The sequence below is a fragment of the Trichomycterus rosablanca genome, chromosome 6, assembly GCF_030014385.1.
Source record: "Trichomycterus rosablanca isolate fTriRos1 chromosome 6, fTriRos1.hap1, whole genome shotgun sequence".
Classification (NCBI taxonomy): Eukaryota; Metazoa; Chordata; class Actinopteri; order Siluriformes; family Trichomycteridae; genus Trichomycterus; species Trichomycterus rosablanca.
Window position 1 is genome coordinate 11,652,245 of NC_085993.1, and position 288,358 is coordinate 11,940,602.

At 39.8% G+C, this 288,358-nt stretch overlaps 5 protein-coding genes across 5 annotated transcripts; 2 read left to right on the forward strand and 3 right to left on the reverse strand.

Annotated features, from left to right (window-relative positions):
- Positions 1-2,491: 2,491 nt before the first annotated feature.
- Positions 2,492-26,528, forward strand: st7l (suppression of tumorigenicity 7 like). The gene is made up of 15 exons (XM_062996607.1): positions 2,492-2,689; positions 6,264-6,346; positions 6,447-6,606; positions 7,938-7,992; positions 8,383-8,498; positions 8,616-8,694; positions 11,893-11,981; positions 12,080-12,180; positions 13,781-13,895; positions 14,045-14,117; positions 14,211-14,313; positions 19,924-20,074; positions 20,704-20,796; positions 20,883-21,022; positions 26,294-26,528. Exons 1-15 carry the CDS (start codon positions 2,521-2,523, stop codon positions 26,387-26,389), a joined length of 1,623 nt encoding a protein of 540 aa, XP_062852677.1. The 5' UTR covers positions 2,492-2,520; the 3' UTR covers positions 26,390-26,528.
- A 7,197-nt stretch (positions 26,529-33,725) lies between these two features.
- Positions 33,726-43,123, reverse strand: wnt2ba (wingless-type MMTV integration site family, member 2Ba). The gene is made up of 5 exons (XM_062996608.1): positions 43,029-43,123; positions 37,197-37,417; positions 36,189-36,466; positions 35,610-35,874; positions 33,726-33,955 (listed from the first exon to the last, which is right to left on the reverse strand). Exons 1-5 carry the CDS (start codon positions 43,058-43,060, stop codon positions 33,726-33,728), a joined length of 1,026 nt encoding a protein of 341 aa, XP_062852678.1. The 5' UTR covers positions 43,061-43,123.
- A 12,778-nt stretch (positions 43,124-55,901) lies between these two features.
- cttnbp2nla (CTTNBP2 N-terminal like a) lies at positions 55,902-83,053 on the reverse strand. The gene is made up of 5 exons (XM_062996609.1): positions 82,987-83,053; positions 72,726-72,833; positions 62,720-62,983; positions 61,546-61,653; positions 55,902-57,449 (listed from the first exon to the last, which is right to left on the reverse strand). The coding sequence occupies exons 1-5, from the start codon at positions 82,996-82,998 to the stop codon at positions 56,286-56,288; spliced, it is 1,656 nt and encodes a 551-aa protein (XP_062852679.1). The 5' UTR covers positions 82,999-83,053; the 3' UTR covers positions 55,902-56,285.
- A 3,101-nt stretch (positions 83,054-86,154) lies between these two features.
- phc2b (polyhomeotic homolog 2b (Drosophila)) lies at positions 86,155-127,045 on the reverse strand. The gene is made up of 14 exons (XM_062996610.1): positions 126,761-127,045; positions 119,046-119,204; positions 116,276-116,353; positions 116,032-116,193; positions 114,585-114,728; positions 111,150-111,432; positions 100,637-100,986; positions 100,093-100,258; positions 95,906-96,063; positions 92,353-92,485; positions 90,769-90,892; positions 90,547-90,667; positions 88,896-89,172; positions 86,155-87,140 (listed from the first exon to the last, which is right to left on the reverse strand). Exons 1-14 carry the CDS (start codon positions 127,004-127,006, stop codon positions 86,986-86,988), a joined length of 2,556 nt encoding a protein of 851 aa, XP_062852680.1. The 5' UTR covers positions 127,007-127,045; the 3' UTR covers positions 86,155-86,985.
- Positions 127,046-207,431: 80,386 nt separating this feature from the next.
- Positions 207,432-231,091, forward strand: slc2a1b (solute carrier family 2 member 1b). Its single transcript, XM_062997425.1, has 10 exons — positions 207,432-207,568; positions 218,122-218,217; positions 223,978-224,138; positions 224,745-224,985; positions 225,098-225,260; positions 225,492-225,679; positions 226,365-226,469; positions 226,575-226,676; positions 226,808-227,011; positions 228,211-231,091. The coding sequence occupies exons 1-10, from the start codon at positions 207,554-207,556 to the stop codon at positions 228,409-228,411; spliced, it is 1,476 nt and encodes a 491-aa protein (XP_062853495.1). The 5' UTR covers positions 207,432-207,553; the 3' UTR covers positions 228,412-231,091.
- Positions 231,092-288,358: the final 57,267 nt, after the last annotated feature.

The window sequence follows — 288,358 nt, forward strand, 5'->3', positions numbered from 1 at the left end:
CACACGTGACACATGTAACCTTTAGATAAATACGCTTTAGGGTAGAGTGGCACAGCAGAACTTACCACGCACGCAATAACCATCTGTCAATGTTAATATCAAGACAAATCATTTCATAAAAACCCACTGTCCTACGGCTAATACCTGCTTAGCATTCAACAATGTTAGGTAGCTTGGCTGGGGCGGCAGGGTGGCACTGTCACCTCAAAGCAGGAAGGTCCTGGGTTCGATCCCCAGGTGGGCCGGTCTAGGTCCTTTCTGTGTGGAGTTTGTTTGGCACACGTGACATGTAACCTTTACATCAATATGCTTTAGGGTAGAGTGGCACAGCAGAACTTAACACGTACGCAATAACAATCTTCATGTTGCCAATAGACCATCCAACGACAAATGTTCAATCTGTCAGTGTTAATGTCAAGACAAATCATTCAATAAAAACCCATTGTCTTATGGCTAATACCTGCTTAGCATTCAACAATGTTAGGTAGCTTGGCTGGGGTGGCACGGTGGCTCAGTGGGTAGCACTGTCGCGTCACTGCCAGAAGGTCCTGGATTCGATTCCCAGGTGGGGCGGTCTGGATCCTTTTTGTCTGGAGTTTGCATGTTCTACCATGTCTGCGTGGGTTTCCTCCGTGTGCTCCGGTTTCCTCCCACAGTCCGAAGACATGCAAGTGAGGTAAATTGGAGATACTAAATTGTCCATGACTTTGTTCGATATAACCTTGTGAACTGATGAACCTTGTGTAATGAGTAACTACCGTTCCTGTCATGAATGTAACCAAAGTCTGCTAAACATGATGTTAAAATACGTATAATAAATAAATAAAAAGGTAGCTTGGCTAGTTAGTTAGCAGACATTCGCCATTACAGTATATCTGTAATAACTTCAGACTGAAACTGCAGTTATCACATGGATGTCTGTTAATATGTGAAAGTTTACTAAACCAAAACAAAGACCTGTTTAATAGTGTCTGTATTAGCTTCCCCTTGTGGAAAAGGTTCTGCTTGCTAAATAGGAGTGAGTGAGTCATAACTGATAAGCCAGTTTAATAATGTGCTTTAGCATCTATTTAGCCCACCGTGAGTTTGAGGAACTATAGTTTACCAAGTATACTTCATGAGCATCATAGCTCATACAGTTTAATGTGAAATATGCCAAAGACAAAAGAGTTATAATCAAACATATGGTTAGAATTTAATTTAAAACTTACATATTAATGCGGTAGAAATTCTGTAAGTATATCAGATATGGGTATGAATCAGTATAATAGAGGTAATATACAGATAGTAATAATAATATACACTGATCAGCCATAACATTAAAACCACCTTTTTGTTTCTACACTCATTGTTCATTTTATCAGCTCCACTTACCATATAGAAGCACTTTGTAGTTCTACAATTGATGACTGTTGTCCATCTGTTTCTCTGCATGCTTTGTTAGCCCCCTTTCATGCTGTTCTTCAATGGTCAGGACCACTACAGAGCAGGTATTATTTGGGTGGTGGATCATTCTCAGCACTGCAGTGACACTGACATGGTGGTGGTGTGTTAGTGTGTGTTGTGCTGGTATCAGACACAGTAGCGCTGATGGAGTTTTTAAACACCTCACTGTCATTGCTGGACTGAGAATAGTCCACCAACCAAAAATATCCAGCCAACAGCACCCCGTGGGCAGCGTCCTGTGACCACTGATGAAGGTCTAGAAGATGACCAACTCAAACAGCAGCAATAGATGAGCGATCGTCTCTGACTTTACATCTACAAGGTGGACCAACAAGGTAGGAGTGTCTGATAGAGTGGATGGTGAGTGGACACGGTATTTAAAAACTCCAGCAGCGCTGCTGTGTCTGATCCACTCATAACAGCACAACACACACTAACACACCACCACCATGTCAGTGTCACTGCAGTGCTGAGAATGATCCACCAGCCAAATAATACCTGCTCTGTGGGGGTCCTGACCATTGATGAACAGGGTGAAAGCAGGCTAGGAAAGTATGTAGAGAAACTGATGGACTACAGTCAGTAATTGTAGAACTACAAAGTGCTTTTATATGGAAAGTGGAGCTGATAAAATGGACAGTGTGTAGAAACAAGGTGGTGGTTTTGATGTTATGGCTGATCGGTGTATAGATAATAATAATATACAGTAGATTATAACCGATATATGCTATGTACGCTTAATTAAAGAATTACATTTAAATTAATTACTCAAATAGGAATTACATGTGACTTTTAATTATATTTTCAAATAAAAAAGATAATATATTTTTAGGGGAGATAGAATGCACCGAACTGGAATAATACACATACTGCGTACTTCACACAGCACTAGTAACAGGGTGTAGTATGAGTAGTGTAGATAGTATGCTAGAATCAATGCGGGCGCAGTAAGGCGGAGCTGTCTGAATACAGGTGGGAAAGAGAAACGCTGCTCCGGCGACATCCAGTGGACGTTTCCTTTATTACAGCTCCTCCAGCCTCCCGTCATTCTCGTGTTATGGTCATACGGTAAAAATGGCGGACGAGAATAGCAATAGTCCCCAGTCCCATGGTTTTGCGGAGAAGCTGAAGTCGTGGCTGTCTTGTTCGTGGACGTACGTGTGTGCGGTGTGGTTCGCCATGGTGTTAACGATGATCTATGTGCTGCGGAGTCCGCTCAAGCTGCAGGAATCAGTCGCTGCTGGTAATGTCAATAAGCTCCAGTCTGCTGCTGCTGCTGATGGTGGTGGTAGTGTTGGTAGTGTTTGTGGTGGCTCCGGTAGCTAGTGTTATTGTAGCCATGCTAGCTTCAACAATAAGTGTAGTGGTCAAACACACAGCTAGCTCATTACGAATGTTTCTGTTTCGTAATCAATGGTCAGCTGTGATGATTGAGATCCAGATGGTTTTGATCCATCATTACTGCTAACATAGCTAACTGTTCATGGAGGAGATTCAGTGAATGATAGCCTCAGCCTGCTGATACTGAGATGCTGGTCGCATTTCTACAATGATTCGCCTAATGATTCGCTTTAACCACTAGGCTACATCTGCCCATATACGTCTATATACTTTTACTTTCAAGATCATGTGATACACCTACCATGTAGGTGCACTTTGTATGTATACAATTACTGACTGTAACCCATCTCTTGCTGTGCACTGTGTCAGTTTTGTCCATCAACTGTTCATGGAGGAGATTCAGTGAATGATAGCCTCAGCCTGCTGATACTGAGATGCTCGCATTTCTACAATGATTCGCCAGACAGTTTAGCAGACGCTTTTATCTAAAGTGAAAGTATACAATCTGAGCCCAACAGTGCAAATCTGGCAGTGGTGGGACTTGAACCAACAACCTTTTGGTTACTAGTCCAGTACCTTAACCACTAGGCTACAGCTGCCCATTTACTGCTATATACAGAGACTTTTACTTTCAAGATCATGTGATACACCTACCATGTAGGTGCACTTTGTATGTATACAATTACTGACTGTAACCCATCTCTTGCTGTGCACTGTGTCAGTTTTGTCCATCAACAGAAATGGAAACGCATTTCTACAATGATTCGCCAAACAATATTGTTACATTGTCGGCATTAAGCAGACATTTTTATCTAAAGCGACTTACAGTACTGTGACAGTATACAGTCTGAGCAATTAAGGGTTAAGGGCCTTGATCAAGGGCCCAACAGTGCAAATCTGGCAGTGCTGGGACTTGATCCGACAACCTTTTGGTTACTAGTCCAGTGCCGTAACCACTAGGCTACATCTGCCCATATACGTCTATATACAGAGACTTTTACTTTCAAGATCATGTGATACACCTACCATGTAGGTGCACTTTGTAGGTATACAATTACTGACTGTAACCCATGTCTTGCTGTGCACTGTGTCAGTTTTGTCCATCAACAGAAATGAAACACCGTAGGACCAAGTTAGTAGAGTGGCAAGCCGTATCCTAGTGGTTAAGGTACTGGACTAGTAATCAAAAGGTCGCTGGTTCAAGCCCCATGATTGAGATCCAGATGGTTTTGATCCATCTTTACTGCTAACATAGCTATGTAACAGACATGGTGGCTAACACCATAAAAGAAAATATGGGTAATTCCCTCTCTATTGCCCCCTAAGGGAGACCAAGGGAACTGACCAAATGTTACTCTCTCCCTTAGGGGGCAATAGAGAGGGAATTACCCATATTTTCTTTTATGGTGTTAGCCACCATGTCTGTTACAGCTAACTGTTCATGGAGTTCATTCAGTGAATGAAAGCCTCAGCCTGCTGATACTGAGATGCTGGTCGCATTTCTACAATGATTCGCCAAACAGTTAGCAGACGCTTTTATCTAAAGCGACTTACAGTACTGTGAAAGTATACAATCTGAGCAATTAAGGGTTAAGGGCCTTGCTCAAGGGCCCAACAGTGGAAACCTGGCAGTGGTGGGACTTGATCCGGCAACCTTTTGGTTACTAGACCAGTACCTTAACCACTAGGCTGCATCTGCCCATATACGTCTATTACCTCTATATACAGAGACTTTTACTTTTAAGATCATGTGATACACCTACCATGTAGGTGCACTTTGTATTTAACCTAAGGAGCATCAGCTGGTGCTGTGAATGAAAAAAGGGTAGCCAGCTCCTATAATCTTTATTTTCCCAGTACCTCCTTCCAAAAGAGAGCAGGTAATGTTTTAAAGTATTTAGATCATCTTTAAAAGTAAAGTTTAATTCATGGTTTAATCATTGTTCCACTCAAGCCATTTTTAATGTGCAGTCCATATTTAGTCTGGGTTGCACAGAAGCCACTGGAAAAAGTTAGTCTTTGTTTGTTTTGAGTTGCATTAGAATGAGAACAATGAAACAGAATCACTTTCACTACATTTCTCATCATCATTATTACAAAATTTCAGCTTTTGAATGGGGAAAAAAGCAAAAATAAAATTGACAATTCTCTGTGAAGTAAATTCTGCTAGAAAATAAACACCAGGTTTAAAATGAAAAAAAATGATACATCAGGGATTTTAAGTCATAGTCACAGAAGTATTAGAGGACACATTGGTCTCATGTTTGTCCTTATATTTCACGTTGTAGGTATACAATTACTGACTGTAACCCATGTCTTGCTGTGCACAGTGTCAGTTTTGTCCATCAACAAAAATGGAACACCGTAGGACCAAGTTAGTAGAGTGGCAAGCCGTAGCCTAGTGGTTAAGGTACTGGACTAGTAATCAAAAGGTCGCTGGTTCAAGCCCCACTACTGCCAGGTTGGTGCTGTTGGGCCCTTGAGCAAGGCCCTCTCAACTCTCAATTGCTTAGAGAGTTTACTGTCACAGTACTGTTAGTCGCTTTGTATAAAAGCGTCTACTAAATGCCAAAAATGTAAATGGATCTTGTTGTAGGGCAGTTGTAGCCTACCGATTAAGGTACTAGACTAGTAATTAAAAGGTTGCTGGTTCAAGCCCCACTACTGCCAGGTTGGTGCTGCTGAGCCCTTGAGCAAAGCCCTTAACCCTGAATTGCTCAGACTGTATTCTGTAACTGTTATGTAAGTCGCTTTGGAAAAAGGCGTCTGCTAAATGCCGAAAATATAATGTAGATGTAGAGTTGACATCCCGATATTAATTAAACCATCATGAAAGCATAGTTGACCAGAAATGATTTCCACCACAGTCCAGATGCATATTTTGGGCAATCAAATTATATGAACCAACAAAGGACAACCCCTAACCAGATATTGTTTTGTACGATGGCTGACAAGAATTTAAGTGGTACTTTGGGGTAAGGTGTAGTTCCCGGTACGGGTGTATCAGGCACAGAAACAAATATTTGATTCCTAAGCACTGTGTACACTTGGCAAAGAATTAGAGACAGCTGCCTAGAAGGTTTTCAATCTTAATCATGTTCTGGTTATTTTCTGTCGTTGATACCACTAAACCACAGCTAGGGTACTTTTTTCAACTCGGAAGTGACCGTAAGGTGTTAAAACATCAGTGACACCCATACTACCATAGTAGTCATCAGTAGTGGTCCTTTTCTTCTGATGGTTGGGGCATTGTTTACCTACAGAGTGCTCCTGCGTGCTAGGTGTATCTAAAGTTGCTAATGTTGTTGGAAAGTCTTTGCTTCCATACAGCCAATTGCACAGAGGAGTTTTTCTTCAGTCATTATTTATTAAAGTTTGTGATTAATCATTTCTAAAGCGTACCAGAAGCATATGGTTGGAGAGTAAATGTCACTGAATCATAACACTGTTTTCCTTTTTTTTTTTTTTTTTAACAGCATCCATGTTTCTGAACACCCTTACACCTAAATTCTATGTTGCACTTACTGGAACCTCCTCTCTCATCTCTGGTCTTATACTGGTAAGCCTTGTCTTGGATATGCCTTTATGAAGTGTGTAAATTGCAGCAGTCTTTTTCTCATATTGTCTGTTGTTGTTTTCTTATGATCTCTTTACCTCAGATCTTCGAGTGGTGGTATTTTAGAAAGTACGGCACATCATTTATTGAGCAGGTGTCTGTCAGTCACTTGCGTCCACTCCTGGGCGGAGTGGAGAACAACAGTTCTGCGAGTCTCTTCTCTTCGGCTAATGGAGACGTGGACCAGCGGCCCAGTGTCTCAGGTAACCATACACACCCATGTTGTATATCAGTGTCGTAATGCTCTTGATCAGTACTAATCCATTGATCAACATTACAGTAACAATTCCCCATGCTCTTCAGTGTAAGCTTTTCGTTGTCTGTTTAACCCTAGATATATTTACATTTACATTTTCGGCATTTAGCAGACACTCTTATCCAGAGCGATTTACAGTAGTGCTTCTTACAGATAAGCGTCATCATGGTGCTGTGAATAAAACAGGCTAGCCAGCCCCTAAAATCTTCTTTTTTCCAATACATCTTTCCAAAACATATCAAGTAATGTTTTGGAATTTTTAGATATTTTAAAAATCAAGTTTAATTCATGGTTTAATCATTGTTCCACTCAAGCCATTTTTAATGTGCAGTCCCTATTTAGTCTGGGTTGCACAGAAGCCACTGGAAAAAGTTAGTCTTTGTTTGTTTTGAGTTGCATTAGAATGAGAACAATGAAACAGAATCACTTTCACTACATTTCTCATCATCATTATTACAAAATTTCAGCTTTTGAATGGGAAAAGAAAGCAAAATAAAATTGACAATTCTCTGTGAAGTAAATTCTGCTAGAAAATAAACACCAGGTTTAAAATGAAAAAAATGATACATCAGGGATTTTAAGTCATAAAGTCACAGAAGTATTAGAGGACACATTGGTCTCATGTTTTTCCTTATATTTCATTATATTAAAAGAAGAGATTTGAGTGTGTGACGTTACCAGATGATGACAAGCAGTGACCATATCGACTTTTTGCACGCTTCTGTTGCCAAGTCACGGATTGGATGTCTACTTACTTTTTGTATTCTGTATTCCAAATCTATGTTAAGCCACTTAAACCCTTCTGAAAGTCTTGGCATAAAATACAACACTCGATCCGTTGGAAATGTAGGCCAAATCGGATCTTTTTTAGTTAGTAGGTTTATGGATAGTATGTGCACTGCTAGTCTGTATCAGACCTTTACATCACTGGTCGTAATGTTATGACTACTTTGGTGTGTGCTGTGTATAGGGACAGTGGTAGCCTAGTGGGTAGAGCTTTGGGATATCAACCGGAAGATTGGCGGTTCAAATCCAGGCTCTGCTATGCAGCCACTGTTGGGTCCTTGAGCAAGACCCTTAACCCTGTCTGCTCCAGGGGCGCCGTACGATGGCTGACCCTGCGCTCTGACCCCATCTTCCAAACAAGCTGGGATATGCGAAGACAGAATTTCATTGTACTGTACACCTGTATATGTATATGAAAATGAGGATATCTCTTATTTGTTATCAATGCTTTATTTATGTATTTGACCACTGGTTGCAACCTTTTGTTCTCAGAGTGTAAAGTATGGAGGAACCCCCTTAATCTGTTCCGAGGTGCAGAATACAACAGGTAGGACATCCAAACTTACCATTCTTCATTGCACAGTGGCTCGTGGGTAGCACTGTCACCTCACAGCAAGAAGGTCCTGGGTTCTATTTCCAGGTGGAGCGGTCCAGGTCCTTTCTGTGTTGAGTATGCATGTTCTCCCCCATTGCATGTTTTCCTCTGGGAGCTCCGGTTTCCTCCCACAGTCCAAAGACGTACAAGTGAGAAGAATTGGAGATACAAATTGTCCATGACTGTGTTTGACAATAAAAACTTGAACTGATGAATCTTGTGTTATGAGTAACTACCTGTCTTGTCATGAATGTAACCAAAGTGTGTAAAACATGATGTTAAAATCCTTCAGTGTGTGCACCAATGTGATGTTCACCTGTCTTGTTCCTCTGTCTTTTTCAGATACACATGGGTGACGGGTAAAGAGCCTCTAACTTACTACGACATGAATTTGTCAGCACAGGATCATCAGACCTTCTTCACTTCTGATACACAACAACTCAAACCAGAAGACACCGGTCAGTTTTATATATTACATTAGTAATGCTAAAGATGGAACTCTGAAGAAGTGTTATGTTTGCTGATGGCGGTTTTAATATCTGTGTGTGTTTTGTTTGTTTGTTTGTGTGTTGCAGTGATGCAGAAAGCCTGGCGAGAGAGGAATCCTCAAGCTCGTATAAGAGCTGCATATCAGGCCATTGAGCTAAATCATGAGTAAGTAACAATATTGTTATTTCAGAGGTGCAACAATCATAAAGGTCTGATTCCAATTTCTTTAGAGTCAGATTGTCAACAGCTGATTTTCTTCGAGACAGTTTCAATTTCATTTTCATGTTTTACCCATCATTGTTTTACCATTCTGGTCAGGGTTACAGTGCTTTTGTTCCCCAGAATCACTAAGCTTAATGCAGTAACACATCCAGACTGAATGGCAATCCATTGTGGCACCTCAACTATGACACTGCCAGTCATGTCTGTATGTAGACTTCTGATAGGGCTGCTGAGGATTTAAACGTGGGTTAACGTAATTGTGTAGAATATCCAATTAACCTGACTGCATGTCTTTGGACTGTGGGAGAAAACCCACTTAGACACAGGGAGAACATGCAAACTCTACACAGAAAGGACTCAGACATGTCCACCTGGGAATTGAACCTGGGACCTTCTTGCTGTGAGGCTCTTATACACATATACAAGCTTATACGAGCTTCTTGCTGTGAGGCGAAAGTGCTTTACACTGTGGTATTGTCCCGCTCCAGTTTTATAACCATACATAAATGTATTCCGTGTAACCATTAAGCAATGACAGAACAATGTTAGTGAGTAAACGTTTGAGAAACTATTCTTCCTTTACTCAGGCTTGTTTAGTTTCTGTTTGTACGTCATTGAAAAAGAAAAAAAGAACACTGACAGTTTACGGATCTTGCATTTAAAGTTGAGTAATAACTGTTAAAGTGTAGTTGTACTGCTGTATGACTGGGGTTTAAAATGAACGCACACCCATTTGCCAAAAACGGTTCAAATTTGCCACAGGCTTGTACAATTGAAGTCAAATGTTTATCACATTGTCATTTTGGTGTTTATGATGTCTTTATGTACTGCTCATTTACCACTATTCATATTTCAGCTCCCTACAGAATTTTCAGCAGTTAGCAGATAACACATTATGAATATAAATTAAATCTGAGCTACGTTGCTTTACTTCTCTACAGTGTCTCTAATAAGATTTCTCCTTTAAAGCACTAATCTGCTTTAAAAGCAGGGTCTTGTCCTTCAGTATTCAGTAAAGTGGCTGGTAAAGTAACTCAACACAAGATAATGCTCAACACAAGAACAGTTTTAAATTCGCAGCCATAAAAGTTTTAACCTTGTAGCCATAAAATGAAAATATAAAATGAACCCACAGTAAAAAGACAAGATACAATAAGCAGACTCAAACTTAACACCTATCATGCCATAAAATGACACAAATATGTGTTAAACATGGTGTCAAAACAAAACAAAAACAGGTACTGCTCAAGTCGAAAGTATGTCATGGCAGTCTTTTTGTAATTCAACCTGCAAGTTTTGTTTTTCTTTGACTGGATAATTGAAACATACTTTTTTGTCCAATGAAAACTTCATTAGCCAGTTTAGGCCTGCTGTGTAATATGGCTTGGAAGCACAAACAAAAAGTCTAAAGAAATTGGGTCTGAAAAATGGTTGTGTGATGTTGCATGGTTTTTCCAGATCGTATTTATTTGCACGCCTTGAGATTTGTTGTCTTGCTTGTCTGCACTGTTTTATGGTGCACCAAGGATTTAGGGAAACATTGTTTTGTTTCAGTATATGCTTGAAACTTTAAAGGGAGCTGGAGGTGGCAGAGATGGGAGTGACAAGATTAGGAACGGTTTATCAGAGGGACAGCACAGGTGGGATATTTTCGAGACAAATTTAGGAAGGTGAGCATGAGATGGTTTGGGCATGTGCAGATGAGGGATGAGTTATACTGGGAGAAGGGTGCTAAGGATATGGATATGGAACCACCAGGCAGGAGGACATGCAGGTGGTTACTTAAATTCCACAGTGGCTGGTTAATGTGAAGCCTTGCATACTGTGACCTACAGGGGTTGGACAAAATAACTGAAACACCTGTCATTTTAGTGTGGGAGGTTTCATGGCTAAATTGGACCAGTCTGGTGGCCAATCTTCATTAATTGCACATTGCACCAGTAAGAGCAGAGTGTGAAGGTTCAATTAGCAGGGTAAGAGCACAGTTTTGCTCAAAATATTGCAATGCACACAACATTATGGGTGACATACCAGAGTTCAAAAGAGGACAAATTGTTGGTGCACGTCTTGCTGGCGCATCTGTGACTAAGACAGCAAGTCTTTGTGATGTATCAAGAGCCACGGTATCCAGGGTAATGTCAGCATACCACCAAGAAGGACAAACCACATCCAACAGGATTAACTGTGGACGCAAGAGGAAGCTGTCTGAAAGGTATGTTCGGGTGCTAACCCGGATTGTATCCAAAAAACATAAAACCACGGCTGCCCAAATCACGGCAGAATTAAATGTGCACCTCAACTCTCCTGTTTCCACCAGAACTGTCCGTCGGGAGCTCCACAGGGTCAATATACACGGCCGGGCTGCTATAGCCAAACCTTTGGTCACTCGTGCCAATGCCAAACGTCGGTTTCAATGGTGCAAGGAGCGCAAATCTTGGGCTGTGGACAATGTGAAACATGTATTGTTCTCTGATGAGTCCACCTTTACTGTTTTCCCCACATCCGGGAGAGTTACGGTGTGGAGAAGCCCCAAAGAAGCGTACCACCCAGACTGTTGCATGCCCAGAGTGAAGCATGGGGGTGGATCAGTGATGGTTTGGGCTGCCATATCATGGCATTCCCTTGGCCCAATACTTGTGCTAGATGGGCGCGTCACTGCCAAGGACTACCGAACCATTCTGGAGGACCATGTGCATCCAATGGCGGTGCCGTGTATCAGGATGACAATGCACCAATACACACAGCAAGACTGGTGAAAGATTGGTTTGATGAACATGAAAGTGAAGTTGAACATCTCCCATGGCCTGCACAGTCACCAGATCTAAATATTATTGAGCCACTTTGGGGTGTTTTGGAGAAGCGAGTCAGGAAATGTTTTCCTCCACCAGCATCACGTAGTGACCTGGCCACTATCCTGCAAGAAGAATGGCTTAAAATCCCTCTGACCACTGTGCAGGACTTGTATATGTCATTTCCAAGACGAATTGACGCTGTATTGGCCGCAAAAGGAGGCCCTACACCATACTAATAAATTATTGTGGTCTAAAACCAGGTGTTTCAGTTATTTTGTCCAACCCCTGTAAATCTCCTAATAAAAAGGCAGTATTTATGAATTAAAACCACTTTTTTGTGTTTGTTCAGATGTGCTGCTGCGTACGTGCTTCTGGCTGAAGAAGAAGCCACTACAATTATAGAAGCCGAGCGACTTTTTAAACAAGCACTAAAGTTTGGTATGGAACACACACACACACACAGTATGATATTAGAAACACAGTTTTTCACATTGCACGTTTGCTTGGAATAAAATGAATTTGTTTTGCATTTTCAGCGGGAAAAGACACAAATCTTTTGGTGTACATTAAGCGCAGACTGGCCATGTGCGCACGCAAACTGGGACGTATCAAGGAGGCTGTAAAAATGATGAGAGATGTAAGAGTTTCTTCTCATATTTTATATTATATTATACACCGATCAGCCATAACATTAAAACCACCTCCATGTTTCTACACTCACTGTCCATTTTATCAGCTCCACTTACCATATAGAAGCACTTTGTAGTTATTACTGACTGTAGTCCATCTGTTTCTCTGCATGCTTTGTTAGCCCCCTTTCATGCTGTTCTTCAATGGTCAGGACCCCCACAGGACCACCACAGAGTAGGTGTTATTTGGGTGGTGGATCATTCTCAGCTGCTGGAGTTTTTAAATACCATGTCCACTCACTGTCCACTCTATTAGACACTCCTACCTAGTTGGTCCATCTTGTAGATGTAAAGTCAGAGACGATCGCTCATCTATTGCTGCTGTTTGAGTTGGTCATCTTCTAGACCTTCATCAGTGGTCACAGGACGCTGCCCACGGGGATGCTGTTGGCTGGATATTTTTGGTTGGTGGACTATTCTCAGTCCAGCAGTGACAGTGAGGTGTTTAAAAACTCCAGCAGTGCTGCTGTGTCTTATCCACTTATACACGCACAACACACACTAACACACCACCCACCACCCAAATAATACCTACTCTGTGGTGGTCCTGTGGGGGTCCTGACCATTGAAGAACAGGGTGAAAGAAGGCTAAAAAAGCATGCAGTGAAACAGATGGACTACAGTCAGTAATTGTAGAACTACAAAGTGCTTCTATATGGTAAGTGGAGCTGATAAAATGGACAGTGTGTGTAACAATGAGGTGGTCATAAAATTATTTAGAATCATGCATGACCTGGAATACACTATATGGCCACAAGTATTTGGACACCTGATCATGAGCTTGTTGGACACCCTATTTCAAAAACAAATGGTATTAAACCATGGGAGCAACCACTCTTCTAAGAACACTGATGTTGGTCAAGAAAGCCTCAATTGACGTTCCAGTTCATTCCAAAGCTTTTCAGTGGGGCTGAGGTCAGAGATCTGTGCTGGGCAGTGGAGTTTCTTTAAACCAAGTTTGTAGACATCTCTGTAGACCAGTATGAGTGACAGACTCATACTGGAATAGAAAAGGGCAAAATTGGAATTATATTTCGTTAATTTATTACGAGTGTTCTTCAAAAGTTTCCACACTTTTTTCACTCTATTTATTAAGAATTTCAAAAACAAATTACATCACTTTTCTACAGTCATCTTTCGATGCATTTTTCTCAGTGCCGTACCAACTTTTTAATGCCATCAGCAAAAAAATGTTTTGGTGTAGCGTGTAGCCACTTATGCACCGCTGCTTTCACATCATCACCACGTGAAAATCTTCCTCTTAAAGCTTCTTTGAGCGGTCCAAAAAGGTGGAAATCAGGTGGCGCTTTATCAGGACTATAAGCTCTCTCTCAATCTCTCAGAGACGACCAATTACTACTCCTCCCACCCTCACTGTTTCCAATGAAAATATGAAAGTGCGGAAACTTTTTGAAGATCCCTCATACATGTTAGTGACTGAAACACATGAATTCAAAAATTAGAAGGGGTGTCCCAATACTTTTGATCATGCAGTGTACATGTCTGCTGACCTTTTGCATTGAATGTATTTGTGATCTTCTCCCATAGTTAATAAAAGAATATCCCTTACTTGGGATGTTAAATATCCATGAAAACCTACTAGAAGCATTGTTGGAACTACAGGCCTATGCTGATGTACAAGCAGTATTAGCAAAATATGATGGTAAGATAAAGAAACGTACATATTTATTCTAATTTAACAGTATCACGTAGAATAGAGCAGGTCATCAGTAGGATGCCTTGACTGTAAATCCTAGCACACCTGTGGAGCATTTTGTAACAGTTCTCATGTTCGTTTCTGTTCTTCGCCAGATATCAGCTTGCCAAAATCCGCCACTATATGTTACACATCTGCCTTACTAAAAGCACGGGCAGTGTCAGACAAGTAAGTAATGGGTGTAGCTGCTGGGTGAGTAATGTGCATTTCTAATTATGTGCATTCCTTTCAGCTTTAACAGGTTGTGTTTGTGTGCTGCAGGTTTTCACCTGAGACGGCCTCGAGGCGAGGTCTAAGCACTGCAGAAATGAATGCCGTAGAGGCCATACACAGAGCTGTGGAGTTCAACCCACACGTACCAAAGGTTAGACATACTCCCTGCCCTCCATTAGCATCCGTATGTGTAGATATTTGCTTTTTTTATATTCTTTCCTTGAATGTTTGCCCTTTTTGCACTGCTTGCATCAGTGTGCCTTCAGCTAAAAGCTTCCCATAGTAGAAATCCCTGGTAGACTAACGCAGCAATTTTCGTGTTGTGTCGTGACCTGGTACAGTCCCTGGATAATTACCTGGTTACCGTGTGAGTAATAGATGATTCACTATTAGAGGAGATGTGCTGTCACTGTTTGAGGCATTTTAAAACCCCAGCATAGTCGAGTGATAATATGAGAAAACATTATCTAAGAACCTAAACTTGACAATTTGTTTGCGTATTGACACTGGCACCATTTGTGCCAAAAAAAGTGCCTCCCCTCATAGATTTACAATCAAAATTAGCTTTGTTAACATGTATTTCCCTCACGTAGGTTATACTTGATTGTACACTAGTGTGTATAGAAGCCCAACAACCAAAAAATAAGCTATTAATATAAGATACCAAACCACAGATCATGAAATACATTAGAAACAAATGGCAAATGAATGGGAATTACAACACAATAATAATTTTTATGAAATATACCCCAATATCAACACACAAATGGAGCAATCTATATGGACTAGATGTGGCATCGGACACACCCAATTAACTCATTCACACCTATTGAGAGGGGGACCCCCACCAACATGTGAAATATGCCATACCATCATAACAATAAAACATCATTATTGAATGTCACAAATACAGTGTAATAAGGAATTAATTAGGAATCCCAAGTAATATAATAGAAGGTTTCAACATGGCATGCATGTGGACATGGCATTAAACCCCCCAATCGATCAATCATTCACGAATATAAAACTGAGGACTCGCATATGAAGATAAATAACACAAAAACGAAACAAGAAAGACTATGACTTGATAAAAAAAAAAAAAAAAACTTGCCATGAATGTAACCAATGTGTTAACATGATGTTAAACCATTAAATAAACAAACAATAAACAAATATAGATGCCCACTCTATGTTTCCACTGGTTAAAAAATGTACACCGTTGTTAGTCAGTACTTTCAAGACAATATAAGAATGAACAAATAGTTCAACTCGTTCACACAGTTATCCCAAATATGCGGTTCTACTTTCCTTTTGTTAGATGAGAAAGCATTGAACTTAGTGACTGAGTACTACTGCACTGTGTTACTGTATGAGTACAGTAAACCATGGCTTTTCAAACCCTGGGTGTGCCAAAAAAGAAAATAATAATAATTAAATTAACAAATTTTAACAGGCACATAAACAGAAAAAAAGACTTGAACATGAACGCTCCCTTGTGGAGGCTTTAAATACATTGTGTAAACCACAGCGGGATCAGACTGACACCATTTTTATTAATTAAGCATATTTCGTTTTATATTGATGCATTGTTTGTGTTGCCTGGGTCACAGTAAAAATCATGAACAAAATGTGGGTCACTTGAACAAAAGTTTGAAAAACTTGCAGTAAACGACACACTACTTTCATACACTATTATGAATGAAATTGCATTTTTATAGAGCAATAATGGGTTAAATTTTGGGGCAGCAAACCATAGCTGGGCTTTGGCCATACCTTTTTCTTCAGATATAGCCAATCCTGTCTGTGTGGACCCCTAGTCAGCTGATAGCACAGCTTAAATTTGAACCCGGATTTCTGCACCATGAGTGCCTGTGCCACCCAAGAGATTGCACTGTCAGTTCACCTGGTATTTTGGTTCTTTCACACATAAAGTGCCCACTTGGTAAATTGCTGGTTAATACTTGGGAAAGTGTTCCTGTGTGAAAGCGGCTTATGTAGGTAAGGACAAAAAGTAAAGTCAGGTCATTTTTTAATGCAAGCAAGACCCTTAATGGTCAATTGCTTGGACTGTATGAGGAATGGGTCCAAACGATCCAGACTAGTGGTTTGAGGGGTACAAAGGGTTTAGGTTAGCTAGTGCTTAGCATTGCTCTTGGTACACAGTCCAGCTCTGTGTGGGAACCCAGCACTGGCAGGTGATGATAAGCGGCCACAGATTGACAAGATTGTCAGAGGGGGCGTGTGTTGATTCAGCTCTCCTTAATCATATTTGGGCTGTGCAAGCGGCAGCTGATTCACGATCTGGAACTGGAAATGACTAGAATGGCTAGATTCTGGGGGAATAAAACAAACATCTAGTCATATTCATTAATTCTATGCTATATTTTATACATCTATTAAGTACCCAATTGTTTTTAACTGGTTGGAATCAGAATCTCGTTCCTACAAAGATTGTACCAGGACTAAGTGTGATCTACAGACAAGTTCACTAACTGGACCAGTAGATGCTGCTGTTGTATTGTGATAAAAGAAACTACGTCTTGTGGTCAGACTGTCCTTCCTTTAAACTCTACACTTCCACTTTGAATTTTCCATTATGACATATACAGGTAGAACAGCTGTCTGTCTTTAACAACGACAATGCCTTTATCTTTGTGTACAGTGTGAATCCAGCCTTTGTGTTCTCCTCGTTTTAAAGTGGTCCTTTCAAACACTGTTAAACTCACGTAAGCCCCCATGTTCCCTTCGTGTCTGTACCTGGTTCCAACTTGTCCATATACCACCACATATGTACATGCCCACACCTACACCACGTAGTTTTAAACACTGGATCTGACCTCAAAGTGCACCTGTCGAAGATGAATCCCACTCCGAACACACCTGGTCTTTCATGTACCACCGTACCTGTATGGCCCCCTCAGCAAAGGGAAGGTGGGACACACTGTTGTGTGGTTTAACGGTCCCACCAACTTTGTTCCTCATTGACTTCAAGTGGCTTTATTTTCTATTTAATGTCCTATTCTTGGACTTTTCATTATGTGTGATGCCTGCACAATAATAATACAGCATTTTACTCTTTCATTCATTCATTTTCATATTTTACCACCACTTTATCCTCCTGGTCAGGGTCGCCCACGTTTGGTTTTCTTGGAATCACTGAATGCAGCGAGATAAAACACCCTGGACAGGACGTTAATTCATCACAGGACCTTGGCCATCCACCACCCTGAGCCAATTATGTCTGCATGTATTTGCCTGAAAAATATAAAGAAAACATCTGTTAAAACAGTAAAATAAACAAAAATTATGTTTGATCTAAACAATTTTATGTATTATAAATATATATATATGTGCCTGTTCTAAATTTGATGGCTGCAGCACATTTTATAAAGTTGGGAAATGAGCTTTCATCTTTTATTTTAACAACATAATGGACTTGTCACTGTACACTCGCCTCCACCTATTTTGTTTGAAATACTTCAGTTGCTCAACAGTCTGGGGTCTCCTGGTCACTGGTTGCTTTATAATGCTCCACACATTGTCAATAGGAGATTGGTCTGGACTGCAGACAGGCCAGTCTATCACCTGCACCTTTATAAATTAGAAATTACGTATGTATTGTCTTGTTTATTTTAGTGGATCAGGAACCTGTGAGAAACTAGTAATCAGAAGGTTGCTGGTTCAAACCCCACCCATAGTCGCCCCTGTTGGGCCTGTGAGCAAGGCCCCTAATGGTCAGTTGCTTGGACTGTATACTGTCATAATTGTAAGTCGCTTTGGGCAAAACCATCTGCTAAATGCTATAAATGTTAATGTAATAGGTTTTTAAATGGAAGGGGTCCAGGGTTCAAATTCCCAGCAGTGCTATTAGCTGGTTGGGCGTCTACACACAGACACATTTGGCTATGTCTGGGGGGTGAGTTGGGAATGGCTGAGCAACCGCAGTGGATTGACGTCCTGTCTGGGTTGTGTTTCTGGGGAAACCGGACCCACAATCCTGACCAGGAGAAAGCGGTCTATACAAGCACATTGTACATTCTTAATTGTTTTCTAATGTTTAATGTCCATGGTAAACTTTTTGACTAACACACACAAATATTCAGTGAATCTGTGATGGACTGTGGTGTTGATTGTGTGCCTGGACATGGTGGAGTATGAGCTGAGTGACCGAGCACTGTGAGACCGAGAGGCTCAACTGAGAAACACCGGCTTAGTAGAATGACCCACATAAAAGGCTCCAACCCTGATATTCAATCCCCACTTCAAAGAAACAAGTGTGTGTGAGTGTTTGCCAGGGGATGCCATCAGGACAGCTGCCAGTCTAATGCCATTGATCATCACCAAGATGATAAAGCAGATGTATGTGTGTGTGTATGATGGAGGGCACATGGGCTCTGTGGAGTTATAAAAGGGGGTGTATTCGTCAAAAGTATTTTGATGGCTGTTTGTTGTTCCAAGCAGATGGAATAAGCTGCATTCTACAGTAACAAAGTCCTGTAATGCTGTCCATACACAGTGTGTTCTTTTGTTCTGTTTTGTGGTTTCTTCTTATTTCCAGCTTAGTCCCAAAACACAAGTGATCTGAACTGGTTTCATGAGCATGCTCATAATGTCTGGACCCTTCAATCGCCTCCTTAGTCACCAGATCTAATCCAATAGACGACATTGAAATGTAGTGAAATGGGAAGTTATGAGTGCAGCCGACAAATCTGCAGCAGTTATGTGATGCAATCATGTCTACGTTTCTAACATCCTGTAGAAGTTATGGCACAATAAACTTTAGTTGTTTAGAGAGCAAGTGGTTGTGAGGGTCAGGCTGGTAGTATTGGCTGCCCAGTATTAGTGTGGTGTTCCTAATGAAGCCACTGAATGCGTAGCTTTTTAGTAGGTGTGTCTATCAGTTAAGACAATTAAGTTTATTTTAATTCTAAGAACCAAGTAAAGATTCACTTAATTCATGATTCAGTTTGGCTCTGATACGATTCAAATGAACTTTAGTGTTTGTTTTTACTTAGAGAACCAAGTAAAGATTCGATTCATTCATGATTCACTTTGGCTCTGATATGATTCAAATGAACTTCAGTGTTTGTTTTTACTTAGAGAACCAAGTAAAGATTCGATTCATTCATGATTCAGTTTGGCTCTGATACAATTCAAATAAACTTTAGTGTTTGTTTTAATTCAGAGAACCCAGTAAAGATTCGATTCATTCATGATTCAATTTGGCTCTGATATGATTCAAATTAACTTCAGTGTTTGTTTTTACTTAGAGAACCAAGTAAAGATTAGATTCATTTATGATTTAGTTTGGCTCTGATACAGTTCAAATAAACTTTAGTGTTTGTTTTAATTCAGAGAACCAAGTAAAGATTCGATTCATTCATGATTCACTTTGGCTCTGATATGATTCAAATGAACGTAAGTGTTTGTTTTTACTCTCTTTATGCAATACTGGCAGGTGATAAGAAGTGGCCGCAGATAGGACACATGTGGGAGGTGGCATGTGGTGGTTCGGCTCTCCTCGATCAGATTCGAGGTTGAACAAGCAGCAATTGAAAGATTCACAAGCAGGAATTGAAAATGATCAATAGCATTTAAATAAATGTCGTTCTGTATTTACTATGTGTTTAATCACTGTTTAATTTAACACCCAAGTCAGTTGTCTTTTGTTTGGTACTGAAGTAAATCAGTACCTCTGACTGTGGTACTTATTGCTTGTTGTAACACAGAAATGTTTCCATGTGTTTTTTTTTTGTTGCAGTATCTATTAGAGATGAAGAGTCTGATCTTGCCTCCAGAGCACATTCTGAAAAGGGGCGACAGTGAAGCGGTGGCATATGCATTTTTCCACCTGCAGCACTGGAAACGAGCAGAGGGAGCACTTAACCTCCTGCACTGCACCTGGGAAGGCAGTAAGTACATCCCCCACACAGGTACATCCCCCACACAGGTCTGTCAAATGAACACACTTAATCGCAGGTCCCACGGTTGTTCATTTTCTTGAGGTTGACAAATACCAGGGTCATTTGCAGTTTTTATTTTCATCAACCGATTTATCCTGGTCAGGGTACCAGGATACCCAGGATACCAGGAAACCAGGCGAGCTCTGGTTTCACCAGAAAAAACTTGGCACAAGGCAGGAACACCCTGCACAGGGCTCTAATTCCATTACAAAACTTCAGCTGATCGGGTCTGTGTAGATGCCCAGCCAGCTGATAGTGCTGCTGAGATTCAAAATCAGATGTCAGCGGTGGTGGGCTAGCGTAATACATCGCTGCACCACCCAACTGCCCATACCAGATTCATTATTAATCAGTAGTTGATTAGGCGGCACGGTGGCTAAGTGGGTAGCACTGTCGCCCCACAGCAAGAAGGTCCTGGGTTTGATCCCCAGGTAGTGCGGTCTGGGTCCTTTCTGTGTGGAGTTTGCATGTTCTCCCCGTGTCCGCATGGTTTTCCTCCAGGAAAGTTACAGGACGTTGTCCTAATAGAAAATGCAAGAACATAATTACTATAAGCACTTTATCTGTTTGTTCTCTAGCATTCCGGATTATTCCATACCCACTGGAAAAAGGTCATCTTTTCTACCCATACCCAGGCTGCACAGAGACAGCAGACAGAGAACTACTGCCATGTAAGTATATCCACTTAATTGAACACTAGCCACTTTAATTTAATTACTGAATAATAAAATGTTTCCTGTTTCTCTCTGTATCTCAGCCTTCCATGAGGTGTCGGTGTACCCTAAGAAGGAGCTGCCGTTCTTCATCCTGTTTACAGCAGGCCTTTGCTCCTTCACTGCCATGTTGGCCATGCTCACACACCAGTTTCCCGACCTCATGGGCGTCTTTGTCAAAGCCGTAAGTCTCTTCAGCAGAACCAGCATTTTTAGCGCTTCCACTTTGACAGTTACACTTAGTGTTGGCATAAAAATCAGACTAGACACGTTGCTTATAGTGTTTTCATTTATTCTCAGGTTGCAATGCTAACAGCCACTGTGGTCATGAAAAAGAACTAGCCTTTCAAAAGGGCTCAGTAATTATTTACGTTAATGGTTAATGCTAATAGCAATGTTCAGGAGCTAAACACTTTGCTGATGCTTTTGGTTTTATGTACTTATGAATAGTAGGTCAACCAGATGATCTAATAACTCAGGCACTGATTAAAATATGAATGTTATAGAGTGCCTAAGCCACAAGTAGCCCCAGACAGATCTATTACATTCATAGACCTGGGCGGCACGGTGGCTAAGTGGGTAGCACTGTCGCCTCACAGCAAGAAGATCCTGGGTTCGATCCCCAGGTGGGGGCGGTCCGGGTCCTTTCTGTGTGGAGTTTGCATGTTCTCCCCGTGTCTGCGTGGGTTTCCTCCGGGAGCTCCGGTTTCCTCCCACAGTCCAAAGACATGCAAGTGAGGTGAATTGGTGATACTAAATTGTCCATGACTGTGTTCGATATAACCTTGTGAACTGATTAACCTTGTGTATTGAGTGGCTACCGTTCCTGTCATGAATGTGACCAAAGTGTAAAACATGACGTTAAAATGCTAATAAACAAACAAACATTCCTAGACCTAAGATTTACATTATTCTTAACTTTAATAAATCACTAGGAACTGTGTTGGAAATAAACTGTATTGGACCAGTTTGAAAGTTCAAAGTATCTAATTAGGGACATACAGTAGCTAACCTTAACCTTAGATCTAGACGTAGACTCCACAAGACATCTGAAAGAGTCCCAGAACCCCTATTCCCTTCATTTGAAATCACTGTGTGCAAGACATGAACATACCTGGACAGGGTGCCACATTATGTTAGGTTAAGCTTTGTTCGAGCGACCTGAATAGCTTGTACTGCGTCATATCAAACAGTTTGTCTCATTGGAGGTGCTTTGAAAAGCGGCAAACTGGGTCAAAGTTCAATCTGGTGAATTTTTATTTATTTATTTATTTATTTAATTTTTCCCCTTTTTCTCCCCCTTTAGCGCATCCAATTGTTCAGTTTGCATCATTCTGTCTATGCTGAACCCTGCCCTGACCGAGGAGATCGAAGCTAACCCATATCCCCTCCGAAACATGGGCAGCAGCCGGATGCATTTTTGCCACCCGCACATTGATGAGTGTGGCGCCACCTAGCGTTGCATGCGGAGAGACACACCCTAAGGGCGCTCTTCCTCATCTCTGTGCAGGCGCCTCTAATCAGCCGGCAGAGGTCGTAATCGCATTCTGACAGAGAGAGACCCACATCCGGTTCTTTGTCCCACCCCCCCAACTGAGCAACCGGCCAATCGTTGCTCATACAGCCACTCGGCCTCGAACCGGTAAGGCAGAGCTGGATTCGATACGATGTACTCAGAATCCAGCTCTGGTTGCAGCGTGTCTTTTTACCGCTGCGCCACCTGAGCGGCTCAATCTGGTGAATTTTGAGCGCCGCGGCAAAAGTGTGTGCTGTGCACCACTCAGGGAAGTGTAGCGGCAAGCTAAGCAGCACCGCCACACTCCATAGGAAACAAAAAGTGGTTTTGCTGCTTCTTATGTGAATGCTCTTTAAGAGGTCTAGGTTCTCTTTATACACATGCACACACATTAAGCCTAGCTTTACAGGCTTTGTTTTGGGAGGGACTGCACATAGGCAAGTGTTAACAGTTAAGGCTGCTTAATGTACTGACTGAACTAGTGAATGAAATAGGCCAGGATGAGAGGAGGTGAGAAAAAGCAGATCTCGCTGGACCAGGCCTTCTAAATCTCCTCCAGATTAGCCCAGGCTGTAGAATGATGGCTGCCTGAGAGAGCAGCGCCGCTTCACATAGCGTGACTTGGACTTTTGCTTCTTATTGTTTGTTTCCCGCTGTTGTTGATCAATGTCAGTTTGCTTTGCACGCACTCACAGCTACTTGTTGCTTGGAAAAGCTAACTGTCTGAGCTTGCAATTGACACAGATTGTTCGAATCCTGCTTGACACATTCATACACAATGACGCGCGCTTAGTTCAATTTCCCCACACACATGCACGGCTCCCCGTTTGTTCCTAACATTCTGTTTTCCGTAAGGCCTAGTAATATCATTTCATCTGGCTATAAACTAAGCGCTATGAGGACACAATAGCTCAGGCTCTATCTTTTTATCGCTCTCGTTTGTCATGTTGCAACACGTATTTACATTAGCAATATCTCTTCCCTGGATCTGGGGGTAAAATAGATCATGCCTTTTCGACTCCATCTCCCAGCGTGAGCATTGTGCCTTCTTCTTCGCTGCCGGTTCAATTTAAACTTTCCATATTTTGTCATAAACATCTGCTCATCTGCAAAATGTATCGCTTCATAAACACATTAAGCGTTTGTTTATGGTGGGCCATGCTGTGGGTCTTCAAAAGCTCTTCAAATTCATGGTTCCATGCTGCCTCCTGTGTGCTGGCCTGAGTTTGAAGGAACGTTTCTTCAGTGTTTGTGTCTGGCCTGCGTCCTTCTTAGGCTGCGAATTAAACAGCAATAGTGAGCAGGCTGAACATCATCCTTATTATGAAATATTTAAGACATCTACAACATAATCTTGATGAACTGCAGGTCTAGAGTTATAACTCCACTGACTGCAGGGAGACAGAAAGCATCAACAATCCGGTTAAGTTATTTCTACAGCTTCTTATTTTATTTGTACGTAGTGTTACATCATTGGTTCTTTGGAAGCAAAGAAATACACTATACGGACAAAAGTATTAGGACAGTCCTTCTAGTTTTTTAATGTATGTGTTTCAGCCACAACAGTTGCTAACAAGTGTAATAAATCAATTATATAAAGGAAAATTATATGCTTATGATGTTGCAGCAACAGTTTAGGGATGGGTTTAGGGATGGGCTCTTTCCTTTTCCAGCATTTCTGTTCCCCTGTGCACAAAGCAAGCTCTATAAGGCATGAACAAAAGTTTGGTTTAAATAAACTTCAGTGGACTGCACAGAGCCATGACCTTAGCCTCACTGAACAGCTTTGGAATGAACTGGAATTGAGTCAATTGAGTTTTTCTTGACCAACATCAGTCCCCAGCCATGCAAACACTCTATTGACTGAATGGGCACAAATTCCCATACATATACTTCAAGGTCTTGTAAGAAGCCTTCTCAGAAGAGTGGCTGTTGTTATAGCTGAAAAGCTCACATAAAGGTCACTTTATTTTAATAGCATTTGTTTTTGAAATGGGATGTCCAACAAACTCATAGTCAGGTGTCCAAATACTTTGGAGCAGCTCAACTTGTGGTAGCGTAGTGGGTAGAGCTTTGGGCTATCAACCGGAAGATTAGCGGTTCAGATCCAGGCTCTGCTTTGCAGCCACTGTTGGGTCCTTGAGCAAGGCCCTTAACCCTGTCTGCTCCAGAGGTGCCGTACGATGGCTGACCCTGCGCTCTGACCCCAGCTTCAAAACAAGCTAGGATATGCGAAGAAAGAATTTCATTGTACTGTACAACTGTATATGTATATATGACAAATAAAGGATATCTTATTTCACCACATCACAGATAGGATCTAACAACGGAGAGAATTTTCCTGTACAACTGCAAAACATTTCTGAACTCTTCAGGTTTTCTATGATTTTGATCATGAGCATTATTTACTAGTGCCTGCTACTGCAGCACATATACTAAAATTGGAATTTTACAGAGAAGATTAGCATTATTTACTTAAAACATGAGGTCTGTTCTTCATTTGCTTCCATTAGGAGTCGCCACAAAGGATCGTTCAACCGCATATTTGATTGACACCGTTTTTACACCGGGTGCCCTTCCTGACGCAACCCGCCTATTTATCCAGGCTTAGAATCAGCACTAAGGGTGCACTGATATCTTCCCACAATAGCTAGGTTTATGTTTGTTTGTTTATTTATTAGGATTTTAACGTCATGTTTTACACACTTTGCTTACATTCATGTCAGAAACGGGAGTTACTCATTACACAAGATTAATCAGTTTACAAGGTTATATCGAACACGGTCACGGACAATTTAGTGTCTCCAATTCACCTCACTTGCATGTCTTTGGATTGTGGGAGGAAATCGGAGCACCCGGAGGAAACCCACGTGGACACGGGGGGAACATGCAAACTCCACACAGAAAGGACACAAATTGCACCGCCTGGGGATCGAACCCAGGACCTTCTTGCTATGAGGTGACAGTGCTACCCACTTAGCCACCCTGCCCCCCCAGAACCCAAGCACTGCTTTTATAAGCAGCATCGCTCTTATTATTACGCCACACACACTCACACTTGTGCCTTTTATGAAGACTTGACTTTGTATTAATAGCTCACTTCAGGTCATGCCACAGCATCTCACTTGTTGATCTGCTTGAGTGTTTTGGGCTGTTGGGACACTACCTACCCCATGCAAAAGCATGCTCTCTAGGTCCTAGGGCGGCAAAGCAACCACAAACCATGATGTTTCCTTCTAAAGTTTTGTCGTGCATGGTTTTTTGCCTTAAAACATCATGTTTTAGAGATTTCTGCAGGTGATTAGTAATACTGCAGGTCCTTTCAGTGATCTTTGCAGGATGGCAACTCCTTGGAGATGCATTCGTAGCTTCTTTCAGGTTTTTGGTGTCTCTATGATTGGTCTAATAAGGTCTTTTAAAACGGGCCTTGGTTTACACAAGAGTCTTTATTGAGAAGTCATTTTGGGAGTTAGAACTGGACTACAACCTACACCCCCAATTAATTAATCAACATGACTTTTGGAAAAGACTAAGCTTGAAGGTATCTTGTAAATTGTATATTTGATAATCAGATTATGGATGTTCTATTGAGCGGTCTATTACGCTAGCCCACCACTACTTATCTCCAGGTTCAAATATCAGCTGTGTTCTTGGCCGGTGGGGGGGTGGTTGATAGGATGGAATGGTCGGAACCTTGTGATGGATTGGCACCCTGTCCAGGGTATTTCTGCCCTGTACCCAGTATTTTTCAGTGGAACCAGACCCAATTTAACCCTGATGAAGATGAAACGCTTGATGACAACGAGATGAAACTAAATAATCAGAAAATATAAAACATTTATTTTATATGTAATCACCTTAGAAATCCAGTTCATTCTATGAGATTCTCTTATTTTGTTTTTCTTGAATTTTCCACTAATTTGACCTTTCTTTTCACAGTTCTTCAGCACTCTCTTCGCACCACTGGGATTTTTTGCAGACAAGATGGAGAATTTTATGCCTTCCTGCCTCTGGTACCAGCTAACAAGAATCTAAAACACTATCCCACACACACATACACACAGATACCCAGATGTCAATCTACTGGATGTGTAGCATTAAATGTGCTAAGAAGTTCAATGTGTGAACCGTGCTGACAGTAATAAAATGTTCGCAGCGTTGTAATTTTGATCAAGTCCCGTCTCAGTCTCATTCTCTTCCTCTCACTGTCGGAGACCTTTTGTAAATGTCTTTTGATGCTTGTCACCTTGGATGCTAGTATTCGTGCCAAAAATATCATACACAATTCTTTCCGGTGGCTCCGAAGCAGGTATAGAGCCAAGATGCCATAGCAACAACTGGCAGAACTGGCTTGTTGGCAGAAGCAGTAAATCAGAGGAGTGTTTTTAGCATCTCTCATGAGTAAGTGCCCTGAACAACTCTACACCTTACAAGATCAAAACCAGTTCTTTGTATTATTTGATTGCTTTATCTTTTATTACTGCTGTAGAGCAGTTCAGTTCACATCTAAAATAGACACTTAAGAATAGATTTTTTTTATGAGGCATTTCTGTAAATGGTGAAAACTTAATGAAAAAACATTTATTCACTCTGATATTCAGACTTATATAACAACTGTTTCTTTAGTTATTGCAGAAAAAATAGTTAGGCCTTAACTTCCCTTGGTTGGTAATATCCTTTCTACCTGTTTATTAATGAATATGGGCCGCTAAAAAAATTTTTTTGACTGGAATAAAACCAGAATAAGGGTCAACGCCGACTGGTTTTATTCCAGGTGGTGGCCTTTATTCTGTTTTTCCCCCAATTGATGATGGCCCTCATTCTGGTTTTATTTCAGTTGGTGGTGGCCCGTACACTGATTTTCTTCCAGTTAGTGTTGGCCCTTATTCTGGTTTTATTTCAGTTGGTGGTGGCCTCTACTCTGGTTTTCTTCCAGTTGGTGGTGGCCCTTGCTCTGGTTTTATTCCAGTTACTCGTGGCCCTTACTCTGGTTTTATTCCAGTTGGTGGTGACCCTTACTCTGGGTTTTATTCCAGTTACTCGTGGCCCTTACTCTGGTTTTATTCCAGTTGGTGGTGGCCCTTACTCTGGTTTTATTCCAGTTACTCGTGGCCCTTACTCTGGTTTTATTCCAGTTGGTGGTGACCCTTACTCTGGTTATTTACACTCTGGTGGCCCTTACTTTTTGTGAGTCTATCAGAGAGAACCTCGTAACCATGAGGGAAAAGGACGTTTTCCAACTGCCATAGTGCTGTTTCGCCTGCACTGATCTCAACTGTCCACAACTGTCTCATTGTGCAGGAACCATCAATCAACCAGCAGAGGCCATAACATACCACCCTAACTAGTGAGGTTTTACCGCTGTACCATCCAAGCACCCAGTTTTAATACCTCCTGAATCTACGGTAGACCTCAGTGAGGCTGAGCAGGTTCTCAAATCTAAATCAAACTTAAATCTGCTACCTGATCAGGTTGTTTTTTTTTTATTACTCAGCACATCTCTTTTCCAGTCCATGTGTGTAACATCTCCAGCTTTACCAAACCCTCATCGTAAAAGTAACGATTTCTAATTCTTTCGATCAGTAGCCTCAGAAATAAAATCACAGTGAGAAAAGCATTATTATTAGCTGACGCATCAGATAAGAGTTTTTATGTGTTAATCCCACAGTGCCACCCTGGTAAGCTCTGTCTGGCAACAGGCCTGCTAACCCTCCCGAACGCTGGCCTCTGGAAGCCACGGCACACCCAGCACCAAAGGTCATGTATACATTACACTAGCCTGCACTATAAATCTGGCCAGTCCTTGGCACTGACCAGAGCTATAAACTACAGCCACGAGAAGGATGCACAGAGTTCTCTTGGAAGGCTTAGGGTATGGATAAAATAAAATAAAAATGTTGTTTATAATGAAGTTTTGGATGTAATGTGGGATACACTATATTAATATCAAAAGATTAAGGCAGTAAAAAAACAACATCCACACCTGCACACCAAGCAAAACTATACCAGGTGAGTCAAATTATGTAAACACTTGAATGGCGGAAACCATTTATTCACAAAACATACTTCATATGTGTAAGATGATTTACAGGACAGTCTCAACCTGTTCGCCATCATGTTCAACACACAAAAACCAGCGAGCAACGGTACCATTTAAAGCCTGGACACACATTTTGCGGGGAATAGATCCATTAGTGTTAACATAATTTTGACTCACCTGGTATTTTAGCTACTACAAATTTTAATTCCAGATTTGAAAACATACTTTGACCTGCATTTAAAAACTAACAGTGTAAAGAAAGTCTCAAAGTTTTATTTTAGCAACTTTATTGTTCTTATTCCAACTCATACTTTACCTTCTACAGTGCATATCATTAGCAAAAGATTCAGTGAATTTAAAAAATGTCTAGACAAGGCATTCTTGGCAAACTATCTTTAAATGCCTCTAATGGACTTAAAACCTTCTAAATTTTACTAGAATTTTAATAGGACGCACAGTAGAAGAACATTCACCCTGTTTTACAAACCAGTCTCATGATATTTTGCCTTTATGTAAGAGGTCATAGTATTTTTTGTCTGACATTTAACACCCTAGTAATTTTTGCTGTAAAGCAACCCCATATCATTATGCTTTTACCTCCAAACTTTACTGTGGGTGTGGGATTCTTGAAATCATATTCATAACTCTTCTTTCTCTAAGCATGTGAATTATTCCCAAAGAATTTTGTTTTGATTTATGTAAATGCTTGTGTGCAAATCGTAGATGTAATCTCTATTTTTACAGCCCACTCAAAACTCCTTTGCTTAAAAAATGAGTTTCAAAGATGAGGAGGAGAGACTGCAGATCTAAAGCTGAGTAGCAGTTTGGGTTTGCTGTTTGCCATTGGCTAACCAAGCCATTAGATTACTTAGTCTGCTGTTAGTCTGAATTCTACAGTGAATAACTGTCCTTTCATTGTATCTTTAGTTATTGCAGAAAAATTGTTTTCAGTTAAGTCCTAACTTCCATTGGTCAGTAATTTCCTTTCAACCTGTTTATCAATTATTAAGGGCCACTACAAGATCCCCTCTTACCACTGACTGGAATGAAACCAGTCAGAGTCAACACTGACTGGTTGCTGTTTGTCATTGACTAAGCCCAGTTTACAGATTTCTGAGTCGAAATCCACACATTTCTTTGGTTATTTACTGACTTATTTTTGGAACACAGGATGGGAATTAAAGTATTTTGTGTGACTAAGATCTTTAAACCTTTAAACCTCAGTTTTTAGCATTAGCATAGAACTATAAGTGGAATTAAATTGTATTTTATACAGTTTGGTACAGTGCAGTTCATGACTGAACCTGAGAGCCCAGAAGTGTAGAAAACCAATGTTACTGTGCCACCTTCTAAAACCTCACAATAACTTAAATCAAGAAAACATTCTTAACATGACTAATGTCAAATACTGTATTGCCCCTGCATAACCAATATGCCATCATTCTTCTAAACCAATCCGATAGTAGCAGCTCTGATCAGAAGGTTGTTTACTGGCCAATCCACCAACCTGAAAAATGTAAAAACATAATGTTATACTTGGCTAAACTGAAAACAGCTGGGTGGTTTTCATCCCAACAAGATCATTATCTAGGACATGTGACTTGTGCAGTTGTAGGACTACACACTTTGGCAGTGTGTGAAAAGAGTCATGTCATGTTTGTATTCATTGACCCTTTAATCGACTATTGTTAATGACACTTGGCATGGGAAACTAACAACCTGAGCTGCCAAACTCGATGCTTCACATTTCAGACCGGTGTGCTAATTTAATTGGTTGTTCTGTTTAAGAAAGTGTATTAATTTTAAGATCGCTCGGACAGCACCGAGGGGCAGTTTTACAATGTTTAAATAAACACACTGATGTTTCCCCCAGGTCTTTCCAACCCTGGCAAAAAATAGGTGTGAGATGGAGCTGTTGAACGGCAGAAAGCATAATCAGAGGTTTCAGCATTGCAAAAATGTATCTTTGGATAAGATACAGGCCCTGACAGCCAAATCATTAAGCAACACATGCTTAGTGAGACTGATTGAGATAAGACTAGTTTGTCTTATCTGTGAATCTGTGCAATCTTGGCTGTGAGACCAAAACATACACTATTTGGTCCAAAATATGTGGACACCACTTTCTAGTATTTTGAGTTAAGCTGTTTTAGCTACACACGTTGCTATTAAGTGTATAATTATAAAATTAATGATATGCTTCCAGCTTGTGGCAAAATATCAGATGTGCCCTTTTTTGCTTTAGCCTGACTGGGCCCCTGCCCCTGTGACGATTTTGGTGTAAAAGAAACCCAGTGGCCTTCACAGAGCCCTGCCTTCAAACTCACTAAACACCACTAAGATGAAATGGAATGTTGACTGAGAGACAGGCCTTCTGAGGTCATGAATGCTCTTTTGAGTAAATGGGAAGAAATTCCCACACACTTAACATCTTGTGGAAAGGCTGTTATAGCTGCAAAGATGGATGGAAGACTTTGCATTAGAGCTAATGGTTTTGGAAAGGCAAGTCTAACAAGCTCATAGTCGGGTGTCCACATATTTTTGGCCATAACATGTATTCCAATTTTTTACTGCTGATCACAGAACAAACTTCATAAAAATAGCCAATCCTCCACCATGCATCTTTGGAAGACACTGGAATGCCTGGTACCCAGATGGACAAACGGAAAAAATGAGTAACCCAGAGAGTGAATCGAGGTAAGGATTGAACGCAGTTCCCCACAAATCATTGCTGATGTAAGGCCTCCACTTTACCAGCTAGCCACTGTGCTGTCCCAGTATGAACCTGAATGTTGAGTGAATAGTGTGAATAATATTGTAAATAAAAAGCATATGAATAAAGAGCTTTGCTAATTAGCACTTAGATCATGCAAGACTATAAATCAACATGAAACAACTACCAGAGTTCTGAGGCGGCCATATGGTTGGTGTGATCTAAGCTCACTGGCAGGTACAGATAGAAACTTTCCAGTATAGTGGCTAAATGCCCAAATGCCCCATTTGTATCAAAGATCAGTGTCCCGACAATGCATGGTTTGTAACAGGGGAACAAAACTTGGATCTCTAAGAAAGATGAAAAATAAACACATGCTATACTGTTGTATATATTTTACTCCTCAGTCACAGTGTGAGATTTTTATATTTTCACTCTTTATAGAATGACTTGGTATTAGTTTTGCATGAGTATAATCAACCATTTTACACTTAAATAGTACTGATCTGTAGTATTTTTGAACAGATATGATTCAACAGCTTGTACAACCTCAACTATGGAGTAAGACTGTGTGATCAGATGTAATCAAATAATGACTTAGAAGCTGCTATAACATAAATAATATCATCCAAGACAGGCAATCTTTACATTGTCAAAGGTTTAGAGTCTGCTGTACATGAAAAGTTCCTGCTTCAACATGGGTCTTCATTTTTATGCATTTTATCCCCTTTTTCCTTCCATTTTTACATAACCAATCGGCTGCTGAGGACCCCAATGGCGTCCAAAGAGGGTGTATATTCGCCTGGCACACGCTTCCTCCGACATGTGCGCAGTCCACCAATCCCTTCTTATTCTTCCATACTTCAGTGTATTTGTGTGTGAAGTCGGCTTTGCCACTCCTCGATCTCTGTTCTTCTCCACGTTCTGTACAGGCGCCCTTAGGCACCCTTATGCTAGGTTCACACTACACGACTTTCCAAGTTATCAGGTCGCTGTACAGTTCACACTACACAACTGGATCTCTTGTAATCGGGAGTCTTTCAAGTCGGTGTGTATTTCACACTACAGGACTGATCGGCAATAGGGGGTTTCACACTACACCATCTATCACCAACTGGAATCGCAGGCGAGCTTCTCTGGTCAGTGGTTATTGTGCCCCTGTCCCACCTTTTTGCAACTCCTCCCCTGCGTTTCCCCTCACACCGTATCTTGCGTTCTCATTGGCTGTGGTTCACACATAGCAATTGAGAGCCAAGTTTCGATCGCCGTGCGAACGCCGAGTTGCTCCCGAGTCGGCAAATCTAGCACCAACCAGTCGGTGAGTAAAAATCAGGGCAAAAATTGTGTAGAGTGAACTAGGCATTAGTCTGGTCTTTTCCACCCAGCAGACTGGAGGCCATTTTTACATTAGTTAATTATGCCTGTTACAGATTCAAACCAAAGAACTGCACTGGTGTGCTAGTGGATTGTCCCACTGCGCCACCACATGGGTCTTCTTAAAGCTTGACTACAATTTGTTGCTGATCACATGGAGAATACCTGAACACCAAAGAATATCTAAATCAGTGACTTTTGTCTTGCTGGCAGCCTCTGAACCCAAGACAATGTAAAGTAAAAAGCTCACTTGACTGTAGCAGCATTTAGCAGCATTTTCCTGACAGACCAGTTTTAGGTGGTTCTTGAAAAACATCTGACCATCCAAATTTCTCAGCTTATGATGACAGTTTCCTTCCTGTCTTCTTTTTAAAGGGGGCAGTGAGGGGGGCACAAGTGCACCCCATATGTAGAAAGACATTGACACAAAGTGTATTGATTTGGTTCTGGCTGTTATAGATTATTAACATTATCTTTACTGTGAATGCTGTGAAATATGAGGCTGTAAATATAGCATTTTAATTTAAATGTAGCATCTTTTTAATTTCCTTTTAGCAAAACAATAGCAAACAATGCTATTTTGGGGAAGGAATTTAGGATTAAATCTTTGAGCTCAGACCTTACCATCACTAAAAGTGCTCATAGGTAAATTGATGCGTAAGTGCTTACATTTCATTAATATAAAAGAATGAATGTACCTACATCATACAAGAGAGCTACAAATGTACATAGAATTTAGGATCTATCTGTACTGTCAGTTATAGCACAATAAAGTCTTTGTCAGGAAGAATTTTCAGGAAACGTAACAGCAGCATTGTTTCACAATATTTGGCTACATCGTTTAAAATGACGTAGGTCTTGCAGATTTGGTATTGTTTTGGCATGGTATTGTTTAGTCAAGTCTCAAACTGACAATTTCAGTCTGCACCTACTGCATTGTCCTGTCCTCAAACTCAACTTCAGTCAGGTAGACATGCTAAGCTAAGAGCCCAATTGCCCAATTGTTGCTGACTTAAAACCAAACCATGAATACATTTCAGTAAAAAGTATTGAGCAATAATTCTACATGTGTCACGTCCATCCTTGTCAACACCAGCTATATACTACATTTGTTCCATTTGCACTTTCACTCTGAAAGTCCATCCAGGTTCACCATCCTGCAGGTGGAGATGAGGAAGTTCGGACTGTGCATCCGACAGTCCACTTGAGAAACCTGAGACATGAAAATTGGCCACACCAAGCAATCAGGTAAGATCCAGCCAGTCGGGACGCTTGTGTGGTTTGCAGGTGTGGATGTCCACGGTATCCTCACAGTCTCTGCACTCCACTGCACAGCACCACTTGAATTTGCACTCGCACTTGGTGACCCGTCTAACCCGCGTGGTGTCATATCCGCGCCCACAGCACATGACTTCACAGCCATCCATGCCCTTGGAAGATTTATTACACACCCTCCCTGCTGTGCCCAGAGAACCTGAAACAGACGTGGGGAAACAGATTTAGGATAATGACACATCCACTGTTCTTCCAGACAGTCAGCAGTGTGGTTTAATAAAATATTAATGTTTGGTACTTGACTTGAGACTTTTGCAGACTTGTCCAAAGATAAATGATTTATGAGACACTTATGAGTATCACTTTCTCATTTTACCAAATGTACACTCAGCTGGCAGTTTATGAGGTACATCTACCTTGTAGTTACATTCAGCTACCTACCACATGGGTGTAACTCATAGGTTTATGTTTATGCTGTATCCTGTCTACATATAGAAAAGACCCAAAAAACCATTGATGAACATAAGTAGTGATGAGCAAAAATATTAGGACCACCCCCTAAAATGTGTTTGACAATCAGGGATATAGTAAACATTAGGCTGATGGCAGTTACTTATAGCTATAAAGACCTGAGTGACTTTGATAATGGCCATATTATTATGGCCAGATGACTGGGTTGAAGTTTCTCCAAACCGGAGAGGACGCTCAGTGCCAGCTGTGGTATCACCCAGCCACAGTGGTTCATGGGACAAGCCATGAACTGCTGACAAGTTGTTGGGCAGCCAAGACTCAATGTGTCCACTACAGAGCAACAGTGCTACTGTGGCTCAACTTGCAGCTTATTTTAATGCTGGTGATGAGCTGAATGAGCTGAAGGTGATGAGCAGACCAAAAGCACCTACAATGAGCATGCAGGTTTCAGAACTGGACGCTGGGCAAAGGGAGAACTTTGACTGGTGAGACAGATCCTGATTTCTGCAGGATCATGTGGATGATCAGGAACATGTGCATAGTTTACTAGAACAAAATACAGCACCAGGAAGCACTCTAGGACCATTCATCTTGGAATAACTCTGACCAGATATTATTTGGATGGTAGACCTTTTCCTTTACAGTGTGGATATGGCACTGGTAAGAGTCAAGCGCAAAAGTGTTGCTTGAGTCTTTAAAACCCTTAATGTTACTGCTGGGTTGAGAAGAGTTTGCCAACCGAAAAAATACAGCCAACAGCACCTTGTGGTCAGAATCTTTCCACTCATGAAGGTCTAAGGAAAGACCTTCATGAGTGCATTGCTGAGTCGTTTTAACACTGTACAGAACACTGTCCCTATTACAAGACATATGTCTTGTTAAAACTTTATGAAAATGTACTGATAGCTCATCTTTTCCATGTACAGTATGTCAACGTCAATCATGCTCTAGATCTTCATTAGTGGTCAGTTTCTAACCGCTGAACCTTATTGGGCTGGAGGTTTTTGGTTGGCTGACTATTCTCACCTCTGCAGTGACATTAAGTGGCTTAACAACCCCAGCAAAGCTGCCATGCCCAATAAATGAGTACCAGCACAGCACACAATTTCTGAGAATCAACCACTACCTAAGGCACTGGTTCTGTGGTGAATCTTTTCCATTTAATAGATGGAGTAGAGCTGAACTGACCTTCTATATGATAGATGGTTAACAACTGTGCATAGCAACAGCTAAACTACAACCAGTAACCTACAAAAAGCACCCATATGGAAGGTCTACTTAAAAATGCAATATTTGCAATCTTATTTATTTCTATTAAATCACTCCATGCCCACAACAGACCATGAGGCCTTAGTTGGCCTTAGTGTTAACTATTTACCCACCTGCTGTGCGATCCAGAAGGCAATAGTCTGGTGAGTTTTCTACAAACACCAGCTCATTCTTGGTTGTTCCTTTAAAGTTCTTGTCTGCAGCCATAAACCCTGTACCATCCTGGTTCATCGTGACCTCCACTGCTGTGTTGTACTTTTTCCTCAGGTAGTCTCCGGTGCGACGAAAATCAGACATAGCAAGCCAACATGTCCGCAAAGTGCAGGAACCACTGACTCCATGACACTTGCATTCTAGCTTCATGAAGCGCTTCACTGCCTAAAAGCAAATGATGGTCAATTGATGATCATTGAACAATTCTTCACGCCAAGTAAAGGAACGAAATTAGATCTTTATCTTGGAGGGCAAGCTGTAGCCTAGTAGTTAAGGTAATAGGCTAGTAATCGGAAGGTTGCAGGTTGCCCAACCACTGCCAGGTTGCTGTTGTTGGGCCCTTGAGCACGCCCCTTAACCCTCAATCGCTCAGACTGTATACTGTAACTGTAATGTAGGTTGCACCCAATAGAATCATAGACATTTTATTGGCTACAAACCTTAGTTTGTATTGAACTTTTTTCTGGGATGGTCCTTACCATTCGTCCACAGCGGTTGTTGTGAAGGTTCATGAGTGCTCGGGCATCTTTGACCATCCTCTCCCTGGCATCCACAAACGCCTTAGCAAACCTAATGCCGTAGTTGACATTGTCGCTGCAGCCACCCCAGTCGAAGTCGCCCATTTCATCACTAGCTCGTCCTCTCTTCTGGGTGTCACAGGTGCACATCTTGAGCTCCCCCTGGCTGCAGGCTTTGGTGATGGCATACACAACACCAGCAGAGGAGATTGCATACACAAATGCTGCCTCACGGCTGCCTGCCAAGGTTGAGCGAAAAAAGTATGTTCTTATCAGCTTTGGATGACAAAAAATGCAAAAATGCAATAATTAATGCTTTTTCATTAACTTTTATTTTGCTTGCCATTTATCAATGTGGTAGTGTGATATGGACCATAAAGTAATCATTCACTGAGGCTTAACATTTTTGGCTTGCTAGGCCTGTTCGAGTGTAAGAGGCCACCCTGGAGTTTCCTACCCTCAGACTGATTCAGACCAGTGCTCCCTCACCTTCAGTGTCGGGATGACTGCATTCACAGCCTTGAGGTGTGTTTTCTTCCTGCCACAGAGAGCATGATGACCCCTATTCCCCTCATTATTCATCCTCCCGCTTATGCACTTAGCCAAAACAGAGGGTAATATGTCAAAGTTAGCAGCTTTGTCTGTCTGCCAGAGTCATCTTCACAAATATTTACATCTCCTATTACTGTTTATATATCAGCCGTGCTGATTCTACCCGCTCTGTACTTGTATTTGGAGGATATCCTCTCTCTCTCTCTATCTCTGTTTCTCATTCTCTTTCCTTCTTTGACTTCCTAACATTTTAGATAACTAAAGGGTCCTGGCTCTTTATCTCCAGCTTGTTTTGGTAAAGCCTGTTAATCAGTAATACATTTTATATCCCTGGATATATATAGACTATTTATACCATTGTCATTCGTGTCCATTAAAGTGCTATGACAGCACAAGGTAAGTAAAGATAGAACATACTGCGGAGCATGACACGACCAAAGACAGTGTGGTCACGTTCCAGGGTGCTGCAGTTCCACCTATGGTGCTGGAACTGGTGCTGACACTCCTGAATCCACTCTTTGGCTCCATCTCCAATTGATTGCATCAGGTCTGGGTGTCTCTGGCACAACTGTCGCTGCTTGTTGACCAGACCTGGAATGTTGTCACATATGACCCGGGCACCAAGTGCACCAATGTACCTGCAGAAAGGAAAAACCACAAGTGGGTCTACTGATCTTCCTTATTCTTCTCTACTGGATAACAGTGTGTGGACTTTCTTTGCACCTAAAATGCTTTTCTAAAGATCTTCATCCTGATCAGAGTAGGGGTGGTTCTAGAAACACTGGGCACAAGTCAATTCTAACAAGAATTTAAGACAAGAACACAGAAACACCCTGGATACAGCACCACTGTACCACAGGGCATCACACCCTCACTCACTTACTGACACAAGTACTTACATCTAGGGACATTAATTTACCAACTGCCAAACCTTAAGTTGCTTTGGCAAACTAAAATGTACCTTGCTCTTCTGTCTTGTGTCACTGGCTGTCACACAACACTAAAGGTATTCAATTGCTATTTAATTTTTCTACAAACATTCATTCATTGTCTGTTTTACCACTGCTTTATCCTATTTAGAGTTGCGGTAAGTCTGATTCTTTGGACAAGAGGCAGGAAACAGCCTGGACAGGTCACAGTACATCACAGGGCAAACAAACATACACACACACACACACACACACACACACACACACACCTAGGGGGACTTTAGTAACTCCAATTAACCTGACTGCATGTCTTTGGACTGTGGAAGGAAACCCACACAGACACAGCAAAAACATGCAAACTCCAGACAGAAAGGACCCAGATCACTCCACCTGGGAATCAAACCTTGGACCTTCTTGGTGTGAGGCGACAGTGCTACCCACCCAGTCACCCCCCTATAAACATCACTTTTAAATGTATCACTCCACATCAGTAATTCTTTTTAAAATCTCTTTGCCTTATCTTGATTTTGTGTTGCATATTTTAGACACAGACTAAAACGGTAGCAGGTGAGGTTTCCTGCTGATCACTCTACAATAAAAAACAGTATACAGGTGCACCACTATCCCTGTGCCAGCTTAACCTTTTCCAGGTCCTTTGCTGTTATATGGGGGTTTTGCTTTGTCTTTTTGACTAGCATGTAAGCAGTTTTCTTTAGGAGATTTTTTTAAATGTGGATCTTGCCTGGCCTTTCACAAATCCTTTCTATTTGACATTTTGACAGTGGAAATTACATTTGATCTATTATTACAGCCTTCCTCAGCTTTGTAATGCTTGAAGAGTTAGAGAATCCATTATGCTTTGCAATTGTCATCAACTGACAGGCCTAGGAAGTTAAATTAGTTTACAACTGGAAGAGAATTCACCATTTAATTAAGTATATATTAAATAATATTATCCTATTTATATTATATAAAGTAACTGTGAATTTTACAATTACATTTATAAATGAGGTTTGCCGTGTTTGCCTCTTTCACTTCTAAAGCAACAAAATATGTCGTTTGGCTGGGGGGTGCAAACGTTTGCATACAGCTGAACAGTATTACTTGATAGGGCTCTTTGATTCAGATCTACCACACACACTGTAGGTTTTATGATGTACTAACAGCACCTTGTCGCCTGAGTAGATCTTATTATCCAGTAAATTGTAACTACGTTAGTGAGAAGGTGCTCAGATAAAGCCGCTGCTCAGTTTCCACTCCTCTTATGGACGTCCCTGTCTCTATTCATACGCACATACACACACACGGTCCACATGACTTATCCTTCCCACCAATAACACATTTATACATCACATGCACACAGTCTCTCTGCACTGCAAAACCAACCAGCCACATGTGGCAAAGATGAAAAAGGACTTAATGTTTAATGCTTAAAAGCCAAAATGTGCTGTTCATGAATTGATTGCTCTGAAGACAACAATCCCCATAACTGCATAAATGACTGTAGGAAAGGAGAGATATTTATCACTGCAGGCTTTGGGCGCACTGCCATAACTGTCTAACAAACTAAACTTCACATTGCCAGATTCCTACTGCCTAATGTGGAGCAAAGGGACCTTTTCACATCTTATTATTTCAACACATCTACAAACATACAGGTACAGTGTTGCTGCTTGCTTGGTTGAGAGAGAGGACAACATTCACATTAGCGGGAGGCATGTATTCAAAGACTCTAAAATTGGGTAGGCTATTGAGACTCTCTGTTGTTTACACAGCTGTAAGACTGTGAACCAATAGGCCAAAAAGTAGTAAGATGCTGAAACATGTTGATATTGCTTCCACTGAGACTGGAGAGAAGGTCCTTGGATGCTGCAATTAGTGACAAAGAGAAACATTTAATTGAGAAATCTAGCCATGTTTCATCATCTCTGCTGTTAGGAGATAAAATGCAACAACATGTGACCACATTGGAAGTTTGTGGCCCTGAACAGGAATGTCAGACTTAAATTTGATGGGTATTTTTTAAATATGCAGCTCAAAACTTTACTTACTGAAGAAATTCTACAAGACCAAAACATTTGTTTATTATTTTATTAAAATGGCACTGATCTTTGTGGGAAATTAATTATTGGTTAAAACTGCTGATATTATTCACAAAAATCAACCCTTAACTGGTCATTAAAAAGTGAAAAACATATAGTCTATTCCTCAGAAGAGTATATTCTGTGGAATCGTGGATTTTTGTTTTGTTTGTTTGTTTATTAGGATTGTAACGTCATGTTTTACACTTTGGTTACATTCATGACAGGAACGGTAGTTACTCATTACACAAGGCTCATCAGTTCACAAGGTTATATCGATGACAGTCTTGGACAATTTAGTGTCCCCAATTCACCTCACTTGCATGTCTTTGGACTGTGGGAGGAAACCGAAGCACCTGGAGGAAACCCACACGGACACGGGGAGAACATGCAAATTCCACACAGAAAGGATCGAACCCAGGACCTTCTTGCTGTGAGGTGACAGTGCAACCCACTTAGCCATCGTGCCGTCGTGGATTTTTGTAGTTTATACAGTAGTAGCTCAGCGCTTAAGGTACTGGACTAAGCCCCACCACCAACAAGTTTCCACTGTCCCTTAACCCTCAATTGCTTGTATTGTATTTAGTCATAATTCTAAGTCGCTTTGAATGAAAGCATCTGCTAAATACCACAAATGTAAATGTATACTTCAAGAACACTCATAAAATATATAACACAAATCAGCTGTACCATTTATTTAATAAAGAAAAGTCATAAAGATAAATGCATAAAACTATGCCTGTCTAGAAGCATTGTGTTCTAAAATTATAAATTATTTTAGCAACTGCATTTCCTAAACTCAGTTACAAGCTATACAATGTAAATTAAAGCAATAAGCCACGAGAGGCCGTGCATTACTGTGATTTTAGCACGGGGATGAAGTTTTTGGCACGACGCGAAGCGGAGTGCCTAAAACTTCTTTCCCCGTGCTCAAATCATAACAGTAATGCACGGTCTCGAGTGGCTTATTGCTTTTATAAAACGGCGGTCAACATAAAATATAATAAATACAACAATGTTTAATTCATAAATTTATTTATTGTGTATAAACTTACAATAAAGCATTCTTCCGCGACGCAAAATAGTTCGATTAACAGTGTTGCTAGGCAACATGAGGGCGAAAATAACATTAACTTTTTCTTTTCAGTGGCGTATTAATATGGAATGATGTGAGGTGGTCCTAGGTGTGAGTTTATCGGGGATTTTACAACGGCTTCGAACGCGGCTCAGCCAATCAGATTTTAGGACCGGAACTATCCGTTTTATAAACAAATATAATGCCCGAATATTGAATATAGATTTATATTATTGTGCTTTGTTGTAAAGAAATTGTAGCGTAACAAACAGTTAATATTATAAAATATATATATATTTTTTTTATTAATTCCTATTTAATTCTTTCAACAGAGGGAGACCAAAGGGCTTCTCAAATTTTAATTAGATGAAATTAGAATCGATTACTATTATATTACTATACGTATTTTATTATTTGTTATCTTAGGCCATCTCTTAGGTCCTAGAGGGCTCTGATGGTTCATCTCTTCTAACATCACTGCCATTGTGAAGAGTGTTGCTGCTATGATGCTTATCATTATAAATATCCTTACCGTTGCTATATATCTACATTACAGATGCTTCTTCTTCTTCTTCTTCTTCTTTTAATTATTATTATTATTATTAATTGTGTGCTCTAGTGTGTAATATGTATATGCAATATACTATTGTTTTTGTTACTGTATTAATATGGATAAATGTCCCCAAGTTTTTTTTACCTACCTTTGGCCTTATTTAGTTGTAATTGGACAATAATCAAAATAAATTAAACAGATTTGATTTAATTTAGTTAAATTGTAAACAGACTGATAAAGGTACTAAAGATAAACTAACGCTCAGAACAGGCTGGCCGTCCATCGCAGGGCACCACACGTTTACTTAATCATTCACACCTAGCACCATTTATGCGCAGCCAATCAACCCTGAATGTTTTAGAAGGAGGGAGAAAAGCTGAATAATTAAAGAAAATGCAGATACAGAGAGCTCATGCCACTCATCACACACACTGACCAAAGGTTTTAATAAACTGGTTTTAGGTCACAAGATTGTTTAGAAACCAATCTTGATTTTTTTTGGTTTTATGTTTGGGCTGTGATCTTATTAAAACATGCATCTTCTTTTTCTATATTTCTAATCCCCTGGCTAGGATTAAACTCTCCTCCTAAATGTCTTGGTATGTCTTCGATGATCTGTAATGTCTTTGTAGAGAAGCAGCGCCATGTCATTATGCTTGCACCTCTATGTTTCACTGTGGGGTTATTGTTTTGGGATCATGCCCTTTCACAGATCTTCTTTCTCTAAATACATCAAGCTAAATTATTGACAAAGACATGGGGTGTTAGTCTGAGAGCATGTTAAGAAAGCTTGTGTGACGCACCTGTCCAGGGATGATTTGGGGTTTCATAAACTTTCCACCTGTGGATTATGGAATCAAATCTTTTAACATGGGTGTTTGCCAAGGCTCTGTTGCTTTTTCTAATATGTCCCTAAGAATGTTAGGAATCTCCTTTATTTTCACAATGATTGCTACTTGTTATGTGAACACTTCTCAAACAATGGCAACATATTTTATAATAAAACCAGTTTTTACATTTTTTGCAGGATTAATACCAGAACGGTTTTAATGAAGCCTTTACATATATAAATTATAATATGATTAAAAATATTTGCTTAATATTAGTTTTGTTTTTGAAAAAAGGAACATGGTTTATGCTTATTAATACATATTTTTGTTTTTATTTATAGGCACAAAGTTTAAACTTTATATTAAAAGCAGTGAAATACTTGTTTTGCGGCACGGTGGCTAAGTGGGTAGCACTGTCGCCTCACAGCTAAAAGGTCCTGGGTTCGACCCCCAGGTGGGGCGGTCTGGGTCCTTTCTGTGTGGAGTGTCCGCATGGGTTTTCCTTCGGGTGCTCCGGTTTCCTCCCACAGTCCAAAGACATGCAAGTGAGGCGAATTGGAGATACAAAATTGTCCATGACTGCGTTTGATATAAACTTGTGAACTGATAAACATTGTGTAATGAGTAACTACCGTTTCTGTCATGAATGTAACCAAAGTGTAAAAACATGACGTTACAATCCTAATAAACAAACAAATACTTGTTGCCCTTCACTGTATTTAAGTAATTATGATAAATGTTTTTGTTAGGTGCAGTTACAGAAGATGAATGGGGTGCTCACCACCAGGACGAGTCCACACTGGGGGTGAACATGAGCAGCAGTAGAATGAAGGATGAGTAGATCCTCTGCGCTCTCTCAGGTCCGGTACCCGCGCCCGCACTGCCTGATATGTGTCCGGATTTATCCAGCTTCAGCATCTTCATCAAGTACAAATCCAGTTCAAAGCAAATTCGTTCTCCAGTGTTGTTTTTCTTTCCTAAAACACTAATGCATCAGTACAGAATCGTTCTCCAAATACATGTGCATGTCCGTGCCTTGCGCGTCACTCTGCCTCCCCGTTAAATCCTGAATGAAGAGCAGAAACGTCCGTACTGGCAACCAGCATCAAAACTCCCAGTTACTCTAAACTTCTGCTTCCTTTAAAAATGTGTCATATGGAAGGACTGATGTAACTGACAGTGTAGGGTAGCTGAATGTAGTGTAGTGTAGTGTAGTGTAGGGAACTGTAGTGTAGTGTACTGCAGTGTAGTGTAGTCTAGTGTACTGTAGGGTAGTGAGGTGTAACTGAGTGTAGTGGAGTAAGGTGAAGTGTAGCTGAGGGCTGTGTACTGTAGTCTAGGGTAGTGAAGTGTAGCTGAGTGTAGTGCAGTTAAGTAAAGTGTAATTTAGTGTAGTGATGTGTAGCTGAGTGTAGTGTAAAATCTAGTGTAACTAGGTCTAGTGTAGTCATATGTAGTGTAGTGTATCGGAACGGGTTGTAGTGTCGTCTAGTCAATTGAAATGTATAAATATAATCTAGATGAGTGTGGTGTAGTCTAGTATAGTGTAGTGTAGACTAGGGTAGTGTAGAATAGTTGAGTGTAGTCTAGTGTAGTGTAGAATAGTTGAGTGTAGTGTAGTGTATGTGCTGCAGCATCAGACTGACAGGAATATCATGTGTGCACATGGGTGGTGGGAGTGATTGGCTCCTCTCTCTCTCTCTCTCTCTCTCTCTCTCTCTCTCTCTCTCTCTCTCTCTCTCTCTCTCTGTCTCTCTGATTGGACAGGATCCAGGATCATTGTTTACTGCACTGTGTCTGCATGGGTTTCCTCTGAGTACTTTGGTTTTTCCCATCTTCCAAAAACAAGGTGGATCGGCTGCTCTAAGTCCCCCATAAGTGTGAATGAGTAAATAAATGTGTAAATGTTGTGCCCTTTTTAGGGTGTATTCCTGCCTTGTAGGGGTTCCAGATTTAATGCTTTTCTGGCCAGGATAAAGCATTTAGTGAAAATGAATTGGCTTATTGGAAAGTATATTTCCAATAAACCAATTAGGGGAAATGGTGGCACAGCTAGTTAAGTGGGTACCAGATGGGTTTTCTTTCACCAACAACATGGGTAAGGTGGATTGACTGCTCTAAATTCATCCTTAGTGTGAGTGAGTGGGTAAATGTGTGTGTGTGTGTGTGTTACTCTACAATAGATTGACTCCCTATTTAGGGTGTGTTCCCCCAATGATGCATCTTTTTCTTGATAAGGTTTGAAGCTAATCAGCCCAGAGATTGACATACTGGACTGTGATTGATTTAGCCAAACGTTCAGTAATTACATGAAAGTAAAATTGTGTGGTTTCTTTGAGCACAATGTGTTTGTCTTTTATTTCAAATAGAATTAGGTAAATAATGAATCCATAAATTCAGAAAATTTAAATATTTTTCCTGTAGCTGTAGACAGACAAATAGATCAGGCAGACAGACAGACAGATAGATCAGTGCATGGTACCCTGCAACACTGATGCCATTCTCTGAAGTTCAGCTGGTGTAGGTAGCCCAGACCAGCTTATTCGGTCTATATATAGTGCAATGAATACATTCTCTGCGAAGATAACTGACATCGCAGATGTATTTCAGGATTTGACTTTGTCATTCTACATAATTGCCCAGCTTGTTTATGCGATATCTGGGTTATTAGTGGATGTATTTCCTACTTTACACATATTACAATCATATTAATTTCATAAAGTCTTTGATAAAATTTTCTTAGGAACATGACAGTCATAATCACCAACTAAAAGAAGTAGGTGTTTTTAGTACATTTCCTCTTTGCATTGCAGGACATATGCATGCCATATTACTTAACATTTCAAAAGCTGAAAGTTCTAAACTTAAAAATGTGGCCCAAACAGACTAATCTTCGTAAGTGAGAATATGGTCACTGTATCCTTAGAGGTTACCTAACTCTGAGGTTTCATCTGACCGCTCAATTCCTGAAAGTTAACTTGTGACTTGTCTTTTAGTTTGACCACATGTTAGCTTGTAGATTTTACCATTACACCAGCACAGGGTGCCAGGGCTCAGTAGGTATGAAGGTTAACAACATATTAAGGGGGCTTATTTAATGTTTTAGTATTCATTTTGATGAAGAATAGAACATTTTAATGATGTATATGACTGTCGACATTTCCATTAAGAGTTTAGGCTTTAGGTTTTTATGCAGTTGCTTTTTACTATGAGTGGACATGATTGCTGCATTATAATAAGTAATATAAGCTAAGTTATTTGGTTTGGTAATCACAACAGTATGATTTTTCTCTGGGGACGAGGCAGGCACGGACACACTGGCAGGCTTATACTCTTCAAAGAGCTTAATAGAGAACTGGGCTTTGTGGCTGGGACCAGTGTCAAATTATTTGTGGAATAATGATTGCAATGCCAGTACACTGTGGTCTTGTTATTAGTTCACCATTGCAAAAATGCTACCCTGGATTAACTGTAAGTCCTCTAGCATCTTGATTTGATAACTGATAAATCCATTGAAAACCTCAAAGTATTGAATCAATATAAGCAAACCAAAGAAAAATTATATGGAAATTAAGATCCTCAATTGACAACTATTATGCTACTCTTTCACCACATTCATTAACATTGATTTTGGGATAAACATTCGCCTAGACTGGCAGCAGTTGTAGAGTGCAAATGGATAGCAGGTTTCTACGGAGCCCCTAAGGTGACATCCTCTGAAAAAAAAATAACGCGTGGCCACGACTTAGTAACGCGTTCCCACGCCTTATTAACGCGTGGCCACGACTTACTTAACGCGTTCCCACGCCTTACTAACGCGTGGCCACGACTTACTTAACGCGTTCCCACGCCTTAGTAACGCGTGGCCACGACTTACTTAACGCGTTCCCACGCCTTAATAACGCGTGGCCACGACTTAGTAAGGAGTGGGAATGAGATCGTGGCCACGACTTAAAAAGGTTGAAACAGTTGAATATTGTTTACTCTGTTTACTTTCTTGACTATCGTGTCAATAAACAGAATGGATGATTAAAGCATTGTACTTGCTTACTTTATATTTATTACATCTACAACAGTAGCGAACATTAACGTGTGTATAAACATTACTATGACAACTCGCATACGTCTGTGTGTGCGTAACAGTTCCGTACTGAAACATAAAACCATCACACGTTCCATACATTAACACATGTTGTTAGCCGTAGATTGTTTGTTTTGGAGCCTTGATGTAATATGCAGTCTCCCTCCTGGGTGTAACAGATGATCACACCACATTCAACTGTTTCCCCTAACAACATGTGTTAATGTATGGAACGTGTGATGGTTTTATGTTTCAGTACGGAACTGTTACGCACACACAGACGTATGCGAGTTGTCATAGTAATGTTTATACACACGTTAATGTTCGCTACTGTTGTAGATGTAATAAATATAAAGTAAGCAAGTACAATGCTTTAATCATCCATTCTGTTTATTGACACGATAGTCAAGAAAGTAAACAGAGTAAACAATATTCAACTGTTTCAACCTTTTTAAGTCGTGGCCTCGATCTCATTCCCACTCCTTACTAAGTCGTGGCCACGCGTTATTAAGGCGTGGGAACGCGTTACTAAGTCGTGGCCACGCGTTACTAAGGCGTGGGAACGCGTTAAGTAAGTCGTGGCCACGCGTTATTAAGGCGTGGGAACGCGTTAAGTAAGTCGTGGCCACGCGTTACTAAGGCGTGGGAACGCGTTACTAAGTCGTGGCCACGCGTTAATAAGGCGTGGGAACGCGTTACTAAGTCGTGGCCACGCGTTAGTAAGGCGTGGGAACGCGTTAAGTAAGTCGTGGCCACGCGTTAATAAGGCGTGGGAACGCGTTAAGTAAGTCGTGGCCACGCGTTAATAAGGCGTGGGAACGCGTTACTAAGTCGTGGCCACGCGTTATTTTTTTTTCAGAGGATGTCACCTTAGGGGCTCCGTAGGTTTCAGATCCAAGTCAGTCAGAAATAAAATAATTATAGAGATGTTTTAGAGCTTGATATAATGTCTAGTAGTCTTAATTCCACAGTAAAGCATAGCAGAGACATGATGGATGAGATTTAATTGAGCACAGCATTTTCTAATGAAACATGCAAACATGATGCAATGATGCAAGCTACCCTGACAACATGGCTTTTTGGCATATTGATCTTAACATAAACAGTAAACAACAGAGGACACAGTCATCTATTCATATTCAGTAACCCCTTCATTTAGATCAGGGTCACAATAAATCTAGAGACCACAAACATTGGATGCACGGCAGGAATACACTTTAGACAGGGTGCTAATCCATCACAGGGCATCACACTTAACCATTTACTCACAACTTACAGACTATCTACAGAGGTCAGCGCACCTACTGGCATATGTTTGGAAAGTGAGAGGATATTGTACTACCCAGACACAGTCCAAACTCCTCACAGATGTAACAGAAGGCAAGATTTGAACCCTGGAAAATACAGGTGAAATAAGCCATTTATGGTTAAAGCATCATAGCTCTTAACATTTTGAAGATGATTGCTGGAGATAATTATTATTATTATTATTTTCTTTGTTTATGCATTTTCTTCCCTTTTTCTCCCTTTTAGCATGTCCAATTGCCCGATTGTGTCATGTTTCCTCTCCACCAATGCCGATCCCTGCTCTGATTGAGGAGAAGCTAACCCACGCCCCCCTCCGACATGTGGGCAGCATGCCGTATGCATCTTATCACCTACACGTTGACAAGTGCAGTGCAGCTCAGCGTTGTGTATGGAGAGACACACCCTGAGAGCACTCTTTTTCTCATCTCTGTGCAGGCACCATCAATCAGCCAGCAGAGGTCGTAATTGCACCAGTCATGAGAGAGAGACCCCATCCGGCTTAGTCCCACCCAGTCGTTGTTCATGTGGCCGCTCAGCCTTAGCCAGCGGGCAGAGCTGAGATTCGATACGATCAGGGCCGGCGCTAGGGGGGGCATTGCCCCCCCAAATTGTGTCTGTGCCCCCCCAAGCAGGGGCGTAGCACCAAATTCTGGGCCTTATGCACAAGAAGTGACCGTGGGCCCCCTTCGAAATGCGGCTGCTCCTGGTGAACCAGCGCTCAGTCGCGTATGCCACGCGCGTCTTCCGACACGCCCCCCTCCAGGTCCGTCTGCCGATCCACATCGGGTGCTCTATTTCCACGTTTCTCCCCCGATTTGGGGCCCTAGTGCCTCTATCCCCCTTTGCCCCCCGCTGCAAAGCACCTACTTTTACTGCCCCCCCAAAAAAAGCGGTCCAGAACCGGGGCTGGATACGATGTATTCAAGATCCCAGCTCTGGTTCCAGCTTGTGTTTTTACCACTGAGCCACCTGAGCGGAGATAATGGAGAAAATTATTTGACATGTATGTTTTAATTTTTCAGGGTTGCTAAGGTGGTCTGGGTACTACATAGCTTGGAAATTGCTCAGAGGAACCGCATGGTAAGTTACTATACATTCATTTATATAAAAATGTTCAAGATGTTATCTAAAATTCATTATAAATAGAAAATATTTTATTCAAGTATTTATTGACTCTAAAATAAAACAAATCCTGAGAGTTCTACTTTTTCAGTAGTTTTTACAAACCGGCCAATTTGGCACCAACAACCAAACCACACTTTCCCCTTCCTGATGTTTGATATTAATAAAAAAAATAGCTTTATTTAAATAAAGTCACACTTTTTATACTGTATATTCACATCCAAACTGGGCATGAACATGTTATTTGCCTGGGCTCCTAGTCTCCCATGCCCAAGGGCTGGTTGTATTGTGTGAAGGAGGTATTTCTGCTGTCCTCACATCCTTGACCCACTGACCCTAACAGGAATGTTAATTGGGAATATCCAGCAAAGGAGGTGACCACATGTAAAAGAGAATATCTGTAGGAAAAGCATATTGTGTGCAGAACATGCCATTTAGATTTAAGTCAATTTGACATTTGGAGCGCTTGGTGGTGCAGTGGTCTATTACACGAGCCCACCACTGCTGAGAATCGGGTTTGAATCTCAGCGCTGCTATTGACTGCCCATCAGACAGGGGGGATATACAACGATCAGCCATTTTATCAGCTCCAGTAACCATATAGAAGCACTTTGTAGTTCTACAATTACTGACTGTAGTCCATCTGTTTCTCTGCATGCTTTTTTTTAGCCTGCACCTTGTTCTTCAATGGTCAGGACTCCCACAGGACCACCCGAGTAGGTATTATTTAGGAGGTGGATCATTCTCAGCACTGCAGTGACACTGACGTGGTGGTGTGTTAGTGTGTGTTGTGCTGGTATGAATGGATCAGACACAGCAGCGCTGCTGGAGTTTTTAAATACTGTGTCCACTCACTGTTCACTCTATTAGACACTCCTACCTAGTTGGTCCACCTTGTAGATGTAAAGTCAGAGACGATCGCTCATCTATTGCTGCTGTATCCAGCACAACACACACTAACACACCACCACCATGTCAGTGTCACTGCAGTGCTAAGAATGATCCACCACCCAAATAATACCTGCTCTGTGGTGGTCCTGTGGGGGTCCTGACTATTAAAGAACAGGGTGAAAGCAGGATAAATAAGTATGTAGATAAACAAATGGACTACAGTCAGTAATTGTAGAACTACAAAGTGCTTCTATATGGTAAGTGGAGCTGATAAAATGGACAGTGAGTGTAGAAACAAGGAAGTGGTCATAATGTTATGCCTAATCAGTGTACATTAAAATTAGCATTACATCATTGTAACATATTTATTAGTGTGTGGTTGCACTGGGTAAAAACAAGACTCTGTGATTTGTTCATTTTTGTAAAAATTAGAAAAAATACAAAGAAATGTCTTTTGATGGTTTGGCTGACCAACTTGATTGCATTTTGTAAATATAAACAAATGTGCAGTCTGCAGGGACTCAGGAGTACTTTGGAAAGTTGCTGGTGGCTGCATCAAGAAATGCAATCGGAAACTGTATTATGCACAGAGAAAGCCATACAGTACATCAATTCTACTCAGAAGCAATGCCAGGTTCTCTGGAACCAAGCTCATATCAGATGGATGGAACAATATCTGTGATCAGGTGACTAGTACTTGTTTTCAGAAATAATGGACGTTGAGTTCTCTGTGCCAAGGATAAAAAGGACCATCAATTAGATACTTCAGTAAAAAGTGCAAAAGTCATTAGTTTTATGCTTATTAATAATGCATTAAGTCAACAAAAAGATAATTTATCCATTAATTGTATTTATGTAAATGACAATCATCAACCTAAATTTCAGAGTCATGACAGGCCGATTATGTACCATATTTTGGGTTATAAATATTATTTGTATATTTTAAATCTGATTTTCAAAGTAATTGTTAGGTTAATTACAGAAATAAAACCTGACAAATTAATTAATATTGAAATACATATTACAGACAAGTTAAAACGTATGCTGAGCAAAACAGAACAGGAAACGTTATCAGTGATATTTGGGAGGTGACGGGAGGTTTGTTTGTAAAATCTCTTCAATTCAGTTCCAAACCCACTAAGCTGGATGTTCATGCACGACTAGTCATTAGTAGCACGACTGTGGCCGGGCGGTAGAGCAGCACATACTTCATGCATGTTTGCTTCTCTGTTTTCCAGCTCACACATATACCCTCACACACACAGCCAGAATGAGGGGATTAAGGATTTAGGGAGAGGCTCGGCTGGGTAAACTGCCATCCTCTCCCCTGTTAGTCTCACATGGATGCCTGTGATGTTCCAACATTTTTCACACACTTGGTTCTGCAAAGGCAGCATGAGAGAGTCAGTGGTGCTGGTGTGAAATGTTTTTAAAGACGTGTTACTCAAAATAACTGGAATAGTTGGAATTTTTTAAAGCCATTAAATTCCTAATGGTGCACAAAAATTATTATAGTGATCACATGAACCCATGGCATAAAATACACTGATCAATAAGGCTAAAGATATTGTCTTACTATTAATGATAAATTGTATTTTTTATGATTGCAGTTTGGACTCCCACTTAGAGGCAATTTAGATCTGCCAATCCACCTACAATTAACACACTGTTTTAATGGTGGAAGAAAACTTAAGTACCAGTAGACACACAAATTGGGAATAAGACTCCAACTTCCTGACAGAAAGCAACCAGGTTAAACCCAGGTCTGCAGGAACTCCGTGCCACTGTGCTGCCTCTTCTCCCTTAATAAAACATAAATACAGTGGTACCTTGTAACTCAACGTCCCCTAAACTCAAAACCTTTGAAACTCAACGTCTTTGTCGATAAATGTGAACCCTTAAACTCAACGTGTTCAGTTTGTTTAAAAAAAAAAAAAAAAATTTATTTAATTTCAAATTAACAATGAACAGTCGCTTTGTTCAGCGCTCAGCTTGATCGGTGCAGTAAAACATCATCAAAGTGTGCATATGAGGCGAAACTGCATTTGTGTGGAACAGCTGTCAGTTTCACTTTTAAACTTGTGTTACAGCTCGGGGTTCTAAGAAATTGTAGGAATCAACTTTTTATTTCAGTGTTTTTATATTATATTTGTGTTATTTTCAGTGTATAAGTGTCAAAAACAAACCAATTATTTTACACTAGCCTAAAATATATGCAAGTCCACAGGACCATGGAATGCATTAACAGGTTTCCCATACATCCTTATGAAAAAAAAAAACCTTGACTCAACTCAACATCTTTTAAACTCACGTCAGTCCCAGAACCAATTGACGTTGAGTTTCAAGGTGCCACTGTAAATGTAATTGGTTTAAAGTAAGGTCATTTCGCTGGGGTTTGATATGTTCTTATTTGCAGCATTTTAATGTAAAATTACATTTATTTTGAAACCTTTATACAGAAACATTTTAATGTAGAGACTAAATACTCTGCATTTTAGTAAAACATGCTTTTATTTACAAAATTAAAATACATTGTGTGTAAATGTTAAATGGATGTATGGACTGGAAGTATATTCAAATAATAACAACAAAAATGAATGATTACTTAACCCCAACACCCTGCTCAGTGCTTAACATTTAACTCAGATTTAAATAATGTTCCAGTCTAACTTAAGTGTACATAATTAAATATTTAAACAAACAGACTTACAATATTAAATGCTGTCTGGTGTATTTATCAATATAATTGGATATATATTTGGAATTATAATATTAAGAAAGTTAACCATGACTAAAATTACTCCCCTACGAAATCCAAAGCCTGAAAGACTTTGCCATGCAATAATCAACTGATTCCCTCTGGTGGCTCAATACAAGAACTAACACACAGCTGAAGTCCTAAACCAGGTGTGCCCACACTTTCGTGGCTTGAGATCTATTATTTTCAGTCGACAGGTCATCACAATCTACTTTTTAAAAAGGTTGGCCTTATCAAGTTTTAAAAATGCTTTGTAGCTTTTTTAAAATGCGCTTTAGTTGCCTGTATTGATAATCAGCTTTACAGGGCAAGCGACTGAAAATCACACTAACCTTATTCTGATGATTTGCACTGAATGATGTCAGCCAGGTTTATGTAGTCTGGACAATTGCTGCTGATACCAATTCCCAAGCAGCTTCCAAGTGTTCATCAGTAAGGATGGACCGATGTTTAGACTTAATTATTTTCATGTGGGAAAAGAATGATTCACACAAGTAGGTTGATTAAAAAATGCTGTCAAATATGTGGCACATATTCATGTGTTTGGATATTTTTCCTCAGCCAGCAAGTTCCAAAATCATCCAGCAGTGGCCCTTGACTTCATATGAATGTCAGATTGTAGGGTTAAAATTCCTCCATCAGCTTCTTCCACGTATGAATGAAACAGTCGTCTTTGCAGTGGTCTTGCCCGAATGCTTGGTTGCGCACTCATCTTCACAAACAGTGTAGGTTACAAAAGGAAAAATGCAAAAATGGCGCAAACTGGCTACTGATAAACGAAAACTTTCTAGATTAGCAGTGCTTTAGGCGGGTTGAGGCGTAGTTATGGTAACAAACAGCAAATTAAAGAAACAGCGGCCACATTTTATGTCAATCACGTTGGCCTGTTTGGATGAGGGACGATCTCCCAGCGTGCACTGTGTGATCGCCTGGTAGATCGCGATCGACTTATTGAGCACCCCTGTCCTAAACGAACTTTTTTAACATGCAGATAAATACTACATAATTACTTTTTCTGTAAATCTCATATACAATTATTAAAACATATTCTGATAAAAGATGATTGTGTGACTATTATAAAGAACATAATATATTACACCCCTTAATGGACTGGTGACTTGTCCAGGCTATACCCTTCCTTTTGCCCAGTGAATCAGACCCACCACGACCCTGACCAGGATAAAACGGTGGGAAAACAGACAATAAATAAATAACGATGCATTAAAAAATCAATCATTATTTTCTATTTATAGGCTTAAAAATTGAAAGTTAATATTTGGTATAAAATATTTTAAAGATACACAGAGAAAGTCTGCTCTAAAAATCATGTTTTACTGCACATGCAATCTTTCACAAACATACATTACAGTGTATAATCTAGAATTCATGTTGGGAATGATAAAATGTTCAAATACAATAATATACAGTATATGACATATCATTTCCTAAGCATGTAACCTGTACTGAAACTCTGAAAACCAGGTGCTTCATTTATAAGATTTCTGTGTAATCAGATTTGATCCTTAATTTGATCCTTAAATGATTCGATCGGTTTTATTTTGCTCATCATTGCACACTTACTTTGCACTGTGCTTACAATCCCATTCTAGCAAGCAGTGAGTGAAAACTTTAGGAACTCCCACCATTACATTTCAGGTTTGTAGTTTTTTTTTCTTATTAAGTCTCTGTGCAGGAACTTTTTAGTCTGTTCTGATCAATTCATAATCCATGAGGCACTAACAAGGATGAGTAATCTTAAGACATTAAAATGCTATGCTATGCTATGCTTACAAATTCTGGATTTCTTCCACTGCTGTTACACTTAAGTAGCACATATTGAAAATACTTAAAGATACTTCTGCTGCCACCTTAAAGCACTGTTTATCTAATTTTATACAACAGGTAGTTCCGACCTTACAATCTGATTGGTTGAGAAGCGTTCTAGCCGTGCTGATATTCGTGATAACAGCACGGTCTTTTCACACCACAACTGTATTACTCCGCTGACGCGTTGCCATTAACGCCAAGCTTCATGCACACAAACGCACACGCAGGCGACACAGCCTTTTTTCCCCGGTCACGTTTTAAATCCGTTATCTGATATACAATCTAGCGCACTGTGTAGGGAACATAACCAATTGTCTAATTCACTATCTAGTGCACTATGTAGGGAACATATATCCATGATCTGATACACAATCTAGTGCACTATGTAGGGAACATTAATGTGTTTGTAACGCGAACAGTTAGCTTAATAGCCCTGTTAGCAGCATCTAGTAGTTCTGTTTTCACCTATATCCTTTGGTGTGTGCGAGAGGTTTTTTTATTTCTTTTTTTCCCTTTGGAAGTTCTTGACTTTTTCTTCTTCTTGTTCTTACCTGCCTGAAATGAGTTTTTGCAACTTGGGATGTCTGCTTTGTAGTGTTAAACTTTATATTCGTTGTGGAACTACTTTTTGGCGGAAGGTATTGTCAATATTAAAGCATATTTAATATGAAATTCAGGGCTTCTTTAATTTATTTTCTTTCTTTATTTTGTAAAAACTGTTGTATAAAAGCAATAGAACACTCGAGGTCGTGTGTTATCGCGAATAACATCACGGCTGTGATGATCTACGGCACTCACCTTCGGTTCGTGCCTGCGACCAAATCACAGCCGTGATGTTATTCGCGATAACACACTCCCTCTCGTGTTCTACTGCTTAAGTAAAATACCTAAAGGCTTTGGGTCGACATTTACACAGTAATTATAGTCCTTCAACTATAAAACATAAAGAATTGTACTTATTGCCATTAAATTGGTACCAAGATTTGCCAGACTGGACTGGCACTGGTTAGTTTTGATTAGTTAATCATTAATTAATTTTTTGGAACCACTAATTTTATGTCTAGATCTTTCATAAATTGTAGCATTCTTTTGTAGCATAATACAGAATGTAGCAATTTATTACAATATTGTATGCATCAACTGTTTAAAATGAAAAGGGTGGTAGAACAGAAAATAGATGGAAACTATAAGTGCTGGTGATTGCTTATGTGTTATTTAGTACATACAGTGTTAAAAGCTGAATAGACTAGTATAGAATTAATATGTACAAAAGAAACTAAAACTTGGTAGTTAAGTGGGTACAGATTTGGATGGTTTATTATTCAAATTGTTGTGGGTAAAAACGAAGACGCTAACTAAACCAAAAAAGCATATTTAAGGGAACAACAAACCTATGAGCTCGAATGGAAGCCAAACACTAGTTTCCAGCTCCTGGAGGCTAACATAAAATAATGTGAATTGCATTTAGAGCTGTAATGTGAAGAATTGCAGTGTTGTTAAGTGCAAAGAATAAAATACACCTTTTATAACAGTGTTTGAGCTGTTAGCTAACCAACCCTGGCAGGTTCTAGAAAGTCCTGTACTTGCTTTCCTATTATTTTGTCAGTTTGTATGTTGCAATACTATATACAATAATTGACATTATTTAATTCCACGTTTAGGATAATTATATGCACATCTTTATAAATGAGGCGCCTGTTACTGGTTGAAGATTGTGTACAATAGTCACATCACACACAGTTACAAGCAAAGTATCAGTAAATAGTAAGGCTGTACATTTGTTATGTTTACTGCGTGTTAGATGTTTACAGTCTTTAAGCGTCCGATATTGCCAACTCACAGAAGCTTAACAGGTGAGCAAAGGTGTCTGAATGAATCTTTTTGTGGGGTACATAGGTGGTGCAGTGGACTAACACTTCAGCCCACCACAGCTGAGACCCATGTATAAGCCTCGGTGATGCTACCTGCCTGTATGTGTGCTCTACACAAGGGATATCTCCTCATGGCCCTTGCAAGTGAAATTATCCCAAATCCTGGTGTCACTACAGACCTCATGATATCGTCTGTGCGATTGTTTTGGAGTTATCAGGTGTGCATCTGCGGGAGGACAACAGCAGGTCCGTTTCTTTGGTGTTTTCGGCACTTTTACGGCCACATCCCACTGATATTTGAGCAATGTGGGCAGCTCGAAGGGTGGCAGGGGAAGGTGGGGTCTCGGCCAGACCTGGTTTCTTTGGAGGAATCGGAGGAGGGATGCCCCTCTCTGCCCTGGGAATTATGGGAGAGCGAATTCCAGGTGACAGAGCTCCAGATGGGGCCACTGAGCGATAGTCTGTTCCAAAGGGTGAGCCATTTGGAGTGGGGGATGTTTTGGTGCCTAATCGGCTCAGTGCCTGTGTCACTGTGATGCGGGCTGCCTGTTTGGAGTTGCTGGCTTCTCCTGAAGGACCTGTGATGGCACAGGGTGATAAATCCCGAGGAGAATGAGAAAGAGGGGAGCCGGGCTGAGGGTCTTGTTCGGTGGTGGACTGAAACCTGTGACGCACTGCATGGAAACGCTGCTGGATTCCGGCCTGGTAGGCTGCTTGTATGCTGGAAGGGGAGTTTGCCCTGCTGTCAGTATTTAGATCAGATGGTGATGAACTCCCATTGGTCAGTGCATTTTGGTCAGAGCTTGTTTGGAAGTCATTACAGCCTCCGTCTTCTACAGGAGCATGATGACCATTCGTCGTAAGCTCACACTTATCAGATTTTTCCGTCCCACCATTAACAAAACCGTTTCCCACCTGGTTGCACCCACTACCTCGTTCCTCTTCTCCCCTGAACTCTCGTATCTCTCCCCTTAGCTTATCCACCTCCTCCTGGAGAGCACTGCTCCGTGCCTCTTCTCTTCTGAGCCTCAGACTGAGCTGCTCCCTCTCTGTATCAAACTCAGCAAGCAGCTCCTCCCTCCTGGCTTCCATCTGCATGGCATGCTTCTTTTGCTCTTCGAGTTCTGCCTGCAGGCTTTGATTGACAGAACGCTGATGCTCCAGACGAAGGGTGAGCCCGTTGGCACGCTGTGCCTCCTCGTGGGCGCGTGAGCCTGAGCGCTTGCACTCTCGCCCCAGCGCCACCATCAACTGCTTATGCTGTAGCCGCTCATCCTCCAACTGAGCCTGGATTTTCTTGTTCTCCTTCTCCAAGCGGGAGAACTTTGATTTTTCAAACTCCAACTAAATGAAAAAAGCAACAAAAAGTAATTTTACAATGAATGAACTAATACCTGATTGCAATTTTGTTTTATGTTGTTGCTAATTTTTTTATTTTTTATTTAAGATTCTAAAATGTTGATCTCAGTCAGAGATGGAAAAAGATTGTTTACATAAAATAAACAAAGTCAATCCTGTTTTTTCCACCTGCTCCTGTATTCAGGGGTCACCACAGCGGGTTTAGTCCACATATTACCTCACAGCAAGAAGGGTCTAGGTTCGAATCCCAGATGGAGCGCTCCAAGTCCTTTATGTGTGGAGTTTGCATGTTCTCTCTGTGTTTGTGTGGGTTTCCTCCGGGAGCTCCGGTTTCCTTCCACAGTTCAAAGACGTGCAAGCGAGGTAAATTGGAGATACTAATTGTCCATGACTGTGTTTGACATTAAACTTGCATTGATGAATCTTGAGTAACCAGTTACTACCTGTTCTGTCATGTAAGGGAGTTGTAGCCTGGTGGTTAAGGTACAGGAATAGTAATCAAAAGGTCACTGGTTCAAGCCCCACCACTGCTAGGTTGCCACTGTTGAGACCCTTGAGCAAGGCCCTTAACCCTCAATTGCCTAGACCAGCAATCCCCAACCCTTTTTGCATCATGGACCGGTTTCATATAAGATATAATTTTACAGACCGGCGGGGGCGGGAGGATTTAAAATAGAAAAACTATAGAATGGCAAATCAGTGTAAATCTTGAGCTTTTTTCACTGCAACGAGATGCTGCTCCCACCTAGTGGTGATAAGACAATAACACCTAAAGAGTTTTGGAAATGTACTTGCTTTTTGTAGCGATCTCTAATTAATTACTCTTTCTGGGTGGCCCGGTAATTAATGACCCACTGGCTTAGACAGTATACTGTCACAGTACTGTCAAAGTCACTTTGGATAAATAGCGTCTGCTAAATGCTGAAAATGTAAATGGAATGTAAATATCAAATTTCTCTCTAATACTAAATGCCCCATCTGGCCTCCCTCCTATTTATATCTAGGCTAATGACCGGCACTGAGAGCGCACTGACAAGTACACCTTCCAAAAACTGGGCTGTTTCGGCCTTCCTCCTAAACGATCACCTACTGTAATTTATCATTAAATTATCTTTATAATTTGGTAGCACAAAACAGGACGAACTCGCATTTAGGAGATTGGCGTATAGGTAATTTCAGGGCTTTACCACCAGATGGCGCCAGATACTTAAACAATGATCTCTGCAGAGAACTGCAAATAATGTGGACACAGACAAAGCATAACGTACAGTAGTTCCAGATCAGTAAGTAAACTATTATATACTAATTTATGCTTTTTTAGTATACTGAACAATTAAGTCAATTCTGTGTAGGACATGAACCCATAATCTGAATCTATTATTTGCAAAAAAATGTGTTCTAAACTGTGCTTTTACACAAGTACCAGAATACATGGGTAATAATAATGTATTCATATTGTAGAATTGATTTTGATGTATTTTTTGCCCAGAGCAACCAAACAAACATGTAAATAGCTTAAATATATTTATAATATAAAAAAAAAACAGCAAACATCCATGCAAGCACTTTGACGTTTAACACAGCTGATTATGTTCCTGTATAAAGTAAATCTTTGTAGGTAAATATAACAGTACTGTACTGATGTGTGTATAAATTAATAGGTGCTGTCTTTATCTAATAAAGTTTAAATCATTATATGTCACATTTAAATCTGAAGTATTTGTCTTATTTTTATATAATTATTTTCTTCTCACTGCATTTTGATTAACAACTAACATGATTCCTGAGCTTGTTTCACTAGATACTTCACTAGTAATAGTTGGCCTGCTGGACAACTACTTTTTATTTTATTTATTTTCACATTTTCTTCCTTTTTCTCCTGTCTTTAGCGCATCAAGTTGCCCGATTGCATTATGCTTCCTTTCCACTGATGCTGATCCCCGCTCCGATTGAGGAGAACGAAACTAACACTCCGAAATGTGTGCAGTAGCCGACTGCATCATTTGACCTGCACAAAGTGAGTTCATATGTGAATCAGCTTTGTGTACGGAGAGCCACACCCTGATCAATGCATTATTCCTTGACTCTGTGCAGGTGCCATTAATCAGCCAGCAGAGGTCGTATTTGCATCAGCCATGAGAGAGTATATACAGTGTATCACAAAAGTGAGTACACCCCTCACATTTCTGCAAATATTTTATTATATCTTTTCATGGGACAACATTATAGAAATAAAACTTAGATATAACTTAGAGTAGTCAGTGTACAACTTGTATAGCAGTGTAGATTTACTGTCTTCTGAAAATAACTCAACACACAGCCATTAATGTCTAAATGGCTGGCAACATAAGTGAGTACACCCCACAGTGAACATGTCCAAATTGTGCCCAAAGTGTCAATATTTTGTGTGACCACCATTATTATCCAGCACTGCCTTAACCCTCCTGGGCATGGAATTCACCAGAGCTGCACAGGTTGCTACTGGAATCCTCTTCACTCCTCCATGATGACATCACGGAGCTGGTGGATGTTAGACACCTTGAACTCCTCCACCTTCCACTTGAGGATGCGCCACAGGTGCTCAATTGGGTTTAGTCCATCACCTTTACCTTCAGCTTCCTCAGCAAGGCAGTTGTCATCTTGGAGGTTGTGTTTGGGGTCGTTATCCTGTTGGAAAACTGCCATGAGGCCCAGTTTTCGAAGGGAGGGGATCATGCTCTGTTTCAGAATGTCACAGTACATGTTGTAATTCATGTTTCCCTCAATGAACTGCAGCTCCCCAGTGCCAGCGACACTCATGCAGCCCAAGACCATGATGCTACCACCACCATGCTTGACTGTAGGCAAGATACAGTTGTCTTGGTACTTCTCACCAGGGCGCCGCCACACATGCTGGACACCATCTGAGCCAAACAAGTTTATCTTGGTCTCGTCAGACCACAGGGCATTCCAGTAATCCATGTTCTTGGACTGCTTGTCTTCAGCAAACTGTTTGCGGGCTTTCTTGTGCGTCAGCTTCCTTCTGGGATGACGACCATGCAGACCGAGTTGATGCAGTGTGCGGCGTATGGTCTGAGCACTGACAGGCTGACCTCCCACATCTTCAACCTCTGCAGCAATGCTGACAGCACTCATGTGTCTATTTTTTAAAGCTAACCTCTGGATATGACGCCGAACACGTGGACTCAACTTCTTTGGTCGACCCTGGCGAAGCCTGTTCCGAGTGGAACCTGTCCTGGAAAACCGCTGTATGACCTTGGCCACCATGCTGTAGCTCAGTTTCAGGGTGTTAGCAATCTTCTTATAGCCCAGGCCATCTTTGTGGAGAGCAACAATTCTATTTCTCACATCCTCAGAGAGTTCTTTGCCATGAGGTGCCATGTTGAATATCCAGTGGCCAGTATGAGAGAATTGTACCCAAAACACCAAATTTAACAGCCCTGCTCCCCATTTACACCTGGGACCTTGACACATGACACCAGGGAGGGACGACGACACATTTGGGCACAATTTGGACATGTTCACTGTGGGGTGTACTCACTTATGTTGCCAGCCATTTAGACATTAATGGCTGTGTGTTGAGTTATTTTCAGAAGACAGTAAATCTACACTGCTATACAAGCTGTACACTGACTACTCTAACTTATATCCAAGTTTCATGTCTATAGTGTTGTCCCATGAAAAGATATAATGAAATATTTGCAGAAATGTGAGGGGTGTACTTACTTTTGTGATACACTGTATATCTGACTTCCCAACCTGTATGAACAACAAGCCGATCATTGTTCATGTAGGCGCCCAGCCCAGACGGATGGCAAAGCTGAGTTTCGAACCGATGAGTTTGAAATGTCAGCTCCGATGTGCTAGCGTGTTTTACTGCTGCGCCACCTGAGTGTCGAACTACCTCATTTTTAAATTACTTTAGATAACTAATAATTTACAAGTAATATAAGTTTTTATTGTACTATTAATTATTTATTTCTATTTTTTGTATCTTTACATCTTAAAAAGTTATAATATTTGAACAAGAGTGTTTAGTTCAAATTAGACAAAAAGAGATCATGTGAGATCAGTTTTGTACCTGATGTAAGAGGCGCTCTCGCTCCTTCTCTAAGATACATGTGACATCATCTCCCTCTGCTGTGTCCTTAGCATGCCTTCTCTTCTCCTCCTCCAAATCTGCAATGACCTGAAACCAGCAGTGGAACTAATGAGATAAATGCATACAAGTCAGACCGTATTAACCTGCTACAGCTGAGGATAATCTTTCACTGACCTGCTACAACCTGTCCGATTCAAAAACCAATCCAATTAAATTAAAATGAACAGAATAATGTCACCGTGGTTGTCTGTAAACATACACTAAGTCATCAGCAGCATTCAAATGTTCTGAGTCAGTGGCCTTAGATCTTAAAAAGCTGAATTTTAGTGCATTTTGTTCCAGACCTGTTTTTGGGGTCCTCAAGTTTGGTACATTTAAGCATTTGCATGCTGTGGTCCACCCTTAAATAAGGGTCATTGTAAGTAGGTTTGGGAAGGGACCTGCTTTATGGATTCTCCTGAACCCATGCCAAGCTAAAGTAAAGATCTGTGTGAAGTACGTCTGTGTAAAATACGTCTGTGTAAAGTACTTCTGCGTAAAATAAGTCCTTCTAAAGTGTAAAGTGTGAAGTACATCAGTGTAAACTATGTCTGTTAAATAAGTGCTAAATATATCTTTGTAAAGTATGTCTGTGTAGTGTGAAGTACATGAGTGTAAACTATATGTAAAGTGGTAAATATATCTTTGTAAAGTATGCCTATGTAAAATAAGTCCTTCTGAAGTGTGAAGTACTATGTCTGTGTAAAGTGTTAAATATATCTTTGTAAAATACGTCTTTGTATAGTGTGAAGTATGCCTGTGTGAAGTATGTGTAAAGTACGTCTATGTAGTGTAAAGTACATCTGTGTAAGATGGGGCTGTGTAATGTGTGAAATACATCTGTGTAAAGTATGCCGTGTAACATGCATTGGTGTAAAAGTATATCTATGTATCTGTGTTTGTGTAATGTACAGTGATGTAAAAGTACATCTGTGTAAAGTATGTCTGTGTAAAGTGTAGTACATCACCTCACACCATTTTTTCTTGCTAACAGAGTGGAGGTAGCCATAGACATTGTTCTATTACTAAACATACTGTGTACTTTATCAGCTTCCAGAATGTGAAAACAAATTAAGTAATCTACACATGTATTAATCCGTCTCTCTGCTCTCACCCTCTTGTGTCTGCTCTCGGCAGCTGCAAGCTGTTTCAGCATCTTTTCCTGCATTCTCCTGCAGTGACCCACCACCAGCCTTAGCATGGTGAGGGGATCAGAGCGTCTGGTGTTGGCCTCTCGCCTTTGTGTAGAATTGGTCCCATCTCCTCTGCCCTGAGAAGAGTCCTGAAGAGCATCACTGTCCCTCTGCAGGGCCAAAAATGGATCGCTCAGGTCAAACCTTCCGTAGCGCTCCAAAATGAATGTGTCTCTGCACTGAGTCTGCAAAGCAAAGAATGGGTTACATTAGAAGAAGGCAATGGCAGGTATGTGAGTGATCTTTAAGCCCTCAGACAACACTGCATAAAAAGTCATACATATACATTTTAATGTACGCCTTTATTACACCACGTCCAAAGTTATTTCAGCAAGAAAATGCTCTGCCTCATTCTGCACGTGCTACAACACCATTAAGAAATGTCATTAATAGGAAAGGTGACGTAACACAGTGATACATGTGTCGCAGGCATCATATTAAAAATCTGTTCATGTAGTGGAACCTTGATTAACCGGACCTCTGTTTAATGGATTTGTCTGGTCCGATTGTTTAGAACAGCGGCCCTCAACCTTTTTTGCACCATGGACCGGTTTCACATAAGATATAATTTCACGGACCAGCAAGGGCGGGAGGATTTAAAATAAAATAACTATAGAATGGCAAATCAGTGTAAAACCTGAGCTTTTTTCGCTGCTTCCACCTAGTGATGATAAGACAATAACACCCGAAGAGTTTTGGAAATTTAATTGTTTTTTGTAGCGATCTCTAATGATTTATTCTTTCTGTGCGGCCCGGTAATTAATGACCCACGGACCAGTACTGGTCCACGGCCCGGTGGTTGAGGACCACTGGTTTAGAATTTCCAAGAGGAGGGTGCCAAGACCAGTAGTTCTCATTTAAATGAGTGATAGGCTTTATTTTGTCGGGAGGCTCGTTTTGTTCTTGCCTTTTTCTCTGGGTTTTATGCTTAGTTTTTGCTTAAAGCTCTAGTTATGCACCAGCACTGCTCCAGTAGCCACAAGCCACAAGCCAGGGACTTGAGCATGAGTCCCTACTATACGATCACGGCAACAATCTCCTCCACCACACAAGGTAAATGAAATTTCTCCCCAGTAGTACAGTACACAAATCTTAATATTTATTTACAGGTTTTACTTTACATATTCACATATCTATTTACATTGTTCATTTTACTGTTTACACGCATGTATTATGTGCATGTTTAGCATTTTTGGACATTTGGACCTCAGTGCTGTGATTTCGTATATTTTTTCGCACCCCCTGGAAAGAAACCTTGCTGTTTTGGACAATCGCATTTTACGGACCGGTGTACCCCCGCCCCACCCCTTTAGTCCGTTATATTTACAAAATAAAATGTATTAGCTTCCAGAATGTGGAATCCTTCAAGTGCAGTAGTAGCTCAGCCTACTGGACTAGTAATCAGAATGTTGCTGGTTCAAGATGATTCTTTTTTATTGTTGTTTTTTTTTTAAATGCTTTGTACAAAACGTTCCAACTTTTCTGAAAAGTTACAGTCTTAAGAGTAAAAATCTTGCCTAAGCTTTTTTTATTATGTGTTCTATAACTTTTCAACACATTTACTCTACATGACTTTCAGGTCTGCTCTCAACTGAATTAAAAACCTGCATTTTGGTTATATGGAAGCATACATACAAGCATACATCATAAAAAAAGATACCGATACCAAGTGTCTACATTTGTGCACTATATACAGCCAGGCTTGGACAGCTTGTAATACAACCTACATAAATATATGTATTATGTATTTAATACTTATGTATTTATAGAAAACTCTTTAACAGCTTCTGTTTTAAACTGTAGCTACAACAGGAGATCCAGAAGATACAAAATTGTTAGTTGTTTCTGATTTTCTCTCTTTCTCTCTGCCTCACACATGCTTCTCTTATTAAACAGGAAACATGAGGATACAGAGCCTGTGACCCTGCCAAGAACAACATAAACCATCTTCTGACGCTCACTGTGCGTGTGAGTGTGTCTTTAGCCTTTTCCAATAACTTATTTAGGACAGGAACGATGCAGGAGGTCCGTACAGGCAGAGGGTAAAAATCTGCCTGAAGTAGGTCAGTCCTGGAGGAGAGACTCAACAACTGGAGTCATTTAAGTCTTTTAAGCCTGTTCATGTCAGCAGACAATAATAGCACATCTGTACAGTTCGCTCTGAACTTATACAGGCTTAAAAAAAGGCTAGTTAGTTTAAAGAGACATGCTTGGGGATGATAGAAGGATTGAAGAAGGCTGGGTTGTTCCTTTTAGCTTTGAGGTCATAGCTTTAAATTCTACACATCTTAAAGACAGGATTCAGGTTGGAACATGAAGGAACATCTGATAAGTGTTTGTGTGTGTTCTGACCCTTCGTACCAGGCCATTTAAAAAGGACAAGTTTGCACATGCAAGCCCAGGCTAACCATACTGTGTGTTGCACTGGAAATTTAAAAACACCTCTCATAAAATTAAGAGACAGAGAAATAAGACGAATTAATACTCTGTAGTAGGCCAAACGGTACAGAATAAGTTGTCCTATACATACTTGGTGTTGTAGTTAGTATTCTTTGACCTTTAGATTTGCTTTCACAAAGCAGCCTAAAAATTAAGACCATGCAACTTAAATTAAAGCTAATTTAAGTCCTTACATGTACAAATTTCACACAAATTGAGGACCAGTAAACAACCTCTATACTAAAGAGAAAAGTAAAACCACATTATGGATTTATTCTAAACCGATACCCAAATGGCATCTAAAAATAATACACTGAATGCAAATCAGTGGGAGCAATGTAGTTCCATACTCCAAACAAAACGTCAATTCATTGCGGGGCCTTGGCCATGCCCCTTTTCAGACATAACCAATTCAGTCTGTATGTAAATGCATGACTGGCCGATAGCTTCCCGCTGCACCACCAAAGCACGTCTACAAAAAAATGCCAAATAAAATAGATTTTTGATTATTATTATAATCAAAGATTTTTTGATTGCAGTACAGGTCAAAGTGTCTGTCCGATAGTTATTTCCACATAAATAATAATGACCAGGAATCGTTAGATATATGTAACAAAATATGGGTGAAGTAAAATGATGACTGAAGGACAATGCAGTGTTGTGCATTCTTTAAATGTATTTACATTAAGTTTTATATAAAGTTAACGTATGGGCCTAAAACAGACTTACCAATTTCAATTCAATAGAAAGTGCTCACTGATACCATAGACAAATGGTGTGATGAGATGGCTTTTATTTAAACAGGGTGGTATTTGGCTTCAAAAGTTTTCAGTTACAGTCAGTTTCTATGGAAGGGCGGCACGGCGGCTCGGTGGGTAGCACTGTTGCCTCACAGCAAGAAGGTCCTGGGTCCTTTCTGTGCCTGCATGTTCACCCCGTGTCAGTGGGGGTTTCCTCCGGAAGCTCCGGTTTTCTCCCACAGTCCAAAAACATGCAGTCAGGTTAATTGGAGACACTGAATTGCCCTATAGGTGAATGGGTGTGCATGTGTGTATGCCCTGCGATGGACTGGCACCACGTCCAGGGTGTTACTGTGTGCCTTGCACCCATTGAAAAGCTGGGATAAGCTCCAGCACCTAATTGGATAAGTGGTTAAGAAAGTGAGTGAGTTTCTATGGAAGATAAAAAGAGTGGTCAGGCAATCATTACATGCCAGCTTCACTGACTGTAATTCATTGCAATTGTATATAAAAGTTAATTTAATGAAATGCACCTGATATTTCCTATTTTCACAATGCACATGGTATCAGTACCAGCCACATCGTGTCCTGATCCAGGAACAGCACTTTTAATAACAGAAGGGATATTCTGCCTACCACTTTAGTACCACAATTAGAGCTTACAAACATCCCCATCTGGCAGTGATTTAACAGACTCCTGAGCAATTAGTGTTTACGTGATCTGATTGTGTCTTGATTAGTGTACTTTACACAATTACTGTTTGTGTTTGCCATGAACTGACAAGCACAACTCGTCAAACACAGATGATGAAGACTTGTTATCATAACTGACATTTCTGAGAAAGAATAAGGCATGGAAGTATGACAACTTAACCCAAGCTACAATTCACTGTAGATAAACAAAGACCTTGCAGTATAGAGGGTCCTGGTCCAGGATTAATTTCAATTCCTGAATAAAAATAGAAACAGGAACATTTGGAGAAGGGGTTTCTTGTAGATCGTATAAGGACAGATCAGTAAAAACATGGAGTGTTTTTACAACAAGCTTAGAAAAGTACTGTGGATGTTTGTGAATGGTTGCAGCAAAGCAGTACAACTGGCTTGGCTTTAATTACCTGTGTTCTGTAAAACCTCCCCCTGCACATTCTTTAGTGAAGCCCCCTCACTTCACACAGAAAGAAAAACACCAGGTCTTAACATTAGACGTTTAAGCTGGAGCAGAGAGATTGAAAGCAGAGTTCAGTGAGGACAGTCCTAATGGAAATACACTTAGTCATGTCACTTCCTAACACAAAGAAATCCTGACAAGTAAAAACATGTTCTACTCAGAGCACTGACTGCTCTCATTGTCTATTCGGGAAGATGTGCATTGTTATTAGAATGAAAATTCAGTTAAATGTTAATTGTTTGATTGATAATAGAATATGCGTGTCTTTTCATATAAGAAAGCAAGAAAGATTATTGCTCTGCCAAGTCCCTAATTCTCAGGTACAGTGGCACTTTAGTGGCATTTATGTATAGTATCTATGGCAACATAACAGTATATAGACAAGTTATATATGGCTGTGTTTGAAACAGCCTACTACATACTACTTGTGTACTAATGGAGCCCCAAATCAGTATGCAGTATACAGTATGTGACCAAAATAATTTTTATCCAGTAAGCAAAAGATACCTGGATGACATAGTACTCTGGCCAAAATTTTGAGTATGTGACCAAAGTAGGGCTGCCGCGATTGGTCGACCAAGTCGATGACGTCAACACTAAAAATGTTTACGTTGATGCATCGTTTTTAAAACTATGTTCATATGATTTCCCTCAGCACATTGCTGCGTGCATAACCTAAGTCGTATTTGGTCCCGTCACTGGTTGGCGGCATTAAGCGCAGTCTTAGAAAATGCTGTCTGCATATTTTACTGCCTACTACTATGGGGACCAGTATGCAGTATACAGTATATACTGAGTGCAGTATACATTATGTATATTATGTAGGCGATTTCAAACACAGTCTATGTTTGGGGGTGGTGCAGTGGTCCAAGTACTCTAGCCCACTATCACTGGGATTTAAGGTTCAAATCCCCAGCAGGGCTGGGTTTTTAGACCTAAAGTGCTTGTTTCAGTTCTTACCACAGCATTTGGAGTTATATCAGAACTTGGACAAGGGCAATCCAAAACTTTTTTGTCCCACCAGCTTTTCAGGTGAAAACTTGCCTGTCTTTTGGATCACTGTTCTGCCATGTAACATGTAACATATAACATATAAACTCAGGTTCAGCTTATGGACAGTTGATATTAAATTGCCTCAATAACAAGAAGTCACCCAGGTCTTTACATTAGTTACATTCCAACAGGAATACTGATATTAAAATAATGCCTTGGTCTTCTTGCACTGGGCAATACTGGACTTTCACATGAACTGCTTTGGATACACAGACAGGAACTATAACTTTATTATATATGCATTAATTACCACTTATTACACACAGCAAATAGCAGATAGCAATGTAGCTGCCTTAAAGCACTTCATAAATACATTGTTGTTTATATCCTCTTATCGTGTCAGACTAGTCCCATTGTCCTGGGCTTGAGAAGATTAACCTAATCATGATGGTTAAGTATCTTTAAGTGTCTTATCCAAGCACGCCTGACAGAGTTTGACCTCATGACAACAGTTAAAGTAGAAGTGACCGTCTACAAGCTGAGTTGTTGGGAACATTGACTTGCCATCACTGCGATATGCTTTAAACACAGCATGTCAAATTCCAACAGTAAGCTAAATATTGCAAACCAGTGTTCCTCTTTTTGGAAAATAAGCTTTAGTTATTGTAACATCAGCATTAACCCCATTTACTGATGCCTACTTTTTTCCCTTTTTAGTTGTTGCTAACAGCAGCAAACAAGACATGGAAAACATTTTGAAGTTAGTTAGATCTAGTTCCACTTCCTCTTCTCAGTATAAAAAAGGAGTCTTTCTTCCACAATCTGCAGACACAGAACTGGATTCTTCTGCTTTGTCTTTGCTTTAGTCAGTGTTAGAAAGAAGTTCATCTGTGTATGCATTTTATTTCAGACATGACTTCATCTTGGTTGCATAACTGAATAGAGTTATATTCAGATGGGCTCACGATGCAAGGTTCAGCGCTTCTTAGTCTCAAAAATAAAAAATTTTCTTCATTTACAATGACCTTTTTGGCATTTTGAAGATGCTCTTATCCAGAGTGCTTCAACAGTAAACACTTCTCTATTATAGTTCAAGTAGACAACAGTCCAAGAATACAAATCTGCTGAAACCCAGTTAGAACAAAGATTTTTTGACAAATAGTATAGAACATTAGTAAAAGGTGTGAAAAAAACTAGTAAATAGGTGGGTCTTTAATCATCTTTTGAAGATGTTGAAAGACTCAGAAGTTGGTTCTACCACTTTGGTGCTAGTACAGAGAATAATACACAGAAAAGTCTCCACACAAAATTCTTAACACTATACAGACTGGATTCACTGGCCCTTTAGATATTCAAGTTGGGTGGAAAAAACATGCACAGATTCAAAGACTCATATAACATACTGTATCAGATCGTTTGAATCTGATTCATTGAACTGTCTGTCATCCAGCATCAAAACAAGCTTTTATTAAAACCTGATTGATTAATCAGGTTCTGGTTCAAGAGGTCCTTACATCCTCATTTACACATTGATTACAACTAACGGTTCATGCAAGTAAAACAGACGTTTCGTTATCCAATATTAATTTGACTAAAGCCGAATAGAAATGAAATAGGGCTTTTTGGCAATGAAGATTACGAAATAAAATATGATGTAATATAAGTGTATATGGATATTTACATAGATCTAGAAGATTACACAGCTCCATTAGTAAATGTCATGATTTTGTGCTTGATTCTAAAGCGTTACTCTTGCTTATTATGTGATTAAAGGAATAACGTTTTTTGCCTTACAAATTTTGTTGACTGATTTACTCTTACAACATCAAAAACAAAATAATATTACTAATTCTAATAATTATAAATAATATTAATGATATTAAATGGGTGCCTGGGTGGCACAGCGGTCAAGTACATTAGCCCACTAGCCCATTCGCTCACATCACTGAGATACAGAGTTAGAGTCATAGCAGCCCTGTTGGCTGGTCGGGCAGCTGAAGAAACATGATTGACTATTTTACAGATGGGTGTGTGTGTCCAGAGAGCCAGAATCCAGTGGATTACAAGTGCTGCTGCTCTACAAATTCAGGTCAGTTTGGAACCATAATTTGTTTAAATTAGTGTTGGATACAGAGCAAATAAAAACATTCACACAGACAGCTAAAAACTAAATTAGATTTCAGAGGAACAACCCTAATTGAGAACTGTTAGAATAAATAGCTGAGTTCTAAACAGCTGTTTACAAAAGAAACAACTCAAAAGTCACATGACAAAAACTATTCAATTTGGGGCACTTTTCCTGCAGTGTAAATAAAAACAGAATTTATCAAGACCCATGCACAAAATCATTTCAGGGTAATGACTATGGGTGTTTTTAGACGCTTGTGACACATACAGATTGAAGATTTTAACATTCACCTATCTGAAACTAAAGAAAACCCCACTTAAGAATGCAGCCACGTTACAGTAGATGCTATTTGCCATTTTGTCTAAAATGCATCATAGATACTCTGTTTTCTTTAATAAATTGTTTTTAGAAATCCACTGTTTAACCAACAGGCACATCAATGGCAATCAATAGCAATCTGCATGTCTCATGTCACCTTTATGCTTTTATTATATTTTAGTAGGATTGTTCTTTTGTCACTATAGACAATAAGCACCTATGCTGAGAAAACTGGATGATTATATGAGGCTTGTAATCAACTAAAACACATCTAAGCAAAGATCAAGTGGTTTGCTTAGTGCACATGCCTTGCACAAAGCAGATAAACTAAGTCCATAACGCTGGCAAGCCTGGTATATGATGCTGCAGTACTTGCTGAACATGCTTTGCAGAGCACAGGTTTAACTGTTCCTCCTGGAGCTTAGAAGACTGGTTTCCGTAATGACTGTGGTTTCTGAGCCAGCGAGAGATCTGGAATGCACTAAACATCCCAGAGCAGGAAAAAAAGAGAAAGACACATGGGAAAGTAAGTCTGTTGTAATTAGGCAGCTGGGACATTTAGCTAGATACACATTTGGATTTCACAGAGTGATAAAATTCTAATGTTTTAATCCAGCTTTACAATGCAATTTCAGTGATCTTCGAATATAACATTGTCTGATTTTGTCTGATTTTATATGACACTGTGTGATATCCCTCGCGTTCAGTATTCAAATGTGTTAAATTTTTCAGATCAGCTTCACATTCTTTTTTTTTATGTATATTCCCCCCCCCCCCCATTTTTATCCCCCAGTCCAGTCGTGTCCAATTACCCTGAATGCGTCCTCGATACTGATTCAACCCTTCACCGCTGACTGAGGACGCCTCTCAACTGACATGCGCCCCCCTCCGGTACGCACAGTCAGTACAGATAGTGCATTTTTCACCTGCACGAGTCGAGTTCATATACTTGACAGGCACTGTGCACGTAGGGCCACACCCCCATCAGCATTATTCCTCAGCCCTGTGCAGGCGCCATCAGTCAGCCAGCAGGGGCCACAGTCGCACCAGTTATTAGGACCTATGATCCGACTAACAACCTGAACAACAGCCAATCGTTGTCTGCCACCCAGCCTAGTCGGAAAGGCAGAGCTGAGGTTCGATACGATGTATTCGAAACCCCAACTCTGGTGAGCTAGCGTACTTTACCGCTGCGCCACCTGAGCAGCGTCAAATTCACATTCTTTTACAACAGACCTGCAATTAAACTGTTAAGTCACATATTATATGGGATAATAGAGGCAATTTTATGCTTAGATAAAACACATTTAAAATGTGGAGGTCTAGAGTTGTGGCTAGTAAAGTAGTGTTGTGGCTGGTAAAAAAGGACAACATTAAATGTTGATTCTTTAAATGTACATTCGTTAGAAAGAACATTCTAACTCTTGATGTCCGTCATCCTCTGCTGTTGTTTTATTGGGATATTTTGTTCCAAAATTTCTGACACTGCCAGAATTTTTTTTCCCGCCTGTCTTTGATGTGGTGAGCATGTCACATTGTGCATTTCAATACCACCAATCCTTAAACACCACCAAAGAAAAATAGATTTCCTCATACTGTGCTACATTAGCTAGCTAGACATTCTAGTTTAAGGTTTTGTTTTTACTTGTCAGCTGTGATTCAAATAAAATGAACCCAGGTGATATTGCTCTTAGTGCGGTTCATTACACTAAATGTGAACACAACCAAATAAGCGCACCAAGAACAGCGGACCATCTGAACCAAACACAGGATGTGATGTCACAAGACATGACACTAAATGTGCTGTGGGAAAACCTTCTTTGGTATGTGCAGTGGAGGAATTTCTAAAACTGTTTTGTCTCCTTCATCTATTTTACCACCTTTTACCACCAGTTTTCAGTTGGATAAGACACCACCAAGTATACACAACACCATTAAGCCAGAGTGGTGCATTGTGCTGACGACTGGCTCAACATATGTGTGTCATGCACTTATTTTTTTTTTGCTTATTTTAGTTTGATTGTAAATTTGAGTGTGTGAACGCTAAGCAAACCAGGACTAAAATGTAACAATGTATAATAATAAATAACAAAGCCAGCGCCAGACATAAAGAAGTAAGAATGCTTTAATCATTTACTCACCCTGAGCGCCTGGATGACAACGTCTCGAGCTTCCAACTCTCCCTCCAACACACTGAAGAGGAGCAGCACATCTCTTTTACTCAGAGTGTCTACATTTAGCCGGGACTCCTGTTCATTTGGCACACAAAACAAGAACTAGTGAGCCACACACATTTGCTTTTACGAATGTAGTTATGCAGTTAAAAAGTGATTAGAGGTTAAGCTGGTTAGAAACACTGTGTTTCTGCCAACAGATCAAAATGCTAGTAGGATGCAGTACTGGGTTGGTGCTAAATATTAAAACATACTTGTAAAATGGTACTCGCACGGTGCAGCAATCTAACGTAGAATAGAATGCCTATAGTTTGTCATATAAACATATACAGACAGACAGTACAACGAAATTCTTTCTTCATGTATCCCAGCCAGGGTGGCAATCTATGCCAGGTATCCACACACCCACCAATTTATCCATTCTCCCACACCTAGGACAGTGGTAGTAGGTAGAGCTTTAGACTATCCATTAAAAGGTTGAGAGTTCGAATTGCAGGTCTGCTATGCAGCCACTGTTGGGTCCCTGAGCAAGGCTCTTAACCCTCTCTGCTCCAAGGGCATTGTACAATGACTGACCCTGTGCTCTGACCCCAGTTCCCAAACATGCTGGGATATGCAAAGAAAGAATTTCGTTCTACTGTACACCTATATGACAAATAAAGGTATTTTATTCTATTTTATTTTACCTAGCGGCAATTTGAAGCATCTGTTGCACTCAGATAAAAATCGCCATAAAACTAGGGCTGCCACTAACAACTATTTTTCTATCGATTAATCTATAGACTATTTTATTGATTAGTCGATTAATCTAAACGATTAATTTTCCTCAAAAAAATTTTTTATTCTGAATCTTATTTAAGCTTCTTTTATTTGAACAACAAACTGTATGACATAATAATATGGCACAAAACTAAATGTAAACAGGGTTTATGTCCATATTGCCAAATTCTCAAGTGCTCCATTTTAAACATTAAGATATGCAACAGATTCTAACCTACAAATTCACTTAAAACTTGTGGTAAGTGTTTTACATGAGAATTTTTTTTGCGCTTTGAGCGCTGCAGCATCCGCAGAAATCGCAAGCCCAACGCAACGACTTAGGTCAAGTAGTGCTGAGGAGATCATATGAACGCTTATATGAATGGAAACGTTGTCGCAGGGCAACAAACACTCAAGCATTCAATTAAAACCACATAAATCAACAGGCACTGTGCACTGTTACAGGTGGCACCTCTGGGTAGAGCTAAAATTACTAAAGCCATATGGGAACAATTCCCCCAGGTACAGAACTGATTGTTTTTTGCGCAGTAGTGTAACTGCATGCTATAGCCCAGTCTGACAAAACACTCGGGGTTCAGACAAAAGCAATCAGGGGGAATCGAGTTCTGGGAATCTACTTTGTGGTTCACTCACACAAACAGTAGTGCTGGGAATCCCCATCTAAACACTACACACCATTTGCACCTCTGACCTTATTAAGTTACTGACTTTATTGGAGTGAATTTCTTTAAAAATGCTGAAAGCAAGCAATTTTTTCCTCGAGTAAAAAAAACTGAGATGAGGAGAGGAGAAATTCTAGCAGCATTGCCTGAATAAACACACATATGCAAACACATCTGGATGATGAATCTCCCTCTCCATCTCAAGGTTCATGAGAAAGGCAAACCATCAAGGGCATTTTTTTCCATTTACTCCTCATGAGTTAAAGCCACCGTACATAACATTAAAGCTAGACAGTTTGATGGACTTTCTAAATTATCTTTGCTGCTGAAAGTCCAAAAAAGTTGAGGGGCTTTATGGGTAGGAAATGGAGAAGAAACATCTGAAATTTGAACCTTTAAGCAACATTCGTAAGATTTAATAAGTGCATAAATCTTAAAACTTTATTCATTAAGAATAATGACCATTACAGAACAAGTTAGGCCTGCTGGTACTTTGTTTTCTGCAAAGCTAAGACATCACATTGAGATTCATGTGGTCAGCCAAAGTTTCCACATCATGAAGTGATGAGGACTGGGTTACATTATACTCTCTGAAACCACAAAATCTGAGCTACTGTAGACGAGGAATTCATGTTTCTTCTTGGCAAACCGCTACCACTTATCTTAACATTTCATCATTAACGCTTTACAAATTGCAGCAGACTTTATTGTTCTGATGTTACTTAAAGTGTTTAGATTTTTTATACATGCCCTGTGCTTTGTTTTTCTTTTCAGGTACTTAAGTGGTACTTAACCTGGTTGTTAGTAGCTTTAACAGCTTTCGCGGTTTGTTGGCTGACCACAGAAACGTTCTCCTCCCAAAATAATCATCTTACCATATTTGCAGATGCATGCATATGGATCCATATGCCTCTACAACAACCCACAGTGTTTAAGTTATTACCTGTTTTAACGCAAAAAAGTCCAGCCACCGGCACAGATTAACTGCCAAACACCACGATTACATCTGGCACCTCCATTGCAAGGCACTCGCCTCTCCGTGACACAAGGCTATATTGGACAACACTCCACACCAGCACCAAAGTCTCCTTCCAGCTGTGAGGTATGGTGGATGGAGCATCATTGTATAAAGCAGCCACAGGGCCTGGATAGTTTGCATTTACTAAGTAAATAAGAGAGATAAAGGAAGTGTCTGCACTAATGAACTTTTCATAAGGGTTTGATTATGCTTAATAATGGCTATTGTGAAGGCCAATAAAGGATCTTTCTGTGTTAGAGAGACACCCTGTTAAATAATTTTCACAGCATGTAAGGGAACGTTATCATCCTGGAAAACTGGAATATAAACAGGAAAGAATATGTGCACAATTGGGTCTTTTAAAAAAAATAAATTTTTGGCTAATATATACCCTTGTAAAACAATTGCTAGACCTAATGGCATCCACCAGAAGCTTTTCATTAACATTATTGATCCCCACCGCAATTTTGTGGGTTGACAGCATCCTTTCGCTTCATCTATCCAGAGGCTGAAAATATGGTGAGAATTTACTTATCAAATATATGACATGTTTAATAATTTTTCTAATTAAGGTACACTGATCAGCCATAACATTAAAACCACCTCCTTGTTTCTACACTCACTGTCCATTTTATTAGCTCCACTTACCATATAGAAACACTTTGTAGTTCTACAATTACTGACTGTAGTTCATCTGTTTCTCTACATACTTTTTGCCCCCTTTCACTCTGTTCTTCAATGATCAGGACCACCACAAAGCAGGTAATATTACAATGACATGGTGGTGGTGTGTTAGTGTGTGTTATGCTGGTATGAGTGAATGAGACACAGCAGCGCTGCTGGAGTTTTAAATACCATGTCCACTTACTGTCCACTCTATTAGACACACCAACACCTAGTTGGTCCACCTTGTAGATGTAAAGTCAGAGACGATCACATCTATTGCTGCTGTTTAAATTGGTCATCTTCTAGACCTTTATCAGTGGTCACAGGACGCTGCCCACGGGGCGCTGATGGCTGGATATTTTTGGTTGGTGGACTATTCTCAGTCCAGCAGTGACAGTGAGGTCAGTGCTGCTGTGTCTTATCCACTCATACCAGCACAACACACACTAACACATCACCACCATGTCAGTGTCACTGCTGAGAATGACCCAGCACCTAAATAATACCTACTCTGTGGTTATTCCTGACAGTAAGTTCCATCGTTGTTTTTTTTTTGCTGGCACTATTTGTCCAGAACTGGCATACACCCTCATGATGTCTGATGTTCATCTTCAAACATGAAACAATTTTAGTGGCTTTGACTGTAACTCAGGAATTATGTTTGGCATCATGCTGTTTCTTTCAAATTTACCACATCAAGTTATTTGATCATTTTCACATGCTGGTAATTAGCAGTTAACCTAATATAACACATCTATGCAGCTCTGTTTGTTGACAAGCTCTTTTGTAATCAAGGTTTCCCATATACAAGTATGGGAAAGCAGTCTATGTGGTGCAATAGATGTTTATTAGTAAGCCATTTGTGATTTAGTCCTGCAGCACTCTTTATACGGTTCAGAAATAAAGCATTTCCTCTTTGGCCCTTAGCATTCATCGTTAAAAATGTCCAGCCGCTTCAGAAAGTGGGCCGACATTCATTCAGACTCCATTCCAGACCGCACTGTAGCCACTGGCTGAATCCCAACTGCTTTTCTATTGGACATACTCTGTGCTACGGCGTAGGATTCATTACTCTCTGCACAGTGTAGTGCACTACTACAGGGAATTTGGAATTTAACTTCTGAATCTTAGTTTGCCATGTCAGTATATGTCTAATAAAGCTAAATAAGCAATGACTGGGTAAAAGGAGGAGGATAAAATGGGGTTCATGAGAAAACTGAGAGAATCAGCTTAAAAACTGTTATCAACAATAGAAGCAATAGCCAACATTTGTCATGGCATAGTGGTGAATCAGTGCCTCAGAATGGGTAAATTTCAGCAAGACAACACTAGTCCTACAATAGCATGGCTATGAATCATGAAAAGGACTGTTGAGCATCTGTAGTCTTGTATCAAGCCAGAATGGGCAAAATTCCACTTGCAAAACTGCAACAATTAAGGTCCTTAGTTCCCAAAGGTCCTTAGTTCTTTGTGTATATCTATAAATGTATGTGTACATCTGTGTATATATGCATGCCTGTATAAAGCGTGTATATATGCATGTATAAAGCTTTTTGTAAATGTGCATGCATGTATAAAGCTTTGTGTTTATATGAAGCTTTGTGTATGTATACATGCATGTATACAGCTTTGTCTTTATATGAAGCTTTGTGTATATATGCATGCATAAAGCTTTGTGTATATATACATGCATGTATACAGCTTTGTGTATATATACACATACATGTATAAAGCTTTGTGTATATATGCATGCATAAGCTCGGTGTACATATACATGCATGTATACAGCTTTGTGTTTGTACGAAGCTTTGTGTGTATATATATGCATGCATGTATAAATCTTTGTGTACATATATGCATGCATGTATAAATCTTTGTGTGTATATATATGCACGTACGTATAAAGCTTTGTGTGTGTATGTATATATATATATATATATATATATATATATACTGTATATATGCATGCATATGTATAGGTCTATAAATATAAATATATATATATATATATATATACAGTGTATCACAAAAGTGAGTACACCCCTCACATTTCTGCAAATATTTCATTATATCTTTTCATGGGACAACACTATAGAAATAAAACTTGGATATAACTTAGAGTAGTCAGTGTACAACTTGTATAGCAGTGTAGATTTACTGTCTTCTGAAAATAACTCAACACACAGCCATTAATGTCTAAATAGCTGGCAACATAAGTGAGTACACCCCACAGTGAACATGTCCAAATTGTGCCCAAAGTGTCAATATTTTGTGTGACCACCATTATTATCCAGCACTGCCTTAACCCTCCTGGGCATGGAATTCACCAGAGCTGCACAGGTTGCTACTGGAATCCTCTTCCACTCCTCCATGATGACATCACGGAGCTGGTGGATGTTAGACACCTTGAACTCCTCCACCTTCCACTTGAGGATGCGCCACAGGTGCTCAATTGGGTTTAGTCCATCACCTTTACCTTCAGCTTCCTCAGCAAGGCAGTTGTCATCTTGGAGGTTGTGTTTGGGGTCGTTTTCGAAGGGAGGGGATCATGCTCTGTTTCAGAATGTCACAGTACATGTTGGAATTCATGTTTCCCTCAATGAACTGCAGCTCCCCAGTGCCAGCAACACTCATGCAGCCCAAGACCATGATGCTACCACCACCATGCTTGACTGTAGGCAAGATACAGTTGTCTTGGTACTTCTCACCAGGGCGCCGCCACACATGCTGGACACCATTCTGAGCCAAACAAGTTTATCTTGGTCTCGTCAGACCACAGGGCATTCCAGTAATCCATGTTCTTGGACTGCTTGTCTTCAGCAAACTGTTTGCAGGCTTTCTTGTGCGTCAGCTTCCTTCTGGGATGACGACCATGCAGACCGAGTTGATGCAGTGTGCGGCGTATGGTCTGAGCACTGACAGGCTGACCTCCCACGTCTTCAACCTCTGCAGCAATGCTGGCAGCACTCATGTGTCTATTTTTTAAAGCCAACCTCTGGATATGACGCCGAACACGTGGACTCAACTTCTTTGGTCGACCCTGGCGAAGCCTGTTCCGAGTGGAACCTGTCCTGGAAAACCGCTGTATGACCTTGGCCACCATGCTGTAGCTCAGTTTCAGGGTGTTAGCAATCTTCTTATAGCCCAGGCCATCTTTGTGGAGAGCAACAATTCTATTTCTCACATCCTCAGAGAGTTCTTTGCCATGAGGTGCCATGTTGAATATCCAGTGGCCAGTATGAGAGAATTGTACCCAAAACACCAAATTTAACAGCCCTGCTCCCCATTTACACCTGGGACCTTGACACATGACACCAGGGAGGGACAACGACACATTTGGGCACAATTTGGACATGTTCACTGTGGGGTGTACTCACTTATGTTTCCAGCTATTTAGACATTAATGGCTGTGTGTTGAGTTATTTTCAGAAGACAGTAAATCTACACTGCTATACAAGCTGTACACTGACTACTCTAAGTTATATCCAAGTTTTATTTCTATAGTGTTGTCCCATGAAAAGATATAATGAAATATTTGCAGAAATGTGAGGGGTGTACTCACTTTTGTGATACACTGTATATATATATATATATATATATATATATATATACTGTATATATACTGTATATATACAGGTATATATTTATATATATATATATATATATATATATATATACTGTATATATATATATATATATATATATATATATATATATATATGCATGTACGTGTAAATCTGTATATCTATGCATGTATGTATAGGTCTGTGTATATATATGCATTTATGTATAAATCTGTATATCTATGTATATAAGTATAAATATGTGTATATATGCATTTATGTATAAATCTGTGTATCTATGCATGTAAGCATAAACATGTGTATATATGCATTTATGTATAAATCTGTATATCTATGTATATAAGTATAAATGTGTATATACGCATGTATGTATACATCTGTATATCTATGTATATAAGTATAAATATGTGTATATATGCATGTATGTATAAATCTGTATAGCTATGCATGTATGTATAAATGTGTGTATATATGCATTTATGTATAAATCTGTATATCTATGTATATAAGTATAAATATGTGTATATATATGCATTTATGTTTAAATCTGTATATCTATGTATATAAGTATAAATATGTGTATATATGCATTTATGTATAAATCTGTGTATCTATGCATGTAAGCATAAACATGTGTATATATGCATTTATGTATAAATCTGTATATCTATGTACATACAGTGTATCACAAAAGTGAGTACACCCCTCACATTTCTGCAGATATTTAAGTATATCTTTTCATGGGACAACACTGACAAAATGACACTTTGACACAATGAAAAGTAGTCTGTGTGCAGCTTATATAACAGTGTAAATTTATTCTTCCCTCAAAATAACTCAATATACAGCCATTAATGTCTAAACCACTGGCAACAAAAGTGAGTACACCCCTTAGTGAAAGTTCCTGAAGTGTCAATATTTTGTGTGGCCACCATTATTTCCCAGAACTGCCTTAACTCTCCTGGGCATGGAGTTTACCAGAGCTTCACAGGTTGCCACTGGAATGCTTTTCCACTCCTCCATGACGACATCACGGAGCTGGCGGATATTCGAGACTTTGCGCTCCTCCACCTTCCGCTTGAGGATGCCCCAAAGATGTTCTATTGGGTTTAGGTCTGGAGACATGCTTGGCCAGTCCATCACCTTTACCCTCAGCCTCTTCAATAAAGCAGTGGTCGTCTTAGAGGTGTGTTTGGGGTCATTATCATGCTGGAACACTGCCCTGCGACCCAGTTTCCGGAGGGAGGGGATCATGCTCTGCTTCAGTATTTCACAGTACATATTGGAGTTCATGTGTCCCTCAATGAAATGTAACTCCCCAACACCTGCTGCACTCATGCAGCCCCAGACCATGGCATTCCCACCACCATGCTTGACTGTAGGCATGACACACTTATCTTTGTACTCCTCACCTGATTGCCGCCACACATGCTTGAGAACATCTGAACCAAACAAATTAATCTTGGTCTCATCAGACCATAGGACATGGTTCCAGTAATCCATGTCCTTTGTTGACATGTCTTCAGCAAACTGTTTGCGGGCTTTCTTGTGTAGAGACTTCAGAAGAGGCTTCCTTCTGGGGTGACAGCCATGCATACCAATTTGATGTAGTGTGCGGCGTATGGTCTGAGCACTGACAGGCTGACCCCCCACCTTTTCAATCTCTGCAGCAAAGCTGACAGCACTCCTGCGCCTATCTTTTAAAGACAGCAGTTGGATGTGACGCTGAGCACGTGCACTCAGCTTCTTTGGACGACCAACGCGAGGTCTGTTCTGAGTGGACCCTGCTCTTTTAAAACGCTGGATGATCTTGGCCACTGTGCTGCAGCTCAGTTTCAGGGTGTTGGCAATCTTCTTGTAGCCTTGGCCATCTTCATGTAGTGCAACAATTCGTCTTTTAAGATCCTCAGAGAGTTCTTTGCCATGAAGTGCCATGTTGGAACTTTCAGTGACCAGTATGAGAGAGTGTGAGAGCTGTACTACTAAATTGAACACACCTGCTCCCTATGCACACCTGAGACCTAGTAACATTAACAAATCACATGACATTTTGGAGGGAAAATGACAAGCAGTGCTCAATTTGGACATTTAGGGGTGTAGTCTCTTAGGGGTGTACTCACTTTTGTTGCCAGTGGTTTAGACATTAATGGCTGTATATTGAGTTATTTTGAGGGAAGAATAAATTTACACTGTTATATAAGCTGCACACAGACTACTTTTCATTGTGTCAAAGTGTCATTTTGTCAGTGTTGTCCCATGAAAAGATATACTTAAATATCTGCAGAAATGTGAGGGGTGTACTCACTTTTGTGATACACTGTAAGTATAAATGTGTATATATGCATTTATGTATAAATCTGTATATCTATGTACATAAGTAAAAATGTGTATATATGCATTTATGTATAAATCTGTATATCTATGTACATAAGTATAAATGTGTATATATGCATTTATGTATAAATCTGTATATCTATGTACATAAGTATAAATGTGTATATATGCATTTATGTATAAATCTGTATATCTATGTACATAAGTATAAATGTGTGTATATATGCATTTATGTATAAATCTGTATATCTATGCATGTATAAATGTGTGTATATATGCATTTATGTATAAATCTGTATATCTATGCATGTATGTATAAATGTGTGTATATATGCATTTATGTATAAATCTGTATATCTATGTATATAAGTATAAATATGTGTATATATGCATTTATGTATAAATCTGTTTATCTATGCATGTAAGCATAAACATGTGTATATATGCATTTATGTATAAATCTGTATATCTATGTATATACTGTAAGTATAAATGTGTATATATGCATTTATGTATAAATCTGTATATCTATGTATATAAGTATAAATATGTGTATATATGCATTTATGTATAAATCTGTATAGCTATGCATGTATGTATAAATGTGTGTATATATGCATGTATGTATAAATCTGTATATCTATGTATATAAGTATAAATATGTGTATATATGCATTTATGTATAAATCTGTATATCTATGCATGTATGTATAAATGTGTGTATATATGCATTTATGTATAAATCTGTATATCTATGTATATAAGTATAAATATGTGTATATATGCATTTATGTATAAATCTGTATATCTATGTATATAAGTATAAATATGTGTATATATGCATTTATGTATGACTATTTGACAGATACTCTGTGGCTGTTTGGTAGTTGGACTGCAGCTCTTAAAACAACAAAGAGAAAAGCTACAACATTTATAAAACCTTGCAAACGTAAAGATTACTACAATGCATTTACAAATTAGAAATATAAATACATTGACGCAATAAATGAGCTTTTAATCTGAATCTACAGACAGTTTCAACGACTCCAAACTGTTGGACACTATTTAGACAAGCTGGACAAAAGTTTGCAGAGCACTGTTTTTGCTTTACTCGCATCCCAAGAATGCAAAATACTGTCAAAAACATTTAAAGAAAAGTAGTAAACAATATTAAATGTTCTTACCGTCGGTGCCATTCCAGCGTTTTCAGTTTTTAATAGCGCACATAGGTTTGTTTGATTTAAAGAAGATAATCCATTTACTGCAATTCGGTTATGAAGAAGCGAGGCAAACGAGTAGCTATGATTGACATCTCCGACAGCCAATAGGCAAACGCGATTTCGAATCGTGGACGAATAGGAAAGCGGCTTTGGAAAAAGAAGGCAGGAACTAAACTAAAGGATGGATTTTTGGGGCAGCCTCCATCCGTCTCATGGAGCCGCTGTGATTCTGTTCACATCAGACTTACGTATATGCAGCAAACTTAAAGTTTTATTCTCAGGTAAAATACTTCCATTTTCAACACAGGTCAGAAATACTCCCTGGAAAGGACCCCAATAAAGGCACCTAGGAAGTTGGAAAACATGAAACTTTAGCTGACACGAGAACATGCCAAACTCCTTACAGACAGTAACCAAGGTAAAGGTTCGAACCCAATAAATATCTGGAGAATAAGGTAAAACAGAACTGTTAAAGCTGTATGATTAAACAACCGAGAAACCATCACTTTCATCACAGCACACAGGTATTTACTGGACTCGTTACAGTAAAGTTCCCAAGCGTCCTGCTTTCCTCAACTGCAAACATGGCAGACTTCCCTGCTGAATGCCCAGTGTAGTGAGTTAAAAAATAAAACAAATTGCTGCTCAGGTGGCGCAGCAGTAAAACACATGCTGTTCACCAGAATACATCGTATCAAATCTCGGCTCTGCCTTCCGGCTACATGAACAATGATTGGCCTGTTGTTCAGATAGGGGCGGGATTAAGCCGGATGGGGACTCTCTCTCAGACTAGAGTGATTACGACCTCTGCTGGCTGGTTGGTGGCGCCTGCACGGAGATGGGAAAGGAGTGCGGTAGAGGGTGTGGCTCTCCGTACACAGCACTGTACTGCAATGCACTCGTCTAGTGTAGGTTATAAGATGTTCAATTGCTGGCACGTGTCGGAGGGGGCGTGGAAGCCTCGTCCTCCCCAGTCAGGAGCAGGGACCAGCATTAGTGAGAGGATGATTGACGAGCAGAAATTGGATGCACTAAAGTGGGAGAAAAAGGGGTAAAGTACAAAAAAAAGAAAAAAAAAAGGAAACTTTTTTATCAACTACTTTAGCCTAATTTGTTTTGTCATGTAGTTCAAGTGTCTTTAATAAATCACACAAAGTTGGAACTTTAAATGTCTTCTTAATATTCCTCTATGTTGTTAAATTTACATTTCTTCTTCCTAACCATGGAAAACTGCTCCAGACCATAATTTCTTCTCCACCATACTTTACAGCTGATGAATTTAAGCAGTAAGTGTCCATGCAGGACTGCCACATGTGTTTGCATCCCTTCATCAGATGCTTGTTATTGTGCATAGTAATCACAGGCTTGTGTGCAGCTGCTTGGCCAAGAAAACCAAAACTATGAAGCTCCTGATGAGTTCTTGTGCTGTCATTACTTCCAGTGGTTTCCAGTTCGAAATACTTTTCTCATTAATTTTTGTATTATTCTTTAGCATTGCACCACAAACCGTGACCATGGAGCTACTTTATTTTATTGTAGAAAAGTGAGGAAACAGTTTTACTCATTTAAATGATAAATCAGTTGTTTGGAATACTGTCTGCCCCATGTTAACAATCATTGGACAAGTGTTGCAAAAACCATCTCTATTATTATGCTTCTTTCTCTACTATTAAAATTGGCAACTTGGTGGCATAGCTGGTTTAGTGAGTGCTGCACAGGTCCAAAACATTTAGAAAAAAAAGGCTGTTGTGTGAGTGAGTAAATGAATGTTTACTCATCAGAATGGGTATTTGAGTGTCTAAAGGCTTGTGTTTTAAATAATGAATATCTTGTGCACCCTCAAGTGGTCATTAATGGCAACCCTAAAGCTGTTAGAACTCTCCAAAAGTTAGAAAACTCACTTCAAAGCAATTTGAATGGACTTAATGGAACTGCTTTTGGAGCAATAAATAAACATTATTGTTTATGACTTAAATGGTCTATACTGTTTATCAAATGCCAGTTTATCCTTTGCCTTAAAGTTTCAGTATTTAATTCTTGGTGGGTCAATCACTCCAGCTGTGTTCAGAATTATTCATTTCATTAAACCCACTTTTATAAAAAGTCGCTCCGGTGGCGCAGCGGTGAAGTACGCTAGCACACCAGAGTTGGGGTTTCAAATACATCGTATCGAATCTGAGCTCTGCCTTCCGACTGGGCTGCATGAACAACGATTGGCTGTTGTTTATAGGGGTTAGGGGTAAAAAGTCGGATCATAGGTTCTCATAACTGGTGCAACTGTGGCCCCTGCTGGCTGACTGATGGCACCTGCACAGGGCTGAGGAATAATGCTGATGGAGGTGTGGCCCTCCATATACAGTGCCCGTCGGTGTATGAACTCGACTCGTGTGGGTGAAAAATGCACTGTACTGACTGTACGTGCCGGAGGGGCGTATGTCAGTTGAGAGGCGTCCTCAGTCAGTGGTGAAGGGTCGAATCAGTATAGAGGACACAATCAGGGTAATTGGACACGACTAGATTAGGGGCGAAAATTGGGGGAAAAAAGTGGGGAAAATTATTTAAAAAAACAAACAAAAAAACCCCCCACTTTTATGTAATAAAGGCATATTCCCACAATGATGCGCTTCCCAAATTCATCCCACATATGCATGTGTTTGACTCCGTGGCCCAGTGGTCTAAGTACACAAATGACTTTTATTAGTACTAGTATGAGGGATACAGTAAATATTCCCCCAACTCTCACGGCCAGTATTACACCGTTGCTTTGAGCCACTTGCAGCTCTGAGGTGCGACTCTTTTCAGTTCTGTACTTTTCTGTTCCCTATTCGAGTTGTATGCGGTTCGAGATTTGCTTTGGCCATGCTTGTACACCAGCTAAAAATCTTTTTGAGTGGCACTTGTTCAGGGTAAGAGATGTAAAGTAAGGTCTGATGAAAGCTATATTTAGTGTTAGCTAGCTCTTATTAATAATAGTCTGTCAGAAAGACATAGCACAACTTAAAGCACTGTACAATCTGTAGCTAAATACAGCAGTAATGCATTATTTTTCATAAAGCGACATGTATAAGTAGACCTGTAAGCCTAGAAACATCGTGCAAAAATGTGAAATAAAGCTCCAGCGACATGCATATATGTTTTTTCTTTTAAAAATGTTATATTAACAATTTAAATCCATTCCATAAATACAGGCATTTTACAAAGCATGCCCAACCAAAACACAAGACAGTATTACAAACCTGTCTACTGACACACACTGACAAATCTGGGAACATGTAAGCACACATATGAATATTTTAAAGTTAAAAAAAATGATTTCACTGAGCTGTGCTTTGGACAGAAAAACATTCCTTGTAGTTACAACCTAAATAAAGGCTTTTCTGAAAAGTTACATACAATGTATTCTCATTGTAAAAACTGTCATAATGAGTTTGCGTTATTTGTTTTAATATGTGATTTAGCTCCATATAGCACCGTTTTCTGTGGTTTAACTTAGACACACTTGCACACACATCTGAATAATTTACTTAAACATAGTTCTATAAAAGCATCAGGCATGTACAAAACGATTAAATAACTTCTGAAATTATTATTAACATACAGTCCAAAAATGCTGAATTGTCTTGTATTTGAAAATAACCCAGGTTGCTGAACAACTTACTTGTTGGATCTGAAAGTTTGGACCTTCTACAAGCTCTGTGTCGTTTCACTTGTACATGTACTGTTTACAGAACAGAGAAAGGATTTTGGAGTGTTTTGTTTTATTTGTGCCATTCTTGATAGCATGAATTAAATCTTTCCACTGATTTTGTGACCTTAAGAAAGTTCTGCTTGAGCTTTTGCCCAAATCTGTAATCGTATGCATTATAGTGCATTCATATTCATGAGGTCTGCTCGATAACCGCAGAGAAACACACGAGACTTGCACATACACCCATACACACTCTCTCATGTTGACTTGTTTGGCTAGGAGTCTTTAAGCATATTAATGCGGGCGAAGATCTTAAGCGCTGGACCAAGTTTGATATTCATGGCACTCATGAGGTGGTCCTCCTTTAGTAGCAGCATTGCCTGTCCATCAATCTCCTGAGAACGGAACTCATCTGCAATCTCCTGACAACCTATCAAAAAAGTCACAAACAAAAACATTAATTTTTAGAAATATTATAAACAAGTATTTAAGAAAAAAGAGTATCATGGACAAATGCTTTATCTTTATTTATATGTGGCGGGTTCAGTTCCACTAGAATTTGCTTTGTTTGTTTATTGGTTTAACACCATGTCAACACATTGGTTACATTCATGGCAGGATCGTTGAATATTTCCTTCTTTTTAGATCAAGTCATAGTCTTTCTTGTTCTGTTTTTGTTTTGTCTATCTTCATACGTTGAGTCCTCAGTTTTATATTCGTGAAGAGTTTTGAGTACTGTTCCAGATTCGAAAATTTCTCTCATGGTTTGGGGAAAAGCAAGTCTTTTCCGCTCCTGTAGATACCTGGGACAGTCAACCAAAATATGCCTAATGGAGACAAGTATTTGGTAGTTTCACTGGGAAACATGGCACACAGGACAGGGTGCCAATTTATCGCAGAGCTTTGGCCAGTCAGACATACAAATCATATCTGTGTAGATGTCCAGCCGGCTAATAGCACAGCTGAAGATTTGAACCCAGATCACAGCGATGGCAGGCTAACAATAGACCACTGTGCCACACGTGTCTGTTTTGGCATCATGATTTGTGTCTTATTTTACATTGATGCTTTGTTTATGTATTTAAATTTCCAACTGTGGGTAGTGCAGGATCTCTTGAATTGGGTTTGATCCCCCTTTTGGCATTTTTTTTTATTTTCACACAACTTTCTTCAGTAACTTCAGTTGCTTTTTATGCTTTTGTTGATTTCTTTCCTCCCTCCCTCCTTTCTTGTCAACATCTGTTTCTGTCATTTTCTTTCTGCTACTATTTACTTCTCTTTGTGTTTCATTTTACTCTGTTTTTCTTTTTATTGCTTTATTATTTTATCTGTCTGCCATCCAGTTGTCAAAGTCAAAGCCTACTTTACTGTCAATACTGCACTATGTACAGGACATACAGAGGATTGAAATTACGTTTCTCTCAGACCCATGGTGCAACAATAAACATTAAATAAACATTAAACGTAAAATATATGAAAAATATAAAAATAAACACACTAAATGCAAAAAAATGTAGACAAATATAGACACTAAAACTTAATAAAAATAAAAAATATACTGTAGGTCCCCGATATTAACGTCCGAGACAGTAAAGTGACATAAGGCACCTAACAGATTAGAGTCTGTTGGTATGACCAGAGCAAATGTAAACAACAGTGCAAATTGAATGAGCTTATAGACCAGGGATGTCATTTGTCATTTGTTTCCTCAATCTTCTTGCATGCACTGCATCTAGTTGCAGCACACATCTAGCTTTATACAAACTTATTTTTTTTATTTAGACTTTAAAGCCATGTTTAACATGTATGTGTCATTTAATGACAAGATAAGTATTATGTGTCTGTCTGCTTATTTTATCTTGTCTTTGTCATTTTTATTTATATTTGGGTTTTCATGCATGTGTACATGTTGTCTTTCCTTGGTGTATTTGGGGCATTTTATAAGTATCTGTTTTATCGTTACAGGTGTTCGGAAGATTTCACAGGTTGGTGGGTTTTCATTTTTTTAACAGGTGTTGGTGGCTTAATACAAATACCAAATACATAAATAGTTTGTATCTCTTTTATCAAGTCTGAATTATGAATGATCATGCTTTTGATATCATACTACCCAGACCTTCTAGTATGTACACAGAACAAATAAGCACCCATTGTCAGTTTGTAAATAAAGCATAGAGAGGCTGACCTGGCAGGGAGCGGATAAACTCAAACACCTCTTGCACGTTCCACTTGGTAGGATCACATGGCAGGAAGTGCTGATTAAGAGTAGGAACCTCGTCGGGGTCGGGTGTGGAGAGTCCTCGCGGTGGCACCACAGGTCCGGAGCTGGCTGCAGACAGAGGGGAGGGAGGCTCCTCATAGCTGGAGATGTCCGAGCAGGGACTGGACTCTCCCTGACTGGGCTGAGAGGGAAGCGGTGAGGACACGGACTCGCCCTGAGACTGCTGCGATACAGAAAGCCTCTGTGGAAACACATACAGCATTGTGAGAAGGTGAACATGAGTTTGGTCCTCAATAATAAGACTGGACTATACTGCATACTATACTAAAATACCCACAGGAATGGGGTTTATGTACCAGCATTTGTGCCTTCCTGCTACACACGAACCTGTATGCTTACACAGTATGTTTGTGCACTATATAAGGGCTTACATGTGCAATAACATTACATAATTAACATGACCAAAAGTATGTGGACATCCGTTCTAATTAGTGGGAGCCACTATTTCAGCCACACAATTGCTAAGTGATGCATAATGAAACTTAACACTACAACCCCAAATATTAAAAAATGGGTACAATATGTGAAATGCAAATAAAAAAGAGGGTATAGGTACTCAACTGGCCTGCCTGCAGTCCTGACCTGTCCCCAATACAGAATATGTGGAGAATTCCTAAATGAAAAATGAACTTTGAACTTACTACCTCTATTGCTTGCATTTGGCTCACTTGGATAAAATTGATGATTGAATCTAGTGGAATGCCATCCAAAGGAGTGGGGACTGTTACAGTTTGTATTGTTTGTTTATTAGAATTTTAACGTCATGTTTTACACTTTGGTTACATTCATGACAGGAACGGTAGTTACTCATTACACAAGGTTCATCAGTTCACAAGGTTATGTCAAACATAGTCTTGGACAATTTAGTGTCTCCAATTCACCTCACTTGCATGTCATTGGGAGGAAACCGGAGCACCCGGAGTAAACCCACGCAGACACAGGGAGAATATGCAAACTCCACACAGAAAGGAACCGAACCGCCCCACCTGGGGATCGAACCCAGTACCTTCTTGCTGTGAGGCAACAGTGCTACCCACTTAGCCACCGTGCTGCCCGGGGTCTGTTACAGAAGCAACGGGGTAAACAACTCAAAGTATTAATAACAATAATTTAGGAATAAGATGTCTAACAAGCCCATTTAGAACCCCAGAGGTGTTTGAATATGCACATATTGACCATGAAGTGGATACTGGACATCCCATTGAAATAATAGGATAATGATAATAGAATATATTCATTTCATTTACATGAACTGCTTTATCCTGGTCAGGGTGGCAGTGGGTCCGGCTGACCTGGAAACACAAATCCACTGCAGGGTTTTGGTAATCACCCCCCCTCTCAAGACAACCAATCTTGTCTGTGCCTGTGTAGACACCCGGCCGGCCGATAGCACCGCTCAGATTCAAACCTGTATCTCAGCAGTGGTGGGTAAGCAGTGGTGGGCCACCCAACGCTTCCAAGAGTTTCATTTGTTTTATCATTAGACATACTGACTGTTTCAGTGTGTTCAACTCAGAAGTGTGTTCTGTATACGCAGCATTAGGAAGATTCAAACCTGTTTCTTAGGATCTGAACCTCTGTGACCTCGACTGTCTGATCTTCTCCTCCATCGATTGCCTGGTTTAGTTCTGTCAGGGCGGAAGAGGCCAATCCGTTTTGTGCACCCGACGTTGTACCTGATTAAATGTGACAAAAAAACCGTGACAATAAATAAGCATGGTCGGTTCATTTACTTGTCTGACGTTAAAAACCAATAACACTCCATTACTTTTATTACCTTTTTGCACACACGACAGAGCAGAAACGCTTGGAGCCTTTAAACTTATAGGCCAGGTCAACCCAGCCACAGAACTCACACGTCAGCTTGGGCTCCTCTGGCTCCTCATCCCTCAACGCTGGACCTGAGTATAAAACATAACAGACGTATAAAGGTGTGCTTCACAGGAACATTTAAGTGACGGAAACATCCTTATTCTGTTATACTGTATATCTCAGTATGGAACACAGAAATGTAACAACACACTAATATATATTTTACAATTCTAGGGTTACAGTACAATATTTATTTATTTATTAATTTATTATAATTTTAAGTCATATTTTACAAAAAAATTTTTATGTCAAACACAGTCATGGACAATTTTACCTCACTTGCATGTTTTTGGACTGTGGGAGGAGCCGGAGCTCCCGGAAGAAACCCACACAGACACTGAGAGAACATGCAAACTTCACACAGAAAGGACCCGGACCGCTCCACCTGGTAACCTAACCCTGGACCTTCTTGCTGTGAGGCGACAGTGCTACCCACCGAGCCACTGTTACAGTACAATACATGCATGTTTTATACACTATATGGCCTAAATTATGGCACTGTTGGCCCCATGAACAAAGTCTGTATTTCTATTGCATTGTATTTACTCAAAATTAAGTCTATTTGGATCTAACAGTCTGCTAAATGCAGTTAATGAAAATTGAGAACAGTGGTAGCTCACTGGTAAATGTCCTGTACTAGTAATCAGAAGGTCACTAGTTTGAGCCCCACCACTGCCAGGTTGTAACTAAGTAAGGCTCTTAAACTTTAATTTAATGGATTTTATTCATAATAGCATCTGCTATTATGCTCACCACTGCTGAGATCAGGTTCGAGTCTACACAGACATAATTTTCTATGTCCAACAGGAGGTGGCTAAAGCCCTGCCTTGTGCCTGGTGTTTCTAGGTGAACCGAACCCACCACAACCCTGACCATGATAAAGCAATTGATGAAAATGTAATAAAAAAACCACCAAAAACAAGTCTACCATGATTTTCTCTCACTGTGCATGACAGAAAGTTCTCTTTTTCTTTATTTTATTACATTTTCATGTTTTACCACCGATTACCCTGGTCAGGGTTGTGGCGAGTCTGGTTTCCCCCAGAATCAATGGGTGCAATGCAGTACCCCACCCCGGACAGATGGGAATCCATCATGGGGCCTTGGTCCCCCTCCTGTCAGACAAAGCCAGTCATGTCTGTTTATAGACGTTCAACCGACTGATATCACCACAGGGGATTCAAACCTGTGATCCCAGCAGTAGTGGGATTGCATGATTGCCCACCGTGCCACCAGAGCACTTTGCTTTTTCTGTGTCCTTGAATCAGCAACAAGCTTCAGTCACGCTTTATTTTCCTTATATTTTAACACAAATGCTTTTTTTCTTGTGCAACTATGTAAAGATTACGTGACTACAGTTAGAGTTAAGCATTGCAACAGCAGCTTCAGAATGATGGCAGACGTGTATCAACACACTTCTAATTTAAGTGAATGCACAACCGTGCTAGACGCATTTGCACTTTTGGTGAGTGCATGGTGCATGTCCCACCTTGCTGTGCAGGTTCCTCCGGCTCTGAGTCGGTGGTGTTGTGTGCATTACTGAGAGGGGTTTTGTCTTGGTCTGAAGGCAGCTGCTGATCTGCTTTCTTAAGGCTGTCGGTCTGAACGTAAGACCTTTCGACCTGCAATCATGAACATTTAAGCATCAGCAAAAATTTTATATAAAAGCACAGTAAACAAATACAGTATACGAGCAAAGCAAAACTAGCTATAAACCAATAGTGTACTCCATTTTCCCCCCTTATGGCTGCTCCTGTATACATTAGGGTCACTATAACAGATCATTTTGTCATTCTATTCTGGAAATTAGCCAATCATGCCCTTTCAGACGCCCAATCAGCCCACAGCCCTGAGATTCAAACCCCCAGTTGCAGCTTGATCTTCTGGCAAAACTTTGGAAATATTGGACAATGTTGGACTGCCAGGCCCAATCAAATTCATTGCTCCAACATTTGACAGTCAATCGCTGTGCAGAAATCCTCCCCTCAGTCCAAAATTCACAACACAGAAATGTTGGACAGTTGGTCAGCCTCATTGGTCCAGCACACTCTACCGCTGTACCACCCGAGCACCTGGAGATACTCAGTTTAAAATTAAACTCATTTAATTTAATTTATTATGAGTTACTCATATGGTTTTTATCAAGCTCCGTCACAAGAGGGCAGCATAACACAATGTCTGTGGTTGTTGCAGGAAACTTGCAGGAAAAATGTGCTTTTTTGTAGCCTAATATCTCATACAGGAGGTTGTTACAGTAAAATAATCTTGTGTCTGTGTGGGTTTGAAAAAATGTGCAAGAAGTGAGTGGTTAACTCCAAATTCCCCTTAGGTGACACCTGAAATGGATAAAACCATTGTTTTAGAATAGTTTTGAACCCACTTTAACCCTTTACCCCGACCATAATAAATGTATTTAATTTCCTTTTCATTAATAGCTTTATCATGGTCAGGGTCCCGTTGCATCTGGTTCCACTGGGTGCCTGTTTGTTTGTTTAACGCCATATCAGCACATTTAGGCTATTTATACGGCGGAATGTAGGTTGTATCTTAAGTGTATGTCATTTTAATCAAGTTATAAATGATGTTTTAGATTTAAGTGTGACAAAAAATGTAGTATTTTTCCTGGTGATGTCTTAAGTAGGTTTTGTACATTGTTTTCATTAAAGAATTGCTGTCTTTCTGTGTTTAGTGTTCGTCCGTTAATATGTGTTTGATTGTTAGTGTGGTTTTGCATGATTGGCAGGTTGGTGCGGTTTCCCCTGTAAGAAGGTACTTGTGTGTTAGTCTGGAGTGTCCGATCCGGCATCTGGCATCACCACACACTAACAACCGACTCTTATAAATCACTGCACAAGTAAAACTGAACAAAAACATTGAACTCTGGACTCCTTTTAAACATGGCCAATTTACTCTGACCGTATTTATATTTATTATGACTGCACTGTTGTTTTAAGAGCGTGCAATTTATTCTGTGCAATATCTTAAGCCACTCAGGGCATGTGCAAAACCCCACTACTACCTCAGTCACTGCTGTGTTTTAAACAATCTACTGTACTTTTTTTTTTTACTATAGTTTAGTCTTTATTCTTTATATTTAAGATTCTTATACATACATGTGTATTTGTATATAATTGTTTTGCTTCTATTCTTACTTATTGTATGTGTAAGCACCAGTGGCGGAGCCAGACAATTTTCATAGGGGTGGCCAGACTGAGACCATTGCTCACACAGGGGTGGCACAGAAACTGATACCTTTTTTTATGTGGTCAATCACTCATTTACCTATACAGGCAGTAAGTGCCATGTAGAATTACATCACGAAGAATAATACGCTTTTTTTCTCTCTTCATTTTCCCTGACAAGTGAAAAACCAAAATATAGCCTATAACCTTAACATTATGAGGAAGAATTTCAAAGCTATTCCTTTGCAATACATTATCATTTGGCTGCCAACTTGTGTGTAATGATGAGACTCAATTGAACCCGAGAACATGCTAGTGTTTGCATGGAAAACAAATTTTAATTTTCTTTCAACAATATGATACAGACTGACCAACACTATTAAGCCAAATCAGCATTGAAAATAGACTTTACTTTTAACAGCCTTCTACAATGCTGGAGCTTCTTAAAACGGAATATATTCTTTCAAATAGAAGTGTTATTTAACTGCTATTAAATTGTTTTCCAACAAAATCCGCCCAATTAACCGCCCAATCTGGCAACACTGGAACGCGCAGAGCCCGGTTGCGCCTTTATTCGTAGCTCGCCACAAATACTACTAAATAGTACTAGTAGAACTATGTAGTACTGCTTCTGTAATTGTGTTGGTGGTTGACATTTATGTCGTGTATTACTGCACGGTTTTGGGGGAGAACTACTTCTTTGAGGTGCGCTGTTGAATTGAGTCCCTGTGAGAACACCTGCGTGCAGAAATGCTTCCGCAAAAAAAGTTGCCGGCAAAGCGGTGATGGGGGGGCCGGAGGGGTGGCCGAAGATTCATTTATGGTGGCCATGGCCACCACTGGCCACCCCCTGGCTCCGCCCCTGGTAAGCACCATTGGATTGCTACTCAATTTCGTTGTACACTGTGCAATGACAATAAAGGCATCTTGTCTTATCTTATCTTGTAATAATAGTTTGGTTTTGACGACTGTCCATTCTAGTGTAGCATTTTCCTACTTTCGGCTTACTGTCCCATTCATTCTGCCATTTATTTTTGATGAGTGAAGACATTTTTGAAAAGGCGTCTGTGGGAGGGATGGGTTGCGTGGTGATCTTGTCTTCCGTTGATGTTCTAGTGATCCGATCCACTCTTTCATTGCCTGGAAGCCCTATGTGGCTTGGGATCCAACAGTAGACAACTTTATATTACTGTTCTTGTAGTTCTTTTCCTTTCGTTAGTATCTCGGATATAGTGGGGTTGTCTGTGTCAAGATGGGAAACGCTGGGTGCAATGCAGGGAGCCAATGTGCTGCTTAGATATAGATATGCCATTTTCATTTTAGACTACTAGTCAGAAGATCATTCTAGTCTCATCAGTGGTAACTTGTGTTTGCTTTGGCACATGCAGCTTAATATGGATTAATATTTGTTAACAAATAGTGGCAGGTGGATCACATGAAAGTGGTTTGTGTGAGCTCTTATAGTGTGATAAGCGCTCTCGCTTGTCTTAAATGTTGTGCTGTATTCAATTTTACATCCTGATTCTTTACTTATTAATTAATTTTTTTTTTTTTTATTGTCTTTTTATGCATTTTACCCCCTTTTCCTCCCAATTTTAGCTTAGCCAGTCCACTGATAAGGACATCGACGGCATCCAGGGAGGGTGAATATTCGTCTGACACACATTTCCTCTGATGTGTGCGCAGTCCACCAATCCTTTCTTAATCACCCATACTGCCCCCCCCCCCCCCCCCCCAACGTTTGTTTTAAATCACTGACAAGTAAATATCTGTGTCATCACTAGCAAAATTTAAATAGATTTGTAATGTGTAAAACCTGTTGTGTATTTTTTTTGCAATACATGAGTAGACTGTACTCACAGGGAATGGTTCAGCTCCTTCCTGGATGACGAAACCTTCAATAACGTGTGTAAGCACATGGGGCTTGACGATGGCTTGAGGGGGTTTGTTTTCACCGTTAGCTGGCTCACTTTCTCCTCGTGGGGTCATGGTTTCTACGCTCGGGGTCTCTACTGCGCCTGTGCAAAAATAAAGAGTGATCGTCTCCAGGACAACTGTGCACCTGCTGCATCAGCACCAAACTTTCTAATAGGAGTGAGCACCCACCGCCCCACCCCCCTGCTTGTAGGAATAACAATCTCTACTTGTCTGGGAAGGTTTTTCACAAGATCAAATCATCTGATAATGTATGAAACCTTTATACTGTACTGAATAGTTGTACTGAATTGTAGTTACTCTTGACAGTATTTATTTATTTGTTAGGATTTAATGACAGTTCACAAGTTTAATGTTAAACACAGTCATGGACAATTTTGTATCTCCAATTTACCTCACTGGCATGTCTTTGGAATGTGGGAGGAAACCAAAGCTCCCGCATGAATCCATGCAGACAAACTTCACACAAAAAAGACCAGGACCACTCTACCTGGGGATCAAACCTAGGACCTTCTTGCCACCTCTTCTTGACAGTACAGTAACTGTAAAGTATAAATCTGTATAAGGAATATTTCAGCCTCTTCTAATAAGAAAGAATTGTGTTTAAGTGATAGAGTTTGTGTTAACTCCTCATGTCCATTGCACAACCTATGTTTTCGAATGTTGTTCCCACACTGCTTTTACTATAATTAGGGCCCTAGTTTTCCAAACTCAGTTACCCAAGTCGTGTTTTTAGCTGCTTTAGACTTCAACACCTTGGACATTTTGTCTAAGCGATTGCTAGTGTAACCGAGCGTATTTAGATTTTGCTGAGTTAATAAAGAAAGAAATACTTTATACATAGACAAACTGTCACTAGCATAATACTTTAATGGCTTGTTCTTTTGAGGTGCAGCACAGACAACAGAGAGATGATCACGTGTGTAGAGGAGCACACCTTTCCATTGAAAATGCCCTCAGTACGTAAACACATACACCAAACATTGTCAGCACACTACACCACAGGAAAGTCTGTTACACTAACTTAATTGCAGTATGATTGCTATGACCGCCTCATATTGCATATCGCACCTCATATTTTATCCGCTACACCAATGATAAATGTTAAATCACTAAACACAAACCGTACATTTTGAATTCCACATCAAATTGCATATTTCACAGGAAAAGGCTCATTTCATGGTCCGTGCCATGATTTACGTGCCGAGGTAAGGCCTAAACTGTAATAAATACATAAATAGCCGTATGTGCGTAAGTAGCCAAGTCTCTTGACACTTCTTTTTATAAATTTAATTCTAGCTACAAAACATATGTTTCGTCAATTTGTTCAGCCCAAATAGTATCTGATATGTAAGTATTATGTGTATGTAAGAAAAGGCAACTTAAAGAAACAATGGTACTGCTTTTAGCACTGCTTTTAAAATTTTTGTTTATGCATTTTCTCCCCTTTTTCTCTCTTTTTAGTGCGTCCAATCGCTCGATTGCGTCATGCTTCCTCTCCACCAATGCCGATCCCCACTCTGATTGAGAAGAACAAAGCTAACCCATGCCCCCTCCGACACGTGGGCAGCAGCCGTATGCATCTTATCATCTGCACTTTGACGAGTGCAGTGCAGCTCAGCACTGTGTACGGAGAGACACACCCTGAGAGCACTCTTTTCTCTTCTCTGTGCAGGCACCATCAATTAGCCAGCAGAGGTCGTAATTGCATTAGTTATGAGAGAGACCCTATCCGGCTTAATCCCACCCCTATCTGAACAACAGGCCAATCGTTGTTCATGTGACCGCTCAGCCCAGCCGGCAGGCAGAGCTGATATTCATTACGATGTATTCGAGATCCCAGCTCTGGTTCCAGCATGTGTTTTTTACCGCTGTGCCACCTGAGCGGCCTTTTTAGCACTACACTTAAAACCATCAGATCAATTAACTGTAAAGGATTGCACAGCAATACTGAGCAACATAATGTAGTATAATACTTGCAGTACTATAATTCTATCAGAGAGCTCTCCAAATCTCCACATCCCAAAATGTTACACACTGCAGCTTTAAATAACAGCCTGTTGCATTGTGTTTGTGTATCTTATTGGACAATGAAACATTCCAAATGTCATTCCTGTAAGTTACATCTATAGAAAAATCTCACACCTTTTTCCAGACAGTGCTAGTAATGAGCACATCTGACACAAACCAAAACACCTCAACAGCATGCAACAAGTGGAAATGCTCACCAAGGTAGGCTAAAACATGCTTCACTTCAGCAGCACTGTCCAGTTCAGTGTAAAATCTCCCAAGTGCTCTCATCTCGTCTCATCTCATCTCACAACAGCTACAAACAGCTTATTAAATCTCTAGCCTGGTTCACTCTTCTACTCAGTTCCCTGCCTCACTGAGCAGAGCAACACCCTGCCTCCTGTTTCATGGGAAATTCACCCTCCTGCTCCAGCTCACCGCCCCTTCAGCTCCCAAAAGGAGCTCACACGCATGCACACAGCAAACTCGGTTCATTGTGTGGGAGGAAAGGAAAAGGAAAGGAAAGGAAAGTCTTCTTTTCTGCAGCTGGGGTTGCGACATTCTGTGAAAGACCACAGAGAATAAACATACAGTCGGCTATGACCGCATGCTGCTGACACTTAAGGTATTTTCAGAACCAAACGTCCTGCCATATTCCCGGCCGCAAAATGAACATCAAAGCCGATGATAGCGTCAGATATTTTGCGAAGTGCTGATATATAGATCTGCTACCTCGACTTTGTGTCGTTTTCTGTTTTTAGTTGCAATGTTAAGTAAGGGCTGTGCTATTTTTGGATACGGAATTTGTGTGGATCTGTGAGCAGTGCCTCTAAACTCTATAAAAGGGCTTTTGTAGCTTTAGAGACCTGGTCCGATTGTAACACTTCACATTTAAAACATTTGTGAAGTGGTAGCTCTGAACACATTGATAAGCAGACATAGCTCATTTGGGTTAGTTGAAATGCAATGCATTAATAATTGTTATACAATGCAATTTAATTAAAAAAAAAATTATTTATGCATTTTCTTCCCTTTTCCTCCCTTTTTAGCGTGTCCAGTTGCCCGATTGTGTCATGCTTCCTCTCCACCAATGCCGATCCCTGCTCTGATTGAGGAGAATGAAGCTAACCCACGCCCCCTCCGACACGTGAGCAGCATGCCATATGCATCTTATCACCTACCCTTTGACGAGTGCAGTGCAGCTCAGCGTTGTGTACGGAGAGACACACCCTGAGAGCACTCTTTTCCCATCTCTGTGCATGCACCATCAATCAGCCAGCAGAGGTCGTAACTGCACCAGTCATGAGAGAGAGACCCCATCCGGCTTAGTCCCGCCCATATCTGAACAACGGGCCAATTGTTGTTCATGTGGCCGCTCAGCCTAGCCAGCAGGCAGAGCTAAGATTCGATACGATGTACCAGATCAGCCACCTGAGTGGCTAAACACAATTTTTTCCCCTCTTTTTCTCCAATTTTTTCCCCCAAATTTTCTCCCCTAATCTAGTCGTATCCAATTACCCTGATTGCGTCACGCTTCACCTCTACCGATACAACCCTCCACTGCTAACTGAGGAGCTTCGCAACTGACACACGCCCCCTCTGACACGTTTTCACATGCACAAGGTGAGTTCATATGCGGATCAGCCTTGTGCACGGAGAGCCACACCCTGATCAGCAATATTCCCCAACCCTGCGCAGGCATCACCAATTAGCCAGCAGAGGTCGTAATTGCACCAGTTATGAGAAACCATGGTCTGGCTTACCCACCCTGTAAACAACAGCCAATCGTCGTTCAGCCGAAAGGCAGAGCTGAGATTTGATCTGATGTATTCAAAATCCCAGTTCTGGTGTGCTAGCGTGTTTTACCGCTGTGCCACCTGAGCGGCCTAAACACACAATTTTAAATTGAAATTTCTAGAAGAGTTTTAAAAGAGCAAACTTAGGACCCATATTGCTGTGCAGAAACCACTCTACCAGCTAAGTGCCAACATCTGGTCCTAGTGGCTAAATATATGGATATAATTAACCTTCTCTCATTGCTCAGTGTGTCTTCTCACATGCCCATGATACCTTGTACAACATTAAGTTTCAGACCCTTATACCTTGTGTTTGTATTGTAGATGTCCCTGTGTCAGCTTTGGGTGGTTCTGGAGGATTGGTATTCTGTGATGGGGTGGATGTGAGCACTTGTGCGCCCAGTGGTGGGCAAATTTCCCTTATGACCAGAGATGTAGGCTTATCCTTACTTTCCTGAGCAAGTCTGGAGGCCTAAAACAGGATCAGAAAAGAGAAAAAAAGATGTTGGCCAGGGGCAAAGAACAGGAGAACTTTTTTATTTAGTTTCAAAATGATTTAAGTCGAGTTCAAATACATGTGGAATATTCATAGCATTCATGAACACAATGTTCTGTTATCAACTGAGTCCAAAATATGTACCCTAGAGAGAACAAATCACACAGATGGTAAGATATTTGAGAAAAGATTACGCAACCATGTCATCATAGTGCAGTTTAACAGTGAAATAAATAGTTCAGTTAAACCACATCTGTTTGATTTGAGCAGACAGATGACTTTGATTCATACACGGCTGGTCATTAGTGTGTCCCGTCTGCGATTTTCATTCAGTAAAGATGGAAAAGAAGCTACCTGGTTTTGTGCAGGCTGAATCTGCAGGTTGATGGCTGTAAGCTGGACGGGTTGAAGTCTGGGCTGATTCAGGCCCAAGTTGTGGCTCACTGTGGAATGGAAGATGGTGGCCTGTTGGCTTAGTGCTGATCCCTGGCTGAGGGCTGGTGGTTTTGGCAGGACCGAGACAGGTACTCCTGCTGGGGAGCTCTGGATGGGACTCTGAATGCTAAGCGAGGTAGGCTGTGGGTGGGGCTGGATGGAGGCAGTCTGTAGTAATTGGGCTTGCATTCGTGGAGTGGGTGGAGGTTGAAGGATGAATTGTTGAGAGTGCTGCTTGATCAGGGCTTGGGGTTGAATCTGGGCGTACGCTGGTAAAAACACACACATGTAAACATTTTAATACCGAGAGTGTTACACAAAGTATCAGTTCTATCAGTTAAAGTGTGCATAGCAGCAGAACCATACGGGCAAAACAGGAGTGCCTGAAATAAACTGATTATAAATAATTTGTATCAATTCATTCATTATTATTATTTTTTATATTTTGTTTATTTATTTTCTCCCCTTTTTCTCCCTTTTTAGCTCGTCCAATTGCCCGATTGCGTCATGCTTTCTCTCCACCAATGCCGTTCCCCGCTCTGATTGAGGAGAATGGAGCTAACCCACGCCCCCTCCGACACATGGGCAGCAGCCGTATGTATCTTGTCACCTACACTTTGACGAGTGCAATGCGGATCAGCCCTGTGTACGGAGAGACACACCCTGACGGCACTCTTTTTTTCCGTCTCTGTGCAGGCGCCATCAATCAGCCAGCAGAGGTTTGCATTAGTTATGAGAGAGTCCCTATCCGACTTTAATGTCCCACCTCTATCTGAACAACAGGCCAATCGTTGTTCGTGTGGCTACTCAGTCCAGCTGGCAGGCAGAGCTGAGATTCGATATGATGTATTCGAGATCCCAGCTCTGGTGTTCAGCGTGTGTTTTACCGCTGCGCCACCTGAGCGGCTTTATTGATTATTATTTATTGACTGCTTTATCCTGATCAGGTTACTGGTGGGTCACAAGGCACAAGGAATACACCTTAAGCTCCTGTGTCAGGTGTCGGAACTACCTGCATGAAAAGCATGCCCAGCTCTTCACAGACAGTTAACTGTGTGTATATGAATGTATGTATATGGTCTCATCTACAGGGGTTGGACAAAATAACTGAAACACCTGTCATTTTAGTGTGGTAGGTTTCATGGCTAAATTGGACCAGTCTGGTGGCCAATCTTCATTATTTGCACATTGCACCAGTAAGAGCAGAGTGTGAAGGTTCAATTAGCAGGGTAAGAGCACAGTTTTGCTCAAAATATTGCAATGCACACAACATTATGGGTGACATACCAGAGTTCAAAAGAGGACAAATTGTTGGTGCACGTCTTGCTGGCGCATCTGTGACCAAGACAGCAAGTCTTTGTGATGTATCAAGAGCCACGGTATCCAGGGTAATGTCAGCATACCACCAAGAAGGACAAACCACATCCAACAGGATTAACTGTGGACGCAAGAGGACGCTGTCTGAAAGGGATGTTCGGGTGCTAACCCGGATTGTATCCAAAAAACATAAAACCACGGCTGCCCAAATCACGGCAGAATTAAATGTGCACCTCAACTCTCCTGTTTCCACCAGAACTGTCCGTCGGGAGCTCCACAGGGTCAATATACACGGCCGGGCTGCTATAGCCAAACCTTTGGTCACTCGTGCCAATGCCAAACGTCGGTTTCAATGGTGCAAGGAGCGCAAATCTTGGGCTGTGGACAATGTGAAACATGTATTGTTCTCTGATGAGTCCACCTTTACTGTTTTCCCCACATCCGGGAGAGTTACGGTGTGGAGAAGCCCCAAAGAAGCGTACCACCCAGACTGTTGCATGCCCAGAGTGAAGCATGGGGGTGGATCAGTGATGGTTTGGGCTGCCATATCATGGCATTCCCTTGGCCCAATACTTGTGCTAGATGGGCGCGTCACTGCCAAGGACTACCGAACCATTCTGGAGGACCATGTGCATCCAATGGCGGTGCCGTGTATCAGGATGACAATGCACCAATACACACAGCAAGACTGGTGAAAGATTGGTTTGATGAACATGAAAGTGAAGTTGAACATCTCCCATGGCCTGCACAGTCACCAGATCTAAATATTATTGAGCCACTTTGGGGTGTTTTGGAGAAGCGAGTCAGGAAACGTTTTCCTCCACCAGCATCACGTAGTGACCTGGCCACTATCCTGCAAGAAGAATGGCTTAAAATCCCTCTGACCACTGTGCAGGACTTGTATATGTCATTTCCAAGACGAATTGACGCTGTATTGGCCGCAAAAGGAGGCCCTACACCATACTAATAAATTATTGTGGTCTAAAACCAGGTGTTTCAGTTATTTTGTCCAACCCCTGTATATATATATATATACAGTGAGGAAAATAAGTATTTGATCCCCTGCTGATTTTGTAAGTTTACCCCCTTACAAAGACTTGAACAGTCTATAATTTTTATGGAAGGTTTATTTTAACAGAGAGAGACAGAATATCAACAAAAAATCCAGAAAAAAAACATTAAATAAAAGTTATAAATTAATTTGTATTTAATTAAGGGAAATAACCAGCAAGAACCCCTACCAACCAGCAAGAATTCTGACCCCCACAGACCGGTTATGTGCACAAAAGGCACACAAATTAGTCCTGTCCCTGTATAAAAGACTCCTGTCACAGAATCAGTTTCTTCCGTTCAAATTTCTCGACCACCATGGGCAAGACCAAAGAGCTATCAAAGGACGTCAGGGACAAGATTGTAGACCTGCACAAAGCTGGAATGGGCTACAAGAGACCACTGTTGGTGCGATAATTCGAAAATGGAAGAAATACAAGATCACAGTCAATCGCCCTCGCTCTGGAGCTCCATGCAAGATCTCACCTGGTGGGGTAAGAATGATTCTGAGAAAGGTGAGGTCAGTCCAGAATTACACGGGAGGAGCTTGTCAATGATCTCAAGGGAGCTGGGAGCAGAGAAATGCTGGATATGATCCCAAGAACACCATCCCCACCGGGCATTTCTCTGCCTCCAAACACGGCGAGTGGAGTTGATGCCAAAGAGCTCAATTTTGGTCTCATCTGACCATATCACATTCTCCCAAGCTTTCTCTGAATCATTCAGGTGTTCATTGGCAAACTTCAGACGGGCCTGTACATGAGCCTTCTTGAGCAAAGGGACTTTGCGGGCACTGCAGGATCTCAATCCATTACGGCGAAGTGTGTTACTAATGGTTTTCTTGGTGACTGTGCTCCCAGCTCCCTTGAGATCATTGACAAGCTCCTCCTGTGTAATTCTGGACTGACCTCACCTTTCTCAGAATCATTCTTACCCCACCAGGTGAGATCTTGCATGGAGCTCCAGAGTGAGGGTGATTGACTGTGATCTTGTTTTTCTTCCATTTTCGAATTATCGCACCAACAGTGGTCTCTTTCTCACCAAGCATCTTGCTGATGGTCTTGTAGCCCATTCCAGCCTTGTGCAGGTCTACAATCTTGTCCCTGACGTCCTTTGATAGCTCTTTGGTTCTTTGGTCTTGCCCATGGTGGTCGAGAGATTTGAACGGAAGAAACTGATTCTGTGACAGGAGTCTTTTATACAGGGACAGGACTAATTTGTGTGCCTTTTGTGCACATAACCGGTCTGTGGGGGTCAGAATTCTTGCTGGTTGATAGGGGATCAAATACTTATTTCCCTTAATTAAATACAAATTAATTTATAACTTTTATTTAATGTTTATTTTCTGGATTTTTTGTTGATATTCTACATAAAAATTATAGACTGTTCAAGTCAGCAGGGGATCAAATACTTATTTTCCCCACTGTACGTATATATATATATATATATATATATATATATATATATACATATACAGTGTATCACAAAAGTGAGTACACCCCTCACATTTCTGCAGATATTTAAGTATATCTTTTCATGGGACAACACTGACAAAATGACACTTTGACACAATGAAAAGTAGTCTGTGTGCAGCTTATATAACAGTGTAAATTTATTCTTCCCTCAAAATAACTCAATATACAACCATTAATGTCTAAACCACCGGCAACAAAAGTGAGTACACCCCTAAGAGACTACACCCCTAAATGTCCAAATTGAGCACTGCTTGTCATTTTCCCTCCAAAATGTCATGTGACACGTTAGTGTTACTAGGTCTCAGGTGTGCATAGGGAGCAGGTGTGTTCAATTTAGTAGTACAGCTCTCACACTCTCTCATACTGGTCACTGAAAGTTCCAACATGGCACCTCATGGCAAAGAACTCTCTGAGGATCTTAAAAGACGAATTGTTGCGCTACATGAAGATGGCCAAGGCTACAAGAAGATTGTCAACACCCTGAAACTGAGCTGCAGCACAGTGGCCAAGATCATCCAGCGTTTTAAAAGAGCAGGGTCCACTCAGAACAGACCTCGCTTTGGTCGTCCAAAGAAGCTGAGTGCACGTGCTCAGCGTCACATCCAACTGCTGTCTTTGAAAGATAGGCACAGGAGTGCTGTCAGCATTGCTGCAGAGATTGAAAAGGTGGGGGGTCAGCCTGTCAGTGCTCAGACCATACTCCGCACACTACATCAAATTGGTCTGCATGGCTGTCACCCCAGAAGGAAGCCTCTTCTGAAGTCTCTACACAAGAAAGCCCACAAACAGTTTGCTGAAGACATGTCAACAAAGGACATGGATTACTGGAACCATGTCCTATGGTCTGATGAGACCAAGATTCATTTGTTTGGTTCAGATGGTCTCAAGCATGTGTGGCAGCAATCAGGTGAGGAGTACAAAGATAAGTGTGTCATGCCTACAGTCAAGCATGGTGGTGGGAATGCGATGGTCTGGGGCTGCATGAGTGCAGCAGGTGTTGGGGAGTTACATTTCATTGAGGGACACATGAACTCCAATATGTACTGTGAAATACTGAAGCAGAGCATGATCCCCTCCCTCCGGAAACTGGGTCGCAGGGCAGTGTTCCAGCATGATAATGACCCCAAACACACCTCTAACACGACCACTGCTTTATTGAAGAGGCTGAGGGTAAAGGTGATGGACTGGCCAAGCATGTCTCCAGACCTAAACCCAATAGAACATCTTTGGGGCATCCTCAAGCGGAAGGTGGAGGAGCGCAAAGTCTCGAATATCTGCCAGCTCCGTGATGTCGTCATGGAGGAGTGGAAAAGCATTCCAGTGGCAACCTGTGAAGCTCTGGTAAACTCCATGCCCAGGAGAGTTAAGGCAGTTCTGGGAAATAATGGTGGCCACACAAAATATTGACACTTCAGGAACTTTCACTAAGGGGTGTACTCACTTTTGTTGCCGGTGGTTTAGACATTAATGGCTGTATATTGAGTTATTTTAAGGGAAGAATAAATTTACACTGTTATATTAGCTGCACACAGACTACTTTTCATTGTGTCAAAGTGTCATTTTGTCAGTGTTGTCCCATGAAAAGATATACTTAAATATCTGCAGAAATGTGAGGGGTGTACTCACTTTTGTGATACACTGTACACGAGGGATCTTCAAAAAGTTTCCTCACTTTTATATTTTGGATGGAAACAATGAGGGTGGGAGGAGTAGTAATTGGTCATGTCTAAGAGACTGAGAAAGAACTTATAGTCTGGATTTAGCGCCATCTGATTTCCACCTTTTTAGACCCCTTAAAGAAGCTTTAAAGGGAAAAAGTTTTTCATGCGATGATGATGTGAAAGCAGTAATGCATCAGTGGCTACTTGCTTAGCCAACAACATTTTTTGCAGATGGCATTAAAAAGTTGGTATGACGCTGGGAAAAATCATCGGAAGGTGACTATGTAGAAAAGTGGTGTAATTTGTTTTTGAAATTCTTAATAAATAGTTTAAAAAAGTGCGAAAACTTTTTGAAGGACACATATAAAGGGACCTCTGAACCTTTGCCCATAACGTCTTTGGAAAGTGTTGATTGATATTGTCACTGTTGCATCGCCAGATCACGATGAATAAATCAGACTGACGACTGGCTAAATTCAGTTTCCCTAGTAATTTCACATGTTGACCTTTGGTTTGTTCTCTTGAATGAGCACCAGTTCTTAAACTTGCACTATGCTGTCACAGGAACGTGCACTTATTGGTCAGCCGCTTCACTTTCATCTTTCGTAGCTCAAAGGCAGCAATTATATATATATATATATATATATATATATATATATATATATATATATTATTTATTTATGCATTTTCTCCCATTTTCTCCCAATTTAGTGTAGTCAATTTGTCTTCCGCTGCTGGGGGATCCGCGATTGTAGTCGAGGTGGATGTATTGCTGCTCATGCCTCCTCAGACCCGTGGCCAGCCTTTAACAAAACCCTTTTTCACCTATGTACTCTGCACAGGCATGTGCATAGCACACAGGCGTTTGAAGACCCCACCCACACAGTCCTGTCATTCCGCCCTAGCAGAGACGTGTCTGCTGCAGGCACTACCAATCATGTCCGCTAGATGGCGCCCAGCAGACCGGTGGCAACGGCAAGTGTCTAACCAAGGAGTTCAGAATCTCGGCGCTGGTGTGCTAGTGGAATATTCCGCTGCGCCACCTGGGCACCTAGCAATTTTTTAAATAGCCTTTTTTACCAGTTTATCTCTGAAAATTCGGCAGGTAAAATTATACAGTTTATAACCTTTCAGTAAACACAAGTTCATTTAAATTCTGTCTTTAGTGGTAAAAAAACATTTTATCTTGTGTTACAATTTCGTTCTTTGCTGCTGTTGATGTGGTTGTCACGGTAACCTATACTGTATATATGAAAGATTACAATGGCCTTGTTGTTGTGTCCAACAGTGAAAGAATTTTAAAAGTTGATCAACATTGGTCAACACTAGGCCGCTCAGGTGGCGCAGCGATAAAGCACCAGAGTTGGGGTTTCGAATACATCGTATCGAATCTCAGCTCTGCCTTTCCGACTGGGCTGGGTGGCAGCATGAACAACGATTGGCTGTTATTCAGGGTTAGAGGGTAAGAAAGTCAAATCATAGGTCCTCATAACTGGTGCAACTGCGGCCCCTGCTGGCTGACTGATGGCGCCTGCACAGGGCTGAGGAATAATGCTGATGGGGGTGTGGCCCTCCATACACAGTGCCTGTCAGTGTATGAACTCAACTCGTGCAGGTGAAAAATGCAGTCTGTACTGACTGTACGTGCCGTGCCGGAGGGGGCGTATGTCAGTTGAGAGGCGTCCTCAGTCAGCGGTGAAGGGTCGAATCAGTATAGAGGACACAATCAGGGTAATTGGACCATTGGTCAACACTAAAGTTATGGGCAAAGGTACAGAGGTCCCTTTGAATTACACACTGTTTGACCCTGATGATTGACCCTCTGTGAAGCTCTATCCTGTTTTTTCTAGATTTTTTTTTTTACTTTAACTGAAATGCTCATCTGTTTTAAATATAACAACTGTATCCAGGAAATGGAAATCACAACTGTTTCTGTTTGTAATAGGTGTGAAGCTGTGCAACACGCTGGAAACCAGGCTCTACTGTCCGGCAAGAAATCACACAGTTATAAGGTGCATGCCAGAGCATACCAAATGGTTTTAATACCATTTGTTTTTTTAAATGGGATGTCTAACAAGCTCATGGTCAGGTCCAAATCCTTTGGCTTTATAGTGTATTTGTCCCTTACCTTGTATGTAAACTGTAGCAGTGTTGACAGGCTGAATAGTTACGTGAATTAAGGTGTCTATGCGAGAGTTTATGTGGATGGATATGTGGGTGGGTGTGTAGGGAACAGAGGGGCATTTTGTCTAATGAATTCTGGATATAAGCAGCAGAGCTGTTGGTCACACCGAGCTTCTCTTAATAACAAACAGAATAAAGATGTAAGGAGGAATGTAGTTCTCTCTGAACAGCGTGGGATAGTGGATTCAGATGACTCAGTCCAGATGAATTCAGTACTTCCCATCCCCTCTCTCCTCGTCTCTATTTTCTGTCTCTCTAACACATTCATATTTTTTATTTTATGTGCTGATGAGTTAATCCCTTTAGACTGCAGAACTCAGCCCTGGAAAACCCCAGACTTTCCATGCTTTTTTAGCTCTGGCTAACGTTATAAGCTGCTACTATGCAATTAACAGAAAACATTAAATATCTTGAAAACAAGATTCTGTATGCAGTGTGTAGACCTGTGTACAGAGTTTACTTTCCATCTCTCCCTACAGCATTTTTAAACCAGTTTAGTACGTTTTTAAATATAATCAAACAGATCTAGGAGCCTCTTTACATCTTTACCTGTATGTACAGAATTTTTTATGATTACGCAAACTGGAAATACCCAATATTATCCTGCCATCTGTTAATGTCAGGTCAGGCCGAGTGATTTAAATACCAAGGACATTTAGAGTTGGTCTGTGTCCTGTGTCCTAATTATGTAATACCCATTGTTTATACACAGTATTTTAGCTCTAGCCTTAGAAAACGTAGCATATTAATAGCTAAATGCACAAGTGAGATTTTAGTATACAAGAAATTTGATAAATCATTTTTAACAAAACCTGGGTGCTTTGGTGGCACAGTGGTAAAATAGCCCACTACCACTAGCCCACTGCCGCTGAGCTCTGGAGTTCCAATCTAAGGCTTGCTGTCAGCCGGTCTGGTGTCTGCCTGTGATTGGTATAATTGGTCAAACCCCAGGAGATAAAGGGGTTTGCCAAAAATTAGCTATTGGGAGGTGCACTTTGTCATTGTGCTTCCAGTTCCAGTCCTAAGCCCTGATAAAAATAGGGTTGCATCAAAAAGGGCACCCAGCTTAAAAACTGTGCCAAGTCTGGTATGCGGACCAAGTGTATGGCAATCCTTAAATTCAGGGGCAACCAAAAAAAAAGAAGAAAAAAAGTGCTACATTCATTTGCACCCATAACTATAGCATTTGTTTTAAAAAAAAATGCACAGAAGGGAGGATGATTCAATTGCTATTATTATTATTATTATTATTATTATTATTATCATTATTATTATTATTATTATTATCAACATTATTATTATTATTATCAACATTATTATTATCAACATTATTATTATCATTATTATCAACATTATTATTATTATCATTATCAACATTGTTATTACTATTATCAACATTGTTATTATTATTATTGTTATTATTATTATTATTATCAACATTATTATTATCATTATTATTATTATTATCAACATTATTATCATTATTATTATTATTATCAACATTATTATTATTATTATCATTATTATTATCAACATTGTTATTATTATTATCAACATTGTTATTATTATTATTACTATTTTTATTATTGTTATTATTATTATCATTATTATTATTATTATTATTATTATGTATGAGTTGTCATTTTTATTTTTTATTTTATTAGGATTTTATCGTCATGTTTTACACACTTTGGTTACATTCATGACAAGACAGGTAGTTACTGGTTACACAAGATTCATGAGTTCAAGTTTTTAATGTCAAACACAGTCATGGACAATTTAGTATCTTCAATTCACCTCACTTGCATGTTTTGGACTGTGGGAGGAAACCAGAGCTCCCAAAGGAAACCCACACAGACATGGGGAGAACATACAAACTCCACACAAAAGGACACAGGCTGCTTCACCTGGGAATTAAACCCAGGACCTTCTTGCTGTGAGGCGACAGTGCTACCCACCGAGCCACTGTGCCGCCTAAGTGTTGTTTCTCTAATTGTCATGTTTTGCTATTGCTATTGAGAACCTAATTTTAAGAATGCTTAGCAAGCTAGAACAATACTGTACCTAAAAAGCCATAAACAAAAAGTGGTAAATAGAAAATAAAAGCGGTGGCCAAAATAAATAAAAAGCTGCTGGAAAGGCCAGCTCCCCTTTGAGAACCAGGCCCCTGACCCCAACCCTTGTAAAACTACACCCATGATAGTAATTGAAATGTCATATGTCCAAAACAATTGGAGCCACATGTTCCCTCCCTAAAACCACTCATGGTGTTTTATATTAATTTTATATTAAAGTTTCACTGTGCCAGTTTTGAAATAATTGAAATATAACCATAAACCATAAACATGGGCTCGTATTTCAAAATCAGGGAGCTAGCAATGTGGTGTTCAAAGAGCCACATCATTTTTTACCCCATTTAACAAATTAGACTGAATGCATCACTCAATCACCAGGAGCTCTATGGGCTGGGTTTGGTACACTAAAGAAAACAAAAAACACACATCCTGGTTGGGTTGTGACTCTTCAGGACTGGAGTCAGACACCCCTGAGGTATGGCATGTTTATAAAAAGTGTGATAGGCACAGAAGAGGAGTCAGGTGGCACCACACATTGGGGATTATTTGGATGGTCTTACTGTACACCTGTGGCTCAGCATAAGGACTTAACAGGTGTAAACAGCACAACTCCTGAGTCCCTGATTGTGTTTTTGTTTGATGTGTAGTTTCTCATTAAACTGTCTCTTACCTGGTGCAATAAGGGGCTGAGAAGACGTGACGCTGCGGCTCATGTTTACCGCCCTGGCCTCCGTCTCTCCTCCATTCTCCGGCTTCCTCCCTCCATCTAAAGAAGCCGCAGAGAGTCCAACCTTCCCTGCGATGGTCCCTGAGCTGGAGGCACTCTGGCTAGTCTTGATGAGAGGAGTAGGCTGGATCGTGACAGGAGTCTGCTTGAGACTGAGGGCCTGCAGACCAGCAGACTGAGAGAACGATGCTGCCCCCTGTTGACTGCGAATGGCAAGATTCTGTACCTAGAGACACATTCAGAGAAGGACATGTTACAGGGGTATCCAGCTTCACTCGTAAGGCCCAGTCCAGCTCAGTGCTGTGATTTCTGTCCTACTGATTAAATGTTCTAGCTAATTAATCAGGTGAAGCAGGTCAGCTATGTGCTGTTGGATGGATAGTGTGTTTGTCTTTAAACACACACTTAAAAACATTCCCTATGCCTAATCAAATGTTGTTGGCTTCACCAGGAGGGCACCGCTTTGTCCTGGTCAGGGTTGTGATGCGTCTGGTTTCCCCAGAATAACTGGGCGCAATATAGTAACACAACCCAGAGAGGACGCCAATCCCCACCTCCACCCCCTCAAACAAAGCCAATTATGTTTGTATGTAGACGCTAAATTGACCGAACTGCTGGGGATTCAACCACTGGATCCCAGCGGTAGTGAGCTACACTGTGTTCCAAATTATTATGCAAAAAGTGTTTAGGAGTGATAAGGTAAGAATTGTTTTGTTTGTCAGTTAAACTCATTGATGGTGATGTGTGTCAGGGCTCTTTATATCACTGAAAGCAATTGCAGACACCTGTGCTAATTAGTTTGGCAGGTGTGTCCAATTAAAGGCAAGACTACTTAAGAAGGCTGTCCCACATTATTAAGCAGCCTACATTTTCAGCCAAAATGGGAAAGAAAAAGGATGTGTCGGCTGCTGAGAAGCAACAAATTGTGGAGTGTTTAGGTCAAGGCATGACTACAATCAACATTGCCAAGACACTTCATCGTGATCATCGCACAATCAAGAAGTATGTAGCTGATTCAGAGCACACACGTGTGCGTGCTGATAAGGGAAAATTGAGGACTCTTTCCAACAGGCAATTACGTCAGGTTAAAAGAGCAGCTGCAAAAATGCCTTGTCATAGCAGCAGACAAGTTTTTGAAACTGCTGGTGCCTCCAACGTCCCCCGAACAACAAGATGCAGGGTCCTTCAGAGGTTTGCAGCTGTGCGTAAGCCATCCTGTCGACCTCCTCTATCCACTGCACACAAGCAGAAACGGCTCCAGTGGGCCAAACAATACATGAAGACTGACTTCAAAACTGTTTTGTTCACCGATGAGTGCCGTGCAACGCTCGATGGTCCAGATGGATGGAGTGGAGGATGGCTGGTTGATGGACACCCCATGCAAACAAGGCTACGGCACCAACAAGGAGGAGGTGGAGTAATGTTTTGGGCTGGAATCATGGGGAGAGAGATTGTCGGCCCCTTTAGGATCCCTGAAGGGGTAAAGATGACCTCCATAATGTATGTGGAGTTTCTCAAACAGCACTTCCTGCCATGGTTCAAGAAGAAGAACCGTGCATTACGCAGCAAGATCATTTTCATGCATGATAATGCACCGTCTCATGCTGCAAAGAACACATCTGCATCTCTGGCTGCTATGGGCATAAAAGGGGACAAACTTATGGTGTGGCCCCCATGCTCCCCTGACCTCAACCCCATTGAGAACCTCTGGAGCATCATCAAAAGGAGTGTCTATGATGGCGGGAGGCAGTTCACATCTAAGCAACAGCTCTGGGAGGGTATTCTGTCCTCATGCAAAACAATTGAAGCAGATACCATCCAAAACCTGACAAATTCAATGGACGAGAGAGTTCAGAAGCTCCTTTCGAACAAGGGGTCCTATGTGCAAATGTAACATCACCTAGAATAAAGTTTTGACTTGAAAACTGTTTGATTTCAGTTTGTAATAACCTGCTAATGCTTATAATTTCACAAATGACCATTTTTTTGTTCTTTATAAAAATGAAAAGGTTGAAAACTCTGCTGTGCATAATAATTTGGAACATGCATTTTGAGTGCATTTTGAGTGTTTTATTTTTTTTTAAAATATACTGTTATCATTGGCAGTTTGTTCAAAAACCTTTCAATTGTACTCTAATAGTTGATGACTGGAAAATTACAATGACTGCAATTCATATAGGTAATTTTGGAAAATCTGAGAAGATATTATTTGCATAATAATTTGGAACACAGTGTAGAGTAAATAACCGCACTAATGCATAACTAAGCCTTAGAACTTGCAAAAAGTAAGCATAAAACACAGAGAAAAAGGTGAGAACAAAGCAAACCTCCCAACAAAATAAAGCCTATCACTTATGTAAACAGAGAGACGTGCGTCAGCTAGTGGACAATTACTAAACTACTGGTGTTGGTACACTTCTTGCTGGAATTTTAAACAATCGGATATGACGTTTGGTTTTCCAGATCTTGTCTGTTGTCTGCTCAGGTGGCGCAGCGGTAAAAAAAGACACGCTGCAACCAGAGCTGGATTCTGAGTACATCGTATCAAATCCAGCTCTGCCTTACCGGTTCAAGGCTGAGTGGCTGTATGCGCAATGATTGGCCGGTTGCTCAGTTGGGGGGTGGGACAAAGAACCGGATGTGGGTCTCTCTCTGTCATAATGCGATTACGACCTCTGCCGGCTGATTAGAGGCGCCTGCACAGAGATGAGGAAGAGCGCCCTTAGGGTGTGTCTCTCCGCATGCAACGCTAGGTGGCGCCAGACTCATCAATGTGTGGGTGGCAAAAATGCATCCGGCTGCTGCCCATGTTTCGGAGGGGATATGGGTTAGCTTCGATCTCCTCGGTCAGGGCAGGGTTCGGCATAGACAGAGAGGAAGCACGATGCAAACTGAATAATAGGATGTGCTAAAGGGGGAGAAAAAAAAAAAGAAAAAAAAAAAAAAAAAAAAGAAAAAATCAAGGTTCCACTGTATATATAATAATTGTAACACAAGTGCATGGTTGTCATCTGCATCAGAAACCTCAGATAGCAGGACAGTGGTTGCCTAGTCGGTAGAGCTGTAGGTTATCAACTGGAAGGTTGCGAGTTGGCATCCCGGCTCTGCCATGCAGCCAGTGTTGGGCCTTTGAGCAAGGCACTTAAACCTCATGGCTCTGGGGCACAGTACAATGGCCATCCTTGCGCTCTAACCCCAGCTTTCCAAGAAGCTGGGCTATGCAAATTAAGAGTTTCATTGTACTGTACATGTGTATATGTAAATATGACAAATAAAGGCATTCCAACTAGACTATCCTTAGAATTTTTTTGCATGTTCATAAATAAATTCAGTCTGTGCAGTGTGTTGGGATAAAGCTCAGAAAGATTTATATTGTACCTGTGCAGATGAAGCGTTACTGGCTACACTGGCATCTGACTGGAGAGCAGTCACGGTAGCTGTAGGAGCGAGGATGAGCTGTGGTGAGAGAGGAACAGCACGGCCGAGACTCCTGGCTACATGAACCAGGTTACTTTGCTGAGCCTTCAAACAAACACATAAAAAAAAGATCAATTATGTTTAAGATTTTACTCTGATCATCACTGTCACTGAAATACAGCTAAACGAAATTTTTTAGGGTTTTAGCTGCTCCTGCATAGGAGTCGCCACAGCGGATCTTTTTTGGTTTGCATATCTGATTTGGCACGGTTTTTATACAGACTGCACTGCCTGACATAGCACAGAGCTGCACTTAGAGCATGATGAAAAGTGCATCTCTTAAGGGCTAGTTTGTTCGGACAGCCTCCTCGATATAACCAGTCATGTCTGTGCAGACACTTGACCGGCCGATAGCACAGCTGAGATTCAAGATTAGCAGGCTAGAGCTAAACTGATTAAAATACAATAGATTACATGTTAGTGGTTTGATTACTAGTGGTGGTACTCAAAGCTTCCACAGGGGGTACTTCAGGAGATCTTGTCATGTCATTATGCAGTCATCGCTTGTATGCACAGATGGGTCAGCTTTCTCCAATGCCCTCTGTCTTGTATCACCTTTAGCAGACGAGCACCTAATAATTACCCAAAGTGACTGACAGTAGACAGTCTGAGCAATTGAGGGTTAAGGGCCTTGCTCAAGGGTCCAACAGCAGCAACCTGGCAGTGGTGGGGCTTGAACCAGCGACCTTCTGAATACTAGTTCAGCACCTTAACCGCTAGGCTCGAACTACCACATAATAATGCGATCCATGTTATGATGTTGTCAATCCAGCTTATTATGGGACAATGGTAGCCTAGTGAGTAGAGCTTTGGGCCATCAATCAAAATGCAGCCATTGTTGGGCCTTTGAGCAAGGCCCTTCACCCTGTCAGCTTCAGGGACGCCATGCCATGCCTTCCAAACAAGCTAGGATATGCAGAAAAAAATCTTCATTGTACTGTACTTGTGTATATGTATATATGACAAATTCTTCTTATTCTTGGTCTTCCTCGTCTTTGCAGTCCTTCCACAAGTCCTGTCGTCACACTGCATTTAATGTTGCCATGTGTGAGGCTCATCACAACACAACTTGTGGGATTTAATGCGGTTCATGAGTGTGTGTGTCTCGGTTTGTCATCACAAAGGGTTACTGGCCAGCTGGGTGCCCACACAGACACGAATCAATGACATCAGTGTGTATGCTTCAAGATTTTGGATAAATTTGGTTTTATTTTTTGACTTTCAAAGTACAAAAAATCCTATTAAAATAGTTTTGAATATTTATGCTACAGATGTGGTGCATAAAGATTAAGAGACACAGTTTCAACAAATAACGTTGTGTGTGAATGGTGGGTAGGTGCAGGCTCACCATCTGAGCACGCAGGTACATCTGAGCATGGGTGGCTGTAAGCGTGGGACTCGAAGCATTGCCGAGCAGCACCGCCTGCTGGGAGATTGCGGAAGGGGATGAGTTTGCACTCTGAGCTCGGCTTATCAGCTGAGCTGTGGTAGGAGACGTAGTTAAATTTATCTGAGAAAGAAAGCATGAGAATAAATCACGGTATTGTGGCGTCTTAAATATTTACATAATGTGCTGCTCTGTGCAGACTCACTGTAGTCTGAGACGATCCGCTCTGGGTGGATGAGGTCCCATTCTGGGTTGAGCTTTGCCTACCAGCAGCTATACTGGCCTGAAAAAGGAAAAGAGAAAACAGTGTAAAGAAACCGAGCATCCTAGCTTAAAAGGTAAGAGGAATCCATTCTGTCCTAATACAAAAAAACTCCCACCAATGCCATTTTACCAACGATGAACATTTTCCCTGTGCACTCTGGCGACCTTTGCCTGTCACACTATGTCCTCAGTGGTGGAGGTGGGTCGCAGACTAGCAAATTTCTGCTCTGATTAGTGTGAAGCTGGTAGCTGCATCTTTACACCAGCCATCACCAGTCTTCACCATGTCCCTTCCCTGAGACCAGTGTTAATTTCGTTGACGAATGATTTTCGTCATAGTTTTCGTCAACGAACCTTTTTTTCATGACGAAATGAGACGATGACTAAATAAAAACTACAAAAAAAGATAAAAACTATGACGAAATGAATCGACACTTTCATCAACGAATAAAAACAAGACGAAAATGTTTGGCAGGGGCGACATCCAATCAGAACTGATTTAGTTTTGTGGAAGGTAGGGACAAGTTAGAAAGAGATCCAATCATAACTACTTTAGCGTATGTGGAGGGGCGGGACAAGCCGGGTAGAAATCCAATCAGTACTAATCTTTTGCAGTACCGCGGCAGAGCCGTAGATAGAGATAGCTCTGTACCGCGGTAAGACCACACTCGCACAAGTTTGATCTAAACCCGGGAAGACCAGACTAGCCTGTGAACTGTCTTTACTCATGAAACTAGATTAACTCCACAATGTCAACAGGGAGAAACAGGAGAGTCGATATATGGACACATTTCTCATTTGACGTCGTGAAAAACAAGACGATGTGTAAACCATGTGGGGCGATCTAGGGTAAAAACACAACACATCTGAAACATCTGGCACTGCTGGCAGTATAATGGCAACATAATGTCACAGCTGCTTTTACAGTACCCAGTTTTATAAAGAATGTAATATGCAATTTGTTATGAACAATGCATATATTTTTCAGGCAGAGCAGGCTTACTGGTCATTAATATTTTGTTATTGTTATGCTTAATAAGCAAGGTCAGGTAAATAAAGATGTTTGAAATAAGTTAAATCTGGTTTTGTGTGTATTGCACATTCAAACATTAATAATATTCCATAACTGGTTAAAAATGTTTCACTTTGTGTAAGTGTATATAATGACTTAAATAATTTAAGGAAAGTGATAAAAAAGCATTTACATTTTACACCCTTTATATTTATTTTAGGGCGGCACGGTGGCTAAGTGGGTTGCGCTGTCGCCTCACAGCAAGAAGGTCCTGGGTTCGAACCCCAGGTGGGGCGGTCCGGGTCCTTTCTGTGTGGAGTTTGCATGTTCTCCCTGTGTCTGCGTGAGTTTCCTCCGGGTGCTCCGGTTTCCTCCCACAGTCCAAAGACGTGCAAGTGAGGTGAATTGAAGATACTAAATTTGTCCATGACTGCGTTCGATATAAACTTGTGTCATGAGTAACTACCGTTCCTGTCATGAATGTAACCAATGTGTAAAAACATGATGTTAAAATCCTAATAAACAAACAAACTAATATGTATTTCAGTCGACTGAATCAACTGTAGATTTAGTCGACTATATTCTTATGATAATTAGTCGACTAAAACTAGACTAAAACTAAATCAAAATTTGCTGTCAAAATTAACACTGCCTGAGACATGCCCTACTGTGCCGACAGAGGTCACGACAAGAAACCCTGCTTTTGACCATTGTTCCGCTCCCCTACAAACACAGAGCCAATCATGTATATGTGTAGGTGCCTGGCAGGTCATTAGCATAGCTGTAAGTTAAACTTACATTTCATTTAGAGATTTCAGTGGCGGTGGGCTAACAATTTAGTCCGCTGCGCCACCCGAGTGTCCTTAACAGGATTTTTTTCATATCAAAACTACCAATTCCCACTAATAAACTGATTCTTCCCAACACACAGCTACTAGCAGGGCAATGGCTAGCACATACCTCCAGGGCAAGGGCTAGAACATACTTGACTGTTAACACCTACAGCTCATGCAATGTTATTTAACAGATCAATGAGCTAACTGCGCTAGTCCAAACTTGAGTTCTTGAAAGTGCCTTAAATTAGTTAATGTTGCATGATTGCTAGGGGAGACAAGAATGCCCTTTTTTCCCAATTAAAAGGACACCGTGAACCCACCCCCCTTTTCCCAATTTAGCATAGCCAATCCACTGCTGGGGAGCTCCGGCGGCGGCGTCCAAGGAGGCGTCCACGCCCCGATCTCTGCACTCCTTCACTTTCTGTACAGGCACCCTGGGCAACCAAGGCCTTAGTCCGGTCTTTCCCACTCGGCAGACTAGAGGCCAATTTTGTCTACTGCAGGCATTAGCCAATTGTGCCTGCTAGAGGGCACCCAGCCAACTGTAAAACTGGGGTTGGTGGTTTAAAAGTTACTTTTAGAGCATTGAGTAACATCTTTGTTCATAGCGACTTACAATTGTGACCAAAAACAGTTAAGAAAGAGGGTCAAGGGCCTTTCCTTAAGGGGCGCAACAGTAGCATTGGTGGGGCCTAAACCAAAGACCTTCTAATAAATAGTCCACTGCCTTAACCATCGAGCTATTGCTGCTGGCAAAAAGTTAGCATTGTCGTGGATGTTGACAAACTCCATATAAAATGAGTATACCAGATGTTTCTATCTGTCAGTGATGTTTAGCAAAGCTTCATCTGCGTTAATCCCACCTGCTGCACGGCTGCCAGACTCTGAAGCTGCGCTGTGCTGAGGTGCTGCTGCTGCAGCGCTGCCGTCTGCAACATTAGATGCTGCTGTTGCGCTGCATACATTTGCTGCAGGTACTGCGCTGCTGTGCTGGGCTGCCTGTGCAGGGCCTGCTGAATCACCTAAACAAACACACAGAAACAAAAAAGAGTAAGAGTGAGATGTTACCACGCACTTGTCTGAAGAAATGACATGGCAACCACAGCCTGTACTGAGTGCTTCAGTAATTTAACCTCCAAACTCAAAATTCCTGCAGGTTTATTGTTGAATTTTCACCCTTTATGTCCCAATCTAGTCATTTTCGAATCCTGATTGTGATCCTAATCCACTGCAACTTGCACAACTCCCGATCTGATCAAGGAGAGCCAGATCACCACACGCCCCACTGGACATGTGTCCAATTTGTGGCCGCTTCTTATCACCTGCTAGTGTTTTGTTCCCACACAGAGCCGTATTGCGTATGGAGAGCCACACTAAGCTCCATCTGACTCCCCCTATTCACGCAGGCACCCAGACCAGTCCCAGAGATCGCATATCGCAGCAGCACTGGGAAGAGACCCAGTAAAGGAGACCCAGTTCAACCTTCTCTTCCTCAAACATGGCCATTTGTGTTTGTGTGGACGCTCTACTAGGTCATTACAGGTGCACAATTATTTATTCATTCATTTATTGTCTGTTTTCACTGTTTTTTTTTTTGCTGGTCAGGGTTGCAGTGGGTCAGATTCATTGGACAAAAGGCAGGAAACACCGCAGAACATCACATGCCAGTCCATCACAGGGCATACACACTTACACACACACACACACACTTTTAGGGGTTTGACTTAACCTAACTGCATGTCCTTGGACATTGCACCCGAAGGAAACCCAAGCAGACAGGCCAGGGAATCAAACCCAGATCCTTCTTGCTGTGATGCAACAGTGATTAAAACTAAACAGAAATGGGCAGATCCTGCCATGGAGCTCGACTAAAGGCTTGGTTACAAAATCATGTCTCTTCTATAGTGGCACAGATGATAACTGACAGTCACCTGCGCCTCGTTGAGCATGAATTTGCTCCAGGTAGATGTGCCAGCTCATCTGTCAGGAAACCTTCTGTTCTCTTAACTGGGGATGTTGTGTCTTTCGGTTGTAAATTTGTTGTTATTTTGTATCATTTCTTGTTCCTTTATGTTAGTATTACTCTACCCTGGTTAAGCATCCTGCAAACTGGGTTACAGATCCATTTAAGTAGGCAGTTAGGTGCACTTACACTGGGTCAGAATGCTGCACCAGCATGTGAATAAAAAAAAAAAACAGCTAGTGTAGGAAAATGATGTGAGACCATTATGCATGATTCATTGTTTTAAGTTGCCAGCTGATATTTACTAGATCATTCTGAAGTGTCAGTTTGGTCTATTAAAGAATAATAAACAACATGTTTAAATAAATTAAGTAAATAATTAAAAAAGTGCTCATATACATGGAGCTCAGTCAAGAACTATTAATGCTTGGAAGAAGGCGCTCCAATCAGTGGAGTCTTTACTAGGCTCTCGCTAGAGCTGTTATTTATTTCACATTTTTAACTGTATTTTGTGTCTCTCTTGTTTTTTTATGAAGCTAGTGTCCCTATATATACGCTCTGCTATGTACTGTCTATATCTTAATTAATTTTGTTTTATGTTCTTTTTCTTTTTCCCTTCGGCAAACACAACAGGGGGTGGGGGGGGATGTTCTATGTTTTATGTTCGAATGTGTTCATGATAACATGTATGACAACATATACGTTTAAAATCAATAACACAATTGTTGAAAAAAAAAAGTTAATAATTTAAAAAAGCAACATTTTATATGCCAACTTTTACTGTAGCATGTGGGCGGCACGGTGGGTCAGTGGGTAGCAATGTCGGCTTACAGCAAGAAGGTCTTGGGTTTGATCCCCAGGTGGGGCAGTCTGGTTCATTTCTGCGTGGAGTTTGCATGTTCTCCCCGTGTCTGCGTGGGTTTCCATGCAACATGCAAGTGAGGTGAATTGGAGATACAAAATTGTCCATGACTGTGTCTGACATTAACCTTGTGAACTGATGAATCTTGTGTAATGAGTAACTACTGTTTTTGTCATGAATGTAACCAAAGTGTAAAACACGACGTTAAAATCCTAATAAAACAAATACAATTGTAGAATGTTGTGATTACTAAGTGTAACAGCTGTGCCAAACCTGCCCTACTGACATGGTGACTGCAAAACCTTTCTTACTGAAATATTCTTAATTAAAAACAATCTTAATATACCATATTAAAAATGATACTAGAGCAGTAGCTTAAGGCGCTCAGGTGCTGCAGTGGTAAAACACATTAGCACACCAGAGCTGACATCTCAAACTCATGAGCTTAAATCTCAGCTCTGCTACCGGCAGGCTGGACGCCTACATGGACAATGTTTGGCTCGGCTGTTGGGCTGGATGCCAGAGGGTATTCCTCATAACTGATGCAATTACGATATCTGCTGGCTGATCGATGGCGCCTGCACAGAGTCGACTACTGCACACGCAACGGAGGGGGCGTAAGTCACGACTTGGTCAGAGTGAATGTCAGCAGCAGTAGAGAGAAAGCAAAATGCAATCTGGTAATTGGATTCGACTAGACTGGAAAGAAAATTGGTGAATTGGCTAAATGTCAATTTGTTGACTGAATAAAATTCCAGCAATTGAAGGTTAAGGGCTTTACTTAAGGGCCCACCAGTGTGGCTTGAACCAGATATTTCTCAATTACTAGTCCAGTACCTTAATCACTAAGCTACCACTGCCCTGATGTCTTGAATCATTCATAGACTCATTCAGAGACTATTCTTCCTCTTACTCTTCTTTCGGCTGCTCCCATAAGCTATGTATAATTCTTTTTCTTTTTTCTGTATTTAGGGGTTATAATAGCGGATCTGGTCCGCATAACAGACTTGGCCCAGGTTTTACACTGAATACTTTGCAGAAGATCCTGTATAGTTGCTAGGCAACAAAAGAACAAGGCCATGACCTCTGCCCCCACTAGAAGCATGACAAAGTAATCTAAGGTCTGCTCTGTACAGTTAATGTATGCACTGTGTGTAGCTGAGGAGGGAATGTGCCAGTGCCAGGGTCAGATTCAAATCAGTAACGCAGACAGAAATACTGTAAACCAAATACAGCCCTTACCAAGTGCTAAGTGTTGGTATGATGTACTAGGTTTGGGCTATGATGGTAACGTATTAATAGTGTTACATAACAATACACTTTTTAAAACCGTACAAGTTCGTGAATGGTCAAATTATTTTCTTTATTTCCCCAGCAAAATATATTATGTTTGTAAATGTTTAAAAACTGCTGAATAGGTGCTCGGGTGGTGCAGCGGTAAAACATGCTGGCACGCCAGAGCTAACATCTCAGCTCATCTCGGCTCGATAATGATTGGCTCGTCCGTCGGGTTAGATTGCCGGAGGGGATTCCTCATAACTGATGCAATTACAATCTCTGCTGGCTGATCGATGGTGCCTGCACAGAAACTGGGGACAGTGGAGATTGGTGCGTGGGGATATGGGTCTCTCAGAGTGAGTCACATATGAACTCGCCTCATGAAGGTGAAAAGAAGCAGTCGGCTACTGCACGTGTTGAAGGGGGCGTGTGTTAGTTACGGCTCTCCTCTGTCAGGAGTGGAGGTCAGCAGGAGTAGAGAGGAAGTGAAATGTAATCAGGTAATTGGATATGACTAGATTAAAAGGGGGGAAAAACAGCTGAACTTTTCATTTTCCTATTTTAATTTAATATGCTAGATAGGGCTGTTAATAGGTTTTTATTTAGACCATTGGTTATTGATTGGTTTATTTATTAGGATTTTAACATCATGTTTTACACACTTTGGTTACATTCATGACAGAAACGGTAGTTAATGGTTACACAAGATTTATCAGTTCACAAGGTTAATGTCAAACACAGTCATGGACAATTTTGTATCTCCAATTCACCTCCGTGGGACTGTGGGAGGAAACCGGAGCTCCCGGAGGAGAACATGCAAACTCCACACAGAAAGGACCCGGACCGCCCCACCTGGGAATCGAACCCAGGACCTCATTGCTGTGACGCGACAGTGCTACCCACTGAGCACCGTGCCGCCCTTTTGGTTATTAAAATTTTTAATGTATTTTGCTGGGGCACTTGGGTGGCGCAGTAAGTAAGTAAATTTTGCTAGCCCACTACCGCTGGAATCCAGGGTTCAAATCTACAACGGTGCTATTGGCCCATTGGCTATCGATTGGGTGTCTACATACAGACATAATTGGCTATGTCTAAAAGCAAGAATGGCATCCCCTCTGGGGTACATTATTGCATTTCGCATCCCAGACAGGGCAGTTGTAGCCTAGTGGTTAAGGTACTGGAATAGTTATCAAAAGGTCGGTGGTTCAAGCCCCACCACTGCCAGGTTGTCACTGTTGGGCCCTTGAGCAAGGTCCTTAACCTTCAATTGCTTAGACTGTATACTGTCACAGTACTGTAAGTCGCTTTGGATGAAAAGCTTCTGATAAATGCCTAGTGTAACTAAGGAAACTGGACCCACTGTGAACCTGATCAGTATAAAGCAGTGGTAAAAGATGTGCGGTATAAAATGGAATGAATGAATTTTTGTTACTTATTTTTGTTTTGTACTACGTGCAACTTAGGATAGTAAAAGACAAAATACACATTTTGCTTCTTTTTATAAGGGTAAACAAGTTGAATTTAGGTCAAAGGTCAAGGTTAATTGCGACAAAAAGCAGGCTGGGTGCACAGTGACCACAGCAATCAAATAAAATCAACCCACAAACCTCTTGATGTGATTATAATGGAGCATCACAGCTGAGTGTCCTGACACAGTACACACTGTAAATCATGTCATTGACAGTGTGTAGTTTTCAAAGTGTCCAGCAGAGGGCAGTAAACTCATAGACTTCTTATGTTTTAAAGCAGCTTGTGCCGAGTTCACACTACACGACTTTAAAAGTTGTCAGGTAGCTGTACAGTTCACACTACACAACTGGATCTCTTGTAATCGGGAGTCTTTCAAGTCGGTGTGGCTTTCACACTACACGACTGATCGGTGATAAGGGGTTTCACACTACACCATCTATCACCAACTGGAATCGCAGGCGAGCTTCTCTGGTCTCCCAAACTACGTTTTGCCAAGAGAACAAACGCGACAAGTGACGAAAGGTTTAATGATACCACGTCCAAAAATGCACGTCAACAAGTAGCGAGCGATCAAAGTTTGTGCGCTAATGTGCAGCGTAAAATCAAAAAGGAAAAATAAATGAATCTGAGTGGATTTGGCTACGTGAATAGCATGGATTGTTCTGTAGTGAGTTGGAGGTTAATAAATAATTTTGCAATGCAGCGTTGGTGTTTTGTAGAGAACGATAAGGTCAGAAATACTGTAAAACTTGTGTGTGTGTATGCCGATGTATTCTGATATTAACTATATTATGACCCTGTCCCACCTTTTTACAACTCCTGCCCTGTGTTTCCCCTCACCCCGTATCTTGCGTTCACATTGGCTGTTCGACATAGCACTCATTGCCAGTCGGCCGACTCATATCCAGATATTTGACATGCTAGAAATCTCTCTTCAGTTGTAAATGTACAAAAGAACCGTTCGGATTGAGTTGTTGAGTACTTCACACATAGCGAGTGAGAGTCAAGTTTCGATCGCCGAGCAAACGCCGAGTTGCTCCCGAGCTGGCAAATCCAGCGCCGACCAGTCTGGGACTCCTTTGACACGGGTTATGACACTACTCTTATGCTTTAAGTTATGAATCGGAATCTTTCGAAGTTGCTGTCAGTTGACCTTAACACTTTTGTGGTAGGAAAATCAGTGTCCATTCTCAAAGACCCAACGTAGCCTATAGATTTTCCCATCCCATCATGTGTGATTCTTTTTACTCTTCTTAATTAAATGCAATCTTCTCTCCCCTGTGTCTCCATGGACAAAAATATACAGTGTATCACAAAAGTGAGTACACCCCTCACATTTCTGCAGATATTTAGGTATATCTTTTCATGCGACAACACTGACAAAATGACACTTTGACACAATGAAAAGTAGTCTGTGTGCAGCTTATATAACAGTGTAAATGTATTCTTCCCTCAAAATAACTCAATATACAGCCATTAATGTCTAAACCACCGGCAACAAAAGTGAGTACACCCCTAAGAGACTACACCCCTAAATGTCCAAATTGAGCACTGCTTGTCATTTTCCCTCCAAAATATCATGTGATTTGTTAGTGTTACTAGGTCTCAGGTGTGCATAGGGAGCAGGTGTGTTCAATTTAGTAGTACAGCTCTCACACTCTCTCATACTGGTCACTGAAAGTTCCAACATGGCACCTCATGGCAAAGAACTCTCTGAGGATCTTAAAAGACGAATTGTTGCGCTACATGAAGATGGCCAACACCCTGAAACTGAGCTGCAGCACAGTGGCCAAGATCATCCAGCGTTTTAAAAGAGCAGGGTCCACTCAGAACAGACCTCGCGTTGGTCGTCCAAAGAAGCTGAGTGCACGTGCTCAGCGTCACATCCAACTGCTGTCTTTGAAAGATAGGCGCAGGAGTGCTGTCAGCATTGCTGCAGAGATTGAAAAGGTGGGGGGTCAGCCTGTCAGTGCTAAGACCATACGCCACACACTACATCAAATTGGTCTGCATGGCTGTCACCCCAGAAGGAAGCCTCTTCTGAAGTCTCTACACAAGAAAGCCCGCAAACAGTTTGCTGAAGACATGTCAACAAAGGACATGGATTACTGGAACCATGTCCTATGGTCTGATGGGACCAAGATTAATTTGTTTGGTTCAGATGGTCTCAAGCATGTGTGGCGGCAATCAGGTGAGGAGTACAAAGATAAGTGTGTCATGCCTACAGTCAAGCATGGTGGTGGGAATGCCATGGTCTGGGGCTGCATGAGTGCAGCAGGTGTTGGGGAGTTACATTTCATTGAGGGACAAATACTGAAGCAGAGCATGATCCCCTCCCTCCGGAAACTGGGTCGCAGGGCAGTGTTCCAGCATGATAATGACCCCAAACACACCTCTAAGACGACCACTGCTTTATTGAAGAGGCTGAGGGTAAAGGTGATGGACTGGCCAAGCATGTCTCCAGACCTAAACCCAATAGAACATCTTTGGGGCATCCTCAAGCGGAAGGTGGAGGAGCGCAAAGTCTCGAATATCCGCCAGCTCCGTGATGTCGTCATGGAGGAGTGGAAAAGCATTCCAGTGGCAACCTGTGAAGCTCTGGTAAACTCCATGCCCAGGAGAGTTAAGGCAGTTCTGGGAAATAATGGTGGCCACACAAAATATTGACACTTCAGGAACTTTCACTAAGGGGTGTACTCACTTTTGTTGCCGGTGGTTTAGACATTAATGGCTGTATATTAAGTTATTTTGAGGGAAGAATAAATTTACACTGTTATATAAGCTGCACACAGACTACTTTTCATTGTGTCAAAGTGTCATTTTGTCAGTGTTGTCGCATGAAAAGATATACTTAAATATCTGCAGAAATGTGAGGGGTGTACTCACTTTTGTGATACACTGTATGTGCAAAATATCAGTGCTTATTAAACCAGTGTTGCATTTTGTTATGTTGAGTGGACTCTCCCATTAGAGGGAGAGCTGGGTGTAGGTGTGTAAGGTTTTACCTGTACAGTTTGTCGGTCAGGGATCCCACTGTACACCGATATCTGGGACACTGTCTGTCTGCCGCTGCTTGTGCTGCTGGGTGAGTTGGCACTGCTGCTGCTGAAAATGGTAGAAGTAGTGCTGGAAGTGTTGGTAGTGTTATTAGTGCTGCTGGTGTTGGTACTTGGAGTTGTAGTGTTCGTGAAGGAGCTTGAAATGCCTGCCACGCTGGCACTGGAAGCAGGAGGACCCTGCTCGCCCTCCATAGTGCCACCCTGGCGCTTCAGCTTTGACCCACGACCGGCCCGCTGGCACACTTTAGGTAAACTAGAGAGAAGAAAAGAAGAGAGTGGGGAAAGAAAAAAGGCATCAGGGTGAGTAAATTCATTAGAACCTAGCAAACAGGACAGTCATCTAAGTCAACATGTACCAATATCTTAATTTGGCAGCCAATTTTGTAAGTCCAATTCACCTCACTTGCATGTCTTTAGACTGTGGAAGGAAACTGGAGCTTCTGCAGGAAACCCACGCAGACACAGGGAGAACATGCAAACTCCACACAGAAAGGACCCGGACCCGGAATTGAACCCAGGACCTTCTTGTTGTAAGGCGACAATGCTACCCACCAAACCACCTTGCCACCCGACCATTTATATAAATACAAGAAACTATGAAACCACATGGCCCTGTCATGCCCTTTAGTTAAGTTAGCAAGTTACAAACATGCTAAATCTTATGTGGTTATCATATTTAAAATTAGGACAGGGACATCCAGACATTTCAGACATGATCAAACCTGGATTACTGTGCAGCAACACCATCACAATGAGCAGACACTTTATCAAAATCAACATTTTGATGGTTGAGAGCCTGAGCAGGGCCCCAAAAGTGGTAACCTGGCAGAGTTGGGGCTTGAACCAGCTTACTTCTCAGTACCTCAAACGCTGAGCAACCACCACCCTGTGTGTTACATACAGTATAAGGGCGGCACGGTGGCTAAGTGGGTAGCACTGTCGCCTCACAGCAAGAAGGTCCTGGGTTCGATCCCCAAGTGGGGCAGTCCGAGTCCTTTCTGTGTGGAGTTTGCATGTTCTCCCCGTGTCTGTGCGGGTTTCCTACAGGTGCTCTGGTTTCCTCTCACAAGTCAGAAGACATGCAATCAGGCCAATTAGTGCTAATTAAAATTGCTTTACATTTACATTTACATTTTCAGCATTTAGCAGACGCTTTTATCCAAAGCGACTTACACGATGAGCAATTGAGGGTTAAGGGCCTTGCTCAGGGACCCAACAGTGGCAACTTGGTGGTGGCGGGGCTTGAACCGGCAACCTTCTGTTTACTAGTCCAGTACCTTAACCACTGAGCTATCACTGGCTTTACGTGTGTATGTGTGTTTGCCCTGTGATGGACTGGTGACCTGTCCGGGGTGTTTCCTACCTTTCGCCCAATGAATCAGACCCACCACAATCCCGACCAGGATGAAGCAATGGTAAAACAGACAATGAATAAATGAATGGCGTTTTTCCCTCATTCTGTAATGTCAACCTCTACCTCATGCATGACATCCATGCTAACCAAGAAGGACCAAAGAGTAGCAAGTTCTCCTTCCAACACGTGTGAAGCCATCAGCTTTTTCTTTTCTCCATCCAGTGGTGGATTCCTACACAGTGTTCCAACACAGAGGACCACACAGGACTAAAGTAGTCTTTCTACCCCTCATGTGGGCGGCACGGTGGCCAAGTGGGTAGCACTGTCGCCTCACAGCAAGAAGGTCCTAGGTTCGATTCCCAGGTGGGGCGGTCCGGGTCCTTTCTGTGTGGAGTTTGCGTGTTCTCCCCGTGTCTGTGTGGGTTTACTCCAGGTGCTCCGGTTTCCTCCCACAGTCCAAAGACATGCAAGTAAGGTAAATTGGAGATACTAAAATGTCCATGACTGTGTTTAATATAACCTTGTAAACTGATGAATCTTGTGTAATGAGTAACTACCGTTCCTGTTGTGAATGTAACCAAATTGTAAAACATGACGTTAAAATCCTAATAAACAAACTATCCCTCATGTAGATGCCTAAACTAGACAGCAGGTGTTGCTGTTGTACAGACAATGGGGAGATACCCCCATCCAGGTTTTACTTCCTCAGACACAACCAACCACCTGCACCCCCCTGAAAGGAACTACTTTACAGGTCGGCCTGACCGAATACACACGGCCAGACTTGTTCACTTTTGGTTTTAATTCCACCCAGAAAGTGCAAATGCTGAGAATTGTATTTCTGTATTTCTTCTCAGCAGTCTCACATTACTGCCACAAAGCCAAGTGGAGGGGGAAGTCAGCTTTTAATTCTGTATCCTCACCTTGCAGCAAGAGTCAAGGTGCAAAGCCTTACTGCTCTCGCTCACTGCAGAGTCAATTTGAAGAAGCGGCCTATTCTTGACTCATTATCCTCTTAAGGTTTAGACTGTGTGTGTTATGTTTGGCCCACGTAGAGCCCCGGCAATCACACTATCAGTGAAGACGGCCGAGCTGATGGTGTGATACTTCAAAGTCACTCTCGCTGGACTAACAATAGGTGTATAATCATAGCTAATCAGGAATAATGGATGGGAAGTGGCCACTTGGACTGAAGGACCATCTATCTTACCCAAAGTCTTTATCCATAAATACACACACACACACACACACACACACAGGGTTAACTTCAGTATCCTATTAATAGAATTGCCTATGCCCCCCTCCCCCTGAGGAAGCCCAGAGGTTACGAGAATGTGGCAATAGGGGCAGACCAAGATATGGGGTTGTTCAGGAAAACAGAATCCTCATTTTGGCACACAAAAATAATAACGTAATACACCTTCTTATTTCCATAACTCCTGCATACAGCCCCTCATCACCACACCCCACATCAAGTTCAATCTTTTTCAATCACTTTTCGTTATTATCCCCCCGCTCTGCTGTCTAATTCACACTGAGATGGAGCTCCGCAGTGTCCGTGTCCCTCCAGACAATTTCCTTCCCTATGAGGAGTTAATGAATTATAGTTATGGTAATTAGATTTTCTAAATATAAAAGCAGGATCTCATTATTACGGAAGGGAGAAAATACATCAGGGAAATGAGACTCTAAAGATGATTTAAACTCTATCACCATGGGATAAAGACTGGAAAGGGGCAAATACGGAATACACTATGGGTCCCAATTGTACACAGCTTTCTTAGTATCTTATAGTCTTATTATGTTTTGATTTCGCTGTCTGTGTGATGTCTGTGTCAAGATTAGCATGTTCACCTTCTGTCTACCTGATGATTGTGTTATCATATTTGGTAGTGTGTGTATATAATATCACACATATATACATATAATAGTTAATTTTCACTCTTAACACTTACTTGGTTGGCTGATTAAAAAAAAACACACATTTTCCCCACTATTTATAAAGAAAAGCTAAAAAAAAAACACATGACTAATGACATCACAGTGGCGGTATCACATAGAGAAAGAAGGTATCTAATTCACCAATTAATTCAGGTCCATGATTTGTTACGATCTGAGGAATATAGTTACAAGTCAATTCTGCTGCATGGTTAAACATTTAGGGTGCTCTAAAAGTTTAGGGTGGTGTAGCGGTAAAGCATGCTAGCTCACTACTGCTGGGATCTAGGGTTTGAATCCCCAGCGGTGCTGTTGGCCGGTTAGGCTTTTATATACATTCATGATTGGCTAGGTCATCAGGATAGCTGAGGCCCTGCAAAGGATAGGCATTCTGTATGGGGTGTGTTAGTACGAGGTGCCCAGTGATTCTAGAGAAGCCAGACCCACCACGACCCTGACCAGGATGAATCGGTGGTAAAACACAAAAATGAAGGAATGAATGAACGAACATCTAACACTTTTATTCAAAGTTGTATCCAACGTACAGTTCAAACAGAACACATCCAAGCAACTAAGGGTTAAGGGCCTCGCATAAGGGCCCAACAGTGGCTGCTTTGTAATGATTAACTGTGGCACTGTGGTGACTTGTTGTGTGGTTAACTGCTGAGCTATAAACACTAAAACATTTTCAGCAATTCATTAAAAAAAACACTATCATCATTTTTCATCACCTTCAACAATTTTGTTTGAGTGTGAAGTCTTCATTATGTTACGCTAATGGGCAAAAGTATGTGGACACCTGACCAGGAACTTAGTAGACATCCAATTCCAAACATTCTAAACATTAATATGGAGTTGGTTCTACTTTGGTGGTTAATACACCCTCAACCTTTTTAAATAAAAACAACAAATTTGTTTTACAATTAATCTACAAAGAAATGAAATTAAAGTAGTAACTGAAATGCAACAAAACAAATAGAAACATATGGCATATGCAAAAAAAAATTTAAGGAACCAAAAGACAGAAATTTGACTTAATCTAAAGGCGGCACTGAATGAAATCCAGCTGACAATCAAGTAAATAAATAAAGTTTCTATTGGCAAACACTGGGAAGAGCAGGAACACCCTGGCGCCAGTGCATTGCAGGGCTTCGATCACCACCCAACCAACATAGCCAATGATGTCCGTATAGATGCCCGGCTGGCAATCTCAGCAATCTTTTCCATTTGATTCTAAAGCAGTGGTTCTCAACTTTTTCCAGGTGGGCCGCAATGGACAGTCAAAGTGGCCAAAATTAACTCTCATGCATGGTCAACACATGCATTAAAATATAGGAATAATATTTTTTTTATTTATTAGGATTTTAAAGTCATGTTTTACACATTTTGGTTACATTCATGACAGGTTAAATAATTACTGGTTAAACAAGGTCTTTAAATGTCAAACACAGTCATGGACAATTTTGTATCTCCAGTTCACCTCATCTGCATGTGTTTGGACTGTGAGAGGAAGCTGAAGGAAACCCTCCCGGAGGAAACCCACACAGACACGAAGAGAACATTTTAAACTCCACACAGAAAGGACACAGAACGCTCCACTTGGGTATCAAACCCAGTAACTTCGTGCGACCCACCGTGCCACCCATAGGAATAATAAGTCTAAGGTATGGAAGTGCTGATTGGAACTTCATGCATCAAACGGCCCAATGTCTGCAGCTTCTAAACAACACTAAAATCACAATATTAATTTGTATGTTTTTTTCCAATACTCATTTTGCTTTAGAGTAATACTGATTTAATTTGGTTTATGATGTGACGGAGAAGGATGTTCAGAACAGTGCAAGATGGAGATGAATGATCCGCTGAGGCAACCCATAACAGGACCCTTAGATTTTTTTATCTTTTTTTTTTTTTTTTTTTTTTTTTTTTTTTTTTTAAATACTAACATAGAAAATATACTTCTAGAACCAAACCTCCTAAATATGACTGGTGACTGTTTAGCTCAATAACCCTGTATAGTACAAATACTACTTAATACAGATGACCGTGTTGTGACCTGTAGATAAAAGAACGACTTTCCAGTTCCGATTACTATCAACATTACTGTCAGCAAAACACATCTAAATCTCTAATTCTACTCAGAACATATATCAAGCCCAAAGGCCAAAACACACACATCAAAGTGTTAAAAGAGATGTCAAACCATTCGCGGGAAAACCAGAGGCTTAAAATCAATAAATCTCTTAGCACTAAGTATTGAATATGAGCATCAGACGAGGTGGTGCTGCGTTGGCGTAAATCTGCCGGGGCGAGATGAGCTGTCACACTGAGTTAAGCTCCGTTACCTACAGGTGTAAGAGCAGACAGCCCACCCAGATGCTCCCAACTCATCCCGCAGGCTATAACTCCAAGTCCGGAACAGACATGCCCCAGCAAGCTACCCTGCACTGTCAAAAAACCTTCTGCAAGGGTCAACTCAGGATGCAAAGATACAAACATGACACCCAGACATGACCAAGGTGCTTCCTACAGTCTGATGGATTAAAAATGGATAAAATCAAATGCAGTTGCCTTAATTTACTACCCCTTAAACTGACATGGTCACATCCCATATGATGCTCAGACTGTGAAATGCAAACACACAGGAAAGGAAGCATGTATGAAGTTTGAATGATGATAAATGTGAGAAGGATAAACTATGGGCAGACAGACCGATATTAAAAAAAGACAGCTAGGAAGCTCCTCCAGCAGACAAAGCTCATTTCCTACCTCTTCGGAGGGGCGGCACGCGCTCCTGTGGTGAGCCCCATCCCCCGGGAGCCTGTCGCTTCTTTGTCTGGCGCGTGTGTATGTGCATATGTGTGTATCCTAGTCCTGCCTCCTTAAAGCCCGCATCCGCCTGTCCCAGCCAACTCGCACTCTACACACTCAGCACACATGCATGCCAGTCCTCTGCCTCTTTCCACCCTGATTATGTGGTTTCCTAGCAACAGCCAACGGCGGGTGTCTTTTGGAATCCCGACGCAGAGCTGCGCGCCGATTGGACGAGTGGCTCTTCGCTAATAAAGACGATGGTAAGGATTTTTTCATCCCTTTCCATAAGCATCATCAACCCCGCTTAACAAAAAGATCAGTGAAAGGATGGACGGTGCTACCAAAAAAGTATAGACGAGGTAAATTCCAGGACAGAGCTCAGAGGAAATGAAACCATTGCGTTTATAGCCCAGTCTGGGAAAATAAAAACTTAAAGATGCACAGATTTTTTTTTTTTTAATGGATTTTTAAATTTGTCGTGTTTGGTTAAAAATCCCAGAAATAATTCCTGATAATGCAAGAAAGTCACAAAATTAAAAAGGAATGACATCAACAAAACTACTGACAAAAATGCTTGTTTAAAAGGGGTTTTTTCTCATCTGCTCTTTAGGGGAAACACAGTTTAGATTTTAGTATAGTGGTACCTTGAAACTCAACGTCAGTTTTTTTCCCATAAGGATGTTTGGGACACCTGTTAACGCGTTCCATGGTCCAGTGGAACTGCAAATATTACATACACCGATTAACCACAACATTAAAACCACCTCCTTGTTTCTACACTCACTGTCCATTTTATCAGCTCCACTTACCATATAGAAGCACTTTGTAGTTCTACAATTACTGACTGTAGTCCATCTGTTTCTCTGCATGCTTTGTTAACCCTTTCATGCTGTTCTTCAATGGTCAGGACCCCCACAGGACCACCACAGAGTAGGTATTATTTGGGTGGTGGATCATTCTCAGCACTGCAGTGACACTGACATGGTGGTGGTGTGTTAGTGTGTGTTGTGCTGGTATGAGTGAATAAGACACAGCAGCGCTGCTGGAGTATTTTAAACACCTCACTGTCACTGCTTGACAGAGAATAGTCCACCAACCAAAAATATCCAGTCAACAGCTCCCGATCGTCTCTGACTTTACATCTACAAAGTGGACCAACTAGGTAGGAGTGTCTAATAGAGTTGGCAGTGAGTGGACACGGTATTTAAAAACTCCAGCAACACTGCTGTGTCTGATCCACTCATACCAGCACAACACACACTAACAAACCACCACCATGTCATTGTCACTGCAGTGCTGAGAATGATCCACCACCTAAATAATACCTGCTCTGTGGTGGTCCTGTGGGGGTCCTGACCATTGAAGAACAGAGTAAAAGGAGGTTAAAAAAGTATGTAGAGAAACAGATGTAAAATAATGGAGTTGTTTTTTACACTTATCCACTGAAAATAACACAAATATAATATAAGAACACTGAACTACAATTGAAAAACAGTTACACATCAATAAAAATACAATAAAAGCTGCGCTGTACCTTTATTTTTTTAATCGTTTCCTTATGCTTCTTAAAGGTGGAGATGCCTGATCTTGGAATACCGTATTCCATTCGGTATCGGCACATTCACATGAGAAATGGCACATTAGCTCACTCTCTTGGAAAAGCTGATTCTTACAATTTCTCAGAACCCTGACTGTAACAAGTTTAAAAGTGAAACAGGAGGAAAATCCAGCTGAACACAGATACATGTGGACGCTTTCAGAGTGGATGTGACGGTTATTTCACACAAATGCAGATGTATCTTATAATTGCACTTTGATGATGCTTTACTGCACCGCTCAAGCCGAGTCCTGAACAAATCAGCTGGTTATTGTTAATTTGAAATTAAATAAATATTTTTTTATAGAAGAAACTGAGTTTGAGTTTAAAGGAAACGTTGAGTTTAAGGGTACAAATTTCTCAAAGAGCGTTGAGTTTAGGGGACGTTGAGTTACAAGGTACCACTGTATATACATGTGTGTATATATATAAACTTGAAACAAATGAAAGCTAGCTATTTGAGCATCAGTGTTGCATACATAAACAAAATAGTATGATATGTTAGAATGTATTAACACCACCATATTTCATTTCTTTTTTTTCCAGTTACAATTACATAGCAACGCCGGTCTCAGCAGCGGTGGGCTGGAATAATTGACCACTGTGCCAGCCGAGCACCTCACAACCAAATTAATAATGTATACTTCTGTATGCAGTGTTAAATTCTATAGACAGAAACACCAATAGTCTCATTATTTTGAAGGGACCTGCACTTGGAATGTAATAATCTGTGATGTCAGGTAACATCATGTTAGAGTTACTTTCTTTAAATATAATATAATTTTATGGCATCAAAAACACTTCCTACAATTCTGGCTTTATTTTGGGTCCTGTGTGTTGTTTAAAACATTCTGCGGCGGCACGGTGGCTTAGTGGGTAGCACTGTCGCCTCACAGCAAGAAGGTCCTGGGTTCGATCCCCAGATGGGGCAGTCTGGGTCCTTTCTATTTGGAGTTTGCATGTTCTCCCCGTGTCTGCGTGGGTTTCCTCCAGGTGCTCCAGTTTCCTCCCACAGTCCAAAGACATGCAAGTGAGGTGAATTGGAGATACAAAATTGTCCATCACTGTGTTCGATATAACCTTGTGAACTAATGACTCTTGTGTAACGAGTAACTACCGTTCCTGTCATGAATGTAAACAAAGAGTGTAAAACATGACGTTAAAAAATCCTAATAAAACAAACAATTACATAGCCACGCCGGTTTCAGCAGCGGTGGGCTAACATAATTGACCGCTGCACCACCAGAGTGCCTCACAACCAAATTAATAATGTAAACTTCTGTATGTAGTGTTAAATTCTATAGACAGAAATACCAACAGTGTGACTATTTTGAAGGGACCTGCACTTTAAATGTAATAACCTGCGATGTCAAGTTTGTTTGTTTGTTTATTAGCATTTTACCGTCATGTTTTACACTTTGGTTACATTCATGACAGGAACAGTAGTTACTCATTACACAAGATTCATCAGTTCACAAGCATATATCAAACACAGTCATGGACAACTTAGTATCATCAATTTAATTCACTTGCATGTCTTCGGACTGCGGGAGGAAACCGGAGCACCGATGGTAAACTCCTGCAGACATGGGGAGAACGTGCAAACTCCACACAGAAAGGACCCAGACCGCCCCACCTGGGAATCGAACCCCAGACCTTCTTGCGATGTCAAGTAACATCATGCTAAAGTTTTTTTCTTTAAATATAATTTAATTTTATGGCATTAACAAACACTGTTCCTAAAATACTGGCATTATTTTGTGTCCTGTGTGTTGTTTAAAACATTGTGCAGTTATACTATTCTTTTAAAAATGTACATCTGACACTAATAAATTAACTGATTTTTTAAGCAAGCTTTTTTTTCTGTAAATACTAGAGAATCCAGATATTATTTCTAATGATCACAATGGACTATATTTAGACTATTTCACAAAACAAACATTTGCTAAAATGAAAGAACACAATGTAGGTTATACTTTATCAGCCACTTGTTCTAGAATATTAAATTGCATTACATACTACATTTTCCCCTGTGGATGTTATTAGGAAATCACAAACATTGTCCATATGCAAAAAAAAATACTAGACCCTACCCCCACTCACGTGTCCCCAGAAGCTCAGCTCCTCCACCACCCAAGTCCCACCCCAATTATATTTAAACAATGTGGGGAAAACTAATAGTGATTAAATATTGACAAAAAAAATAAAGCACTCATTTAAAGACTAACACTACGAATAAAAAACTATGAATATTAACACTGGTAATCAGAACAGCATGTAATATTGCTGCATTGTTGGAAAGCTGGCTAAATCTACCCAAGAACAGCTTCCAGGAAAAAAAATCTCTCATACTAGGACCTTTAATGTTACAATTCTGGCTTTATTTTGTGTTGTGTGTTGTGTAAAACATTCTGCATTTATAGTGTGCAGTTTTATATTATAATTATGGAATTAATGGTCTATTTATCATTATTTTTATTTATTTAACTCTAAAAGTAAAATCTTTGTAACCATTTCTTCTTACTCCAGTGAAACGTAAAACATTTTGTCTGTGGTATTTTTCCATAGTCAACAATTAGGCAGATAGAGATTGATAGATAGATAGATTCAACTTTATTGTCATTGCTCAGTACAGGTACAAGGCAACGAAATGTAGTTAGGATCTACCAGCAGTGCAAATAGTAGCATTGTGCAAAAAAACATGTCTATGATTAATATAAATATAAAGTTATAACTATAGCTATTTACATATATGGAATTATATCTATATACATAGTACTATATACATAATAGCAATAATAACAATAAGCATATGTATAAAAATGGGTATGTATTATAATAATAACAGTAATAATAATAATAAAGATTAGTTAGGTATATATTATAATAATAACAGTAATAATAATAATAATAAAGATGAGTTGGGTATACATTATAATAATAACAATAATAATAATAAAGATTAATAAAGATTAGTTAGGTATATATTATTATATAATGACAACAGTAATAATAATAAAAGATGTATAAATACTAACTATACAGCTGTAACTATAACTATAAGGATGGTGAAAAATAACTATAACTATACATATATATGTATGACAGTTGTGTAAAGTGCAGGTGCAAATAATAAATTATTAGGCTGAACAGTGCTTGAACTATTCCTGTTTCTAATTTTAAAACACAAGGACATTCACAAAGTCACGTTTAATTACACATTCCGTTTAATGAGGGCCTCCTGCTAATTAGCACTATCTTTTATAGCTGATTTGTGCCACTGATGCGAAGCACTTCTGTATAAGAAATACTAGCAGGGGTGTGATGAAACACTCATGAACTAACGGGTCAGTGAAATTTTAACCCGGTGTAGCACCTCTGCAACACTCAATAATAGTGGCCACTTTGAGAAGGTGTGTCAAATTGAAAATAAATACAAGGCTGGTCGGGAAGGTGGAAAGCGGAGCCTGTTATCAGGGCAGCTAAATGATGCCACTTGTTCTCTATGAATTGTCTGGTAGAGGCTGTGTGTAAACTATCATATTGATTGCAGTCATGCAGACATGAACGTCACTGATTGCAGGCTGCTTATTAGCATATAGATTAGCTGCTGGCTGGGGCAGATAAATTAGAACTGAGGAGTGTAGAAAAGACATTTGGGAAAGCGAAAGGATGGGCGGAATGGATATATGGAGAGAATTAGGAGAAAGAAAATGAGAGATGGAAAAGAATGGAAAAACAGAGAACAGAGGAAATTGTATAAGCCTGCCACAGAGGCCCGGGCAAATGGGAAGATTTGTAAATAACACATGGACACAAGACAGAGGGATGAAACTGGAGTGGAAAAGAAAATTGGAGGGACAATAAATGTGGAGATGAGAAAAAAGAAAAGCTAATGCACGAGAGTGATGGAAAGGTTGTAAATGATGGAGTGATGGTGAGACAGACAGAGAGATGAGGCTGAGGATGAGATGGGATGGGGGAGTGGTGTCTGTCTGCTCTGGGTTTGATTCACATTAGTTACCCACTCAGCCAGTCAGTGCGACTGTGTGGGGGAAGGGAGGGCAGCATGGTAGACAAAATGCAGAACCGCATAGAAAAAGCTCTTTTTTCGTTCTTAGAATTGTCGTGACATTAAAAAGAAAGTGTATTAAGGGTGATTAGAACCTGCACACCCATTTAACACATGATACTGATTCTTATCTGATTCATTATTGGTGGTACAGCTGACTGATGATGTTGTCTTATGGTGCCTTTTTATTCCAACCTACTTTTTACATAAATAATTGATATAAATTAGAACTAGAAACTTTTGTTTATACTATGTTTAGTGTAAACTATGTTTTCTTAGTACAAAAAGGAAAGAAAGTTTTTATTGTTTAAAAACTAAAAACTAAACTGACAATAGGGAGGCATGACGTCACTTTTGGTAAAATGGGAACTACAGTGCAACAAGGGTTCTGGAAACTTCTGGGTTTGATCCATGCCTCCAGTCACTGTATGCAAGAAGTTTCCCATATTATCCCAGTGTCAGCATGTGTTTCATCTGGGAACTTTGGCTCTTTCCAGCTCCCAAAACATCTTAATAATTTAATAATAAATAATTATGATTTTTTTCTAACGTACCTTGAGCCTTTTACTTACGTAGTAGTTTTTTCGAATGTACCTTGAGCTGCTGTAATGCTTGACTTTGATCAATCAATTGATCAATCAATCTACCTACCTACCTACCTACCTACCTATCTATTTATCCATCTATCCAGAAAAAGAAGGTGTGAGTGAGAAAACTGTATTGTTGCCCTATGAAGGACTGACACCCAGTTCGAGGTGTTTTTCCTTTAGCTTTGCAGTAAGTGTTTCCGGATTGTGACGAGAGTGATGCAAACAATGATAAAGCACTTAAAAGAAGTGAATGACGAATGAAGTATACACTTCTCCCTCCCATTAGGTGCTTCTCATGAGAAGACTGGGCTTAAACGTCATTTCCAGTTTAAGTTTCCTGAGTATTTATCAGGCTTTATCTAAGATCTATCTCTTTTGTGCTTCACTTATTTTCTTAAGAGTCTAAATTATATGTGAAGATTGGTGATTACAATTGACGTCTGACTTAAACAAGAGCAGAGCTACAGATCTCTACACACACAAACGCTCAGGCCGCTGATTTGAGGCTCAGTGTACTGCGTCAGTTTTTTCAGAGAAAGAGCAAAAATAGTTTTATGCATTTATTTATTTGTTATTTAAACAAAGACAATGAAAACTATTTTAAAAAACCTTAAAAACACAAATTTAACTTTTTGTTAGAACGGCCTTCTCGAACGGATTATTATGAGGTACCACTGTACTTATTAATTAAGTTAAGTTTTAAATTAAGTTTTAAAATCATGTGGATGATTTAACAGGTTTTAAATTGACAAAATGACTAAACAGATTTAACATTTTAATCCAGGTATAAAGTAAAACTATGATTATTATCATATACTAATGACACTAATGTTGAAGAAAAAGAGCGTTAATATACCGATTGCATCTTTATTAATTATGATTAGCATGTACATTTAGTAAGCTTGAGTGGCGTAATGGTAAGAGCCACACTGATAGTAACAGCAGTGCCTGAGGTCTGGGGGTTCTAATCCCTGACTGGGCTTACAAATACAGACGGTGAATGGAATTACATGAACCTAGCTACTGGGGTACAAATATCAGAGCAATCTTAGTGCCAGTCCCAAGCCTGCGTGAATATTAGGGTTGTTTCAAATGTGCCGGATCAAATCTGAGAATAAATGACCCGCTGTGGTAACCCCTAACTGGGGCAGCCAAAAAAAAAATCATCGTTAGCATGTATAGTTAGCGCTTGTATTGAACTGTTGGCTAGGTTACCAATTAAAATCCACATTCTGAATGTTGAGCTGATTCTGCTGAAGAAGTTTGCGTTCATCTTATTGCTCTAAATTACTGCTACGTTTACTATGTTACACTGCTTTTTACTGAATAAAGTATTTAGACTTGTTACTATGAAAAAGCAATACACTAGTCAGTTATCGATTAAAAGAAATTGGCAAAATTTGCATAATTAGATCATGCAAATTTATACTGTGTAAAAATTGCACATGTAGGACCTTTTTTAAGGTACGTCAGTGATGTCAGAAATTTAAGCTTCTACCACTGGAGTTTCCTCCACCACCAAAGGACATGCAAGCTGAATTGAACGCCTGAATGCTAATGATGTTTCCCAGGCAAGTACAATGCTCTGGGTGTTTGGGCCCCTTTTTCTGAATATATATTTTACTGTCATCTTTTTGAACATCGAGAATTTTAATCATAGTTTTCTCCATCTTCTGTATGATATCATTTCAGAATTATTTTTCCCTCGCAGATCCTTTTAATACAGATCATCAGGAACAAACAACAATCACAAACACAGACTCTCAGTTGCATGAGATTTGCTGAATCACTCTTCTTTACCTGACTTTTAAATGAGAAACAATGCAGCTAGCCGTACGTGTGGGAAGTATTCCCATATCATTTTTTTTTTTGCCCCAGGTCCCCCTGAGGCACAGTTAATTGCCATCCCTCCTCACCTCACTCAGGAGAACAGGAGCTTATACAGTCAGAGACATGCCTTCCCCAGTGACCACGCGCATCTCGGGGGACACGGAGATCAATGCAGTGGAGCTCAATGAAGTCTGGTGGAGAAAGCCATGAATAAAGTATATCCTACGATTGGTTAGCAGGGGCCTCATTTTTATTAATGGTGAAGAGATTACAACGGCAGTAATGAGATCCTCTGGACCCCAAACCTGATGTATTACTGTGGGGGTACCTGCTTTATAAAAACTGACTAATAATAATAATAATGATGAGGTACTTTTAAAAGCAATATAATTGTAAGGTGTAGGTATAGAATTTTTGTGACTATGAATGCTTAAAAAACCTCAAACCATGTCTTCATAGAAACTCCTTTAAGCACTCAAGAACAGTCATGGTGAAACAAAAGGGCCTTAAAAGCATATGATTTATTTAATGTCATTGATATTAACAGGGTGGCACAGTGAAGCAGTGGGTAGCACTGTCGCCTGATGCCACACAGACTTACTTGTATGTATGATACTATTTTTTTTTTTAAATACTAACTACATAGATTATTTAAAGGACAGGTCTGTTGCTGATAGATAAATACACTGATTTTCTTTTATATTTTACATAATTCACTTTTATTTATTTACTTTTATTTGAGTATTATCAGAAAATGAATCTATTTTCCTTTACATTCATCCATCTGAGGTGCAGCAGTCCAATACAGTAGTCCACAAACACAAAGTTCTCAGTGATTATGAACATCTGAACAATAAACACACTGGACCAGAGGTGTGAACCCAGGTCTCTGGAGCACTGAGTCATATTTGGGAGACAAGTAGATAATGTGGCACACAGCTCCAGGAACCTGGGTTTGATCATTGCCTCTGGTGACCTTTGCCATGTTTGGAATATTTGCCCTTTGCCATGTTTGGCATGTTTGGAAGGTCACCATGTTTGCCTGGTGACCTTATATGGGTACTCTGTTTTTCTCTTACCATCCGTTGGGAGGCAAAAGGTCCTGGGCAAAAGTAGCACTGTTGCCTCACAGCAAGAAGGTCCTGGGTTCGATCCCCAGGTGGGGCGGTCCGGGTCCTTTCTGTGTGGAGTTTGCATGTTCTCCCCGTGTCTGCGTGGGTTTCCTCCGGGAGCTCCGGTTTCCTCCCACAGTCCAAAGACATGCAAGTGAGGCGAACTAGAGATACAAAATTGTCCATGACTGTGTTTGACATTAAACGTGTGAACTGATGAATCTTGTGTAATGAGTTACTACCGTTTCTGTCATGAATGTAACACAAAGTGTAAAACATGATGTCAAAATCCTAATAAGTGATAATAATTGCCATTCCAACACGTCTGTAAGTGAATCACTACTACTCACTAGAGTATATTTCCTTAAGAAGTAAGTTATTGATTTAAAAAACTGAATGGGTGAGTGTGTAATGTCCTGTGCCTAATGTTTACCAACCAAAACTCAGACCAACCACAACCCTGATCAGGAAAAAGCAGGTACAGAAGGTAAGTAATAAACAACTTCCTTTTTTACTTTCTGTTTATGCGTTTTTGACTTAATTTTCCTCCCAAATCAAGTCTTAACCATCATAATTCACCTCTACTGCTGCAGACCTACACTTCAGACTGAGGAGGGTCACAACCGGAAAATCCCCCCATCCCAACGTGTGCAGTACCCATCCACATCTTTTCACCTGGACGTAGTTTATATGGGAATCTGTATCACACCAACAGTCACATCTCTGTGCAGGCACCATTGATCAACCAGCAGAGGCCATAATTGCAGCAGTTATGAGTAGGGCCCTACTAAATTAACAGAAAAATGTTCTTTATTTTTATGAATCTTGTTTTTCAAAAATCACAGATTTCACAGATTTTTTTAAAATGCATTTTCTCCTCTTTTTTCTCCCCTTTAGCGCGTCCAATTGCCCAATTGCATCATGCTTCCTCTCTGCCTATGCCAATCCCTGCCCTGACCGAGGAGATCGAAGCTAACCCACGCCCCCTCCGAAACATGGGCAGCAAGCCGTATGCATCTCATCACCCACACATTGACTGGTGTTGTGCCACCTAGCATTGTGTACGGAGAGACACACCCTAAGAGCACTCTTTCCTCATCTCTGTGTAGGCACCTCTAATCAGCCAGCAGAGGTTGTAATTGCACCAGTCTGACAGAGAGAGACCCATATCCGGCTTAGTCCCGCCCATCTGAACAACAGGTCAATCGTTGTTCATGTGACTGCACAGCCTTAGCCGGCAAGGCAGAGCTGAGATTCAATACGATGTATTCGAGATCCCAGCTCTGGTTGCAACGTGTGTTTTTACAGCTGCGCCACCTGAGCATCACAGATTTTTTAAGAAAAAAGCCACATTTCATGGCAGTCATAAAATAATATACATAAATTGAATGAAAGAATAAATGGAAGCCACAGAATCAGTTGGGAGTTTTCCAAACTCAGTTACCCGAGTCGTGATTTTAGCTGCTTTAGACTTTTTCTAAAGATGCTTGGTTACACTAGCAATCAGTTAGAGTTTGCTAAGTTTATAAAGAAATAAATAAACTGTAAATAGACAAACTATTAGGAGCGTAATACTGGCTTGTTTTTTTGAGGCGCAGCACAGACTACAGAGAGATGATCACGTGTGTAGAGAAGCACAATTTTCCATCGATTATGTCCCCAAAGGGGCAAAATGCACTCAATACGGAAATACGTACACCAACTATAGTCAGCACACTACACCACAGAAATACTAACTTATTTCTGTTGTACTAACTTAATTGCCACATGATTGCTAGGACCGCCCCATATTGCACCTCATATTTCATACGCTATGTGAAAAATAAAAAATTTTAAATTGCTAAACACAAACCTTACTGCTCATTTCACAGTCCGTGACACGATTTTCATGGCTGTGAATTAGGTAGGGCTCTAGTTATGAGGAATCACTGTTCAGCCATTGCCCATCCCTAACAGACACACAGTCAACCATGTGTCTGTGTAAGTGCCCGGCCGGCTGATAGAAGAGTTAGATTCAAACTTAAAAGCTCAAGATGTCAGCACTGGTGGACTAGTGTGTTCTACCGTTGCATCACTCGAGCGCCACAACAAACTACTTTCTTGGCAAACCAGTTACAAATTCACGGCACATGAGGCATCTTACTCTGTTTTGTGTTTTGAGGTTTGAACTGCTCTGTATAAAGACCTGCTGTTCAAAAAACACATCCTGACATTTTCCGTCTCGATACACCAGACATCTGACATTTTTGCGTTTGAATCTGATAAGCCGTGAATTCTTCTGTAGTGGCTGTCACGGCTAAAGAAGCTGTCCTGGCGCTAGTTTTCACGACAACCTATTTTCCATGACGGTAACACAATTTCCAGGTGCTGACTGACAAAATTGACTCTTCTAAATGCACTAGACTGGAAAATGTCAGCCGGTGTGCTCTGCGAGCGTAGCCTCTGTTCTGAATGGTAGAATGCTCAGATGATTAAATAGCAGAGCACTGCTTTGGCTCAGCTAGAGAATGTAAATATCAGTCCAGGAAGAAGGTGTCAGGCCAGCAGCAGCCTGAGGAAACTCAGTGTAGACAAAGCTGAATGCAGGACCAGTGGGAACGCGTCTGACATTTGCACTACTCTACAAATGCCCTGTTGCCATGCATTTTGAGAACTCATTTATGCAGATTTGATCTCTCTTTTCCACTTCTACTGCACTGAGTTCATCTTTGATCCATGCTTATTTTATTATTTTTATATTCACTTATTTGTGAAAGAGTCCAAAAGATGGCACAGTTAGTTTTTCAAAGACCGCTCAACTACTTGAATTGTATCTAGTAGTTACAATTTGTATCACTGCATACAGTGATCATTAAACAAAAGAGCATGTTTAGTGACAGGCTGTCACAGAGCTGCTTCACAGACAGGCTTAGAAAGTCCTTCGTACCCAGAGCCATTAGGCTCTACAACTCCACCAGGCAGGGATGGCTGGCTGTAGCTAGAGGCTGAGGGTCCTAATGTAGCCATGTGTATACACACTTGTATGCACATGCATGTGCATGTGTATATATATGTGTATGTATTTGCATATATGTATGTACGTATATGTGTACATAAGTGTATGTATACATGGCTATATTGGCCTCATTGTGCAATATTGTCACAGGTCACTTTACTATTTAATAATTTAATTACTATTCAATCTTTACACTGAAACTATACCTCTTGCATAGTCATTACAGTTACCAGTTATTCATTGTATGTAAAATACAAAAAATACTCAGTTCTAGTTTTTCTGTTTGCTTTTGTTTTGTACTGTTAATTATTTGTTGTATTATGCTACTGGGGCTTTAATTTCCTTTGGAATCAATAAAGTATTTACATTTACATTTTCATTTTCAGCATTTAGCAGACGCTCTTATCCAGAGTGACTTACAGAAGTGCTTCTATAGTGAACATTTCATTTCTCAAGTTTAGGTAAACAACAGTCGAAGAACACAAATCTGCTAAAACCTGTTAGAACCAAAGTGGCCTTTTTTTTTTTTTTTTTTTTTTTAAATGGAAAAGATTGGAATAAAATATTAGTAAATAAGTACAAGTCAGCCTAAGTGTTTAGTAAAAAGGTGGGTTTTTAATAGTTTTTTAAAGACAGCAAGAGACTCAGATGTTCGGACAGACAGAGGAAGTTCGTTCCACCATTTGGGCGCTAGAACAGAGAAGAGCCTTGATGCTTGTCTTCCTTTAGTCCTGGATGGAGGCTCAAGTCGAGCGAGACTAGAGGCTCGGAGGTTGCGTGGTACAGAGCGGGGTTTGATTAGACCCCGAAGGTAGCTTGGGGCTGGTCCATTTTTGGCTTTGTAGGCGAGCGTCAGTGTTTTAAACTGAATGTGTGCAGCTACAGGAAGCCAGTGAAGAGAACGCAGCAGTGGGGTGATGTGGCAGTGTTTGGGTTGGTTAAAAACCAGACGGGCAGCTGCATTTTGAATGCATCAAATCCATCCATCCATCTACATGCGTCTCAGACCATCTTCTAAATCAGCGGTCCCCAACCTTTTATGCACCACGGACCGGTTTCATATAAGATATGAGGGGTGGGGGGATTTAAAACAGAATAACTGTACTACTCACAAATTAGCTTTTTTCACTGTAACGAGGCACTGCTCCCACCTAGGGGTGATTGGAGACAATAACACCCATAAAAAAGCAGTGTTTTCATTGCTGATGTAGCGATCTCTAATTATTTAATGTGTGCGGCCCGGTAATAAATGACCCGGTGGTTGGGGACCACTGTTCTAAATAACATTAAGCAATCAGATGTACGTCTGTTTAAATGGGTGCCTCCATTTTTTTGTGGATAATCCCAATGCAGACCATACTATGGGTCTGTCCGAAAAACCTAGTGAGCTCTCTGTATAGACGGAATTTAACGTCACCCAGCACACACTACTGAGAAGAAGTCTGTCTTCTTAGATTCCTTAAAATGCTGCCTTAATTAAAGCGCCTTAATTCGAAGCGATAAACTGACTCAATTATGAGGGAGCATCCAATGCTTCCTTAGAGGTGAAGGCAATCCCAGCATTCTGTGCGGCACAACTTTTCTCACCAAAGATTTCAAATATGGCGGACGAATGCGGAACAAGTTCTTTTCAAATGTAAATAAATTCTCTTGGATGTTTTTATTTGTATAAAGGTATACAAGTGTCATTTGTTTGCAAATTGAGGCTTGTCAGCAACAATTATACTGTTTTTAGTACAAGGAGGGAGATGTTTGGTGGCATGCTAGTGGGTTGTGTCACCTTAGCCCATTGCTTTGAATGGCCTGAGGATAACGGTGTTAGCTTAGTAAGCGAAAACTGCAGTGACGTCTAAGTAGTATGTCTAATAATCTACCTTATAAGTTCAATGTCTTATTAGAATCCTCTCTACTCAGGCAGCAGCAGGATAGTTTTTTGAACAGACCCTATATGACCAAACATTTATGAACTCCCACTATTACCTTCTTAAACATCTCATTTTAAAAATATGGGCATTAATATGCAGTTTCCAACCCGTCAAACACACTGTAGGACAATTTCCAAGATTCTCAAGATTTAAGTGTGTCTGTGGGAATTTATGCCTACATATATAAAAGGTGTCTGTTTGATGTTGGGTTAGAAAGCCATGCTCGCAGTCAATACTTTAATCCACCACAAAGATGTTCAGTGGGTTTGAGGTCAAGGCCACATGTCTTCATGGACCTGACTTTGCACAGTCATGCTGGAACATAAAGGTACATGAAGTTGGAATCATGAAATTCATATTATAATTAACAGAATTGATTTTCTCCTAATTCTTTTGGCCATTGAGTGTATAATTCTAATAATCAATACACTTAAATGGGTAAAACTCTCTGAGGTGGCCTGAGTATATGAGTAACAGAATCTTGTATTTTATCAATGAACTAATTCTGAACACAATAGCCCACCAGTGTTGGGGTTTCAAGTCCGAATCTCAGCTCTGCTATCATCCGGATGGGTGCTTACCCAGACACATGATTTAAAGTGTTTCTGTAAAAGATGGGACAGTGGCTGAACAGGGTTTCCTTATTACTGCTGCAATTAAGGCTTTTGCTGACTTATCGATGGCGCCTGCTCAAAGACAGATAATAATGGAGATGGGTTCATGACGAAAAAGATCCCAATTATAAACCTGCCTAGCACAAGTGAAAAAGAAGCATTTGGTACTGCACATGTGTTGGAGGAGGCATGTGACCTTTGCGGCACTTCTGCAGCAGTATTACAATTAATAAAATTGGGTAATTGGATACGCCTAGATTGGGAAGAAAATTGGGTGCTATACGCAATGCAATAGAATAATAAATATTGATCTCATAGTTAAATGATGGAATTTTTGATTCAGTTCACTGCATGATGTTTGTATATTATATATTGTGAATGTATGTGATATTAGCTGGCCAGGTGTCTACACAGACATGATTGGCTATGTCTAAGGTGGCCAACATCTTGCAATGGATTGGCACCCTGCCCAGGGAGATTTTGCCCTGCACCTGGTTTTTGGTGGTCAAACGTGATCAATAAAGGAGAGTTGTAGCTACATAACTTAAACACTTGCAATGTGTTCCTGCAGTAATAGAGGTGTGCAAAGTACCTGGTCTATTACAAACAAGGGTCTGACATGGCACAATTCATCATTTTCCAACATAACACTTCATCAAGTAATCCCACAGTCTCATAAAAATAAAAGGCACAACTGTTTCCATCTGGAAATAATGTGTTACAAAGCATTGTGCACAATCAAGCCCATCAAGCCGTGCTTGTCAAGCTTTCATCATGCAGGCCACAGCAGTGGACAAACATGTTCCTCACGGACTGCACAAGTGCATCAATGTATAGTGATAATAAGGCAAAAATTTACTGGGGTGATGAAGGACAACTGTAAGGAATCACCACCAAGCAGAAAGTGGACACAGGTGCAGAGGCTGAACAGAATCAGAACAAAAAGAAGCTTTAAATACAAAATTCAATCACTCTTACCGATTCAATTAAAAAGAGGATCCTATTTTCCGAGACGGGATTAAATTCCAGACTGTAGTGCATCTGAGTCGAATTAATCTGCCACATAACGTTGAATGGGCTGCGGTTTAAAAAGAAATAGTGGCTATTGAAAGTGTCTCAGAGGAAGCATGTGCTAGCCATCACTCTTATACTTTGGTAGCTTTCATGCTCATGTAGAGTAGGTGGAGTAATATGACAAATGAACTGGGATTAAACGGATGAAAAATAGAATCTCTTTGAAGACGCTCCATTTTTAAAAATGCAGTGTTTTTTGTGGACTGGCGCGGCTCTGGAATGCTTCTGATTCTTTTTAGACCGAGTTGTAATTTGGCTTCAATTCCACAAATAGAATGCCAGAGAAAACTGCACATCCCATTACAAACCAGCAGCAAGCACGTAAAATTCATGGAAATGGGGCAGAGTAGTGTGGTTGACCTATTAATTTCACCCTAGCATAATGTGCTTGTACAGAGCCAAGAGCATGATGAGACCTGGCCCTGACCCCGGCCATGTGGCTGTCTATCTTAAGGCTAAAGGATGCCAACCTTATAGGATGGTCAGACTTCTGAATTAAGTGCATAATTTAAAAACGATTATTACACCGTAGTTCTGCTATGCCAATGGTGATCCAGTAACTCGACACATGAGCCTGTATACATCACATTGACACATAATGGTAAATATTTTAACCTTGATGACTGATCTGCTTTTACAGTGTCAAGAGTATAACAGGACCATAATTCTGTCAAAGTGGCTGTCTTACTCAAGGCTGCCAACCTTCAAAGATGATTACAGCTCAGAATTAGCCTCAGAATCTCAAAATGCTATTGCTCTTTATTAGCCACATAACAGATACACTAGTTTAAATATACTATATGAACAAAAGTATGTGGACACCCTTTATTATTAAGTTTAGATGCTTCGGTCATACCCATTGCTATTATGTGTATACATTTTGTCTATAGCTATACAATCATTGACAGCAAGCACATAGAATTCATGGAAATGGTGCAGAGTAGTGTGGTTGACCTATTAATTTCACCCTAATGTAATGCGCTTGTACAAGAGCATGATGAGACCTGGCCCTGACCCCTGATGCTGGCCATTGAACTGTCTCTCTCAAGGCTAAAGGATGCCAACATTAAAAGATGGTCAGAATTATGAATTAAGTGCATACTTTAAAAACAGTTTTACGATATTGAACCATAGTTTTGCTGTGCTATGTACAGAGGGGCCAATGGTGATCTAGTAACTTAACACATATTGAGCCTGAATACATCACATTGACACATATTGGTAGATATTTTAACCTTGATGACTGATCTGCTTTTACAGTGTCAAGTGTATAACAGGACCCAGCATTGGACCATAATTCTGTCAAAGTGGCTGTCTTACTCAAGGCTGCCAACCTTCAAAGACGATTACAGCTCAGAATTAGCATCAGAATCTCAAAATGTTATTGCTCTTTGATTAGCCCTAAGTATCTTCATAGAGTTGCCAAGGGTAATAGTGAGCTTCTGCATGCCAAAAAAGGCTGGATACATCAAATAGACACATAACAGGCACAGTAGATACACTGAAGTATGTGGACACAGTATAACATGTAGGTGTTTTGGCCCCAGCCATTGCTAGTAGGTGTATTAAATATTGCCCATAGCTATGCAATCACTGACAGAAGAATGAGTCATAATAAAGAGCTTAGTAATGTTAAATTGGATTGTATTCAGCTCATGACACTTATGTGCTGCTAAGTCTACCACTGTCAACTGTAATTGATATGCCTGTGGAGTAAAAGTAACCAGGAGCAACAACAGCTCAGCCACAAAGTAGATTTATTTAAAAGGCAGTTGTAGCCTAGTGGTTAAAGTACTGGAGTAGTAATCAGAAGATCACTGGTTCAAGCCCCACCGCTGCCAGGTTGCTGCAGTAGGGCCCTTGAGCAAGGCCCTCAACCCTCAGTTGCTCAGACTGTACACTGTACTGCATAAAGGTGTCTGCTAAATGCTATAAATATAAATGTAAAGAAACAGAGCTAGGCCAAAGAATGCTGAAGAGAATAGCACACAAAAATTGTCTGACTGTTTTATCACTCACTACAGAGTTGCAAACTGCCCCTGGAAGAAAAGTGGCACTGCATCGGAAGCTTCATCATTGGTTTTTGTGTTTAAGCAGATGCAGACAATACTAAGATCCAAGCATTAGCTGGAGCAGAGTAAAAGTGATGAATCATGCTCTACTATCTGACAGTGTAATGGACAAATCTGGGTTTGGTGGATGCCTCAGTAAAATTTGGTAAAAGGGGGATAACGTTCTGGGACTGTTTTTTAGAATTTGGACTAGACTATGGTTTGTGTGAAGAGTCATACCATTGCCAACATATAAAGATTTTTGAATTTGGGAAGGGCCCTTTCCTGTCCCAGCATGACTGTACCCCAATGCACAAAGCAGGGTCCATACAGACATGGTTTGCGAGTTGCTGGTGTAGTGGAACTCAGGTGGACTGCACAGAGCTGTGACCTTAAGCCTATTAAACACCTTTGAGATAAATTAAAACATTAATTCCAAGCCTGGCCTTTTCGTCCTTCAGTGCCTGATGTCACGATGGCACAAACCAACAGGCACAAATTACCACAGACACACTCCAAAGTATTGTGTGGAGCATTTTCAGATGGTTTGAAAATTGGATATTGAACAAGCTCAGGGAAATGTGCTGGTCAGGTGTCCACATAGGTTGTGATATGGTGTATGTCAACCAAGCATAATGTACCAAGAGCACTATAGGACCTGATCCTGAAAATATTATGCTTACCCTGTGATGTCTCTCTTAATCCTTAAACGATGCCAATGTTGTTGCTTCTTGCTTAGCCCTCAGATTTTTTCTGAATACAGAATATAGTGTCAAGTGTTCTACACACTCAGCACACACAAGTTCTTCCATGCCACTACAAACCTGGAGTCAAGATGGACTGATCTGTGTTTGGAAGCAACATTTATTTACATTTCAATAATGACTTGCCAGAAATGGGTCACTTGCATCACAGCCCTAATGCTGCCCATCAATCTGTGCTTTACAAAAATAGAAGCATGCTGGCACTTGGTGAGCAAACAAACACGCTTAGACCCATACATGCAAACATATAGTATTTCCACACACACTCCACAACCATGACTTCTCTAAAGCCATGTGACAAGTTAAAGCACATGTAAACAACACACAGAACTTATTTACATATAGTTCAACCAGATCTGACCTACTCTTCCCTTCCTACCATATCATAGACACACTCCAAAGTATTGTGGGAAGCATTTTCAGATGGTTTAAAAATTGAATATCGAACAAGCTCAGAGAAATGTGGTGGTCAGGTGTCCACATAGGTTGTGATATGGTGTATTTCAACCAGGCATAAATGTACCAAGAGCACTATAGGACCTGACCCTGAAAACATGATGCTTACCCTGTGATGTCTCTCTTAATCCTTTAACGATGCCATACCTGTGAACATAATCTCAAAATGTTGTTGCTCCTTCATTAGCACTCTTTTTTTATGAATACATGATATAGTAGTGTCAAGTCTTCTACACACCCAGCACATAAGTTTTTCAATTCCATTAGAAACCTGGAGTCAAGATAAACTGATCTGTGTTTGGAAGCAACATTTATTTACATTTCAATAATGACTTGCCAGAAATGGGTCACTTGCAGCACAGCCCCAATGCTGCCCATCAATCTGTGCTTTAAAAAAATAGAAGCATGATGGTACTTGGTGAGCAAACAAACACACACTTAGACCCATACATGCAAACATATAGTATTTCCACACACACTCCACAACCATGACTTCCCTAAAGCCATGTGACAAGTTAAAGCACAAGGAAACAACATACAGAACTTACATACACATAGTTTTACCAGATCTGACCTACCTTTAACTGTAGGCCTCGTCTTTCGTCCTACCTTCCTACTATACCACAGACACACTCCAAAGTATTGTGAGAAGCATTTTCAGATGGTTTGAAAATTGGATATTGAACAAGCTCATTGAAATGTGGTGGTCATGTGTCCACATAGGTTGTGATATGGTGTATGTCAACCAATCATAATGTACCAGGAGCACTATAGGACCTGATCCTGAAAACATGATGCTGACTGTCAATGTCTCCCAATCTTTAATCAGTGCCATACCTGATAAATAATCAATTCAAACATAATCTCAAAATGTTGTTGCTTCTTGATTAGCCCTCAGATTTTTTCTGAACACAGAATAAAGTGTCAAGTGTTCTACACACCCAGCACACAAGTTTTTCCATGCCATTAAAAACCTGGAGTCAAGATGGACTGATCTGTGTTTGGGTGTTTACATTTCAGTAACGGCTTGCCAGAAATGGGTCACTTGCATCACAGCCCCAATGCTGCCCATCAATCTGTGCTTTAAAAAAATAGAAGCATGCTGGTACTTGGTGAGCAAACAAACACACACTTAGACCCATACATGCAAACATATAGTATTTCCACACACACTCCACAACCATGACTTCCCTAAAGCCATGTGACAAGTTGGAGCACATGGAAACAACATACAGAACTTATATACACATAGTTTAACCAGATCCGACCTACCTTTAACTGTAGGCCTCGTCTTTCCCTCACTGGGATGAATTTCTTCCTGCTCTTCTGCTCTCCTACACCATTTCTGGGCTGTGCTCTTACCGTACGCAGCCACAGACCGGAGACAGCCGCAGAAGGGGGTTGGTGGGGGGAATCCAAGCATTAGCATTCCAGAGGTCACATGGGACCTGAGTCCAGCCAATCAGACGGCGATGTGAAGCAGCATGGCCCACCCATTCCTCCGTTCTATGCGCCTGTCAGTCCGGCAGCGCTGCTAGTCTTTGCGGGTCGCCATAGCAACACAGAGAGATTTAACCCTTGAGTTGGGATTTTTATGGCGCCTTGCTTGAACCGAGAAAGCATGCAAATGCCATGAGGGCATGCAAAACACACACACATCCACCTGGGCATGGAAAACACTTTAACCATTCACATTTCCTCAGATACAATAGCACATAATAGCAGCTTTTGTTGTTCATGATAAAATATGTCAAGATGTAGGCAGTTGTAGCCTAGTGTTTAAGGTGCTGGACTAGTAATCACAAGGTTGCTGGTTCAAGCCTCACCACGTAGGGTTGCCAACTTTCAGAACTGGAAATAAGGAACACCCTGGGCTGGCGGGTCGACGGAAGGCATAGGGTGAGGGTGGGATGGCGGGTGTTTACCTGAGCGAGAGCAGATCAAATCAAATCAAGGTTTATTTGTCACATACAGTCATACACAGTACAACTGGCAGTGAAATGCTTTAGTGACTGCTCAGCCACATTAGTTACAAAAACATACAAATAGTCAAAATACATATTTTACAAAAAAAATTGAAATGTTTTTAAAATGTAAAAATGTAGAAAATTTGAAAAATTAAAAATATAATTAAAAAATAGAGCAATAGAAGCAATTAAAGTGAACAAGTGTGTAAAAGTGACAAGTAGTGCAGAAACTGTGCAACATAATGCAAGATGTGATTACTATACACAAATACAAATGTATACAAATCTAAACATATATATATATATATATATATATATATATATATAGCTTGTGGGAAAAAGCTCCTCCTCATCCTCTCCATTCTGGCCTTCAGGGCACGAAAACGCTTCCCAGACCGTAACAAAGAAAACAGTTTTTTATATGGTTGCACCTATAAAAAACCTGGGGCGGAAATATATGCTCGATGCGCTCTGCCCACTGCGCTACTCAAACAGCGGGGTGATAAATAAGTTGTTATGCTGATATGCCTGCGCACACACGGCGTTACTGAGACTAAAAGTGAACACTACTTAAAGTATTAACCAAACGCTTTCTAATTCCCACTGTAGCAGCAGTTTCCTTCTGTTTCATACATATCGCCCTGTCTCAGTCTAATCTGCAGCATTTCTCTCCCATTGATAAAAATACGGAACAAAGCGCGTCCCGTATCAGTTCAATACAGAACGCGACGTTTAGTTCCAGATAAGGAACGATTCCGTATTTTACGGGACGGTTGGCAACCCTATCACCACGCCAGGCTGACACTGTTGGGCCCTTGAGCAAAGCCCTTAACCCTCAGTTGCTTCGACAATATACTGTCCCAGTACTGTAAGTCGCTTTGGATAAAGGCGTCTACTGAATGCCGAAAATATAAATGTATGTTTTGAATATCAGAAACGATCCTGGTGCAACGTGGTCCCCATGTCAGCTTCAACAAAGCCACACCACTGTCATTTCACAACCATGCATTGCTTTACTTTAAAATGGTTGAATATATTTTGCTTCCAATAAAATCAGCAAATATCTCGTCTGACAAATGGTAATGATTTTCAAGGCAGAAAAGACAGATCTTTTCATGCTTTAGTAGTTCACATTAATTGCCCAGCTTTATGTTCTACATGATTGTGTTTGTTTTGATGCCTGAGTGATGCTCACATTTTGGCTTTGGGGGTTGGGTTGCACCGTCTGTGTATTTCAATATATGCAAATGTATTCAAATAACGGGGTATAAGGATCACTTAAAAGTGCAGACTTGACGATCCGGGGGTTAAGCTGATTGGTTGAAGGGCTAATTTCATCTGGCTTGATTGGTCCTATGGGTAATGGCCCCGTGCCTGTGGCGTGTGTGTGTGTGTCTGTGTGTGTGTGTGTGAGGGGGGAGGTGAAAAAATGCTCTGACCTGGGAGTATGTTTGTTTATTAGATATTGACTGGTCCACATAAAGGGAAAATTCCATGTCTATTCTATGCTTTTATTTATTTTTTATTTCATTTTTATATTTCACCACTGCTTTATCCTGGTCAGGGATGCTGTGGGTCCAGTTTTCTCTTAATCACTATGTGCAATGCAGTACCACACCCTGGACAGGACGCCAATCTATTACGACTATTCTTTTACACTGTTGTTCAATAAATTATTTACATAAATAATTTCAATATATAGAGTTATGCTATAAAAATTTTTAAAAGCTGTAAAGAATATAAATTAATTTAACATATACAATAAATATTAAATTATGTTATATGTGAATATAGAACTGTTGTACGCTGTTGTATGTTATATAAATGTTCTAAACCTAAAATCTAAATATATGTTCTTCACACATATGCAAGTCACCCATGTTGTGGGCACTAATGCACCCCCATACCATGACAGATGTTGGCTTTTGCACCTTTTGCTAATAACAGTCTGGATTGTCCTTTTCATCTTCAGCTCAGCAAACTCAACATCTGTTTTTCATGAAAACACAAATGAGAGATTTGCTTTATATATATACCGATCAACCATAACACTGTCCGTTTTATCAGCTCCACTTACCATATAGAAGCACTTTGTAGTTCTAAAAATACTGACTGTAGTCCATCTGTTTCTCTGCATGCTTTGTTAGCCCCCTTTCCAGATGGACTACAGTCCGTAATTGTAGAACTACAAAGTGCTTCTATATGTAAGTGGAGCTGATAAAATGGACAGTGAGTGTAGAAACAAGGAGGTGGTTTTAATGTTATGTCTGATCAGTGTACGTATATGTTCAATAAGGTAAAATCATATCTAGATGTTGACCAGAGGCAGGAATCAAACCTTTGTTTCACTCACATCGCATGCTAGACTACCATGCTGTCCAAAGAAGAATGACGTGTGTGTGTGTGTTTTCCTGATGTGAGTCATGGTGTGTTTTTGCTCCACCCAAAAACACTGCGTGTAAGGCAGAAATGCACCCTTGACAGGGTGCCAATCCATCGTGAGGCATCATACACTCACTCATTTACTCTCTCATTTAGATTCACACATGGGGAAATCCACTTTCTACATGTTTTGGGAGGCAGGAAAAAACTGCAGCAGCCAGAGGGGAAAAAACATGCATATAAGGGGATAACATGCCAAACTCCTTAAAGGCAGTGACCTGAGGCAAAGTTTAAACCCAGGCCCTCAGGACCCTGGTGCTGTGGAGTACCCAAACTACCAGCTGTGCAACCATGCATCTTATATCTCGTTATTAACTCTGTAAATATCTGAACCTACTAAACCCCACTCTATTTTCATTACCTAAATTATACCACAACAATGGAATAACAGTCCTCCCGTTTGATAAAAATCTATTTCCTCTCCATATTCACAGTCAAGTTTATAATATGAGAAAAAGGATTGCAGTCATCACTATGCTAATGCTGAATAATTCATCTGTAATATTTTGTTTGACCAGTACTTAATTATGTAGTCTCCAAAAGCTCCCTAGATACTTAGCTTCCGGACACAGCAAGCCACTGCCCTAACCTTCTTTCCAGTAAAGCAGTAATTCCCAAAAGCCCCACAGTGGGAGGCTGGGGGCATTGCCACAGGATCACATGTCACCCGCATGGTAGATTTGATAGTCGTCAACCAGAGGAGCAATGGGCCTCCAAATTGATGTGAGCATCATATTATGTGGGCATGTAATAGAGCATGCATAATTCATAGGAAGACAGATGAAATATTTATAGGGGTGATGGGGTCCCGTGGCACCCTGCTCATCCCTGTGGGTACAGCTAGGCTGCTAAAAAATGGGCTCAGTGACACTACTGTAATCTCTTCTTTAAATGGTCAGTTACCTTTAACAGACACAGTTTAAACCATTTTTGAGGAGGATCTGACAGTGCTCATAATGGTACAAAAACACGTAATTGCACGCATTTCTGCTTCATTTTTAATTCTGTAAGGATGAGGAAGGATATCTAAACATTTGGTGGGGGATGTATTGTAATTGCATATAAGTAACTCTCTGTATGTTACCTTCTACTGGGAAAGAACTAATGCTGATACATTAAGGGTTAAGGGCCTTGCTCAAGGGCCCATCAGCAGCAACCTGGCAGTGGTGGCGCTTGAACTAGTGACTTTCTGATTACTAGTCCAGAACCTTAACTGCTAGGCTAAAAATTTTACCCTACTATTGGTATTACAATTCCAAATTAGGAAATGGGCCTGTTTACAGCATTAACAGTATCCCTCCTTCATTAGGATCTGAGAGATGTGTTAGGGATGTAACGATGCACCACAGGACAATTAAAAATCGGTGCACATGTGCCACGATTCAAATAGGTTCTTCATTCAAGATGAATTGATATTGCCGCTCAGGTGGCGCAGAGGTAAAAACACACGCTGGAACCAGAGCTGGGATCTTGAATACATCTTATCGAATCTCAGCTCTGCCTGCCGGCTAAGGATGAGCGGCCACATGAACAACGATTGGCCGGTTGTTCAGATATGGGCGGGCCTAAGCTGGATGGGGTCTCTCTCTCTCTCTCTCTCATGACTGGTGCAATTACGACCTCTGCTGGCTGATTGATGGTGCCTGCACAGAGATGAGAAAAGAGTACTCTCAGGGTGTGTCTCTCCGTACACAACGCTGAGCTGAACTGCACTCGTCAAATTGTAGGTGATAAGATGCATACGGCATGCTGCCCACGTGTCGGAGGGGGCGTGGGTTAGCTTCGTTCTCCTCAATCAGAGTAGGGATCAGCATTGGTGGAGAGGAAGCATGACGCAATCGGGCAATTGGACGCGCAAAAAAGGGAGAAAAAGGGGAGAAAATGCATGAAACAAAATATTAAAAAAAAGAAAAAAAGATGAATCGATATTCACTTTAAACAACAGAGGGCACTGGCGCTATTCACCTCGCCTGGTTGATGGCACTTCACAAAGTTTATTTATGCAAGGATACTTTCTTTATTTGTATTATTTATTTATTTATTTTTATAATGTGGTTTTAAAATTTCATTAAATTTTTTTTTTACACATTAAGCATTATTTGGTATAATTTGTACCTACCTCAGAAATAAAAGGGCATTCATTATTTAGATAAATAAAAGATAAGCACAAATACAGAGAAGGAAACTTCATAATTTGTCTTCAATTTTATTTTGTTTTAAAAAATCGTATCGTGAACCCAGTATCATGAATCGTATCGCATCGTGGGTAGAGTGTATCGTTACATCCCTTGTGTTGTATACAAGGACGGATTAAGGATAGTCTGGGCCCCTGGGCAACGAGTCGAAGTCAGAGCAGTGCCACAACGCCTCATCCATTTTCATAAGGGGCCCAAAAGCATGGCTAGGGCCCAAAAGCATGGCTAGGGGCCCCAAGAGGCCCTGGGGTCAAAGTCCCTAATAGTCAGAGGATCCTTAAAATGGAGGGCCCTCGGAAATAAAAATATATTGTATCATAAATGTTGATAGGCATCGCAAAATGTTTTGGGCCAGGGCCCCCCCGGGGCCCCCTGACCTCAAGGGCCCCTGGGCGCTGGCCCCACTGGCCCGGTCAGTAATCCAGCCATGGTTGTATAGACCAGTGAAACCTACGTACAGTTAGCTTTAAATCGTTATGGTGGTGTTGAATGGACTGTTGCTAAAGCACCAAACGTGGGAAAGAAAGAAAACGATAAAGTATGACTACAGACTGCCATCTACTGGTCAAATAACATTTTATTTTACATTTACACATTTGGACACGCCTGTACATGTTTTTTTCGACTTTACAGTTTAGTGCATAATTGGGTGATTCTTCAATTGGGGGAACTTTTACGTCCCTAAGTTATAAATTTGTGTCAAAAATACTTTATTACAAAACAAATATTTTAGGTATTAAAAAGATCATTCATTGCATCACTAAAAAAAATTACATACCAAAATAATTATGATTTCCATTTTTTATAAGGATTTAAACATCAATATTTTGCTACTTTGGCCTTGTCCCCAACCCAGACTTTAAAACTTATCTGCTCTAATAAAATGCTAAAAAGTGATCAATTAATTATAAAAATCACAATATGAGTTTTATATTAACTTAAAAAGAAACAAAATGTAATTTTTTTTTCATATTTGTACAACCTATGCACATTTTTAAGCAATATATTACTGTCCCCAGCATTATCGTCATTACCGCAATATATACCGCAATTGTATGGTTTCTGTAGGGAATCATTTAAAGGTAACACTTGTTTATGTTGTAACCATGGAAACAAAGACTCGCAAGGAAGCACATGCCAGCCATGAGAGAAGATTGACATTTTAATGTCTGGAAATGTGAGTAATTTAATCATGTATTCCTCCTGATCATAGAGTATATTTATTCAGCGTCATTAACATTTACATCAATATGGCAGTACTTTACCAAAAAAAAAAAGAAATTTACACATTATTTATATGTATTTAAAGTGCATCTTGTACTAGCTGTTGACTAGCTTTAGCAAATACATGGCCTAGCTAGTTTTTCTCTTAAAAAAAGGAAAAATTGTCATTACCGCAACACGTTATTACCAACACATAATGACGTTTTGATATGCCACTTCGCAGATAAATATGAAATATTAAAATTCAATTGTAGCCATCATTAAGTCTTTGCTCTAAAGCATGTAAGCATTATCTTGACATAATTAAAACTAAATTATTACAAATTTTATTTTTCAAAAATTAAGATGGTAAAAAGAGCCTGCAATTGAAGAATCACCCAATTACTGTTTATTTTTAAATCTAGACTATTGGAACAAATGTGGTACATTTAATATATTTACAATGTTTTTTTTTACATGTGAATGTGTACAATAAAACATGTTGACTCTTTGACTATTCTTGTTTTATTTCATTTAATTGTTTCATTTATATCTAATTTTGATCATTTTGTGGTAAAGTGAAGCACCTCATATTGTCATAATAAAAAGAAGTTAAACGTCAAAATCTCTCTCTCTTTTGCTTCAATCACATCTGTGCAGATGCTCGACCAGCTGATAGCACTGCTAAGATTCGACCCCAAAATGCTGGATCTCAGCAATAGTGGGCTAGCGTAATTTACAGCTGCGCCACCCATGGCCTTAGAACTTTGCACCTATGGCACGGTGGCTAAGTGGGTATCACTGTTGCCTCAAAGCAAGAAGGTCTTTGGTTCGATCCCCAGGTGGGGCGGTCTGGGTCCTTTCTGTGTGGAGTTTGCATGTGCTCCCCGTGTCTGTGTGGGTTTCCTCTGGGTGCTCCGGTTTCCTCTCACAGTCCAAAGACATGCAAGTGAGGTGAATTAAAAATACTAAATTGTCCATGACTGTGTTTGATATAACCTTGTGAACTGATGAATCTTGTGTGTAATGAGTAACTACCATTTCTGTCATGAATGTAACCAAAGTGTAAAACATGATGTTAAAATCCTAATAAACAAACAATAAACAATCCAAGCACATACACTTCTCTAAATATTCTGCTGCAATGTGTGTACAGTGATTGCATTGGCAATACATTTTAAGTGTTAATATACCATTGAGCAGGTCAGATTTTGAGTTTTCTTAAGTGCTTTTTGTGTACTGTGGAACATTTGGGCACTGATTTTGGTCAAGAATGCCTCAATTGATGTTCCAGTTCATTACAAAGCTGTTCAGTGGGGCTGAAGTCAGGGCTCTGTGCAGACCACTGGAGATTCTTTTAACCAAGCTTTTCTTCATGTCTTTATAAAGCTTGCTTTATGCAAAATGCACAGTCATGCTGGCACAGGAAAGGAAACTCTTGCTCTTGTCCATATAGTGTACATGTTTTTTAAATTGGTATTTTGTCCAGCTAGCTTGGTTAGAAAGATAGCAAAAACAGCTAATGTAGACGTTGTTAGTTATTAGCTAGTTAGCTTGTCTAAAATAAAAAATAACAATCCAAACTAAATGTTTAAAACTTGAATGGTTAAAAAATGTCAGTACTGTTGTTTGTTCAGAACTAAAGTATCTTTTACAGCTAGCCAACAGTAATCTGCTAAAATAATTTTGCTGAAAATCATTGCATTTATATCTCATGCACTCATGTGAGTGTGGTAAAATAAGACACTTTTGTAATATCATGATTATCTTAAGGACATAGCCTAGTGGTTAAGGTACTGGACTAGTAATCAGAAGGTCGCTGGTTTAAGCCCCACCACTGCCAGGTTGCTGCTGTTGGGCCCTTGAGCAAGGGCCCTGTAAACTGTATCTAATGTAAGTCGCTTTGGATAAAGGCGTCTGCTAAATGCCGAAAATGTAAATGTTAAGTGGACACTAACTGTTCAGTTTGTAAAATGTTTAAAGTTTATTAGCATAACTGATTGCTCCCTATTGGTGATCATAAAATACTTTTGCTGGTGATTTGTCTTTGACTAAAAATAGGCCTGGCTGAATTGCGTTTCTATGTTTTGTTCTCTCAGTAGCTTAGGAGGGTTTTAATGTGCTTATATAGATAAATTTACTGTCAGTCAACACTCTATATATCAAACCTGTCATTAACTATGGTGACTGGCCTGTGGTGACTGACGAGCATGAATGTGCAAACAGCTGTGGCATACTAGTGGCATATTAGTGATTTAAAGTGCACTTGTGACCCTGAGAAATCTCATATTCTTACTTTATTAGTATAAGTCAAACCCTCTTTCCAAAGACCAAACTCTTCTGACTTCTGACCTTTTAGAGTTGGGTATGAATTTTGCATTTCCATATAGGTAAGGATACACAGTGTTGGCCAGTTTAAAAGCACTAGTGAACATGCTTCTTTTTGACATAATAGTGATTTTCATTGTACATGTGTCATATAATCAGCAAAAGGATTTAATTAAAAATGTAAACTGTAACTTGCCTGCCTCTCTGTCTGTCTATCTATATGTGTGTATGCAGAGGTGGAAAGTAACGAATTACATTTACTCGCGTTACTGTAATTGAGTAGTTTTTTAGTGTACTTGTACTTTTTAAAGTAGATTTTACAACCTGTAATTTTACTTTTACTTAAGTATGTTTTGTATTAAGAATTGTAATTCGCTACATTTTAAATAACATCCGTTACTGAGTAAAAAAAAAAGAAAAAAGAAAACAATAAAAAACTCGACATTAAACCGGCCCGTTAGGTTGTTTGATCCGGCCCGCTGAGCATTTACTGAATCACTGAGTTAACGAGTCAGAAACGACTCACTCTGTTTCATTATGATGTTGTGCAAAAACAACTCCATGAATCGGTTCATTTGGTGAATAGATTCAGATGTATAAAGCAATCAGAGCTTCAGAACTCACATTCTGGGCGGAATTTCAATCTCTTTCTTCATTGGTTGTTCTATACATGACAGTTTAGTGAACGAATCACCAATTTAAGCTTTTTACCGGGAAAGCCGAGAGAATAAATATAGTTTTCATTAGTTAGGTGGATAAAACAGTTGGGTATGGATTTATATATTCTGGAAACATACAAGATGGTCTTATATAAAGTGGATTATATCCCTAATGGAACAACACATGGATATAGATCAGGTAAGCAGATAAGTGGTTATGATTTTCTGCTGTTGCTGTGTGATTGATCTGGGTCGCGGTTCTGCTGTTTATGGTTGGCTTTCATTTTGCAACTAAAGCAAAGCATTATGAAATATTGTGATTTTTTTATGTTCATTTATTTTTGAGTATTTATTTAAGTAAAACTGACAGCATAAATGTGATTGTGAGATTCTGCTGGTTTGTTTTTGATTTTGATCATGTTCCTATGACTACGGTGGCCGAGAAGTGCAAAACAAATTTACATTTCAGAAAACAAAATTACAAAAAAACTAAAACAAATTTACAACAAAAGCAAAAACAAATTTACAAGTGCTTGGGTACCCAGTGTTTGTAAATTTGTTTTGGCATATGTAAAAGTGTTTCAGCACTTGTAAATTTATTTTCGGCATATGTAATTTTGTTTTCTAAAATGTAAATTTGTTTTGCACTTCCCGGCCGCACATTTCTGACGGAAAAGGCAGGGACAATAAACCGGAAGTGCGTGTTGCTTACCTGCTGTCAATCAAACTGTTTCTCAGCGATAAAGTGAACGGAGTTTGTGATGGTGACGATAAACAAGGTTTTGTCTAGTTTGTGGAAATCATTTTATCCAGTTGACCCGCTATTGTTTTTCTTGTGGAAAGTTTTGTGCAGACGGTTAGACGTGGCGTGTGCATCTCTATTTACCGTCCGCTCTTCTAAACATCTAAGGAATTCCCACAAGAACAACAAAAGCGAAATAATGAAAATAATTAACACAAAATGGACAAAACATTGTTTATTAGGGACGGAACATTTGATACCGAGGCTTGTTGAAGCTTGTTTCACTTTTGTAACACTGGACTCAGCATGTGCGGGACTGATGAAGCTTTGTGCTGTGTTTTATCTCACTCACTATGAGACAATCAAACCAGGGTTACCCACCGTCCTGTAACATACAGAATCCTGCTTTATCTGGAGACTAAACGCCGCGTTCTGTATTGAACTGATACAGGACGCTTTGTTCCGTATTTTTATCAATGGGAGACGGTGTGGTGTATAAAACAGAAGGAAACTGCTGCTTAATTCATTATATTAAGTAGTGTTCACTTTTATTCTTAGTAACGTGACATAACCTGTTTAATAAACCGCTGTATGAGTAGCACAGTGGGAGGAGTGCGTTGTTTTGCCTAAAATATGGTTCTGACTTATTATAAAGAATGAAAATAATAAATGTTAAACACCATAAATAAAACCTTTGTTCTCATGACTGTGTAAGGTCCCCCCCTGCTGCTATAACCAGCGCACACACACCGTTACTAAGAATAAAAGTGAACACTACTTAATATAATTCCCTCAGTCTCCCATTGATAAAAATATGGAACAAAGCGTCCTGTATCAGTTCAGTACTGAACGCGGCGTTTAGTCTCCAGATAAAGAAGGATTGTGTATGTTACAGGACGGTGGGTAACCCTGGTTTGATTGTCTCTTATATAGTGAGTGAGATAAAACTCAGCACAAAGCTTCATCAGTCCCGCACATGCTGCTTTAATACGAGCTCCGATACACTGAGTCCAGTGTTACAAAAGTGAAACAAGCTTTAAAGCCTCGGTATCAAATGTTCCGTCCCTAATAAACAATGTTTTGTCCATTTTGTGTTAATTATTTTCATTATTTCGCTTTTGTTGTTCTTGTGGGAATTCCTTAGATGTTTAGAAGAGCGGACGGTAAATAGAGATGCACACGCCACGTCTAAACATCTGCACAAAACTTTCCACAAGAAAAACAATAGCGGGTCAACTGGATAAAATGATTTCCACAAACTAGACAAAACCTTGTTTATCGTCACCATCACAAACTCCGTTCACTTTATCGCTGAGAAACAGTTTGATTGACAGCAGGTAAGCAACACGCACTTCCGGTTTATTGTCCCTGCCTTTTCCGTCAGAAATGTGCGGCCGGGAAGTGCAAAACAAATATACATTTTAGAAAACAAAATTACATATGCCGAAAATAAATTTACAAGTGCTGAAACACTTTTACATATGCCAAAACAAATTTACAAACACTGGGTACCCAAGCACTTGTAAATTTGTTTTTGCTTTTGTTGTAAATTTGTTTTAGTTTTTTTGTAATTTTGTTTTCTGAAATGTAAATTTGTTTTGCACTTCTCGGCCACCGTATATGACGGTGTAAGACCCGTTATATTTTTTATAGGTGCAACCCTAACCGCCTTAACCCTTTTATTGAGGATAAACAGAAATAATGCTATTTTGAATTGATAAGAGCAGTTGCAGTCTGTTAGGTGTGTAGAGGTTAAATCCACACATGAACTGCTAATATGCTGCATGGCTGGTGAGCTGTGTGTAGTCTGCTGTATCATTTATCTATCAACTTCTGTTGGAAAATGATGTTCCTCCTTCTGTTAAAAAAGTAACTAAGTAACATTTACTCTGAGTACATTTTAAATGAGTTACTTTTTACTTGAGTAGATTTTTAGACTAGTAATTTTACTCGTACTTAAGTAAAAAATCATTAAAGTAATAGTATTTTTACTTGAGTACAATATTTTAGTACTCTTTCCACCTCTGTGTGTATGTGTATCACCATATTAATGAGCAAAAAATACATTTTTACCTAAATTGTTGTTCTGATGCAAAAAATAGCATTTTCAGTTGTGGATTTTGGCACTTCTCTATTTGTCTAACATGGCTTGAGAAGACATGCCTACAGCAGATTCTTTCTTTCACACATACATACTGTCTTGTAAGATTTTTCCTTACTGTTTTTTTCACACCACACAAACAATGTAGATGGATGAGCGCTGTAGCTAGAATGTGGTTGGTTTCTCCCAGCAGATCTTCCATGAAAAATTCTCCATGTAGAAGCCACTTGATCATACCAACTTGCTTGCATACTTTAAAGTCCCTGGTCCCTTCACTCTAGCAAATATTTATTCATTAAAAAAATAGATGTCATTTAACTTCAGTAGCCGCTTTACCTAAACAAGGTTATGGTGGGTCCAGCATCTCCCAAAAACATAGCATTCAAGGCAGAAATGCACTCTAGAATATTACAAAGGATATTACATAGGATATTACAAAGGATACAGATTCATTACAGGGCAAAACACATTTAATTCACTCACACACTTACTCACTCAGCTTATAGTAGCCAGTACACTTTTTGCACGTTTTGTGAGGTGAAGGTAACTAGAATACTGTAAGAAAACTCATGTGGACGTAGGAAGAACATGCCAAAATGCAAACATTTCTATACATTGTATTTTTTGTTGAGTCACTTTATATTAATCCCAACAAACATTTATCTAATATTAGCTCATTCAATATCTAAGTCTATATATATACTTTGTTGGCACTTTGGGAGCTCATTATTTGGAACATAATAAGCTTGTAGGCTTGGTAATGGGTATGTGCATACTGAAAATAATAATCACTTTATTTAGAACTGACAAGCCCTTCAGATCTATAAACACATCAGCTAATAATAGGTACGATAACAGCTGTGTTCTTGATACCTTAATAGAGTGATCACATAACGTCCAGTCAGAACCTACAGTCTAGTTATTCACTCTTATGAAATACATGCCTTGTTTCATATTCACCTGTCAGATCTAATTTCAGATTTAAATAACCCTTCAGCTTTATTCTGTTTTAAATCCAGTCATTTCTTATATATGATTTTTACATATTTATATTTTATTTTCTATATTTATACTTATATGTATATACTGTTTAAAATCTATACTATTGCTTCTATATACACTGATCAGCCATAACATTAAAATCACCTCCTTGTTTCCACACTCACTGTCCATTTTATCAGCTTAACTTACCATATGGAAGCACTTTGTAGTTCTACAATTATATGTATATCTATTTGGTCGTCCAAAGAAGCTGAGTGCACGTGCTCAACGTCACATCCAACTGCTGTCTTTGAAAGATAGGCGCAGGAGTGCTGTCAGCATTGCTGCAGAGATTGAAAAGGTGGGGGGTCAGCCTGTCAGTGCTCAGACCATACGCCGCACACTACATCAAATTGGTCTGCATGGCTGTCACCCCAGAAGGAAGCCTCTTCTGAAGTCTCTACACAAGAAAGCCTGCAAACAGTTTGCTGAAGACATGTCAACAAAGGACATGGATTACTGGAACCATGTCCTATGGTCTGATGAGACCAAGATTAATTTGTTTGGTTCAGATGGTCTCAAGCATGTGTGGCGGCAATCAGGTGAGGAGTACAAAGATAAGTGTGTCATGCCTACAGTCAAGCATGGTGGTGGGAATGCCATGGTCTGGGGCTGCATGAGTGCAGCAGGTGTTGGGGAGTTACATTTCATTGAGGGACACATGAACTCCAATATGTACTGTGAAATACTGAAGCAGAGCATGATCCCCTCCCTCCGGAAACTGGGTCGCAGGGCAGTGTTCCAGCATGATAATGACCCCAAACACACCTCTAAGATGACCACTGCTTTATTGAAGAGGCTGAGGGTAAAGGTGATGGACTGGCCAAGCATGTCTCCAGACCTAAACCCAATAGAACATCTTTGGGGCATCCTCAAGCGGAAGGTGGAGGAGCGCAAAGTCTCGAATATCCGCCAGCTCCGTGATGTCGTCATGGAGGAGTGGAAAAACATTCCAGTGGCAACCTGTGAAGCTCTGGTAAACTCCATGCCCAGGAGAGTTAAGGCAGTTCTGGGAAATAATGGTGGCCACACAAAATATTGACACTTCAGGAACTTTCACTAAGGGGTGTACTCACTTTTGTTGCCGGTGGTTTAGACATTAATGGCTGTATATTGAGTTATTTTGAGGGAAGAATAAATTTACACTGTTATATAAGCTGCACACAGACTACTTTTCATTGTGTCAAAGTGTCATTTTGTCAGTGTTGTCCCATGAAAAGATATACTTAAATATCTGCAGAAATGTGAGGGGTGTACTCACTTTTGTGATACACTGTATATGTATATATATATTAGGGCTGTCGAAGTTAACGCGATAATAACGCATTAACGCCATCTCAATTTAACGCGATTAAAAAAAAATAGTGCCGTTAACGCAAATTCTATTTGGCTCTGCGAGTCATCCGTAGTTTATGTTGAGACTTGACCGTGCACGGCATCTCTCATTAAGACAGCGTTTCTCAAATGTAACCGAGCGTCGTAGCGTCGTAGCACTTGCTTAATAAAGAAATAAATACACGGTATATTCACAAGTTGTCGGGAGCAGAACACTTTATTACTTTTTCTGTTACGGTACCGAATAGCAGACAGCTAGAGTCGTTAGCCAAGCATGCTATTCCATGAACTATGGAAGCCCCAAAGGGTCAAAACACACTCACTTCGTGTAGAAACGTCCATCAAACCATTGTCACGATACAACCACAGAAAAGTCTGTTACAATAACTACACCTTATCCCACCTAAAGCACCGCTGATCTACAATGTTTTCTGATGGAGAAATTTTAACCTACAATCTGACATTTATACGAAGTCAAGGGTCTCTGCTGGATAGTATTACTGCCTAGTATATGTGAGTGAATAAAAATCCCTTACAGTTTTCTCTTGTCCCAGCAGTTTTTAACAGAAGTACATTTAGCATAAAATGTGTTCACCATTTTAATTGTAACATTTCACTTAAAAATCCTTGTTTTCTATAACATTTATAAAAAAAAATTTTTATGCGATTAATCGCGATTAACTATATGAAATTCTGAGATTAATCGCGATTAAAATTTTTTATCGTTTGACAGCCCTAATATATATATATTATTGCTTCTATTATTATTTTTAAGTTTTGTCAATGCCATATTTTCTGATGCATAATTTGCACATTCTGCCATGTACATTTAATTACTATTCTTCCTGTACCACTCACCCCATTACTTACACTATATTTTATTAAACTGTTATTTTTTGCATACTGTATAATATATACATGCACGTTGTACTTTTGCTATACCTTACTACATTTTTGTATTTGTGCTTTCTTGTTCTTTTTGTTTAACTACTGGAGGCCATAAATAGAGGGATAAATAAAGTATCAATCAATCAATCAATCAATCTGTCTATCTATCTGCCTGTCTGCCTGCCTATCTATCTATCTATCTATCTATCTATCTATCTATCTATCTATCTATCTATCTATCTATCTATCTATCTATCTATCTATCTATCTATCTATCTATCTATCTATCTATCTATCTATTCTAGCTATCTATCTATCTTTAAGTAAAAGTGCAGTATATCAGCACTGACATTTTTATGTTTTTTCCCCACACAGGTTCACCAAGCATGGTGAAATTGCAGCCGTTATGACATTATACCTCCCATTAGGCCTCCCATTATACCTGATCTCTCCAGACTGGCATGTTGTGTGGTGTTGGGTGACTGGAGCAGGTCTGAACCAGCCTGGCAGAGCACTGTGTGAAATACCGTGATCAAAAAGGTGTGAGGTCAACCCAGGATAAAGTAAAAAGAGGTTGTGGTTATGTGTGTGTTTACTTGTATAAAGGGGATTAAAGTCTCAAAAAGTGAGTTTAGTAGGGATTACATTATTCAGTATGACATAGTTTTAATGCTTTGCTCTACATGCGTTAAAATTTTATTCTAAAAATAATTTCTTGCAACAAGCAAGGGCATGTCATGCCCACATGAGGGCGCCAGCTTGCTCTATGACGGGGTGCACAACTGCTCACATGTCAGAGGTGGCGTGTGTTAGGTGTGACCCTTATCAGCCACAACAAAGGTCTACAGCAGTAGAAGAAATGCAGTGAATAAGTGGAGAAACATAGCTAACCACATTCTGCAGCATGTTAAAGTTGCACAGCAAGTTCAGTCAGCATTGATTCTTTATCCTGTAGTGAATATACTGCTGGCGTACGCGGCTTGTGTTCGACTGTAGAATGAAAAAGTGACTGAAAATAGTCACAAAATTACTTTGACTGATCACCTTATCAATTGTGATGAAATATTTCTTTTCTGATTTAAGTATTCTCTAACAGGACCTCAAAATCCCCATCCACAGAAAATAATAAATTGGGTCATGAGACTGAAAATAATTATACAAGAAATTTTGAAAGTATACAGACATAAATTTATTTTGGATTGTTTTAGAGTTAACATAATTCAGATTAGATGGCGAGTGTATGTAAACAGCCATAGTTAGTTCTTATTAAACATGAATGTTTACTGGGGTTTAAGTCTGAGCTTTAGGATATCACTGAACCGTACAACAGTTCTGTAGGTTACAGTTGCCAACCGCTTTATTTCACCTGCCCAAGCGGGTTTACACAGGGATCGGTCTCGTGCATGGAGAGTAACGTACTGATTTGTATTATTCCCCATCTCTGTTCAGGCGCCATTGACCAGACAGCAGAGGCCGCAAATGCAACTGTAATGGATAATCCCGTCAGCCAATCCAGCTTCAGAATAGCCAATGTCAACTCAAGAGTGGCTTTAGCTTTATTGTATCTCCCATCTGTATTTAAGAGAAATATTTTGCAGAACTTTGACATGTAAACAAGGAAAATCAATCTGCTCTTGGTGCTTTTTATCTGCAGAGTTTTTATTTACAACCTAAATATAAGACAGCTGTTCAAATCAATCACAGTCTTCGTTAGCATCTGAATGTCAAACTAAACTCTGCAGGGTGCTTTAACTTCTGGAGCTCGGAAACTATTTGTGACACAAAACGGGCCACAAAACAGACATAATGCTTTAAAAACACTTCCAGTTGCTGGAAATGAGACATGGGATAATCGTTAACTAATCAGGCAGTATAATAAAAAAATTATACAAATGTAATACATGCAGATGTAAGCTGTAGCCTAGTGGTTCAGCTACTGGACTGGTAATCAGAAGGTCACTGGTTCAAGCCCCACCACTGCCAGGTTGCTGCTGTTGGGCCCTTGAGCAAGGCCCTTAACCCTAATTGCTCAGACTGTATACTGTAATGTAAGTCGCTTTGGATAAAGGCGTCTGCTAAATGCCAAAAATGTAAATGTAATACATGATTTTCCTGACCGTGAAATAAAAAGGTAATATTTTGTAAATCTTAACTGTAAAAAATGTTATTCCTGGATTTTCCCCATTATTTTACAGAATCTTGAATTTTTGATGATGGTGTCAATAAGCAGACATTACTTTAACAAAAGATTAGCAACATTCAATATTCGCCGTACAGTAAGGGGTCTGTGATGGACTGCCGACCTGTCTCAAAACATTCTAAATGTCTGCCCACTGAGTCACCGTGCCGCCTGGCCAAGGGATAATCATTAAGTAATAAAGGCATAATGCGCCCAGGTGGCGCAGCGGGATATTCCGCTGACGCACCAGCACCGAGTTTCTGAACCTCCCGGTTCGAGGCTCGGTGTTGCCACCGGTCGGCTGGGCGCCATCTGGCGGGCATAATTGGCAGTGCCTGCAGGGTAGGGGACCGGACTATATGTGGGTGGGTGGGTCTTCATGCGCTGTGTAAGGACCCTGATTTGCAGAAGAGACGCCCGTGCAGAATGCACGGACGAGAAGAGGAGGGCTGTACACGTGTAAAGAAGGCGTGGGGCAGCGGCGTGCTCTCCTTGGATGCAGGTCTGGTGTGCCTGTTAGCAGCGGAAGACAGATTGGAAGCGCTAAAAAAATTGGGAGAAAACTTGGGGAGAAAATAAAAAAAAAATAAAAATAAAAATAAAAAAATAAAGGCATAATAGAAATTATACAAATGTAATGACTGCAAATTAAAAAAGTAATATTTTGTAAATCTTAACTGAAAAAATGTCTGATTCTTCCTGGATTTTTTCCATCATTTTACAGAATCTTAACTTTTTCATAAAACAAACCTAAAATTTATTCTGGATTTTGTAAAAAAACCCAGCAATTTTTCTTTGCATACAGTTTGTGTCAATAAGCAGACATTACCTTAACAAAAGATTAGCAACATTCAATATTTGCTGTGCTGTCAGTGGTCTGTGATGGAATGCCGACCTGTCTGGGGTGTCCTGGCCTTTCACAGGCCTTTCGCCCAGTGAATCAGACCCACCACAAAGCTGAATAGAATGAAGAAGTGGTAAAACAGACAATGATGGAATGAATGTGATGTCAGTGTACATCATCTCCCCCCCCCCCCCCCCCCCCCCCGCCCGTTTCTCCCACTTTAGCTCATCAAATTTCTGCCCGTCAATCATCCTCTCACTAATGCTGGTCCCTGCTCCTGATTGGGGAGGACGAGGCTGCTCCACGCCCCCTCCAACACGTGCACAGCAATCTAACATCTTATCACCTACACTTGACGAGTGCAGTGCAGTACAGCGCTGTGTACGGAGAGCCACACCCTCTACCGCACTCCTTTCCCATCTCCGTGCAGGCGCCACCAACCAGCCGGCAGAGGTCGTAATCGCACTAGTCTGACAGAGAGTCCCCATCCGGCTTAATCCTGCCCCTTATCTAAAGAACAGGCCAATCGTTGTTCCTGTAGCCGCTCAGCCTCAGCCGGCAGGCAGAGCCAAGATTCGATACAATGTATTCGAGATCTCTGCTCTGGTGAACAGCATGTGTTTTACTGCTGCGCCACCTGAGCGGCACTATTTGTTTTCTTTAAATGTAAAGTTTATTTTGAGAATAAATAATGAATGACAAAAATGACAGAAAACACATTACATTTAAATTAAAAATTGGGAGAAAAATGGCATGAAAAAATGCATTAAAAAACATACCAAACAACAAACAGTTATGAGAGGCAAGTGATAAATTCAGGAACCCAAAAGTCAGGAACCCAAAAATCAGCATCCAGGCAACACGGTGGTTCAGCTGTCACCTCACAGCAAGAAGGTCCTGGGTTTGATTCCCAGGTGAAGTGGTCTGGGTCTTTTCAATGCAAAATGAGTTTGCATATTCTTCCCATCCTGTGTCTGCGTGGGTTTCCTCTGGGAGCTCTGGTTTTCTCCCACATATTAAAGACATTAAAAGGTTAACTGGAGATATTCTGGAAAAGTCCCCCTAGGTGTGAATGTGTGTATGTATGTTTGCCCATGGATGGACTGGTGACCTGTCCAAGGTGTTTCCTGCCTTTCACCCAGTGAATCAGATCAACTTCAACCATGAATAAGATAAAGTGGTGGTAAAACAAACAATAAATGAATGAATAATTAGCATTCGCACAACCTGACGCATCATTGTGTCACAAATTGTCATTATGTTTATTTTTGTAAACAACGATATTATTATTGTTAAAAATTTGAAGTCATATGCTGATAAGTCTATTCATTAATTACATTTAATTATAATATTAATCAAATATAAACATGCTAACTTTTACTTACAATGGCGTATTAGGGCCACTTTAAAGAAAAATATTTTTTAAGTTTTGATTTCGAGATTACAGTCGTATAAATTTTGATTTCGAGATTAAAGTCGTATAAATTTCGATTTTGAGATTACAGTTGTATAAATTTCGATTTTGAGATTAAAGTTGAAATGATTTACAGATTAAAGTCGAAATGATTTTGAGATTAAAGTTGAAATGATTTACAGATTAAAGTCGAAATGATTTCGAGATTAAAGTTGAAATGATTTCAAGATTAAAGTCGAAATGATTTACAGATTAAAGTCGAAATGATTTCGAGATTAAAGTCGAAAGGATTTTGAGATTAAAGTCGAAATGAGTTTGAGATTAAAGTCGAAATGATTTTGAGATTAAAGTTGAAATATTATGACCATAGATTATGGCCAGTATTATGGCTTTGAAATAAACTATGTTTATTTAGAAGAACGTGCGCCACCGGTGCGCTCAGTGTCTGCGTCGTCGCCAGTACTTTAACCGAGCCTTATGGATGGGTTTAGTCGTCATGTCATGTGGATGGGGGCGTACAATACAAACAACCACCCAAAAATAATCGGGTTATTGAATAACCACAGTAAGCCCTCAGTGCTTACGTACGTGCCGATCCAGGTACTGAGACCCGTGCTTCTCTGAACTGACAAGCTCTTTGGCCATAATATTTCAACTTTATTCTCATAATTATTTCGACTTTAATCTCAAAATAATTTCGACTTTATTCTCATAATATTTCGACTTTATTCTCGAAATAATTTCGACTTTATTCTCGAAATAATTTCGACTTTATTCTCATAATATTTCGACTTTAATCTCGAAATAATTTCGACTTTATTCTCATAATATTTCGACTTTAATCTCGAAATAATTTCAACTTTATTCTCATAATATTTCAACTTTATTCTCGAAAGCAAAACTTACACGACTTTATTCTCAAAATCAAAACTAAAATATATTGTTTTATAGTGGCCCTAATACTTGTATTTACTGTCACTGTTAATGTCATTAAAATTTTAAATATATAAATTTTCACACAGTCCCATCCCCAAATAAATTAAACACATTTCTCACATCTCACATCAATCTTGAAATTATGATTATAAACGTTATTAATAAATTTGACTTCACTACATGTTAGCTTAGTCTTGTGTTCTAAGAAATAAACTCTAAATCAAAAGAAACTGACAAACCCATATAATAAAAATAAACAAACTGTAAATCAAAAGAAACTGACAAACCCATATAATGAAAATAAACACAAATCACAATTCCTGGTTTCCATTGTGTATTGAATGAGTGAACGTGGAGTGCACACTTTGAACAGAACTGAGAAGGTTTATTTGGGTTGGGGTGCTCAGGGCTTCTCTGCATTGTTGCTGGTTTATTTAATCAGATGCATGGCTCAGGTCTTAGGTGCTCAGCCAGGATATTTGGTCTAACACAGACTGGCCTTTGGCTTTTTCTTGATGTAAGACTAAGCACGACAAAGCATCAAACGAGCCTTCATCTCTGTGAGCTATGTGCAGTGATTTCCTGTGTTGTATTCATTCCCATGGGTGGGAAGGGAAACTGGACTGCACTGGGGGATGTAAGTCTGATGTGTGGATTTTACAAGGTCAGCCTTGCTCTATGGGAAGGGTATGTACAATACAACATCAATAGATCCCAAGGGGTTATTAACCTTCAGTTTATATTTAAGTAATTTTTTCCATTATTTTACAAAATCTTAATACTGATAAATAAATAAACCCTAAATAAGTAAAGTTAATTCTGCATTATACAACCTCACTAGAACCCAAGGGGTTGTCAACCTACAGTCTATGGGCTTTTTGAGGTCTGTGACTTTAGATCGATTTTTATTGTCAATCAAGAGAAACTGACACATGAATCATTTGCGCCTCTGTGCCCCATTTGCTGGCCAAAATGGCAACTCAGAAGGACACAACTCCTAAAGTGGCTACCTCAGCATCTGCTACGTTACAATCGACAGTTATGTAATTAAAAAAGGATATTTAAGTCATTTTTTCCAATATTTTTACAGAATCTTAATACTGATAAATAAATAAACCCTAAATAAATAAAATTAATTCTGGATTATACAACCTCACTAGAACCCAAGGGGTTGTCAACCTACAGTCTACAGGCTTTTTGAGGCCTGTGACTTTAGACCTATTTTTATTATAAATGAATTAATTGGTGCAGCTTGTAAGACCAGCTTTAGTCCACAGCTGCAGCACATAGTGGCCCAACTCATACAGATGCTGGGAACCACTGCTGTACCGTTTCTTGTGTAATATCATAAATGTGGAGGTGGTGCAAAATAATTGCAATAAGAGAATAGGCATTTATTGGATTGGAAGGAAAGTAGGGAAAATGTAGCAAACTACATAAGAATAATTTGAATAATAACGTGTTTAATTGTAATTAAAATAGTGCCAGGTCAGCCCTTTCAAGTCTGATTTAAAATGTAGCAGGAAAAGTAGGAAATGAGTAGCATAATTTAAAAGAAATACTTAAAATAGAGCTGCCTCCCTGCCCCCTTTGCTGGCCAAAAAACTCGCAACTCAGAAGGACACAACTCTTAAAGTGGCTACCCTACTAAACTTACACTAGGAATTTTTCATGATTATCTTAGGCTTGTGTTTACTTGCCCAGCCATGAAAACCCAATCCATGAATGTGAACAGTTTTGAGCTGATGTTGCCTGCAGAGGCAGCCCAGAAATTGATAGTGCTTCAACCAAAACTGGGCCATTTTTATAAACTACAAATGTATGAACTTCAAAACCCTACAGTATTGTTTTGTAAACCGGTCTGGTCTGTCTGACAGTTACAGCACTTCCAGCTGACATGGTGAAATCCTGTCAGTGCCATGTTAAAGGTCACTTTGTTCTTTAGTATGATTTATTCTGTTATTATACTACAAACATTTTGTCACTTAAAAGTTGTTACAATATTTCAACAAAGGTTTTTTGAAAAGTAACTTTCACTTACTAGAAGAATCTACTGAAACAAGACGGGTCAAGCCTTGCAAGCAAAGAACGAGGTGAAGCCCTGCACCTGCAAGAATAAAAACAATCCAAGTGCAAGATATTTAACTAAAGCAGAACAATACTGTGGCCAAAAGTCACTAACAAAAAAGGGAACAATCACAAATAACATGGTCAGAATAACAGAAACAAAACAACAAATGAAATACACAAAAACATCCACAGTCTGATATCATGGTTTAGGAGAAAATCAGGTTTGCCAGTCAGAGAAGCTGGCAAGTGTATGAGTTAGAAACGGTGATATTTAGAACTTCCACCTGAGGTGCAGACAATTGTCAATCAAGAGAAACTGACACATGATTCATTTGCACCTCTGTGCCCCCTTTGCTGGCCAAAATGGCAAATCAGAAGGACACAACTCCTAAAGTGGCTAGCTCAGCATCTGCTACATTAAAATCTACAGTTGGGTGCCAATACATAGAGTACCATAGAGAGAAGCCTACAGCGGGACTGCTGATTATTTAAGTTTCTCATACTTATTGCATTCTTATTTCTCATGCTTCTGTTATGCTAATTGCATTACTTCTTTTTTTGCATTTTTCCCAAATTGTCCTCGCAATCTAGTTGTATCCATTTACCCGATTGCATTATGCTTCCACTCTACTCATGTTGACCTCCACTCTGACTGAGGAGAGCCAAGACTGACACACGCCCCCTCCGACACGTGTGCAGTAGCCGACTGCATCTTTTCACCTGCACTAAGCAAATTCACATGTGGATCAGCTTTGTGTTTAGAGAGACACACCCTGATCACACATTATATTATGTCTCTGTGCAGGCGCCATAAATCAGCCAGCAGAGGTCGTAATTGCATCAGTTACTGTATGAGGAGTCCCCTCCGACACGCCCCCTTGAACAACAGGCAATCGTTGTTCATGTAGGCGCCCGGCCTGCCGGTTGGCAGAGCTGAGTTTTAAACCGACGAGTTTGAGATGTCAGCTCTGGTGTGCCAGTGTGTTTTACTGCTGCACCACCTAAGTGCTTGCATTACTTCTTTTGAAAATGTCTTTTTCCCAATCTCATGGCAGTTGTCATGTCAAAATATTAGAAAACCTCACTGATTCAACAGTTACTGGTCTAAGTCCAGCTGATACGACAAAGACCGGTTGGTAAATGTGACCCCTGTTTCTGTGTTCTTCTATTTTACAGAAAGACATGTATAAAAGCTGCCTGACTGTTCAAGTGGCACTTCGGCTTTGTCACTGGACTGGTGGTTATATTGATGCCAACTCTCTCAGCATTTTCATTTCAAGACTGCTGGTTGTTAGGGGCTGAGTGTGTTTTTGTTTGTGGGTGAGAGAAAGCAGAGACATTCCTCTCTATTCATACTTCGGATTTACCAGTTCAGCACTCATCAGCTCTGGCAGGCACAAAGACTATTCAGTTCTATTAGCACTCTAAGAATCACAACTTAGTTTGACTAGCAAGTTTATGCCAAGCTTTTATTAAATCACCCCTAACATACCTACCACAAGCATGACATGTAAATTTACCACTTTTATGGATCCCAATGTTGTGGAACTATTTGTTTTTTATATTACTGGTGAAGTTGATTCAAGATAAACACTTGAGGTGTAACAAGCATAATAGCCAATTATTTATGAAATAAAATATATTAATAAATAAAAGTCAGGCGCCCAGGTGGCACAGCGGGATATTCTGCTCCCACACCAGCGCCGAGATTCTGAACTCCTCGGTTCGAAACTCGGCGTTGCCACCAGTCGGCTGGGCGCCATCTAGCAAGCATAATTGGCAGTGCCTGCAGCAGGCACAGTTCTGCTAGGGCGGGATGACCAGACTATGTGGGTGGGGTCTTCAAACGCTGTGTAAGGACACTGATTGGCAGATAGAGAGGTGCCTGTGCGGAGTGCATAGGTGAAAAAGGGTTCCGCAAAGGGCTGCACTCGGGTCGGAGGAGGCGTGAGCAGCAATATACTATCAGGGATCCCGCAGCAGCAGAAGACAAACTGACTACGCTAAATTGAGTAGAAAATGGGAGAACATGCATAAATAATTAGAAAAAAGTCGCTCAGGTGGCGCAGCAGTAAAAACACACGCTGTTCACCAGAGCTGAGATCTCAAATACATTGTATCGAATCTCGGCTCTGCCTGCCAGCTGAGACTGAGCGGCCACATGAACAACGATTGGCCTCTCTCAGACTAGTGCGATTACAACCTGTGCTGGCTGGCTGGTGGCGCCTGCACGGAGATGGAAAAGGGGTGCGGTAGAGGGTGTGGCGTGTGAGAGCACTGCTCTCGTCAAGTGTAGGTGATAAGATGTTTGATTGCTGTGCACTGTGGCGTGGAGCAGCCTCGTCCTCCCCAGTCAGGAGCAGGGACCAGCATTAGTGAGAGGATGATTGACGGGCAGAAATTGGATGCACTAAAGTGGGAGAAAAAGGGGAAAAAATAAAGAAAGAAATAAAAATAATAAAAAATAATTACAAAAATAAAGAAATTAAAGTCAGTGAACTGAATTAAAAAAATAACACAACTATTAAAACAGCCACTTATTCTTTGCTTGTTTGGTTTTGTTTTTAAATTGTGATAAAAACAAACAAAAAAACCCTCAAAATATTAAATAAAACATTTTATTTCTATTTTGTAGTGGAACTTGTATAATTCCTTTATATTCCCTTTAATTCAAGCCCTGTATGCCATGTTGGATCAGACCTGTAGGCCTACCTGCACCACAGCACGCACACTAGTGGTTTAGGTTTCTCAGCATGTAAACGTAATTGACAGGAAGTAACAGATTGGTTGGAAGAAGTGTTGAGTCAGAATGAGAAATAGTGAGTTCGTGTCTGTGAGGAAGAAAGAGACGGGGCGGGACGAAGCCTTTCTGCACGTCTTCAATGGTGGAAGGAATTAGAGAAAGAAGAGAAGGGTGGGAGAGGAGATGACTGAAGTAGAAAAGATGTGAGAGACAACACGAACACTTTAACTGTACAAAGTCAGCCTTAACTCGCTCGCATCAATGCAAACCATTCACTTTTATTTCATATAAGAGAGGCTTTTAACATCCAGGACTGCAAAACTGGTGGTTTTAAAAAAATATATAGATAGTAAGTGATGAAACCAGTCATGTGTATAAAGTACGCCAGTACCAGTGAAGTAACAGACTTCCTGTTGTGTGAGCCAATTCTGCTTGATGACTCAATAGTAGCGGTGTTTTACACAGGAAGTGCACAAATGATTGATGTACAATACTCAAACAAAGACACAAGACAATAACAATGCAATTGAGCATGGTCGTGGTCTTTTTATGTCATTGTAGGCTTGTCCTACGTTAAGATGGGCAGCATCGTGGCTCAGTGGGTTGCACTGTCACCTCACAGTGAGAAGGTTCTGGGTTTTATTCCCAGCTGAAGCAGTCCGGGTCTTTTCTGTGAGGAGTTTGCATGTTCCCATTGTATCTGCGTCGGCTTCCTCTGGGAGCTCTGGTTTTCTCCCAAAAAAGTTTAAAAGGTTCGAAGCATTTAACTGAGGTGAATCAGAGCTTGGGGGTTCTTGGCCTGAGAAACTTGTGGTGATCAGGGATGTTGGGTTGCTGTCGTTCTGCCTCTCTTGTCCGATCACTCAGGTTTGATGACGGTGGGGGAGGTGGGCGCTGATGTCCTGTGAAAGCCTTCATGACTTTGTCACCTGCTCGCTCTCCCTTTTAGTCATGCTGTAATAATTAGGGGTGCCGGAGTCTAAAGCTACTTTCTGCAAAACTGATATTTTACTCATAATGATTTCACATTTTAACTACATCTTCTGTTATTTTATCCTGAGGTTAAAGACGTCGAGGTTGGGACACGTCCAGACTGCTGTGGCAACAATGCTGCTCCTGCTAGATGTGACGGATAGCTGGCTTGTTTGCACCAAAAATGTCAATGACTCACTACGAACTTTATCACAGACAAATAATGAAAAACTCCAATTATTTTTGCTAGTTATAACGTTTAGTTCAATTTAATTGTGTGTATGTATGATTTGTGTAAATCCTATTTATTCAAATTATCCTCCAGGCCGCCCAAGGAGTATGGAGGTCTGCTGAGTCTGGTTCCTCTCAAGGTAGAAGAATCCTGTAATTTTAAGGCAGTTTTTCCTTGCCACTGTTGTCCTCGGCTTGCTCAACAGGGGTTTTTGGTATGTTGGTCCTGGATTCTGTAAAGTTGCTTTGAGACAATGTCCATTGTAAAAAGCACTATACACTTAAATTTGACTTGACTTGAGATACAAAATTGCTTATGATGGTGTTTGACTTGAACTTGAACTAATGAATGATGTGTAACTACGTGTCCTGTCTATTAAAACAAACAAAAATGTTCAGATTGGCAGAATGAAAACATTTTAATACAAAATTCACTGCTTTCTAAATTTTTATACAAGCTGTTCAGGCCCTAAGTCAGCACAATACCCCCAAACTGTTATACTCCCTCCACCATACTTTATAGTTAGAATATGTTTTTTGGGTTAACTTGGAGGACCTTTTTCTTTCATACATAGTCTTGTGTATGCCAATAACTTAATGTCATTTATATTTGTTTTGTTTTATATACTTTGCATCATCCTTGCTCATATATATTCACAATTCCTGTGCACTCAGGTGACCTCTCCCGCACTACACTGCATGACACCCTAACTGGCCAAGAAGGGCTGCAGGCCAGCACATGCCTCCTTTGATATGTTTGACGCTGCTGGCTACACCAGTCAGTAACAAAATCTTTTTTTTAAACTTAGCACGTACATGGTACTGCCTTGACAAGACAGTAAGAGTAACTGTTGCAGCAGTGTGAAGGCTAGACCTAATCCAACCTTCCCTTTTTAAGACTTGGCTAATGTGGTACAATGTCAGGCTGGTGGCAACGCTCAGACTCGAACCAGAGAGTCTACGCTCTCAGATATTTGGCTAGCCTGTTAGAATGCAATGCCATAAAAGCTGCCTCAACTTAACTTTAGTCTTAACTATGCACAGATGTTTCCTTAAAGCATCTTTTTAAAACTGTTTGAAGCAATTTCAGACTGGTGTTCTACCACACCCATGATTCTGTTCATTGTTTAGGAAGGAAGAGCATCGAGGGAGACTGGCAACTGTATCATATTTCCTTTATTTGTTGTTTATCCTGTTGTGGATTGATAAAACCCAGATTTTTTAAATCTTAATGTATCTATTATGTCTTCTCTGCCTTCTACACCTCCAATATCATCTTAATACCTGATCAGTTTCACAATGCCATTACACAGTATGTTTTTCTATTATGACCAACAACTGCACATCATATTTGTACAAAATTTTAGGATTACTTCATACAAAACTGCTTACATCTGATATACATAATAGATACTTTATAATACACTATACACCGATCAGCCATAAGATTAAAACCCACCTCCTTGTTTTTACACTCACTGTCCATTTTATCAGCTCCACATACCATATAGAAGCACTTTGTAGTTCTACAATTACTGACTGTAGTCCATCTGTTTCTCTACATACCTTTTTAGCCTGCTTTTACCTGTTCTTTAATGGTCAGGAGCCCCAGAGGACCACCACAGAACAGGTATTATTTAGGTGGTAAATCCATCCATGACCATGTCATTGTCACTGCAGTGCTGAGAATGATCCACCACCTAAATAATACCTGCTCTGTAGTGATCCTGGGAGAGTCCTGACCATTGAAAAACAGGGTGAAAGCAGGCTAACAAAGAATGCAGAAAAACAGATGGACTACAGTAAGTAATTGTAGAACTACACAGTGCTTCTATCTGGTAAGTGGAGCTGAAAAAAGGACAGTGAGTGTAGAAACAAGGAGGTGGTTTTAATCTTATGGCTGATTGGTGTATGGGAAATAGTATTTGGACACTTGACCATAAGCTTGTTAGACATCCACAGAGTGACCTCTATGTAATCAGCTATAATAGCAGTCACTCTTCTAAGAAGGCTTCTTACAAGCATGTCTGTGGGAATTTATTTGTATGGCTGGACACTGATGTTGGTCAAGAAAGCCTCAATGGATGTTCCAGTTATTTCCAAATCACTTTCTTTAAGTTTCTTTAAATCAAGCTTTTCTTCATGTCTTTATAAACATTGCTTTGTGCACAGGACCACAGTCATGCTGGAACAAAAGGACCTTCCTGAAACAGTTGTGGCAAAGTTGGAGGCATATAATTTCCTTTATAGAATTGACTTATTACACCTGTTTGCAATTGTTGTGGCTGAAACACATGAAATAAATAATTAGAAGGGGTGTCCCAATTCTTGTCCCAATTCTAAAGTCTTTAAACTGTGTAAATGTCTTTAAAACTGAACAAAATAAAAGAAACAAAAACAATTAATAATAAATAAACAAACAGAAATGCAAAATTGTATTAGACTTGGTACTGATGATTCTAAAGCAGGTCATTTTGCCTGAGCACTAACACGTAGCTTTTGCCCTCAGTGGCCTCGACATGTATTGAATGTCCATTGTAGCAAAAGCACACCACTCATCCCTAATGCAGACTGGCAGGCTGCTTTATAGAGCCTAGGACAGATAAAAAGGCATAATGGAGACTGGTGGGACGAGTGGGACTAATGGTGCCAGTGTGGCTAGAGTTGGTGCCAGCATGCACCCTCAGGTGTTTTTTTCTAGATATGAGTTCATGATTTTAAATAATTACAAGGCCCAAAGTATCTAGGCACACATTTAAGCTATCTATCTTAACCATGCCCGTTGCTAATAGGAGCATAAATTCAAAATCCAGGCAATATTTTTTAGACAGACAATGGCACTAGAATAATGCTTCATAATAAAAATCTCAACGGCTCTTATAGGATACCACCTTTTTACAACTCAGTAGTAGCTTATCAGTTAAGTGAAAGGCAGAAAGGCACTGGTTCAATCCCACCACTGCCAAGTTGCTACCAAGTTCCTAAGCAAAGCCACCTAAAATGTAAATGCTTAAGACCAACCACAGTTCACCAAAAAGCACTGCAGGGTGTGAAAGAAAAAAAGGATGTACATTTTTAACTTCTGTTGCAACAGTTTGTCACTTTAACTCTTAATTCATTGGCTTTTGCAATGTGTGCAGTGTGCAATGTCAGACATTAACTGCAGTGGTGTAAAGCACACCACTGTTTGTCTCAAAAGCAGTGGAAACTTTGACTCTAGAGTAATGGATTCTGTATTACCATCAAGATGGATACGGGTTTGGCAACTTACAATATTAGACTAGTCGGTGGGTAGCACTGTCGCCTCACAGCAAGAAGGTCCTGGGTTTGAATCCCAGGTGGAGTTCCAGGTCCTTTATGTGTGGAGTTTGCATATTTTCTGGGTGGAGTTTGCTCTGGTTTCCTCCAACAGTCCAAAGACATGCAGTCCAGTTAATTTGAGAAACCACATTGCCCTGGGTGTGAATGTGTGAGTGAAGATGTGTGTTTGTTTGCCCAGTGATGGACTGGCAACCTGTCCAGGGTGTTTCCTGCATTTTGCCCAGTGAATTGTACACACTGAATAGCATAAAGCGGTGGTAAAACAGACAATGAATGAATGACTGTAGTTGGCTTATGCCATACACCTCAGTTCCAATAAGGGAAATAGTAATGCTTAAGTAAAAACATTGCATGCTTCCAATTGTATGGCAGTGGATTGACAAAGACCCTTTTCTGTTTCAGCATAACAGTATCTCAATGCACAAAGCAAGGTCAATGACGAGTTCTTTAAGTTTAGTGTGAAAAACCTTGACTGGTCTGTACTAAGCTTGACATGACATCAGTGCCACACAGTTTTGTATGTAGTGATTGGGAGTTGGATGTTTTGGACATGTAATACGTATTCCTTGGCAGATACAACAAAAACTGGCACAGAGATTAACACAGATTCACAACAACAATCAGTGTTTGTGAGAATGGACATGCCTGTTTGCCAGGTTGCATCGGCTTGTGCTCATATATCTTTCTTCATCTGTAACACACTGTTTGCTTTTCACATTGGTTAGTAGATCCACGAGCTGTAACCAGGGCTACAATTATACAAAGGAGGTGAACACGTAGTTAATGTCAGAGCAGAATAGATTTACTTATCTCTCATGCCAGGGATGGGTTACAAGCTACTGTATGTGAATCAGTGCACAATAGATTTGTCTGGAACGTTCTTAATTGATGTCCATAGAGAGCCTCACGATTGTATCACCCTTGGATTCGGCATCCATAAGTCAGAAATTAAATGTTTCGTAAAGCCATTCAAAAAATTACAACCTTTATGCTCAGCGATAGATGAGAAACATGGCACGTGACATTTCCTTTAAAAATAGCCATGGACCTATGACCAAAGGAGCATGGGAAAGTACAGGAAAGCAAATAACCTCATGAAACCCTAAGTCTTTCCTAAGGCTCCCACTTTCTCTTTACAAATACAATGAGATTAAACTCAAAAACCCTTTCAAATAGTCAGAGGGATTACTGCTGATCTAATTACACTGAAAATAAATTCTCTCTTAAAGCCCTGTTGGTAATAAAGTGCACTGCTAAACATTCAGGTATGATTGGTTAGCTCTAGATTAAAATGATTCAGCACTCTTTAGCAAAGAGAAGTCAAAAGCAGACATGAAAATGAAGCCACACTTTGGTTTTATATGTATGGAAAAGTCTAAATTATGCACTCTGTGGGTCAGATTACCAGATTTCTGTTCCTCTTGTGACTGTATTTGTAAAATAGATCCATACTGACTCATCAGTCTTGAACACTGGGAACATAATTATGAAGAAGTAAACTACTGGGTAATACCCAGTTTACGTTCTTAAAAAGGACTTTATGTGCGTAAGTACATCAAGAGCCTTCAGATAGTGCTGGTAAATTCGGTTCATTTTATGGACTCTGGTTAATCTGAGTCACTCAGTAATGTGATCCGGTTCACTTGAGTCAGTTGAGGCACTTGTACTGACATCTTGATTGCGATTGATTTACTACATGAAAATGCATCCAAATATCACTTGTCTTCTGTGCACTCATCTTCTGTAAATTAATCATTCTCTCTTAATTCTCTTGGCACCTCACACGAAGGTGGAATCTTGATCATGGGGAAGAGGGGGGTGGACTCACCTACCAATCAGATGGGTATTTTAATGGGTCAAGGGTTCAAGGGGGATAGTCAACAAAAAATTGCCATGGTAACTTCACCCATTCAGGCAGCCACAGTGCCACCAAAACAAACAGTCAATAAATGACCATGGGGACTATGATACTCCTTAAGTGGTACAGTCCCAAAGTAGCCTATAAGCATTTGCATTTTAATAATAATATAACTATATTTTGTTGTTGTTTTGCTCTCAAGAAAATATACTGCATTACTAATCTATACCACCAGTACTGATAATACTGTAATAATAACAGCATGTGCATAAAATCAGCCACATAACAAACACCAGTGTGTTTAACCACTTGTTTATTGGAATATTTAACTTATTACTTAGATTCACAGACTGGAGTGAAGTCGGTTCAGCCAAATCATCGGAGTCCGCGGGTTTTCCAGTGAGTCTGCTCACTCGCCTTGTGGACTTAGCAGCAGCCAGTCAAAGGACTCATAGGATCCGGGATAATTGAGATTTCAGACTCGTGATTCCTGATTCAGTACAAAGATTCGAATCATTAACCTGGGTGATTCAGGAACCGCCCAGCTCTACCTTCAGAGAACACTGGAACTTTGCTGAAGGCTAAGTGGGAGTGGGGTGTTGGGGTTCATGGTTTGAAATGAGATGTCCAATAAGCCCATGTTCAGAATGTCTATATGACCTTAATACAGATTGAACCTTTTTTTTCCGGCTATATCTTATGTGTGTTGCTTTGTTAAGTACAGTGTGTTGATATTCCCTCAGGTTTGTACTAGCTGGGAGGCACAGTGGCTCAGTGGGTAGCACTGTCGCCTCACAGCAAGAAGGTCCTGGTGTGGCGGTCCGGATCCTTTCTGCGTGGAGTTTGCATGCTCCCCCCGTGTCTGCAGGGTTTCTTCAGGGTGCTCCAGTTTTCTCCCACAGTCTAAAGACATGCAAGTGAGGTGAATTGGAGATACAAAATTGTCCATGACTATGTTTGACATTAAACTTGTGAACTGATGAATCTTGTGTAATGAGTAACTACAGTTTCTGTCATGAATGTAACCAAAGTGTGTAAAACATGACGTTAAAATCCAAATAAATAAATACATTTTACTAACAGTAAAATTTACTAGCAGTTTATAAGTGACCTGATTTTGCACTTGATGTAAAGCACATCTCCCAAAATCCTTTACAAACCCCACAGGTCCAAGTGTTGCTAAGACTCCGAATTGATTGTTGGTCTTTGAGAATCAGGTCTGATTGATGTCTAGAAGCAACAACAAAAGCACTGTTGAACAGCGGCACTAGCGACCCAGAAATCTGTTTACTATGTCATTCTGTATTCAGTTTCTAATCTGGATGCTTCTTTGCATAAATTCCAGCAAGCAAAAGATTGTGCTTATATTTTGAGAAATGATGCAGTCCGGAACCACATTTATATATTTACAATTGGGAGTGAACTGAATACTCAGATATGTCTGTAGCATTTGAATGGTTACTCATTTATTGTGCCTGAATAACTGAATCATACCTTCCTAAATGAATGTCATGTGTCAATGCAGCTACTGTCAGACATTAATTATAGACTTATCAGACCCAGATCCGATTAGGAAATAAAATTGTATATGCACAGTATTTGTTTTTATATGTATAACATATATCTCAGAGGGTCCACTTGAAGTACAATAATACACACTGATCAGTCACCTCCTTGTTTCTACACTCACTGTCCATTTATCAGCTCCACTTACCATATAGATGCACTTTGTAGTTATACAGTTACTGACTGTAGTCCATCTGTTGCTCTGCTTGCTTTCATGCTGTTATTCAATGGTCAGGACCATCACAGGACCTCTACAGAGTAGGTTTTATTTGGGTGGTGGACCATTTTTAGCACTGCAGTGACACTGACATGGTGGTGGTGTGGTAACAAAGCATGCAGAGAAACAGATGGACTACAGTCAGTAATTGTAGAACTACAAAGTGCTTCTATATGGTAAGTGGAGCTGATAAAAGGGACAATGTGTGTAGAAACAAGGAGGTGGTTTTAATGTTTGGCTGATCAGTGTAGATACAGACTGAATGGAAAGAATGGTAATAGGAGAAAGCAAGCTTTATAAAAGCAAGAAAGGGCTGATAGGTGTGGAAAGGTTACACAAACAGGTGTGGTATCACAGCCATGTAATACAAGTTTATAATATTGATTGCCTAAGTCCTTCAAGGTTTGCTTGCCTTCCGGGAGCCTGAAGGTTAGTCCACTCTAATATGGATTTATATTGTATGGCTGAAGGTATGTGTTCCAAAATCCAAAATCACAAATATGGAGCTTACCACCCCCCTCACCTTACAACTATAGCAGCCTCCGCTCTTCTAGAATGGCTCTTTTAAGACTTTCCACAAAACACTGAAGTGAAAATGTGTCCCTATTTGGTAAAAATACAATTTCTGAGGTCAAGTATTGATGGTGAATGAAAAGGCTTGTCCTATAATGGGTTTAAAGGGTTTCAGTTGGGTTAAGATTAGGCATCTAATGTATTATGTCATACAAGTCAGCGTACATGAATTTTGGACCAGTGTTAAATTTGTCCCGGCCATACAATATAACCCAAACTGTCACCTTTTTTTAAACGGAATTTGACCAGACTGTCAGATGTTTGTTGGTGATTACATGGACAGGAAGGTGCCTTTTGAAGGAGAGTTTACTGATCAGATAAAACAAGTATTTACTTATGTGGCCACAATGATCTTAGGGATGTGCAGAGGAGAAAAGGTCATGCATAAACCCAGCAACACCACACATACTCTCAAGTACTGTATGTTGGTAGCAGTATTACGCTCTGGGATTGTTTTGCAGTTTTGTGAAACTGGTGCATTGCTTAAACTGGATGAAATAATAGCCTGCAGACAGTCTGTGGATGTTCCAGTGTAAAGTAAGCATTGTGACGCAATGTTCTTTAAAACAGCCATGATTCAATTCCCTTATCGCAAAGGACCTTTGACCTTTTGTACACTAGTGCATATGGACACTGTACACACCAGTGAATTTCCTAAATTAATCACTTTATATAGCTTTTTAAATTGGTAATCCACATCCAATGATGCCACAGTGCAATACAGGGCATCATACACTCACTGGGTGTGTTCGAAAACCTAGGGAGCTCTCTACATAGACAGCATTTTTTGTCATCCTACGCACACTCCCGAGAAGGAGGCTGTTTGAAATCCTAGATGCCTTAATATGCTGTCTAGTAAGGTATCTTAGAATTTGAATGCTATTTTGACTCAAGAACAAGTGAGCATCCAACGCTGCCTTAGCGGTGAAGGCAATCCCAGCATTCAGTGCGGCACAACTTTTCTCACAGAAAAATAAAAAACATGGCGGACGGTGCAGAGAAACGAATGGAGTTCTTTTCAAACGTAAATAAATGATTATTTATTTTTAATTTGTATAAACGTGTACAAGTGTATTTATTTGCAAATTCCGGCTTGTCAGCAAATTTAACCATTTCAGTACATGAAGGGAGATGTTAGTTGACATGCTACCGCATTGTGCCACCCCATCCCCATTGATTTGAATGGCATGAGGCTAACTGTGTTAGCTTACTTAGCGAAAACTGATGAAATAGCTGTCTGAGTAGCACATTTGAATAACCTGCCTTATACAGTAAGTCAATGACTTAATAGAATCCTCTTTACTTAGACAGCGGCCTATGTAGGCAGTAAGACAGCAAGGCAGCTCACTAGGTTTTCGAACACACCCACTGTCTCTTTTACACATAGGTGAAATCTAGATTAGCCAATACACATCCATATTTTAGGAAGTGGACGAAAACCAGAATGCATTGAGAAAACCCCAAACAGACATCAGATATGGGGAGAACACTTAGTACTTCACACAGACAAACTGGCATGGTGAGGATCAACCCTTTGGATGGGCGAGGCCCCAATATTACATAATGGGCCACTGTCCTGCCTTGTGTACGACTTTAATGTCATATTTGTAGGTCTTAGATCCAAATATTGTTTTTAGTTTTTTCTTTTAGGCTACATATATTTGTATCCTAAATCTCACACGTATATAATACAAAAAACAGATTTGTAATTCTATAAATGTATTCACAAAAGCCATTAACTATGAAGACACTAAATGGGCATAAATTCACATATTTCTTATACAGGTGCAACTGCAACACTAAATCACCACAATGTGAATACATTCACAGTTACTTCTTTGTTAAAGAGTAAAGCTCTGTAAGACTTTTGAATTGTTTCAGGATAATCCTGTTATATAACATAGCATTTGCTATATGCCTGAAAAAAAAATCTTGATTCTAAATCCTCTGTTCTAACAATAACAGTAAGCATAAAGAAGTGAAGTATTAGGGACTTAAACTTGACCTAGAGTAACCTCCACCCTGAAAACATATCTGTGGCTAAGCTTCATTATGCTGTTTAAATCACACATGTACACTCTAAAAAATGATTCAGCACATTAGTAAATTAAACGTAATATAACAAGTCAGTTCAACATAAAAAAATAAGTTTGTTACATTTGTTAAAAATTTTAAGTTCGGACAATTTAAAAAGACATTATTTTAGACAAACTCAAAATTTTAACCTTTTTCAACGCATTATTTTGCTTTAGTACAACATCATACCAATTTTGAGTTGAGCCAACTAAAATATCTGAGTTGCCTGAATGTATTATGTTTAAATACTGGGAAGGGGCGGAGCTTTACCCAGAAGGACTTGCGGCAGTGGTATCCAGACCTACCGTGACCGTGCAGCCCAGCATTGGGAACAGTGTGGCTACGCTGAAAAATGTTTGATGCATGCTTGATAATCTGGGTACACAAATTCACAAAGTTGAGATAGATCATCTGGACACAAGTTTGTTGTAGAGTTTGTTGTTCTCTAGAACAGTGGTTCTCAAACTTTTTAGACCAAGTTCCACCCATTATCAAACCAAAACTTTCAAGTACCACCTATGTTTCTCATCACAGAACCACATATGGCACACATTAATTAGGGAAGGGAATTAATCCCTTCTTGAAGGGAGCCGGATCTTTTGGCTCGGTTCCTTTTAAAGAGCCGTTCAAAGAAATGGCTCTTCGTTCTTCGGGAGGCGCTACTGGGTAAACTATAAGACACCCCCGATATTAATATCAATTGCATCGCAATTGCATCGCATTAAGTTTCAGAACAATCCTCTCTTGTGCAGAGATGCGACTGTTTGTTTCTGCTTTAAAACATAAGCGCCATAAAATAATCAGATTTAACACAATTAAACAAGTTTATAGTTTATTTCTCAATTATTTGCCATTATACTACTAGCTCTCTCTCTCTCTCTCTCTGTGTGTGTGTGTGTGTCTCGCTCTCCGTGATACTGAAAGTGTTTCGGATTTGAATATCGACAATAAACAGCTCTTATTACAATTTACGATTAATTCCCTCTACTGATGTGAAGCTGAATGGGTTGATTACAGTCTAGAACTGCGCAGAAATGAAAGACTCGGTTCCTTTCGTTCATTTCAAAGATCCGTTCAATAGAATCGGATCGTTCGCGAACGACTCATCACTAGTATATCTGCAGTTACCACTGACCATTTCAGTGAGTGCGTCTGTTTAGCGGAGTAGCCTTGTGATGTCAGGAACGAGATCAGTGAGATTCAAACGCAGATCTGCTCTGATAAAAGCGAGAGACCTACTGATAACTTTACTGATAACTTTACTGATAACTTTTCTGAAATTTCGAGATGGAAACCGCGAACGTGAAGTATAGACGTAATGAAGTACGGTGGCTGCGTAGCCCCGAATATTTTTAAAAACACATTCGTTTTAATTAAACTGATTTTATTAAAACAGAATTATAAGAACTTTGAAACAGATTTTATTAATAATTTCCACATTTTGTTTCATTTTTTATTTTATTTATAATTATTAAATTATTTATTTTTTCGGTGCATGTAATTACTTTTCCAAGATTATCTGGCGTACCACCTCGTGCTGCTTCACGTACCACAGTTTGAGAACCACTGCTCTAGAACAAATTTGTGTCCAGATAATCTGATTCAACTTTGTTGATATGCTGAGAAATGGATCAGCATGTGCATTTGTGGTATGAATGTATATGTGTATGAATAAGTGTCTGTCCAATGATTCAGTAAAAGAGCTGATTCCTATCGTGTCGACATTACAATAATATTCAGCATGTTCATATCAGCGGAACCTAATTTATTTGGGTTTGTGGAACAAAACAATGAAATTAAAATTAAGTAGGTTCAGATTAATTTTGCGTGATGGTTTCATGTTGATATTACCTAATTTAGTTAAGTTAGTTTAACAGTGAGAGGCTTGTTGCATTTACTTAAAACATTCTAGTTGAGATTACATAGAAAAATGCATGCAAATTGTTACCATAATTTTTTTAAGTAGATCCAGTATATTACTTTTTAAGAGTGATACACACCATTTATTATTTTTAAATTAGACTATTATGCTATTACAACTAAATTCTTTAAAAATGCAAATTAGAAAACTGTTATGCAGGGATGTTTGCTGTTGTTTTAAAATGCATACAGTGTGATGAAACTTAAGGGTCAGGCCACCCGCTAGATGCACTAGAGTAAGTGTCATGCTTACAAAAGGCAAGGGGTCCTTCAGGGAATTTAAAGGATGAAATACAGAATACTGGAGGGCAAAGAAGTATCTGTTTGGAATAGTGACTAGAAAAAAGAAATTATGTTTTTTACACTACATAGGCAAAATAAGACACTCCTTCTAACTTGTGGAGTCAGGTATTGCAGCCTGTTAGTAACAGGTGAACAAAACCAAGCATACAGGCATGTAATTTCCATAGACAAACACTGGCAGTAGAATAAAACCTAGCATATCCTAGGATGCCATCTTTATAACACTTATAATACCGTAACTGCATCTTACCTTACTCAACTATTTATTTTACACTATTTTTATATTTTCTGTACATATGCAAATTCTGCTGAACATGTAAATTTGTACATTGTCTACATAGTCTTGTCTGTATATTGTATTGTTTGTAAATTGTAGAGAGTCTACATAGTCTTGTCTGTATATTGTATTGTTTGTAAATTGTAGAGTCTACATAGTCTTGTCTGTATATTGTGTTGTTTGTAAATTGTAGTGAGCTAACAACAGCCGGAAACAAATTCCTTGTGTGTGTAAACATACTTGGCGAATAAAGCTGATTCTGATTCTGATTCTGATTAAGTGCTGTCATTGTAAATGTGTTAGATTGGAAACATCTAGAAGCTAGAGCATTGCTGCAAAACACAACAGGATCTTTAGCAGTGGCGGTTCTAGACCATGTGAGGTGGGGGGGCCAGGCAGGGGCCAGAGGCTATGTTAGAGGGGCCAATTACTTTCTGCCCAAATGTGCATTGTGGGCATTAAGAGGAAACAGTCGATATTCAATAGAATTCAACATTTTATTTATGCAGTTTTCAGTCTACATTTTCTTGAGTTTGATGTAAACAGATCAACAAAGAATCACCATTTAAGGCATTTGCTCTGCTTAAATGTCATTTATTCAGTCCTTTTCTTTTTCATATTCAATTTGAGTTACATATACTGTATTCCACAGTGGAAATCTTTGGAGTGAGCATTCCTGTCTCACCCTCTGGCTATCAGACAAAACAAAAAGTCTGTGTCAAGTGTAAGCTAAGAGGAATGGTTTGGTGTGAAAGAAGAATGTACTACACAGAGCCCTGACCTCAGTCCAATTCAATAAGGTAAAACATTGAAAGTAGGCCAGGCTTTATCAGAACAAGCTGACCTCTCTTGGGTCTGACTTCCATTATGCTTGTTGATGGGAAGAAGCAAATCAAAGATCTGGTCAAAAACCTTCCCAATGGCTGATTTAGCAGGAATAGGGGGACCCTACACTGTACACATGCTCCACAAGCTTCTGATTTAGATCAAACATGTAATTTCTCTGCAATCACCCTTACAAAATCATCTATCTAAGTTTAACATTTTTATATAACTCACAGAACTTCACAGCACAATCAAGAGACATTTCATCATTCCTCATTTCAATAGCTTACCAGTAATAAAATGAGGTCAACTGAATTGGGTCAGCTGTAACAAACACTCCCTGTGGGTGTTTTCACCTTTCACTTTGTTCTGAGATTTCTCTTCAGCATGGCACTAATCTGTAAGTACCTTTAAACTCGCTGGCTTTGGTTTGTCTGGTTGGTTTGTTTACCTGCAGTTAGCAGTCAAGCAGTAATGCTATTGTTTAAGTCACTGTGTTAAAAAGACTGGAATAAAACATGTAAAACATTGTCAACAAGACACAATACATATGAATATATACATGTTAAATTTACACATGATGACTTTTGAATCTGTATTTGTAAATACTTGGGCTACTGAGAAAGGTATTTATGACAATATACACCGATCAGCCATAACATTAAAACCACCTCCTTGTTTCTACACTCACTGTCCATTTTATCAGCTCCACTTACCATATAGAAGCACTTTGTAGTTCTACAATTACTGACTGTAGTCCATCTGTTTCTCTACATGCTTTGTTAGCCCCCTTTCATGCTGTTCTTCAATGGTCGGGACTCTCCCAGGACCACTACAGAGCAGGTATTATTTAGGTGGTGGATCATTTTCAGCACTGCAGTGACACTGACATGGTGGTGGTGTGTTAGTGTGTTTTGTGCTTTTATGAGTGGATCAGACACAGCAGCACTGAGGGAGTTTTTAAACACCTCACTGTCACTGCTGGACTGAGAATAGTCCACCAACCAAAAATATATCCAGCCAACTGCGCTCCGTGGGCAGCGTCCTGTGACCACTGATGAAGGTCTAGAAGATGCAGCAATAGATGAGCGATCGTCTCTGACTTTACATCTACAAGGTGGACCAACTACTGTAGGTAAGAGTGTCTAATAAAGTGGACACTGTATTTAAAAACTCCAGCAGCGCTGCTGTGTCTGATCCACTCATACCAGCACAACACACACTAACACACCACATCATGTCAGTGTCACTGCAGTGCTGAGAATGATCCACCACCTAAATAATACCTACTCTGTAGTGGTCCTGGGAGAGTCCTGACCATTGAAGAACAGCATGAAAGGGGGCTAACAAAGCATGTAGAGAAACAGATAGACTACAGTCAGTAATTGTAGAACTACAAAGTGCTTCTATATGGTAAGTGGAGCTGATAAAATGGACAGTGAGTGTAGAAACAAGGAGGTGGTTTTAATGTTATGGTTGATCGGTGTATACATTAAGTGTCTGAATAATGTTTTCTTATCATTTACATATTACATATTTGTGCATGAATTTAAAGTAAATAATTGCACTAAAAGTATATTAAAAATGGTTAAACATTTATATTACCTAATCACGTACTCATGTAATCATAGCACAAACAGAAAAATATATGTCTTTCAACTAATATTTCTTTGAGAGAGTAAAACTGGTTTGAGAGCAAATGCAGAGCCTTGCAATGTTTTAGGACCATACTGATAATGCTGAAACATTTAAATATAAATTGAGTTTAAGCATTTGCATATGAGGACAACAACAGACCTGGTGCTGCTTGGACAGCTTCTTGGACCTAAAACAATGCAGCAGATAAAAAAGAAAACTTTGACAGAATCACCGATATGAAAACAGCTGGTTCTCAGGTAACAGCATGCACCCTAATGGTAATAAGTATTGATTTCAAAAGTTTTAGTCACATAACCCATTGGTACCCGGTATAATCAAATATGTTAAATTAATTACATGCTTTCAGCTTTGAGAAAGTACTTTGGGATAGTCCATTTTCAGTTTTAGAATGACTGTGCCCCTGTACACAAAGGAAGATTCCATAATCCATAAAGACAGTTTGACTAATTTAGTGTAAAGGAATTCCGGTTGTCTTCACGTAGCCCTGACCGCAGCCTCTTTAAATATCTTTGGGAAAAACTGGAGCATTAATTAAGAGCCAGACCTTCTCATCTAACATCAACAACAGCTGCTCTTTTTCATTGAATTCCATTTTTTCCATTTTAAGACATTTGGGTTTTGGATAAGCAGCTAGTACATTTCCAAAAGAGACCACATTGAAGCTGCATTAATCAAACAACCCTAAAAATCTCATTGAGATGAACAGACCCAAAAGTCCAAAATTCATGGCAGCATTAAACATCAGGAAACAGCTTCAGTAAGTGGAACAACATCCTTAAGTGGAAGTTCAAGAGAGGGTCAAGAGAGGTTTTATTCTCATTTCAGCTATATACGAGTACATATTGAAAAGAAACAACGTTCCTCCAGGACCAGGGTGCAACATAGAACAACAGTACAGTACAGTGCTGGTAGACAACAGTACAATAAATACAAGAAGGCCTACAATAAATACAAAAAGACATTCATAGTCTAAAGAGTAATTAAGGAAGACAAGACTAGAGACAAGTGTTGGTCAGTAGATGGTACTGAGTAAATAATGGGTGAGGTAGAAAAAACATTCTGATATGCAAAAGTAAATGTTTATTCCGGGATATAACGTTTCAGTTTAGAATTAGAATAGTTTTATAATGTCCAGATGTGCAGGTATTGTACAGCATAAGTTATGTGTATCAGTCAAGTCAAGTCAGACTCATTTATACTATAACGCTTCTTACAATGGACATTGTCTCAAATCAACTTTACCCCTGTTGAGCAAGCCTGACCTGACCATTGAAGAACTGGGTGAAAACAGGCTAAAAAGTAGAGAAACAGATGGACTACAGTCAGTAATTGTACAACTACAAAAAGCTTCTAGAAGGTAAGTGGAGCTGATAAAATGGACAGTGAGTGTAGAAAAAAGGAGGTGGTTTTAATGTTATGACTGATCAGTGTATCTTTCAATGCAACCTCAATAATCTTTAAATAGGGGGTTTACAAAACCTTGAACCTTGCCTTGGTCAGGGGGTAGGAAAGAACTCTAAAAGAGCTCCAAATGTCCATACAGAGATAGATGAACCTCTTGGATGGACAATGATATCAGTAGCACTCCATAAATCAGGCCACTGTTAAGTAAAATACATTTTACAGCCCAAAAAGGACTCTGATATATATGATTATATATAATAATATAATAAAATGCTGGTCTGATTAGAAAAAATTTAGCTCTTTGGGCAGAACAACAAGTGAGCAACTGTGTCTGGTGAAAACAGGCATTGTACATCACTTGGTAAATACCACCCTAAGTAAAACATAGTGGTCACAATATAGTGCTGTGGGGTGCTTCTCATTGGTAGAGACAGGGTGACTGGTGAATACAGCAAAATACAGCAATATAAAGTCTCAGAATGTCCTTAAGTGCCCCCATCAAACCCACAACACAGTACTGTGTGCAAAAGTAGAGGTGTGACTCGCTCCTTCTTCTTACTGGTCCAAAAGCAGGGCCATGATTCAGCATTAGCCAATCTAGTGCAATGCCAAGTTTGCATGGATGGCACATGCACCTTCATGTCAAATGCCTTTGGTATGTGCCAAAGTGTGTTGCCAAGGACAGCTTTGGTTTGCACTGCTGTGGTAATGCTATGTCACACTACTGACCAAGGTATTAAAGTGATGACTAAGCAGTACATGTCAAGATAGCAGATTGATATTCAGGGACCGGAGGGGGTAGCCAATTGCAGTAGAGGACAAGGAAGACAGCTGGCTGAACATTATTGAGGACAGCTATAAAAATATATTTAGGAGTTAGTGTACGGCCTTGGCCAGCTACAATAAATATTTCCAAATCTTGGTGCCAAATGATTTGAGTCTTGTAGTACAGATTGTATTTATTTATTACTGTGGCTTATATAAAATGGTATTACATTTACACAGAACCCAATCTTTGGGTGAACAAAGTTAAAGCTTTTCTTCAGGCAAGGTTGGGAGACCCCACCAGTCACTAAAAGAATTAGATTTTATCCTACTTTTGGGCAGCAGCAAGATACTTGGCTGCTTTTTTTGCTTTGTATATATTTTTGGCCAATCTAGACAGCTCCAATTCTGTACTTCTTGCACTAGCCCACACTGGCCAATGAGAGCCAGAGTAGCACCCTTCCCTCCAGAACATAATTTACTGGACACTTTTTACACTAACCAGTGGTAGACTGTTCCAGAGAACTGTACTGCATACAGAAAGTCACACTCTTGCCTATGTATTTCTGTACATGTGCATTAACACTTTAACAAAGTTGAGACATAAAGAAACATTATACTTAACTAACCCCTAGTCACTACAGGTCATAATCTTCATAATGAATAAAAGGGGACATTTGCTTAAACTTCCATTTCACTTAAAATGTTCTGGCCAGGAGGAATAGGATTTCATCCTATAGGTATAGGTATAGGTATATAAATTACCTATATTGTACCTAGTCACTGATCTGTGTAGCTAATTGCACAAATAAAGAACAGAGACTGAACTTTTCAGAAACAAAAGGAGGCTGTTTGTAGTTTTTAGTCCTTAGGAAGACCAATCCCAAGGTGACTCCCAATTGTGTAAGCTAGAGTAGTTGCAGGAAGACCACCAGCTTAATACAAGTCCTCTGATTAAATACACTGATGACGTAAAAGCAACAGACAAAAAGATACTTTGGCTTATGAATAAAGCCTCGTGTCTTGTAGGACCCCTCTTTGGAGATCTAAGAGTAATCTGGCCCTGTCTTGTGATTAATGGCTGTCTAAAAGCTGTCAGCAATATATAGGATATCATAAAAACCTTCTCTACCATTAACCCATTAGCATCACCCTTGCCTGTTAGTAAGGTAGTGGTCCTAATAACAGAAATAATGATGTCAGGTAAAAATATAATTTCTTGATATGCCAGTTTAAATCACAACAAACCCTTCAGTATTCAACATATTGATAAGCCCTACCATTAAAACCACCTCATTTTTTATCAGCTCCACTTACCGTATAGAAGCACTAGTTCTACAATCACTGACTGTAGTCCATCTATTTCTCTACATACCTTTTTTAGTCTGCTTTTACCCTTTTCTTCAATGGTCAGGACCCCCACAGGATCACCACAGAGCAGATATTATTTAGGTGGTGGATGACTCTCAGCACTGCAGTAACACTGACATGGTGGTGGTGTGTTAGTGTGTGTTGTGCTGGTATGAGTGATATTAGACACTCCTACCGAGTTGGTCCACCTTGTAGATGTAAAATCAGAGACGATCACTCATCTATTGCTGCTGTTTGAGTTGAGACCTTTATCAGTGGTCACAGGACGCTGCCCACGGGACGCTGTTGGCTGGATATTTTTGGTTGGTGGACTATTCTCAGTCCAGCAGTGACAGTGAGGTGTTTAAAAACATCAGCATTGCTGTGTCTTATCCAATCATACCAGCACAACACACACTAACACACAACCACCGTGTCAGTGTCACTGCAGTGCTGAGAATGATCCATCTCCCAAATAATACCTGCTCTGTGGTGGTCCTGGGAAAGTCCTGACCATTGAAGAACAGAGTGAAAGGGGGCTGCACAGTGATTGTAGAAACAAGGAGATCGGTTTAATGTTATGCCTGATCAGTGTATGTGCTAGTGCCATCAAAGCCAAACCAAAATGACATGACAGAAAACATTTAAGCACTACTTTCAGACTGTTTTAGTTCTATTTAGTTTATATGGTTTTATATAATCTTGAGTAAAGAGTAGAATTATGTCACACAATGGTGAATATGCCCGTTCTGACATTTTTTGAATGTTTTGCAGCCATCAAGTTTGTAAAAAGCACATGTGTACAGAAAAAATGTTCTGTTATTTTTAAAAATCTTGTCTTTGTAATGTTTTAATTGAATAAAGGTTTGCTGTTTGTTTTACGTAAATGTTTCCTTTGCAAACTTTTGAAATTGGGGTTGGATTTAAACATATTTGCCCTATATTTATACATATTTGCCTTGTGATTTTATGATAGGATGATGATAGGTACTTTATAACCTTTACCAGAAAAAGTGTTGGTTCCTTGTAAACTGCCATAGAGCCAGTGATGCCAGCTAAGCTCAGCATTATTGCAACAAAAGACCAGTGTATGAGCTCAGTGAGCTGGGTATGTGCAGGAGTACACAAGCTCACTGTAGCCTGGAGTTACCAAAAGCAGTGCAGCTATATTAACAATGGTTTTGTTGTGGAATTTCATTTAAAGGGGGGTATAATGAAATTAATATTAAATATTAAATTAATATGAAATATTGTAGCTCCAAGCACTACATCTCAATCACTTTATATCCGACTAACGTAAAACATTATCTTGCATAAGCGGCCTGTTTACCTTTGTAAAACTTTCCCACATTTTGCAGTGTTACCCATGAACTGAAATAAAATTGTCAAAAGTCTAAACAAAATGTCATTAAAAATTAAAAGGTAAGAACCGCTACATTAGTTCTGGTGCAACCATTTGTCATCAGTAGTTTGATAATTATTGAATGAGGTCCACTAGTGTGCAATTCAAGTGTCATTCTTGTTCTTAGAGATCAAACAGAGTTTCTTAGAAAAACAAACATGAAGCCCAATGTTATGGTTATATATATATACTCATCAGCCATAACATTAAAACCACCTCCTTGTTTCTACACTCACTGTCCTTTTTATCAGCTCCATTTACCTTGTAGAAGCACTTTGTAGTTCTACAATTACAGACTGTAGTCCATCTGTCTCTGCATGCTTTGTTAGCCCCCTTTCATGCTGTTCTTCAATGGTCAGGACTCTCCCAGGACCACTGCAGAACACGTATTATTTGGGTGGTGGATCATTCTCAGCACAGCAGTGACAATGTCATGGTGGTGTGTTAGTGTGTGTTGTGCTGGTATGAGTGGATAAGACACAGCAATGTTGATGGAGTTTTTAAACACCTCACTGTCACTGCTGGACTGAGAATAGTCCACCAACCAAAAACATCCAGCCAACAGCACCCCGTGGGCAGCGTCCTGTGACCACTGATGAAGGTCTAAAAGATGACCAAATAGGTAGGAGTGTCTAATAGAGTGGACAGTGAGTGGACATGGTATTTACAAACCTCAGCAGCATTGCTGTATCTGATCCACTCATACCAGCACAACACACACTAACACACCACCACCATGTCAGTGTCACTGCAGTGCTGAGAATGATCCACCACCTAAATAATACCTGCTCTGTAGTGGTCCTGTGAGGGTCCTGACCATTGAAGAACAGGGTTAAAGCAGGCTAAAATAGTATGTTGAGAAATAGATGGACTACAGTCAGTAATTGTAGAACTACAAAGTGCACCTATATGGTAAGTGGAGCTTATAAAATGGACAGTAAGCGTAGAAACAAGGAGGTGGTTTTAATGTTATGGCTGATCAGTGTATAACATCACATTTTCAACTGTCATTTGCAATATTAAACAGTGCCAATTACTAACCCCCAAACAAATAATACTTATGTTGCCTTTACATAAAATCTATCTAACCACTGATCTGCATTTTTAAAATCAGGGTTTTAATTAGTTGTTAGATTAATAATAATAATAATAATAGGGGTGAAAATTAACAGATAGTATAGAGGGTTAGCACGCTGTGCTCCCTTCACATTTTTGGCACTGATAAGCAGGGTTTTGAAACAAAGTTGGCCACTTTCAGAACATGCGTCACTATTGTTTGAATGTCTGTTTTTGTTTTTATTGTATTTCAAAGAAATTGCATAAAACGACAAAAACGTTGAGGATTTACGCATTGTGTCGGTCTAGTAGTCTCTGTGCTTCTTTGATGACTCTTCCTGGCTTTCCCTACTGCGCCAACTTGATTATTTTTGCTTCTCTCTGCCTCTGTGGTAAATGAATAGTTTTTCCTTTATCTGAAACAAAGGGGTTTGTAGAGCACTCTTTTTTTTTGTTTATTTGTTAGAAGTAGATTCGGTCAGGAAGTCAGGAACAGTCAGATGTCCCTTGGGATATTCTGGCTCTCTTAAATACTGTGGATTAACAGATAGTCCTATCATTTACTTTATAGATTAGTAGTATTTGGGTACGGTAAGACGATGAGTTTCTTTTTGTGTAAACTTTAAAAAGTACACTCAAAAAAGTCAAACTGGTGTGTTTATTGTGGATAAACATGATATTCATTGAAGTGAGCAATATTATTTTACACCTGTTACCTGCACCACTTCATCTCACATACATCTCACAAGTTCCACATGGGTGGAGTGGAGGACAGCAGGTAGTGAAGGTGCAGCACAGTAACTGGGGTCTGATGACATGAGTTCAAACCTCAGGAATTTGTCAGGAATTTGATTTGTCAAGATCTTATTGCGTTAATTTTTGTGTAAAAATGTATGAATGTAATCCAACTCTATAATGCATTTTGAGCAAATACAGCATGCACCATTATATGTATTAATGGTGCATATACGTACACTGACCAGGCATAACATGACCACTGACAGGTGAAGTGAATAACACTGATTATCTCTTTATCACGGCACCTGTTAGTAGGTGGGATATATTAGGCAGCAAGTGAACATTTTATCCTCAAAGTTGATGTGTTAGAAACAGGACAAATGGACAAGCGTAAGGATTTGTGCAAATTTGACAAGCACAGAATTGTGATGGCTAGACGACTGGGTCAGAGCATCTCCAAAACTGCAGCTCTTGTGGGATGTTCCCAGTCTGCAGTGGTCAGTATCTATCAAAAGTATTCCAAGGAAGGAACAGTGGTAAACCGGCGACAGGGTCATGGGCGGCCAAGGCTCATCGATGCGCGTGGGGAGCGAAGGCTGGTACGTGTGGTCTGATCCAACAGACGAGCTACTGTAGTTCAAATTGCTGAAGAAGTTAATGCTGGTTCTGATAGAAAGGTGTCAGAATACACAGCGCATCACAGTTGCAGGGCTGTTTTGGCAGCAAAAGGGGGACCAACACAATATTAGGAAGGTGGTCATAATGTTATGTCTGATCGGTGTATGTACACACAGATATCAAGATTTGTTTAAAACATTGTGTTGATATTATTAGATATTGCTAATATTAAAACAAGTTGCTATTAATTTCTTTATTTCTCATAAATAACTTTTTATGGGACACCCAACGTGACTTGCGTAATTTTAAACACATTTAGATGGCAGCAATATAATAACAAAGGCTAATAGTTCTTTATAGGGTTCTCATACAAAGCATTAAATATTACATCTATAACAGTAATGGCTACATGAGTTACTTCTAGCACCTTCTTCCAATTTTTTTTGATAATATTATTGACTACTTAGAATAGTATTAAGTTTGTATAATTTTGATAATTTAAAAAATGCTTTTAAAATATTGTTGAAAATTGTAATAAAAAAAAATGTAATATAAGAATTATATATTAGAAAATTGTTTTAAAGTTGGTAGCAAAACAAGAAATGCATGGAGACCTTTTTTTTTTGCAACAAATCAAAAGAGGTGCAATTCTGGTTATATGGAAACATAAACCCAATAATTACTAGTTCAGGTAACCAGCACCAGCACCAGATGTTGGACAGAAACATTTGCCTTTGTCTGTAACAGACTCTGTTCCTAATACTGTTGAGCAAACACACTCACACACACACACACACACACAGACACACACTAAAGGAACATTAAATGTAAACGTGTTTAAACATGTAGTGTGCTGTCTACACAAGGAGCACATCCCATCCAGTTAGAAGGAAGGCTCTGGCATCTGTGAATAAGGATAAACAAGAAGACTAAGCTTATGAAAACAACACAAAGCTTAAGGGGCTAGTTATTACTATTATAAGACTATTTATAGCATTCTGTTTGGCTGTACCAGCGCTAAACCCATTTTGCTGTTTTTACTGCTTACATGAATATAAATCCTTATCTTATATGAATCCTGAGATTTGTCCTGAGGACACTTGTGGGCACTTTCTAATCATTAAGTTCAGGTGATTCAACATCATCCATTGCTAACAGGTATATAAAAACAGTTATAACTAAATTGTATGATTCCAACTTTGTGGGAACAGTTTGGGGAAGATGGGTTTCTGTACCAGAATAACTACCCAGTGAGATGCACAAAGACATTAGCTGTATTAGAAATAGCCTAGTACAAACTACTTGTACCCAAATTAGTATCCAGTATTCAGATACCTGAAGGGCTTACACAGTGTCACAAATGTCACATTACATAAGCAGACAAAACAGATGACGGAAGGTTATTATATAATGTTGTTACACCACCTGAAGTCGTTTCAAACTTTTGTTTGAAATGTTTGTTTGTCTGTTTGTTTTGATTGTTGTTTTGTTTATATTTTTTGTATGTCTGTGTCTGTATACTTTATATTTTCTTTTGGTTCGTGGACTGGAAGTGTTCCACAAGACAAAAAAGGGGAAAATGTATATATGAAAAACATTTTTTTTTTTTGAAGATTGGGTGACGGTGGTGGGTCAAAAAAAAGTCTTTTAAACAACATTTATTCAAAGTATCAAATCTGTATCCACATAGGGAGAGTGGGGTTAAGATGAGCCATTTTTGCTTATGTGGTCCTCAAGATAAGGGAAAATGAGGCAGAAGTGCAATAAAAGTTTTAGCCTAATTTTAAGTTCAATTTATCAGAATGCATAAAAATATGACTTCTTATAAATCCATATCAATCCGAATTGATCCGAATCAATGGGTAAGTTGCAACACCTTTGGTAAACTGACCGTCTAACTGAACCTGAATCAACCCATGTGTATAATTTACTTCTTTTAAAAATTAATCTTAATAATTTAATACAATAGTTATATCTCCTTCCTTAAAGCTAGCTTAAACAGCATAAAAACAACCGAAAGTTTTTAATATCTTTCTTTGCATTTCTGAACAAATACTTGAACACCAAAGTTGTAACCTTCTCAAAAACAGAGAGTTTGTTGAATAAAATCAAATAAGAACTAAATTAGAATAAATGAAAAAATAGTCAAAATACTAGTAACTACTACTAAAACAAAAACTGCTGCCCAGGGGCGCTTGGGTGGCACAGTGGTAAAACAAGCTAACCCACCAGTGCTGCTTTCTCTATCTCTTTAAGGGATATTGAGTCCTAGTCTATTTTCTTTTTGTAGTTTTTTGTAGTAGATCCTCTGGCCATCTTTGCTCATCAAACCATGATTACAATCACCTGTTGACATCACCTGTTTGGAATTACATCATTATTTAGTTTTTTCACCTCATTACTAGCCCTAAATTGCCCCGTCCCAACCTTTTTTGGAATGTGTTGCAGGCCTGAAATGCAGGAATGGAGGTATATTAACAAATGAAATGAAGTTGAGAAAACATGAAATATCTTGGGTTCAAAGTGTCTGCATTCAAATAAAAGTCAAAGTACATTTTTGGCATTTAGCAGATGCCTTTATCCACAGCGACTTACATTAGCGCGACAGCACACAGTCTGAGCAATTGAGGGTTAAGGGCTATGCTCAAGGGCCCAACAGTAGCAACCTGGCAGTGATAGCGCTTGAACCAGCGACCTACTGATTACTAGTCCAGTACCTTAACCACTAGGCAACGGCTTGCCGTGGAGCACGTAAATGTAAGAAACACCGCATTTTTATTTGCATTTTCCATACTGTCCCAACTTTTTCTGATTTGGGGTTGTAGCATCACCAACATGCATTATAAATATTTTAGACCTGGATATATTGAAGATGTAGCAGCCATTACATCTGACATGTGGGGTGGCACGATGGCTAAGTGGGTAGCACTGTCGCCTCACAGCAAGAAGGTTCTGGGTTCAATCCCCAGGTGGGGCGGTTCGGGTCCTTTCCATGCGGAGTTTGCATGTTCTCCCCGTGTCTGCATGGGTTTCCTCCCACAGTCCATAGCAGTGGCGGCTGCTGGTCTTTCAAAGAGGGGAAGCTCATTGTCGGCTTACATCATAAAATTTGTCAATTTATTTACACATAAATTCTGCCCTCTGTTCCTTTTACAAGAAAATGGCCTGAAATGGGTTGTTGCAGTTTGTCTTTCGACTTCACTCGCAAAATCCGCGATGGGACTGAAGCTCCCAGTGATTAAGTGACTAATGAAGTGTATTGCTTTGGCAATACGAATGTCCCTATTTGTCATGCCAATAAAGCTTCTTTTGAGTTTGAGTTTGAGAAGTGACGGTGTAGCGCTCAAACTAGCTGTCAATCAAAACGGGATTCAGCCTTTCCACTGATCCTCCAATCATCTTGCAGAAGCTCAGCGTCCACACCCGCCCACAGCCCCATTCACCCCCAGAGACGCTCAGCGTCCGGGGGCGGGACAAAATCGAGGCATTTATCCAATGACCGGCGAGTATCGGAGCATTAAAAAAAAAACCTCAACGCAGTCCCATAGAAGTGAAGAGACGCTCAGCTTCTGCGGGCAAATGCATTGACGCTACAGGAATGTATGAGTTAAGTTAAGAAAATCGAGTCGATTTGTGATAATTAGCTGATTCTGAACAAACTCATCTTCGAGATATACGGTACGTGTTCTAACGCATTTGTAGTCAACGAAATGTTAACACAACTGTACATATTTGACCATTTAATTTTGGACATTTTAGGGGAAGCTGAGCTTCCCTTGCAGTCTTAGAGAAATCGCCACTGGTCCATAGACATGCAGTCAGGTTAATTGGAGATACAAAATTGTCCAAGACAATGTTCGATATAACCTTGCGAACTGATGAATCTTGTGTAAATACTGTTCCTGTCATGAATGTAACCAAAGTGTAAAACATGACGTTAAAATCCTAATAAACAAACAAATTTTACTTTTAAAAGCCAAAAAGTGTTTCTTTTTAAGGTAAACTGGTGTTTACCACCCCTCCCATGCATGGCTGGATTACTGACCGGGCCAGTGGGGCCAGCGCCCAGGGGCCCTTGAGGTCAGGGGGCCCCGGGGGGGCCCTGGCCATAAAACATTTTGCGATGCCTATCAACATTTATGATACAATATATTTTTATTTCCGAGGGCCCTCCATTTTAAGGATCCTCTGACTATTAGGGACTTTGACCCCAGGGCCTCTTGGGGGCCCTAGCCATGCTTTTGGGGCCCCTAGCCATGCTTTTGGGCCCTAGCCATGCTTTTGGGGGCCCTAGCCATGCTTTTGGGCCCCTTATGAAAATGGATGAGGCGTTGTGGCACTGCTCTGACTTCGACTTCTGGCTATTAGGGGTCCTAGGAAAGAGGGGGGCATATTTTTAGAGGGCCCTGGTTATGAGAGCCCCTACCAGGGGGCCCTAGAGAAGAGCAGGGCATACCATTAGAGGGCCCTTGATCACGAGGACCCCTGCTATGGGGCCCTTGACTTCCATAGAAGTCATTTACCATGGCTCCTTGACCTTCTAGGGACCTACAAATTGCCAGGCAAGCTACCATATTTCATAACAGACGTTTTGTTGCAAATATGCGATTCAGGCCCTTACTTAATGTTTCTGAATTTGTATTGTTTCAAAATTATTATGTTCAATTTCTCTTAAGCGCAGAGACACAAATTTGCCCAGGGGCCCAGACTATCCTTAATCCGTCCTTGCTCCCATGAGGTTCTACTTTTCACAGTCTGACAGAAGTGATGGGTGCTTCCAAAACCTATGATCACATGACAATAAAAGTGCATGACTGTAAAGATACGCACTGGCTCATCTTGCCCCACACACCCCTAGTCGTGTCCGCAGGTAGGGCCAAAATGTTGTGGTACACACCTTTAAATAAACAAATGGACACGCAGAGAAAAGGCTCCACTGTACAACGTCACTGTCTGTAGAACCAATAAGCAGTCGTCTCGGCTGTGCACGCACACACACACACACACACACACGTACACGTACACACACGGGAGGAGGGGCTTATGTCTTGCGTCAGCTTGAGAATGAATAAATGCTGCCGGCAGGACAGCCCGTGAGCAAATTCTTTAGAACCTGCCTACTTTTAAAACCTGATTTTAACTGAGACCAGTATTAAAGACGCTTAGTGTCTGAGTGTTTTAGTCAGTGATTTTAGCTTTTTAGTATCGAGGAAGAGCAACCGACACGTTTTACGTTTCATTTATTTATTTATTAATATTTCTTTTTAAGCTTATTTTACGTTACATCCTGAGAAGCTTATTTTACGCACACTGACGAACCTGCGTTTCTAACACGATGGAAAGAGACAAGGTAAGCTAACTAAAGTCTGAGTTGTTTATAAGCTATGAATTTATAATAACTAAATGGTAATATCTCTTACATGTATATAAATGTCTTTGTGCTGGGTCTGAACTGTGCTGTTTTGTTAAAGTTGAATTTTGGGGGGAAAACTGTCATTTAGGTGCTAAATAAAGCTACCCACTGTAGCTATGCTAACATAACCAACATTAGCCTGGGATATCTAATTGACGTGCGCGTGTGTAGTATCATTCAAAACGTGACAACAATTTAATGTTAATAAAATTGTTATAAAGTAAGTATAAAGTTATTACATTATATCTAACAAATGTAGCCGTCAAGTTTCTGACGTACTGAGCTGCAAACCGTTTACCACAGCACCATAAACAACCGAAACCGAACGTCAGTTCAGGTTACCATAGTTACTCAGCCAGACTGTAGTGGTAGTGTGTTAGAATGGTTGTATGTATGTAGTCCTGACCACAGAACCACACTCTTCAACCCGCAGAAGGACGTGTAATACGTGCACCGGCTACTGACGTCACAACTCAGATCCGGTGTAGTTGTCATGACTACAGTGTTATTCAGTAAAACCAGTTTATTGTTGTAACAGTTAGTTAAGTCTTTCATTGTGATGGTATTAATGATGTTGCTAGTGACAGGTCAAATACATCACGCTCTGGTGTTATTACAGTGTAATACATACCAAGGAATAAATGAGTTACAACAGGATATCTGCTCACGCACTCAATTTGATGAGTATTGATTGTTTTTAGGTTAATCAATGTATTCAAATGAAGTAAGAGTTGAAGTAAATACAATACACAACAAAACAAATCTTTTTCAACACCTTATGAAATGTAAATGTAAGATACAATTATCCCATGATGGTCGCAGTTGGTCTGGTTGCAAACAAAAACACTGGATGCTTGGAATTCCTCCTGAACAAGGGCCAATCCATCACAGGACAGCTTACACGTTTATTTCTACACCTAGAAAATATTTATAGTCGCAGATACCTCCTGCATGTTTTTGAGAGTTGGGTGGAAAGCAGAATAGTTGGTGAAAACCAGCTCAGGCATGGAGAACATGCACAAGTGCTCACGGACAGTGACTGGAAATAAATAGGGCTCTGTTACTAGCATGCACCATCATTATTGTATTTAGTCTAATGTTTATTACACAACCTTTTCTGTAGTATCCAAAATATTCGTACAGGCTAGTAGAAATGAGAGAAATTTTTCTGACTGTACCTGTAAATGTACCGTAATAACTTACTTAAGAATTGTATTAGTATATTATTACAACACAGTCTGATACAAAAAAAAAAGATATGAGATAATAATAAATACATTTATGTTAATACCCCATCTAAATACCATTCTTACTTATTACACTTTATCTTTCATGTTAAAAAGATTGGTGACCAAAAGTGCAAAATACAATAAATTGCGTTTCCCAATAGTCTAAAGGTTACCCTGGTGATTAAATTAGATTTTTCCTGAAAGGAAAAGAATAGAATAGACTGAATACGTGATTACCATAAACGAGATGCTGATACGTGACTCACAGAGTGTTCGATATGGCTGTCTTAACCACAGTGTCAGTAACCCGACAATATTGGTACCTGACATCTGTTGGTAGTTAACATTTATTTACTGTAATGTAATGATTACTACTCTGATGAGTGTTTAAAATAAAAAATAAAGGTAAAAGAACAGAATTACTATAGGCTAAGACACTGAATACCCTAAACTAGTACCTGACCAGCAGAGTGTCTGCAATGGCTGCCCTCACCACAGGGACATCCTCCTGACATCACTGTTGGGAAGTATAAATTGCTACATTTATTTCATTTAGTTAAAAGAAAATACTTCATTTAAAGTGTTCTGTTAAATAAAAATGTTTATAGCATCTATGTCATGCTTTTTCTAGTTATAAATAGTGCATCTCTATAGACACATGCCTTGATGTGCTTGTTGGTGGACATGTAGGAAAATATCTGTGTCTTTAGGGGAAACAGCTGGACTTTTCAGACGGGGAACACGTCTCAGTCACTGGGGTCACCAAGATCGTCATTTGCTATCAAGATAGGACAGTGCTTAGCTTCTCTGTGGGCCTGTTACATACAGCTCATACATACATGCAGTGTAATAACCCTTAAACATGCACACGTGCTTAATTCTAATACGGGCTGTTCTTACTGAGCTGGGTGCTGATCCCTTGAGAGCCCAGTGAGGGAGAAGCTGGGGGAAGGGTTTTTTGTCGGAACACTTTTGTGTTGCGCCAGGCCGCCAGCTCCTAATTGAGATTATTTCAAACACTAGGGATGATTGATTGATGTTAAACTAAACACATACAAATTGAAATGAATGGGTAATTCTTTAGGCTTTTAAATCCAACACACCTACATGACTTTTAACAAAACACACAGAACTCACTGAAAACATCTTATAACTCCTTGTTGAATATATTGGTCCTCACTGCCGAATTTGAACCGAAGTACAGTTGAGGTTCTTGTTTAAGTGCCAGATAAAAAAACAACAACAAGTAATTGGGGTCAGGTTGACAGCAGTGGACCTGTTTTTTGAGATGTAGACATGGAATTAACAGTCTTTTTAAAAGCTTCAGTTATAATTTATTGTAATTTTAGCTTTCTTCTCTTATGTCATTGTTTCTGCTTCCTGCATCTCGTCTATTTCCTTGGTTTGAGTATGAATGTCATTGTTAGTTTAGTCTAATTACTAATACAGGTAACAGGATTAGGCTAAGGTTAAGAGTTTTCATACCTTTAGGAGGGATCACTGTAATGAATTTTCTTAAGAAGTGCTTGTCTAATCATGCTCATACAGTAATGTTCAGGGCTGTCACTCCTGTAGGAATGTATGGCAGGTTGGAAAATAAGTTATTGATTTGTGTACTTTATTAATTAGGACAGTATTTAAAAATAAATCATTCTTGTCTATAACAATCTGCTCTGAGGTGATTTAGCACTGCACTATAAAGCGCTGTAGGATTGGCGATTGTGGACGTGCCGAATGTGGTGTCACGCTGACACTGAGCCAGGCAGAGAGGGAGAGAGAGCAGAGTCAGGCAGAGCATATGATACCCAACCTTTTTATGTCCTGTGTGCCAGGCATGCCAGTGCCACTAGTGGATCTTTCTCTGCTGTTTCTACGTAAAATATAGTCTTATGCTAATATGTTTGTATTATAAAGAATTATTAAGTAAGCATGACGGCTTGATTTGTAACCCTAATTATTATTGCATAATTACTATATACCTATTAGGTAAAATTCTTTTAATTAATCTGCAATAAGCAATCTGTTACTAAATAAATAAACCATGTTTTATACTAAATTAGTGACATTTACTACTTTTGACCTAAGTGGCTCTAAATTCCTGATTGCTGAGAAATTCTAACGTTTCCATATGTGTAGGACTTACACCCAACAATCTGTTTACTGTCAGAACACTTTTAAGTAACTGACATGTCTGTGTGTTTATGAATAAGAATCAGAGTTGCTGGGTGAGTGTAAATACAGCAAAGGAGTTTACTTTACCCATGCTGATGTGTTAAGTGTACATCATTCTGATGCTAGCATTCTGGTCTGTATTTAAATGTCAACCAATAATTGTTGGAAATGAAATAAAATATTCTTTAAAATTTTTGCACTATTAATTAAACTATTATTTAATAGCCGGTGATTGGGTCAACACTTATTTAAGAATGCCATCATTTGGGACGCATCAGTATATTTTGTTTTAAAAATACAAACCTAGGCTCGGGTGGCGCAGCGGTCTATTAAACTAGCCTACTGCTCAGACATGATTAAATATGTCTGGGGAGGGGAAGGGTTGGGGGGTGGCCAAAACCCTGTGATGAATTAATGCCCTGTCTTGGGTATTCCTGCCTTACGCACAGTGTTTACCGGTGGAACCTGACCTGCCGCAACCCTGACCAGGATAAAGAGGTTGATGTAAATAAATTTGAAATTAAATACAAACTTATGTTAATAATCTATATTAATGGTAAATAATGGTAAATGAATTGACTTTTCTTATATTGGTTTATTTAACTGAATGTACACTCCTTAGCAAAAAAAAATGGGACAAGGCCAAAACTTCTTTTAATGGTCCTGACAAAAATTAGCTGAAAGTACGAAAGTACGAAGTACGAAAACAATGGAATTCACCCAAATAGACTCATTCTACACAAAGCTACATTTATGGAAAAAAAAGTTTGAATATAGTACCCAAAGTGCTACATGTCTGGGTGTTTAATCTCTTTCAAAAAATATATTCAGATTTGCTTTTTTAAAATCAGATTAGTGCAGTTTTTAACCAATTCTTTGCCCATGAGTGTATATTGCACTCTTTTGTTCAACCCTTTTGTTGTATTAATAACAGCTTAGTGTTCCTCCATCACTGTTCTGGTGTGATTATTGCTTGTTCCTTATTGTGGCCTTTTTGTACGCAGTTGTCAAGCTGGCTACATCACATGACACAGTCTGAGTAAACTAAAACTGGAGCAAGGACATAATAGGAAATACATGGTCTCATCGTAACATACCCCATGTTTACTTAGCAATGAGCACAGCCTGTTGAATCTGAAGCATTTTATTGCTGCTAATGTGGCACTTCTGTGCTTTATTAGTGTGTTATGAGGATAGAAGCATAAATGTGAGTGTGTTTAGTTTATCTACTTCCTCAATGATAGCAAATTCTGATACTCTCTCTCTCTCTCTGTCTCTCTCTCTCTCTCTCTCTCTCTCTCTTACACACACACACACACACACACACACACACACACACACACACTATATGGCAAAATGTATTGTGACACCCCTTCTTATTGAATTTGTGTTTTAGCCACAGCAACTTCTAACAGGTGTAATAAATCGATTTTTTTAAGACAATTATATTCTTCTATTTTTGCAGCAACAGTTTAGATAGATAGATAGATAGATAGATAGATAGATAGATAGATAGATAGATAGATAGATAGACACATATATAGACTGATGGGCTGATAGATAGACAGACAGACAAGGATAGATAGATAGACAGACAGACAGACAGACAGACAGACAGACAGACAGACAGACAGACAGACAGACAGACAGACAGACAGACAGACAGACAGACAGACAGACAGACAGACAGACAGACAGACAGACAGACAGACAGACAGACTGATTGATTGATTGATTAATAGATACTTTTCTCCCGTACTTTTAGCAAAAGGATATTTAAACATCTTGCTGTAAGTCTTTATTAATCACTTCCACTACATTTCTTATTCAGAAAGGTTGTTTACAGTTTGCAACCAAACTGTGTAAAAAAAGTGCTTTTTCACTATGACTCAGCCAAAACACTAAAAAACACACAGATTCTCTTCTATCAAATGTGGGCCTGTATTTGCATGCCAGTCTTGTTTCAACATCCCAGACATGTCCAGTAATATGAAGTTATTTGCTTCTTTTTTCTACTGAAACCGGTCTTGAAAGAAGTCATCACAGTATCTGATTATGATGTTAAACATACATGCTTTAGTTCTAAAGTTACACAACTGTGTTTACTGCTCAGACATTTAGCACTATATACACTATGTCTTAGTTTTTGCTGGTTAAGGAAGCAGACTATATAAAAAAAATCATATGTATGTATTTATGTCATTTAAAATGTCTTCACAGTAATATCACCACGTCAGCATAATGCGACAGTGAAAGGAAAACAAAACAAAACAACTCCCCACATGGAGTGGTTTAGCAATGCAAAAATATGTTCTCAAAATGGGTGTGGTTGTAAGTAAGTGTAAGTAATGTGTAGCTCACTGAAGTTTACACCTGCCTGTAGACCTGTTGAAACAGGTAGAAGCTGGAGCTTACAGCTATGAACACTTTCATAAAAATTTTTCAAAAAGCTAAAAATTGAATTGATAAAATATATCCACTAAATAACAGATTAGCTGTAAAAGTGATTAAGAACAAATCTATTTTGCTGTGGGTGGAAAAAGTTGTGTCAGGATGTAATATAAAAAATATATTCTGGCTTTTTTTTTTAGGGTAAGCGCAATTTTGGGTTTGGCCCATATTTTCGCAAGGATTATATATACATAAAATATTACAATATTATAGGCTGACGCTCATTGTCGACTCAGGGTCCAGTTTCACCGGAAAACATTGGGGCAAGGCAGAAATACCTTGAATATGGCATCGATTTAGTATAGGGCTTTGGCATTGTGTTTGGGTGAGGCTGTATTAGCATGAATTACATAGCAGCATGAGTCAATAAAGCCAGGGTTTGACAAGTTTGGTGTGAGGAACACCAGTGGCTGACACAGAGCCCCAACCCTCAACCCTGACAATCATTTTCAGTAATTATTGGAAACTTGATTGCAAGCAAGGTCTTCTAGTCCAGCATCACTGCCTGACCTGATAAAATAAGCACACATTCACACAGACACTCCTGGTAAGTCGTTTTAGAAAAGTGGATGCTGATATAGCTGATATGCAGTCTTTTCTTTATGTTAATGTCCATCCATTAAAAAACAGGATGTCCAGCAAGCCTTAAGGTCAGGTGTCCACATATATTGATCATGTAGTGTAATTGTTATAATAGGTGATAATGGAATTACTCTCACAGGCCTATAAATCAAAATATCAGGCAGTGCATGGCAGTGAAGGATATAGCAGTGGTTCTTTAATTTTTTTTTTTACTTAAATGCCTCCCTTTTGAAGATGACCCCCCCCTCCCCATTTTTAAATTCCACCCATTATGACGCACACGTACACGTTTTTGCTTCCAAACTTCAAATTGAACTGAACAAATAAAATGACAAATCACCTTTACAGTGGAATTGTAGGGCCAGTGATAGCTCAGTGGTTAAGGTACTGGACTAGTAAACAGAAGGTTGCCGGTTCAAGCCCCGCCACCACCAAGTTGCCACTGTTGGGTCCCTGAGCAAGGCCCTTAACCCTCAATTGCTCATCGTGTTCCGCTCACTGTGTAAGTCGCTTTGGATAAAAGCGTCTGCTAAATGCTGAAAATGTAAATTGTTACAAGTAACCTGTATGTATCTTACATTTTTACTGTGTAACAGCATGTATTGCTCGCAGTGCTTAAACATGCCTCATTTATTTGTCTAGCTGCACACTTTCCGCCTTCCTCACACACACACGCAATAGCTCCAGGGGGCACCCCCCCCACTTAAAGAACGACTGGGCTATAGAGATTTATCATAAGCTTGATGTTTGGTGTTAAATGTTTGCCTATGTCTTTCCAATTACTGTGTTTTAGGAGGTGTGTGTGTCACCTAATAAGATTTAGGTGTGAGTGTGATTACAAAAAAAAGTTTAATAGATAAACATACACATCTTAGAAAATAAAATTGAATCTTTAGAGTTCTAAAAGGCTGAATTTTCCTTAAATGGTCAGACATTCTTGTAGCACTTTAAAGCTGACCCATCTCCTCCTGATAGTACGTTTGTTTATGATTTAAATACCACACAGTATATTTCAGTATAACGCTTATGTTTCAAGCTGTGTTAGTGTCATGTTGTATTTAGCAAGAGCTGCCAAAAATACTACAAAGAGTTTCCACATGACCTGATTATGGCTTTGTGTATGTTGTGTTTGCGCATGCATTGTCGCATTCTCTAGTGGAGCTGGTTAAACAACTTTGTCTTAGACTCACTGACCTCCAGCTGCTTTTTAAACACACCATCTTGTTGGCTGCTGGCCATATCCTTTTCTTTTGCCACTTAGGCTGCATTTTGCATTTTCAGGACCGCTTCTTAGCTGTAGAGTGAAGTTAAATGTGTTTTGTTCAATGTTTCAGTTTACATTGTTATCTGATTTGCTAAAACACAATTGAAATGCTTTGTAATGTTTGCTGTGCTGTGTGAATTATGTTTACCTATATGTATCTAGATGAATGAATTTCAGGTTAATGGTTGCAATGATTGTGAAACATTAATGCATATGCAAACATTGTAAAACCAATGTAAGATATGCTGACCACACCTATTTCCAGAGATATATGGATTTGGCACCATTATATTAGTTATAAGTAGAGATGGACCGATCGGGGTTTTTGGCACCGATTCCGATCTCTGATCTCCTTTCAGGGACATCGGCCGATAGCCGATTCCGATCGGGGGGGGTGGATTAGCAGTAAATAAACTTAAAAAGAGCCTCACAGTAAAGATAAACCGGAGCAGCGCGCGTGTGAGTGTGTGTGTTTGTGCCTTTAGAAGATACGCTTTGTTCACAGTATCGCTATAAGTGATTCATTGATTCATGAGTTGATTTGTTTTTATGTGAAGCGTAAGTTTCTCTTCTCAGTTATCTCTCCGTGTTTACTGTAATTAATTAAATGTCGTGGTTTTAAATAAACACCAGCTACTACAGAACATTTTGTGTGACTCTCTTACATTAAAAAGCTTAATTAAAAAGCTTAATTAAACTGCTATTACCACAGATCTGTAACCGAGTCAGACTCGTTCCGTCTAAGCAGCTAAAAGTTTTCTAAAAGTTCAGCAGATGATCCTGAACTAACGAATTTGGTAATGAATAAACTTTTGCCTCTGATTAGCTCTGTAACGTCTTCTGTTCTCATCTACATCACAAGTAAGAACCACTTACGATTTACCAAAGTGAACCAGGAGTTTATATAACGTGCTGATAGAATCGACTCAGATGTGACCGGGTGGAATTATCTTTTTAAAGTAAATATTACAATCAGCAAAATTACATCGTAAGAGCTTTCATGATGGTTTCTGTACGATGGTTGATGAATGGTGATGTGATGGTTGGTGCTTCGTAGCTCAAAGTCTGGATTAATCCACTGAGCTGTTAACTTAACATGGTCTTTATATATCACACGATCGGATCGGCTACTTTTAGGAAATATCGCCGATAGCATATTTTGATTAAAAATCGGCCGATACCGATTCGTAGCCGATCGATCGTCCCATCTCTAGTTATAAGCTATAAACTTGGGTGGCAGAGCAGTCTATACGATAGCCCACCTATGCTGAGGTCTTGGTTTAAATTTCAGCTGGTGCTATCAGCCGGAGGGACTCCTGCACAGACATGATTGGCTATTGGCACTGTGTCTGGGGTGTATTCCTGCTGTGCGTCCAGTGCTTCTCGGAAACCAGACCAACCGCAGGCCTGACCAGGATAAAGCAGAGGTTTTTATGGAATGAAAACTCAGGAAAACTCAGCTTCTGAGTATGGAGTTTAAGTACTCAATGGGACAACAGTTTCGAGGAAGTTACATAATGGTTTTAGTGACCTAACATTTGTTCTGGTTAGTTAGTTTCTCGGCACGTGGAAAAAAAAGCATGCCCAGCCCTCCTATGGGATTACTGTCCAACAACATAAGGGCTGCAGACAAAATAATGGGATCCTAGATCATGACTGCAGCGCAGAAACAGTCCCTTCAAGCTAGCTGAGTGTCATTTCGAGCAACATGAACTAAAGATATTTAACCTCAGTTAAAGAATTTAAAGTGCATTATCTATTATGTACAAAAGTGCTGTTATAGTAAATTTTACTAATTATCCACCAGAAAGGGGGTGTGAATGCAAACCAGAGTCATGACTGACATGGCTCTTTACTTGGAAGGGACCTAGTGCAGTTCATGGGTAACTATTTAGAGGTATCGTACACAAAAGCTGAAACAAGACACGTCACCAGGAAGGATCATTATCTGTCCTTTTCTTTTAGAAAAAGATTGACAGATAAAGCTTAAGGTGGTACAGTCTTCAGGCATCATGAAATTTAGCCTTGGGCTTCAGAAACACAATAGCAATGCATAACTGAAAGATGAAACATGAATTTACGTTACCTGCCTCAGATTAGCTGTTAAACGCACATGTGCTGCGCAGTTGCCGTTGGTTAGTGTAGAAGTGAGAGTAGGATTAAACCTAACCTGTTTTAGTATTCATATTAAGCAGGATAAGAAAACACTGTTACCTAATCAAACACTGTTGTGACGTCCAATGCCACTGACTACATTTATACTCATACATTTAGTATTTATTGTTTGGTTTACCACAGCTTTATCTTTCTCAGGGTTGCATTGGGTCTGATTCATTGGGCTAAAGGCAGGAAACACCCTGGAAAGGTCAACAGTCCATCACAGTGCAGACACACACACACACACACTGTGAGGTGACAGTCCCACTGCGTCAGTGTGATGCCCTTGACTAATGTCGAATGTATTAAAAAAGTTTCAAGACCCCTTTTACTTTAAAGACTTGACCAATATAAGACTGACATCTGTGAGACGTTGTGTTTGTCTTATATAAGTACTAGCTATTCATGAGCAGACCATGATGACCTGATATGGTGTTTGTTTTTTCTCTGGAATGAGGATGTGACCGAGAAGGCTTAAACATTGCAACATTAGGAGATGCTTCTAGGTATTTAAAAGGAAACGTTACATCTTCAGTTTTATCTGTTTGGGTGCTGTGGATGTATACTAAAATTTATGTAATTTTTGTGATTGATTTTAATATGTACTACATTGTCTTTTTTACTGTCCTTTGCAGAAAGTGACCTTCCACCTGTTGTTAGCTGTGGGAACTGCAGTAATTGGTTCTCTTCAGTTTGGTTATAACATAGGCGTCATCAACGCACCCCAGAAGGTGAGCTTTGAGCACACACTCGCACCAAACACACACAGACCTACCAGACTTACACAGATCACACTCACTTACCCCCAGATCTCTGACAAGACCCCCCCCCCCCCCCCCCCCACACACACACACACACATTCCTAAAAAAAGAGCAATAGCTACATTTAACTGTCCTGCCAACACTCTCCCCTTAAAAACATTTCATATTATACAAGGTATACTGTATATCCAGCATCATGTTGGCAAAATGTCACAGGGGTCACGTGCATTGGGGCATCCAGTCAAAACTAGCCAAGACTGCATGTAAACCCAAAGCCGTTCAGCTCTGTAAAAATGTAAAATCGAAATATTTGTTCAACACGAACTTTTACTGCTCTCTGATTTTGCAATTGCAAACAATGGGCTAATGTTTAGTAGGAAATATCTTAAGAGTACACAGGGGTGTATCATTTCCAGGAAGGAATAGTTAGCTTTTTACAAGGGCGCCCTTATCCTCTTAGCCGACTTGCACCATGTCTACACGGCTCGACTTCCTTATTACTTTCAGCATGATATATCTAGCCTTCTCAGATTTCTCAAATGAATCACACATACAAGTGTAATTCTTAATGCTGGACTAAAAATTATTAACCAACTTTATTTATTCAGCAACAGCTGTATATGAGCAGTTATGAATGTATATGTGATAAAATCTCTATGGTTACGCCCTTAACTGTATATCTAATTAAGTACACACTTAATGGTTTAAACCAGCAACACTGATGTACCAGCACAACTCACAATAACATGACATTACCGTGACAGTGTCATGGCTCTGCTGAGAACTGTCCACTACTCCAATGATATTGCATTGCATTACTAAGGTCAATTCAAAGCCTGTTATCGCTCTTAATTGGTTATAAAAGCTGAAAACGAAATGAAAATGAAATAAAACATTCACCCTCTTCCGGCCAGGTTAGTTCTGTGGAACATTTACGCAACAACATATTTATCATTTCATTTTCATGTTTTACCACAGCTTCTTTCTTGTCTGGGTTGCAATATCAACCGTGTCTGTATGAAGACACCCGACCAAACCCTGGATCCCAGTGGTAGTGAGCTAACGTAATTACCGCTGTGCCACTCGAGTGCCACAACCCAGAATGTCCTGATTTTGAGTTGTTAGTTTTAGAGAATGTGGTTCTAGATTTTCCGTTTGTATTTTTTATTGTTTTTATAATTTTTATATTAAACAATAAATAATCAAAATGGGACATTGGAGGTTCTGTAGTGGAAGCAGTCAAATAATAGTAATGTATTCTTGAGGAAATACGTGTTTGTACCTCTGCTAGAGACCTAAATCATGTCTATAAACCAGATGGAACTAGTTGGATCTAAAGGATTTCTTGGAAAAGTGAAATGAGTTCCAGCTGTTAGGAAGTGGAATGGAATATGGAAGTTAGGAATATGGAATAACGTGTGAAAGTGTTTTGATTTACTGAAGCTTGGCTAATTGGCTATTGTTCTGTATTTGTTTAGCATTTGTTATCATATTTGTCGTCTTAGTTTTGTCACAGTTACTGACCTGACACAGCAGGGCTAAATATAAATGCATGTTTGATATGACAGCATGAATGAAACCTTTTTTCAATGTGTAATGCTGTCTCTGTGTATTCGAAAAGCCTGTGTTCTGCCTTTCAGAATACATGTAGACAATTCGTCCAGCTTGTTTTCAATTTCATTTCGGGAAAACGGAAGATCAGTAAAGTGTAGACGATAGTAGTCAGGCAAGATGAAAAAAGCAGGAGGGAAAGCCTCCAAGTGCACAAGAGACTCATTGATGTGTGAGGCCTCGCTGGCAGCAGTTTATTGGATTTAGTGTACGGCACCCACACTCACACACTTGGAAACATGTTCTGGGCTTGAAGGTAAAAGGAAAAAAAACCCCAGTAAAACGAGTGTGCAGAAATGGTCAGAGATTACATGAATACTACATTACTCCATTCTTTAAAAAAATACAATAATAAAATAGCTTCTCCATTTAGCTTAAACTGTACATTATCAGGTGTAGTTATTGCCTTACCTAAAATTTTGGTTTCAGAGCGAAACAGTCATAGTAACCTTGTCATAAAGGGTAGAGATGATAAGAGCTAGCCTGGTTAGGTCTGATGCAAGATTTCATAGTACATAATGGCTTTCTGATTAGATACATTTTCAAGGGGGATGAAATAAACTACGTAGTGGCTACTTTTTTACATACTTAATAGCCAGTTTGCATTCTTTACTGACCAAGACATCACCCATGGTATCCAGGGTCATCCTACACATCAGATAATCTGGTAATATACTAGGACAAAAAATAAAGGTCATTCATGCAATGCCATATTAGGAATAAAAAATCTCATAGTATGAAAGTCTTAAGCCACCAGTGGCGGCTGCTGGTCTTTCAAAGAGGGGAAGCTCATTGTTGGCTTACATCATAAAATTTGTCAATTTATTTATATATAAATGTATAAATTCTCCCCTTTGTTAGTTTTCAAGAAAATGGCATGAAATGGGTTGCAGTTTGTCTTCCGACTTCACTCGCAAAATCCGCGATGGTACAGAAGCTCCCAGCGACAACTGTCAATCAAAACGGGATTCAGCCTTTCGACTGATCCTCCAATCATCTTGCAGAAGCTCAGCGTCCAGACCCGCCCACAGCCCCATTCACCCCCAGAGACGCTCAGCGTCCGGGGGCGGGACAAAATCGTGGCATTTATCCAATGACCGGCGAGTTTCGAAGTCCCGCCCATGCAGCCCCATAGAAGCAAAGAGACGCTCAGCATCTGCGGGTAAATGCATTGACGCTCCGGAATGTATGAATTAAGTTAACAAAATCGAGTCGATTTGAGATAAGTAGCTGATTCTGAACGAACTCGTCTTCAAGATGAACGTGTTCTAACGCATTTGTAGTCGATGAAATGTTAACACAACTGTACATATTTGACCATTAAATTTCAGTCTTAGAGAAATCGCCACTGTAAGCCACATATGCTTGTATAACAGGTATGGGTGTGTATTTCGTCAAACAAAAACTTTGTAAAAACATATAATGTAATATGTCACTATTGGTTGAAACCGCTACTGGTTAAATATAATTTGGTTAGGTATCTTTACTGTTCAGATTAATCTAACATGGTTCCTGTATTTTAGGTTTGGATTCTGTAATAATGAATAATTTACAGATTTATTTCTATAAGAAGTCACCAGACATTAGTGTTATTTTACCCAACCCAATCCTACTGTTCTTTTAAGCACTAACAATGTTGCCTGCAAAACCTTTCCTTTAATTGTGTTAAAATGTGTTCAGATTTTAAAACTTGAAAGATTTTATAGCTAATTAAATTTAAAATTACTTAGCTATTTATTTTTCTTTATTTTTCTTTTACTTGAATAATTGGGTGCCAGGAAGGAATACCCTGTACTGGGTGCCAATCCAAGCCCCCCATCCTTTAAACATAGCCAGTCATGTCTGTGTAGCCCAGCTGGCTGAACTCAGATCCCAGTGGTGGTTGTCTAGTATAGTAGACCTCTGTGCCACCAGAGTGCACTAGGTGTACATTAGTCATATCATTTGAGTTTGCCACCAAATGAGCATGGATTTCCTTTCAGATTGCTTAAACATGTGAGGGAAAAACATGCTTTCCAGGTTCCACTTCTGCATTACACGTGTGCTTTACATTAATCATAATTTGTCCAACACAACATAGTCTGTAAAGCTCAAACAGGGAAGGCAAATAGCCTGGCTGGATTTAGAAGTATATGGGAAAACTTTAGTACACAAGGTACACAGGTCCAGTAGGCCTAAGCTCCACGGTGGAAATCCGGCTTGTTGTTTTGTGGTCAGGTGAAGCTGAGTCATGCTGCAGCTACTGATTCATAATTTATTAGGTTTTGTGTTTCTAAATTGAGATGTGGGTCAGTCATGGATGAGCTCTCTTTCACATTTGTTAATGGTCCATGTATGAAAAGCATGTATGTGTCGAGCATTTTTTGGATGAGATACAATAATTAATTGTTTATATTAAACAGATTAGATTCAGAAAGTACTTCCTTATGTGCAAATGATTTTGGTTAATATGTTTCTTCGTATGGTGTATCCTGAATGGGGCGATTCATCAGAACATTTGAGACATATTTACTAAAAGAGCTGTCGCTTTTTACATTTACTTTACATTTGCAGCATTTAGAAGGTGCTTTTATCCAAAGCGACTGACAATTGTGATGAATACAGTCTGAGCAATCAAGGGTGAAGGGCCTCGCTCAAGAACCCAACACAGGAAACGTTGGAGTTGTGTGACCTTTTAATTACTAGTTCAGTACCTTAACCACTGAGCTACCACTGCTTTTATTATAGTGCTTAAAATGCAAATCCTAACACACTAAAGCTTTTGATCTAATTGAAGATATGTGTACAGCTTTTTACTGTGAATGATATCATAGTAATGGTATATCTTATAGCACATAATTTTATTTTATTTTCATCAGGGTTGTGGTCGGTCTGGTTCCATCCGGATTTGTCGGACTCGAAGCATGAACACACCCTTTATTAATCCTTTTATTACACTGTAAGAATGTGTGGCTGAGTTCCGAGGGTTTGAATCCCGGGCTGGGCCCACAAATACAGCATGTGCATGGTGTTATGTGAATTTAGTCATTGTGGGGACATACATCAGTGCACTCCTAGTGCTGATTCCAAGCCTAAATAAATAGCAAGGTTGAGTAAGAAAGAGCATCCGGTGTAAAAAAACTAAACATTGTGCCAAATCAAATATGAGGACGAGTGCTGACAGGAGAAGCCATTCATTAATAAATACTTATTTATTGCGGTTGTTTTACATAAATGTTTTTTACAAATACAACAGATAACAAACACAAGGTATTTTTATTTTTAGTCCTGGTGTGTGTGTGTGTGTGTGTGTGTGTGTGTGTGTGTGTGTGTGTGTGTGTGTGTACGTGTGACATGAAATGTAATGCCAGCTAAATATTTTGATGATGACATGGCAAAGTTCATCACATGCTCCGAGAGTCAGGATCGAGGTAGAGTAAAAGGAAAAGGTCATCTTAGAGGACAGCTTGATTAACTTTTAAAACCTTGGAACATGATCTTCCTGACCTGTTGTATTGGCTGAACCCTACACAACATAACACTGAGCTGTTCCACTAACACCTTACTTGGTTTTCCCTTTTTTGGACATGCAAATGTGCATTCCTCCCACTTCCTCCCCTGTCGCTTTGTTTATCCAGTCACACAGTACACAATACTTGTAATAGGTACATTCTTGTAGTGTCTTGACCTAACCAAGTTTTAGATATCACAGAACGCCAGGATGTAGGGCTGAAGGGAGACAGTGAGGGTACAACAGAAGTGTCACATGTCATACATGTCATGGTTTTGGTATGTCTTGGTTTGTCTTGGTCTCACGATCTACCAGCACAAACCGTGTTATTGTATCTGTAGACTTGCCCTTTTCAGTAACACCATAATAAAACACTTATCGCCATCTACTGGACAAACGTGCCCATCACGTTTAACACATTTCTAACATTTCAGCCGTGTTATCACAGCTAAACAAATGCATTTCATATCAGTACAGATAAAAATACCTCTAGTCTGATGAGTTAGAGCAGGTGAACCACTACACTGTTTGAATTGTTGTCATTTTTAAATCAGACTTTCACTGTGTCTTACTTTGTGCATTTAGTGTGTTTTAATAAAGCTTCATGAGATTTTTACTTGTGTTTTAGATCATTGAGAACTTCTACAATGAGACCTGGTTTGACCGCTATGATCAGTCTATCCCTCAAACATCCCTCACAACGCTTTGGTCTCTCACAGTGGCCATCTTCTCTGTGGGGGGCATGTTTGGCTCCTTCTCTATTGGACTCTTCGTCAATCGTTTTGGAAGGTAAATTATAATGTTGGTATCTGCAAAAGTTCATTGTGATAAATAAGCTAATAAAATTGTTAGGTAACAACTCTCAGTAACACATATACACTAAAATATGTGGAGGGGGGGGGCATGGTGGCTCAGTGGGTAGCACTGTCACCTCACAGCAAGAAGGTCCTGGGTTCGATCCCCAGGTGGAGTGGTCTGGGTCCTTTCTGTGTGAAATTTGCATGTTCTCCTGTGTCTGTGTGGGTTTCCTCCCACAGTCCAAAGACATACAAGTGTCCATGACTGTGTTTGACATTAAAAACTTGAACTGATGAATCTTGTGTAACCAGTAACTACCAGTCCTGTCATGAATGTAACCAAAGTGTGAAAAACATGACATTAAATCTGGCCTGATAAGCACATTGCCAAATTTAAAAGCAGATAGATAGCACGTTGGAATTAGTTTTGTGGGACCGTGGCCATTTGTTTAGGAAACCCTGTAAAAACAGACTCCATTTGTTCAGCTGCTGATTTGGCTTCTACTGTATAAACACTTGTTGGTTACGTAAATAGATCAGCTTTTCTAAAAACAAATCATGCCTTCCTCACAGTCTCTCTTTCTGTATCTCTCGGCAGAAAAAACTCGATGCTTCTGGTTAACGTGCTAGCCTTCATCTCCGCGGCACTGATGGGCTTCTCCAAGTTGGCAGCCTCATGGGAGATGTTGATCATTGGCCGTTTTGTGGTGGGGCTCTACTCTGGACTTTCTTCTGGCTTTGTGCCCATGTATGTAGGCGAGGTGTCACCCACAGCACTTAGAGGAGCCATGGGCACTCTGCATCAGCTGGCCATTGTCATAGGCATCCTCATAGCACAGGTACAGTACTGCTTTGGCCAGACTAAACAACACTGGTAGACTAAAAACGATGTCTTTTGTCAAGACATGTTTGCGTGATCACTGATTTTACCGTGTTCGATTTGGGGTACAGGTGTTTGGACTGGACGTGATTATGGGTAACTCCACGATGTGGCCTTTCCTGCTGGCTTTTTACTTCATCCCCGCCCTGCTGCAGTGTTTCTTGTTACCCATCTGCCCTGAGAGCCCCCGCTATCTCCTTATCAATTGCAACGAGGAGAGTAAAGCCAAATCAGGTCAGCGCGCACGCACACATAATCCAGTGTGAAATCTAAATTTTCCATAATATTTAAGTTTGTTTCCCAAAAATCAGTTTTTGGCTGATGAGTAGTGGTAATAATTTACTTAGCAAATTGTTGACTTCTTTTATAAAGGTTATTTGTTTTTTATTGGTTTAAGGACAATAAAATTCAGTATTTCATTATAGAGGAGTGACTTGACACCATTTTTTTGCTTTGTGCTTTTAGTGCTAAAGAAGCTGCGAGGCACCACAGACGTGAGTGCAGACATGCAGGAGATGAAGGAAGAGAGCAGGCAGATGATGAGGGAAAAGAAAGTAACCATTCTAGAGCTGTTCCGCTCGCCAATCTACCGCCAGCCTTTGGTCATTGCCGTCATACTGCAGCTGTCCCAGCAGCTCTCTGGCATCAATGCTGTAAGCGGATCACACACACACATTCGCACACACATACACACACGAGCACCAATTTAGAAAAATGCCACCATTACTTGCTGCCAGTATTGTGCATGAATATTCAATTCTATGGCACGTTTAGGTGGCACAGAACCCAGGCTCTTCTTGCCTTGTGCTTAAACCAATCACCCTAATGAATTATTGGTTAAAAAATATGCGAGCATGTACAGCAATAAAGCAAAAGCCAAAAGACGCATTATGATAGTGACAGGGGACAGTTGTAGCCTAGTGGGTAGAGATTTGGCCTATTGATTATAAGGTTGAGAGTTTGAAATCCCAGCTCTGCCATGAAGCCACTGTTGGGGCCCTGAGCAAGGCCTTTACCCTCTTGGCTCCAGGGGCACTATACAATGGCCGACCCTGCACTCTGACCGCAGCTTCCACAAAAGTTGGGATATGCGGAAATAGAATTTAGTGGTACTGTACACGTGTATATGTATATATGACAAATAAAGACATTCTATTCTATTCTTTTCTATAATCTCCAGTCACTGAATGAGAGTGGGCCATGTATTTTAGTGTCTTTGTGTGTAATGTTCATTGTTATCTCTGATCAAATAAATAATTTCAGAAAAATAAATAGATCATAATAAGTACACAGGTTTGGTTTTCTGGCACAGGCTGACAACGTTGCTTTTGTATGCAGGTATTTTATTACTCTACAAGGATCTTCGAGAAGGCTGGTGTGGAGCAGCCGGTCTATGCCACCATTGGAGCTGGAGTTGTCAACACAGCGTTTACAGTGGTGTCGGTGAGTCATGTGTTTATGTAAACACTTCCCATCATCTTCATGATCTGTAAAGTAAACCAGCGCTGTGTTGAATGTTTGTATTCAGCTGTTCTCTTTGTTGTGTAGTTGTTTTTAGTGGAGAGAGCTGGACGCAGGTCACTGCACTTAATTGGGCTGCTGGGAATGGCTGTATCTGCTGTCCTGATGACCATAGCCCTAGCACTGCTGGTATGCACACACACACACACACACACATGCACAGATATCTTTTAATAATACATAACTTTTTACCATATCTGAACTGCTTATCTGTTTGATAGAGGATATATTTATGCTTTTCTCTTTTGTCTCTCTAACAGGAGCAGCTCCAGTGGATGTCATACATGAGCATTGTTGCCATTTTTGCCTTTGTGGCATTCTTCGAAATTGGGCCCGGTCCCATCCCATGGTTCATTGTGGCTGAACTGTTCGGTCAAGGCCCTCGGCCTGCTGCTATCGCTGTGGCCGGCTTCTCTAACTGGACTGCTAACTTCATAGTGGGAATGTGCTTCCAGTATGTAGAGGTGAGACACCAGCTTAAAGCAGTTTTAGCCTTCTAGATTAAGGGCTTATTTGCAAGTGGACAAAATTATGAATTCATTTGCTAGCCTACAGTTTGTCTGACCATTAAGATGCTAAAATGCCCATGATAGGCTAACAGATGCCCTGTCCAAAGGCACCGATCCATCAAGGGCATTATATGCTTACTCAGTCAAACCTAGGTATGATTATATGTAGCGTATCTGTCTTCTGGCCTGATCTATTGCGGGCCTCAGCCACCACCACCCTCAGACATAGCCAATCATGTCTGTATGTAGATATCCAACCAACTGATAGCACCGCTAGAGAGCCAAACCCTGGTTCCCAGTTGTAGTGGGCAAGCATAATTAACGCTGCACCACCCTAGCATCCTAAAATTAATGTTAATTGGTAGTAATTGTATTACTTTTGCTTTGTTTTAACAAATACATTTACTGCATCTGGCTGACACTCCAATTCAAACAAGGGTTAAGGGCCTTGCTAAAGCGCCCAACAGTGGCAACCTGGCAGCAGTGGGACATAAAACAGGGACCTTCTGATTATTAGTCCAGTATGTTAACCACTAAGCTACCACCTGTCATATAGTCATTGCTCAGACTGTCTCTTTCACATGATTTACAGTATGTGTGTGCAGAGGTGGGCGGATCGGTGGGTAGCACTGTCGCCTCGCAGCAAGAAGGTCCTATGTTCAATTCCCAGGCGGGGCGGTCTGGGTCCTTTCTGTGTGGAGTTTGCATGTTCTCCCCGTGTCTGCATGGGTTTCCTCCGGGTGTTCCGGTTTCCTCCCACAGTCCAAAAACGTGCAGTCAGGTTAATTGGAGACACTGACTTGCCCTATAGGTGAATGGGTGTGTGTGTGTGTGTCTGCCCTGCGATGGACTGGCGCCCCGTCCAGGGTGTTACTGTGTGCCTTGCACCCACTGAAAAGCTGGGATAGGCTCCAGCACACCCATCCCGTGACCCTAATTGGATAAGCGGTAAAGAAAGTGAGTGTGAGTGTGCAGAGGTGGGTAGAGGGAAACTAAGCACATTATGGCCATTTAATACATCACTGTGGTTAGACAATAATCTAAACATGACAGGACTACTAACTACTCACCACTAACCAGCTCCTTGGTTTTTTTACCATGTATTTTAAATCCTCTGAATTAAAACGTACCTGTTTTTTCTTTCCATTTAACAGGAACTCTGCGGCCCTTACGTCTTCGTCATCTTCACCGTGCTGTTACTGGTCTTCTTCATCTTCACGTACTTCCGGGTTCCAGAAACGAAGGGCCGGACGTTTGACGAGATCTCCGCAGGTTTCTCCCATCAAGCAGCAGGAGGGGCAGAGAAGCACAACCCTGAAGAGCTCAACAGTCTGGGAGCAGACTCTCAGCTCTGAACCTCACCTCCTTCATTCCCTGGCACTCCATGACACTACTGAGAAAGGAGCAAGCTGGCTAGCAAACACGATTCTTCCTCTCCTGACTGTTCCAGACTGTTGAGTGTTCAGTCCTCCGCTTCACCTTTTCACTCGAAGGTGGGAGCGATGGTTTTTAAAAATTTCCAGTCCTGTTTTATATACATGAGAGAAACTTTTACTTTTTTAACTTTCACTTTTACTGTTACTGTGTTTATATTACAAATTTATTTATTTTTTATACTCGTCATTCCTAGTGTGCACCAGCATATTTTACTCAATGCCTTTTAGTATGAAATATTTTAGGTAAATCATTCAATTCCATGTAACGGTATTTTTTACATTCTTACCCAAAGCAATGTGATATTTGCTTATATTAATCCATGAATGGGCATCTTCACTCCAGAACAGCTACAACATTGTATATCTAAACTAATGTTAATGGTAGTGTAGTATATGGAACACTGGACTCTGTAGTGCTGTGAGGATTTCTTGTAGCACTTTTTACTATAGACATTGTCTCAAAGCAACTTTACAGAATTCAGGACCAACAGACCAGAAACCTCTGTTGGCTCCAGCAAGCCAAGGGAGACACTGATATGTCCTTAAAATGTGTCTCAATTTTGAAACAGTTAGTGAGGGTGACGTAATGGGTTTAGACTAAATCATTCCCCATTATCTCTGTAGCAAGGCTTCGGTCACCCCCTCCCTGAGCCAATCTTGTCGGTGTAGATGCCTAACAGGGATAGATATACTGATTTTTAAATATGCTGCTATTTGAGTGCAGCAGCTACTACAGGTGCCTCACAGCTCCAGGGTCCAGGGGTTTGGTCTGTGTTTTAAGTTTTGCATGCTGTCCCAGGTGATTTGCCTCGTCATCGAATAAGCGGTCATGAGTGATTAAATGTTTTGTTTTCATAATGTCACTTGCATTCATAAAAATATTTAACATTTTTAAAAGATGTTTGAATTGCTGTTTCCAGAAACAAGTTGCACTGAATCGAAGGAAATCATGTATGTAAGCATGACGTTTCACAATATATCAGCAATACTGTATAGCATTACTGAAGAAAGCATACTGTATAGTTTAATACCAATTAACTCTATTCAATTTCTGTAGCTTCATTACCAAAATCCAGCACTGAATCATTCACAGCTCAACAGCCAAACAGCTTAGCCTTTGGTATGTGCACTTATCAGTGCACTCTCAGTGCTGGTCCCAAGCCCCGATAAAATAAAGTGCTCGTCCCAAGCCCTGATAAAATAGAGAAGGTTGAACAGGAAGGGCATCTAGCATAAAAACTGTACCAAATCAGGAATGCAGACCAGAATGATTCACTGTGCTGACTCTTAAATATATGCAAACAGCTGGAAGAAAAGATCTAACATTGTAAAAAACAACAAATAGTAAGCATGTACTGTTCCCTTTTTCCCCCAAACTGAGTGTGTGTGAGGCGCCATGCAATGGATTGGCGCCACCAGGCCTGATCAGGATGATGCAGTTACTGAAAAGAAATAAATACATTATGTGGATTATATATTGTTTGTCACTGTAAGTATAAAACACTAATTAAAACCCAGTAAACGTTGCTAAAAAATATTCCAAATAAGTTTAATACTCTTTAGCTTCTGTCTTAGGTTAGTGCTCCTGTGTGGCACTGAACACACAATGACCCTGACCAGGATAGTAAAAGATTCCTGGCTTAGCCAAGAGCCAACAGCTTAGCCTGAAGCCTTTGCCAAGGGTCAGAGAGAGACCGAAATACATTTCTGTGATGCCCCAAACTCTCAGATGAAATACTATGCCTAGAGACATCACAAACCCATAACCTGTATTAAGATTCTTATTCAAAAAGCATCATTCAGAGTAATTCGGTGAGACCTCGACCCGAGTACCTGAGTCTCTATGTGAGACGGCTAATGCTTCTGAGCTCTCTGTTATGTCAGTCAGGAGTTGTATAGTATCCGCTGTCTGAAACCTGCTGTTATCCGAATCCCTTTAATCACAGAATACATAATCAGTTTGTTATAGAGCAAAAAGCGTTCTTAATAAGAGAAGACTGAAATTTAGCTGTATTGCACCAAACATACCTTCTAATGCTCCTTCAGTGATGAGAGAGTAGATTTCACATGGCCAGTCTGAAACACTTGTATCATCGCATGGAATCGTGCTGCAGGGTGCAGTTTATTAGCAAAAGCATTCCAGAAAGACTTCATAGATCATAGAACCGTGATCATAGAACCGTGTGTGTGTGTGTGTGGTTGTACACATGTAAAGCACTGTATCACATTAGAACAGAGTGTGAGTGTTTAATTAATAACATATGTTACTGATGTGTGAAAGTGAATAGGTTAAAACATCAGTGGATGAGTTCTACACCCCAATAAGCACTGAGCTGGTCATTGCCTCCAAGTGTTACATGCTTTTGTTACTGTGTGTAAATATGAAATGTACAGATAGAAACTAAGTTGTATAGCTGTACAGGCATTAGCTTACATATGATCTATTTTACATCTATTTTTTTCAGATATATGGATTCTCACTTTTTTAATAGAAAAGTAGTTTTAAAAACAAGTTGTATATTTTTCACTCGTAAATAGTGTTTTATTTATTAGCTTGCTTAATTTATTTAGTTCTCTGAGTTTAATATGTTTAATAAAATGGTGAAAAACTACAAACGTCTCCTTTTTTTTTTAAGTCTGTCCTTGTTTCCTTGTATTGATTGTTGCTGAAGTTTCTTTTTAATACATTCTTCCCCTTTTCTCCCGAACTTTAGCGCGTACAATTTCTACCCAATTGCGTTATGCTTTTCCTCTACTGGTGCTGACCCACGTCCCGATTTAGGAGAGCGAACTGACACACGCCCCCTCCGACACGTGTGAAGTAGCCGACTGCATCTTTTCACCTGCACGAGGCGAGTTCATATGCGGATCAGCTTTGTGTATGGAGAGCCACACCCTGATCAGCATTATGCCTCGACGGCATTAATCAGCGGGCAGAGGTCATAATTGCATCAGTTATGAGGTCCCTATCCGGCTCCCTCCCTGTATGAACAACAAGCCAATCTTTGTGCATATACAGTAGCTGCCCAGATGGATGACAGAGCTGAGTTTTGAACCGACAAGTCTGGTTGCTGAATTTTCAGAATTTTGCTTTTTATATTAAATCCTTTAAAAAAAAATAGTTGGGACATTTTGTAAAATGCTGATTTAATTACTCCTTTCACAAAATGTCCTAAATTTTTTGGAAATGAGGTTTGTAAATAAATTAGTTTTATTCTGACCCATTTATCTCTTAGTCCTGATCAAGCCTGATCAAGGTAACAGTAGGTAGATTGCCACCCAAACTACTGGATGCAGGCGGAAACAGCCTGGCATGAGGTCCTCATTTTAGTGCAGGATGACACCCACTTATATTCATTTGTACTACTGCATGTTTTTGGGGGATGGGCAAAAAATGGAAGATTGCGCCCGCACAGCGACAACATGCTCAAAATGTCTCAGAAGACGACCAGAAGCAAACGATTAAACAATGGCACAATGATGCAGCGTTGCAAACTTTACATACTGTGCAACCATGCTGCTTTATTTCTGAATATGAATGTGTGACATGATGGGAATTGGTGGTTACTTAATAGGGCTGCCAACTTCCAGTCAATCAAACATAGGGTGTGGCACGTTATCACCTCTAATTGCTTTTGAATGAATGGCTGGTTTTCCTTCTGCATGACAAAGCAACATTTTTTATTATTTTCACAGGGCCAACCATTATCCCATTATCATAAATTATGATTGGCGAAAGTCACAGCAAAGGTCAGCTCTAAATTGTACTGGAAGTGAATGCAGGCAATGCCCACACACTTGCTAAAATCTACCTGTTTTAACACTAGAAGTTTCGTCTATAACACAAGCAAAACCATAGCTCTGACTTTAGTCAACGACTGGATTTGCTTTTCTCTGGTGTGTTTTCAGTGTACTGGTCTTCATTAAGCATCATTTTGCATGGCACACCACAAAGCTCCAATGCAAATCTTAGTATTTCCAAGATTGTGGTTGCCAGTTCCCTTTGTTTTTTTACTATACCTTTTTAATGCATTTTCTCCCCTTTTATCCCGATTTGAGTGCATACAATTTAAGTGTTTAGCGTTATGCTTCCTCTCTACTGTTGCTGACCCCCGCCCCTGATTGAGTAGAGCGAACACACGCCCACTCTGACACGTGAGCAGTAGCCTACTGCCTCTTTTCACCTGCACAAGGCAAGTTCATATGTGATCAGCTCCGTGAGACACACCCTGTTCAGCATTATTCCTTGACTCCGCGCAGATGCCATCAATCAACCAGCAGAGGTCGCAATTGCACCAGTTATGAGGTCCCTATTCGGCTCCCTCCCTGGATGAGCAACAGACGGCAGAGCTGAGATTCGATACGATGTATTCGAAATCCCAGCTCTGGTGTGCTAGCGTATTTTACCGCTGCACCACCTGAGCGGCTAAAATTACAACCTTGATGGCGCGTGCATCAGAGACGAGGGATGATGGAGATCAGTGCGTGAATACTCGTACGTGAGACTGAGCCCCATATGAACTCGCCTCGTGCAGGTGAAAAGATGCATTTGGCTACTGCACACATGTGGGAGGGGGCGTGTGTTAGTCACAGTTCTTCTTGGTCAGGAGTGGAGGTCAGCAGCAGTAAAAAGGAAGCGAGATGCAATATAGATTGGGAGGAAAATGCAAAAAAAGAAAGGTTAGGAGGACTGCATGCTTTAGTTAGCAGACATAGCATTGCTTTGCCTCTACCTAAATGCAGAGGTGGAAAGAGTACTAAAATATTGTAAAGTTAAAGTGCTATTACTTTGATGATTTTTTACTTAAGTACAAGTAAAATTACTAGTCTAAAAATCTACTCAAGTAAAAAGTAACTCATTTAAAATGTCCTTAGAGTAAACGTTACTTAATTACTTTTTTAACAGAAGGAGGGACGTAATTTTCCAGCAGAAGTTGATAGATAAATGATACAGCAGACTACACACAGCTCACCAGCCATGCAGCATATTAGCAGTTGATGTGTGGATTTAACCTCTACACACCTAACAGACTGCAACTGCTCTTATCAATTCAAAATAGCATTATTTCTGTTTATCCTCAATAATAACGTTAGCATTATTTTATAGCTTGTTGGACTCGACTCTAAGTAACTTGGTTCAGGTCAATAGTGCCAAGCCAACTAACATTAAAAATGTCTTAGCAGTGGCAGGCATCGATGCCTTATGGCTAATTTGAGCAACTAAACTACAAATACTACCAGTTGCGACTACGACTGCAATGGTACAAGTATTATTTAACGTACCTCTACATGTTTGCGCAGGTTTGATGTTGAGTTTTTTTATTGTTGTTTTTTTTTTACTCCGTAACGAATGTTATGTAAAAATGTAGCGAATTATAATTCTTAATACAAATCATACTTAAGTAAAAGTAAAATTACAGGTTGTAAAATCTACTTTAAAAAGTACAAGTACACAAAAGAACTACTCAATTACAGTAACGCGAGTAAAGGTAATTTGTTACTTTCCACCTCTGCATACAACTTATATATTTACAACAATATTATTGTTATTATTATTATTATTATTATTTGCTTGATACACATTTGTATTACATCAGTATATATAAATACAGTATATATACGGTGTGGACACATGATTGATTCCTGCAAGACGCTCAAGTATAAATAGGAGATATTATATTTTATACTTCTATATTTTTGCAGGACAGAAGTATATAACATAGAATATTTAAGTTGCAATGTGTTGAACCATTACACAATAAGCATTTACATTTACTCTTTTATCCATAGCTGCTTACAGTTATGAATAATCCCCGATAAAGGGTGTTGGCCAGGGCCCCAAAAGTGCCAACTAAGTAGTGGGGATCGAACCAACAACCTAATTATCAGGTAACTTTAACCACTGAGCTCTCATTGCCCAAGTGAATTTGTAACAGGTAAGGGTATAAAAGAGGGATTCACCAATGGGAAACATAATATTGTGAAAACATTCAGGGAATCCAGAAAAATCTCAGTCGGTATAGAGCAAGGTCAGAAACCACTGTTAAATGTGTGTGACCCTTGAACTCTTAGATAACACTGTATGACAAATCATCATGTTACTATTATAAATGTAGCAACGTGGGCTCAGGTGTACTTCAGAAATGCTTTCACCTAACACAGTCCACTGCTGCTTTAAGAAAAGCAACCTGGAACTTTGTTACTCAAAGAGAAATCCAAACGAGAAATCTATACAGAAATGTCACTGAGCTCTTTGGACTCAAGCTCACCTAATATGGACCCAAAGGCAGTTAAAACAAGTACTGTGGTCAGATGAGCCCACAATTTAGCTTGTTTTGGGGGGAATGGATGCCGAGTTCACTGTTTTAAAGACAAAAATAATAATCCAGACTGTTATCAGTGATATCAGTCACTTCTTAGATACTTGTTGTCTAAAGAATAAAGTCCAGATTTACGTAGGTAATTGTCAGATTAATGCGGATTATCTGTTGTACTTGGAACAACACAGTAACTTAAATATTACAACCTTAATCAGCTCATCACCATATGGAGAATTCATATAAATAAAAAAGCTGTGACAAACATTTACAACTTTGTAATGTTGCTATTCATTCATGCAACACTTAAAAGACGTTGTGGCACCAAAGATACCAAGCGTTACAGTGTTTCAGATGTTACTTTGATCCATTCTTCTTGCTAACGTGTCTACACATTAACGATGCAATGGTACAACATTGTCATTGTTGCATTTTTCCTTGCAAAATTCTATATGGATCAGGTCAGGACCGCAGGCAGGCCGCACCCTCTTCTTTTTCAGCCATGCATTTGTAATGTTTTCATTGCCTTGTTGAAAACTGCATGGACGTCCCTAAAATATGATGTCTTGAAAGCAGCATATGTTGCTCTAAAAACTGTGTACTGTTCTGCATTAATGCTGCCATCACAGAAGTGTAAATTATCTCTGCCAAGGGGGGCGGCACAGTGGCTAAGTGGGTAGCACTGTCGCCTCACAGCAAGAAGGTCCTGAGGCCGGGTCCTTTCTGTGTGGAGTTTGCATGTTCTCCCTGTGTCTGTGTGGGTTTCCTCTGGGAGCTCCTGTTTCTTCTCACAGTCCAAAGACATGCAAGTGAGGTGAATTGGAGATACAAAATTGTCCATGACTGTGTTTGAGATAACTTTGTGAACTGATGAACCTTGTGTAATGAATGACTACTGTTTCATGTCATGAATGTAACCCAAGTGTAAAACATAACGTTAAAACAATAATAAAACAAACAAACCTTTGCCAAGGGCGCAACCCCATATGTAAACAATGTATATTATATCTGTATTCTTACTCTGAAATTAACATGTTTTATTACTTGTTACTATGTGCAACAATTTGCAACAAAAAAAAGCTTTTCAAACAGTGATTGATCTGATGTCCCTAAATCATCATTACACCATTATTAGATCCATAACCCTCAGATGTTGACTTGGAGCTTCTATAAATGTCACTGGACGAACAAACCGGGTAAGTAAACTTAAAGCAGCATCTCTCTTTGCCTATAATGATGAAAAAGAGTGTATCCAAAAAAAGAAAGGAAGGAGATAAGGAAAGATAGGCTAACGGAAAGTGCTAACGGGTTCAGTTTAATGAGTAAACATAGTTCATGCAATGCTGGGACATGACACCATGTCATTGTCACTGCAGTGCTGAGAATCATTCACCATCTAAATAATACCTGCTCTGTGGTGGTCCTGTGGGAAGAACAGGGTGAACGCAGGCTAAAAAGGTATGTAGAGAAACAGATGGACTACAGTCAGTAATTGTAGAACTACAAAGTGCTTCTATATGGTAGATAGAGCTGATAAAATGGACAGTGAGTGTAGAAACAAGGAGGTGGTTTTCCAATCAGTCCATTTCAAACCAGTGTAAAAGTCTGCTGCACCAACAGACTAATTTCTGTTTTAGCATTAAAAATGTGTTGTTATTTAGTTTGTATAAAAGACTGGACTGGGTTTGTCTGGTCACAGGAAATATTTTCAGAACAGCAGACAGATTCGCTGCATTGTTGTATAATTGCTGTGTTGTAGACAGTGGTGGATGTGACTGCAGTACTTTACTCAACCACCTGATGGCAGGTTGTACTTAACGTTTACTCAAAATCTTCCTTACCAAGGTCTTATCAAACATCTGCTAATTAGAAATAGAGGAATTAAACGGCCATAATCACATTTTAATGATTACCATCTTCAATCATCTGCACAACAGCAATAATTTCTATTAGTATTAAGTGCTTTCAAGTTTTTCTCTTTTATTGTAAAATGATGAATTGATTAAATTCAGACCTAGCAGGTCAACAACAAATTTAAAATGAGACTAAGTCTGTTTTGAATTAAATCAGAATCATATTAACGGTAAATATGCCATTTAATCACAAAAAGTAGATTTAAACTATTAAAGCTTTAAAATTCAGGTCAAATAGACCTGAGTTAATGTATTATTATGAGCATAAAAATACTTCAGGAGTGGGATAGATACTGTGGCGTAACTAGGAGCACATGGGCCCCAGTGCAACAAACTTCATATACTAGGTCTAGGTCTATGTCCATATACAGTATATAATGTATATGAATATATATATACAGTATATACGTATATATACACTATATTGCCAAAAGTATTGGCTCGTCTGCCTTCACACGCATATGAGCTGGAGTGACGTCCCATTCTTAATCCATAGGGTTTAATATGATGTCGGCCCACCCTTTGCAGCTATAACAGCGTCAACTCTTCTGGGAAGGCTTTCCACAAGGTTTAGGAGTGTGTTTATGGGAATTTTGACCATTCTTCCAGAAGCGCATTTGTGAGGTCAGACACTGATGTTGGACGAGAAGGCCTGGCTCGCAGTCTCCGCTCTAATTCATCCCAAAGGTGTTCTATCGGGTTGAGGTCAGGACTCGCTCATCCATGTCTTTATGGACCTTGCTTTGTGCACTGGTGCGCATTCATCCCCAAACTGTTCCCACAAAGTTGGGAGCATGAAATTGTCCAAAATCTCTTGGTATGCTGAAGCATTAAGAGTTCCTTTCACTGGAGAACTGGAATTCCTTTCTCCTGAAAAACAACCCCACACCATAATCCCCCCTCCACCAAACTTTACACTTAGCACAATGCAGTCAGACAAGTACCGTTCTCCTGGCAACCGCCAAACCCAGACTCGTCCATTGGATTGCCAGACGGAGAAGCTTCACTACAGAGAACACATCTCCACTGCTCTAGAGTCCAGTGGCAGCGTGCTTTACACCACTGCATCCGACTCTTTGCATTGCGCTTGGTGATATAAAGCTTGGATGCAGCTGCTCGGCCATGAAAACCCATTCCATGAAGCTCTCTACACACTGTTCTTAAGCTAATCTGAAGGCCACATGAAGTTTGGAGGTTGGTGACCTCTGCGCACTATGCGCCTCAGCATCCGCTGACCCCGCGCTGTCATTTTACATGGAGTTGCCATCGTTCCCTATCGCTTCCACTTTGTTATAATACCACTGACAGTTGACTGTGGAATATTTATTAGTGAGAAAATGTCACGACTTGACTTGTTGCACAGGTGGCATCCTATCACGGTACCACGCTGGAATTCACTGAGCTCCTGAGAGCGACCCATTCTTTCACAAATGTTTGTAGAAGCAGTCCAGCAGTCTGCATGCCTAGGTGCTTGGTTTTATACATCTGTGGCCAGGGAAGTGATTGGAACACCTGACTTCAATGATTCGGATGGGTGAATACTTTTGGCAATATAGTGTACGTATACGTATATACACCTAGTAACGTTAAGCAGGTTACACAGATTCCCTGTGCTGTGCCTTGATATTTTGATATTTCATTGTCTATTAGTTATTTTCATATTTTACTTAACAAAAATATGTTTTTACTTTCGTTATTGCCGCACTTTACCGCTAGCATTAGCCACTTGCTACTAGAGGGTTAGCTGCTGCGAGTGCTGCTTGCCTGGCAGGGATGCTACGCATCTTTTGCTGCGTGCGGTGGTGGAGGTGTGGGAATAAAGACACACGACAAGGAAGAGTTCACTTAAACTGTTTAGTCTTTATCAGTTGAATATGAAGCAAATGAACAAAGATAAGTGGTGAAGTATTTTACAGAAGCAGGATAATTTGTGGTGTCTAAAGTGTATCCTCATGAATGTATGATTGATTTTAAACATTATTTATTTATGTAAACACATACAGATCAGGCATAACATTATGACCACCTTCCTAATAATAATTGGTTTGGTCCTCCTTTTGCTGCCAAAACAGCCCTGCAACTGTGATGCACTGTGTATTCTGACATTATTCTATCAGAACTGGCATTAACTTCTTCAGCAATTCTGTCTGTTGGATTGGACCACACGGGCCAGCCTTGCTCCCCAAGTGCATTGATGAGCCTTGGCCGCCCATAACCCTGTCGCAAGTTTACCACTGCTGCTTTTTTGGACCACTTTTGATAGATACTGACCACTGCAGACCGGGAACACCCCACAAGAGCTGCAGTTTCGGAGATGCTCTGACCCGTGTCGTCTAGCCATCACAATTTGGCCCTTGTCAAGCTCAAATCCTTACGCTCGCCCATTCTTCCTGCTTAACACATCAACTTTGAGGATCAAATGTTCACTTGCTGCCTAATATATATTCCACCCACTAACAGGTGCCGTGATGAAGAGATAATCAGTGTTATTCACCTGCCAGTGGTCATAATGTTATGCCTAGTCAGTGTATATTTGTCCATATAAAAAATACAAAGTGAAATGACATTATGCATGGAAATCTAAGATGAATTCATGCACTGGAAGTATATTAAATAACAAAAGTTAAAGTGGTTGAATACTCGTCACTATACAGTGATGTATGTACTGGTAAGAGGACATTTTTACTTCATTTAGGCACAGGTTGTTTGCTCTAACCTTTTTAATTTCTCAGTCAATACTATTCATTAGTCCCAGCTGTATGGTTGGCAGCTGTTTTTAGCGTAGACGATTAATGTTACGGAGATGAAAATATGCCGACCGGGTTATATTACTGATGTGAGAGTGAAAGGATAAAGAGCTATCTAGGATGACACCCAGACTCTTAACCTGAGGTGAGGGGGAGACTAAGGAGCTGTCGATCGGGATGGAGAAACTGTCAACTTTAGATAGTGTGGATTTTGAACCGCAAAGCAATATTTCAGTTTTATCACTGTTGAGTTTTAGAAAGTTAGAGGTGAACCATGTTTTTATTTCAGATAAACAGTTTAAAAGGGATGAGGGCGGGAACAAAGTACTTGGTTTACTAGATAGGTAGAGCTGGGTATCATCCGCATAGCAGTGGAAATCGATGTTAAAAGTGCGAAATATATTGCCAAGGGGCAGAAGGTAAATGATGAATAGGAGGGGCCCCAGCACAGAACCCTGGGGCACACCAGATACAACAGGGGAAGACTGAGATCTGAAGGATTTGAGTTGAATGAACTGAGTGCGGCCTGAGAGATATGAATGAAACCAGTCAAGTGCGATATGGTTAATGCCTAAGGAAGATAGTCTATTTAGAAGGATAGTATGAGAAATAGTGTCAAAGGCTGCGCTCAAATCGAGAAGGATGAGAATGGAAAATAAACCGGAATCAGCTGCCATGAGAAGGTCATTTGTGATCTTAATAAGAGCAGTTTCTGTGCTATGGAGGGGGCGAAAACCAGACTGGAATTGTTCGTAGAGGCAATTTTGGGATAAAAAGGTATGGAGTTGAGTGGCAATAACTTTTTCAAGTATTTTGGAAATAAAGGGGAGGTTAGAAATGGGGCGGAGGTTATTAAAATTATTGGGATCTGAGCCAGGTTTTTTCAAAATAATGGCTGCTGTTTTAAAGAGTGTTGGAACAATTCCACTAGTAAGTGAGGAATGGATAATGGCAGTTATGAGGGGGAGCAGAGAGGAAAGACAGGATTTAACTAAAACTGTAGGGACAGGATCAAGCTGACATGTAGAAGGCTTTGATTTGATAATAAGATCGGAAATGACAGATGTATCTGGGAGTTGAAAACAGGAGAGAGACTGACTGTGTGAAAGAGGTACAGAAGAAGAGAGAGGCAGAAGATTGGGACAGATGTTCTGGTGGATTTTACAAATTTTTTCACTAAAGAACATCATTAGAGAATTACAGGTGTCAGTTGAATAAAAGTGGGACGGTAGGGAGGCTGTGGGTTGGAGAAATTTGTTAACCAAAGAAAACAGTGTTTTTAGAGTTCCCTTCATTAGAACTGATTAGACCAGAGTAGTACTGTATAACGATTTTGCTTGAACAATTGTATCCTTATAATGTAGGATATTAATTTTGTGCATTTCTTTGTGGATAGTAAGACCAGATTTCTATAGAGTCACTCGAGTTGACGAGCTTTAGCTTTCATTAGCCGGAGTTCAGGGGTGTACCAGGGGGCAGAATGAGAGAAGTTAAGGCTGTGTGTTCCTAATCTGACCATTTTTTCCTTTTTTTATCATTTTGTTTATGCATTTTCTCCCCTTTTTCTCCCGATTTTAGTGTGTCCAATTCCCCAATTGCATTATGCTTCCTCTCTACTGATGTTGATCTCCATCCTGGTTGAGGAGAGCAAGACTGACACACACACCCTTCCGACATGTGTGCAGTAGTCGACTGCATCTTTTCACCTGCACGAGGCAAGTTCATATGTGGATCAGCTTTGTGTACGAAGAGCCATACCACCCTGATCAATGCATTATTCCTCGACTCTGTGCAGACACCATCAATCAGCCAGCAGAGGTCGTAACTGCATCAGTTATGAGGTCCTCTCCCAAAGCCCCCCCATGAACAACAGCCCATCGTTGCTCATGTAGGCACCCAGCCTGCCGGAGAGCAAAGCTGAGATTTGAAAAGACGAATTTAAAATGCTCGGGTGTGCTAGCGTGTTTTAATGCTGTGCCACCTGAGCACCCTGACCAATTTTGTTCTGACCATTTATTGAAGATAGTTTCATGGTATGGTAATATCACTGATATCATCATGATAGCTTGGATCATTGCTTAAATACAGAAGGTGGATGGAGTAATGGAAAACTTAAAAAGGATCTTGACTCTAAAGTAACTAAATGGCAATTAGAAACTGTACAACTGTGTAATTTTAGGATTTTTTGTTCATTAACAGCATGTATAAATTATTACTGCATGTGTTTAAAATATGGGTTGGATAAATTGGATTGGATAAATTGGTCTTACTTAGGGGACGAGCAGTGCCAACCTGCCAGAGGTTAGGCGTGATCCACAAGGACGGATTAAGGATAGTCTGGGCCCCTGGGCAAAGAGTTGCCCAGGGACCCCCCCCCCCCCCCCCACCCCCACCCCCTCCAAAAACATAAATAAATTAATACATTAAACAACCTGTCAATAACTAACCCTAACACAAGAATCTATTTTATATAAGTTTCTTTCTACCCTTCTTTCTTGCTAAGTCATCCACTAATTCATCAAAATTAAGCTGTCTGACCAAATCTGATTCAATGGCCAGAAGTGACAGTGAGTTCAGGCGGTTTTGGCGCATCCTAATCCTGAGTTCATTCTTAATACGAGCCAGTTTGGAGAATGAACGCTCCCCTTCACAATTTGTGATAGGCACAGTCAAAAAAAGTCTAAGTGCTATGTAGACATTTGGAAAGGTTGACTGCAAATTCAAATTTATCATGGTTTTGAGCATTTTACTAGGACATTTTTCTTTTTCTGTTATGAATGATTTGTATTGTATCAATTCATCTGCCAGGTGAGTGAGCCTTTAAAGTGAGCTCACTGTTGGACATATTGTCAGGCATGAAAAGAACATCAAATAGCTCAGTTAAGTGTGTGTATGCATTCAAACGGTGGTTGAGACAGGACACAAGTTTGTCAATGACAACACTGAAAGTTTCGATCCGAAACTTGTCCTTTCCGTTAAATGCTACACCTGGCTCTGCACTATCATCAGACATAATTTTGCGCTTCTTTGTACGCTGGAGGTCATGCCTGTACTTTTTTGTACCTTTAGAGCTAGAGTGACCACTGGTCTCTTTACTGTTGTTTATTAAAGGCGAAACATGAAACTAGTCAAATGGCTTGTTGTTTTCACATAAGTGAAATCACACCCTTGGCCAAATTCACTCAATTTAATCGGTGTCAAAGATAGCATTCATCAGACAAATTGCTTGTCTTAAATTTAAATAATTGCAAAATTGCTAAATTAATTTGTGTCTCTGCGCTTAAGAGAAATTGAACATAATAATTTTGAAACAATACAAATTCAGAAACATTAAGTAAGGGCCTGAATCGCATATTTGCAACAAAACGTCTGTTATGAAATATGGTAGCTTGCCTGGCAATTTGTAGGTCCCTAGAAAGTAAAGGAGCCATGGTAAACGACTTCTATGGAAGTCAAGGGCCCCATAGCAGGGGCCCTCGTGATCAAGGGCCCTCTAATGGTATGCCCTGCTCTTCTCTAGGGCCCCCTGGTAGGGGCTCTCATAACCAGGGCCCTCTAAAAATATGCCCCCCTCTTTCCTAGGACCCCTAATAGCCAGAAGTCGAAGTCAGAGCAGTGCCACAACGCCTCATCAATTTTCATAAGGGGCCCAAAAGCATGGCTAGGGCCCAAAAGCATGGCTAGGGCCCCCAAAAGCATGGCTAGGGGCCCCAAAAGCATGGCTAGGGCCCCCAAGAGGCCCTGGGGTCAAAGTCCCTAATAGTCAGAGGATCCTTAAAATGGAGGGCCCTCGGAAATAAAAATATATTGTATCATAAATGTTGATAGGCATCGCAAAATGTTTTGGGCCAGGGCCCCCCCGGGGCCCCCTGACCTCAAGGGCCCCTGGGCGCTGGCCCCACTGGCCCGGTCAGTAATCCAGCCATGGTGATCCAGCAACCTTTCGATCACTAGTCCCAAACTTTAACCACTTAGATACTTTGCTGAATGTACTCAGAGGAAGACTTACATATTTTTTTTCTAACAACATGACTGGTCACTACAAATGACTGTTGCAAGCAAATCCAAAGTGCAGTGCAGTGCAGTGTGTGTGTGTGTGTGTGTGTGTGTGTGTGCTTCAATGCAAGCCTTGAACATCATGCACTTAGTAGGCAATCTGATATCTACTTATCTGTTTTCAATTATATGTATTATATGCAAACAGTGAAGTCTTTTGTGTACACCGAGACATAAATTATGCCAGATTTACTCATTCACACTCACCAACAAAAATCTTAATAGCATAATATTAAAACCACCTCCTTGTTTCTACACTCACTGTCCATTTTATTAGCTCCACTTACCATATAGAAGCACTTTGTAGTTCTACAATTACTGACTGTAGTCCATCTGTTTCTCTGCATGCTTTGTTAGCCCCCTTTCATGCTGTTCTTCAATGGTCAGGACTTTCCCAGGACCACCATAGAGCAGGCATTATTTGGGTGGTGGGTCATTCTCAGCACTGCAGTGACACTGACATGGTGGTGTGGGCACGGTGTTTAAAAACTCCAGCAGCGCTGCTGTGTCTGATCCACTCATACCAGCACAACACACACTAACACACCACCCCCATGTCATTGTCACTGCAGTGCTGACAATCATCCACCATCTAAATGGTGGTCCTGTGTGGGTCCTGACCATTGAAGAACAGGGTGAAAGCAAGCTAAAAAAAAGTATGTAGAGAAACAGACAGTCAGTAATTGTAGAACTACAAAGTGCTTCTATATGGTAAGTCGAGCTGATAAAATGGACAGTGAGTGTAGAAACAAGGAGGTGGTTTTAATGTTATGGCTGATCGGTGTAAGTACACAACTGATGTCAGTAATGCGTGGCTTTAAAATGTAAACACTAGGACCACTAGAACACACTGAATTGTCCAGATGTGTAAATATTATAAAACATTAAAAAACAGTAAATGCATACTACATTTGGTTTACATTTAGAACCTTTTAGAAAGTTTTTAAAAGTTATATTAGTATCAATTTAGTCATTAATAAGAAAGGGTAAAAATGAATCCAAAAGGAGAAAAGGAGTCTAATCTAAATATTCTGTTAGTGCAGTTGTGAAACCTCACCCCCGAACACACAGTAAGCCTTCTGCACGAGCCACTTAGAGCACCAGCACCTGCCTCTCTAAAGGTTTCTGAATAGCCCTGGTATCAGATAACTTATGATGTAATAAAGTATTTGAGTTTAGGACAGGTTTAAATATCTATTGTGATTTCAAATAGCTGAATGTTCCAGAACTGGTCAGGTTTGCTGTCATGTGGTTTGCAGATATCAGGGCATAAAAATAAATAAAGAGCAAATAAACAGGGCAAATAATGAAGTTAAGAAATAATGGACTATGTGTTCTAGTTTCTTCACTAAAAGCATGTTGGCAGTCACCCTGCAGACAAAGAGAAGAAGAATCAGGTGGACTGATCTCATATTTAACCATGACTTGGTCTATTTAGAATATGCACTTACCTAATAAACTACAAGCAGGTTTAAATACTTTCCTATGTATAAAAGAAAACATGTTTTTGGACATTGTTTATATACACCAATCAACCATAACATTAAAACCACCTCCTTGTTTCTACACTCACTGTCCACTTTATCAGCTCCACTTACCATATAGAAGCACTTTGTAGTTCTACAATTACTGAGTGTAGTCCATCTGTGGTGGTGGTGTGTTAGTGTGTGTTGTGCTGGTATGAGTAGATAAGACACAGCAATGCTGCTGGAGTTTTTAAACACCTCACTGTCCCTGCTGGACTGAGAATAGTCCACCAACCAAATATATCCAGCCAACAGCACCCTGTGGGCAGCGTCCTGTGACCACTGATGAAGGTCTAGAAGATGAGCAACAGCAGCAATAGATGAGCGATCGTCTCTGATCTACAAGGTGGACCAACTAGGTAGGAGTGTCTAATAGAGTGGACAGTGAGTGGACACGGTATTTAAAAACTCCAGCAGCGCTGCTGTGTCGGATCCACTCATACCAGCACAACACACACTAACACACCCCCACCATGTCAGTGTCACTGCAGTGCTGAGAATGATCCACCACCTAAATAATACCTGCTCTGTGGTGGTCCTGTGGGGGTCCTAACCATTGAAGAACAGGGTGAAAGCAGGCTAAAAACGTAAGTAGAGAAATAAATGGACTACAGTCAGTAATTGCTCCTATATGGTAAGTGGAGCTGATAAAATGGACAGTGAGTGTAAAAACAAGGAGGTGGTTTTAATGTTATGGCTGATCAGTGTACTTATTTAATTGTGAGTGAAGACAGTGCAAGCAATTGGGTGTTAAGAGCCTTGCTCAATGGCCTGTGGCAACTTGGTTGTGGTGGGTTCTGAACCAGTAACCTCCTGATTACAAGGTCAGTACCAGCACACAGCATTTAGCAGCCTTTTTATCCAAAGAAACGTACAATTGTGACTAAAGACAAAGCAAGCGATTTGGGATTAATAGCTTTGCTCAGGGGCTGAACAGTGGCAACTTGGCAGTGTGGGGTTTGAATCAGCTTCTGATTAGCAGTCCACAGCTTTAATCACTGAGCTACTACCATATATGTGGTGCATTCAAAACACATTATTGTTGTATTATAATCCTCTTGGTTTCTAGGAATCCAACACAGACCTCATACATGAACCATCATGCCAAGTTCTTGGCGAACTACTCCGGAGTGTTGACGGATGAACAGAGCAATTTGTGGATCAATCGATGAAGGATGTGGATAAAAATTATTAATTCAGTTTCAGAGCAGCATACGCAGGGAGGGAAAGGGTGGGCTGGAAAGTGAGAGGAAATGTGAGTGAGTAAGAGAGCAGAGGAGAGAGAGAGATTCATTTTGGTCTCTGAGGAGGAGGATATGACAGTAATGATGCTCAGTGCTTTCTCTACTGGCGTCTGAATTCCCCAAATTTCTCAAATGCATGACAATATAAGAACAGGAGTGGGAAGTAATTCAGTTTCAGCTGGGTCAGTTTATTGTGGACTGAAAAATGTGTGCATTTTTAAAAAACCTGGACAAACACAAATCACAGCCTGAAGCCTCATTTATAGGTTTTACACAAATCAAAACATAAAAGCACTTGTAATATACACAAAACAAGCATTTGCATTTAAAACGATTCAATGCACCACATATGGAAAACCAGGCTGGGTATGTCAGTATATTAGTAGTATACACCAATCAGCCATAACATTAAAACCACCTCTTTGTTTCTACACACATTGTCAATTTTATCAGCTCCACTTACCATATAGAAGCACTTTGTAGTTCTACAATTACTGACTGTAGTCCATCTGTTTCTCTACATGCTTTTTTAGCCTGCTTTTACCCTGTTCTTCAATGGTCAGGACCCCCACAGGACCACCACAGAGCAGGTATTATTATTTAGGTGGTGGAGTTAGGTGCTGAAGTTTTTAAATACCGTGCGCACTCACTGTCCACTCTAAAAGACACTCCTACCTAGTTGGTCCACCTTGTAGATGTAAAGTCAGAGACGACCGCTCATCTATTGCTGCTGGTTGCGTTGGTCATCTTCTAGACCTTCATCAGTGGTCACCGGACGCTGCCCACGGGGCGCAGTTGGCTGGATATTTTTGGTTGGTGGACTATTCTCAATTCAGCAGTGACAGTGAGGTGTTTTAAAACTCCAGCAGCATTGCTGTGTCTTATCCACTTACAGCAGCACAACACACACTAACACAACACCACCATGTCAGTGTCACTGCAGTGCTGAGAATGATCCACCACCCAAATAATACCTACACTGTAGTGGTCCTGTGGGGGTCCTGACCATTGAAGAACAGCATGAAAGGGGGCTAACAAAGCATGTAGAGAAATTGATGGACTACAGTCAGTAATTGTAGAACTACAAACTGCTTCTATATGGTAAGTGGAGCTGATAAAATGAACAATGTGTAGAAACAAGGAGGTGGTTTTAATGTTATGGCTGATCAGTGTATTTCTCTGTAAACAAGATCTATTACAGATAAAATTGGTTTGTGTTGGCATATTCTTATTCTTATAGCTCTTTAAGGGGTGATGAACTGTGACTTTTCAAAGCATTGGATTGGATCAAATCATTTTCACAAGATGGTACAAGTACTATTGTGGATCTACAGCTGGCAGCAAATATTGTGATTTTCTGGATCCCTCAAATCATAAATCCATCCACATCAGACTATACTGATATACTAGCAGAATTGTGCTCTTAAACCAAATTATGTGTCTTGACAAAAAAAAAATATTGTTGTAGTCTCTTAGGGGTGTACTCACTTTTGTTGCCGATGGTTTAGACATTAATGGCTGTATTTTGAGTTATTTTGAGGGAAGAATAAATTTACACTGTTATATAAGCTGCACACAGACTACTTTTCATTGTGTCAAAGTGTCATTTTGTCAGTGTTGTCCCATGAAAAGATATACTTAAATATCTGCAGAAATGTGAGGGGTGTACTCACTTTTGTGATACACTGTATATATATATATATATATACTGTATATACAGTATATATGTGTGTGTGTGTGTGTGTGTGTGTGTTGTTTGTATGTATATAACCTTGAGAAGTGATGAACCTTGTGTAATGAGTAACTACCATTTCTGTCATGAATGTAACCAAGTGTACACTGTATCATGTACCTCAAACAACAATCATTATATTTCTTGAATCGGAGAATTCACTTCCAAACCTAAACTGTCACAAAGCTGAATTAATGAATCTGATGCATGATTAAATAAACAGCTCCAAATAAGTCTGAAAAATGAACTGCATGTATGACATAGGACATACTGTGAAACAAAGACCTTGAAAACAATGCTGTATGTGAATCTGATTCAAAACATTTATGTAAGAACAAGTGCAGGCGAATAGTGTCTGTTTGCAGTACAATACTATTTCTGAGTGATGACGATTTCCACTGTAAACTGTTAACTGTATTTATAGGACACAGTGTTCCATGAGTAAAAAGAACCCAGCGCAGCAAATGTATGTGTCACATAGTAGCATCATCATTGTGCGGGTGGAATTGCTTCCTTTAACTCTTTCACACTTGCTGACTTATTCTTTGTGTACTGAGTGCTGAAGTGTTATTCTTTAATAGCTGTGCTAGATTTGGAAGCCATTAAATATAATACTTCTACTACTACTACTTCTTTTTCATCAGTTTGATTAGCTCATTATAAAACCAGGGAGACTTTTATTTTCCTTTATGGCGTTATGGGTCACTGTACAGGGTGCCAACACTTACTGATTTGTGCTCATTATCTCTGACTTACCATTTAAATACATTGGTTATTATATTGGTCATGCAAAAAATGGACTCCTAATTACTTGTTTGTAAATATGGCTATAGTTGGTATATTCTTTGTGTCCATATAGATATGACTAAAGCCTATACAGAAATAAGTAAAAACAGTGGCCTTTTGCCAAAGTGGTAAAACGACACCTTAGACTGCAATGAAATTTGTCGAGTCTGTCAGATATAAAGCTAGAACTAACAAATTAATAGGCTTAGAGACTGTCACACCAGACCAAAAATTGAAATCGTGAAACATAACTGAAATTTGCTGCAGATCACATAAACTAATAAAAAAACATGAGCAGGGGTATCTTTCTCGCACTGCAGCCTTTTCATTTAGAATTTATAGAGGATCAGTTTTTGGAAGTTATTTGGAATTTATGGCTCACAGTAGTCATTTAATTCTCAACAAAGATGTAATGAAATCTGGAGCAGGGCTCTGTGTTGGTCCTAATGTACAGAGGCAATATGCTAAAACAGAAAAGGGCCTTCCCCAAAATGCTGCAACAAATTTGGACACAGTTCTCAAGAAGGTCATTCCATGAGTTTAAATAGATATAATTGTCTTTCACTAGAATTAAATCGAGCATTAGGACAAAACACAAAAAACAAGGGTAGTCTATTATGTATCCTACAACATACACCAATGAGGCATAACATTATGACCACCTTCCTAATATTGTGTTGGTGCCCCTTTTGCTGCCCCATATGCAATGATGTACTGTGTATTCTGACACCTTTCTGTCTGAACCAGCATTAACTTCTTCAGCAATTTGAGCTACAGTAGCTCATCTGTTGGATCGGACCACACGGGCCAGCCTTCGCTCCCCACGTGCATCAATGAGCCTTGGCCGCCGGTTTACCACTGTTCCTTCCTTGGAACACTTTTGATAGATACTGACCACTGCAGACTGGGAACACCCCACAAGAGCTGCTGTTTTGAAGATGCTCTGACCCAGTCGTCTAGCCATCACAATTTGGCCCTCGTCAAACTCCAAACATTTTTCCTGCTTCTAACACATCAAGTTTGAGGATAAAATGTTCATTTGCTGCCTAATATATCCCACCCACTAACAGGTGCTGTGATGAAGAGATAATCAGTGTTATTCACTTCACCTGTCAGTGGTCATAATGTTATGCGTGGTCGGTGTATAGTTCACAATATGCATTATGATTTGTCCATTAGCCTGCCATGTGGTAGCACCCCAGCATTCAGCACTCCAAATAATGTGTTTCCTCTTCTCCAGAAAACAATAGTGGTGCAATTACAACACTGTTGCTAGGAATTGTGCGTGGTTATTTTATGTTTGTATGAATCGTTCTGCTTATGGATACCTAATCCGTCAAGATCACAAATAACATAACTTGTGCAAAAATGTAAGTGTTGCAACCAAGGACAGACAATATTGAAATAATATGTGCTCCACACAATTACAACACTTTCAGTTAATTGAGGGTAATCTATATATGAAGAGGATGCATGGCTCAAATTTTGTACTCCATTTTAAAATATGATTTACTAGTAAATGATTCTGTCCATACAAAATATTTGCAAATTTTTAATTAGAATTTTTAGACCCAGCACTGCTGCCCATCTTTTTTGGCACAAGAGAAATGTGAGGTTTTACTATACAAATCCTATTCTCTATCGCTGTTGGCAGCAACATTCCATTTCCCACTTGATCTACCTCTCAATGAAACCAATTCTGTCTTCTGATTCATTCAGACTAGCTTTTTAAACTTGACTTCTCTCCAGAATCAATGTGTTTCAACCGTCCAGACATTAATATGTTGGGGAAACCATTAACCCATGCTGCTAGCTAAATCAAGATCTCTAGATCATGCGACCAATGGACTACTGTTTATTTTCTCACATTTTGTTATATTGTTATGACAACCTAGAAGCAAAACATTTCAAAAAATATAAAACAGATTTGTCTCTTCCAGTATTGACAAAAATGACATGAATTTTGGACCTCAGTATTCTTAGATTTCATTTAAAAAAATACACAGTTTGAACTGCAGATGTGTTTTGCTTTGTGTGTCAGTGCATGCCAGACATACAGCAGTCCTAGCCTAGCAAAGCTGTAAGGTGTGTGGGTTTAAGGTGGATGGTAAGGTGAAGGACTGCCTTTTCCAGAGTTCTAAATCATCCATCATCACTATAGGGCTAAATAAATGGTTGCATTATTAAATCCCAGCTATACCCCTGCTTTTTTTAAAAGATATAATAATAAAAAACCAGGAATTAGATATAACGCCTTTAATAAACCAGCCAATCAATTGTTATTTAGTCTACTATTATGGATTTCTCAAGGTAGCATTGTTTTTTTTTCTCTACAAGTGTCTGACGGCATAACTTTTATGCCTGTATTGATCTTCTGTAATGATCACTAAACTGCCCACACACTGTTCCAAAAATTACCTTTGTGTAGGAGGCAAGAGAGGTGGCCGCTGCCAGAGCAAAAAAACAGGTATTTTCATTTTTTTCAGGGATGTGCTATGGTACAAAACACCTTTAGAAACACCTGCCCATCTTTGCTTACAAAAGAAAAATGCCTTATGAAAAAGTTATGTACAGAGAGTAGCTTTATAACTTATTTGGTACGAAATGAGTCAGAGCTTAAAAATTTCATTTCTATTTTTACGCTTGGTCTAACTTTACATTGCCTCACACATAGCCCAATTACTCAGCAATGTGTTATGTTCACCAAAAGATGCTAGACAATGCTAATAATCATTTAAAGAAATTCAGAGAATATGTAATGAATAAATCAGTGTTTACTGGTCAGGTGTGTTGATTTAGTTACTCAGGCAGTTGAAGGAATACAAATTTCAAATAATTGTAATCCTGTCACAACACAAAGTGCATCGAACAGTGCTGTGTATGAGGCTGCACAGTCATAGGCCAGTCAAAGTACATCAATTTCCTACTCTAAATTACTCTAATTTTCTATCTATCCATCCATTCATCCATCCATCCATCCATCCATCCATCCATCCATCCATCAAAAGCAGCTACAGCGCCCAGGTGGTGCAGTGGGATATTCTGCTAGCACACCAGCGCCCAGATTCTGAACTCCTCGGTTCAAAACTCGATGTTGCCACCGGTCGACTGGGCACCATTTAGCGGGCATAACTGGCAGTGCCTGCAGGGAGGGATGACCAGAATATGTGGGCGGGGTCTTCAAATGCTGTGTAAGGACCCTGATTGGCGAATAGAGGCATCTGTGCAGAGTGCGTGGGTGGAAAAGAGTTCCGTAAAGGGATGCACGTAGGTCGGAGGAGGCGTGACAAAAAAAAAAAAAGCAACTACAACGTGGCTACAGCTACAACGTTTCAAATGGGTTCACTACCTTGAAGTATTTTTAAATACTAATACAGTACTGTTTGTATTTTGATGCTTTTGAAATCCTCTTCTTCTTTCTAAGGACATTTCTTTCATTTTTTCTTTCTGATATTTTGATGGACCTTTAAGTTTCCATAAGGAAATATATTTAAAAAAATTATTTTAAATTTTTTAAAAAAGTAATTCATAAAAGCACACAATGATTTTGCCTTAACAAAACAAGTCATAAACAAGCTATCTTAAATAGCTATTCAATTAACAAAAACAAAAACTGAGAAACGCAACAGCAACAAAAAGCACTATACTGTAGAATCACCACCTTTTAAAAATTATGTAGTTCAGACAGTGGTGTAACTACAGGGGGGCAGGTGCACCGGGGCCCATGGCAGAGGGGGGCCCTCCACGACACGAACTCAACCACCCCTCACACCTCACTGACAACTACCCCCCCCCCCCCCCCCCCCCACTGGCTACAAGTATTATGCATGTATTATGGCAAGCCAAACAGGAAATATAGGAAATATATAGCAAACACTGATATATTTGGAATAAACACTGATATATATGGAATAAAAAATTGGCAATAAATAAAAAAAAGTGACACTATTAAGTGACACTATAAAACACACATATTAAAACAAGGTTTTTAAAAAGCTATCCAGTACCTACACATTTACATTTTTGGCATTTAGCAGACGCTTTTATCCAAAGCGACTTACAGTCTAAGCAACTGGGGGTTAAGGGCCTTGCTCAAGGGCCCAACAGTGGCAATCGGGCAGTGGTGGGGTTTGAACCAGTGACCTTCTCCTTACTAGTCCAGTACCTTAACCGCTAGGCTACAACTTTAAAAATAATCTAAAACTCAGGGGAACCCAGGAATTAGTCAATGTAATAAACTTTTGATATTAAGATGAGATTGGAAACAACAGTTTGCCTAAGGATATCTCAGGGCCATTCCTACAATGCGGTGCCTTTTGTGTCCCCAGTACTGATCATTGTATTTATTAAATAAGATTTTAAACAATACAGTTTCTAAACATCTTACTGAAATAATTAACACTTTCAAATGCTAAACACAATGTTTTCTACCCCCCCCCCCCCATATAAAATGGCTGTATACATACTGTTTTTATCTCTTAGGTACCAGAGGTTTTCCCATGTCCTCAGTGCTGTACATTCTGACTTAGTGATGGATATATGAGGTTTAATCACGAAAATATCTCAGTCTTTCAATACTGTTTAAAGGGTTTGCTTAAGTCCCTCTAAACCTTGGATTTTTTTTCTTTATGAGTTTCATGTTATTGCTGATTATAAGGGTTTTTTACACATCCCTCAAGTTGCTGTCCACCCTGTTATTTCTTACTACTGTCTCTTAAAATGAAGAGCTGTTTTACATACTGACATCATTTCACGTGATCTTTTTAGAGGGAAAACAACTGTGGAAGCTGAGTGGATTATTAAACTCCTCATTTTAATGTTGTTTTTTCCACATTTTATCCTAAAAGTCTTATATGGTCAACCATAACATGTCCACCCTGTTATGGGATATATGAGAAAAAACAATACTATTTGATCATCTTAAAAATAATCATACTCAAAAGCAGAGAATTCTTTGTCACTCGCTAGCTAATGGCTAATTTTATGTCAAAATGTCCACCCTGTTACGGTCCACGGTTACAACCTAATACTTAACAGGGTGGACTTTACAGTGTAAATGAGGTGTATGTGTAATTGAGCTTGACCAATATTAGTTTGGAAAAGTATAACACGTCCTTTTTATAATAAAACATGGAAAACAAATTAAAACAGTGTTTCATTTTCAAAAAGTTTTAAGGTCCCAGAAATGGCCCCTCTAATTATCAATGGCCATTGATAATTATGTATGTGTGTGTGCTTTGACCTAGAAGCAATTTTAATCATAACATTAATCTTCGTCTTTACATTAATCTTTAACAGCATTTTATCATGTTCAGTTGTGCAGTGATCTGGAGGCCACTTCAGGGTCGCTGGGAGCAACACTTTTACATTTACATTTTCAGCATTTAGCAGACGCTTTTATCCAAAGCGACTTACACAATGAGCTGAACACGATGAGCAATTGAGGGTTAAGGGCCTTGCTCAGGGACCCAACAGTGGCAACTTGGTGGTGGCGGGGCTTGAACCTTCTGTTTACTAGTCCAGTACCTTAACCACTGAGCTATCACTGGCCCTCGACTTTTGTTGATGGGAGGGAGGGGTCACCTTTAAGTGTTTATATTTTGTACACTTGATTTTTTTAAAATAATTTTAGTATGAAATGTGCATACAAATCATTTAAAGTATAATTCTGTTTTGTGCACCTTATTAAAAGAGCGTAATATATCGATTCTGGTATGCAAGACTTGATATTACTTGGTATCGGGTTGAAAAGGCATTATGTAGTATCGCCCATACCTTATCTGTAGCGCGCGCGTGACAAGCGCCAATTGGAGCAGCGCGAGGAGAAAGAAGCTCAGCGTTTACTACACCAGTCCACGACGTTTCTCTCGGATGGGAGTCTTTACCTCTCTCTGCACATCTAATTCAAAATAAAACGCAGTTACACGGTCGTTATTTGAAAAAACAATACTATTCGGACATTATTGTTTCAATAACGTGTATTTAACCGTTAAATAAACTGAACTGAAAGGGCAACTGTCCGACCGACCGCGGGTCTATCCCTCTCTCCTCAGCAGCTTCCTCCCGGTGAGAGAACACACAGCTCAGACTGCATTCAGCGTTCACACACCTGAGGTAAGAAAAGGCTTTTTTTTTTTTATAAACCAGAACACTTCATTTAAGGCTGTGCTATAAAACAAAATGTCATTTTCTAAATAAAATAATGTAATGCGGGCTCGCCTGTCTAATTACTACATGTTTCTTTTTACCTCAAGAACCATGCGTGTTCTTCCCAAACTGTTCATATGCACAATTGACCTGAGCAGCATGTTAGCGTTGATTTTTTACCAATTCCTCAAAAAAAATTATTACTATTAAATGTCAGTGAAACAATGTGGTCTGAACTAGACTTATTGTCTCAATAGCTGGGGTAATATCTTACCTTAATTTAAACCCTGGTTTGTTTAATTTACATTAGCTTCGCTTTGTATGGAACGCTGTTAGTATTAACAGTAATCCGCACAGTGCCAGTTAATGGATGATGACATTTTTTAAAAGGTAGATGTCTACACTCCTGAGGAAAAAAAGGCCAAACCAAAAATTGCATTAATATTTTAAGGAGAAAATGGCAGAAAATATTTTGGCAAAAAACTGTGCACACATACATTATTAGTTTGAGTTTTATATCAATTTCATATCAATATTTCATACATTTATCTTTGTCTACTAGAAGACAATGTAAGTGTATGTCCATATTTCAAGTTTTTTGTCCCCAAGTTCACTGCAGTGACAAGTAAATTGTGGCACAGGTCACCAGAGTAAATTTTCTTTTTGCCAATTTTCTGACCAGTGATTTGTTGTTTGGACCAGGAATTATGGGTTTGGCCCTCAGTTACAAATCTAAATAAACCCAGCACACATTGTGACACTGTTATGGAATAATTTAGGATGCGTAATAACCCTGTTTTATTTTATTTTGACCCTCAAATAAAAAAAGGCAAATTCCCTGCTGTGCTTTGTATGGAAGACTGGTAGTACAGACAGGAATCTGTACAATTCTGGATAATCTGTTCACTATTTAATTTCCATCATTTAAATGACCCCTTTTGCTGTTTTTACTCACATTACATTACTCAAAACTGAGTCCTGGTTCTTGTTTGGAGTGGAACAAAACAATAAAAATACATATTATGCATTTGTATTTCTTACTTTTTTCATGGCCTGCATATCATTTATATGAATTAAATGAAAATGAGCAACTAGACTTCACTTCCTTTTCAAACTAGACTATCTAATGCAATCTCATCTGTCTAATTTGTACAGTTTTTTTGTGTAACTAAAGAACCTTCTTTTTGCCATAACAAATTAGTGAGATAGAACATTGTCTAGTTAGATGGGGGTAAACTCTTACATGCATTTCAAACCCTAAAGAAACACTTCAATTAAAGGTAGAGTTTAAAATCCACTGGCTGATGCTCTTGTGTGGAACAATAGTAGCATTAACAGAAAATCATCAGCGGCAATGTCTCCCCTGCTGCTGTTTTCACTCCTCATAACAGAATAAACAAGAAGTAGGTTTGGTATATGGTATCTGTTTGTTTGATTGACTATAAGTCAACATTTTATGATAAAGGTTAATTGTATGGAACACGAAGATGCTCACAGCACCATATGAAATAACATGAACTTTTGTTGTTTTGTCTTTTATTGTTATTTCTAGCTTTAGTTTGTCAGAAGAGCTACTTTCCAAAGTTCTGCTGTATAATCTGTTGTTCAGTAATGTATGAGAAAAAAGTATCTTCTTCAACAACAGCATTTAAGCCTGGACTATGTTTCCTTTGCCCAGAATAATGGTACTTATAAAGCACACCAACAGAAGCTTAGCAAAAACATCTGTGCCTGTTGTTCAAGTTTCATAAAGATTTTTGTCCATATCACTCTGAATTATGCAATCAGCCATAGTATTGTTTGTGTGGTTTGTCTAAGCTTGTGTGCAAAGTAAACTGACATGCATCTCTAAGCCTTTAAGTGCTCTTGTGGACCACAGCCTGCATATATTTTGCTAAGCGGTTTTATTTACTAACATTTAAATGCATTTTCTTTTCCTTTCCTTGCTTATGTATCTGCACAGCATCTGTTTTTTTTCCTGTCATTTCGTTTTCCACCACTTCTCCGGTGGAAGCTGTCTGTCCTGACAGAAATCGAGAACAAATAGGACTGGAGTGCTGAAGTGTTGGCTTAATTCCTTGTGTAATATGTCTGTAACCAGAGATATCTGAGGTATTTATTGAGCATGGAGAGGGCAGCCAGATTCACGTGTATACGATAGAGTGTTTAATCAAATCAAGGAGACAGGAAGGGTTATATGTTAGGTCAACTAAACAAATAGCTTTCTTTACCCTGAGCATTTTCTCTATTTCTTTATCATTTGCATGACCACCATCATTTCCAAATATTTTCGTGTTTCTTTTCTTTGATTTGTCTTTCTTTTGATTTCACCATCTGCCCAGGACTAACATTGATCTATAGGCTGTCTGTGAAAAGGGACAGAGGGTTGTTGCACAAAGGGGGATGAGCTCCCAGAGGTATCTGTTAATTGTTTGCATTTTGGTGACCTCTCTTTTGTAATGGGGCTTTAGTGTTTTTTTCTCTAGAAAGGAACATTCTGGACAGTGCAATTTAGCCACAAGTCAAGGCTACGGGTTTGCCATAATTGACTGGCATTTGGAATGGTGGAATAATAGCATGTGGAGGCGTTAATAGGTTAATGAATAGACTGATTGATTTGAAGTTTGACATTAGGTAAGCAGCTGCTTTTTTACGAAATTAAAAGGCAATTATAAATGTAACAGCTAAACAAAACATAAAAGTTACATGACGTCACACTAATAATATTAGGTGATGTCTAATATTTATACAGGAGCAGCCGAGATAGAAAAAAAATTAATAAAGCTTCAATGTATGGAAAAGGTTCAGTGCTTATGATCACTTTAGCAAAATCAATCAAGGCAAAGAAATTTGACTTTCACTCTGCACGGAGGTATAGAACGAAAGATCTGCTCCTCTATAAAACAAAAAATAAAAAAAGGCAAGCAACACAGATAACATAAACAAAATGAAAACACCTTAATATCAACCTTGGCTTTGTAATGAAAATCAGTGTTTCCTGGACCGTGTGCAGACTGCTTTTACATCAGTGCAATAGAATTACTTTAGACAGGCCACTTTAGAGGCTCCTTGTTCAGTGTAGATCTGATGTTAAACACAGTCTGCTCATCCTTAACTGACAGACTTTTAAAAAGGGGAAGAAAGGAAATGGCTTTGAAATTGCTTCAGTGAAAGCAAAATAACTGTTTTGGTTTTTACTGTTGGTCTTTTAAAAAAAATAAATCGATAGCGCATAGATAACATGCCTTAGATTTTAATTTTTAAGGTGATAGAATATTTTTTCTTTTGTGTTCCTGTGTTCCTGATGAGACTAGAGACTGGATCTGGCTAAGCAAATTAAACTCCCATAGTCTAAAATCTCACAGCGATGATTTTAGAAGACAGAACAATCATGTTTGTTATTGTAGTTTTATTTATCTGTGCAAGCAGATCAGTCTTCTTTCACATTCATTTATTTCCATGCAGTATGCAAAACTGTGATGGGAAAACTGCTCAGGAATCACGTGTATGCTTGTGTGTGCCAGTATGAGAAGCAATGTAAAATCATCATATCGGGTGAAAGTTTTATAAAAAGCAAGACGTTTTTATAGGGTTTGTAGGGTTAGTGGTGGAACACTGTGAGCTCATGATTTATTTGTGTAATGGCTTGAATTCTGGCAAATTCCTGAGCCGCAGTGAGTGTCCAGCATGCTCAGAATGACCTAGCTGTAAAGAGCCATGGCCTCCGTACATCAGTCCTCGAACACAATCAGCTCTCCTCTCTGTCACATTGCTTTGATCGTATCTGCTTTTTCATCTTTCTGCCTCGCTTGTGCTCTGAAATAAAGTCAGATTGACTGTAGCGCTCACTGCTGAAAGATTTTTCACTTCAGATTAAAAAGCTTTCATTTTTCCTGTCACTTTACCTTATCTTTAACATGCAAGCCTTTTCTTTTTCATTTCCCCTCCTTACCATAGGTAGCTCTAAATGTTCATGCACTGTCTGAAATCAACCCAGCAGGAAATGACACTAAGATCCAGTAATGCATCTTATCGTTGCTCTGATTTCTACTGCAAATCTGATTCTCCACGTCTCCCTTTCAGTCCACCTGCCTTTTAGCTGTAAATTAATAGTGTCTGCTCTTCCACAGCTTATGTATGTCCAGGTAAAAAGCTTCGTCGTCGCTAGGCGCATTAGATGAGAGCTGCCAGTTTTAGCATTATCATAAGGCAAAGGATTCACGCTTTTAGCCACTAAGCTTAAGTACTATGTGTATTTACGGTTCAGAGGTAATGCATGGTGGAGTGCCTTTGATAATATGATAATTGTATTCGTTTGTCATATAATCATATCCAAAGAAAACCATTCAGGCTTCATTTAAATGCACATATAAATAAAGGGCCGAAGAAGAAGGGAGCGATGGGGATGAAATAGAATAGGTGAAACTGAATTGCCAGTATATATAAGCACTTTGATCCTCACCACCTAGCCACATCTCTAATATTGAGGTCATGTTTTAGCCACTCCCAGCCTTAGGCTGTGTATCCTCTACTTACCATATACAAACAGTAAATATAATGATGAAGTGCATTAGGTAAAAAATTGTGAAAGGATTTCATTTCATTTTCATCAAGCACTGGTCAGGCTTTAGGCAGGTCTGATTCCAACAGGAAATACTAGGAGCCAAGCAGGAATACTCTAGACAGGTTGCCAATGTCTAGTGTAATAGACAGGCGCACCACCGAGCACCTGTGTATAATAGTGAATAATATTATATAGAAATGTAAAAGGTAACCCATGAATCATCATAACCCTAAAATCATGAACCCTAAATAACATTTAATTAATAAACAAATTGACAGAACTGCTTGGGTGGCACAGCAGTCGGTTATGCTAGCCAACCACTACTAAGGTTGAATCTCAGCGGTACAAGCGAAAGGCTAGGCATCCACACAAACATGATTGGCTTAGTCTGGCAGGGGAAGAGCTGGATGACAAAAAACCCGAAATAGATTGGTGCCCTGTGCATGGTGTTGCTTCCTTGGACTCAGTGTTTCTTTTTGGCCAAATGTTCAAATACTGTGTCTCTGGAGTATGATGCAATCTAAACATGACTGTTATATAAATCATACAAGCGCAGGGCCGGCGCTAGGGGGGGGCTGAGAAGGGCATTGCCCCCCCAAATTGTGTCTTTGCCCCCCCCAAGCACAATGCAAGCAACGGCTATTTTTAAAATTATCTCTGAACCAATCACAAAAATGCATTTTGTTTTACAGTGTGAAGATATTTCCTTGCTTATTCCTGATTGGCTCTTTGAGTCATATAAAAATCGGCAGACTGCCCCAAACAGTTCAGTTCGGCAGTATATGTTCTGTTAGTGTGAGCGAGAGGCAGGTATACTGGTAAACACTTTTTTTTTACAGAATTAGTATTCTTTTGTTTTCTTTATATTTTAATTTCCCAATAATATAAATATTCTCACTCATTCCTATTTCCACGTTTGAATATTCTCAGTCTGTGTGTAGGTACATTTGTCAGCTTTGACTTAAATTTGTATTAAAGCCTTTCAAGAAATAGAGTTGTTCTATTAGTAATGGCAATTTAATTAAGGGGGCGTATTAAAATGAAATACAATTAGATAATCTTTTTTCTCCATTTACATAATCAACATGTATTTTTTAATCATTGGGTTTTAAGTTTAAGTTCGAAAACATGCATTTTTATTTCTTTACCTCATACATCACTTTAAGCCAGTATCAATAGCTTGGCTGTCATCATTCATGCACAAATCAAGCCTTGAATATATTTCTGGCTTCAAAAACATGACTATCAACATGCCCCCTCATTAGGTTTTACTGCCCCCCCAAGCAAAGCAGTCCAGAACCGGGTCTGTACAAGCGTATTTATTCTTGGCCCCAGATATACATATGTGTGTGTTTGTGTGTGTAAAAGAGAGAGAGCGCGCACACACAGACACACTTACACACAGAGATACACATACATCCACACTTTTCCAGTCGCCTTAGGAGTCTTGAGTCATGGTTGTGTCCTTTCCGCTTGTCAATAACTCTTATTTGATGGTGTTGTCAGACATAACTTTACAAACAGCTCTAGTTAGAGCAGGTTTGAACAAGGTTTGTCCATGCAAACTACATGTTATTCTGTGATTATTACATTGTTAAACATATCAGTTATCAATAGAGAGACTGAGGGTAAGGACTCCAGATTTAAATCATTGAACTTCTGACTTTCCTTTGTATTTGAACCATCTGGTGCTGCTAGCTACAATTGAAGTGCAACTAAGTAAGACATCCTTTTCCATTAGCTCTAATAGAGCTGTATTTAAACGCAATCTGATTGTCTGCTTTTTTTCTCCATTAGACCACAGTCCTCCTGATTATAGTGGGGCTTTAAAAAGTTGATTGCAGATTTACAGTTTCTTCTTCATTTGCTCAAATGTTACGTGCTAGGAAGCAAAGAGGCAAGCACATAAATTTCCTTGCATCTCTCAAAAGCATGCATCGACCGGATACCTTTGTTTGATATTTTAGTGTGAAACTAAAATTAAAACTGTGCACATTAAATTCATAACTGCTGACATGTTATCAGAAAATGTTGCAATCTCCATTTTGTATGTGATGCTAAGGATGACTAAGCCTGTCCATACAAATCTTTGAAGACATAGGTGTTTCTCTGCAATTCTGCCTTCCATCCAGATAAAAATAGTCATTTTTCTAAATAGTAACAACCACTGCATTATATACTGAGAATGTGGCTGAACAAAACGGCAGACTACCAGGTTACATTTATAGGTTTGTGGACAGGGTATGACATGAGCGACCTGCCAGCTAAAATCGAACCCACCCTTTCACAGCAGCAAATTAAGTGAAATGTCAAGTAGATAGTGAAATTGTTTGCTGCTTCTTGGAGTCAGAGGGCTGAAACAGAACAGTTATTCAGATGATAGTACAGTGCTGTTTAATCACTACTTACAACAATCCTGAACACCTTTTGGTCATTGCTTTATCTTGCTTCATCAGCTGTTTCATATCAGTCTTCTTTCCTTTTAAATTCTCATGCAAAAAGTATTACTGTTACTGGCTAGTCCACTGTCATTTCTAAAGGGAGCCTTGCATCCATGTTGACTTCCTACTAGCAATTTTGCAAGCTATTGTACATGAAATGTATTGGTGGCTACAAACATTCTTGCCCTAAACAGATAACACAGAAAGTTATAGATGATCTGTAGTGGGCAGACCTGCTCAAGAGATCTGCAGTAAGCTTGAATCACAGAATTATGTCTATCTGCTCTGCAACTAATGGCCAGCAGGGGGCATGGAGGCACAGATGACTGTATCTGCATCGCTTGAGTTACGAACCGTTTACCATACAAACATTTTGGGTTACGAGCGATCTTTTTCAATGTAACGTACGAACAAATTTCGGATTACGAACCGAAATCCGCGAAACACGTGACATCACGAACAAGTTGACTCAGACCGTCTCTCTCTCTCTCTCTATATATATACATATATACTGTGAGTGAACATGCGGACGGTGTTTTTTTTTTTTTTCGGTTTTCTTTATATTTTGTATATTTTCACCCAAGAAGGATGGGCCCTGCTGAGTCTGGTTCCTCTCAAGGTTTCTTCCTGTAATTTTCAGGGAGTTTTTCCTTGCCACAGTCGCCCTCGGCTTGCTCAACAAGGGTTTTTGTATCTGTTGGTCCTGGATTTTGTAAAGTTGCTTTGAGACAATGTCTATTGTAAAAAGTGCTATATAAATAAAGTTGACTTGACTTGACTTGACTTAAAATTCTATATTAGAATGGCCTCAAAGAAGGTGCAGAGAAAGCTTAATGATGAGAAAATGAAAAAAATCCATTACTGTTTGTTATAATTACTCCTGCCAGTAGCTGTCTCTGTGTATCAGACAGAGGGGACAGTGAGTGAGAGAGAAGAAGGAAGTCACTGAGTAAAGTATTTTTCTTTCGTGCAATTACACCTACAAAATACAACACTATTGAAATTAAGAAGGAAATAATAGAGAAATATGAGAGTTATTGTTGTTTCTGGTACATACATTTTATAAAAAAAAAGAAGGAAATGTACTATGGTGTATGATACAGCACACATACTGTACTGAAATGTGTTTTTTTAAGTACAGTACTACGGTGTATTGTTGTTTATTATTGTTTATTACAGGAATGTCTATTCTATTATTTAAGATTTAAGGGAAAATATACTTGTATTTATAACAAAAAGACTATTTAAGACATTAGAAAGGTTAGGTAAGGGGGGGGTTTGGGAGGTCTGGCACGGATTAATTCTATGTACATTATTTCTTATGGGAAAAATAGGTTTAACTAACGAATATTTTGACTTAAGAACAGCCCTTCAGAACCAATTAAATTTGTAAGTCAAGGGTCTACTGTATATGTGCACATGCCTTCTCTTTGGGCTTTAGCTTGTTGTCTCATTGTCTTTGCGTTTGGATAGTGTCTGTGCTGTCAGAGAAGACTAATAAATGGATTTCCGACCAAATCAAATCTAACCTCTCACTTGAAACCCAAGTAAGCAAACTAAATGTCTCTTCTTATGATTGTTTTTGGAGGAAAAGATTCAATTTGTTGGAAAAGACAGTTATGCTTGGAACAGCTGAAGGTAAAAGAGGAAGAGGACGGCCAGCAACAACTGAATGTTAACTATTATTAAGCCATTAAGAAGCCTGAAGACAGGACGTTCTGGAGAAACACTGTCCATATGGTTGTCAAAAATCATTTGACAGCATCTAATAATTCTAAGTTCTTATAGACAGAATTACTAAAAAAAACCAGTTGAATGGAAAGAGCTGTAGAACCACAGACAACCTAAACAGCTCTGCCAGTACGTCAGAGAACGCAAAGCCCTCGTAACCTTAGGCAGTTACATACAAATGGCCTAAAGCAGGGGTGTCAAACTCATTTTCACCGAGGGCCACATCAGCATTATGGTGGCCCTCAAAGGGCCGATTGTAACGTATTCTGCTGAGATTGCAGTCTGTTGTTTTTCTTGGAGGCTAAATTATGCATTTATATTGTCCTACTTTACCACAGACACGGCCTCATAACACAAGAGACGCACCGGTTTCTCTTCCTGAAGCACAAACTTGTTTTCATTTTCATTACATTTCCTCCTTCTGCTTAATTTTCTTAATTATCTTCTTGTACATTTTAGGATCATGTGTAAATATGTGTAACATCATCTACTGGCGGGATGTGTCACTTTGTAGGTCACAAAATCAGCATGCATTTTGAAAGATGCAGTTTGTTTAGGATTTTACAGTGTATTTTAAGACCATCATTCCGCCCTCACTAATAGTTTATCCCCCTTTCCCAGCTAGACAGACAGACAGACAGGCAGACAGACAGCTCTCTTCAGAATACAGTCGGTTTTATTTGCTTCCCAGCTGTGTGATACACTGTGTGCACCAGAATGAAGTAAAAATACAAACAATAAAAACAATAAAGAACTTAATACAGTAAAAGCACACAGCTGTAGTCAAGTGTTACATCTGGTACAATATGAGATTTAACCAAACGTAAAATAGCGCTAACGAGTTAAAATTTAGTGTAAAGATACTAATTGCTATAGTAACAGTAACAATTGTATTTAATTACGGTAAATTTGTAACTAAAGCGCTGTGATATACTCACTAAATATTTACAAACAACTGAGAATATAAACGCCACTACTTACAGACGATGCTTCTGTATTATACTGAAAGATAATTATTTGTATTTATTTATTATTGTTTACGTTACTGACTACGCTACTTCGCGTTCTTTTGCAGTAAAAGTCACATGGCTTCTCAGCGAGGTCAAAGTTAGTTGCCATGACTACGATGTCGCCAGTTGCACTTAAAGGCGCAGGACTCCCATTAAATTATAACTGCGTCTCTGTAACGACTCGAACCATCACAACAATCGTACAGTCGTTTAAGCTCTCGCGGGCCACATAAAATGACGTGGCGGGCCGGATGTGGCCCGCGGGCCGTGAGTTTGACACCCCTGGCCTAAAGGATTTAGTCAAAGATGAACCATAGCATTTTTTTTACCATAGTCATTATTGCATTGGCCGTTATTGCATTTGTTTATGTTATCAAAGCATACTGTACACATTTTACATTCAAAATGGATTTGCGCTCTGGAGGTATATAAAATAAATAACAGTGGGTAAATACTTGTTTTCCTATCAGTGTAACACCCTGCAGTTCTCTCTCCCTTTCTCTCTCTTTCTTTTTATCTTAGTTTTTTTAGTAATTAGTACAACTACATAATTTACACTTTTCATGCTTTTTGGCATTACATTGGTAACATGTGAACATGATCTGTCACAATGCATTCAAAGCAACACACACACACTTCCAGAAGCCAGGAGCCCCCTGGGGTATAGCTCACCAGATACATATGCATATGTGCACGTGCCTGATGAAACCATGTAGTTATTTCTTTTTAATGCTGTGAAAAAGCACAGAAATTAACCATAACCTGAGATATTCTGGATTAAAGTGGAAAGTTGTTTTATTTCGTGCTGCACCTTTAGGGTTCTTACAAAGGCTCTGCATTATTTATAACTTACTTTTATTAGTTTAGTGTTGCTGCAAAACACTTTAAATTATTAAACAAGGCCCCGTTCTGTCATATAGTCTAATCAGCATGGGTCAGTATTAGCACCTTGTAGCCTATGAGACATGTTAACCTTCTGAGTATAAATAAAAGTACACAGACACACACATGCACACTCACACTTAACACACAAACACACAATACAGCCCTTGATATCATGATATTCTGCCTTCTTTGTTTTTACCAACATTAAACGAAAAAAGCCCAAAACAAAACACTATGTCATTTCAAAATAGGAAACTTGCTGTTTTTCCAACTATCTGTCGATGCTGGATTTCAAGCCATTATGTCAGCTTGCACTGTGATATCAGCATGTTGTTAATTGCTGATTTGAGAATAATTACACATGCTAACAATGGCACATGTACAATCACACAGCATGTGGAAAACAGCAGAATGCTTCTACATTTTACACTCTTTTCACTAACCACTCTGACATGAAAAAAGAGGAGCATTGTGATGCCTTTGATATTTATTTTATTATAAAACAACTAGTTTCTGCCATAGTTATTTGGTAATGCTTTCATATTATGTTGGTGCAATCGTGAGACTACCTGTAATTACTTAACTCTATAACAGGGTAGCCTGATAGTGCTGGAGTGTTTATCTAGACAGTTATACAAGGAGAGGTACTTTAGCTACTGTATATCTGGGACACTATATACAACACGTATTAAGTGTATAAAACAAGCCGAGTGTTTGAGGATCTACACTTAAGTGTTTTAAGCAAATGTATGAAGGAGTGGATCCACTTGTGTAGTTTGGTGACAGTGGTGCCTTAGTGATCAAGTTATTGGACTGTTGTTCAGGGGTTCCAGCAGTGTAACTGCCACTGTTAGGCCCCTTAACAAGGCCCTAAACCCTAGCTTGAACTGTACCCTCTCTGACTGTCTTAACTGTAATTTACTTTGCAATAAAGCATCTGCCAAATGCCTAAAATGTAATTTAACCTCACAGGAAGGTCTTTGAAGGTGCTTAACCTTACCCTGGTGTATATTAAACCATTAATTCATATCTGTTTTCCCACCACTTTTTCTTGGTCAGGGTCACAACACACCTTGTGAATGAAGCACTTTGCAAATTGTGCACACTGTATTATATCAGCCGCAGTTTTTTGCTCTTCAAAACTTGAGTTAGTTGCATTAAAATCTAACATAGCAAACTACTAACCTCAAAGACTTGTATAACTAATGCATGCTGTTATAACTTAGCTGTGTTTGTATCTGTGACTGTCTGTTCCCATGTTTATATGTCTGTCTACTTAGCTGATATATTTACAAGTGACAAATGTGAGCTGATAAAAAAAATGTAGCCCATCGCTTCAGCAGGGGGTGCACAAAGCTGTGCTGGCATTTTTGTGCCCCACAGGTGAGAAGATCAACCTAGTGTGGGGTAACAGCATGCTTTGCTCACCAGCATTTCCACCACTGACTGTTTAATGTCTAAGTGCCCTGTAAATATACACAGCCAATATAATCAGCCATACAGTACGACCAAGACGTGCTCACTGGAAGCAATGAACCATCAACAGTTTATTTAGTGGATTCAGGACTCAATAATACTAGTAGATGTAAAGCCAGTGGTATCTGGTACAGACCAACAGAAGATCTATTGTGGCTGAAATTGCAGATCATTTTAGTACTGTAATGAAGTGAATGTGTCACAACATACAGCGCATAGTTTTAAGCCAGTCAAAATGCCCATGTTGGTTACGTCCTGTTACCAGATATCACAGAACACCTTCAGATGTCTTGTTAGGGCCATGTCTTGGCAGGTCAAAGTTAGTCATGTTAGTCAAGTGGACCTTATGTTTTTTAGTGGTGTTTAAATACAGTTGAGGTCAGGGCTCTGTGCAGGTTGCTGGAGAGTTACTCTCCAAGAAAGGAAGTCATGTCTTTATGGATCTTGCTTTATGCACAGCATGAGGGTAAGGCAGATTTCTACATGATATTGGTTACCTAGTGTATTACTGCATTTTAACTATATATAACTAGACCTTATGACTGGCTCATGAGCTTGTAAGGCATTTTATTTTTTGCTAAAAACAAAGTTGCAAAGTTTCCCACAAGCGTGATAATGTTTCGGTTGTGAGTCATATTTGCTTCTCTGGCTTATTATGATTCTTTTGTTATGGCTCTTTTGAGACAGCTGGCAGAAATGTCTTTTGCAATTCAATGGCCGTCAATGTTGGCACATATTATGTATGTGCGCTAAAAGACATACACAAGAGCATTGCCAGCAATGCCTTTGTTTTACAGTTTTCTCAGCCTCAGTTTTAGTTTCCATCCAAATATTCACTTATAATTTAATTTTGTCTGCTTATAATTTGACAACCAACAATGAAACAAATACAAATTTAGGCAAACAAATCTTTCATATCTGCCTATTGGATTTGTGTTGAGATGTGAAGGATTCAGCTATACATTTTCACGGCAAAGTAATTCAATTCAATTGGAGATCAATGTAAAATGGCAGTAAAATGGGTGGGATTTGTTATCCCTAACTTTATGACAAGTTACGTCCGCTGTTCCAGCTGCAATAATATCTCTCTGCAGAGCTGCATGGACGTGACTGTCATGTTTTTTAAACTTCAGCCTATTGTCTCCATATAGTTTAAAGCAGCAGTCCCAAACCTTTTTTGCACCACTGACCGGTTTTATATAAGATACAATTACACGGACTGTCGGGGGTGGGGGGGGGGGCGGGGGCGTCGGTTAGGGGTTAAAATAGAATAACTCTACTACTCACAAATTAGCTTTTTTCACTGCAACGAGATGCTGCTTCAATCTAGGGGTGACTGGAGACAATAACATCCAAAAAAAAGTAGTGTTTTCATTGCTGATGTAGCGATCTCTAGTAATGATAATAAAACAGGGTGGATGTTTGCGTGCCTGAAGCCATTATAAAATTAGACACTAATTAAATGCTTAGTTAATATTTAAATGCATTAAAATTCCACAATTATTAATTACCATTGAAAGCCAGCTTGAATGTATTTAACAATCTTTAATTAGATGCATTTTCTACTTTTTTCATTTATAACAAAAATGCACCACACACACACACACACACACACACACACACACAAATACAGTTATCCACATTCTTTCTTTTATCTCCAATTATTTATCTCGCTCCTCTTTCTCATTTGCTCTCACACACACACACACAAACAGATACAGTTGTCTACTTTTTATTCTTTTACCTTCCATTTTTTTTTGCTTTTTTTCTCCTTCTCTCTTTTTCAGAAACACAAACACACACACACACACACACACACACACACACACAGAAAGAGAGAAAGAGAGAGACTTTTCTCTGATGTATAGTGCTTGTGGACTGCCGACAGGGTTCTTTTACATCTTGAGGTCAGATACACAGCAGGGTCAGGTTGTGCGATAACACACATGTGGGCACAGACACACACAGTAGGCGAACAGATTGGTCAGCTTGAACAGTCGAGCATGAAACATTGCCACAGGCTTTGAAGATGCCACTGTAGAAATGCGATAGAGCTAAGTGTATAAAGAGCAGAGCTACCACAGAGATCAGAAGCCGCTTATACAAACTGAGCACCGTTCCAAGGCTCTTTCAATATTTCTTTCATTTAAAATTTAATGACATTTGGTATGCAGCTGTTTATTCCTTTAGCTCATAGCAAGACACAGTAAGGTTTTATTCCAATAGCCTCAGTAAGGAACTACCAGCCCCATGATGCACTGCTTACTTCATCACCTGACCATCCCCACATCACCTGAATTTCCCCACACCTGCAACTCATGTCATAGCTCATCAGGACTGCCAAAAACACTCTCCAGCTCCCACCTCTTGCACAGCATCGTGCTTTTCCCATGTGCTCTTTTCCCATGTGCCCATTTGTCCTTCCAAGAATCGTTGCCTCTATCATTACCTATTAGTTCTTTGTTTGTCTAGACTGTCTGTAAGACTTTGTGCCTATTTAGTCAAAAAGTGAAGCGATAGCAAGGAAGTTGACTCTGAGCAGAGGTTTTGATTGACTTTTAAAGCTTTGCCTGGTGTGACCAGTATTTTTAAATGAGATGCAGGGACTGCTTTAAAGGCCACTTTTTTAGAAAACTACACTTTATGTTAACTTGTGCCTCCTTTCCTGCCAGCTGGTGAGTGCATGACATGATGTTTCAGTTTTGTTGTTAATACAAAACAAGAGGCTTCATATTGCAGCACAGATTTCTATTCTAAACACACCTGTCTTGCAGTAAAATGTATTAAGTGCTCAAGATACACTGTATGACTACTGATTTATGTTGTGTAACAGCAGATATTTTGCTGTCCAAGGTGCTGATGGCTACTAGGACCCCAACAAGACAAGAACAGATTGTAATGGCTCGTTTTTGAGCATTCTGAGTGATGGTTTAAACGTGTTGCTGGGTAACTACTCATAGTACTCTGCTGATGGTTTTTTATTACGGAGCCTCTTTCTGAAGTGTTTTTCATGTTTTTATTTTTGAAAAACACATTGTTTCTCACTGTTTGAATAATGAAAATGGATTTTTTATCATGTTTAGGACAAATAAATATTTTATATGTTTTTTTTTGTGAATGGTGCAATGTTGTACTTATATTTAATAACATTTGTAATCAGTTACAATTTAAATACAAATTAGATGCCATGTTCCACTATTAAACCCTGGCAACTCATTAAAAATGCAGCTACTCGCCTGGTTTTTAACCAACATAAACGCTGCCACATCACCCCACCGCTGCGTTCTCTTCACTGGCTTCCTGGCACGCATTCAGTTTAAAACACTAATGCTTGCCTACAAAGCCAAAAATGGACCAGCCCCAAGCTACCTTCGAGGTCTAATAAACACCCGCTCTGTACCACGCAACCTCCGAGCCACTAGTCTCGCTCGACTTGATCCTCCACCCAGGACTCGAGGAAGACCAGCATCAAGGCTCTTCTCTGTACTAGCACCCAAGTGGTGGAACGAACTTCCTCTGTCTGTTCGAACATCTGAGTCTCTCGCTGTCTTCAAAAGACGATTAAAAACCACCTCTATACTAAACACTTAAACTGACATGTACTTACTTACTAATGCTCTTATACAAAAAAAACAACTTTGGTTTTATCAGGGTTTCAGCAGATTTGATCTGTTGTCTACTTAAACTAGAGTAAGGTAATGTTTATTATGGAATCACTTCTGTTAGTCACTCTGGATAAGAGCATCTGCTAAATGCCAAAAATGTAAATGTAATTGTTTACAAGTTATGTTTAATATACATCTGTAGTTCTGGGTGGACAGAAGGCAGGACACAGGTGCATGTAATCAGCAAGCTTAAACAGCAAAATCCATAATCACCATCAAAAACAGGCAAGGGGCGAGAGTCTGGCAGAGACAGGGAGACTGTTAGGAATTGAGGAACAGGAAAATGTAGCCGAACACAGAAGCATCCTTGAAAAAAAACCTCTAGAGCACATGCAAACTCAGACTCTAGTGAACCTTGTTGAACCTTATTAAACATCTGTGTAAACACCTAAAGATGACATTTCATTCATGAAGTATGGGTTAACCTGCACAAATCCATATGTGCAAAGCTTGTAGATAAGACTTGCAGCTGTAATTGTTACCAAACTGGATTTACAAAAATATAATAAGGGGTCTGAATACTTTTCTTAATAAAAGATTTAAGTTTTGGATTTTTAATCTACTCTTAAACATGTTTTACTTTAAATCAAGGAAGTACCTGCCCTTTTTTTCTCCCACTTCAAGCACTGACCTAGTCTAGACACCTAGTTTAGTCCTGTAGAACGAAAGGTCGAAAATCAAAGACTTCATTTCATTAATAATACATGAGTACATGAGTGACTGTGCAGCCTAGAAAGTCACTCAGTATGAAGGTTATTTTTTAACTCGGACTGTGCTGCTGAATAATAGGTGGAGTTTTCATTGCACATAATGTTTTTGAGTGCTTTTTTGACATTTTCAGACAATGCTTTCATATGGTACTTACATACATATAAGCATACTCTATAAGGTTTATTTCAAAGCCATGAACATTCTCATATATGGAAAAAACAGTTCCCATTGTTCCCACTCTTATTTTAAATTTCCCCAGCTGGACATTTGGAGACAACTATAGGAAAATAGTGAAGCTATGAAAGCACTTGTTTGTGTATGTGTAAGTGTGTGTGAGTGTGTATGTGTATGTAAGACTCTTCATCTGTCTGCACGTGTGAACACTGGGAATTGGTATATATAAATATATGGTATCTGGAGTACCTATGTGTGTATCTATGTGTATTATCTATCTATCTATCTATCTATCTATCTATCTATCTATCTATCTATCTATCTATCTATCTATATATATGGAATTTAATATGTGTGGAATTTTAATTGTTCATAAGGGTTTGTTGATAAGGTGGCATGTGCTGTTGGACTAAAACTCATGGGAAGTTGGCATTAAGGGTGATTTTTAAGGGAGAGGCATGCATACGAAGCATGCGTACAGTATCCTTCTGTGTTAAAAGGTCATTGTGATGTGATTTGTGAGGGCCAGTGAGCACAGTCACGCCACTTCAATCAAATGCTGTCGACAGCTCAGACAGAGAAGGGCAGACATTAGACCTTTATAGTTGTACAAGGGCAACGTCACACATTAAGATGCCATTTATGTAAATATTCAAACACACAATGTTGAAACTTCCGTGTCATTGCGGATGGATGTTAGCATGTCTTTGTTGTGAGAGACACCCAGTCCTAAAAGATTCCAGTTTTTTTGTGTAACACCCCGTAATAGCTCTGCTGTGCCTGCTAATGAGAACGGAGGAGCAGAGTGTTTCTTCACACACTCCCTCGTCTCTGTCAGCTGATACGAGATGAGATAAGGCACACCGACGAGGGCATTTCTGTTCACTCAACACCGTCATGACATGCTTGGGTTATTAGACAATGTTTTTCTGTATGTACTGTATGTGTGAGTATTGCAGCATTCCGGTGTGACACAGCTCACACAAATTGTCTTTCGCTGTGGAAGAGCAATGAAAAATAAGTGGCTAGTTTTACAAATGACTAAGGATTGATTTATTTACAAGAATGTGTATGCTCTGGTTTCAGTTTTCAGTTTTAGTATTCCTCGTGTGCTGCCAAGAGTTTCAAATTTCATTAGTTTGAAGCAATGGCTCATTTTCCCCTTGGCTGAGGACATCCTGAGAGGAGTTGTGAGCCTAATAAAAAAGTCAGAGATTGAGTTTTTGCTTCACCAATTCTTTTCGACCAATAGCCAGTAAGCTTCTGTTTAAGCTCCTGCCTGTATTCATGGATTTGACTAAACACCTCACTCTTCGTAGTTGTAGAGGTGTAGAGCTGAGTGAAGAGAGGGCGGACCAGCAGACAGACAGAAACAAAGGTGCACTACATAAGCAAACTGATACAGAAAGTCAAGTCGAGAGCCACAGTGAGAATATTTTACAGTGTTAAGAGCTGGTTTTGCTGGTTTGGAGAGTTCTATTTTGTTCAATATGTCTGGCAGGAAAAGGAGCTTTACTTTTGGGGCCTATGGCGGGTAAGAAATCATTTATGCAGAAAATATTAGCACCTGACATTCTCAGTGAGCTGCACTCAGTGTTTCCTTGTATTAAGTTAGAATCTTCTTTTTTTCTTCCTTGCTTTATTCACACCATGCTGCTTTTTAATTAGCACTAGCACTGTCTGCTAGCAAGGTCAAACAAGACTGCGCATCCTCTTAATGTCTACTAGCTTTTCTCTAATGACACATCAAGTACGGAAAACAAAGTGTCTTCCTCCCTTTAATAGAGCACTTTAATGGTCTGGACTGTCTGGATCTGCCATCCTCAGAAATAGCAACAGCGCTGCTGTAATACTTTATAGGTACACATCATTTTCAACCTAGCACAGCATGTGTAGTGCATACACAGTTTTAATAAACTTAAAATCATTTAAATGTTTCTTGGTCAGGTACGTTTTAATGTAGCTAGTCAGAACTGGCCTGTATCCACAGTTAATTAAAGATTCCAGAGTGGTCATTCGCAAATCAAAATATATGAGCCAGTTTTAGCCACATGCTGGAACACAAACACTGTTAATGTTGTATATTTTGTAATATTTCACACAACATTTTTATTTCATTATTTTTTTTTATGTTTTTCACCACCACCTTATCCTGGGCAGGGTCACAGTGGTTCCAGTTTTCTCAAAATCTCTGGGTGCAATACAGTAACACATCTGGGGCATTTTGTATTTCATTTAATTTTTACGTATTTTTACCACGACTTTATCCTGGTCAGGGACACCGTGGCTCCAGTTTTCTTGGAATCACTGGGAGCAATGCAGTAACTCACCAAGTCTAGCTAATAGCACCACTGGGAATTTAAACCCTTGATACCAGCAAAGTCCCAGTTTAACATGTGTCTGTGTGTAAGATCTAGATAGAATGGGAGGGCAAGTGTTTTTGCATCTGTTTGATTTAAAAGCAGCAAACACAGCTAGCCTTCACTTGATATTCACCCATGCAGTCCTTCACAGTTTTGATGTGTAAATACAGGCAAGGGTGTTATGTCGGACTGAGGTGACATTTACAGTGACTTACTGTAGATATAAGGGCTACACATTGAGCTAGACTCAGATCTGATGGTTTCAGATTGGAGTAATTCTGTAAGTGTGTTTATTGTTTGACATGAGCAAATAACACTTGACATTTTGTAAAGCAGATTAAATCCAGAGCATGGGAGATAGATCGTAAGCTAATATTTTGAGTTTGAAATGAATCTGTTTGCTTGTGTACAGAGTTGATCTGGTTATCTTCACTGCTGACATAACAGTAGTTCTTTTTCCCCTTGTCAGCAAGATCCATGTGAACACACAATGTTTTGATTGATGCTTAGCTCCTCCTGAAGGGCTCTGACATTTAGATTGTAGGCACTGATACACAGACAGCAGGGTTTGCATGGTGAGGAACAGCCTTACAACTCTGGGCTGTGAGCTTGGAGGATTTTAAATAGTCAGACGTTTGCACATGGACAGGTTTACACCAAACAGCAACCTGTGTTTAATTTAAATGTATAAAAAAAAGTATTGAAAAGTTGGTTGGTGATTGGTGACCCCATGATGTTGGTTGAGAATATGTATTGTCACCTTTCTGTTCAGTTAACCCATGAAGATTCCTTCATCTGCACCAATCTCTAGCCATTCACTCTCTCTGGTTTCTATTTTATTAATTATGTAGATGAAAGACTGTCTCATTAACACTGCAAATCAGGTGAGAATTTAACCGGCACACCAAACTTTTTTTTTTCCAGCTGCTCTCGTATTTAGGGGCTGCCACAGAGGATCATTCTGGTCCGCACAGATGATTTGGTACAGTTTTATGGTGGATGCCCTTTTAGTTTAAGTCTGACTTGTGACCGGCACTGAGAGTGCACTGACAAGTGCATCTCCCAGCTAGGCTGTTCAATCACCCCCCTCCTCAGACATAGCCAATTCTGTCACACCAAACCGGCCAATAGCACCACTGAAATTTAAGCCACGTATCTCACTGGTAATAGGGGCGGAACGGTGGCTCAGTGGGTAGCACTGTCACCTCACAGCAAGAAGGTCCTGGGTTCGATTCCCAGGTGGGGCGGTCCGGGTCCTTTCTTTGTGGAGTTTGCATGTTCTCCCCGTGTCTGTTCTCCCCATGTTCTCCCTGTGTCAAGGGCAAGCCGTAGCCTAGTTGTTAAGGTACTGGAATAGTAATCAGAAGGTCGCTGGTTCAAGCCCCACCGCTACCAGGTTGCTGCTGTTGGGCCCTTGAGCAAGACCCTTAACCCTTAATTGCTCACACTGCATCCTGTAAATGTGTCTGCGTGGGTTTCCTCCGGGAGCTCCGGTTTCCTCCCACAGTCCAAAGACATGCAAGTGAGGTGAATTGGAGATACAAAATTGTCCATGACTGTTCGATATATCCTTGTGAACTGATGAACCTTGTGTAACAAGTAATTACCGTTCCTGTGATGAATGTAACCAAAGAGTGAAAAACATGATGTTAAAAAATCCTAATAAACAAACTCAGTGGTAATAGGCTTGCATGTTTTACTGCTGCACAAACTGCCTTAAATTAATAATAATAATAATAATAATAATAAAACTTTAAAACATAAATGAAAAACAAATGAAAATGTAATAATTTAATAGTGAGAGGACAGAGCAAACCCATCACTTTAAAGCTTCTTAAAACCAGTGACATTACAGGGCCTCATTTGGTTGGGATGTTCCAGCTTTGCATTAGGAGCATTTGGTTTAATCTACCATGAAATCTCTGTTTCATGCAATGACTCTAATTTACTAAATACTATCTTGCTTTGGTATAAACACATAAATTAATAACGCCAAACAAAAATGTGCATGCCACTTTCACCTCTGGCTGTGCATTTTAGAACATTCCTGTCTATAAGCAATGCTACTTTTTTGTTCTTCGCTGTGTTAAATAATAATAGCAATGGCAGGCGTTAATCTGTTGTTTACACACATTGCTGAATTAGCCTACATGATATTTAGACTGCTGGTTGCTTCCACACTGAAGTTCATCTAAATTACTGGGTAAACCTTGGCTGAACATGTCACATTGCCTACACAGCCTGAAATAGAATGAAACAGTCTCACAACATTCTTCCTAGATATACCTGGAACAGCTGGAACACTCTTCTCAGGACTGCTGTAGCCTTGCTTTGTCTCATTAGCCCTCTAGACCCCTGGACACGCTGTTCAATATTTCATGACTAATTTAAGTACCACTGTGTTCGTAGGCGAAATGTATTATGCTGGCGCATTACCAGAATGAGTTGTTGAAATTTGCTGTCAGCGCTTTGCACTTCGTAACAATGAAAAATAAAAAACATGCAAAGGCTGCTCGGGTGATGCAGTAATAAATTCCGATAGCCCAAATATTTTGCATACAAAGGGAGGAAAAGTGTCGGCAGGTCTTTATGAACTTGAATGGCCAGCAGCCATAAGTGCAGGTACACTAGCCAGGTCAAAATATTTGACACCCCAGTTACCAGTGTTTTCTTTAGCTTTGAACAAAGGACAAAAGTATTGGGACACCCCTTCAAATTATTGACTTAATGTGTTTCAGCCACAACAGTTGCTAACAGGTGTAATAAATCAATCATATAAAGCAAAAAAATTGTGCTTCCAACTTTGCAGCAATAGTTTAGGGAAGGCCCTTTCCTGTTCCAGCATGATTGTTTCCCTGTGCACAAAGCAAGCTTTAGATTAGGACATCTGAAAAATCTTGGCTTAAAAAAACTCCAGTGGCCTGTACAGAGCCCTGACCTCAGTCCCCCTGAACAGCTTGGGAATGAACTGGAACATCAAATGAGGCTTTCTTGACCAACTTCAGTGCCCAGCCATACAAATGCTTATTTGACTGAATAGGCACAAATTCCCACAGACGTACTTCAGAGTCTTGATAGAAGCTTTCCTCAGAACTGTGGCTGTTGTTATAGATGAAAACATTAGATCAGTCTGTTTCTATACCATTTGTTTTTGAGACGTCAAACAAGCTTATGGTCAGTTGTCCAAATACCTTTGGCCACAAAGTGTACCTGTCTTTACTGAATATCTTACAGATTCAATGCTGTCAGGGAATGTTTATGTGGAGCAGCAATAAATTACAGTAGCCCGGTCCATAGCCGTCTGGTTTTGTTTGTTTTATCAGGATTTTAATGTCATGTTTTACACTTTGGTTACATTCATGACAAGAACGGTAGTTACTCAATACACAAGGTTCATCAGTTCACAAGGTTATATCGCACACTGTCATGGATAATTTAGTATCTCCAATTCACCTCACTTGCATGTCTTTGGACTGTGGGAGGAAACTGGAGCACCCGGAGTAACATGCAAACTCCACACAGAAAGGACCCGGACCACTCCACCTGGGGATCGAACCCAGGACCTTCTTGCTGTGAGGCAACAGTGCTACCCACTTAGCCACCGTTCCACCCCAGCGGTTTGGGAGAAGGGAGAATAGAGATGGCCAAAGACCCAGGATGGATTGACAGGGGTGTGTTACTGAATTGCACTCAGTGATTTAGTGAAAACCAGACCTGCTGCAACCCTGACCAGGATACAGCAGTGGTAAAACATAAGAATGAAAGAATTAACACCATGCAATTTTAAAAATAAAGATGCTTCAGTATTTTCTTTTTAGCATATTAAGTTAATATTATAAATCTAGATAACATGCTAACATAATTGGATTAACCTTTAGGTTTTAGGCTTCAGGTATGAAAAAGGGGTTCAAGTACAGCCTTGTACTTTTGGTAAAAATAGAGTTTAACTCATTTTGGAGTTCAATACTGTTTTGTCATGTTTCTGTTCAGCCTAAGAAAAAAAATGGTTGAGAATGGTTGAGCTGACTTTTGGAGTTCGGGGGTAAACTTTCATATGTTGTTTGTAAACAGTAAAACATATTTTCTTGTGTGTCTTTGCAGAGTGGACAAAACTTTCTCTAAGGCAAGAAGTCTATGGTAAGTCACCCCTCTTCTGACCTATCATATAGCATAGTAAAATTACATGTTAGCCAGAACCTGAGGTGCATAACTACAGATTTGTACAAATTATTACCACTCAGAAACAAATTATTAAATTTATTTGGGGTTGATCATCACTATAGCACGTTACAAATCTTTATCTTTACAAATTCTTTCCAAACCACAGATCACTTGTGTAAAGACACTTTCCTGAAAACCCAAGTCAGACTAGCATGGGTGTCAGAATTGGTCTTGTCTGTAAGATACAATGTTCTTATGATTATCTCATTCAGATGAGTCTTACTCATCAGCCTGCTATTCTATCCAGAGCATGATTTGCCTTCCTCTTCTTCTGAATCATAGCTGCCTCAGCTATGGTCCAGTTCATTAGCTCAGTTTCAGTTCAGCAGGTATGGAAAGGGGCCCTGGGGGGCATTTGTGTGCATATGCTTAGCTTACTTGATTTTGTCTTGTTTATTAAGTAACTAGACAAAATCTAGACATAACTTTTGTGTTTTTGGTTAAAGCTGTCCTTACAATGTGTAGTTTTCGACTCAGTTTTGCTGTCTGTTTGCAAAAAATGATGTGTGTGAGCCCAGAGGTGGATCCAGGGGAGGGGGCACAGTTAAAAGCTATTTGGCCTCTAACGTTCTTCTGTAATGTTAAGTTAATGCTTCAGAGAAAATTTGCAAACGTCCTTTTTACTGTGAACCAACAGCAAACTAGTTATGACTGGCTAAACATATATAAAGCTTACTAAACAAAGAATTATACTTAAATACATGACATCTTTGACACTCCTGTGTTGGATATGGCCTCTTTGTGGCCCATGATATTAAAAAATCCTCTGTGAGCATATAGCTGAAAAATGAGCTGTGGTCTTTTTTTCAGGCACCGTTCAGGACATTTTCGAGTAAAACAGATAGCTGTGCCACAGTCATATCTCATAAGTTCTTCAGTGGTTTGAGAAAGATAATAACATAAACATATCTTAAACACCCATGAATGAAGAGGCCCTTAACACGTCTATTATCCGAAGCCCACATGCTTCAAACCTCTTGACTTTTAGAAGTGCTATTCTTGACAACGTCAAAAACTTAAAAGAGAAGGGACTATGTAGTATGGGGTAAAATTAGGGAAAATAGACATTGCTATGGAAACTCATCCTTTGTTCTTCCATGTTTGAAAGACTGGCAGGTTTGGTCACTGTTCTTTGTAAAATTAGGTCTATTTTCTTACCACAATGTGCCTAAAATACAGATATTCCATTTTTGTGTGTGTTATGAAGCTGAAAACAGGAGTGAGACTTTTAGACATTGATGTCAGTGTAAGATTGTTAAATAGTTTAACTTGCTAACCAGTCGTAAAAAAACCTTGTATTAAATTATTAAGCTTTATTATTGATATAGAAGAACACTATCAATAATACTGTATGTTACAACCTCACAGTAACAGTAAGTTAGGATAGATGATCTTGAATAAATTACAGATAAAACAGAAAGTTGCATAGTATGTATATCTGTATCTTAAAAGTGCACAGTATGCTTAGTCATTCTTTGTGTTCAAAATTAACAATGGCTAGAGGAAAAAAAAAGTATTTCTGTACTAATTAATCGCATTGTGCTCTAAGATCAGTGCACAGCACGTCTTTCTTCAAATTAGCATGCACACATTTTACATGCTATTAGGGTTAGCAACATTATTTTAGTACTTTACTGGCATACCATGTGTCTTTGATGAAGTGTTAAAAGGTTTTTGACCAGGCTATGAAAACCAGCTTACTTCAATTTTCTCATTTTGATTTACAGTTAGATTTTACATGCACTTTATTAAAAACTTTATTTCTCATTATGAAACCTCTCCAGTGAAGGGAACACAATAATCCTGCTCAAGCTTTTACTTGACCTCTTTTTTTAAGTAATTTTGCCCTCAAGGTAGGGTTGTGTTTGTCCCCACCTGAGACCTGTTACACACCCACCTAAGTAACGTTAGGACTGTTAAAAGACAATACTTTGAAACAGGTTTGTCCTCTTTGACAGTGTAAAAGAGCTTGAAAGAATGCATAAAGCACAGCTATTTATCTCTGGTGTCCTTCTGACCAAAGTGTGGAGGAAACACTCGTTTAACACTGTCCACGTTGAAGGTGCATTGCATTTTCTTTTTTTGGATCTGTATTTATCAGTTTAAATAATGTTTGGTTCCATGGAGAAAAGCACTAGTACCAGGAGGTTCAGCCTGTCAGAAATGGTCTCACTTAAGATTCATCAGCTATGGTAAGACCAGAGTAGAAAAAATGAATTGAGTTTTTACAGAAAAAAAATGTAGATAATTGTGTACTGGTGGGTGTTTTTCACTTTTGCTTTACATGATTCAGATTGCTTCAGTATGTTACTTACTTACTTACTAATGTTCTTTTTCATTTCTTTAGAAAAAACACTTTGGTTCTAACAGGTTTTAGCAGATTTGTGTTCTTGGACTGTACAGTAATGAAATGTTTACTATGGAGCTTTTCATTCATAGAGGGTCTGGTTAGACCAGAAAATACTGGGTGCAGGACAGGAATACCCTGGACAGGTCACCAATCCTCCCCCACATCAATCATGTCTGTGTAGACGCTCAGCAGGCTGATGGGGGTTGGGTTGGTCTAGCATAATAGACCAATATAAACCACATTTCCTCTAATTTACAAATTACAGGCCCTAGGTTTAGGTTGTTATTTTTTTTATTTGGCACAGAGTACTGCTCCATGTCCCTATCTCATCTCTGATCACTGTCTGAAGAGTTTGGCATGTTCTCCATGTTTTTTAGCTGGGTACTCAAAGACTGTGCAAATAGGTGGATTGGCTACTTTAGATGATTCATTATTTATTTCTAACCTAAATAACCAGGTAGAGGCGCTTGGGTGGCGCAGCGGTCTATTACAGTAGCCCACCACTGCTGAGATCCAGGTTTGAATCTTAGAGGTACTATCAACCAGCCAGGCATCTACACAGACATGATTGGGCGTTAAGTTGGTGCTCTGCCAAGGGTATTCAATTATTTCAAAGTAGAATAGAATAGAATGCATTTATTTGTTATTTATACATATACAGGTGTACTGTACAATGAAATTCGTTTTTTTGTGTATTCTAGCTCGTTTGAAAGCTGGGGTCAGAGTGCAGGCTCAGCCATTGTACGAAAGAGCTAAGAGCCTTGCTCAAGGGCCCAACAGTGGCTGCATGGCAGAGCTGGGATTCGAACCCCTTAACCTTTCGATTGAAAACCCAAAGCTCTACCTACTAGGCTTGCACTGTCCCAGTGGTACCAGACCAGCCACTACCCTGACCAGACAGTTAAAGTGATCAGTTATAACATGATTATAATTGCGTTCTCCACTGCCATCATGTTATTTAAAAAATAGAGTAAGGGAAGCACAGGTTTGTAGAAACTGAGATGCTACTAATGTTGCAGAACTAATTAGGAAGCACTGAATCATGTCAGATGTCTACCCTCATATGCCCAGTGGCAACCCTGACATTTATTTGCAGCTTAAATGTGCTTGTGATCCTACAGAGGCATTTCTATTTATTTGTCTCTTGCAAATTGATTTGTCAAATATTTATCCCTCGCTGCCTTTGATATTTGCTCTTGACTGTTTGCATGTACTGTATACATATTTTTGGAGTTGTAAAATGCCCCCCTTTTTGTCACAGTGATTCATGTTATATGGAGCCATAAGTGAGGTGAGATTAAAGTTATTTACAATCATCTGGTAGCTGCCTGGCTCAGTTTATTGCACTGATGCAGTGCACTGTAGAATAATGCATTTAGACTGAGCCACTCAGTTCAGGCCGCCGCTAATAATAGACTGTCCTGACAGCATGAGCCAAACAAGGCGAGCCACAAAACCAACACTTAGCCAGCTGCTTATTTATGGACCTTCATACTAGCACATGCATTATACACTATGGACATCTGACCATGAGATTGTTGGACATCCCATTCCAAAACCATGGACATTGATATGGATTTGGCCCCTTCTTTGTGGCTATAATCGGTTTTCCTAGGTTTTTGGCAAGCTTTTATAATTTCTACTCATTCCAAAAGTGATCACTAAAGTTTAGGTCAGATCTCTGTGCAGGCGACCGGACTTCCTCCTCACCAAAATCAAATCATGTCTTTATGAACCTCGCTGTGTGCACTGGGCAGTAATGCTGGATGCCATCCCCAAACTATTGTCACAAAGTTGGGAGCGTATTGTTTGTTTTTATCTTTGTTTTATACACAACAATTAGGAGAGGTGCCTGGATACTTTAATGATTTGTACCATATAGTGAGTTGATGTGTGAGCATGGAATTTAACCAGGGGTTATCTCCATCTGACTTGTAAACAAATTAGATTTGTCACAGCCACACTAATCATATCCAAGATCAACTCCAAGGTCACTGCTATGTTCACACTCAAACACACACAGCTGGAACTGAGGGGGAATTATTTAGTGTAAACAATATCGGTATGAAACGGGGTTCCTGTGGTGAAAGCTGTCTGTTTGATTGTTTTATAGGAAACATGATGGTAGAACTCCTCGAATATCTGATGCATTAGAGCCTCCTCACTTGGCGCCCTCTCTACACCAGTCCTCTCTTCTAAAGGTAATGAATGAGGTTTTCCAGTCAGAGATACTGAAAGTACCTGGTGTTAATGCACCATAACTGCTGCTGACATGTACTGAATGCGTGCATACCCTTAAAGTAACATACACCTACAATGGCTGTCATAAATGCCTGCCTAAGGTCTCACAGTGCCCTCTTTGTTTGTCGGGTGTAGCTTGAGTATGAGGGTGTGAAGTAAGTATTTGATATAATTCATAATTTCTGTATTCATGTCCTAATTACAAATGTTTTTCATGTTTGCTGCATTCCAGAAATCTAATTTATGATGTTCTGTCCACTTTTGCTTATCTGTGTATTTGTATTCAGTTTTATTTAATGAACTTTATTTAACTGCCTCACTGAATGTAATAAACACCAATACAATATCGTTACGGTGCTCAAGTGGCACAGCAGTCTATTACGCTAGTCTGGTAGTTGATGTGATACCGACCAGGATAAAGCAGTTGATGAAAATGTAAAAAAAAAAAAGATAATGATTATAATAATAATTAACTTCTACTTGTCATTACTGTTCATTTTTATTTTTATTTCTGTTTCCTGTTTTTATCTTTTATCTTTTTATTTTCTGGCTAAAGGAGTGGTGTCACCTTATATTCCTGTAAAAGTATTTGTAAGTCCCAACCGTTGTGAGTTCTGCAGTATATTCTGGGTTTTTTCTTTTGTTTTGAGTTATTTTTATTTTTTATTTATTTTTTTATTTATTTATTTATTATAATTTGTAAAAATTTTTTACCCCTTTTTCTCCCCTTTTAGCGCATCCAATTGTTCAATTAGCATCGTGCTTCCTCTCTGTCTATGCCGAACCCTGCCCTCCGAAACACGAGCAGCAGCCAGATGCATCTTTGCCACCCACACATTGACGAGTTTTGGCGCCACCCAGCGCTGCATGCGGAGAGACACACCCTAAGGGCACCCTCTCCCATCTCTGTGTAAGCGCCTCCAATCAGCCGGCAGAGAACGCAATCGCATTCTGACAGAGAGAGACCCACATCCGGTTCTTTGTCCCACCCCCCATATGAGCAACCGGCCAATCGTTGCTCATATAGCCACTCAGCTTCGAACCGGTAAAGCAAGGCTGGATTCGATACCACGTTCTCAGAATCCAGCCCTGGTTGCAGCGCGTCTCTTTTTACCGCTGCGCCACCTGAGCGGCTTGTTTTGAGTTATTTAAGTGTGACTTTTTTGTGGCTGGTAAATTTTAAAACCACTTTTATTGTTGTGGGTTTGGTTTGGTTTTCTAAGACAATCACAGGACAGAAATTATACTAATAATTATTTACATTTACGGCATTTAGCAGACGCCTTTATCCAAAGCGACTTACAATTATGACTGAACACAGTTTTGAGCAATTGAGGTTTAAGGGCCTTGCTCAGGAGCCCAACAGTGGCAACTTGGCAACTGTGGGGCTTGAACCGGCAACCTTCTGCTTACTAGTCGAGTACCTTAACCACTGAGCTATCACTGCCCTAATTATAAGCTTGTATTTAAAATGCACATTTTAACAGTTTCATTACTTTACTTTTTGTTTGTGGAGTTAATACAGTCACCTATAAATCCACACTTGAGCTGCATGCACACATTTCAGCCAGAAGTATGTGGACTTGTGACTGTAAGCTTGTTAGAAAATCCATTTTAAACCCATTGACATTAATATGATTGCCATCCACCCTCCCACAGCTATAACAGCATTCAATTTTTAAGAGGGATTTCCACAACATTTTGCAGTGTGTCCCCATGTGTATCCAGTCAGTCATTTAAGAGGTCAGGCATTGATGTTAAACAAGATGACCTGGTTTTTATGGACTCTACTTTATACACAGGTGTGCAGTCATGCTGCAACAGGAAAATGCCTTTACACTTCTTCCAGAAAGTTGGAAGCATATAATTTATTTCATATATGTTTTGTTACCCAATAAAAGCCGCTTTCATTCTGATAGGCTATTAATATGGAGATGTTGCATAAGAGAGTGTTAGTCTGTAAGCTCTTGTTTCAGCACTTTGCCTGGATACATTTCTTATTCTATTAACTCACTATCTCTCCTTTATTCTCTCATCAGTGCCTCCTCATCCTTTAGAGTCATTACCAATAATTTTGAAGAAAACTCAAAGCACTGCCAAGGGACACATTTACGCCTGCCAGTGAATTATTATTAAGTCTTTGTGGCATTGTAAATAGTGCTGGAAAATTATATGGTGGAAGCTTTCTTGCACATCATTTAGCTTTCGGTGTATTTTTTAGTTGTGTTAGTGGTGCTTCATGAAATAAATAGACTGCAGTTGTAATTTTTGGTGTGGTAAACTAAAAACAGTGCCAATAATCTAGAACTACGACAGTGGTGAATAAAATAAAAGTTACACACTGTGTCATTTCTATTGTAGGCGCTAATGTGGTGCAGCAGTAAAATATCCCAGCCCACTACTGCTAAGATCTGGGGTTCGAATCTTATTAATGCTTGTAATGAAGCTAAGGTCCGTTTCAAGGTTTACATGTAAAAGTTTGGTACACTTTTGTTTGGGTGCTGCAATGTACAAACACCACCATCAGTTACTTGGTTATCAATGCAAACTGTGATTATTTAATTGAAGGTGGGGATAGTTGTAAGAAGTGGGATAAGTGTTTGTAGGTTTAGCAGTGTTAACTTTTTAAACAAAAAGTTTGGTTCAAGTAAGTTTACTTACAGGTTTGCACCGGGCACGCAGGCAGCTATGCTGGGAGTCAAAGGACCCGAGCACTGATGGTTGATGGGATTTGAAGTCCTTGGACTGCACCATTTTGGGAATGGGGGGGGATGTTAATTATCTTTTTATCTTTTGTATGGTGTTCTTATATAATTGGGATCGTGATATTGTCTTAATGTAATTAATATAAACTTGTTTATCGGTGTAACAATGTGATGTCTTTGTTTGTCATAGACCAATGACTTTTTGATAGTGGTGAACTTAGAAAATGCTGTGTTACCTGTAGTTGGTTTTGTCCAATCCCTCGTGAGTATTTAATGGGGGTGGGGGGGGGAGGTTTTTTTTTTTTGGGCCTGTTGGAGTTGTATTGGTGGTGCTGTAATTGAGAAGCACTTAATTTTAGTTTAAAGTTTGTTTATTAGTTTAGGCCGTATTTGAGTGTTGGAATATCTCAGTAATATTATTGTATAATATTTTGCACCTGTTTTTGGATTGGGAGAAATAAATCACCACAATTGCATCCCAAGTTCCTGATTCTGACTCTCCTGTAACAATGCTTTTGGATGGTCAGGCGTCCAAGTAGACATGATCGGCTGTGTCTGGGGGTGGTGGTGGCTGAACAGCCTGGCCATTGGAAGGTGCACTTGTCACTTGGTAAAAATTATGAGGCTTGCATCAGGAAAGGCATCAGGTGTAAAAACTATGCCAAATAAGGTATGCGGACCACAATCATTTGCTGTGGTGACCCCTAAATACATTATGTGCTGAACAAAGTGTCATTTCTTTTGTACGTTTGTCCCAAGCAAGGGCCTGCTGGTATTACTACCTCCATGAATGATGAAATATAGTTCCCAGCAGTCTGTGAATGAAACTCATTCCTCATTCACACTGCAGTCTGTAGCGTAACATGTACAGCTTTGCAGGGTGGGACTTTTTATTACATGGTACGTTTTCATAAATGTATTGCGACATGCAGTAGCTTGTTGTAATGTACTGTGTTCCTGTTTGGTTAGCTTCTGCACGGAACCAATACATACAGTAAATGTAACCAATTTAATCAGATTTCGTTTTGCATCACGTTTGATCATGTGGACAAAAATACTCCTTTTTAGACTTTTTTATCAATCATCTTTTGTCTGACTTTGTTACCTGTGTTGTCACTTTCAGGTTGCATATCCTGTTCTGGTCACTGTTGAGTAATTTGGCCTTATGCTAGATTATGCTAGACTTGTGTAAGATTTTTTTTCAGTGGGCAGGATGTGTCTTTTTCATTGTTCTTTATTATGGAGGAGAGAAAAAACACATTTGGTTTCTTTGTCACATTTAAGATATGCAGAAATAACACTAACAAAAAGACGTATATTAAAGTCAGTTCTTGGTTATTTATTGTGATTCCAGTGGCTTTAACAAAGCTTTAAATGACCACAAACCATTGCAATAGAAATAATTTCTTTATCAAGCATAGTCGATTATTCATTCCCATTCTTACACAAGCTGTAAATTCTAACAGACCACATGCATAGTTAACTATATGCATAAGTCACTGTGCAAATAGTCCCTTTAAAAAATGAATGTGGAATCATGGTTCATCTCTGAAACCAATGTCAATCTGACTTAATAATGATTTATCAAAAATAACATGAAAAACAAAACAACCTTCAATAAGCAGCAACCACATGGACAGTAAACAGAATGCCTTTATTTGTCATATATACATATACAAGTGTACAGTACAACGAAATTCGTTCTTCGCATATCCCTGCTTGTTTGGAAGCTGGGGTCAGAGCGCAGGGTCAGCCATTGTACAGCGCCCCTGGAGCCGAGAGGGTTAAGGGCCTTGCTTAAGCGCCCAACAGTGGGTGCATGGCAATGGGAGCTGGGATTCAAACTCTCAACCTTTCAGGTGATATCCCAAAGCCCTAACCACTAGGCTACTGTCTCTAAAATCATGTGTATTAGATTGTTATAAAACCAAAGGTTTAAGGACACCTGACCATAAGTTTGTTAGACTTTCCTTTTCAAAGCATGGGCATAAATATAAGGTTGGCCGTATATTGCAGCTGTTGAAACCTCCACTCTTTTGTAGAAATGTGTGCCCATTCACTTAAAAGAGGTCAGGCGCTGATCCATCCCACAGGTGTTCGGTTGGATTAAGGTCAGGACTCTATATCTTAGTTCCTACCTGTCTTCTCTTGATATCCCTCTTGCTAACATTATTGAGCTTTGCTTTTCTCTTGGGTTCATGCTTTATTATCTCAGGTGTGGAGTTACACACGAGGTGTTTACCACCCCATGGGGCAAATAAAGATGAAACCACTAGATCAGCACCTAATGTTCATACTAGCACCACAATGTATTTTTTAATTGTATGCATTCCAAATGCGCATGTGTATTTTTAGTACATATTTGATATTCACCATCAAACTCTTTTATATTTTTGTTGGATTAATGGTCATTTTGCTTAGTGGGGGAAACTGTTTTTAGGGAAGTAGCTCTATTTTGAGGAAGTGCTCGAAGTTACTCTTAAGATCCACTCCATAGCTGTTCATCCTCACAGTGTTCTGTCGACACAAAGAAGAGAGCAACAGGTCGATACACGGCTTATTACGTTTTTCTCAGTTCTAGCTTATTACATCCTCTCAGTCCTAGTTCAATATGGCCAGGAGATCTTATGTGTACCACAATCCAGCTCTTAAAGCAGTTCGCCTGCGCAGGCGCCACAGTGATGTGAGTACCTCTCTCTTTTTTAGAGTGTAGAAATAAATGTGAGGAGAGAATATTTGTGCATATGCCTAACCTCTTAAAGCATGTTTTACCAGAGATGATGGTATTAGTAATGCGTTATGTAACTGGCTTTTACAGATGATCTAAAATTGTAACCTTGAATAGTCGTACATGAACAATG

What these genes read in the sequence shown, in the direction of transcription:
- wnt2ba (XM_062996608.1), bottom strand. Translation starts at nt 43,060, where the DNA reads ATGTTCACCCCCAGTGTGGACTCGTCCTGGTG. An exon ending in AGTGTGGACTCGTCCTGGTG is followed by an intron (nt 37,418 to 43,028) that starts GTGAGCACCCCA and finishes TCCTTTCTGCAG; the next exon opens with GTACATTGGTGCACTTGGTG. An exon ending in ACAACCGCTGTGGACGAATG is followed by an intron (nt 35,875 to 36,188) that starts GTAAGGACCATC and finishes ATTTGCTTTTAG; the next exon opens with GCAGTGAAGCGCTTCATGAA.
- cttnbp2nla (XM_062996609.1), bottom strand. An exon ending in CCGAGAGCAGACACAAGAGG is followed by an intron (nt 61,654 to 62,719) that starts GTGAGAGCAGAG and finishes TGCTGGTTTCAG; the next exon opens with GTCATTGCAGATTTGGAGGA. An exon ending in GAGAGCGCCTCTTACATCAG is followed by an intron (nt 57,450 to 61,545) that starts GTACAAAACTGA and finishes TTTTTCATTTAG; the next exon opens with TTGGAGTTTGAAAAATCAAA.
- phc2b (XM_062996610.1), bottom strand. Translation starts at nt 127,006, where the DNA reads ATGGAGGGCGAGCAGGGTCCTCCTGCTTCCAGTGCCAGCGTGGCAGGC. An exon ending in GTAACGCTTCATCTGCACAG is followed by an intron (nt 111,433 to 114,584) that starts GTACAATATAAA and finishes ATGTGTCTCTAG; the next exon opens with GTACAGAATCTTGCCATTCG. An exon ending in GTTTATCCGCTCCCTGCCAG is followed by an intron (nt 87,141 to 88,895) that starts GTCAGCCTCTCT and finishes CTTTTTTGATAG; the next exon opens with GTTGTCAGGAGATTGCAGAT.
- slc2a1b (XM_062997425.1), top strand. An exon ending in TCATCAACGCACCCCAGAAG is followed by an intron (nt 218,218 to 223,977) that starts GTGAGCTTTGAG and finishes CTTGTGTTTTAG; the next exon opens with ATCATTGAGAACTTCTACAA. An exon ending in TTCGTCAATCGTTTTGGAAG is followed by an intron (nt 224,139 to 224,744) that starts GTAAATTATAAT and finishes ATCTCTCGGCAG; the next exon opens with AAAAAACTCGATGCTTCTGG.
- st7l (XM_062996607.1), top strand. Translation starts at nt 2,521, where the DNA reads ATGGCGGACGAGAATAGCAATAGTCCCCAGTCCCATGGTTTTGCGGAG. An exon ending in TCATCTCTGGTCTTATACTG is followed by an intron (nt 6,347 to 6,446) that starts GTAAGCCTTGTC and finishes TCTTTACCTCAG; the next exon opens with ATCTTCGAGTGGTGGTATTT. An exon ending in CCAGCGGCCCAGTGTCTCAG is followed by an intron (nt 6,607 to 7,937) that starts GTAACCATACAC and finishes TTTTGTTCTCAG; the next exon opens with AGTGTAAAGTATGGAGGAAC.